This window comes from Molossus molossus, unplaced genomic scaffold (genome assembly GCF_014108415.1).
Source record: "Molossus molossus isolate mMolMol1 unplaced genomic scaffold, mMolMol1.p scaffold_m16_p_5, whole genome shotgun sequence".
Taxonomy (NCBI): Eukaryota; Metazoa; Chordata; class Mammalia; order Chiroptera; family Molossidae; genus Molossus; species Molossus molossus.
The window spans coordinates 3,885,681-4,170,352 of record NW_023425388.1 but is presented as its reverse complement, the minus strand read 5'-3'; the positions used below and the strand labels follow the sequence as shown (position 1 = coordinate 4,170,352).

Here is a 284,672-nt window from a genome sequence, read left to right as displayed (position 1 = left end):
GACGCTGCCCTGGGCATGTCTCAGCGGCGGGAGTGGCCGTGCAGACCGGGGGCGTCGCTGCCCACTGCTGTCCGCCTCGCCGACGCGGTGCACACGGCCACCCGGTTCTCCAGGCAACACGAGGAAGCGATGCCGTGAGAGACACGGAGGAGAGACGCAGGAGGCCGCGGCCAGCGTGCACGGCCACAGGGTGCGTCACGCCGCTCACGGGTGGACAGAGCACCGTCCAAAGTAACGGCTGCAAGTAGAGCAGCGGAAACGCACAGACCAGTGAGGGTCACCGTTCCCGCGACCCGTGCAAGGAGCTGTGCCTGCGGCGTGTGCCGGGCGTCCGTCCCTGTGCGGCAGGCTCGTCACACCAGCGTCACCCAGACACGGCTGTCCGGCCACGACTGCGCTGTCACCACGTGGCGGGGATACTGCAGCTCCACTGTAACCCATGGGACCACCATCACGGCTGCGGCCGTTATTGACAGAAATGCCGTGATGCCTGACCCGAGTACATTTTGTTTTATACCCGTGGGACCATAGAATGTTCTAGAACAACCGGGCCGCACTCCTGGTACGGCCACCAGCTGCTGCCCGGAGCTCCAGCTCCTTCTGGGCCTCTCAGGCGTCACCTTGTTAAGGGACCTTAAGCCGTGTCTTGACCCAAAGTTGCAAGGAGAGTTTTGAAGCCCTTGGCCAACGCACAGGTGGAAGCAGAGGCCGCTGGTCCTCGGTCCGAGTCCCTCAGTCTCGCCGGCGCTCGTAGGCCAAGGGGACGCGTTCCCGCTGGGTCAGGACATGTCGGGAGGTGAACGAGCCGCTTCTGGCCCCTGGAAGAGCCTTGATCGTCTGTCCCACGTTCCAGGCACCGACCTCTCCTGCGGGAAGTCCCGAGGGCCACCCCCCGTGTCCTGCGGGCTCCACAGGACCGTGAGGCCGGAGGGGACCCACACCAGAAGGATCTGGCTGAACGTTAGGCCAGGGTGTGAATCCCCCCACGGCCCACTCAGGTCTGGACCGGAAGTTCCATCAGCCTCTAGGAAGGAAACATACCAGAAGCCTGAGCTCGGTTGAATGACACCCCCCCGAGTAACTACCACCAGAGACAAAGCTTTCCGACGCTGTAGAATGATTCCCCGGCATCTGCAGCTGGTCAGTTGCACAGCCCTCCCAAGATTTATGCCCACGGTTTTATTGAAATCATCGTTCTCGGAGATGATCTAAGACGGTGTTGTCGCATTAACAGGCAAGCGCGATGAAAGACCGAGGCACTTAACGAGGTGCAAAATTCATCTCCCTCAGAGAAAGCCACGCTTCGCTCCCAAGGGGGCACCAGGCAGAAGATGAGGCCTTTTCAATACAGTTCCTGGTTTTGGTCTAAAATCCTGGGTGGCAGGGTGAATGTGGGTCGTGGTCCCGCGGACAAGGGGCAACGAGGCACCATGACCGGCTTCCCAGCCGAATACCCATCACTCAGGGCCGTGACTTACGAAGCTGGGACCGAAGTGGGGGACATGCGGATGTCCCAGTCCCTGGGGGGGCTGGGAGCGAGGACTCCGAGCGAGGTGCACCCGCCAGACCCGCCGCGGCTCTGTCTCCACGGTCTCTCGTCCGCCATCCGCTCTTCACCACGGAGTCACGTCTTCCCTTTTTATTGTGGTAAAACACAAAGCAGAAAGTTACCGCGCAACCCTGTGGAAGTGTGCGGGGACGTGCGTGGAGGGCGGCCGCGGGGCTCCTCCGGTGTGGTCAAGACTTAGGTCAGAATTAGGGAAGGACGTGACTGAAGAACACATGCACCCTCTGGGCGCTGCCGGGAATCTGGCCGCATCCTTGCGAGGGTCACCCAGGGGGACTTCTGATAAAATAATGGTTCTTCGTTGCCTTTGGTCACTCGGGACGTTGAGAGAAGGAGCAAAAGCAAGAGGAACCGTGTGGAGAAGCTGGGGAGCGTCCAGATGAGTGACTCTGAACAGAGAAGCTGAGGGGCACCAGGGTGGACTCAGAAGCCCTGGGGATCCCCACCTGGTCATTCGCTGGGTCCTTCCTTCTGGGAACCTAGGCTCCTGGATGACCAGCACTGAGGGGGACGGTGAGGACGGTTAAGGCGGTGGGGACGGTGGACAGCACAGAATGTGTTCAAGAAACAGTTGTTCATTTAAACTGAATTCAATCAAAACTTTGGAGGGACCGTCCCCAGGGCCGGAAAGCACTGTTCCCCGAGAGCCGGCCCCTCCCGCCGGCCACCCGCCGTCCGGGGCAATGGTGGGCGTCCACTCACACGCCTCGATGATGTGTCGCCCGCTCCGTGTACCCCCTCCTGCCTTCCCAGGGTGAGCTGAGGGTTCATCTTTCTGTCTGTGAGCTCACTGAAGGCTCGGTCCATGCTGTGTTCACGGTGTCAAAACGGGGACATAACCAGCCAACCCCTCAACTCGCGGGGCCTATGGAAACCACGTGGTGTGTTTCTTGTGATTCGTTGTCTAGACAACCAACAGCAAAGCTGGGGTGAGGAAGGGGGTCCCAAAGGCGGCTGTGAGCACAGACTGGAGGAGTGGTCCCCGATCGGGTGGTGCTGGGGAAGGTCAGCACTCGGGGCATCTCACGAGCTGCGAGTTCGAGCCGACCGGAGGGGCCTGCCGGTGCTGGGTGAAGGCTGGCGGCGGGTCACGGACACTGGAAAAGGTCACTTCTCCCGGCAGGCAGCAGTGCTCCGGAGCGATGTCTGCAGGAGGGGCCTCCCAGCCTGGGGGAGGGGCCCGAAGGAAGGGGCAGCAGGTGCACGACCGGGCCTCTGACCGTGACTGTGGAGACGTGAGCAATGGAATCGGTGGCTCCCAGCCCCCATGCACGGAGGCCGCGCGGCGTCGCGGGTCGCGGGTCGCGGGTCGCGGGTCGCGGGCGCTCCTGGAGCACCGCCATGTGAACCTCCAAGGAGAGCGGGTGGCCCTGCATGTTCCTGGTGACCGGAGGCCTGCTCCTCGCACGCTCCTCCCGAGGCCACCTCTGTGCGTCCCTCCCGGGCTCTGCCCTCGCGACAAAGCCCCGCTGTCCCTGCGTGTCGGGGTGCTGGGGGGACCTCAGCGGGAAATGAGACCTGCTCTCAAACCGCTGAACCCTGCGCCTGCGCCCTCACCCTGACTCGCTTTCTCGGTCCGCAGTCCGATCGAACCGGAGCCCGGGGTGAAGACATCACACACATCGAGTGTCCTGTGTCCGCCTGGGTCCATCACACGGGCCCCGTCCCTTTGCAAGAAGCCGACTCACAGCAGGAGAGCCTTTGGGGTGAGACCTGCGGCTGGGAGAGCAGGTTCTGACTCTGGGGTGCATTCGTTCGGCAGCGGTGAAGCGTGTGAATACCCGCGTTCATGTTTAGACCGTTTAGTAGGGGCTGTCCCTGTGCGTCGTGACCCTGGTTTGCTCACATCCGGGGTGTAGGACGTGGCCGCACTCAGGCGTCCGGGGCGCCGCGCTGTGCTGGGGTGGGGGGCTCGGCGTGGCCCTGAGCGGCACCCGGCATCCTCACACCGTGCGGACATCGCTCACCCCTCTGTCCTCCACCCCTGCTCTGGCCTGCACTTTGGGGGTTTTCAGAGACAGTGTTTCTACAGGTGACACGGAAGGCAGACTGGACGTGGGAGGTCTCCCTCCCTGTGGCTCCGTGGCAGCGTTGCCCACGCGTCCCCCCGACCACGGCCACAGCCCCAAAGCTGGGAGCGCCAAGAAAAGGGCAGCAGAGGCCAAGAACTGACCACCCCCCCCCCGTCTCTTCCCCAGGTTTAATGTAATGAGAGGCTGAATTTTGGAAGATGGAAAAGAAACGATTACGTGTTTTAAGAAGCTTAGAAAGAGTTGTCGCAGAGAGCCCTGAGCTTCACCGATAAGACTTCATTCTCATTATCTGTACAACGTAAGCGCTGTTTATTGGCTCATTGTGCAGGTGAGGGAACTGAGGCCCCGAGAGGTTAAATAGACCGCCTGCAGTCACACAGCATCCAGGGGCAGGGACGGGACGCCAGCCCGGCCGCTGGCTGGAAGTGCACGCTATTTACCCCCGCGTGGTCCCTCCCCAGGACAGCTGTGCGTGGGAGGGGCCGGGGGGAGGGGAAGCCCTGGTGTGTGCCGGGGGTGGGGGGGGGGAGGGTAGTTTTCACATGTTCCCTCTCTGGCTTCTAGGGGTCGTTGCCCCAGCCTCGCTACCCTCCCTCATCTCCCCTAACACGCCCCCATGACGCCCCCACTGCAGCAGGGCCCTGCCTGGGAGTCATCCCCCACTCCTCTCCCTCCATGGAGTTCGCTGCACCAGGGAGGAAGCTGCCCCAAGCCCAGAGTAGCGGGGTCAGCCGTAGGCTCCTGCCCATCCCTGCCCCTTCCCGCCAAGTGGACCAGGCCAGTGGCCCCCGGCGGCGCTCCTAGGCTGCTGTGCACCCCCACATCCCAGCTCTCCTCCCGCTCCGAGGTCCCCTCCCCATCTCTGCTGCTCCAGTCTACAAGGCCACACCCCCTCGTCTGTGTGTGTTTACTTCTGTGCACATCGGTGGCACTGGTTCCCGACGACTCTGCCCTGGGCTGTGGGGTGCCGTTAGCACCCCGGTCTGCACCCACCACATTCCAGTAGTGTCCGCCCTCCACTGGGACACCCCAGAATGTCCCTAGACGTTGCAAAGAAGTCTGCAGTTGAGAACCCCCGAGCTGGATTTGTTTGTCATCCCGGCAGACTGCCCCTCCTGCTGCCCTGCCTGTCTGCACCGTCCCCCACCTTGCACCCCGCTGCGCTGGAAGATGCGCCCCGTGTGATCGTAGCCTCTCACTCCAGTCCTGAGCCTCCTCTGCCCTCGGCCACCTACCTCAGACGGGAACACCGGGGTCCCCAGTTCCGGAGCTGGCCAGACGGGCCCCTTGGGCACTCGGTCTGTCCTGCGTCCTGGCCTCTCTGGAGCCTGTTCTCCAGCCAGAGGCCCTGCTCCCAGCCCCTGGGCGCAGACGACATCCCCGGTCCCAGCTAGGCCTGGAGAGCCACCACCCTTCCAAATCCAAGTCTGCAACCAGGGTAGAATCCGAATTCCCAACCAACCAACCACCAACTCTGTCCCTTGGCATTTTCCTCTTGGTGCCAGGTTGCCAGGGTGGACCGCCCAGGGGGAGCGCAGAGAAATGAGTCCATCCCGCACGGGCGGCCGATCTGATGGGGAGCAGCTCGCTGTTGTGGGCCCGCCTCCCGAAACCAGCCGTGGCAGACGGTGCGGACGCCCTTCATGGGGGTCAGGGGAGAAGCCGGACCGTACAGTTTGTAGTCTGAATACTTTTACTCTGATTCAGTCTATCCGCTCTAGACGGTTTAATTCAGAGCAAACATACACAAGCGTGTTCCAGGAGCTCAGTCAGGGTCTCCATCTTTTCGAGGTCCCTGTGGCCCCGGGCTGACCCAAGGCAGTAAGTCAGCCGTGGGTCAGCCAGACTCAGCAGGCCCGCCAGGAGCGGCGCGGCCGGGGGCCTGGGCTCCGTTCACGCCCGCCGAGACTCCTTAGTCCTGGCCGGTGCGCTGTCTCGTCTCACATGTCACCTGACCACACGGTGCTCTGGGCCTGTCCGTGGGCGAGGTCTGGGTGGTGAGCCTCTGTGTGGGGGCTGAGGAAGCAGGTTGCCCTTCCTGATCTGAGTGGCCGCCATGAGGTTGCCAGGGCAGAGTGTCTGTGGCCCCCCCACAATCTGTATGTTGAAACCCTGACCCCCAATGTGGCGATGTTAGAGGGTGGGGTCTCCGGGAGGTGATTAGGTCAAGAGAGTGAAGCCCTGAGGGGAGGGATTAGTGTCCGGACTGTGTGAGGCCACCGAGAAGGTGACAGCCTGTGAACCAGGCGGCAGGCAGGGCCTCACGGGGCAGCTGGTACCTTGTTCTCGGACTCCAGCCTCCAGAGCTGAGAAATAAACGTTCGTTGTGTGACGAAGCCGCTCGGCCCCTGGTATTCTGCTGTAGAAGCTCGAACGGATTAAGACCGTCAAATACCTGGACAGAAAGGGAGCCTGAACAAGAGGGACCTTCTCCTGCCTGACCACTGAGCGGGGTCACGCTGGCCTCCCCCGTCCTACCTGCCTTCAGATTCTAATGCGTTTCTCCTCCAGCTTTGGACGGAAACCACGCCTTCAGCTCTCCTGGTCCCGGCCTGCCAGCTGCACACGGTGGGACCTCTCAGCCTCCATGGTTGTGTGACCAAGTCCTCACCATAAAGTGGTTGCTCTGAAGAGCCCCGACCGAGGACAAGATGCTCGGACTCCGCACTGCACATAGAGTGGCTCAGAGGGGGAGCCACAGCCACCGGCCACTGCGCCTGGGCTCCCTCCAGACGTCCGGGTAGAGCGTGAGGGGTGCAGTGTCCGCGTGTCCAGGAATCTAAGATGAATGCCTTTTTTTTTTTAATCCTCACCCGAGGGTATTTTTCCATTGGTTTTCAGATAGTGGGAGGCAGGGAGGAAGGGAGAGGGAGAGAGAGAGAAACATTGATGTGAGAGGGACACATCAATTGGTTGCCTCCAGCATGACCCCGACCAGGTCCGGGACCAACTGCAACCGAGCTAGGTGTCCTTGACCGGAATCTAACCCACGACTCTGGTCCGCGGGCTGGTGCTCTAACCACTGAACACCCGGCCAGGGCTCAGACGAACACCTTTTCATTTCCTCTGAACTTGGGTTGAGGCACACTGCATCAGAGAAAGAAAGAACAAAACCTCAGGTTAAATACGAGAGTTCTGGGTGTTCCTCGCAAGTATTTGCTGCTAGATTTAATAACCAGGTAACTCAGGAGAACTGGATGGCACTCTAAGATAAAGATAATTATCTTGATACTAGTATGTTCTTCAAGTCCCATCCCCTCATCCGTGTGTGTTTACATGTGCACACCTGTGTGTGTGTGTGTGTGTGTGTGTGTGTACGGGGCCATATGACACACACTGAGTTCATAGTTTCTATCTCTGGTAGCATACGCCATGACCACCTTTGCGCATTATGACAAACAGATGCACTACACCAACTTTCACCGCAGCTGTGTGACCGTCAGTCCCGGGCCTGGGGTCCCCGGCGGTGGCTCCCAGCTGTCATGCTGTCCCCAGGACCCAGCTCCCCTCTCCTGTCCCCTGAGCTGCTGAAAACATTCTTACCCACGTGGCTCCCCACCTTCGACGGGACTGTTGCCGCAGGATAAACACCTAGAAGGAGAGTGACATGGGGGCTTTGAGACAGGCTGCCACGTGGCCCTCCGGAAGGTTCTGCCGAGCGGCCCCCCGTCCGGCCGCGTGCGTGCCTCTGTCCCCTCTGCGAGGGCAGTCAGCCTGTCCTCATGCATTCAGGGTGCCCCTGCAGCTGTGCATCTGACAGCTCGGGACCAACTCGGGGTGTTTGACTCGGATTTTTCCCGAGAGCCCTGCGCCTGCCTTCACGTCGCGGTGTTTGACGGCAGTGACCATCTTTTGCAGCCAAACTGGGCTCAAGAAGCCAGCGAGCGAGATGCGCTGCTGGGGAGCATTTCCAGCGTGTTCTCTGCACTGGGGTGGTGCCCCGGAGGGGGCCCGACTCCCCCGTGGGGGGCGGCTAGGTGAGGTCCCAGGACAGCCACCTTCGTTCCCGCCATCGCCCTGACGAAGCACGCGTTGGCTCATGAGCTCCGGGGCCCTTCCCGGCGCAGCAGGGACAGGACAGGACATGGATCTTGGAAGCAGGACACGCTGTCACGGCCCAGATCTGCCCCTCCGGCAACTGGCCAAGCCCCACGTGGGCCTGTCTGTCCTGGCCTTTCCCCTGGAGTGGACCGTGACCCTGTGACACTGGAAGACGGACTCCACCTGGCACTGGTCACGTCAGCACTCTGAGAGCACCTGACAGAAGCGTTATTCGCTGGTATTAGGTTTGAAACGACACATTTACAGAGTAGAACCACGGAATTCTGTGTCCCTTCCCGGGCCTGCTGCGGCCAGTACCCCGTCCGGTGGCCGGGTGGCCGGGTGGCCGAAACAACAGAACTTTGTCACCTCGCGGTTCTGGAGGCTGGACGACCAAGGGCAAGGGGTCGGCGGCACTGGCCCCGTTCGAGTGCTCTCTCCTTGGTGTGCAGATGCCTGTTGCTCTGAGTGAAGCTCTGTGTCCAGATTCCCCGTCTGTCGCGACCGCAGTCCTGTGGGGTCAGGACCCCCCGACGACCTCGTTTGTCATTGCCGCTGTCCGTGTCCTGTCCCCCAGTGAGGCCCGTTGAGGCCCTGAGGCCAGAACTTCACACGTGAATTGTGAGGCAGCTCAGTTCAGCCCGTAACAATATCTGTGTCACAGGTAACTTCTGTCACAACAGGCACCGGGGAGGTGGGTTCAGAGGGGGCCCCCAGAAAGCAAATCCAGGACTCACTCTTCCTAATGAGAAAACGAGGGTTACCTCAGCTCCCCAGATTTCAGCCCACTTTTATTTCCACGCCCCCCACCCCCCACGGGTGAGCGGCCCTCAGGGTCGCGAAGGGGCGTCTTGCGGCAGCTCGGCTGCGGGGAGAGGTCCGTCCGTCCGGCTCGAGTCAGAAAGCCACGGCGTCACATGGCTGAGTTTCACTCGCGTGTCTCAAAGCGTCACCTCGGAAATGAGCCCAAAGTCCACTCCAAGGTCAAGTCGGGAAGGAGGTTCGATGTCATCTACGTGCAGATGTGGTTTCCGCACAGCCTATTCCGTCCCGTGTGTGCACGTGAGCGCGTTGAACATTTTCCTTTCTTTACTGATTTCAGAGGAAGGGAGGGGGAGAGAGATAGAAACATCTATGAGAGAGAACATCGACTGGCCGCCTCCTGCACGCCCCCACTGGGGATCGGGCCCACAGCCTGGGCATGTGCCCTGACCAGGAATCGAACTGGCGACCTCTAGGTGCAGGGTCAATGCTCCACCACTGAGCCCCACCGACCGGGCTCACGTAACAGTTTGAATTCTCTTTCTCAGTGGCTCCTCCAGGGAAACCAAAGGGTCAGTCGTTTTTCCCACCCTGGGCACCAGCTGTTGGGCAACCTCATCGAATCTTCAGATCCTTGCCTCCTCATTTATCCAAAAAATGAGGAGGATCGGCTGTGTCCCCTTACTTCCCGCTCGAGGACGAGCCCGACAGTGCGTGGCCCCGGTTAGCTAGGTAACTGCTGAACGAACGTGGCAGCGGAGGGATTAGGGTTACTGCGCGCTGCTGCCAAAGGCTCGCTCCCAAGAAAAACTCTGCGGGAAGTGGAGTGTGGGTGGGAAATGTGGGGTGAGAGTCAGAAGTCAAAAAAGGTCAAGATAATAGAGATAAGCCATTTCTCAATCGCAAGAGTTACCACGTGTTGTGAATGAGCGGACTTGAGACGCGTTTCCTTGAACTCTACGCCATAGTGATGGGGGTTTGCGGATGGAATGGCTCAGGTATGAATTCACCAACCTGGACTTTCTGGACGTGGATGTGCCCGATTCCACGGGTGCAGGGTGTCCGGCCAGGTCACGGCATCAAAGGGGTGGCCTCGGCTTCCAGCGAGGTCCTGCCCACGGGAGTCCACTTCGTCCGTGACGCCACCCCAGCAACCCAGGTAGATGGAGACAGGAACTTGGGAGGGTTCAAACCCTTTGTCCAGACCCAACATCATTTCTCACACATTCCCCAGGTCTGTCCTCCAAACAAAAGCGACCTTCTCAGAAACCTCCCAGTGCCGTGGCACATGCCGGGCATTTTCCTGGAGAGTCGCTCTCCCGAGGCTCTGGTGAGGTTGGAAGCATGCTTTCCACACTGTCTGCTGAGTTGAGTGGGTGAGTGGGCACGTGGAGCTAGAACTGGGAGGGCACCACGAGGGCAGGAATCGAAACCTTCGCCGGTGCCTATGTCTCCCTGGCGCTTGGTCCTTGTCTCCTTTTTCCAATCACCCTCTGCTCACTAGTCAGTGTCACGTTCACGGAGCCTCCTGTTTCCCAGATTCTAGGTTAGATTGCTCTTTTATTTACTTTTTCTTTATTAATTTTAGAGAGAGAGGAAGGGAGAGGGAGAGAGAGATAGAAACATCAAGGAGAGAGAACATCGACGGGTCGCCTCCTGCACGCCCCCCACTGGGGATCAGCCCACAACCTGGGCATGTGCCCTGACCGGGAATCGAACCTCTTGGTACATGGGCTCAACCACTGAGCCACACTGGCTGGGCTAGATATTTTTAAATTCCAAATTAATTAGAATTTGAAATTAATCCATTTAATTTTTAACTAATGCATATTTAAATTCAATATTAATCACGATTCCCCCTCTGCCCCTGAATGAGAAAGAAACAAATCAAGTGGCTCTCGTTTCTAGCACCCTACTTCCTGTGGTGTATACTAGGGTCTCTCGCACTGGGTTTAGTTCCCCAAGGTTCTCTGCCCTATAATTCATCAGCACTACTGCTGTTGGTGTAAAGGCCAGTGTGTGTTTGGCTTTGTCCACGGGCCACCCAGTTTTCTTTGCTCACACCCCTGAGCACATCTGAGACCTCGGGTGTATCTTCTATGTTCTTTCTCTCCGAACTACATCCTTTTGACATTTTTCTTGTGAGGACCGCTCAGCGGTGAGATTCCTTACACCGCGTATGAGAACGTGTCCCCGTCATCCTGAGGATGGTTCACGAGGTGTCACTGGTTCTGGGGCCCGAGGTGTCACTGGTTCTGGGGCCACAGCCTGCGCGTTGGGCTGTGGGCCACCCCGCCCCTCCGCACACCCGCCTTCGTCCAGGGCAGTTTTCCATTGTTTTCATCAAAATCTTAGCTTTGAGATCCCTCGGCGTCCTGGATACGAATTTCCTTTCAGAAGATTCTACTTCGGATGTGCTGGGCTCTGAATCCGAGAACTCTGTCTCCCACGGTGTCTGAGATGTCGTCAGGGTCTCTAAACACCTCTCCCCCGTGGCCCTCCCTGAAATGGTTGGTCCTTGTCACCCCTGACTGCCTTTCTCTGCGTGTCACCTTGTCGCTGTGCTAGCGTCCGCACTCCTTCACCTCCGTGTGCTCAGAGCGATTCCTGCCATCAGCCCCTCCATGGAGAGAGGCCCCCGTCTTTACTCTGCGCGTCCGGCACCTGAGGGGCCCAACGGCATCTCGTGACCGAATGAGTTTGTTTCGCATTTGACAGGACAGCGAGGCTGAGCAGTGCCACAGACACGCCCAGGGGCCCGTCAAGTGCACAGGAGGGTGGGTTCAGCCCTGGCTTGTCTGCCTCCCCAGCCTGGAGTGAACACGTGAGTGGAAGTGAGACAGCTTGGAGCGTGGTTCAGAGACGGAACGAACGTCACCGCTTGTCTGTCCCTTCTCCCTATCACCAGAACAGGTTTATCTCTCTCCGTCCTCAGTATGGATAGCTCGTCTCTCAAAGGAGCTCTGTGGATGTGTCCAGGGCCTCTCCGGACACCCTGATAGATGACTCCCACACACACGGTGATCTGTGGTGGCGTCCGGTCCCTGTTCACGTCAACCTTATTTGTCCTACGACTGTGCGGGGCATGTCGGTGATCGGAGACTCTCCGATAAATGCTGACGGAGACTGTCTCCCCGGAAGGTACACACACAGCGGAGTTCTCGGTGTGGTTTAAATCGAGAACGCAATAGCCTGAAATTGGAACAGCCCACAGAATGTGTAGGTTCTCTCTGGGCCATTTGCGTATCCGTACGTTGCAGGACGTGGTGGGAAATGAAGAGTAGGAGCCGCATGTCCTCCAGCTTCTTGATCTCTCCCCGGCCGCACCCCCTCGCACCCAGTACCTCTCCGGGAGCCCCCAGGGATTCTCCAGGAGCCTGCGGGGGCGGCTGGCTCCAGGCAGTGGCTCTGGGCCCCCTGCCGTGCTGACGGCGGCTGGACACTGCTCTGGGAGCCGCCACCACTCACTGCAAGGTCAGGCATGGGAGGACCTGCTTTCCTGGCAGCTGGGGCCGGGCTAAGACGACAAACCTGTTGAAAACCCGTCGGAGGGAAGTTGTTAATGAGCAGGGCTGATGATAACAGTGCTTTTCTCGGAAGACCTCGGAGCCTCGCGCGGCTGCTCACGCTTGTTCTCGGCTGCCAAGGTCTTATCTTGGGAGCGGCACGGGCTGCCACTGTCTTCCAGCGGTTACCCCGCTGAAGGCCCCGGCGACCAGCGCGCAAGACCTCCCCTCTCCCGCAGGCGTTCTCGGCGGGACGGCGGGTGATGGAGCGGCCGTGGGGAAACAGCTCTCTGCCCCTGCCACGGTGGTGTGGACGTCGGGTTTCAGTCACATCCTAAAGAGCAGGAGATCTGAAGCTACGGAATGAGCTACTTATTATCTCTTAGCCACTGGGGTCCTGTGTAATCCGAATAGTCCCTTTTTCCACGGTCAAGATATGCACGTTTGATCAGATGGTGTCCACGGTCGGTCAGCGCCGGTGTCCGTTGGGTTGACCGTGGGGTGAGGCTGCAGGGTTGCGTCCAGCCCAGTGTGGGGCCCAGTGAAACCACAGAGCTCTGTACAAACGCACGCAGACACATACCCCCACACAGACAGACACACACTTTCAGTCTGTGCTTCCACACAGGTCCTGGGCGCACGCGCGTGCAGTACGGAAAGCCATGAAGGGAGGGAGCCTAGTGTATGGCTACGAGCTCTGATTCCGAAGAGGTGTGCGACCTTGAATGACCTTGAACTCATATGCACCCTCTGCGCCTGGGTCTCCTCGTCTGCACAAGGGGGACAGTAACAGCCTGAGCCCGGTGTCCCTGAGAGGGCAAGGGGCACTCGTCAGCAGGGGCTCGGGAGGGCAGCCGACCTCAGGGAGCCAGTGGGTGTGTATGGACAGAAGAGCCCCTCCCATCAGGACAGGGTGTCTGTGTCCAGCTAATTCAGGACTCTCGCCACCGAAGGCCAAGAGAGGGAGGATGCGTGGAGTGGCTAGTGGTCTGTGCCGTGCCTGTATCGCATGGCTCATTTTTATTGTTACTTTTGGCATGAATATTTGATTGATACTTGTATCCCTCACAAGACAGCAGTCCGGGGCCAGGCACAGTCTGAGTGTCTCACAGGTGTCTCCCCTGCAGGGGGCGTGCAGCTGGGCACATCGCACGTGCCTGGGACAGCGTCGGGTGAACGGTGACTAAGGCCACACTGACACCAGTGCGGCCTTACATCGTCGGGGCAGAACTCGGTTTTCTGTAGCAGAGACTATTACACCGAAACACCCATTCTTGGCTAGATATGGGATCTCGTGAGTTACGCCTAAAGAGTTGAAATAATAAAAATAATCATAAACCACTTTGTTCTGCAAAACTATAGAATAAACACACTTTAAGTTCAACTTCCAAAACTAAAGAGGAAAAAGAACCAAGACGCCGTTCTCCAAAAAGCGTCAAGTCCGCTCGCTACACCCTGGGAACACGTATGTGGAAAACAGAGACAGTAACACTGACCAGGCGATGCCCAGTCAGTCACAGGCGGGAACAACCGTCAGGAGGCCGACAGCGTGCGCCGGTCCGCGGAGCCCACCGGCAGACTCGAAACACAGAACGAACAGATCCGTCAACCTGCTGGCCATTACCAGGCTGAAGGAGGAGGCTCTTGATTGGCTCAGACACCAAGGCCAGGAAACGTCTTGTTCCAGAGAACCAGGTTGAACAGCTGAGCCCGTCACAGCCACGCCCACCCGCGGTGGAACGTGGGCCGCGGACGGAGCCGTGCAGGAGGGTCTGGGGGAAGATTAAAGGGAGAGGCTGAGCAGAATGTGCTGGAGACCACCCATCAGGATGGAGGGAGCGATGATGCGTTCCAGGCCCGGATCAAACGGCCGCGCAGATGCAGCAGGAGGAGCAGGGTGATGGCAGAGGGAGGGGCGGGGGGCCCTAGGGACATCTGCTGGATATTGACTTCAGCCAAAAGAGGAAGCGAGGCAGGACTGCGTCTCTGGATCTATTCTGACCCACAAGGAAGTGGCGGGGGCCCTGGAAACAAAACAGACCAGCGTACCCCAGAGGCCGTGACAGCCCGTGACGGCTTTGGCTGGATGCTGCCAGACAGGTGGCCCCCTTCTGAGAGGCAGAGTTCTGATGGCTGAGAGCAGGGACCAGTGGGACGTGAAGACTCGGGAATGAGGAATAGTGTCCTTGTTCAGAGCATCATCCCGGCCGGGCAGAAGATGGGGAAGTAACGAAAGAGGTGGCCAAACAGGAAGTTCTCTGTGAAGTCAGATGTGAAAACACTTGCGTGCGCGCACACACACACACACACACACACACACAGTGAAGGAAGATGAGTATAAACGAAAGTAAGAAGTGTTATGTTTTGAAAAATATGTTAAGGCCTTAAAGGAAAGTCAGAAAGAAAAATAAGACTGGACCTTCTAGAAGGTCACCAAATAGCAGCTGCTCTTTGATGTTGACCAGCAATGGAGAGAAGGGATAAAAGCTCACCTCAGGTCCATTGAACAGGCACTTATGGACTGTCTTCTCGTAGGGCACAGCCCTGCACCCCAGGAACTCGCCGGCCAGGCGAGGAAAGTACACAGGTGACTACGCCGGGCACCAGGATGGTAGGTTTCCGTAGCATTAGCATCCTGAGGGGAGCTTCAGTGTGGACACAGCTCAGAAGGAAAAAAGGAGGAGGCAGGATTGAAGGGGGCTGACAGAGGCCATGGATTGGGGAAAACTAATGATTTAGGGAAAGCAGAGGAGGGGGAACATATCGAGGACGGTGGAAGGGAGGGGTCAGAGAAGGAGGGCGAACCGGGAGCCAAGTACCAGAGCAGCCTGGGAGGAGAGCATGGCCGACAGGCACCTCTTTGAGGTCGGATGCATGAGACAGACAGCTGGTAGGAAGGCCCTAGGACTCAAGGATGGCTGAGGTGGTGTGGTGCGACAGGAACAAGGTCCCGGGAAGGTCTCTGAGATGAGGGACCATCATTTCCCAAAGCTCCCCTGTCCGTGACGGGGACAAAGAGAAGGTGTGCACCGCAGGGCGCTGCGAGGTTAAGGATGAATTTCGTACTTTGTGCTTCCCTGTAATTTTGTGTGTTTGTGCATGGGGCAGCATTTAGGCACAGATGCTTAGAAGAAAGAGAGAGTCGAACAAAAGTGGCTGGAAATGAAAGATAATAAGGAGGTGACTGATAAGGAGCGACCCTGGAGGAAGCAGATAGGGGACAGGAGTGAAAGCCATGTGAGGACGTGAACTGTGAGAAGGGGCGGTCAGCACTTCCACAGAAGTTTCAGGCTCTGAAAACACACGGCGTACAATTAGCGCTCGGGGCAGAAGAGGAAGGTGTTTATCTCGTGTGGTCTTTATTTCTTGGGTAATTTCCCTACGAGGGAGAAGGGAGAGAGTCCCAAGGGGCATGTGGAGACTGTGGAGAAACAAGGATTCAGGGGGATGGAAGACAGGGCCATCTGGGGCTGGTAGGAGAGTTGGGTAGCACTGAGGTCCCAGCCGAAGCTGGGGCTATGGCTGTGTAGGACGCCGATCTTCACAGCATTCAGGTCTCACCAGTCACCCGGGTGCAGAGAGAGTGGGTGGTGCCATCGTCCAGGATGGGCTTGTGGCCAGCGTGGTGGAAGAGCAAGGCCGGGGAGGGAAGATGTGGACAAGAGTTGGATACTAGCGATCGGTCCCGACAGCCAGGCCGCTGGGCGAGACAAACGAGGAATCAAGAACAGACACATCCCCCGAGAGCGAAAAGAACAAGTGTAGGTAGCCCACGGAAGGCTGAGAGCACAAATAATACAGTATCACGGGCAGCAGGAAGGAAACCTGGGTGTACGTCTTCAAAGAGCGAAGCCTGGGTTATATCAAGGTCTAGGGCCTGGGAGTGTGTGTCTGGGGTGGGTAGAAATTAATGGAGTTGGGGGTGTCAAGAAAAGAGAGTTGGATGGAAGTGTGTGTGTGTGTGTGTGTGTGTGTGTGTGTGTGAATAGCATTGCTCTTTCTGTTGCTCTTACACAGGGGAACAACTTCAGCATGCTCTATGTTAAGGGGGAAGACCCAGAGGCAGGGAGGACACAGCAGAGAGGGAGTGGGCGAGGGAACGGTTCTCGAGAACATGTGCAGGAGTGCAGAGCGGAGCACAGCCACCGAGCGGAGATTGAACAGGGGTCCGGGCGACAGGAGACCAAGGGGACCCGGTGAAACCAGCATGTCCTATAAAGCAGAGAGCCAGTCTAGAGAGGAAGAGAGGTAAAGCCAAGGTGGGTCCTGATGGTCAGAGAGAAAACAGGCGCCGAAGGCCTGGAGGGGCCGCAGGAACTGGAGAGTGGAGGAGAGAATTGGGGCAGGGGGTGGGGTAAGCTGGAGAGCTGGGCTTAGCGGAATCTGTGAGGACGGTTTGGGCGTTGGACTGAAGTGGAAGAAGAAGCATCTATGAGTCAACTCCGAGGTGCAGCGGCTGTCCTAGGAGGTGACCTCATTACACTTGAACTGAGACATCGCAAGCATCTTTCTCTTGTTTACCAAACCCTGTTCCACTTCTGAGTCTGTTCTCAGCTCCACCCAGCACCCCGAAGTCCCAGCACACTTCCTGTAAGTCACTGAGCGGGCCCCACAGGTCTGCGCTCTCGCCTCGGCCGCTCTCGCGGGACATGTGGCCTTGGGCGCACGGGGCAGCACCTCCAGGACCTCTGGTCTTTCGTTTTGAGACCTCTGGGGATTAAAGAGCCTAAATGGGCATTTCCTCAGGAGGTCCTGTAGGGGTGTACAATGTGACCCTGAAATGAAGCCACATGGACAGCCCGGACAGGGGCCATGCAGTGAGGTGTATTTGTGATGCTGGACTACTTACCTGGTGAGGACTGCAAGAGCCAGAAAGAGTGTCATGAGGACACTCTGTTACTTAGTTCAGCCCAAGTATACTGGCCACAGTTTTTCCTTTAGGTCAGATGGTTGAGTCCAGATTTTGCATTGTTGTTTGTAGGAGGGTTCATTGGCCACCAGCACAGTGTGTCATGGAGAAAACACTCCAGCGGTCACCTCATCTGTCTTCCAACCTTCGGGTATTGTAGTTCAACCTGCACCCGAGTCAGCCACGCAGACTGTCTGCGGGAGACCAGTCCAGGCACCTGGACCGCTGGGCACTGGGCCCGGCTCTAGCAAGGTGTCAGAAAGATAGGGTACATACAGCCCCCCTCCCTTCTCCTTCCATGGCCGAACGGTCACTGTGGTGCCAGCAGACACCACAGTCCCCAAAGACCAAGCGTCACCCTGAGGTTCACTCTGCCTCAGCTACAACCACTTAGGAATGAGCTCAACTGGGATGGATGACAGACAGACAGACAGACAGGCAGACAGGTAGATACATAGATGGCAAGTGGATGGATGGATGGATGGATGGATGGATGGAGGGAGAGACAATAGATAGACAGACGTATGGACAGACCAACAAACAGAGCCTAAACAATTCCCCAAGGACCCTGTCCTCACCCAAACCTCGCGGAGTCACCGAAGAACACAGTTCCCACAGTTGCCCCTCCAGGCACAACCTGCTGCCTTGCTCCCCAGCCCGCAAGCTCTCTGCGCTTGGCAGCACCCCCAGGGGCTCCGGGTTGCTGTGTGTAGAGTGGAGCCAGGTATTGCCAGGTTGGTAGGTGGCACAAGAAGAGAACATTCCAGAGCCTTGCTTTTTACCCAACTGCGATCTTCCTGCCTCCCCCACCCCCAGGACGGTGCTGCCCCGAGGGGCTGGAAGGTGGGTTCCATCCAGGCGAGGGCTAGGTTTGCGGGAGGGGCTTCTGGTCCCAGACCGGAGCCCCGCAGGAAGTCGCGTTCCAGTCTCTCCGCAGCTGGGGGATTGATTAGAAGGGGTGCGCGCGTTCTTAAATGAATGGGATGGCTGCCGACGACCCCACTTCCTGCTTCCTAAGCGCACTAACTCAGAAATACAATTCAAATAAAATTTAACCACATCTGTTTCAGGAAAAAAAAAAATTGAAAGACTCTTCTGGAAGTCTCAGTGACAGGAAGGACTCTGCTCTCCTGCTGGGTGTCCTGGGAAGCCCTTGGGAGTGTAACGCATGCACTTACTGAACTGGACAAAATAGCCCAAGAAATCACCTGCAATGTTTGTATTTTAATGTATCTAGTATATGACTGTGGATAAGATAGAAGATAGGGTTGAAAATATCAAAGGTAAAGGTTAAGGCAGGTCCGTAGACGTGTAGGTAGCATGTGAACATAATAATCTGTAAAGTCACAAACCCAATACTACAAAGACTAACACCGGGAAAAATACGTCCCTGGCCCTGTGAACTTCAATCCCTTCTTGCTTCTCTGTGGATGAAATCCTTTATCACCATGCCGCTAAACATACCGAAGGCCCACACGGTGGCCTCAATAGCCGAAATAATCCTCAAGGGCAGCAGTCAGACCGTGACAGCGATACTAATGCCGGAGTGATCTCTGCAGAGCGCCCCAGGGAGCCAGGACACGGGCTGCTCCGCTCGCCTTCCCGTTCCAGGGGACACGCGTGCAGCCGTTCAAGAGGCAGCGTGGGTTTGTGTCTGTCACAGGGACCCCGGGGAGGGGGAGCAGAGCAGCAGCCTAACCTCACCGACCTGTTAAGAACGTCAGATAGCAGGGCCCCCGGCTGTCCGCTGGCACCCCTCAGGGGTAAGAGAGATGGGACAGTTGTGGGTCTGCCTCCGTAGCCACCGCCTGGGTTTGGATCTCACTTCTTTCGAGAGCTGTGTGACCAAGGATGAGCCATTCGCCATCTCTAAACCTCAGGCTCCTCGTCAGTGAAATGGGGACAGGAACAGCGCGTGTCCCATGGGGCTGCGGGGAGGATGAACCGGGGAAACGGGCACAGGCCACCGACTGAGCCCTCTCGAAACGCGCGCGGCTGTCATAACCCTTCACAGGCACAGCAAACCCAGGCTCGCTCGCCCTGAAAATGGTCCGGGAGTTTTCCAGACCTGTTATCGAATCGGTGTGGTTTGATTCAATGGTGTTTCTGGGGTGCCAGTGCCCTGCCTGCGGGCTGCTGGGCCCAGGGATGCTCCGAGGCTGCCGGCCCGCCGAGACGCAAATGGAACTCACGAGAATGCGAGGTGACATCTGTCCCCTTCTGTCTGTCTGGATTCATGTTCAGCGTGGCGTGGAAAATGCTGTGGGGGTGCAGAGGGATGACTCAATCTGCCTGGGGCGTCACGTCAGGGGGACATTTCACAGCAAAGGTCACATTTGGTCTGAACCTTCCCCAGCGAAGGTGAACTTAAAGGATGACAGAGCACCCGGAGGGGCTTGGCCGGCGGGAGCTCCCGGTGAAACGTGGAGACCAGATGCGAGGACAGCGTGTTTTGGGGGCACGTGAGACGTCTGAGGACCATGCCGATGGCGGGGAGACCGGAAGGGCCCTGTCCGGGGCCGGGGTGCTCCCCAGCGCTGGGCTAAGGCATCGGCTCTGTCACAGGGATGTGAGCACGGGGTTAATGAGCCACACCGCCTTCTAGGGGAGATCTCAACTCTGGGTTAACACCCGATGAAATTAAATGATCACCGTGTTCCCAGGTAACGTTCATTATGACAACAAGGACCCTCAGAGGTGGCTCCCATCTGAACTAGGGGAGACCATCAGTGAGCCCAGTTAGGGTGGCCTGTTTGGGGGCTTCCTGAGAGTGGCAGCTCTCATCGTTAGACATGGCCCTTAAAGGGACCCTGGAAGCTACACCCCTGGAGTTGTTGGAAGACACGTCGGCGTGTTTCGGGGGGTGAGGCTTGGCTGCCAGGCATAGCCCACATGCCCCCAGCGTGGATCGGCCCCTGCTGTGTGGACAGACCGCTGCTGGCCGTCCTCTTGCAGGGAGGGTGCTGGACGCCGCTGGGCGGCACAGTGGCTCCTGCCCACGGCCTCGGAGGAGATGGTGCCACGTGTGTCCTGTGATAACCCACAGAAGAGCCCGGGGTGGCAGCCCAGTGGGCACAGAGACTCGGAGGAAGCAGCACAGTGCGACAGCGGGTGAAGTAAGAACCAGGCTGATAACATGGCTCAGAATTAGCTTCGTAACGATGGGGAAGGGTTTGTAGAGTCTGGAATTCCAGCTCGGCGTGCTAAGTGACTGTGTGAGCTCCGGAAAGAGGAACACCCCTCGGAATGAAACTGGAGGGTGGCGATGCCTACGTACCTGCTTAGGAAGGGGGTACGCGTGCCTGCGGGCACAGTGCACAGGCTGCGGAGCGCTGTGCATGGTCCCTGGGTCCCTCAGCAGGGAGCAGCTCCGGGCCGAGCACCTTGTTCTCACCGCGGCATCAGCGCACCAGGCTGCAGAGCACTGTGGAGGGTCCCCGGGTCCCTCAGCAGTGCCAGGTCCGGGCCGAGCACCTTGTTCTCACCGCCGCATCAGTGCACCAGGCTGCGGAGCACTGTGGAGGGTCCCCGGGTCCCTCAGCAGCGCCAGGTCCGGGCTGAGCACCTGGCTCTCACCGCGGCATCAGTGCACCAGGCTGTGGAGCACTGTGCAGGGTCCCCGGGTCCCTCAGCAGCGCCAGGTCCGGGCCGAGCACCTTGTTCTCACCGCCGCATCAGTGCACCAGGCTGCGGAGGGCTGTGCAGGGTCCCCGGGTCCCTCAGCAGGGAGCAGCTCCGGGCCGAGCACCTTGTTCTCACCGCGGCATCAGTGCACAGGCTGCAGAGCGCTGCGGAGGGTCCCCGGGTCCCTCAGCAGAGCCAGGTCCGGGCCGAGCACCTTGTTCTCACCGCGGCATCAGCGCACCAGGCTGCGGAGCACTGTGGAGGGTCCCGGGTCCCTCAGCAGCACCAGGTCCAGGCCGAGCACCTTGTTCTCACCGCGGCACCTGCCTGAGCTCATCAGGACGAAGGGGTCGGGCCCTGACGGGTCCTCTGTGCCCAGCCGCGGTCAGCGCCGCAGGTGACAAGTGTGCCGTGGGGCCCCACCCGTGGCAGCACTGACCATCCATCTCTAGAGCTCACTGCTTGCCCTGCGCTGAGTGGGTGCCGTCAGCGTGCCACCTGCGCGTGAGGCCCAGAAGGACAACCGTTAACCCTGCTCGATGGGGCTCCAGAGCTTCTCAGCGGGAAGCACCGAAGGCCGAACCGGGGGGTGAATGTTTCTAGGCAGAGAAGAGAGCAGGTGTGCGTGTGCGTGTGCGTGTGCGTGTGCGTGTGCGTGTGCGTGTGGAGGGAGCAAGAACACGCGAGCTCCTCCTGGCGTTCACGTCGCGTGAGAACTGCTGTGAGTGCTGATGCTCCACGAGACGCGTCTGCCCCGTAGGGTCCCCTGCGCTCTGATGACACCAGGACCGCCCTGCCCGGCCTCATCTGAAGTGACCTCTCCACTCGCTCGTCCCGGTCCCTGGACACGTCTTCAGTTGCCACCATTTACCATCCCCCCTGTTGGGCAGCGGCCTCTGCTATGTGGCCAGATCCCAGGCTGGGTGTGGGGCTCCCGTCTGGGGACGAGACCTCGGGGAGCACGTGGCCCCTGACCTCACGAGACCCACTCCGTCCAGAAGCAGAAAAGAAGTATGTAATCAAATAACACTTAAGGGCCCTGCCAGGGTGGCTCACTGGTTGAGCGTCGACCCTGCACCAAGAGGTCGCCGGTTCGGTTCCCGGTCAGGGCACATGCCCAGGTTGTGGGCCCAATCCCCAGTGGGGGGCGTGCAGGAGGCGGCCATTCGATGTTCTCTCTCATCGATGTTTCTATCTCTCTCTCCCTTCCTCTCTCTCTAAACTAAATAAAGAAAAAAAAAATTTTTTTTAAATAAATAAATACAAACACGAACGGGAAGTGCATTCGTGGTGAGGGAGGGAACGCCAGCTTGGCCAGCAGAGCATTCGGGGCCGTGGGAGCCCAGGAAGAATCCAGACAGTGTGGAGAGCAGCGGAGGCGCTGCCGGGGTGGGCTGGGTCACGTCTGGCAGCAGGGCTGTGCCAGCCAGGGCGCCGGGAGAACAGAGTCCACACCAGGTGGCTTCAGTCTGGGGAATCAGCGGAACGGTGTTGGAAGAGGTGACCCTCCAAGGGGATGACCTGGCTGCTCAGAGAGGCAGGGAAGCGACTCCTACCTCAAAGGCTGGAGGAAGGGGAAGCTGTGGCGGACCAGAGCCAGGCGCTGGGGCCAGTGGAGAGAGGGAGCAGCACCTGGCTTCTCCCCCACCTTGCCCTGCGTACTCCGGCCAGAACCTGCTGCTCCAGTCCGGATGTAAGACACCATGAAGAGCCCTGGCTGGTGTGGCTCAGCAGTTAGTGTCGGGCCTCCGACTGAAGGATCTCAGGTCAATTCCCGGTCAAGGGCATGTACCTGGGTTGCAGGTATGATCCCCGGCCCCAGTCAGGGTCCTGCAGAAGGTGGCCAATAGGTATTTTTCTCTCACACCAATATTTCTCTTTCTCCCTCCCTACCTTCCACTCTATCTGAAAATCAGTGGAAAAATATTCTCAGGTGAGGATTAACAACAACAAAAAAGACACCATGAGGAAAATGGTGTCTACAACAGATGGGAAGAATATATTTGCAAATTGCATATCTGATAAGAGACTTGTATCCAAGATACATAAGAAACCCATAGAACTCATAATAAAAAGACAAACAATTCAATTTTAAAATGGGCAAGGAATTTGAATAGACATTTCACCAAAGAGGGCATACAGATGGTTAACACGTACCTGAAAAGATCCTCAACATCATTAGAGGAACACAAAACCAAACTGAAATATCATGTCCCTTCCACAAGATGTTACAGTAAAAAAGACAGACAAGTATAAGTGTTGGCGAGGATGTGGGGGAAATCAACCCTCACATTTGTCGGCGGGGAAGAACAATGGCACATCCACTTTGCGAACAGCGCAGCGTTTTTTTTAAGCGGGCGAGCACCAACTTACCTTCTGACCCAGCAGGTCCACTTCTAGGTACATCTCCTCGAGAAATGAAAACATTCGTCAACACAAGGACTTGTTCATAGCAGCATTATTATTTTATTAGATTTTTTAAATGTTTTTTTTTTTTTACAGACTGTTTAGAGAGGAAGAGCTATGAACATCAATGTGGGAGAGAAACATCAGTCAGCTGCCTCCTGCACGCCCCCTACTGGGGATCGAGCCTGCAACCCAGGCATGTGCCCTGCCTGGGAGTCGAATTGGGACCTCTCAGTCCACTGAGCCACATGGGCCGGGCCATAGACGCATTATTCATCACGGCCAAGAACTGGAAGAGATGTAAATGTCCATCCACTGGCAACTGGAGAGACAACTTGTAGTCCATCATAAAATGGAATGCTACTCCACAATAAAAACAATCAGCGGCCTACCCACACCACAGCATGGATGAACCTCCTAATGAAGCACTCAGCTAGGTGAAGGAAGCTGGAATTAAAGGCACTTACTGTATTATTTTATCTCTGATGTTATGGAAGAGGCAAAACGGTGGGAACAGAGGTCAGCAGAATGGTTTCTAAGAGCATCAGGAGAAGTCTGACAGCAAAGAGCTCATGGGGGGAAGGGACAATAGAATCTGATGAGAATGTTCTAGATCTGGTTTGCGGTGGTGATTCACAGCTGTTTGTCAAACCTCTTTAAACGGTCCTTGTAAAAATGGTGACCCTTCGTGCATTTATCAATGTCCCTCAACAAACCTGACCTGAATGAATCAGGAACGTTGGACCAGTGGCGGGGGCCGGCTGGGAGGACACTGTCCAGGGCGAACAGCAGTGTAGATAGGGAAAGGTTTGACGAGGGGAAGCCTGCTTAAGAAAAGGGAACATGATAGAGACCAGCTTCCTGGAAGCCAAGGAGGAAGATGATAAATAGAGAAGGCGGAATGATTAAACGCATTGACTGCTCGTCACGATGGAACTCAAGAGTCGCTTCTTTGTAGAAGCCAACACCCGACTAAAGAGGAAGGCTCTGGTAAGTCCATCGTGAGTAAGGGAGACAGGCGTGTGCACCGTCCCTTGCCCATTTGTTTATTTGCTCCTTCGTGTGCTCATTGGCTCGTGCCTGTGCTCTGTCTTTACTGTACTGAGCGTGGAGAAGGTCAGGGCAAACGAGAAGATGGAGAGGTGAAGCCACCCTCTAGGAGCGGAGTCCCCGGGTACAAAGCCCAACTTTAGACTGGGTCTTTATGGTTCCATGTTTCTCCAATAGTAATGCCCTTCCAACTTTTCCCCCCGAAATGTTCAACAGACATGTCTTCAGCCCCAGAAATTGAGGCCCACCCTGAATTTAGGGTGAAGCCTGGTTGGCCTGCACCAGCCATGGGAATCCTAAGTCCGACACCAGTGATCAGCTAGTGTTGGGAAGGTACCTAACTCTCCACCGCGAGACATGAAGGGAAGTGTGCTGACACCTTGGCATGCTGGATCAAAGGACAGCTGGAGGAGAGGGCCTGTGTCCGTCCCCGCCTTCCTGCCCGGTAGCTCGAGTGAGCTGGTGTTGTCCGGAGCTACACCAGCTGTCTTATGACCATGAGGTGACAAGTCTGAGCACAAAAAGCCAACTGGTCAAAGATCCCAGAGAAGGAAGAATAGAAAGAGTCTGGGTCCTTGAGGACATAAGCCATCTGCTACGCCACAGGTGAAGCTGTCGACCTCCAAACATTATGGAAGATGATCAAATGACCCTATTGCTTGAGCCACCATCTGTTTATTTCTATTCCTTGGCATCATAATGGATGCAGGCAGTGTGACTCCAGCCAAGGAGGTTTCCAGATTGAGATCTCAGTAAGTCTCAGACGGAGAACGTCACAATGGCCTACGTCAGCAGCTCTCCACCTGTGGGTCGCAACCCCTTTGGGGGTCGCACGACCCTTTCACAGGGGTCGCCTTAGACATAACAGTAGCAAAATTACAGCTATGAAGTAGCAACAAAAATAATTTTATGGTTGGGGTCACCACAACATGAGGACCTGTTTTAAAGGGTCACAGCATGAGGAAGGTTGAGAACCACTGGCCTACGCGGTTGTACGAGCAGCCTCACCCCCGAAGCTCATCAAAGGGGTGGAATGATGACAGACACTTGCAGAATAAAGGTCATTCTGGTCTTTGGAGCAAATGGATGACAATGAGAACCAGACATTAGAGAGAGGAGGGACCCACTGGGTAGGGTGGGAGCGGATGGGAAGCCCCCCTGGTCAAAGTGTTTTGGCCACCCATCAAGAATGAGCTCAGAGTATCAAAAAGTTACCCAAAGGATCCCCACCAGTTCGTCTTACAGTCACCAAGGGCATGGATGCCAGGGAGTTGTGCGCACCCCCTGTCCTGTGCAAGGGGCAGGCGGGGACGGAGAGATGGGGAATTAGGAGTTCAGAGCAAGGACAGCGAGTCACGGCCCAGTGGAACAGCCACAGGGCTCAGACGGCTGCAAGGCTGAGCATCTTTGTTGGCATCCTTGGATTTCAATGCAGAGTTGAAGTTTCCTTCACATGATCCATCTCCTCCTGTCCCCAGGAAACAATAAAACTTCTCACTGCAGCTCAGTGCGTAATTTCGCAGAAAAGCGGAACTAGAGGGGAGGTAGGGAGATGTTAGAAGATTATACATTTTGGTTCGATAAAACAGAGGAACCTTTTAAGAAACAGATGTGTCATCTTGAGACAGCATTTTCAGTATCTCGCGCTACATATTTCTCATGTTCTGATTTTTAGAATCGATAAAAAACTATGGTCCAGTGACCGTCCTGTTCCTATTTTTTTGGCTTCTGGTTTGGTGATGGAAATCAGGGCCCAGGCTGTCTCTGTCCAGCTCCCCGACCATCTCAGCTCAACTTTGTCCCATTACACAACTGTCCGTTCCCGCCAGGCCTGACCTGGAGCTGGGGCTCCTGTTTTCTGAAGCCTAATCAAGGCAGAGAGGAAGAACAGACGAATTGAGTGGGAAAACACCGGCCCGATCAATGCTGCAACACTCGCATCCCAGCCCTGGGTCTGTACGTGACTAGGTGTGTGATGCTGATTGAGGGGTTCCCCTGTCCCCCTGCAGCGTTCTCATGTCTGGAAGGAAGGAGTCATTCTTTCCGATCCTACTTCACAGACTTGTTGTGGGGATGAATCAACACTGACTTGCCTCAATTTTTTTTTTTTTTTTAAATACAGAGGGTCCAGCCCTGGCCGGTTTGGCTCAGCGGTTAGAGCGTCGGCCTGCGGTACAGAGAGACCCGGGTTCGGTTTCCGCTAAGGGCGTGTGCCTCAGTTGCAGTTTGTCCCCGGCCCTGGTTGGTCGTGTGGGTGGCAGCCACTCGATGTGTCCCTTTCACGTCGATGTTTCTCTCTCTCTATCTATCTATCTCTCTCTCTATCTCTCTCCCCCTCCCACTCTATCTGAACAAAAAATGGAAAAATGTCCTTGGGTGAGGATAAAAAAAACAAAATAAACAAACAAAAACAAACAGAGGGTCCAGAGCAAAGTGAGACTCTGCTTTGAGCACTGCTCTAGAATTGCACGTTATTGTTACCGTATCACACAGTACAGAGCACTGCTCTAGAATTGCACGTTATTGTTACCGTATCACACAGTACAGAGCACTGCTCTAGAATTGCACGTTATTGTTACCGTATCACACAGTACAGAAGTACACGGCGGAAAAAAACATTTCCACACATTGATTCCATTGTTCAAATGAAAGTTTTTTTCTTTGAAGCCCCCAAACCTAGCTTTTCTAATCCTGGATTTATACCCCACCAAGAGCCAAATCCAAATAAACATGTAAAAGAATCACAAGTATTTTCTGCTTGTTTATCGAGTTGTCTCTGACACGCTGTTAGTTCCTTCACAGAGACACGAAGATGAGCGCCCAGTGCTTTTCCGCCGGCAGGAGGGCTCGGTTTTCACGCTCCGAGCCCAGCGTGGGGAGGGCCCTTCCGCGAGAGTGACCCCTCAGCCCCTGGAGCAGCCGCCCTGCAGACCGCGCAGGGTTTGCCGACAAATGTTTTCACTGCAGTCGGACACATTCAGATGCTAACTGGGAAGCGGGTGCGTTTTCACCGAATGAGCAGACCCACGTAGCCACCACGCGCGTCAGGAAGCGGGACACTGTCGGCGCCCAGAGCTCCCCTGTGGCCCTCCCTCTGCTCCGCAGGGATAAGCCCCTGACCCCTCCCGGCGAAATGTCCTTCTTTCGCTGGACGTGAGCTGCATGCCGGTGCAGGGCTGGTGCTTTTAGGGTGTCTGCGCCTCTCCTCCGGTTCGGTGTGCCAGCCTCACGTGTGTGGGGGGGGGCAGGAATCCGCGGGTTCATTTCACCGCGAGGTGGCACCGGTTGCGCGAGCGGACAGTCCTGCGTCCCACTGCCGGTGGACTCCCGAGGCTGATGGGAAGGCTTCTGCCATGGGTGTTCTCACACGTGACATTTGCCGCACTTGCCCGCCGACTGAGTCCCATTCCTAGTCAGAGGCTCCGTGTATGCTTACCTTAGTCATCCGTCTCCACCTGTCCCCAAAGTGATGGTGCTAATTTACAGTCCCACCAGCAGTGTGGGAATGCGACAGGTCCAAGGACACCTCATCCTCGGTGTCCTCGGCAGGGGCGTTCTGGTCATGTGTCTGCAGCGTCGGCCCCTCTGGGCAGTGAGGGGGTCTGCGCCCCTGGGATTCCACGTCGCACTGGCCCGACTCAGTCAGGTTACCCATTTTTGCGTATGTCTATTGGCCAACTAGAGGCTTTCTTCATTTAAGCGTTGGTTCAGATGTTTTGCCCCTTTTTTTGTGTTGGTCGTCTGCCTTCAAAAACAAGCACAGTTGACTTGTTGGAGTCTCTTGTGGACTGTATGGCTGTCTTCTCCCTCTACCCGCGCTCTGTCACCCACTTCATGGTGCCGCGTGAACCACGCAAGTTCTCGGCTGTAATGCTCCCCATTCGCCCGCTGTTTAGTCACTGGCTCGTTGTCCTCGTTAAGAAGGCTTTGCCTGAATCATGAAGGTGACAAAGGTATTGTCTTCTGTGTCCCCCAGATGCTGTCCCCCAGAAGCTCCGCCATGTAACCTTTCACACCTAGATTTGTAGTCCACCTGTGATTACACCGTGTGTACGGAACGCGGTAGGGCTTGGAATCATGTTTGCAATGTGGATATCTTGATAGATATTTAAAAGACCATCCTTTTCCCACTGAACGTGTTGGGCTTTTTTCTTTTCTTTCTTTTTTTAAGAACTCCTCACCCGAGGATATGCTATTATTGATGTGAGAGAGGGAGGGAGGGAAAGAGAGAGAAATATCTATGTGAGAGGGAAACATCAACCGGTTGCCTCCCGTATGAGCCCCAACTGGACCCTGAATCTGCAACCCAGGTACATGCCCGGCCAGGAATCGAACCCGCCACCTGTCGGTGTATGGGGCGACGCTCCCACCCACTGACCCACTGGGCCAGGGCTTTTCTCTGTTCTTGATGGTCGCCTTGGTCCATCCCAAGCTAGTCCTTCAGAGCTACAAGTTGAAGCCCTATCCTAAGTGTTGAAATACCAAACACCAAAGGACTTGTAGTCGCCTCTTCACGGAATATCCCTCGTCCCTTTTAGAACAGCCGGCAAGGGAGGGTTTCGGGGGAAAAAAGTCTTGAAAATACCCAATTTCCCAACAGGATTCCATGACACTGATGGAACACGGACATGTCAGGCGTGAAGGGTGTTGTGTTCTAAAAATTCTTCCACACATTAAACCAGGAATTCTCAAATTTCCGTAAATGTGGTAGTTATTACTGTTGGTTTCCAAATATCTGATTCTCCCCCCTTGGGGGCGTGTCCCCCTCCTGGAGGCCCGCCCGTCCTGGCTTCCCTGGCTGGGACAAGACTGGCTGGCCAGTGTGTTGTGAGTATAAGTAAAGTCTGTCCTTTTCTGGTCGGAGCATTTCCTGCCCCACTGGGACCCTCCAGAGCTCTGTTTCTTCTGCCACCGTGACCATAACTGTCCCAGATAGAGTGCACACGTTGACCATCTAGAACGGAGCCCCAAACCGAGTCTCAGCGCTGAATAACACGACCGAGAAATTACCCTTGTTTTAAACCACTGAGACTGTGGGATTGTTTGTGTCCACGACATAACGCAGCCTGTGCTGATGGATGCATCAGGGAAGGTGAGACATGTCTACAGTCCCCTTCACTCCTGCAGGTACACAACACGCACAGTCTTGCCCAGAGATCTCCTTGTGAACGTGCAGAATGTTCTGTGTATTTCTATTGGCCTTTTACCTAGGATGGTTTAACTGAATTATTTAACGCAGAAAATGTCTGAAGAATTTTTTAAATGACTGGGCGAAGGACCAGAGCAATCCCTTTGTAGGAAGTGGTGTATAGAAGACGGGGCGGCAGGGTAGTATGACCTCCTGGACTTGGAATAAGCTGAATTTGGGTTCAAGTCTTGGTTCTGTCTGTGTGCACCTGAGCAAATACCTGAATTTCTCTAAGTCTCTTCCTCCTGAACAGGAAAATGAGAAAAATAAGGCCAACCTCTCGGGGTTGTTATGACGATTAAATGGGGTGACATGTTGTTATCTCAAAAGTGGCAGCTATCACGAGTGTCTCTGAGAGATTCGTGGGGAGAGAGGAAAGTACAGCTCGCCACAGAGGAGGGCTGTGTCGGTGTTTCAGAAGCCGCTCGCCTTCTGTCCAGTTGTACATTCACGAAAAAGAAAATAAATCTGGAGAACGAAAAAAATCTAGATTCCAGAAAAATTCATCAAAAGTAAAAGGATTGAATCCATGAATTCATTTAAGAAACTCTGAAGTTAAACTCTGAGATGTTGATCTATGTATGTGCGTATTAGATACAGATGAGATGTATTTGAAACTTGAGATCTGAGATGTACGAGTAAGACCCACAGAGAGGAGGGTCCATGCCAAGACCGGCAAGGTCCTCTGGAATAGGGTCCCCTTGGTGCTGATGAGAGGGCTTCTGGGGAGGCCATGACGGCTACTTGGACATGAAGTCAATAAAAGGGGACGACCCGAGACCCGGAAAAGCGTGCATCCGTCATCCACGTCGCGGTGACATGACACTTGTAAAGATTCGTCTCGAAGACTCCATGATATGAGCAAATATTTCTGACCACCTATGTTAACAAAGTTTTTCAGAAAAGCAACTTTCTGGTTCCAAAGAAAGGGGTGGTAACGCTCACGTGGTCTTTATAGCTGAAGGGCCGAACGGGCTGGACATGCTCCGGCCAGCGCCCCGGGCTGTCCGCTGGGAGCACCGCGGGGCTGTGCGGGGTCTGCACGTGGCCTCGGCCTGGCGCTGGGTTCTGGAGGCCGAGGCAGAGGTGCCGGTGTTCTTCAGGGCTCGGTCCAGGGCTGGCATGGCAGCTCCACCAAGCTGCTCTGGTTGAGGTGGCCACAGGCCACCTCATATTCACGTGGAGAAGAGCAGACCCGCCTCTTGATGAGGGAGGTGCTGAAGAATTCATGTTGATCTGCACTTGGCCGCAGTCTGGTAGGCAAGGCGCTGTACAGATGTCTTTTTAACAAGTTATGATGAAGTAGTCGGCTGCCTTAGGCTGTTCCTGATATGCACATTTCTCGTCCTTTGCCTCTGAATGCAGGGATTTCCCTTACATCCAAAATTTTAAATTCTTCTCTCCACCCTCCTCCTTCCTATCAATTTCTCTCTAAATCATTCTCACTACATCTTCTCCCCATCACACACACACACTCATACACACAGACATGCACATACACACATGCACACACACAGACACACACACAGACACATACACAGAGACACATATACACAAACACATACACAGAGATACATACACACACAGAGACATATATACACACACACAGAGACATATACGCACATGCATGCACACATATACACAGAGAGAGAGACACACACACATACACACACATGCACTCACATGCACACAGAACCACATACACACCACACAGACACATGCATGCATGTGCGTGCACATACACAGAGACGCATACGCACATGCACACGCAGACGCACGCACACACAGGGAGACACATACATGCATGCACATGTACACACACGCACACGTCTCCCGTGATGAGAGACTACAGCAGTAATAAGAGAGAGAGGGAGGCCCCAGCCGAGCAGTTGGCCGGATGCTTCTGGAAGTCACGTGTTTGCAAGTTGGCAATGCCCCTTTGAAGCTGGGAAGAGAAAAGAAAGAAAACAGCAGACGCACATTTTTCTTCATTGTACAAATTTGTGGTTTCAAGTCTACACTTTGCAAAATATGATTTTCCTTTTTCAAATTGAAAAAAAAGACTGAAAAGCCCTTACATCACAGAGGCATCGCTGAGTAACATCTTGATGATTTAAGTGTAAATGGACAAGAAAAACATATGGATTCCATCCCCGCGAGCACACACACTGGAAATGAGTGGGGGCCGCATCTGCCGCAACGTGTTTCTGGTTTGGTGGAGGCCGCGGCTCAGGAGGGGTAGTTCAGGACGTCGGCGGCCCCGCTGCCAAGGCAGAGCCGGGGTTTCGTTCTCTTTCAAAGGCACCTCACGTAGAGGTTTTTTTCTTCACATTACAGACTTGGCAAAACGTAAAGAGTCCTTTCACTCGGGTTTGTACGGGCTGTACGTCCTGGCACGGGGAAAGTAACCTAATGCACAATGACATAGAGTTCGAGGAAACCGACAATTTGATCTCATGTTCCCTTTCGCACGGAAAGGGTGAGTAGCACTCGATCACGCTCGCTCAGTTTCCATCTTCCCAGGGCAAGGCGAGGGGCCGCTGGGCACAGCCAGCCAGGACGCCTCCGGCATCTGGGCGCGGGGTGGGGAAGGGGTCCTGCCGAGGGTGTGAGCCAGCCGCGGAGATGCAAGAACGCAGCCCTTCTGCATGGACGTCATCCTCCACCTCTCTTCCCTTGGGCGATAAGTTAATTCGCCAGGCGTTCTGTTTAATAAAAAACACTTTCCTCTGATTTAGACATCAAATGTTTGAGAAGGAAAGAGCCCCGTCTCATTCTGTCCAAAGAATTGAGGTTGGGGAGGGGAGAGGCGGGTAGCAAGACCATCGGAGATGCTCAACTACGCGTGAGGCTGTCAAACCCCATCCCCACGTGAAATAAATGTGAGCGCACATTCCTGCCCAAACCCCTCGGGCCCCACCAGCTGTCTGTCAGCGGAACTAATGCCACCTTCCTTGACTTGTACGCTCGTGGCTACTTTGTGTTCAACACCCCTGTCACTACCCTGATTCTGGCCATTCTCACATCTGATGGGGATCCTTCAAGTGTCCAGGCCTTGGCCGCCACCCACCTTCAGGTCCCCCCCACACAGGAAACAGCCAAGCTCTCCCCTCAAAGGGTAAATCTGATCACGCCCCTCCCCAGCTGAACACCCCCCAGTGGCTCCCCAGGGCTCTTAAAGTGAGGTGCGACTGCTCCAGCCTCTCAGAAGAGTCCAGGCCTCCAAGCTCACCCCTCCAGCCTCATCTCTCCATCCTCACATCCTACCTGTCAGCTAGAATGACTTCATTTCATCTTCTCAAGCCCCCTGTACCCTCAGGGGGTCCCCTCAGCTCTCTCGATACACCGCCGGGGTTCTACCGGCCACGTCGGTTCGGTCTAGATGGATGGGTCGACTGCACACTCTGTGACAGCAGAGGCTGCGCTGTCCCATCCTCTCCCCTGTCTCGACTGCATAGTGCAACGCCTGTACTTTCTAGATGCTCAGAAGTATTGGAAGAATTTCTGGTCCATGAGCTCCAGGGTGTACATGTGGTCAGTTATGTGTGTCAAGGTGGCTAAGCTATGCGCACAGTTGTCTGCTCAGACACCAGAGTAGATGTTGCTGGGAAGGTGTTTTTAACGTGTGATTAACATTTAAAATAGTAGACTCTGAGTAAAGCAGATAATCCTCCACACTGCGGGTGGGCCTCGTCCAATCAGTCGAAGGTCTTAAGAGCAAAGACTGAGTTTCCTCCAAGAGGAAGAGATTCTGAAGACTGTAGCATGAACTCCTGCCTGAATCTCCAGCCTGCTGACGTTTGCCCTCCAGATGCAGACAAGCTAGGCCCACAGTCACATGGACCAATTCCTCAAAATAAACCTTTCTTCTCTCTCCCCTTATGGTTCTGTTTCTCCGGAGAACCCTGACTAACACAGTAAGAAAAGTACGTCTTCAAATTCGGTTTTGACTTTTGATTCAGTGGGACAGAAGGCTCCTGTCCTCCAGCTCGGGGGCGTCCTCTTGGCTCAGGGCAGTGCCCTGCCAAGACCCGGGGTGGGGAAGTGGGGCCGGGACTCTGGTGATCATCTTTCTCCAGGCCTGACTCTTCTGAGGTGGCCATCACCCCACCTGGCCCTATGTCTCCTTGGTCATTCAGGTGGATTGTCACTTCAGGTATGATTTCCTTTCCCTCAACTATCTCAGTGACCCTCTGGGACCGACAGGCATCATTTTGCTGAACCTGGAACTCAGAACCCCAGAGAGGGCTTCTCTGCCTCGGTAACCCAAGCAGTTCTTTGGTCTGAGCTGTTTCTTCCTTCTCAGCACTTTACCCAGAGAAGAAGGTTCTACCCCAAGTCTCAACCAGGAGCTCTCAGCCCTTCCTCAGGAGCACCTAACCCTCAAACTTCCTTCGCAGGAAAGGGTTGAATGGTGGTCCCCCCAAATATATGTCCATGGGCTAACCCCCAGAACCTGTGATTGCGACCTTACTTAGAACAAGATTCTTTGTGGATGTAGTTAAGCTGAGGATCTCCACGTGAGACCCTCCTGTTGGCCCTAAATCGAATGACCAGTCTCCTTCTCAGAGACAGAGGAGAAGAGCATGTGACGCTAGAGGCAGAGATTGGGGTGATGCAGCCACGAGCCAAGGGGCCTGGAGTCACCAGAAGCTGAAACAGGCAGGAAGGATTCTCCCCTAGAAACTTCACAGGGGGTGTGGCTCTGCACACATGCTGACCTTGCACTCTGACCCCAGAACTACGGGGAGAATAAATATCTGTGGTGTGAAGCCACCTGGTGTACGGGAACTCCTTAGAGTGGCCCCAGGACACAAATACACCCCCAATTGCCTTTGCTTTGAGGGTTCCTTGGCAGTGGAGATGCAGCGTGGCAGCCTGTTCTTACTCATCGGGAAATTCTTCGGGTCCAGTGTGTATTCCAGGAACCATTCCCTTTGCCCTCTGGGATGAAGCTCTTGGAGCTCAGAGCATCAGTAGGAAGCTCTCGGCTGGGCCGCCGGGGGCTGAGTGCAGAGGGTAAAATACTGCACCAGGGTGATCACTTTCAAGTGATCTCTCCGGAAAACGTCAAGACCCTCATTGTGTTTTTTCCTGAAATTGTCCTGAATTCTCACTTAGAGGGTAACACTCAGACCAGCAGACACGTGGCTGAGGAATTCCTCCCGAGAGCTGCCTTCTTGGGAGGAAACCAATGTACCCCTCATTCCTGCATTTGATTTTCATAATAAGCACACATAGCTGTCTTCGCTAGATTGTCCTGATGTGTGACATCGACTCTCTGCAAGCAGAACAATTCTTATTAACCTGGAAATAATTTCTGGAGTGAGGTTTCTTTGGCCCAGAGGTTGTTCCTGATCCTCACCTACCGTCCGCATCTCCGGGCCCCTCTCTGCTTCCCGGGACCCTGCCAGCTGCCTTGTCCTGGAAGCAGAGACAGTGCCACGGCTCAGAAACCCTCAGGCTGCAGGGGACGTGCTGGTCCAAAGGCCGTTCTTCAGAGCAGATGCCGGACCACGTATCACCGCCACTGGGCACCGGCTTGAGCGTCAGCTTTGCCTGCAGGTAGACCTGGGTCCGGATTCCAACTTCGCTCTAATGCGTCTGTGACGTGGAGCCTCGGTTTCCCCATCCGTGGAGTGGAGAGAGCAGTCACCTTGTAAGGCAGGTGTGCGGAGTAACAGTATGAAACGGAATGAGCACTGATTGGGTCATCTCTTCTCTGTTCACCGTTTTTCTCTCATTCCGACTCCGTACCAGCCGTGATGGATCACTACGTACCCATTAGAAACAATTCTTCAGCCCTGGCCGGTTTGGCTCAGCAGGTCGAGACTCTGCCCTCTGTCCGAAGGGTGTCGGGTTCGATTCCCGGTCAAGGGCATGCGTCTGGGTTGCAAGTTCGATTCCTGGCCCTAGTTGGGTTATTCAGAAGGTAACCAATTGATGTGTCTCTGTCACATGGATGTTTCTCTCTCTCCCCACCTCTCCCTTCCACTCTATCTAAAAATCAATGGAAAAATATCCTCGAGTGAGGATGAACCAAAATAGTAATAACAACAATGGACAGGATGGCACGAAGTGCAGCTCAGCCCCTGCGTATGTTCGCTGTGTAACATTAGTTGTGTAACATTAGTTGTGTACCATCAGTTGTGTACGTGAGATGCACATGTGAGCGGGACGACCCGTGCAGTCAGGGCCGGCTTGGTGGGCAGGGGACCTCAATGGTCTTACAGGCACCTGTGCCCAGAAGGGGCCCACACTGAGGTTACTTTTCTGTTGTCACTATTTTGAGATTCTTAGCACATCTTGAATGAGTGACCCACCTTTTGGCTTTGCAATGGGCCTTGCCAATAACGTATCTCAGCCTGTCCGGAATGCAGGTGACCGTGGGGGTCATGATTGAAGAAGCCGGACAGTCCCCAGTACGAATGGCAGCTGCCGTGTAGGAGGAGGCAGTGAGTGCCCTCGCCGAGCCTGGAAGACGCTGCAGGCAGACACGGAGAAATCGGCGCGGCGGCTGAGGGCCTCTCTGAAACAGGCGCGTCTGCTGCAAGCAAAACAGCTCACGGATCTCCGGTCAACGGGCGTCCGCCTCTCGGTTCTCATTAAACATCTGAGAATGTGTTCACACCCCAGATACGATTCTGAAATGGAAGGAACACCTACAACAGTAGAAAATGCCTGCTCCGAAATACATCGGTTGGCCCTGTCTGTGACGGAAAAATATGAGCTAAAACGACATCAAAGTTACGCTTTCTGTAGGATCCGTTGCTGCCGCAGGAATCCTGAACATGATCTGTGTGCCCGGAGATAACGGCATCTCGGGGATTTGTGTCAGACTTGGCTGGACGCCCCTGGCTCTGCGCAGCTCCCTCCCCTGAAGGCTGAGGAAATGGACCTGGACCCCGAGGGCCGGCCATCCTGATTGGCTGTGGCCACTTCGTCGCAACCCACACGATTGGCTATTTTGAAATTGTAGTTAGCATACTGCCTCAGACCTTTGGGGTGATGTCATCCTAATTCACTGGGAGGAAGTTGGTTGGTCCCAGTTTCTGAATTAATCAGTTCCTCTTTCGGTGAAATGAGAGATTTCATACCAAGTAATGAAGAGCTCAACACTGGTCATCAGGGTCGCCACCCCAAGCATGACTCGAACCATCTCTGTTTAGGCCAGAGTGTCTCCTTTTAACATCTTCTAAGTATTACCAATATATTTTTTAACCACAGTGGTTACTTTGTGGCTGGAGAAAGGTAACACGGGGCACGGGGAAGCTTCTGCCCCTCCTGCATGTGTCTCTTCCACGCTGCCCAGCGTTGCAGAGCAACTTCCAACACCTCCACTGACGTGCTCTGCCGCGGGCCACTCACACCCCCTCATTTCACAGAAGCGGAGCACCTCCGGAGTCCACAGCCGAAGACGGGAATTGACTAAAGGAACAGGAAGGTCTAGCAGGGGTGGGGAACCTTTTTTCTGCCAAGGGCCCTTTGTATATTTATAACATCATTTGAGAGCCATACACAGTTATCAACCTAAAAATGAGGCTGCTGCCCTGGCCGGTTTGGCTCAGCGGTTAGAGCGTCGGCCTGCGGTCCAGAGAGACCCGGGTTCGGTTCCCGCGAAGGGCACATATCTCGGTTGCTGTTTGTCCCCGGCCGTGGTTGGGTTGTGTGGGTGGCAGCCACTCGGTGTGTCCCTTTCACGTCGATGTTTCTCTCTCTCTCTCCCTCCCACTCTATCTGAACAAAAAATGGAAAAATGTCCTCGGGTGAGGATAAAAAAAAAAAAACAGAGCCTGCTATGTTTGGTCAGGCTAATGGTGAGGCTGTGATGTCAGCTGGGATGGACTTTGCCGGCCTTCTATGGCCCACGGGCTGGACAGTCCCCACCCTGGGCACTGGCTAGTCAGTGGTGACCTTTGCCCTTTTTTTCCATACATAAATCGGAGAAACTTTTAACGTTATGATTGTAGTTCAGATTTCATACTCACAAATGCTTATTCCGTGCCCTGGTTCAGGGCTAAAGTAAGATCTTGCTTCCTTGTAGGGGAAGTAATCACACAATTACTCGCCCTGACGTGAAGACTTCAGAAACTGCCATGTCAGGACATTTAAGCGCCCTAACTAGGTCACTAATTTCCTATAGCTAAAGACGAGAAAAGAAACGGGGTTTTTATCTAGGACAGTGGTTTCTATCCTAAAACTACAATGATAATTTTCTTAACACTAGATAGAGGCATGTTCTGAAAGTTCACACTCCAAAGGGAAGAAGATGGCTGCGGATCGATCGGCGGTGGCGATTTCTTTCACTGCTATTTCCCTCGCTGTGTCGCCGGGTTCCATACACTCAGAGCGGCGGAATCACGCCTGTATTTTCTGGCCCGTGGCGATTTCTTTCATTGTTATTTCCCTCGCTGTGTCGCCGGGTTCCATACGCTCAGAACGGCGGAATCACGCCTGTATTTTCTGGCCCGTCTTCTGAGGCCAAGCAGTCAGACGCCCTCGCACGCGGTGCTCCTGGGGAAGACTGGAAAGTGCAAAGTGCCATTCAGCAAGTTTGCACGGATTTCTAAAAATAAGCCAGGCCGGCTCCCTGGCACAGCTCCCCGTTGTTCGTTTCCGACGGCTGCCCAAACAAACCACCCAGACGAAGCGGCTTCGGCCGACACACACGTATTCTTACACGTGCACAGGTCAGAAATGGGGCTCCGTGGGCTCCGCGCAGGTGCTGGCTGGCTGCCCTCCTCGCTGGAGCCTCAAGGGGAGAAGGAACCCACGTTGTTGTCTCTTCCACCCTCCCCCCAGGCCACCTGCACACCCCGGCATCACTCTGAACGGACCTATTGCCTCCATCTCTTTTAAGGATGCTCATGATATTTTTCTTTGGCCAACTCAGGTAATCCAGAATAATGTCCCCCTCTCGGGATCCTTAACGTGATCACATCCATGGGCCCCCTTTGCCGAGGAAGGCGACGCGTTTGCAGGTTTGGGGGCTGGAACGTGGCTGCCGTCCTCCTCTGCTCACTTTGTCCTGCTCGGCAGACAAGCTGGCACCTGACTGCTCACCTGCCCCCTCTGCGCGCACGCGGGCACTGCACGGGCGTGGGCTCCGGTGGTTCCGAGAGGGGGACTGGATTTCTCTGATCCTCTGCGGCTAAGAGCAGCGGTGGGCAACGGGCCCACTGGGGACGTGGGCATCTCCTCCTTTCGACTGAAAAAGTCTCACAGAACTGAGGGCGTCCCCCACCACAGCCCGATTTCAGACCGAGATCAGATGGGGACAGTCCCGCCCTGGGATCAGCATATACTCCCTTTGTCTTCCTTTCTTCTTTTAATTTTTTTTAATTGATTTTAGAGAGCGAGGAAGGGAAAGGGAGAGACAGAAACGTTGATGAGCGAGAACATGGATTGGCCACCTCCTGCGTGCCCCCCAACCGGGATCGGGCCCACAACCTGGGCATGTGCTCTGACCGGGAATCGAACCGGTGACCTCTTGGTGCAGGGTCGATGCTCAACCACTGAGCCACACCGGCCGGGCCCCATGTGTCTTTCTAATTCCTCCTTTACCCCAAATGGTTTCAGGAAACTTGAGAAAGTTTAGGAGGTTAACAGCCCCCACGCCACTGCACACAGCACGTTCTGGTCTAGGCCTCGTGACTCGTGTTTGGCCGCGTGGCCGCTGTGGGCACCGTGGAATTGAAGTCTTCCTCCTCCCCCAGCCTCGGAGGGGTTGACCTTAGTCTGTGCAGCTCCGAACTGGATTGTAAGGCTTCAGCTCTTGCTTCCTGGTCATTGTTTGGTAGAGCTTTGTGGATTGCGCTGACCCCTCTCTGGCCACCCGTTCAGAGAAGCCAAAGGCCTGCCATCTCTGTCACTAGCAGTGACCGGGGAGCAGTCGGGGCAGCGTCTCCTGGCCCTGCCCCACTTTCTACATGGAGCCAGGAAGCGACAGCCCTTCCATGCTGAGCCTGCTTTGAGAACGTCTTAGAACTCGGCCTGTTTTTAATAAGAAACGACGTTAAGGAATTATCTCAATATACTCTTTCAAAATGCTTGTATCTGTTCAAGAAGAGAAACGCCCCTTTCCTACTCCCGAATTCAAATGTATTCCTTGAAAGGTGATGATTAGGGATCCAGGAAATTGTTTTTCATTTCTGTCTCTTCACCCACGGAGGGCCTTACCCCGTCACGGGCCTGTCACAGGGCGGAGGCATAACCAGCACGAGCGAAGCCAACGTGCGGTCCATGCTACGGGAACTCACCGGCCAGCGGCCTCTCCCATCTCGGATGGATGTAGCACAAAGGCCGGAGTTGGGGAGCCCTCCGAGAACCTATCAAACGCAGGAAGGGGCATCTGCTTTCTGGGTTTGTCTCCCAGGAGGGCAGGTCGGCCTGTGTGTGCACAGCCGTCCGGAGCTTACGGTGGGTGCGCTGTGCTGGCGCCGTGGAAAACACCGGCCCAGACAGGACGTCGAGATCAGGACGCTGACCCGGAACCGGGCCGGGCAGACGTGCGTTTCATTCACAAAGGTTTTCGGGGACCGGCTCTCGTTCAGCCTAAACGGTCACGCACGGGCGGGCCGCACTCCCACGCTGCCTCCGGCTCGGGCGACCCTTTGAACGCTCCGCGGGGCGGCCGCCTCCGTGGACCGCAGCCACGAGCGGGACTGGGAGCAATTACCGGCCAGGACCGCGCTGCTTTGGGGGGAGCCTCCTGCCAGCTACCCGGAGAAGCCGGGGAAGCAGCCGCCTCCCACGCCTCCTCGTTCTCCCCTGCGCTGGGACCGTCTCAACTGACTTTGATTACCCTGGCGCCAAATAAATGAAAACATTTCATAGACGTATAATCATCCATCACTGTGAAGAAAGGAAGAATGTTTCATGTTCGGTGTGTTTATAAATACACTTAATGAGAAAAGGACAATGCCGTCCTTCCCTCTCCATCGCTGTTGCTAGGGATCCCCACGTCCTGCTCCAGGTCACCCCCGGGCCCCGCCCCCTCCCCTTAGACAATTCCCCGAGGAAGGACCTGGCCCTCCACGGCCACCGGAGGGACGTGCAGCCGGGCCAGGGAAGTGGCCGGTGCATCGGGAAGGCAGAAGCCGCTGCCCCTCCGTGTGCCCCGGCCGCCCCAGGGAGTGAAGTAGCACCACCTTCCAAAGAAGGAAGGTCCTGCGTGCAGAACCGCGCGGCTCGCCCGGGCCTGGTTTGAAATGAGTGGCAGGTTCAGCTTCAGGCGGCGTGTGAGTCACGTCAATGCCAGGAAGAGGGGGGGAAACCATGTCTTCGGTTTGCATGTCACGTTGGTCCACGCTGTGTGACTTCAGCCAAGGGAATTTTGGTTCAGGATGTATCTAGACACAGACACAGAGACAGACACAGACGGGGCAACAAACCTCCTAGGAATAGAACCTGAGCAGGAAATGCCCTCTAACCTCTCTCTGGCCGGGCTAGGTGCTCACAGGCCCCCAGCCGATGCCCAGGCCTCCGTGGTCAGGAGCCCTGGGCGCGTGGAAAGCAGTGTGCGCTGCCCCCTGCACACGCTGAATCAGTGTCGGGCCTCCGTTCTTCAAATGTCATTTCTCGCAATGTGTTAAATATTTGCATTCACATTTGACTCATCAGCAGGGCCAGACCACGGGGGTATGTAAGAGACTCCTCACAAGTCATTTATGCAAAACACATCTCCGCTTTAATCGCGAGGGGTGCCACAGAGGGGAGAGATCCATTTATCCCCGCACTACAAAGTATGCTGTTATCAATACCATCCGAGACCACTTCTCACTTCAGCGAGGCCCTGAAATCATCCCAGGAAGCAGCGAAGGGGGCAGGCCCCACCCGTGCCGTGCGTGACATCCCCAGGTCCACAAGAGGAGGCGTCGTAACTTCACTGATGTTGAGAACTTGTTCATCCTTCGAGCAGAAGCTGGATTTCCGCATTTGGTGCCGAGCCACCCAGAGCAGGACCAAGGCCCGCCCTCCCCGGAGAGGGCCACCGCAGGGTGTTTGAAACCCGATGCACTTTGCGCTCCGGTGACGCCTTGTGCACTAGGCAGGACCTTCTCTGACTCTCAGGACGCCTCAGACCCGGTCTTGGAGCAAAGTGAGAATTGTTAAGAGGGATTCACACACTCTGTGGGTGCTGTTCAGAATCTGCCCATCGCTGGACTCGCAGGAAGGCTTCCGAACCTCACACGCAATGCCCGCACGTGCACTGAGACTTATCATTTATAAAGCAGGTTGGCCTGTATTATCCCACTGGATCCTGGCAACAGCCTTGGGAAGCTGAGAAGCTGTGATTAAGGACAAGACATGACAGGTTTGTGATCAAGGAGCCAGGGAAAGGCTAGGGAACCCCTGAACCAGCTGCTGCAGCCTTCACCCTCTTTCTGCTCAGGAAACCACGTGTAGATCCTCCTTCTCCGTTTATTCTAGTTGTGCCAGATTGCTTTCAAGAGTGGCCCCCATTCTTCAGCCCTCCTGGAGACTCGTCCTTTATGACGTGACTTTGCAGCTCTTCCCATCGAGAGATGCGGTCCCCTTCCCCAACCCTTGAGTCAGGGCTGCCCTGTGACTTGCATTGGCCAGTAGAACACAGCAGAAATGAGAACAGGCCAAGCTTAGACCCCGAGAGACGCTGTACAGATTTCTGCTTGCTCTCGCTTGTCACTCCACATTCAGAAGAACCTGCCTGGGCTGGCCTCCTGCCGGGTGAGAGACCACAGGGAAGATCGCTGGCTGTCCCACCGAAGGCCCTCCTAGACTGGCCAACCCCAAACCTGGGAGGAGGCCAGCCAAGATCGGCAGAGCTGCCCACCCAACCGGCAGCCAACAAAGACCTGTGGAAGAGCCCAGCTAAGGAAGACTGCTCAGCTAACGGGTAGACCCAAGAACACTAATACACGTTCACTGTTAAATGCACGGATTTTTGGATGTTTTTTATGCAGCATGAGTACGGCAATGGATACGTGATATACCCGTCAAGAAGAAAGCGGTGGGCCCTGCCACTTTCTACGTTCTAAACGTGCCATCGTGGGGAGTGAGACGTGCCCTCTGCAGGGAGATGCGCCCTTTGCGGTCCAGATTCTACAGTCTGTTGGGAAGATGGGGCGCAGGCAGAGATCATGACAGTACAAGATGGCTCGCAGTGGTCATCGCACAAGGACTGGAGACGTGCCCAGGGTGTTTGGAGGAAGGACCGAGTTCACGGTCATTCCAAATCACTTCCCAGATGATCTAGTTATCTGCTAAATCATGCCTAGTTGAGTAAGATCTCCAATAACCTAAATGCATCCTATGTTTTATGAAGATATGGACAAATGCAGGCCTAGGCACGGGCAACTTATCCCGCAAAAATGCTATTTAACCCTCCACAGGGAACATAGGACCCTTTGGCAGTATAATTAAATACCTTATAAACAATGCATATTGTGGAGACAAGAAAGAGAGTAAAATTGGGGTATTCGCTCTCACGGATGCTCTGAACTTCAGCGAAAACATTTCTGTTAACCCCAGCAAGGGACCCCAGTTCTGAACGACAAAACATGTGAACTTGGAATTCCTGTGGGAACAAATCTCCTCTTTCCTGGTTTAGCTGATTCTTGGATTAAGGTAAAAACAGAGAGCACAGGTGAGACGTGGCGCATCACGGGCTCTCTGACCAGCGAGGACTTGTGCAGAATTAGGAGCCGGTCAGCCTCACTTCGAAATTTCGGCTTCTCCACTTTTCTCTCTGTGTGGCCTTGGAAATCACTTAGTCTCTTCAGACCTCAGTTTTCTAATCTGTAAAATAGGAATGAACATGGGCTTGTGAGAATTCAATATGCGGCTCTTCGTGGGGGAGGAGTCAACCAATGTCAGTTACTTTTGTGAACTTTTAATAAATCCCATTGTTGATGAAGTTAACATCAAGTGTTTTCTACCATCACTTTTTCTTTCCTTTTTTAAAAGGAAGTATTTCTATGTTATCAAGTACCATTAATTAGACAAGTAACATAAGTGGACTCGTTATTTTCCTTTCCTGTTTGTATAAAGAAACATCTCGCCAAGTTAAAATATGGTCACCAGAGGAGGATGAATGTTTTTGTTATTATTATTTTATATCTTTTGGGTTTAGCGCCTTACTTTGGTTGAGATGCAGAACTCCATGTCTACGTGACATATTGGGTTTATTTTAGAGTTTAGATCTATGACGAGATTTTAGAACTTATTAACAATAGAGCCATTTGGCAATGACGATGTGTGATGTAACCGGGGTCCTGGAAAAGTGATAATGTGCTCATGTTTAAGGACGGTTACCCCCTCGGACCCGGTGCATCCAGATCCCAGGTGCACATGGAGGCCACGGGAAGGCGCAGGAAATGGAGCCCTTGTCTGGGAGGCTCCGGCCAGACACTAATGTAAATCAGAAATATGTCTGTAGCATGTATTACCTAGATGTATTTTGAAGAAAAGAAAAAAAAGCAGGGAAAAAAACACACACACAAAGAAAAACATCTCCTTTCCAACAAAGTAATGGAATGTCCAAACTGGAGAGATTTTGGCTACTCCAGAGATCTGGCCAAAGGAGAAGAGCTATAAATAGCCAATAAGAGGTAACTAACATTATGAAGGAAATAGAGGAGACATTGGGTGAGAGGTGAATTTAATTAAATGCACATAGTTAGCCTAGAAAGCTAAGGAGTGAGGAATATAATTTCCTTTCTAACCCTTTACAGGTTACAAATTAGAGCAACCGCTAAGTCAATTTCAACTCATAAAACACTGTAACTCGAGGCCAGGCTTCACGTTGGAGTCCAGTGGTAGTGTTACCTTGTCCAGCATATAGTAAATGTCCAGAACTCTCTGTGTCTTAGGACAATTTCTCCACTCTTGATAGGCACCCCGGGGCAAGAAGGTGTCCTTTATGCCTGAAGCGCCCTCCTGCCCCCCACGGGGTACTTGGGAAGGTCTGCCAGGTGTGTGAGAGAGGAGGGAACTTGGATACATTGTAGCATGGATGCTGGAGCCGCAATAACTTAGTCAGGAAACAAGGGTTCTTTCCAATGCAACCCCTGCTTGTCAGTACACAACACATACCCTCACGCTGTAATAACCAGCTGGTGAGCAACAACAACAATCCCACAAAACAGTCGTTGATGTCGGAGAAAACACCGAGTTAGGCGGGTATTGGTCGGAGCCCATGTGTGAGTCAGGCTGGCCCCGTGGTGACCATGACCTGCCTCCATCTCGGTGGTTTACAACCAGAGCTGGACTTCATCCCCAGGCCTCCTGCGGCCGCCCTGGCGGGTCTGCTCCCGGTCCGGGAATCCACAGTCCTGGCCGCCACCCTGCGGTCTCGGGCAGGAAGGCGCGGGGCATGTGAGGGAGGCTCAGGGGAGCAGAGACCATTCTGGACCATAAGTCAGTGAGACCGCCCAATAAGATCATTCGATTTCTAATTCAATGATGGTAAAAGTGTTTTCTTTTCTTTTTTTTCCCAATCCTCACCCAGGGATGCTTTTTTTCATTTTTATCTTCAGAGTGAGAGAGAGAGAAACATCAACGTGAGAGAGAGACATCGATTGCCTCCCGCATGACCATGACCAGGGCCGGGGACCTAAACACAACTGAGGTACACGCCCTTGACTGGAATCGAACCCACAACTCTGGTCCTTGGGCCGACGCACTACCGCTGAGCCACACCGGCCAGGGCAGTAGAAGTGTTTTCTTTGCGTTTCAGTAGATGGCCCATGTCATTGATGGTGTTCCGATCATTTCTAAAGAGTTGCTTAAAAGAAGAAATGCTTTTGACACTTTGGGAGCAAACTAGAATGTGACAAATAAAACAATTCCTCCGTCGCTCACACTGTAGGAGGGAGTGTGGACATACAATCCCCAGCCTTCCCCTTCTCCCTCATGGTTGCAAAATATCTCACAAACACCACGTGAATGCGAGTGAAACAGCAACACCAGCTAAGGTGTACTCAGTACTTAGCATGTGCCCACAGTTTTTCCTAAGTGCTCCGTGGACGTCCACCAAATTCACCTGCACAACAGCCCCCTTGGGTAAGAAATGTCATTCTCGCCATTTCTCAGGAGAGCAAACCAAGGCCCGGCTAAGTCAGGTTGTTTGCCCAAGGACAGGTCATGCGTCAGGGGCTGAGCTGAGAGTCCAACCTAGGTCATGCGGCTGCAAGAGCCACATTCATAACCCCGCTTCCAGACTGCCTGGCCCCAGGACTTCCGTGGGTCAGGTGTTTTTGTCTCTTTTGCTCAACACAACGCTGCCTGGTACATAGAACGTGCTCTAAGGTATGAAATGGTGTTTTCAAATGTCTCTCTCTATCCTCACCCCTCATCCTCCACCGTTTAAGGTCCCCTTGGGATTTTCCAGCCAAAACTATATATGGGGCGAGGGTGATCGGCTCTTCCTCTTAACAATTTCACAACTAAATGCTTCTTGGATGACAAACTGCTTACATCCGCCTCTTTCCCTTTGTAAGTTTCCTGGCCCAGCGCTTGATCTGTCCCAGTTGTTGACTCGAAATAAGTCCGGAGAGAAACTTCCTAAAGGCCCGTCTTTGGGAGGACTGGAATCAGCTGCCCCAGAGCAGGCGCAGGCGAGGGGTGGATGCTCAGAGCCGGGCCTGGCGGCAGGAAGGGGCCCGGGCGCCGGGAGGAGCCCGCAGCCCGCAGAGGCCCCGTCCTGGGGGCTGGTGGTCGGAGCGCTTGCCGCCTGCCCTCGGTGGTCGGTAATTGCGGGATTCATTGTGTGCTTGTGGTCTCAGGTGTATTTCCTAAAGCAACACAGAAAGAAGAGGATAAAGGCAAGCACATGGAGGTGTTTATGTTTTCAGCTCCAGCCAATTGCTCGGGACCTAACACAAAAGTCCGTGCAGATGCAGCGGAGCGAGATGGAAACCCAAACCTCTCCTTGCAGGGCACGCCCAGCTCCAGCTGTCGTCCACGTCCACTCCGTGCGGCCGCCACCTAGCAATTAGCACGCGGGCTCTGCTTTGGAAAGGAGTGGAGAACAATACCGCAGCGGGTCCTCCTGGACAAGAGAGCAGGTGAGTCCGGCGTGCAGGGAAAATGAGGTAAACGATCCCTCTCGCCATTGTTTCCTCCTGTCGGACAAACCGCCCGCAAGGTGAGCCTGTATGAAACCCTCCTCCCGGGCCTGAAGGGGCTGCAAGAAGAAGGAACAGAAAATGCACCCCAGCTTGCAGCAGCCGAAGTCCACTGGCGTCCTCTCTTATCTTCTCCTGAGCCCTAACATGCACCCAACGCTCTCTGCCCCTGCGGTGACGTGTGTACCTAAGAGTGAAATCAGTATCCTGGCTGCCAGCCAGGACTGCCAGTTAAAATGCAGGATGCCCAGTTCCATGTGAATTTTAGTGACACAGTGAATATTTCTCTTCTATAAGTATCTCCCATGCAAGTTTTGGGTATACTAAATACGCCTCACTTTTTAAACTCTGACAAAGTGAACAGTGCACCCTTTTTCCTTTTGGTTTGCTAACTCTGGCATCCCTACCCTCACAGCATCACAGAAGCATGTCCTGGGTAGAAATAAATTTGACGTTGAGAGTACGTGATGGGCCAACAATATGTGACCCCATTCGGCGAAGGCTGGAAATACAGGGAAATTGCCAAATTATCCCGTATGTTTTCAGTCCACCCTAAAAGAGAGAATGTGCGAAAGCTCGCTTGCTCATTGGGTGAGTGGTCTAAAGAACGATGGAAATCTTGGAGTTAAAAAACAGGTGAGAGAGTCTGAACCTAAAAGAAGTCATCACCTACTTCTCATCACCTTAATAAGCAGGGTCCAGGGAGTCCAGGAGCAGCACTGTCCTGGAAACAGCATGTGACAGGGGACCCCCCTGTCAACCCAAAATCATCGCTTCATCTCTTACTTTGAATTCCCGTCGGCATGTCTGGAAACGGAGCGCTGGGAGGCAGGCCATTCCCAAAGGGGTAAAACGATGTAATCGGCATGACTTCACGGCTTTATCTGATTGGCCTGGGAGCTAGAAGCCTGGAAGGCTATTGGTGATCCAAGGGGAAGAGAGGTAGGAGTCACATGAATGGCGGTTCCGGCATCAAACAAGATAATCTCTGCATATTAAGAGGCTGCAGAGAAAGGATTAATCATCTGACTTATCATGAAATGAATGATCTTCCCTAGCCTGCCCTTTGTGTGGCCGACCAGCTTTGGAAGGCACCGTTTAGGCTGGCTCAATCTGGGTGCCAAGTCGGAGCAGAACGTAAAGTGAAACCAATATCCTGGACGTGTGCGTGTGTGTGTCTGAGTGAGTGGGCATTTATAGTCTTTGAAGTGAAATTGAATGCGAGTGAATCTTTCTGCTGGAAACAATATCCTACTAAATTTCATCTTTGTCAGCCCATGAAGATACAACTCTAGATTCTTCCTGAGCAAAAGTTATAGTCAAGAGAGGCCAGAGTCAGAAACTTCCCGAAGAATCGTTTATCTGGTCTTCGGGCTTGCGGTGACCATCAACCGACCTCAGACACCCTGGGAATGTAGCAGCTCGAGGAACACAGCGACAGACTGCTACGATTTTGTTACACAATTTCCCTCTGTCCAGTCACAGCAGAGGCTCTGTAAAGTTTTTTTTTTTTAATTGAATGGAAACAGAAAAAGCCACACAACCCACATAGATTTATTGGGACGAACATATACGTGTGATCACTAATTTTATGTTCACTTCCTCTCCGAGCGGAGGAGGGGCTGCGGGTGGCAGAGCAGCGAAATTGGCGGCCACCCTGCCGTTTTGGGCGCAGAGGCGTCATGAAGGAACAGACCCCGAGTGGCTCTTTCTTGTCAGATCCGTTGACCTTCCCTTCGTCTTTGTTTCTCGTGTCCCTTTTCAGCCTCGAACTGTTCCTCTCCGTGACGGGACGCTCCGCCCGCCCTGGGCTGCCCATGCCTGCTTTTCCTTTAGGCCCCTTCTCTCATCCCCCTGCCTCTGGCTTCTGTCTCTGCCCACGGCCCCGGTGCATCACCCATCGTCAGCTTTGTACTTTCCCTTCCTTTTGAAAAGGCACCGATTCAGCTGCATTGCCTCAGCCTGCAGCTCAGTGGGTGTTTTCCGCCTCTCTCTCTTCCCCAACAAGAACTGTTGTCAGGAGAGTGCAATGTTACAAACCACCCCGCAACTCTATGGCTTGAAGCAACCACCATCAGTCACTGCTCAGACCGCCTGGGACCTGGCAGGTCTCCTGGCCGTGGCTGGAAGCGGCTGGTCAGTTCTTCTGGGTTAGGCTGGAGATCACCTCAGTGTCCGACGGTCACCTGGCTCCTGGCTGACCTAGAACGGCCTCGGCTGGAATGACAGGCTCTTTTCCAGATGTCCCAGCTTGGGCACATTCAGATTGAACAAGCACTTTTCCAAGCCTCTGCTTCCATCAAGTTCACGACTGTCTCACTGGCCAACGCAAGCCATAGGGCTGAGCTCAGGGTCAGAGTGGGAGGGGACCAGAGTTCAAAGGAAAGAGTATGACTACAGGAGTGTGAACAACTGAGGCTGCTGATGGAGTCGACCTATCAGTGCCATTGCCCTCCATTCACTCTACCCATATCCTTAGTCAGAGTGCTTGTTACTCCACAGCCAAAGAATTTCAGCCTCTGATTCCCCAGCGGTTTAGTCTAATAAAGTATTATCTATCCATCCATCCATTCATCCACATATTCACCCATCCATGCATCCATCCATCCACCCATCCACCCACCCAGCCATCCATTCATCCATCCATCCATCTATGTATCTATCCATCCACCCACTCATCCATCCATCCATCCATCCATCCATCCATCCATCCATCCGTCCATCCACCCATCCACCCAGTTATCCATCCATCTAGTCATCCATCCATCCATCTATCCATCCACCCATCTCTGTATCCATCCATCCATCCATCCATCCATCCATCCATCCATCCATCTATCCATCCATCCACTCACCCAGCCATCCATTCATCCATCCATCCATCTATGTATCTATCCATCCACCCACTCACCCATCCATTCATCCATCCATTCATCCATCCATCCATCCATCCATCCATCCATCCATCCATCCATCCATCTGTCCATCCACCCATCCACCCAGTTATCCATCCATCTAGTCATCCATCCATCCATCTATCCATCCACCCATCTCTGTATCCATCCATCCATCCATCTATCCATCCATCCATCCATCCATCCATCCACCCACCCAGCTATCCATCCATCCACTCACCCATTCACCCACCTATTGACCCATCATCCATCTATCCATTAATCAATTCATCCATAAAATGTCTACATACTGAGCACAGTGATAGATGCTGGAGATATAATACACAAAATAGCTAAGAACCCTGTTTTCAAGAGTCCACAGATGAACAAAATAATCACAGGTATGGCTACTAGTTTTCCCAAACTCCAGTTCCCTCCCATCACATTCCTGCGCCAAAGCTTCCGATGGCTCCCCACTGTGTGCAGAACTGAAACAGACTCCTCGTCCTGGTCTTTGAGGTTCTCCTTCACTTGGCCCAAGCGTTCCCTTTCCACATGGGCTCCTCTCTCGTCCTTCATCCACGCTTCTCCCCCCGCCAGGCTGGGCTCCTCACTATCTCCCAGGCAGGCTGAGCTTTTTTCTGACCCACCTGTAGCCTCAGAGCTCTGCCCCGTCTTTACTGTGCCCCCTGATCTTTTATCTGTCGAAAAGTTTCAGTCTGATGCCAACAACACGAGATGCGCATCTGTCAGGGTCCAGCTGAGGACCCCACTGCTCCACGGCCACAGGCTTCCAGTCGCATTGTGTCCTCCTCAGACACGGCCTCTGCCCAGCCCGTGGTCTGTGTTCAGTTTTGTGAGCCATGTCCAGGGTTGGGACAGGGCGAGGCAGCTGAGGTTCCCAGGGTACCCCGTCTCAGGAAGCATGGCCCTTAGGGCCACGCGAGTTTGGGTTGGCACGAGAGTCAGTGTTTCCTGGAAGTTTGCGTCCGGGGAGCCTCGGTCATGTCTTCCCGCGTCCAGCCCCGGCCACGCCTGTGGTTGCTGTGTCTGCCGTTTGTCTTACGTGAGTGATTCAGAAGACCATGGTCCTTCTTCTGAGCAGTACTGATCGGCCCAGCCCGAGGTCAGGGAGACAGTGCTCGGGGGAGCAGCCACGGCTGCAGGGAAAGGGGGTGTTCCTGATATGTGGCAGAGCCTAGGGGGAGGTCGGAGAGATTAGGTGCAGGGATGGGGGGATTGGAGAGGGCTGCCAAGGGCGAAGACGGGTGGACCGGTGGTGGCGGCAGCGGAAGAGCGGAGGGACGCCACGCTGCCCTCACGGGGAGCACCCTCGATGGCCTGCTGCGCACCGGTGTGGGGGAGGGGAGAGAGCTCGGCCGGGCAGCGGGACAGACCCGGTGTCAGTTCACACGGTTCAGGGATGGAAAGCAGGCTCTGGACCCGCGCTTCTCAGTGAGGATGACGCTGCCCACACGCGTACGTAAATGGCCGTGACCGTGGCCAAGGTCGGCCGATGAAGAGAAGGAGCTTCACAAACCCTGGAAAGCGATATTTTATTATTATTATTTTTTTATCCTCACCCGAGGACATTTTTTCATTTTTTGTTCAGGTAGAGTGGGAGGGAGAGAGAGGAACAGAGAGAGAGAGAGAAACATCGATGTGAAAGGGACACATCGAGTGGCTGCCACCCGCACAACCGACCAGGGCCGGGGACAAACTGCAACCGAGGTACGCGCCCTTAGCGGGAACCGAACCCGGGTCTCTCTGGACCGCAGGCCGACACTCTAACCGCTGAACCACACCGGCCAGGGCGGAAAGCGATATTTTAAAAGCAAGAGGGCCCGGCCGGTGTGGCTCAGGGGTTGAGCGTTGACCCATGAACCAAGAGGTCGCCGTTTCGATTCCTAGTCAGGACACATGCCCAGGCTGTGGGCCTGATCCCCAGTGAGGGGTGTGCAGGGGGCGGCCAATCGATGTTCTCTCTCATCGCTGTTTCTCTCTCTCCCTCTCCCTTCCTCTCTCTCTCTCAAATCAATAAAGAAAAAAGTATTTTTTTAAAAAAGCATGAGAAATTAACAACAGGACAGTGATGGATTCCTAGTCAAAGACAAAGGCCTGGCAAGAAGAGGTGAAGGGTCACTCGCAACATGTGGCCAAGTGCGCGTTTCCTGCTCATCTTTCCGCTGACAGTGACGTCAGTGTGGACACAAGAAACCAGAGACTTAAGGAGCTAGAATCGTTTCTGAGGGTCCCAGGTGATGTGGGTACGGGGTCAGGCCTTTAACCTTCATTGGGTTCATTTTCTGAGCCCCCCTAACGTCTGCTGAGCAACCACTCTGAGCCTGAGCAAGGGCTCGCATCTCAGTTCACACCACGCGGTCCACGGGGACAGAAAGGATGTCCTTCCGCCTCCCTTTGCAATATAAATAGGAGAACTCCAAAGAGCGAGGGTAAAATCTGAAAAAGCCCAGGAAAGCAAACTAAGAACAATGCCTCCATAATAATCAACGACCATCAAAACTCATGTGTCCCCAAGTCAGGGTCATGTGCCTCTGGGGACAGAAACCCAGGCGAACTCTGTTTTCCCCCCAGTAATCCTTGCGCTCCCCTGAAGCTGGGCCTTTCTCCACATCCCCTTATCACGGAGGGAACAGCACCTCAGACACGAGTCCCGTGTGACAAAGGGGGTCTGCCTCCTGCTTGCCTCCCAGAAACCCAGCCACTTTTCGACAATATTAAGTGTGATGCTTTGTTTTCTTAGTAGAGTTCTTTTTTTTTTTTTTTTTTACATTTTTGAGGTTCCGAAAGAATTCGCAGCCTGCCTCAGTAGGGCTGAATGCTATTCTTCCAAAAGAACATCTAATTCAAAAATTAAGTGATGAACACTCGGGATTTCTTCGGCATCGACGGCAGAGTCTATTTGAATGCGTCCTGGCCCAGACTCCTGCTTGTGGGTCCCGACGTTGTGTGTTCATGATCCCTGGCGAGGGCGAGTATTAAAATTCTCACCGTGCGAGTTTGCCTGTTGAAACATCAGCCACCGTTCTCTTTTTGATTCCATTCAAAACCACTTTGCATAGTCCGAAAAGCACTGATCCTCTGTGGAAAGGGTGGTATTATGCTTGGGGTTATAATCAGCCACGAGGACGCTTCTGAATTTGCCTACCACCAGGAAAGCGAGCAGCAAGGACAACCAAAGTCCAAAGTCCCTGCAGCCGACTGCTTCGCTCAGACTGAGAACACTCACTACACGCTGCATTGCTGAATCTCACAATCTACCCAACACGAACCCGCTCCTCCAGCCCCGAGTCATTTCAGTCTCCTCACGTCCCCGGCGTTCCCTGCCTGGCTGTCCTGCTAAAATTAGCCTCAAGGTTGGAGGAACAGGCTGGAAAGTGCGGTACCAACTCGAAATGTTTTCCATCATCTGACCCAACCTCGAATGCTAAACATCTCTAACATTCAAAGAGAGTTTGTTTAAGCTTCTCGGTTTTGCCCTCCTGGTTTCAAATGGCACCAGCACCAGAAGAGCCAAAATTCTGTTGGAGGAGCTGTTCCAAACCAGATTCCTGGCCCAGCGCAGGCTGAAGGGATCCAGATGCCTGTGCTCGAATCAGCCAGACTCCTGGGTCCTGGGTGAACGGGGCCAGGACTCCGGAAGGCTCGGCTTTTACAAGTGTGGACAGGTAAGGCCGGGCGCCTTCTTCCCAGGCCGAGCACGGGGCACGGTGTCTGCAAGGTGGTAGCCGGAGAGGGAGGCAGGTGAGGCAGGTAACGCAGGGGCAGGACGGCCCACGGCGGGGCTGCTGGGAACACTGGTGTGCGTCTGGCAGAACTCACAGGACGATGTGTTTCCACATGCGAACTGGGTGAAAGCTGAGAATCTGATGCCCTTGCGGGAAAACGCCTTCTGTTTATATCCATGTGGCCAGCAGCTCGGTAGACGGGGCACAGCGGAGCCTCCCTCCGAGGTGTGGCAAACCTCAGACTGCACACTTGACCCAAACCCAGAGCGCGAGACGAGAGTGCTGAGTGACTGCCCGCGAAAAGCCACCTCTTGTGGGTTTCTGCCGTCTAGAAACATCCAGGGCTCACGAAATCGTGCCAAAATCCGCACTAGTGTCAACAGTGAAAATAAAGCTTCAAAAAAATCATGCTGAGGCAACAAGGTCGAAAAGCGAGGCCCTTCAGAAAGCTCTAAGTCCAAAAGCGATCTTGAGGGTGTAGGGAATTATCACCGCGTGTTGCGGCGTGTGCAAAGCTCCCTTCCCTGCAGCAATGCCTCTCCGACTGGTCAGCGTAGGAGTCACCTGGGGTCCTGATCGGGAGCTCTGGGAGAGCCCGGGATGCTGATCCCCGTGTGACCCCACCCACGCTGCGGGCCCACGGGCCACCCTTTGAGCGGCGAAGCAGTGTAAACCCTCATGTCTGAAACTGACCATCTGATAGGTTTTCATATCGTTGGACATCCTCCATTTGACAAGGTGCTTTTTTCTTTTTTTCTTGGTCCTTTCCCCCCCAGAGCAATGCATCTCTGTGTGGGGAGGTTAAGAACGACATGCTGGGTCTCTGGTCTGGCTATCACTAAATCGTTGTGGTGACTTAGACGTGACTTGTACGTCTGCCTGGAGCGCCGGACCTGCGCCGCTGTGGACGCCGCGTGAGGCTCCGGGAAGGACGCCTTCAGCAGCAGGGCCTGCAGCGCTCCTGTGTTTCAAACCAAGATCAGGTCATAGTCTTTGGGTGAAGCCCTGACATCCACGTCTCAGAGTAGGAATCCTCACTGAGGTCACTGTCGGCGTGACACAGACGTTTGTTTCCAGGTCGCGCCTCTGTGGGAATACAAAGATTTGGAAAAGAATGAAAACATGGCCCTGGCGGGTTTGGCTCAGCGGTTAGAGCGCCGGCCTGCGGTCCAGAGGGACCCCGGGTTCGGTTCCCGCTAAGGGCACGTGCCTCAGTTGCAGTTTGTCCCCGGCCTTGGTTGGGTCGTGCGGGTGGCAGCCACTCGATGTGTCCCTTCACATCGATGTTTCCCTCTCTCTCTCTCTCCCCCACTCTATCTGAACAAAAAATGAAAAAATGTCCTCAGGTAAGGATTAAAAATAAATAATAATAATAAAAACATGGGCTATGGAGAGAGAATTCAGCAGCATTGTCCTCCTGGGATTTTAGACCACGCCAGTGTTTGGGGGGAACCTCGTTGGGGTCCAGTTTCTGGCCAGATTCTCTGCAATCCACACGCTCAGAAACATGTACAAGAACCGGGGCGCAAAGATGCCCAGCAGGACCATGTTTTCATCGGGCCGCACACAGAAGTCTGCACATTAATTACAGGGTGATGCAACCGTGCGTCTTTCCACCTTTGCTGGTATTTTTATGGAGCCATTAAAAATGACACCTGAGCACCCCCCACAGTGACATGTGGAAGCTGCAGCCAATCTGAGGGAGGGTGAACACTGCCATCCAATGACTTCCCAGAGCCACAGTGCAGCTCCCGAGGCAGCGGCCGGGCTGAGCCTGGGCAGGAAGGGGGGCAGAGGGTGTGGGTCACCGCACTAGCGGGAAGAATCCCAGCCGGCCCCAGCTCCGCCAGCCCGGAGTGGTCCTCTAGGCGGCTCACTGATGACACACGGCTCCTTTCATCTTGGGCTCCTAAGGAAGTGGTGAGGCCAAGCTCACCAGCAACCGACCGGGTCTTTCTTTACTTTCTGTCATGACTGGGAGGATGCCCAGAAAGGGTTCAACTGTCGCCTCCCCAGCTGTGGAGTTCTGCTGTGCCTGCCGGGCCGATCAGCCGGAGGAAGGCAGCAGCCGCCGGCTGCCGGCCTGCACACTCCGCCCCCTGGTGCCCCGCCGAAACCCCAGCCCTGCCGGTTACAAACGACTCCAGTGTCAGGTGAGGCCTCAGCAAACCCCAGCCTTACCCCCAGTCCTCCTTAAACTTGACGGGCCCTGCGAGGGTCCCACTGGGGAAAGTGCAAACTTGGCTGCAGCTGAGCCTGCAGAGAGAAGCCGAGGATCCCGGCAGTTGGCGGACACACCCGAACCCCGCCTCGAGCATCTGGGCGCCCAGGGCCGAAAGCACCCGGGGGTTTCTAGGATGAAACATCGAAAGGCATGACCCTCTTTGCCACTTGCATTTCTCAGTCATTATTAAGTCTGAGCCGAGTCCAGAGGGGCAGCCGCTTGTCACACTGCCCAGCTCCCAGGACCCTCCCGGGAAGAATTAGAGCAGAAGGGAGGGAACACACTGCGGGGGCACCTGGACTTGGCTTTCTGGGGGAGCACAGGACCACCACAGGGGGTTAGCCCTGAGAGTGACATGAAGCACGCGTGGCGTTCGGATGTTAATAAACTTCATGAAACACACACACACACACATGCTTGTTCTTGTCAATATGAATGAGTGTCAACATTTGGCAAGTTCGCTTTGCACAAGTCTGGGGGAGAGCAGACTGGAGTTTCAATTCCTGCGTTAGTCAGAACAGGCGCGAGGAGCAGTCATGTCTGTGCCTTTGAAAACGCCTGTGCCGTTTGCCCTTGAACGAGTTGTAGCTGTGGGTGTGGGCAAAGCGGAACACAGAACCCGAGCCAGGGGAGTTCTGGCCAGCTGTCCCCGAGGGCTGGTCACCGGGGACCAGCTGGCCGGGCAGGGCTGGTTTTCTGGGACCTGCTGTCCCACAGAGTCTCTGGAGTGTGTGTGTGGCAACTTTCTGCCTCCACAGTGACTTGGGGGAGGCCAACAGAGCCTGGCGAAGCCAAGGGGTTCATTGGAAAGGGAGAGTTTTACTTGCTCTTGGAACTCAAAAAAAAAAAGCACCAATACTTTATTCGTAAGCAGGAAACAGAAAGAAATGGATGTGCCCAGAATGGCGTGCCCAGATGCAAAACTCTCCTGTTTTAGCACCTCCAGCCAGGCATGTCCTGGTCCTACGGCCGGGGACGAGCTCTAGAGCACCCCTCAGCCAGTGCCGCAGGAAGGGTTTGCCCCGGGGAGCCTCTCATGTGGTCCCCTATTGAGCATGGGCCCCCTCATGCTCTCCGCGCGTGGTGGTGGTAGCTTGGGCTGGTGCGCCGACAGGTGTGAATGCGCCTGTCGATTCATCGAACGGAGCAAGGCCACGCGGCGAACTTTCACAGGTGAAAGCAAAAACCAGATTTACAGGGCACCGCTGCTTTCGCCCCAAATGCAAAACTTCTCTTCTCTCTCTATGCCTTTGGCTTCCGTGTGTGTGTGTGTGTGTGTGTGTGTGTGTGTGTGGGGAGAGAGCTATGATTCTATCTCTTGGCTGAAAAAAAATGTCCATTTAGGAGGAATAAAACCAAATAACTTTTTTTGTATGAACATGGTGTTTTCATCACCAGTTTAAAATGCTTTCCCTCTCTTAGGCTCTAACACACCGGTGAGGAGCTAGAGCCTCGTAGGGGTCAGACTCTCAGGGAAATATTTCCTTTTATTTTCCCCCTTTTACAGTTTCACTTACGCCAACACAGCTCTGCCGAGGGCTGAGCCCTCCTGAGCTGCTGCCCAGCACCTTCCATGATGGCACCCACATCCTGTCTGAGCGGCAGCCTGCCTGATGCCCAGGCAGAATCACTATTGAATGAGCAGCAGTGAAATCGTAATCAAAATCATCAGTCCTTCCCAAACCACAAACAACAACAGGGCCCGCACGGCACCGAATCAGCAGAGACCACTGATATAATAAGAGACTGAGTCACTTTCTGCTCCCGCCACTGTCTTGCAAAGTCTACGGGGCTGCTTCCTTGCAGAGCCGGGGCGGGGGGGGGGGGGGGGGGGGGGGGGGGCAGGTGGAAGGGAGGAAGGGCATTGCTCAGAGAGTGTAAAAAAAAAAAAAAATTGACATCACTGAAGTCACATGATGGGCCAGAACCAATTAAGAGGCACTGTGGAAAGGGGAACAGTTAAATTTGTAATTTGGGTTGTGTGAAAACTTCTTTGGGCCCCATAAACAACCACAGAACCACAAGTTGGGTAGCTGGTCGTGTCAGAAGTCTGAGCCGGCACAGTGGTCAGCAGGAGGCGGATCGCACAGGCTGTAACCACAGGTTTCGCAGAGTGGTGAGCATCACCAACCCACAGCCAAGACGCCGCTTGTTTTTTTTTTTTTTTTTAATCTCTAACAATTTGAATATTTGTTTCGCAAAGGTACATTTTTCATAGGGCTCAGGGAGCCCCAGAGGTGTTGAGAGGGGGAAAAAAAAAAGAGAGAGAGAGATGTAGGGAGCCATGGCTGGGGGTGAGGTGCAAACAATGACCTTTCCTGGTTTTGCTCCTAAGGTGAGAAGAAACCATTGACTCCTCCGCCTTCAGAAGAGGGTGCACTTTCGGGAGGCGGCCATGGCTTCAGACAGCATATTCGAGTCATTCCCTTCGTACCCACAGTGCTTCATGAGAGGTGAGTACATGCTGGTCTCAGATCGACTTCTGCTCAGCTCTGCAGAGGATGTGGCACCGCGTCGCAGAGAGCTGGCCGGTTCCCCGTCTGCTCGGTGGGAGGAATTCAAACTCAGGCTTATGATTACAAGGCTATTGGATTACTTATTCATCAAATGGTGGCTCCACAGAAATGTCTGAGCAAACAGTTCAGCTGTGCAAGTGTCGCTCGGTGCCTGGGAACTTGGGCAAGTGCGAGACGTGGGGCTGCTCCTGGTTAAAGTCCTGCATGGTGTGAAGCTCGGGTGAAGCCCCCTGAGTTGTACTGTGCTGTCCCTCGCCTGGAGTGACAGCAGCCGAGGTATCCGGAACTCGGCTCGCTCTCTGGCCCGTGCTCAGCCTGGCCGGGGTTCAGGGCCGTGCGCACAGCCATCCAGGAGGCCGGGCCAGCAAGGACAGAGGGAGAGTAGGCTCCTAGATGGGCACTGGACCTGCCGGGGCTTCACAGGGGCAGAGCGGCCGCGCTGTGTGCCCAGGAGGCAGAGAGCAGAGCAGACCGATTAGTGTAGGGCGAGGGCCCGGGCTGAGGTGCTGCTGAGCTGTTGTTGCTTGCGGCCCCAGTGCCTAGGCAGCCGGTGTCTTTCAAGAGAGAGAGGAAGCGACTTGTCACGCACAGTCTCTCTCAAAAAGAGCAATAAAGAAGTTTCCTAAATCGAGTGCTGTCTCCCTGAAGCCACGGGACTGCAGGCTTCCTGGCAGGACAGCCGGTGTGGAGAGCCTGTGTGTGTCCTGGCTCTGGCCTTTTGTGTGCAGAGCAGAGGTGAGCTGGGAGTGTGCAAGTCTGTGTGTGTGGGCTCATTTGCTGTGTCTTTGCTGGGGAGAGAGGACTGTGCTCAGACCCACAGAAACCATGGCACTGTCACAGAGTCACTGCAGAGCTGGGTGCGAGCTCGGGCCAGCGCCTGCCAAGTGTGCCTGGTGGGTTGGCAGAGCCGGGTGGACGGGGATGGGTGGGGGCAATTCATTCTCTGGCAACAAGCTCTCTCGGCACCAAAGTCGTATCTGTGATTCATTACTTATTCATACAGCCAAGAGAGCCGGGGACCCCGAGGGCCGCTGGGCCCTCTGTCACAGCAAACAGGACGGTGTCTGTGTCTCTGGGTCCCTGAGATTCAAACACTCGACGACGAGGGGGGGCGTGTGCACGCGCGTGTGCATGTGTGACGGGGCTGATGTGGGGAGGATCTCCGGAGGAGGGGAAGAAAGCAAGTCATTAACTGAGTCAAAGCTTCAAATTAAAGGGTTTTCAATGCCTTTCCTGGCAGCGGAGGACATTGTAGTGAAGTTGAATCATGCGCCGTGTGAGTCACTCCGACACGGCGGCTGGTGAGAAGCTGCGAAATGCCCGCCCCCTGCTGCATGTCCTCCGCCGCCAACAAAGCCGGGGAGGCAATATCTGTAGCCTAACAGCGAGAAGGTCTCCAGCCTCTCCTGGCTTTCAGCACCCTCCCGCCAGCATCGCTTCCTCCTCTGTCCGCTCGGGAGGGCGGAGTCAGGAAACTACACATCTCCCGGGCGGCAGCTTGGGTTTCGGAGCGGGGTGCCGGCGGCCTGTGCCCCTACTGGGCCGCAGTTGTATAGATAACAAGGGGGTCAGTGACCCACACAGACACCAGGAACGAGGGGGGGCTGGCCCCTACCACAGCCCCACAGTCCTGCACCCAGGGAACGGTCACCGGCCCACCCAGGCTGGCCACTAGGGACAGTGAGCTTTCCAGGGGGCCGGGGGGAGAGCCTAGGACCCCCACCAAGATTCAGAAGGGCTCACCAGAAAAGGGGCTTCCTTCGCTCTCAGAAAAGGGACCCAGCGGTCTTTTGATCTCTCACTCAGTACTATCCCATTGAGCTTTAATTTCAGAGAACAAAAGTGCAGTCTTGGCAATTTCCCTGATAAGCTGATCAAGGTGATGCATCAACAAGATGGTTTCCCTCGTCTCGGTTAGCACCACTCGCTTGAGCTGGAGAGGTGACAAATGTCAATGCTTTTGGTACCCTTTGGCCACTGCCTTGGTGCCCGAGGCTGCAGCCCCAGGTCACAGCCCCGCCACCAGCAGTGCCCCGGTCTGTGTCCTTTCCCGCTGCCTATAATGGATGGCATGTGCTCCCTCCCAGCTGCAGCCAGGAGCCAGAGGGGAAGACACCTTGCCTTCCCCCTGGGATGGTGCTTCACCGATCCATGCAATTCTCCCCAAAGGAAACCCGTACCTCCCTTCTGGCGAGATACCCACGTGCGAACTGGGGGAAGGAGAGGCACGGGCCCAACACTGTGCCTTCTGTGACAGTGAGGGCACCTGGCGTGCAGAGTGAGTGTGGTCGACCACAGCGCACACCGCGCCAGGTCCTCTCTTCATTCGCTGAGGCCAAAGGCCAGAGGAAATCAAACTCCCTGGGATCGCCCTGCAGGCCTCACCAGGCGAGATTCTTGCAGAACCCCGACCTTGCTCCCTTGCAAGGTGCCACGCGTCGCCCCAGAGACTGCGGCGGGCGTGGGGAGGGAGACGGTGCGTCGACGCAGTTTCGCAGAATGCCTCAGGTAGCCTTGCTCTTAGAAGTGGCTTAGTGGTCTGTGGAAGCCTGAACACTAATGTGCCGCCGAGTTCCTAGAACCACACGCGACAGTCTGGCTGCGTCTGCCCCACGCCGCCCGCCCGCGGAGGGAGCGCAGGACGCCTGGGAGGCGCAGCCTGCGGTGGGCTTGCGAAGGTCCGCCTGCCTCTGCTCGCAGAGAGGCACTGACACAGGCTCGGGCTCCGCCGAAGACGCACACATCACAGGAAGGCGCAGAAGGATCCGGGGACGGTGCACCGTGGGACCCGTGTCGCTTTGCTAGGGCTTCCTTCACGGGGGACCCCAGGCCAGCGGCTGCAACGAGAGAAACGCGTCGTCTCGTGGTCCCAGAGGCCAGCTGTCCCGTTAGAGCGCGACCGGCTGCATCACGCTGCAGACTGCTGGGTGTTGAGAGGTGGCTTCTGCAAGCGCCTCTTCCCGCAGCTTGTCGTTGGCCGTCTGCTCCTCGTTCCCTCGCCTGGCCTTCCCTGTGTCTGTGTTCAGTCTCTTCTTCTTCTAAGGACCCGTCGCATTGGATCAGGGTCCCCTCTAATGGCCTCTGTAAAAACCCGGTCTCCAAACAAGGTCACACTGTGAAGTACCAGGAGCAGGCCTTTGCGTGGGAGTGTAGGGGCGGACACAGGGCGGCGGGGCAGGCCGTCTCAGCCGTGCTGATGCCCGAGGCCCACGGGCCCTTCCCCAGGCTCTGTCCTGGATGGGGGAGCAGCAGCCCCCAGCCCCCAAGTGAGATGCAGCTTTGTGTTCTGAAACTGCCCACGTATTTTGAAACTGAGAAAAAAAAAAAGGTGTTAAAAATCTATATGAACTCATAATTATACCCTTTGCCATTTAGTACCTTCACCCACGAAGAAACCTTTGAAATGTCAAAGCAGCCCTGGCCGGTTTGGCTCAGCGGTTAGAGCGTCGGCCTGCGGTCCAGAGAGACCCGGGTTCGGTTCCCACTAAGGGCGCGGACCTCTGTTGCAGTTTGTCCCCGGCCCTGGTTGGTCGTGCGGGTGGCAGCCACTCGATGTGTCCCTTTCACGTCGATGTTTCTCTCTCTCTCTCTGTTCCTCTCTCTCCCTCCCACTCTACCTGAATAAAAAATGAAAAAATGTCCTCGGGTGAGGATAAAAGAAAAAGAAAAAGAAATGTCAAAGCAATTTGGAAATGCTTAGGTCCTCAAAGCGCGAAAGGCTACCCCCAAAAGAAGCCACCACCTGGCTCTGCGTCCTCCAGCGAGACTGTCCCTCCCGAGGCGCACTCTGCCACGGGGGGGGGGGGGGGGGGGGGGGCGGCCACGGGCCCTCACCCAGGGCCGCACGGTGAGCACCAGGAGCAGAAGCCTGTCGAGGTGCAGCAGCTGGCCGGGATCCGGGGGGCCAGGAGCCCTTGAGGGGTTTAGGAAGCAAATTAGTAGCCAGAAGCCCCCTCTGTCCTCTTGAAATCGAGCTGAAACGTGTGCTCAGAAAAGTCCGCGCCAGGGCGGAGGAGAGGCCGGTCTCACGCGGCAGAGGGAGGTCCAGGGCCCCTGCCCGGGAAGAGCGGTTCATAGAGAAACCAGGGCGTGGTGAGCATCAGCCCCAGGGGAGAGGCCGGTTTGCAGAGCAGCCACCACCAGCTTAGGGCGGGTGGCGCTGCGCGGGGACAGCAGACAGCGCAGGGACAGCAGACGGCGCGGGGACAGCAGACGGCACAGGGACGCGGTCTCCTCCTCATTCCTCTGGCGGTCAGAGAGGAGGAAGCAACTTCGCGCTTGGGCCTCAGTTTCCCCGGCGACCACACCTGTCATTAAGGCAGCTGCGTGGACAAATGAACTAGCCTGGGTGTATAAAGCGTTTTGCGCAGCCGTGAAGATGGGGCAGCGGGTATTTGCTGAAGCTGCTGACGGTCCGCTAGCTGAGGATGCGCCGTCTAACTCGGGGCGCTCTAGGAGAGGCGAGGCCGCCACGCCCTGGAGGACACCGCGCAGGTCCCCAGACAAGGTGACTTGGGGATGGGAAGGGGATGAAGTGGAGGGTGGACACCAGGGGAGAGAGAACGGTGGTCGTGGGTGAGAGGACAGCTTGGGCAAGAGCTGCAGGGACCCCAGTGGGATACTGGAGGCGGTAAGTACATCCGCCCACCCGATGGCTCTTCCACCGCCCGTCACCCCTCCTGCCCTCGTCAGTGTCCATGAAGGAGACCGAGGAAGAGAGAAGGCCCTCTGTGCCCAGCCAGTTCAGCTGCTACAGGCGGAAGCTAACTGGGGCACGTGGTGACTGAAGTCGTCGCCCGTTTCTCCTGGAGAGTCACAGTGCTGCTTCATCCTCCGAAGGCCACCGCACCCCCGAGGCACGTGTAGGTCCTCCGGACGCTGAGGATGGCCGACTTCCAGGCGTCCCTGTGACATTCCGGATCGGGTCCTTTGTCAGAGCCCCGAGGTGCAGGTGGCCGGGCTGCTCGGCTGGTTGGGGGGCGGGAGCGGAGGCCCCAGGAAACTCAGGCAGATAGATAGCTCAGCATGTCAGGTAGCTTCCTGGTGACCTAGATGACTCATTCATGTCTTGGTGTCTCATGCGAGTTCTGTAAAAGGGGCTGATCATGTTCCAGTAGGGCTTGTCTCCGAGGGACAGAGTTCCTGTCCGAGGGTCGACCTCGGAGACGTGCCGTAGAGGGGGCGCCCGTTTCCTCGTCTGTGCCCCAGGGGCATGTGGGGAAATGTCCCCCATCAGCTCAAGCAACTGTTTCTCTCTGCCATCCCTCAGAGAACTCTCCAGAAGCTCTCTGGGGCCGGCACAGACGCTGAAATCTGCAAAACACTGTCCCTGCAGCTCTGGTCCCTTGATCACTCTCGTCCCATCCCCTGCGTTAGCTTTTTATGCTCAATAAAATAAGCCCCAAGTGACATGTCTTCCTTGGCCTATTCCCCTCCCCCCGTAAAGTGCTCAGAGTGGCAGGAGTGGAGTATTTTCTTTAAGCGCCTTGCAGACCCTGAACATGACCAGGAAGTGCAGAAGGAGGGCTGGGAGGTCCCTGAGCACGGAACAGTCCAGAACCTCACATGGCCCGGGCAGGCCCGCGGCTCGCTCGGACCTCCCGCTGTCGGACGGACAGGCTCTCGGACTGTTCCCCGTCGGAATCCCTCCCTTCCTCCCGCCCAGTAACCCCGCACGATGCCGGGAAAGGGAAGGAACGCGGCAGCTCAGAGGGAGAAAGCAACCGCGCGTCCGAAGCGATTGAAACGAGGCGTTGTTGACAGAGCACGATGGGTTGACGGGCGGGGATGCCGTCCCGCTGCACAGAGAGGGACATCTCACCACAGTGGCCTCCGCAGCGGGGGCCGGTCGGCCTTGGGTGGCCGGCGGTCCTGGAGCAGGCAGGCCCGGCTGGTTCGGTGGGGACAGGGGGCGCCACTGCTTGGGTTCCACCGTGTCCCGCCTGTGGCCTGCAGCTCGGATCTGTCCAGGCAGGACGGAGACGGGAGGCCGCCAGCCTGCTCCTGGCTCTGTCTTCACCCAGGACAGGAAAGCCCGTGTCTGCAGCTCCCCTGACACGTCCCCTAGGCACAGGCTGCTGGCCGGGAGGTGCCTGGGACCACGGACTTGTCACTTTCCCGCCCGAAGAGCAGAGGAAAGCAAAGGGAACAGAGGCTGGGGACGGACGTCCAGTACTCCGGGCAGCATCTGCCGTGACGGCGAAGACCGTCCCCAGGCGACGCCACATTCCCGGTGACATTTGCTCTCATTTCTTTGCTTGTCAGCAGTGCTTTGAAAATACACCCGGAGGAACTTGGAGACCGTGCTCCTTCTTGGAAGTTATGGATGGACGTTGGAGGGTGGGGAGGAGGATATTTATTCCTGATTTACTGAGAGAAAGCTGGAGGGGGGTGGGCGGGCAGGGAGCTGGTTCAAAGGGTGTCAAGGTTGCGCCTGTGTTCAGTGTCCAAGCCCAGGAGCCCATCTGACTCTCCGGTGAGAGAAAAGAAAAACAGCCTCTGCTCGGTGTTGCTTGTGTGCGGGAGGAGCCGCCACACCTGGCGTGGGCTCCGCGTGTCTGTCAGTAACTAGAAATTGTTTCTTTGTTTCTCTTCCTCCCGACACCTTCAAACGTTCTTCTAGGGAGAATTCTCTTCTACAGAACTTGAGTGAAACTCTCTTCTCAGTTGCCCTCCTGCAATGTACCTAAAAATGTTTTATCTTGGATAGAAATGTGACCATCAGATAATAACCCTGCGTCTAGGAGAGAGACCATTTATTCAGACCTTGCATTTCTGCAAGTTCCAGATTAGTTTTGCTTCGTAATTACTGGCCCTGTCCACTTCCTGAGTCTGGATGCCAAGTCAAGGCCTCATGAGAAAGAAAAAAAAAACAACTATTTTGTTTTTCCCTGAAAGAAGCAATCATGTAAAATGTTCATTTTGTTTGGCTGTGAGACCCGGTGGTTTTGTATGGCCCTGCCTCCCCATTCGCGGTCCTTACGTGTCTGTCGTCAGATGGGCTTCCTAAGCCGTGGGCTCCCGTGGACGTGTTCGGGGCCCAGTGGTCCCCAGCAGTGGGAATCGCGACGGCTAGCTGGGCTTGGTCAAGGGCTCTGCCGAGGCCAACGCTCCTCCGTGTCAACTGTGGCCTGTGCTCAGGTGACTCTCAGTCGAGGACTCCTCTTGTCAAGTCTGGAGACACGTGCGCAGGGAGAGGGTGCGCCTCTGACCCCGGCCTGGCGGCCATGCAGCGCTCCCTCCCTGTCTTCCCGACACCCTCTGTGCAGAAAAACTGTGGCTCCTAAAAAGAACTTCTGACCTCTGATGGAGAATGAATGACAAGATGTAAGCAATTGCCCTGGCCGGCGTGGCCGAGTGGTTACAGCGTCCGCCCTCATACCAGAGGGTCTCGGGTTAGATTCCCAGTCAAGGGCATGTACCTCGCTTGCAGGTTCGATCCCCGACCCCGTGCATGTGGGAGGCGACCAATCCATGTGTCTCTCTCACAAGGATGTTTCCCTCTCTCTACCCTCCTTCCCTCCTTTTCACTCTCCCTAAAATCAATGAAAATACATCCTCGAGTGAAGATTAAGAAAAAAAATATTAAAAATTTTTAAAATGTGAGCAATAAATCAAAGATAGCCTAGGAGAACCACCTCAAAGCTACACGGCTCCTGAAAATGGGTAGGTGTTCAGACTGTTTCTCGGTGATTGTCAAGAAAGGTCTAGAAAATGCGGCAGTAGTCAGCTTGCCAGACAGGCTGTGTCACTAAGACCAACAGCAGTCGGAGCAGAGGGCACAGGGCATGGGCCCCCGCAGTCCCAGGCCATGCCGGGGGCGCTGTGCAGGGCGGCTGGACATGTCCCTAGAACTGCTCTCTCATCACTGTGTGGGAGCAAGTTTCTTTCTCTAAGCAAAAAAAAAAAAAAGCTCACCACGTATAGCCTTTGATGTTTATTTTTTTTACTATAGCCACAAAAATGTTCAAAAGGCGATGTAGATGCACTAAACGACAGGGTTGAGGTGCCATTTTTCCAGTAGCAGTTTTCACGCCGACCACAGCTCGCTGCTCTTTATTACCGGCTTCTGTTTGCACTTTGAACTCCGCGCCCAGCCCCCGTCCCACACCATCTGCAGGCTGCATCCGCTCAGCTGTCGCCTCGCCAGGAGCCGCCGCTGGACTCGACATCGGCCCGCTCTGAAAGCTTATAATTCATAAAGCCTGAAAGTGCAAATACGTACAAAACCCACGCAGGGGTCTGGGGGAGCGACTAGGAAGGGAAGCCACCTCGAGATCCTTCAGGAACTTTCCGTCTCGTCTCAGCCCTCCTGAGCGCCGGCGTGTGCAGCCGGCGGGAGTGGGGGAGAGTCGGACCGGAAACGCACACGGCTGTTGTCTCATCATCGAGCCCACCGTTCATAAGGCTCGGGGTGGCTGGCACTCCCTGCGTCAGGAGAGGGACAGTTATTAAACCACCTTAAGCAAACGTTAGCACTGCGAGGGGTGTGTGGTCACAGAAAGAGGCGCAAAGGCCAACAATGGAAATTCTGTCTGCCTGCCCATCACCCGACGTCACGAACTTCATATTTTAAGAGGCAGCCGTGCCTCCCATATGCCTCCCTCTAGGTTGTGTTCAAAACAAAGAGGTAATTGTATCGGAGAGGTGGATGGGTCTGTTTAAGTAACAAATGAACTGTGAGACATTGTCCCATTCCGTGCTAAGTTATCCATGTGGGTGTGTTTTCTATATATAGTTATATAGTTTATTTGGCATTTGTGTGTGTGTGTGATTTTCTGGGGGTTTTGCCTGGAGTGATCTTAGACATCTCTTTGACTTAGGGCACCAGAGACATTTACTGGTCCAGGGTCCCACAGATGGTCAGCACTAGAATCAGAACCAGAAACTGGGTCAGCTCCACTCCCGCCCCCTTGAGTTTTGCAGACACTGGACTGAGGTGGCTGATGCCACCCCTGGGGCATCGAGGTAATTCGCAGACACCTCCCCTAACTCCCCTTCCCTTCGCACTGGTCAGACACCCACCTCAGCAGGTGAACCCCTTTCTCTGAGGGCAAACCCTCCATGGAGCAATCTGTGGGGGCCGCAGACTTGGGGTGTCCTTGGTTGGAGCCCCCACCCTGCAGCAGTTTCGGGGTTCTGTCTCACCCATAAAGCCAGCACTGCCTTAGCTGAGCACCCACCATGGGCCCGCACACCCTTAGGCAATTTGATGGTTCCCCAGGCTGGTTTTGAGGTGAACACTGGAACGACCAGACCAGCACTGTGCATGTCCACGCAGAGAGGGCAGAGACACCGCGGCCCGATGCCGCCTCCGGCTCCCAGGAGCCCGTGGGAAGTGGGATAGCACAGCCTCGTCCACGGCGGGGACCCCTCAGAGAGAGGGGTCCGCACAGCACTTCTGACCCAGGCTCGTGCACTCGGGAGTGGTCCCTGCCAGAGGAATAAAGCTCTCTTGCCCTGGCCAGTGTGGCTCAGTTGGTTGGAGTGCCGCCCCATGCACCAAAGGTCGCGGGTTCGATTCCCAAGTAGGGCGCACATGGGGACAACCAGTGTTTCCCTCTCACATCAGTGTTTCCCTCTCTGTCTAAAATCAGTAGAAGCGTGGCCCCCAGTGTGGGTTAGAAAATATCCCCCCCGTCACATGCACACAGAGACCAGCATTCAAACCTCACGTGCCGCAGGGAACCCAGGGGCACTTCTCCCCGTGACACACTGAACGTGAAAAGCTGCTTCGAGGTGGAGCAGGAACTGCCGGACGGCAGGGCAGTAATTTCCAAGCTCCTTTGATCATGTCACATGTAAGTGAAACCTATTCAGCATGCCCCAAACCTGCGCGTGTTTATTTATATATAAATTACAAGCCTGCACCTCTGTACCGATGATATAATTACAGTATGTGCACTATAAAACACATCCCAAAATAGAACCTCAGATAAAAACTAAAAATGCAACTAGTGGTGTTTTTTTTTCCCTTCCCCTCCATGAATGCCTCAGTTTGACTTAGAGGGTCCCCGGGTACCCGGGTACCAGATGTCCTGTTCACGGGGACTCAGCTTCTACCAGCGGACCTTTATTTTGTCACCTGGGGGCTTCAATCAATGCTGAAGTGTGAACTGCTCTCGGGGAGGAACCGTGGGTCCTGACCCAGGTCCTTGTCTGTGAGCTGTCTGCTGGGGAGACCAGGCGGACAGGCCTGACCAGAGCGGGCGGGAGCAGGGAGCCCGGGGCCCCATCACCTGCACTGCCACCTGGTGAACTTGAGCCGTTCACCTAACCTCGCAGAGCCCCGGCCTTCTCACTGGTAAAGTAGGCCCGACGGTCCCTACTGTGCGTGGCTGTCAGCAGGACCTGCAGTGGTGACTGTGAAGCAGGACACACAGAGGACGCCAGTCAGCAACGGGGACTCGGGGAGGTACCACCACAAGGGTACAGAACAGGGTCTGGGGCCAGAAGGGAACCTCTGCTGAGCCCGGAACGTGGCCCTGCAGCTGTGCCCAGAACCAGCAGTGATCTTTGTGCTCCTTGGCAAAGGGCTGAGCTTACTGGGACTGAAAGTGACCATAGTGACAACTAGTGTTTATTGAGTGTCCTGTCCGAGGTGCCCACCTGCCCTGTCCTGGCCCCTATCTAATCTCCACGCACAGAACTCGCAAAATGACCCAACATGCAGTCCGAGGCTTCCCACCCACATCCATCCTTCAGGACATCCCGGGGCCAGCGCTGTGCCCACCGGACCCTGGCTGGGTTCTCAGCTGCACACCCAGGAAACGCGCACATCCAGCTGTTGAGATAAAATTTGACCTGGAAGCAGGTGATTCGGCTGTGATGGCAAGAGGCGGCCTCAGTCCCACTGTCCACAGGGCCCTCCCCTGTGCCAGGGGCCAGCCGCCTGGCAGGAGACCCCTTGGTAAGCCTCTGAGACAGACAGTCCCTCCATCCTGCAGCAAGGGGCACACTTTCAAAGTCCGCGTCCCCGGCCCACCATGCGAATGCAGATCCTTTTTGCGAGTAGGTGGCTGCGAGCTCTTCTTTCTTCTCTCGTCGGCCTTGTTTGCATAAAAGGCTCTTCCCTCTGATGATCTACAAGCAGTTAGGACAGAAAGCGCCTTCCCTTCTCCGTGGGCTCTGCTGCCAGGAGCACAGGAGCTCGTCAGTTTCCTCCCAGCAGCTCAGCCAGCGAGTCCCCTCCCGAACCAGGGAGCGCACCCGCGTCTAATTGTTACTATGCAAACATCTTAATAGGAACAAATTAAAAGGCGCTCAAGCTAATTATTCTCCGCAATAAAAAACAATGGCAAACGAACGAGCTCCGCTGGAGAGGGGAGTCTGTGGGGCCGCAGAGGAGTTGCTTTCTTTCTTCGGAGTGTGCATTCCACAGGCGAGTGAAAACTCCGAGGTGTCACTGGAGGTGACATTTTGGGAGTCCCCGGGACTCCGGAAAAGCCCTTTCATGCTCTTTAGCACCGTCTGCATACACCCTGCGCCCTCCCCCTCCATCTTCCCTCGGCGGCTCTGCTTGACCTTCAGGCCTTGGTTCTCTCCCACAGTCCTGGCCCCTGGCCCAGGCTGACATGCCCATGACGGTCCCTCTCAGGCCCGCCACCTTGTGTGACGGATGTCACCTGAACATCAGTTTAGAGTTAAACCCGTCATTTCCACAGAAGCAGTTGCTCCCGCCTCGTCTCTCTACTCCGAATTTCAGTGGGGGCCACGTGGTCTGAGGAGCAGAAACTAGACAGGCCCTTGGTGTCCATCACCGCAGTGGGTCTGGGCCACCTCATCCCCTGGGCCCCCGAGGGCTACTCCGCCGAGTCAAGGTCAGATGAGAGGGGGAGGGAAGGCCCACACCGGGCCCGGCGTGGTGAGTTCTTTGCTCTGTTGTGCGGAAGGATTCTGGTTTGGTCATGAAGGTTAGGCAGTAATAAGTTACTTTGTTGCTGATAAATAATGACAAGAACAACTACCACTGACCAAGTGCTACAATGTGTCAGCACGCTTCTTCATCGTCCCTGATCATCCAAACCTTCCGAGCTGGGCACAGTTCTCAATCCCACTTGGCGAAAATGAAAAAGGAACAGGGAACAAAGATGAGTAAAGAAAGCAGCCCAGGACACACCACTCGGGGGAGGCAGGACCCAGCGGGGGTCCCAAGCCCTTCCGTGGCCTGGTGGCGGGTCTGGCAAGGATCACGCCTGAGGAGTCAGCTGCCCTTCCGCCGAGCTGCCCGGGCAGACTGGCTAACCTGTCCGCGCCCCTCCTCATCTGGGCAGGGTGCTGCTGAGGGTGTTGCCCTCGGGGACCACGCTGAGGACCAGGCACTGGGAAACCTCTCGTCAGTGTTCCGAGTGTCCCCTCTCCTCCTTTCCACCCAAGTCCCTCTTCTCGTTAGCTACTGTTCTGCTTGACTTTTCTATTTTCCTCTTACCCACGACAGCAAACCAGCTCCCAAAGGCGCACCCCCATTCTGTCATTCACAGGGCTGCCACAGGCATGTGGCCATCCTTGGGGTCACTGTGCTGGGGCAGCAGGTGGTCGGGTAGGAGGCGAGGTATGGGGTGTGCCAAGGGGACCCCAGGCTGGCTCGGGGCCTCAGTCTGTCTGTGTGCGCCCTTGCCCCGCAGTGCCTCTCCCTAGGAAGTGACAGGGCAGAGGCCGGGGTCCTTCAGCCTGACGTTCCAAGCGACAGGCATGACGCAGACTGAGCATTGCCCTCCATTGGCTCTATGCAGTGGTCTTCAGCCTTGTCACTGCTGACGCTGGACGCTGGACCGCGCCGCTGAGGGTTCTGTGCTGTGCATTGTAGGATGTGTAGCAGCATCCCTGTTCCGCACCTGCCCACCTGGCCACCTCCCCAAGACGTGACAGCCAAAATTGTCTCTAGTCATTGCCAAATGTCCCGGGAGGGACAGATCACCCCTGCGGGAAAACCACTGTTTCAGAGAGACCTTCGGAGCCGACTGACTTTGGTTCCCACTTATTTGTGGGCTGAGGAAATTAAGAGCCTGGGGTTTCGTGTTTGCTTCCTCATGTTTGCGTCTTTCTGAGCCCTGCTTTGCCCCCGGCCCTTAACACTGGTTCCAGACATCCGCAGACACTGACAGGCTGCGAGCGGGCCTTGGCATCGGGGTACCAGCCCTTAACCCCACAGTGAAGAGCGGAAAAGAAAAGGCGCCCGTGCTGCCCGCTGCTGAGGACAAACACGAAGGGACCGGGGCACTGGGGTCGCCTCCCGGATGAGGCCGGGCCTGGCGGCCTGGTCTCCAGGGGTTCCCAGGGCCGGAGAACTGGGTGCTCCTGGAACTGCGGTCCGCTCGCTTTGGTGCACGTACCCAGTTATTAAAGTTCAGAAGAAAGAAGTCGGTCTGTGGAGAATGATGAGAGAGCACTTTTGGATCGTCAGGTTTTATTGAACAAGCACCATTACGTAGCATTTACCATGGGCTGGGCCCTGTTTTAAGTGCCTTATAAATAGGAACTCCTGTCGTCATTGTCACTAAACAGGGAGGACAATTAGGCTCCTACGATTACACATGGGTGGCTGGGGCCCAAGAGACGTGTCCACGGTCACACAGCTGCCAAGTGTCGGGGCTGAATTCGACACGAGTCTGGTTCTGCATCTCGAGTGCTTAACCACAAAACGGTGCGAATTCCCAAGAGATGGTCCAGAGAGGGCGTGACCTGGGCACTCACGCGCTCTGGAATAAATTCAGGAGAAGTGTCTTAGTCTCTAATGACAGCTGTGGGAAGCAGGACCCTGATCTGATGAGGACAGAGCCCTCGACTGTGTTAGGAGAGCAGAGTGCTATTATTCGGACCCTGACGGTACCTGGCTTTGAATTGCTCCTTCCCTTTCATAAGGGATTGTGGGCGTGTCTCTGACGGGGACTTGGAATCCGGAAGAGGGGGGATCAAAGGGACCAGATACTGACAGATTCAAGGATCTGCAGAAAACTGAGGACTTAGTCCAAAATCTCAGCAATCCCAAAGCGTGTTCATTTTACTTTTCTACATGCTCTTTCGAGTGGCCTCTGGGAGCGTCCTTCTTCATGCTCTGCAAGTTCTGTCGCCCCAGAACTTCTGGTCACAGGGTCATTGCGGCCACCCAGTGGGGCTGCTGTTCGGTGGAGGGAAGTCATCGTGCAGGTTACAAGGGCTGGGACGTGTCTGCACGGGGGGCTGGGGGAACAGAGAGCAGACCTCCCCACATCCCCATCACAGACACGCGTGGACAGTGTCCACTCCCTGAAGCTGCGGGGGCCCAGGCGATGCTCTGTAGCCAAGTCTTCCAGGGTGCCCCCTGGGAGCTCATGCAAAGAGCCACGTTCTGGTTCTGACTCTTGTTTATTCAGCTCATACATCTACTTAGCACCAGCAGAATGTTATCCAAGGTCGTCTGTGTGGAAGTGTATTCCCCCAGAGGCTCTGAGTTCTTTGAGAGAGAAGTTCATGTCTCAGTGTTCTCTTTATTCACAGTACCTGGCAGGGTGTGGGCACTCAACAAAGATGGATGGATGGATGGATGGATGGATGGATGGATGATGGGTGGATGGATGGATGGGTGGATGGATGGGTGGGTGGATGGATGGATGGATGGATGATGGGTGGATGGGTGGATGGGTGGATGGGTGGATGGATGGGTGGATGGATGGATGGATGGATGGATGGATGGTGGATGGGTGGATGGGTGGATGGATGGGTGGATGGATGGATGGATGGATGGTGGATGGGTGGATGGGTGGATGGATGGGTGGATGGATGGATGGATGGATGGTGGATGGGTGGATGGATGGATGGTGGATGGGTGGATGGGTGGATGGATGGATGGATGGATGGATGGTGGATGGGTGGATGGATGGATGGATGGATGGTGGATGGGTGGATGGGTGGATGGATGGGTGGATGGATGGATGGATGGATGGTGGATGGGTGGATGGGTGGATGGATGGGTGGATGGATGGATGGATGGTGGATGGGTGGATGGGTGGATGGATGGGTGGATGGATGGATGGATGGATGGTGGATGGGTGGATGGGTGGATGGATGGATGGGTGGATGGATGGATGGATGGATGGTGGATGGGTGGATGGATAGATGGAAGGAAGGAAGGGTGGATGGACGGACGGACGGATGGACAGACGGATGGATGGATGGATGGATGGATGGATGGATGGTGGATGGGTGGGTGGGTGGGTGGGTGGGTGGATGGATGGATGGACGGACAGATGGACAGACAGGTGAATAGATGGATAGATGAAGCTCCTGCAGCCTTGTGCTGGCTGCCGAGGTGTAGAAATCCCAGCGGGAATGAGGAGAGAGCACAGCCGTCCTCCCACCCACACAACCACAGCAGGGATCACGTCACCCAGACTTGGTTCCCCCTGACCCCTGGGGTCAGCTGAGAACAGGAAGAAGTACATGGGGACACGGGAGCAAAGAGGAGCAGGAGGCTCGGGGCTGGTTCCACTTCCGCCCGAGTCCCGTGGGCGTCCCTCGTGGAAGGGGGGCAAGTGCGCAAGAAGCGTGTGAGAAACACACATAGTAAAAGGGATTCTTCCCGTGCCTGAGACGCTGGATTGCGTTTCAACGAAATAACTGCGTGGAGAAGCGAACATGCGTGACCGAGAGGGTCCGTCAGCACAGGACCGACAACGCGGTCTGGTCCACCTCAGCTGGGTCGCCTCTGAAACGTCAAAGAACAGAAAGGAGGCCCTCTATTCCTGTTTTCTGCTCAGAGACCCTTTTTTAATGGGAAAACAGAACCATTATTTTTCCCGTTCAGAGTGGGAACACAGCAGAGGTTTGGTGAATGACTTCAGTGGACTCGCCATTCGTTCTGTCTGGCCTCTCGGTCAAGTCTCCGGACGCCAAGTGGGCACACGGCCTGTCCTGCTGGGTGCCCAGACCTCGTGCCCAGTGCCCTCTCAGTTCGTGCCCAGCACTGCATAGCTCTCAATTGAGGGGACACTGGGCAGGTGATGCATACCCCCTTCCATTCTGAGACCTTCCGCATCTGCTGCAGCTGTAGGATCCTAACCCCTAATCACTCCCTCGAAAGTCCCTCGGCACCTGCGCCCCCCGGCCAGGCCCGGGCCCCAGTCGCTGAGAGCACCCACTTTTGCCCACGGTCACGGGGACTCAGGGAAGGCAGGGCCTCGAATCTCTTCCACTAAGAATGTTCCTTAGTGGATCCTCTGTCCAAACAAATGCCTTCTTATCTTTGAATTTTATACTTTTTCTTATGATCCGGTCTCCTTCCTTTGCTCTGCATCTGCTTGTCCAGTCTCCTTTTGTGTTTACTTCCGTCAGGTCTGGGGGCCCTTCTTGCCGGAGTAGACCTTTCTCGTTGCCCTTCCCATTTTCTTCTGCATCCTTATCGCCTTCAAACGGCTTAAATCAGCCACTGTTCCTGGAAGGATTGGGCGAGAGGTGAGGGGTAGTTTTGCTCACGGGACACCTTTGTGTTGACACAACTAGTGGGTGGGGGAAGGGAAAGTGTTCGGGTATCTAGTGGGTGGGGGCCAAAGATGCTATCAAGAATCCTGCAATGCACAGGACACCCCCCCCGCCAAGGAATTGCCAGGGCCAGAATGTGGACAGTGCCCAGGTTGAGAATCCAGCCACCAGGGTGTGGTTGCAGAGGCGCCTGGCCCCCTCCACCCCCTCTTGGTGCTTTGCTCTGGGAAACGCAAGCCTCTGCACCCCTGAATTGGGAAGGTACCTGCGCGTGCCTTCAGAACAGCGCCTGTCGATGGGAACCTTGAAAGACCTTGGGGATTACGCCGGCAGAGGGGCCTGGGGCTCTCCGAGGCCTCCCACAATCCGCACCTATCGCAGGCACTTCATGGTTACCAAAGAGGAGCTGATCTCTGCTCTGCGGAGGACGATGGAGTTATCGCCCGAAACAGTGGGTCTGAGGACGGCCGTAAGGACCGAGTGTGGGAGGACAAGGAAGAAGGCGGCAGAACCAGAGAACCCAGCACCACGGGTCAGGGCCAGAGAGCACACAGAGAGAGAGACACCTGCTCAAAGGGACCAGGGGAGGGACCCCCGGAGCAGTCAGGACCACCACCACGCCGGTGAGGGGGGCCACCAGACAGCCCACAGGGCTACGCCCGAAGCCCAAGAAGGCAGGTATTCCTACAGAGGCCAGAGAGTCCCCGAGACAGAAGCCGAGGACGGGGAGCAGCAGGGGAGCCAGCGGGGGTGCGGTGGCACCGCAGTGAACTGGCCGAACGAGGAATAGGCTGGAACACCGAGAAGCACTTGCCGGGGAAACACCCTGTGCCGAGCGCAGGGCCCATGCGTTGCCGGCACCTCCCGTGGGCCAGGTTCTCCCAGGCTCTCCACACGTCGCCCCACTTAGCCCCGGCCCCCAGCGCCCTAGGGGTTCATCTTGTGAAGCTGAAAGGGAAAACGGAGGCTCAGAGTTTAGATCACCAAAACAAGGAACCTGAAACTTAGAAAGGTTAAGAATGAAAACCAAGGCTGCCTGGCCAGCGATTCTAGCCGTGTCAGGATCAAAACGGAGTTATGTTTGTAGCCTTCCACTACATCATTGATCCGCCACCATTCTTTAAATCTGCCACGTAGAACACCCTAAAGCTCCCTCCGGCCTCAGCTTGGAGTAGGCGTTCGAGTTGGTCACCAATGGGCAAGGGGGGTGCTGGGGCAGGAGAGACGGTGGGGAGGGATACCCCAGACCCATCACTGGGGCCATGTTGGAGCGTGCAAACCAAGGTCCCTCCTTTGGTCCATGGGCTTGATCATCTAGATTGCAAGTAGAATGGAGCATCTATTTAACAAGAAGAAGTTTCCTCCCCAGTTCAGACAGCAGACAGGTAAGCCAGTGTCCATTCCCACTGTCCTGCTTTCTCTGCGTCTTCTAATTACATAATCAGATCCTCAACCCTCTCACCACCACGCCCATGTCCCTCCCAGCTCATACTGTCCCAGAGCCGTCGTGTGCCTGGTCACTTCCGCACGCTGTGGGACATGTTCGTGGTGGCCCAGCAGTACATGGACTGCGTGGCCGATGCGGGCACGACCCGGTGTCAGAAAGTGGCCTGGAATACGGACAGCCCTCGGGGAGCTCACCATCCCGTAAGGGAGGCAGAGCCCAGCTCCGAGGAGCATCCGTGAACGGAATGCGAATTGGAAGCACAGATACGAGAGCCATCACGGACCAGGAAAGAACACGCTGTTGCCTGAGAAGCCGTGGTCTCGGGGAGCGGAGAGGAAGGCCCCTTCCTGCCGGGCCGGGGAGGACAGGACACGCGTGAGCGAGGCACCAGGCGGGCTGGTTCGGGCGCTGCCCGTGGGCAGTGCAGAGCCCACCTCCCGCCCTAGTGAACCGCAGCACTGAGCCAGTCTGTGAATGTGCCGCAGGCCGGACTGGGTTTGCAGACCAGGGGTCCTCGCTGGCAGTCCACCAGACCCCCCGGAGTGCTTGTTAAAATACAGCCCCCACCCCCGGCCCCGCCAAAGACCTTGAGAGGCCCGAGGGCCCAAGAATCTGGACCTTGGTCGCCTTCTAGTCTTAGTCGTCCTGGGAGAAACTCTCCGCCACGGGAAGCCTGGTTTGGATGACGTCAGAGTGCAGTCTTCGTGAAATGCCGCGTTCAGCCGGTTTCGCGGGACTCACGTCTGCGTCCGACAGCTGGCGGCCCGGCGGGGCCTGCGCGCCCCGGCAACTGTCCTCCGGGCTTCGTCACCGGCCACGCGCTCCTTCGTCCGGTCTCCAGACCAGGGGCATCCTGCTGCCAGTGCAGCGGGACTCGAGAGCTCGGCGCTCACACTGACTGACTGCCACAGGGTCCTCGCGTTAGTCTGAGATCGTCGGGCCTAGAAACTGAAATACAGGCTCCAGAGTCTTTACAGCTTTGGAGTAACAGGGACACGCAGGAATTCTAACCGCGAGGAGCAAATGTTTCCGTCCGTGGGAGAGACCCTGACTGGTTGGGGCTCTCGTGGTGTGTTTTTAGGGGTCTGGCATATCCCCCTCCCCCACCATCTCTGAGCTCAGAACCTAAGCTAGATTCTTCCAAATCCCTGAGGGTGCCCCCACTTGGGATGTTAAAAACCCCTTAATTGGTTTGAACTTTCCTGCCCTCTGGAGCCTGAGGGAATTTTCTTTTCCATTAGCAAGGTGGCTGCTGTAGAACCCGAGCCGCGGGAATACATACAGCTGGGGAGATGCTGGCAGGGCTTCCGTTAGGATCCGAGGCCTGTGGGACCCCCTGCATGTCGGCGTGCGGCTTGTGGCCTATACAAACTCTCTCGACAAGAAGTTCATGGAGAATGGTCAGACAGGATGGCCCAATGCTTGGCCTTTCAAAGTGTGGTCTTCGGACCGGCAGCCAGTAGCGTGACCCTGGACCTTGGTGGGAGTGCAGAACCTCAGGCCCCAGCCCTGACCTGCACAATTTTCAAAGGGGGGGGGGGGTGCTGCAGGTCCATTCAAATTTCAGGAGCATCGTCCTCAGTCTGTACCCTGCCCCCATGAGCTGGGCCCACTGCTCAAAGGCGTGCGGAGCTGGTGCAGGGGGATCGGTTGCAGGGGTGAGGCGGGGCCCTGGTCTCACCCTCTCCTGCCTCCTCGCCCTTCTTGCCGCTTTCCCAGCAGCTGCACCTGCAGGCTTGTTGCTTCTCTGGAAAACCTCTAGAAAGGGACCCCCCCCCCCCCACCGCCTCTAGGGTGGGGCCGCACTACCTCTTTCTCTCTAAGAGCCTGGGATGCTGACAACCTCAGATGGAGGCATCCTGTTTGTCGAAAAATAAACCGGCAGTTGAAGCAGGGTTGCGAGAGCGAGAAAACCACAGGCCTGCGCGCGGCTGATAACGCGCGGGCACAGCTCTTGCAGAAGTTCCGTCTGCAGCACGGCGCCCCTGGGCCCGGCCACCGCCTCTTTTCCTGTCTCTGCAGCCTGTGCCCCGGTTCTGCCTGCTGCTCTCTGAGTCTCTCTTTCAGTTACTTCACCCACTGTTTGCTCTGAGGGATCCCCGCGCTGCTCGGCGGGGAGGGTGGACCCAGGACTCCTCCATGCGCCTGCCTCCCGGGTGTGGGGCTGAAACTCCGGAGCCGTTGTGAAATGGACACAGTTGGAGAAACAAAGTTGCTTTCTCTTCTGTAGCATGTAACGCTTGGACCTGGCTTTGAAAATAACAATGACAACAAAAAGAAAAAAGCAATGCAGATGAGACCCGTAACACCGAAACCCTGTGCAAAAGAAACCCCAAGTCCAATATCCAGATTGTTTTCTGTCTTGGAGCAGCTTGGCCTGGCCTGATTCCATGCGGTGAATAACTAATCACCAATCTTCCCCTTTTGGGGGATATTAAAAGCTCTTTCCCCATTTGCCTGTTATCAGATAAGCAAAGCAGATGAGAAGTCAGTGGGTAACCACAGGTACAACCACAGTATTAGCTAGAAACCAAACAACTTGACCCTCCAAGGAGGCAAAGGGTGCAATTGAGAGTTAACCTGAAAATAGTTTCGCACCAGCTGTCAAAGGCCATGTTCTCAAATAAGAGCAGAAAAAGAATCCTACTGAGAGAGAGAGAGAGAGAGAGAGAGAGAGAGAGAGCGCACCTCTCCAGCCACAGAAAATGGCTCCACTTGGGTGAGCACAGAGCCCACTGAAGGACCGCTGTGCCCCAAGGGTCCTGATCGCTGCTGGAGACTCTCTGGCTACCCCTCGAAGCCTCTCTTCTGGAGTTTCCGATTTGCTTCTGCTCTTCTTTGTCCAGAAACACAGGGTTCAAACAGACCATGCGCGTCCCTTAATCGTCCAGTGTTCGAAATGAATGAGTCCCCTGGGTGACCTAGAATCCACCTCATTTTTAAGGATTTCCAGGGAGCCCTGTCCTTTCCCCACCCCCCCCCCCCCATTCGCGAATGCTCCTGTCACGCAATTCCTCGGGGAACATCACTCCTCACCTTCTTAGTTGCCCACCCATCTGCCCCCTGCCGTGACCTTTCTCTTCTCGGGTCTCTGCACGCGCGGAATCGCCCTGTTCTCCTGACTGAAGCTCCTTTCCACTTGATCCAAGTAAAGAGAGTCCCATGCGTTTCGGCGAATCCATGCCATGGACTTTAATAATGAATAACTCAACTTTATAATGAAATCAAGGAGTGAAAACTCAAGTCAAAGGATGGTCCATACCTCGGGAACCAGGAGAGGGAGACCCAGGGCATCGTGAGCCAGGTGCGGTGGTCAAGCGCACAGTCTAATGAGGAGTGCCGGCTGTCTCTTACGACTGCTGTAGGGCTGGGAAGAGTTCGGAGGCACTTAAGAAGGAACTTTCTTTCCTGGGCAGTCACCCAAAGTGATGCATTATTATTTTCATTCTTTACTCTGCAGACCTCATGGAAATGTCCTTAATGGACTTCTTCCTCATTTAAACATTATCATAAACAAATGAATAGAAATATTGCAGCAAGAAAATAATAGATCTGATTTTTAACTATATACTGCGGAATCTACACATCTGTAATTGCAGTATCCTTCAAAGTAGTCCGCTGGGGAAAAGCTGCCATCGCTCCAACAGCTCCATTATTATTTTAAGCATTTTTTTGAGCTGCTCCTTTGAAATGACTCTCAGGGTCAGTTTATTGGCTAAACCAGTAAAACAGCCTCCTGGCTTTTAGGTCACACCTCATTCCTGACCATGACAAGTGTTACCAGGCTTCGTTAGTGCCTTATACATCACTGAGTCCCAGTCCTAAATGGCTTCTGGCTGTTTCTGAAATCAAATCCATTGCTGGTGGTCTGCACTGTGACTCTTCCAGAGAGCGTATACTCCATCCTTCTCTTTTGAGAAAGGAATTCCAACCAGATGCTGAGAATTTCAGCATCACTACAATATAATGCAAAGCTGCAAGGTGTCTCCACTGAATGAAGCAATGTTATCAGCCTATAACAACGTACATAGAGTTTAAAAAGCCATCTTCAACTTACAGTCACACATGGTTAAAAAGCAAGCCAACGAACAAGAAACAGCCAGCCCGAGGCACCTTTAGCTCTAAGTCATGCATTGAGTCAGGACTTAACTGGGTGATCCTCACTGTTTGAAAATGAAAAGAGTAAGATGCAGAAAGTAAATGAAAACTCTACGAAGTCTTTTAGGAAATGCTGAGATCAGCTTTGACCCTACACATACTGTAATTGTGAAGAGCAGGCAGATAAATACAATGTGCTGTATCAGGGTATTGGTTTGACTGCTCCACAGAGAGATCCCAGATCTCCGGGGCTTGAACAAGACAGAAGTGTGCTTGCCTCTCTAGAAGTCTGGGTAGGTGGGTATGGCGGCTTCAGAATCACGAGGAACAGGCCTCTTCCACCCCGATGGGCGGCCCCGCACAGTACCTGCTCTTACCTCATGGCTCCAAGGGGCTGCTCCATCCCCGACGTCCCCTCCACATTCAGCCCGCAGGAAGGAAGAATATGTAGGGGGGAGATCTACTCTTCCTTTTAAGAGCAGGCTCCAAAGTTTGCCCACAACACCCTGCTCCCAACCCACTGACCAGACCCTGAACAAACACATGGGGACACCTAGCTGTCAGAGAAGCTGGGAGATGGAGTCCTTCCTGTGCACCCCTGTGCCAAGCTAACTAGAGATATTTATTTGTTTTAATTGATTTAGATTTATGCTTAATATATTAACAGATACTCATGTTTACTATAAATATAATATAAAGTTATATATAACATGCACACTATATTATATTTTCTGTAATAACATATAATGTGTAAATATATAAAACATTTAATTTAATGTTCAATTAAATTAATATATACAATAGAATTACATTGATAGTAATATAATAGAAATTTATTAACCTATAAAATATAAATATATTAGCACATATAATTACATTATATATTTAGATCTTAAATGTATAGAGTTATACAAAATAAGTATATTTATTTTTATTCTTTTATATAAAATAAAGTGTAAGTACAAATTTATATAACTATATTTATATAGTAGATGATATGTATTATATTAACATATATTAACATATATTAATGCATTATATTACTGTGTTAATATGTTATATATTATATCTCTTATAATGTATACTGTATTAATATATGTGAATATACTATGTAGTACCATCTACCATATGAATACACAGTCAACGCATTTCTATTTTAGACTTTATATGTTATCTGTACGTATAAGAAGCAGCTGGGACATCAGGCATCTCTGGTGCCCACAGAAGCTGTCCTGGTCTCTCCCGTCCACCCCGTGGTAAGCACTCCCAGCAGACACCCGCGGACCAGGCGATGCTGAGGGGCTCCTGAGCACCCCTCTTCCCCACACTCGGCTCCAGCCCCATTCACACCAGAAGGCTTGCACAGGGCAGCCTCCGCTGGGCACAGGCAGACTCCGCTGGGCACAGGGCAGGAAGGCCCGCTCTGGCCAGGCCCCAGGCTGGCCGGAGACACCCGAGTGCCGTGGCCTGTCTGTGGGAAGGGGGCGGATCATCGAAGACCCTCTGCTTCTGCTCCAGCTGACCCCCCACCAGACTAGGAGGCAGAGAGAATTACAGAAGGGAAGGGAGCCCCACCCCCTTTCCCTCCGGCAGGGACACACAGCTTTCAAGCATTGCCTGTGTCATCTCCCAAGTCGACTGTTAATTTTCAGGAAATTCACAAGCTGGTCGTTCAACACAGCCATCATTCAGCATGCAATTATTTACACTCATAGTTAAATTAATTTACAACCCAGGTAATGAGTACTTGAAACTCATCAGGGCCTAGTTGGGTTCCTACCGTGTATAGTCATCAATGTGATTTACACCCGTGTCTCTCCACGGGGAAAACACACAGAGCTGTGGAGGGCTGCTGTAGTCAGACTGGACTGATCCCCAGCGAGGGTACAAACTGTGGATGCCGTAACGTGAGGCTTTTTCCCCAGAGAACTTAAGGCTACGAAGGAGCTGCAGGCCCTGTCCCAGTTCCTGGCCTTTGACATGGATGCAGTTCAGACCATTCTCATTCGATCCAACTAGAGAACCAGTGGGCTCCATCAAAATCAAGGAGAACCAATGGGCTCTATCAAATCAAGGAGCACCAATGGGCTCCATCAAAATCAAGGAGAACCAATGGGCTCCATCAAATCTAGGAGAACCAATGAGCTCCATCAAATCAAGGAGAACCAATGGGCTCCATCAAATCAAGGAGCACCAATGGGCTCCATCAAAATCAAGGAGCACCAATGGGATCCATCAAATCTAGGAGAACCAATGAGCTCCATCAAATCAAGGAGAACCAATGGGCTCCATCAAATCAAGGAGCACCAATGGGTTCCATCAAAATCAAGGAGCACCAATGGGCTCCATCAAATCTAAGAGAACCAATGGGCTCCATCAAATCAAGGAGCACCAATGGGCTCCATCAAATCTAAGAGAACCAATGAGCTCCATCAAATCTAGGAGCACCAATGGGCTCCATCAAAATTAAGGCCAACAAGGAACCTCCTCTCCCCCCACCCACCTCTTGCCACCCTAATACATACTTCACACAAACTCCTCAACTCTCTTTATCCTGTTCAAAGACAAGCCACCTTCCTCTCCCTAATGCTGCTAGTAAACCAGGGAGTCACAAGCAGCTCCCCGAAGGGAAGTTACTCCTGTCTGCATTTCCTCCACTGCCTGTTCACCTGTGCCCAGTCTGCAGCAGACAACGGTCCCGCCAACTGCTTGATACTTAGGTTAAGTGTCCAGATGGGAGACATGCACTGTTCTCCGATGCCTGTTCCTGGGCCTCTGGCCACCTTCTGGGAAACATTGAGATAATGGCTCTGAGCTTGCTTTGTCCTTTGTGCCCTCCTCCCTGTGGGAGGGGTCGGGAGAGGTGCTCTCGGGACCAGCCCGCCTGGAATGGCACATTTGCTTCTGCCCGTCTCCTAGGATGATGCCCCATCTCAGGACTGACGGGGGAGCCAGTGTGGGCCCTGCACTGGTGGGGCGGGTGCTGGGGCACTCTCCATGGTCCACACTCGGGAGGAGACCGGACTCTTCTGATCTCAGAACTACGCCATGTCCTTCACCCCATCTCTACAACAAACTGCTGATCCCAACAGCCCCCTCGATTCCAGGGTATACTTCTCCGTCGCGCCACAGTGGGAAGTGGGGAGGGCAGTAGGGTTGGGCTGATGCCTTTCTATCGTGTCCACACCCACAAACACGTGGAACAGCCACCGTGCCCTGTTGACGTCGCTTTGCCTAGATTTCTGTGGTTACTGCTGATGCCTCCGAGAGCAGGCAGGCATCTCCACAACAGAAGAAGAAGTAGCAGCGCCCAGAGAGTTCAGACTTCTTATTTGGCTCCTTGGCTCACGAACACTCAGTGCTCGCGACACACCAGACGCTGTTCTACGTACCTCGCCGGGAGTGACCCCCTGCCGACCCCACTCCCACTCCCGTGGGTGACGCGTACCTGTGAGTCAGAGGTGAGATGGGTCCCCTTCTGTGGCAGGAGAAGCAGAAGCGCCCTTGCTCCCCCTTCTCAAAGGCCACCAACGGGGCAGGACAAAGAATACTCTTCGAAAGTTGTCGATCAATTATATTTCTGTAAAGTGAGTCACTATTTAAGGGCATTGCGATTTAAGGGATTTGCAGGCTCAGTGAATTCAGGGACTTATCGGTTTTAGTAACTTATTCATCATGATGTCCACCAGCACCTCAGCCTAGCCGCCGGGAATCAGTCCGGGCTTAGTTCTAAACCCGAGAGGGGCCGTGGCGGGAGGAAGTCGGGGTGGTGGCGGTGATCTCTGCCGTTCCTCCTTCCCCGTCCTGGAGATGACAGCCTGGGAAAGCCACCCGGGTCAAGGGCTTGCATTTGCTCTGCTGAACGCGGAAACTGGTTTGCATGGCCAAACCCTTCGGGCCTCATCGCCTGTAACCCTCCCCTCCCCCACAAAGAGCTCCAGGCCTGGACGCTTGCTCGGGCTCTCGGTAGAGGACTCAGGAACGTCCTTCAGAAAGTAGGACCTGCTCCACTTTTCCCTGGGTACCACTTTCCAGCTGTGGGCGAACCAAACCCCAACACCAAACCACTGGGCCCGCGGCCCGGCCCCACCTCTGCCTATTGAAGGTGGCCACGTGTCCAGGCCTCTGCGGCGGGAGGAAATGATGAAACCTCTCTGCGGGGGAAGAGGCGAGCGTCTGCTATTTCTATTTTTACTCAGCTTGTAACTTGGAAGGCGGCAGAGCCCAGTTCTGCAGTTCTTTCTTCGCTGTGTGTGAAGTATCGAAACATTCGGGGGAAACATGACTCGCTCTGTTGTTTTCCATATTTGAGAAATCTGAGATTGGGGAACCTAGGCAAGCCCTGCTCCCTGAGACTGTGCAAAGGGGCCACTGTACAGTTCCCTGTTTTGTCACGAGAATGCCATGTCCCTGGTGGGCAGCCCTCTGCGAGAATATGCCAGGCTCGGGAGAACGTCGGTGCTGTCTGCGGCCAGGCAGCATGTGGACCTCCCAGTGAGCCACCCGTGCCAAGGGCAGGATGAACTGTCCCCTGTTCTGGTGCCAGTCTTGGCTTCTGCAGGGCTGGGGTCATGATGAGCCAGACCGGAGGCCGGCTGGTGGTCGTCACCCCCTGTCCGGGGAGGTTGTTGGGAGCAGATCTTACTCATCTCTCCAGGGCATGGAGGTGTGCGCGGTGAGCCCCGGGGTCTCCGAACTCCGCGGTGTTTACTGCCTGCCATTGCAGAAGGCGTTTCCCAAGGGTACCGACAATGGATATCGTTTACAAAGGACTTTTAAGGACACACGCGGGGTCCTTTCGATTGCCCGAGCACTGGCACTTTGTATCCAATGTGGCAAACCCCTCTGTGCAGGGACGAAATCGTGCGGGACCTCTCATAGACACAGAAGAAAGCTGGGTCGCTCCTCCCCTCCCCACCCTCGCCTCGCTGACTGCATCGCGGGGACAAAGGACTTAGCAGGCGGACTAGCCGGGCAGCACCGTAAACATTCTCAGGTAGAGCAGTACACGCAGGGATGTGGTCCGAGGTGACTCTGCTGGACGCAGAAACGGGGCTCCCAAGTGAGCACGCTGGCTCTCGTCCCTGGGCCTGGAGGGTGTGTGACTGCCTCACTGAGACCGCCCCGTCCCCTGGTGGAGGCACTTGCCTTTCTGCCCGTCGTGAGACACCGAGGGCGGGGTGGGGGGCCGGGGATGAACATCCAACGCCCGCGCTCAGACGTTCTAGGACACTCATCACGGCTTCAGTGGACACAGGCATCTGCCCACCAGGTGCCCCTGATCACACAGGAGGCGGCAAAGGTGCCTGTTGAGCGCCCGCTGTATCCCGGCCCCGGACTCGTTCCTCGTGCCCGATGGCGCGGCGGGTGCTGCCCCGTCTCAGAGAGGCGAGCGGGTGGCCCAAGGTCAGAGCTGTTTCCTAGCAGAGCAGAGCGCTGGGCCTCAGGTGGCCCGGCAGTGGCGACAGAGGCGGTGAGGTGCACGCTGGGTGCCCAGAGTCCGCTCCCTGTGGGGTCCCGGCTTCGGCTCTGCTCCCGTTGCCGGGTCACGGGGTCACGGCGGTGGAAAGGGAGCACGCTGGAGGCTCTGGGCGAGGTGGCTGTGGCCCCACCGGGGTCCATCCACACTGCCCAGGGCCCAGCCTCCCTGGGCTCCGCACGGGCTGGGCCGCAGGTGAAGGGGCCGGGCTGGAGGCTTCCTGGGAGCAGCGTCTCCCTGAAGGGCGCTGATGAGTCAGGTGTGTGGGGCCTGGAAAAGTCTCCATTAGAAGCAGGTTGCACGTGGGAATTGGGTTTCTGGGACCGCCCCCGTCATGGGCCAGCTGCAGAAGTCATTGAAGAGCTGGGTGCTGAGATCAAGGGCCCAACCGGGTGCCGGGAGGGAGGAGAAGAGGGAGCAGCCACGCCCCGCGTGAACGGGGCAGGTCCTGACCAGGCAGCCTGGGCTCCTCCTCCTCTTCTGTGCTTCTCCCGCTGGCTCCGCCCCACTCCCCAGGCCGACTTCCCAGGCCTCCCGCAGAAGCCACATCCCAGAATGTTCCACTGCCTTCCCCGTGCCCAGTCGAGAGATTCTGTAGCCGAAATAAAAGGGCACGTTGGGACACGCTTGTGCACACACAGGGATGTCTTCTTGCTCAGAGCGGTCCCTGTGAAAACCTGCACCTCCCTTCCAGGGACGAGCTCTTCGTGGCAATGGGGAGCACACTTCACGGTGGCTTTGCATTTAACCTTGGTTCTGCAGCCAACGAGCCGTGTGGGTCTGGTTGAGTCACTTTCCGACCAGGGCTCAGGTCTCATCTGCGGTAGGAAGGGGACTTTTCCGAAGTGACCTTCTCCAAGAGCAGTCTCTAGAACATTAGTTCTCGAGATGCTTATGTCAGATATCTTTCTGCTGCCACAAAGCTCCCTCCAGAAGAATCACAAGGCCCATTTTAGTACATTAAAGGCTCTGAGAAGATCTGCAGTAATGTTCTTGTTTAACTCTGTTCCGCAAACTACTTGAAAAACCCTCCAATTTTTTTCTGCTGCCACAAAGCTCCCTCCAGAAGAGTCACAAGGCCCATTTTAGTACATTAAAGGCTCTGAGAAGGTCTGCAGTAATGTTCTCGTTTAACTCTGTTCCGCAAACTACTTGAAAAACCCTCCAATTATTTTTTTTAGTAACACTCGCTAATACGTTCTGACACCCACATTGGGGTTTGCTGAGCACACAGCGTGTCTGGAGGTCTGTTCAGGATCTCTTTTGGAGATGAATCTCTGTTGAGCATTCTCAGAGAGGTGGGGAAGAAAACCTTCTTTCAAAAGGTGATTGACTTCTAAACGTTCTCACAACTCATTTGGTTCTGAGAATGGATAATACAAGGAATTAGACAAAAGTGAGCAAAACTGAGTAGTACCAATACTGTCGACGCCCTGCATACCACACGAGCCACCTCGGCAAGAGACCAAGGGACAAGGCTGGCCTCACTGGGGATCCTCCCACTGTGACTTCCTTCCACAGCATTTCCCCGGAGGCAAACCCTCAGCTGCCCCTGTGCCGAGCACCTGTGAGAGCCCCCCACCCCCACCTAACGGGGACAACTGGTCAGAATAAAGCAGGTGAGCCTGCATGAGGTCCCTTGGGGCCAGATGAAGCCAAGGGGAGGGTTCTGAATGAGGTCTGGTTTTGGAGGCTGATGTTCTGCCCCCACGGACGTCAGGGAGGAGACAGATGTTAGAAGACCTTGAGATATTTTTGCGTGTGTCTCCTGCTTGTTAAAACTCCGCCGAGCCGTGCAGACCCACACTTGGGAAGCTGGGCGTGTGTGTCATTGTTATCTGCCTGCTCGGGCCCATTGCCTTGTTCCCAGTGTCCCCGGATCCAGTTCTCAGTGTCCCCCACGCCTGAGTGTCCCTGTGACTCATGCAGCCACTTCCTGGAAGTCAATGTCACCCTCTAGAGACATCCAGCCCCCGGTAGCCCTTTTGATGGCTGTCCCTGCATCTGGCTCTTCCGCTCAGACCACACTGAGGGTCAGTCAGTTCTGTTCTTGCTCCTCCGCCGGCCTCCCTTCACCCTGTGGGCATCTGCACCTCAGCCAGTGGCTGATGTTGCCACCGCCTGTCACCACCCCGTGCAGAAGCTGAGAGTCACAGGATCAGGCGGTCAACAAACAAACAAACAAAAAAACACGTGTTTAGAAAATAAAGCAGAGCGGGGACCTGAGAACCCTCGGAGGCGTGGCCTCTGCACTGTGTTGAGCACCTGGTGGCTTTGGTTTCCACTCCCCTGGCCGGGAAGGCAGTGCCTGGCTGGTCCCCACCGTGGGGCCGGAGCCTGGCGAGGCCCAGCAGGGCAGCAAGACGGGCCCCCAGACCTCTCGCAGACCAGGAGCGGCACGGAGCGCCCTTGCCGGTCCCTTACACACCTGGGGTCAGAGGCGGCTCAGCCGGCCGCAGTCGGCCCCCGCCCTACCCGGTCGTGCTCTGGGGTGTCGTGCTGGGCAGGCTGTAATTACCGAGGCTGGGACTTGGCAGGAGACTGAATGCAGAAGTTCCACCTTGAGGACAGTGTGACCAAGGTTCCAAGAAGGGGTCCTGATCTCCAGTTTGCCCCATCAGAGCAAAACCCACGTCACGCAGAGTCCTGCAGGAGTCCGGCCGATCGGACCCTGTGGTTGGCTTGACGTGGCCACGAACCCTGTTTCTGCCGCACGACGCGCCGTCTCCCTGAAACCTTCACGCTCACTTCCCTGCCTAAGTAATTAGATGATACTGTTGTGGTCGGAGATGAAACACGTTTTAATTCTAGATCTTTCTTCATGTTTATGTAGGCATCATGTTTGACCTTCCCAGCCACCCTTTGAAGGTAAACCGAGCAAGGATGCTTCACCCCTTTTCCTAGGTGTGGAGACTGAGCCCCTGAGCATGGCACGTGCGCGAGGCTACAGGGCTAAGTACTGATCCCAAAGCAGAGGGAACATTGTCTGGTTTCCTGTCAAGTCCACCTGCCCTGCCTCCCCTGGGCAGTTCCTGCTGTGGTCCGGGAGCTGCCGGGGGCTGGAATGGTAGCCTATTCTGTGCGGCACCCGAGGAGAGAACATGCTCTCAGAGGCTTGATGAATCTGTCCACGTCCCTTTTAAAAATCCAGTTAATTAGCCCTGGCCAGTTTGGCTCAGCGGTTAGAGCATTGGCCCATGGACCAGAGTCACGGGTTCGATTCCAGTCAAGGGCACGTGTCTCAGTTGTGGTTTGTCCCCGGCCCTGGTCAGGGTCATGCAGGGAGGCAGCCAGTCGATGTGTCCTTCTCATGTCGATGTTTCTCTCTCTCTCTCTCTCTCTCCTTCCTACTCCATCTGAAGATAAATAGAAAAATGTCAATTAAAAAAAAATCCTGTTCATTAAAGTTCAGCTACTTTAGTTCATCAAGATACTAAAAAAGGGGGGAGGGAACATCTGTAATACTTTCAACAATAAAGATAAGAATAAAGTATTTATCTAATTTTACTAGAAAAAAATACTACTGATTTTTACATAATGTTTACTTTCTTCTTTCTCATTTCAAAAATTTAAATTTGAAAAATCGGAAAAGTAGAAATAAGAAGTTTGCATCATCCATAATTCTATCATTCTAGTCTGATGTTTACCATTTGGTGTCTTTTTTCCATACTTTTGAGATATATTTTAATGGACACCATATTTGAAGTCTTGTTTTGTAAACAACCTTTTTTTCTCTCTTAAAAAAATATCGTGAGTACTTCCGTGCCATTAAGGATCATTCTAAGGTGTCATTCTAATTGCTGCACAGATTTTCCTAGCACAGCGATTTGTTTAGCCAGTTTTAAGTCTTTGGTAATTTAGATTTTATTCCCAATGTTCCACTGTAACGATTCACACTGCAGAGAACGCATCCGAGCATCATCTCTGGGAGCCTTTCTGAGTTGTTGGGTCAGGGGCTACGAGCGTGTTTGAGTTCCGATGCTGGTGCGTTGTCCTCCGGAAAGGCTGCCCAGTTTGCACCCCAACCCGCGGGCATGCAGGTGGCTGCCTCCCCCCACCCCTAAACCATGACTGGCCCCGGACTTTACGTTTTGGATTCTTTTTTGATGATAGCCCGTCTCCAGTTTGGGGGTGAGTGCGTTTAATAAACTCGCCTCTGGTAGCCTTCGCCTCTCAGAGATGTCCTTCCCCTGGGGCCGCCGCCCCTTCCTGTCCGCGGGCTGTGAACAGGCGCGTAATGAACAGCGTGCGTGAGTCTTATCTAGACGAGACTCGGCAACACCCAAGGGCGAACACTGGAGACGTGTTGGCCCAGCCTGCAGAGCAGAGCGGAAAGCCAGCCATACCGGCAGCCCTGCAGGTCCGTTTTATTTGTTCAAGCACAGGTGGATGGGGGCCGGGCAGGGTGTTTTTGATGGACAGAGTCGGTGCAGATGCGTCTTACTGCTGGGGTGGCGTACCCGCAAACATGCTCTGCTGTGGGCGTTTGCCTTGTGCGGTCAAGGCAGGAACTATCACCTACGTCAGGGATCTGCACACCATGGCCCTTGGGTCAAAGCGGGTTCTCCACCTGATTTTGTAAATAAAGTTTTATTGAAACAAACGTACTCGCTGTCTTTGGTTGCTTTCTTGCTACAGTAGAGGCGTTGAGTCGTTTTGATAGAGACCTTACCCACGAAGCCTGAAATCTTTATTGTCTGACATTTTACCTGGTTTGTATCTGACTTTGGGATTTACAAAGGGTGTTCACTACACCTGCCGCCTTGATCCGTCCGCCCTGTGAGAGGGATCAGGCGTTATTCCTCATCTCGGCGTAGAGATGTGTAAATGAGTCTCTTCGAGGTTAAAGTAGTGTCCGAGGTCATGCTTAGCGTCTGTGAGGAGGAGGTGAAGTTTGAATTTAGGTCTTTAGATCTGAAATCGGGGGTTATAATTTCTAGATGCGAACAGCTACTATCTTCTGTCCCTTCTTTGTGGCTCACCCACCAGTGCCCGGCATTCCCTTCCCGAGTTCTCCTCGTCGCTCCTGCCCTTTGGCATGGGGGGCGAAGTGATGGTGGACGTGACCAGCCAGGTTCTGCCTGGCCTGTATCTTGTGCATGGGCATAAAACACGCGGATGAGTGATTCCTCTTAGTTTGGCACCAGGTCTGTGGAGGTTGGTGCCACTCAAAGGCGACGTCCTCTTCGTCCCTCTTCCTTCCGTGGTCTAGAAACCTGGCACCTCTGCGGAAACCCCGGAGAGGCCCCCTGTGAGAAGCCCGGCATTGGTGTGGCCCCGAGCTCCAGGTGTGGGAGCCTCTTCCGAATCCCCGCACACCTTGGAACATCCCTTAAAAATCGCTTTTCAAACAGTCCCCCACTGTGATTTTATTACTGTGCCACTCGGTGTCGGTCAGGATTGCAGAAGAGGAAACAGAAGGTGGCTGGCGGAGGCTGGGACCCTGTACGCAGGGAGGTGCAGGCAGCGTCGCCGCCGCAGCGCAGCAGGGCCGCGGTGGAGGCGGAGACCGGCGTGCGCACAATAGACGGGCACGCCAGCCACCGCTCCTAAGCCTCGCCGTTAAATCTGACCCTCGTGTGAGACACGGGGGATTAAGCTAACGATCAGATTTACTTTAGCCAACTATTAAAAAAAAAAAAATCGCAATTCAGAGTTTGTTTCTGACCAGCTCCCTCCTTGATGCCGGAGCACCTGGCAGAAGACATCCAATCGGCCCCTCCTGGGGTCGGAGACAAGCACACAAAGGAGAAAGCTTGGCTGGGGTGACTCGGGTTACGAGCAGCTGCTTCCAGAATCCGTTAAGCTTCAGGGTCCAGATCTCCTTTTGTGGCTTTTTACAGACTTTATTTGAACAGAGAAATTACAACAACTCTGCCCACATAAAAGCCGAGGAGAGAAGCGAGCTGGGGCAGAGAGTGCCCAGCACCTCCCTGTTCTCTGAACCAAAATGGTGAGGGGGTGGCGCGCTCTGCTCTTCTGTTGATGGTCGTCAGCGCTCGTCCGCTCCGTCCGCTTCGGACATGATGAAGTGTGTACGTGTTGGCTCCGCCGGACGGCCGGCTGACACTGTTCCCGGGGAAGGGACTCTCTCAGGTGTAAAACCTCACCTGGGATTTTTGGTTAATGGAGGTTGATCACCCCTCTTTCTCTGCGTCCTTTGGGGTTCTTGCTTCCCATTTCAACCTGTTGTGGGAGCCCGCTTAGCCCACTACGCGGTCGCATTCTTGGCCAGGGAGAAGCAGGGCCTCGTGCAGACACGGACGGCATCTCGGTGACGGCTCCGGAGTTGGCAGTGGCTGTCGCTGTGCCTGGGAGCTGGGAAAGACAAGGGGGTTTAGCAGGAAAGTTGCCGGGGTCAGTTGGTCACATGTGCTCTAAGGGGAAGGCCTGAGAAGGTGAAGTATTTCAACCATCCCTGAACTAGCCTGAGATTGTCTTTCATGTAGGACTCTGTGCGTGCATGCGTGCATGTGTGCGTGTGTGCGTGTGTGTGCGTGTGTGTGCGTATGTGTGCGTGTGTGTGCGTATGTGTGCGTGTGTGTGCGTGTGTGTGCGTGTGTGCGTGTACACTCTCCTCAGGATGGTGCGGCTGGCCATCTTTAACATTCCTCCGCGCACTGATAGTTTAATGCACTTCTACTGAGCATCACTCTCTCCCAGGAAGTAATTCCAGAGGCAGGGACTAGAAAGAAACCCGGGGTACAATCAGATAAAGCTGTCCTTCTGAACAAAGGCTGTGCCTCGATGGGACGTGTGTAGTTGAACGGACTCGGTAATTGAATTGTTGGTGCTCTGGGCTCTGCTTATGTAAACACTAAGATGGAAAAGATGCTGGGAAGAAGATTAATGAACCGATTAAATTTCCGCCGGTGGTTATCAGTGTCCCCGAATCTGCGCTATGGGGTATTGTTTAAAAAAATTACTTTCCTGAAGTTTATGGGCAATCATGCCTTGCTCCTGGCCTCGATGGAAGGGAAGGGAAACTTGAGACCAGAACCTGCAATGTGGTTTGCATCTGCCCGAAAGCCAGAGAAGAAACAGACTCAACTTCACGTGACCGACGGTGTCCGCGCCACCGCAGACCGAAACGCCGCCCTGAACAACCGAACGCGGGACGTCCTCCTGCGGCGTCGGTGAGACCGTGCGGACACGCAGGGGAGTCGGCACCTACAGCACGTCTGGAGGGTGTGGCCGTCCGGCCTTCCGCTGAGCTCACAGGACTTTAGGCGGGAAGAGGCATCCACCACACGCTCGGGCGTGGCGCACGGGGAAACCGACCCACGGGAATGGGAAGCTGTTTGGCCGAGATCCACGTTTAGTTAGTGTCAAAATTTTAACCAAACCTGGAAATGAGAACCTAGAAACAGTCACCTTTGAAGCATTGAACTTCCTTATTTTTGCTCAATAAGCTCCACTTCATGTAAATCAGGAGTGTCGCTGTTGCTGGCGCAGGCTGAGGCGGGGTGGGCGAGCCCAGGTCACACGGAGCCGCGGACGGCGGGCGTCCACCACTGTGCAGCTGGCCTGGCCCAGCGTAGCACGTGGACCGCCTCGGTCTCCCCGACTTTTCCATGGTGCATGTTCAGGCATCTGATATATATATGTATGTATGTATGTATGTAGATATATGTGTGTGTGTGTGTGTGTATAATTATGCCATGCCCCAGGAATAGCACAAAGTGGCATTCCTACTAAAATTGCATTGATGAGAGTATCATTTTCTTTGAAGAATCGGACCAAACTTCACAGTCTTGCACCTCAAGAATATTGCGGTGAACAACCCGTGATTGGTTTGTGCAAAAATGTCGCTTCCTGCCCTGGCCAGTTTTGCTCAGTGGTTAGAGCATCAGCCTGCGGTCCAGAGAGACCCGGGTTCAGTTCCCACTAAGGGCACGTACCTCGGTTGCAGTTTGCCCCCAGCCCTGGTTGGTCGTACGGGTGGCAGCCACTCGATGTGTCCCTTCATGTCGATGTTTCTCTCTCTCTCTCTCTCTCTCTCTCTCTCTCTCTCTCCCTCTCTCTCCCTCCCACTCTATCTGAACAAGAAATGGAAAAATGTCCTCGGGTGAGGATAAAAACAAAATGTCGCTTCCTCCCTGTGGGTGGATTGCTAGGCGGCTGGGATGACACGGGGTGGGCTGTGTTCCCGTCTTCAGATCATGCCGCTTTCACAACCCCAGGTGGGCCTTCAGCACGGGGCCTGGGAGCGGAACATATCCTCGCCTCAACTCTCCCCAACGACCGCCGGTGAGATTTCCAGAATAAAACGTGGGAATGCAGTGCGTCGTCACCCAGCGGAGCGGCTCAGGGTTAAAGACGCAGCAGGCTTTCCGGCTGGTAGATCGTGTTTCCCTTCGACACGGTGCTGGATGCTTCGGGGCCAGCGGGGAGACCACCGATAATTGCCTGTAATTCAACCCGCACACGACCAGCTCTCCTGAGCGCCTGGCATCGCTTCTCCGTTGCAGCTGGGGCCGCGGACGCTGGTGTGTGCTTTCCCTCTCTCCCCTCATGTCCCCCGCCTGGAGCGGTCGCTCCTCACGCGAGGTTCTGGTGACGTCTTCATGTCCATGTGACTTCATCTTTCTCCGGAGGCCTCCCTGGGCCGGGCCCCTGACAACCGACCCGCGCGGTGTGGTTGGGGTTGCTGTGCCCGCCTCTCGGCACCTGTCCCGTCGGCAGCGAAGGAAGAGAGGTGTCCGTGGTGGTGGAGACAGACTTGGAAGCACATCTGGGCTCTCAGCTACTGAAGTTTGGTCTTGGGGTGAAATGTTCTCGAAATGCACGCGCCGCACATAGTCTGACGTCCATAATCAGAAAGTCAGTCTAGAAAGATGGGCACAGCCTCAGTTTTCTCTTCTCTCTTCTTAAAGGCTCCCTTCAGCTGCCCCCTCTTTTCCCGGCCTCGGGGAACCCTCGCAGTGCACGGCTGAGACGAGTCTGGGCAGCGGTCCCTCCGGAAACAGGACGAGGTCACACCCGACGTTGACGCAGCTTCACCCTCGGGTGTCGAGCACCTTTCGAGGGCTCGTCGGACCCTGGGGCTGGTTGTCGTGGGAAAAGGGGGCTTTGGGTCAGAAGATGACTGAATAAGCTAGATATGAAGGAAGTCTACCCCTAGCTGGGAAGGAAATGCTCTCACGCAAGCTACTGAGACAGAACCTCCACGTGTGCATCCTGGTGCCATGAGGAGCAGGCTCCTGGGTGGGGGAGGTTCGATCGGCTGTGGCTGGAGGGGCTGGGAGAGCCTCGCAGAATGCAGATTCTGCCTGCACCCTTGGATTGCACAGAGCCCCCCGCAGACGGGCCGTGGAGCCACACTGACGGAAGGCTGGGGTGAAGGGCTGGCCATGGAACACGGCCGGGTCTAGTGCCGGAGACAGGCTAGAGGGAGGGGCAGGGAAAATGACAGGGACAGAGCTGGAGCCTCACAGGGGTTGGATTCTCAGGGGCTGCGGAAGCCGGAGCGGAGAGCTGGACGGGCAGTCGAGCGGGCACAGGAGGAGCTCGGGGTTGCAGAAGGGCCTCGCCAGCGCTGCTCGGACAGCGTTTGGAAAGTGCGGCGGAGGCCAGAGGGTGCGTTTGGAGAAGGTTGAGACAACCCGTTTAAAGACAAACGTGCCTGAACGAGGGTGACGGCCCGGGAATAACGAAGCAGTGTGACGGCAAGGTGACCCCGCAAGCTGGGCGTTGACTTACTCTCTGGAGGGAAGAAGCCGCGACCAGTGAGAGGGGCTCGAAGGGCTGGCGCCTGGCGACCCACAGAGAGTTTCCGAAGGAAGACCGGGAGAGGACCGGGTGGGATGCCGTGGGGTACATCTTGGACTTGTTGAATCCGCGTCCTTTGCAAACGTTCGCGCTGTGACGTCGTCCAGGTGCAGAGAGGGGGTGCAGCCTGGACAGGTGAACACGTGGAGGCTCTCTCAGTATCATGCGTGTGAGCATTTCCTTCCCACCGAGGGGTAGACTTCCTTCGTACTTAGCTTTTTAGTCATCTTCTGACCCAGGACTGGAGGCAGGACCAGGCGTGGGGGCCAATCAGCCAAGGCCACCCGGCTCATCCTGCGAGAGGCGTCTCCCCGCGAGGCCTGAGAGACAGGGGAGGGGCCGAGGCCGTTCTGCCCACGGGGCTCAGACTCCAGCCCTGTCCCGCCGAATGCAACACCAGCCCGCACATTACATTTTCCAGGAGCCACAATCACACTGGTAGAAAGACACATGTAGAAGTAAGTTCACTTTGCCCTGGCCGGTTTGGCTCAGCGGTTGGAGCGTCCGCCTGCGGTCTGGAGAAGTAAGTTCACTTTTATTCGTGCTTAGCCAGGGTAGCCACACACTGTCACCATGCGCCCTCCATAAAAGTGGTCAGTGTGATGACGCCCATGTCCTTCGTGTCTTGGAGAGCGGGTGTGTCTCTTACATTTATGGTCCAGCTCAATTCAGACCAATCACATTTCATGTCGCTGGCAGCTACGACAGCAGGCAGAGGTGGCTGAGGGTGACCAAGCCCTTTGTCCCCCTCCCGGGGCATGTCCGACTGTGGGAAGGTGTGTGGCCGCAGCATCAAGTGGGACCATCCCACGGAAGCAGAAGGGGGGTCTCCTACTGACGGGTCCTTCGTGAGACCTCCTTCCGCTCTCCTGTCGTTCCAGAGCCTCGGCCTGGGGGGAGACAGGCGCGGGCCCTGCCCCAGCCTTTCTGAAACCCCCCGAGCTGGACCAAGGGATTCGCAGACACCCATCCTTCTTCGTGCTCCTTATCCCCCCGAAAAGGCAGTGTTCTTAATGCCAATGTCACCAGCATGTACTGAACACATATGTGCCCGTGCTGGGCCGAGCCTGTCATGTTGACACCCACGCCGTGGGTATTACTGTTGTCCGCACTTCACCTGCGCGAAGTCACCCAGCAGAACTGGGACTCAAGTCCAGGTCTGGTGTCTCAGGTCCCAGGCTCTCCAGCTCTGACCCACTGTCTGTCCCCTGCTTGTTGGCGGGAGGGTGGGCAGAGGCTCGCGGGCACCGTGGCCTCGTTTGCTGACCCGCGGAGCCCCTCCCAGCACCCTTTCTGAGAAACACAGTCAGTTCATTTCGCCTACTGGGGCTTTCCCAGAGGTGAACATGTTCCATAAACACCCCTGAGGACATTTAATCTTGCGATCTCCAGTCCGGCGCGTGCATGTTTCCGCCTCCTCCGGCGCATCCTCCCGCTCAGCCGCGCCGGGGCTCGGGGCCGGGGAGAACTTGAGCAGCACCGTGAGGCCTCGTGTGGGCTTGTCTCGGAGGGCTGGGACCGGCTGGGCTGCCAAGGATGATGTGAGAGACGAGCACATTGTCGGGGACCCTGGGGAGACGTCCCAGCTGGGAAGATGCTGATCCAGGAAAATACAATCCCAGGCATCCCCGCGGGGGTGGGGGGTGGGGACGGCCCGCCCTCGTTCTGGCTGAACGGGGAGGGACTCTCAACATGTCGAGGCCACGTGGCAGCCCTGCTAGGGCAGCAGGAGCATCACAAAGCAGGGTCAGCACGCTCCAGGGTCTGGCCTGAAATTCAAAGGGAGCTTAAAAGGTATGAGGTGCGTAGGAGGTCCCAGCCGCAGCCAGATGCCAGGTTCTTCCTCCTGCGCAGCCTCTAATGGCAGGGGAAGGGCGCCCAGCTGGCAGGCACCAGTGGTGTCGTTAGAGTCCAACCCACTGGGATCGGACAGCGAGAAGGAAGCTAAGGGACAGCTGGAATAGTCAGTGTCCTTTACGGTGATGACAGGTGCCAGGGTGAAGCTGAGATGGGGGACAGCGTCTGGTAAGCAGTACAGTGTGTTTGGCGAGGTTCAGAGGGGTTACCTAATCTGCCCAAAGTCACCCAGCAGAACAGGGACTCAAATTCAGGTCTGGCTGTCTCCGGTTCCCAGGCTCCCAGGGTCCGAGCCCCGTGGATAATGTTGTCCCCGTGGATAATGGAGCTTCTGGTGCTCTTGTTTGCTAGAATCACCTGACATGATAAAATTCGGCCTCCCGTGGACCGCACCAGCATGGGGTGACTGGCGTGAGTCCCTGGCCTGGGTCTCTATGCGTCGTCAGTGGTGTGAGAGCCGGTGTCCACAGCCACGCCCTGGATTCCCTCGTTCTCTCTCTGTTGTCCCGTTTCCGGAAGGCCACGACCCTGGGTCTCTCCAACGTCCCTTGTCTCACCAGCAAATGTCAGGGGAAACAGTTTTCTGCTCTAGCAAAATCTTACAGGTGGGATTCATGAGTGCCTGTGGATTATTTGGAGAAAATGTTGAATAAACCGATAAGGGAGAAGTTGGAAGGACCCTGGCCGGTTTGGCTCAGCGGTTAGAGCTTCGGTCCATTAGAGTCCCGGGTTCAGTTCCCGCTAAGGGCACGTACCTCAGTTGCAGTTTGTCCCGGGGCCCTGGTTGGGGTTGTGTGGGTGGCAGCCAATCGATGTGTCTCTCTCACATCAGTGTTTCTCTTCCTCTCTTCCTATCTGAAGATAAATGCAAAAACATGTCCTCAGGTGAGGATAAAAAAAAAAAAAAGAAGTTGGGAGGTATACACCTGCACTCTATCGAACGCATGTATTTGAAAAATGATTCTAAAACACACTTATTTTCATGGGTCGGACTTGGTGCGTGTTTCAAAGACTCTGCTCTATGGACGGATGGCAGCACGTACGTCAGGCCCCCAGCCCTTGGGGTCTCCGGGCGAGAAGTGTTCAGGCAGTGGGCTCCGCGTCCTGGGGGTGGCAGCTGCCCCCCGAGGGTGGAAATGCAGGACTGGAGCCCGAGAGGGGCCATCGCGATGTCTGGCCCTCAGGATGAAGCTGTGTCTTCGTGCCGTTCCTCTGGAGGGCTCATGGATTCATGAGGTCAGCGTTGTGATGTGGTCCAGGAGCGCACTCCCAAGATCTACTTAAAATAAGATGTAGATGAGTCATCTCTGCTAACAGACAGATTCTCTCCTCTTGTTCACTCATCATCATCAAAGTGGAAATCATGAGCTAAGTAAATGGAGCTGTGAGTGGGTTTGGCGTGTGGTTGTGTCTACATGAACAGAGTGTCCCACTCGGGAGCCTCCCCTTAACCTTCACCCCTCTGCTTGCTTTCACATGGCCCCGTTATTTTCCTACCAGCTGTCTGCTTGCTCCCTTGATATCAAGATGTGCTCCTACTCAGCCAACGTCAAGTTCTTGGCAGCTGCATAGAGTCATAACTGCATCTCCACCCACCCAGGTCCTTGGCCATTGAAGATTAATATGGATTAAGATACCCTGATGACTTTTTCAGACTGGAAAGGGATTTTAAATGTATTGAGATTTAAGAAGCAGTACATTAGACAGAGAGCTGATGATTTGAAAATAACCCAAAGTGAACATGATTTTCAGGAAGGAGGAAATGTATGAACTCACCACGTCCTCGGGTGTACAATGAAGCTGGATTGTTCTTGCCCCGGCATGTGTCAGGGTGATGCTCAGCTCTATGGAGGAAAGCACGAGGTGGAAATCTTATTCGTAGTCACCTGTCGGCATTATTTTATTATAAAAACAATAGCTGTGAATGTATTTATTTTTCCTGTAGGAGGTTTTCCATGCATTCTTGCACTCAGTAAATATCTATCTTGAGTGCCTACCACATGCCTAACATGTTCTAGATGCTTCAAGTATAATGGTGAACAAACAGACCAAGACCCACGACCTCATAAAATGTATATTCAAAAGTGAGAGTCAAAAAATAAGTGTGGGGGATATGCAGTGTTGGCAGAAGACCTGAAGGGCAATGGGGAAAAACAAGGTAAATAAGAGATGATGGGAGTGAAATGGTGGGAGGAAGGATCACAGTGAAGAGATGACAGGTGGCGTGTGACGGAGATGGTGACACCCTTACCTGAAGGAAGTGGGTCAGGGAACCTGTGAAGATCTGGTACAGGAGAAATGGCAGGTGCAGAGGCCAATTAGGGCTTTAGGTGGGTTTTTCTACTTTGGTTAAAAAAAAACAAAACCTTGGGATTTTAATAGGGATTGCATTGAACCCATAGATTGCTTGGGTCAATATCAACATCTTAACAATACTGAGTCTTCTAGTCCATGAACATGGGGTGTCTTTCCATTTACCTAGGTCTCCTTCCATTGTTTTGAGTCATATTTTGTAGTTTTCGGTGAACACCTCTTGTTTCCTTGGTTGAATTTATTTCTAAGTGTTTTGTTCTTTTGGGTGCTATTGGAAATACCATTGATTTTTAATATTCATTTTGGATTGTTTGTTGCAAGTAGACAGAAATATAACTGACATTTGTGTGTCGATTTTATGTTGGCAGCTTGGCTAAATCCATTTACTAGATTTCACAGTTTTTGTGGATCTTTTAGGGTTTACTACACATAAGATTATGTCATCGATGAGTGGAGATAATTTTACATCTTTATGTCCAAAGTTAGATGCCTTTTATTTCTTTTTCTTGCTTAATTGCTCTGACTAGCACTTCCAGTACTGGGTTACATCGAGCAGCAAAATGGAGCTTCCTTATCTCGTTCCTGTTATTAGAGGCAACGTTTTCAGTTCTTGACCATTAAGTATGCTGTTGGCCGTGTGGTTTTTATAAATGGCCTTTATCACGTTGAAGAAATTTTCAGGTGTATTGAGTGTTTGTTTGGGGTGTAGAATGCATTTTGGTGATAGTGATGATGGTCGCACAACAACCATCATCCATGTGACCCATGCCACTGACTTGTATACTTAAACATGGCTGAAAAGGGAAACTTGATGTTACAAATATTTCACCACAACTCAAAAAAATTATGATTCAATATACCCTCAACATTGAATTTTACACTTTAAATAGATGAATTGAGGGGTCTGTGAATTATATCTTAATGAGCTATTAAAAAAAAAAAAAAACTTTAAAAATTCCAAACAGGAGAACATCACAGTTGGAGATGAGAAAGGAGGTGACTTGTGGGGACAGTAACGTGACTGTTAAAGGTAGAGCGAGCACTACTGGATGGCAGGTTGGATAGAGGGCGTGAGTGAACGCAGGGCAGCGTGGAAGAACCCGTGTTCTTTAGCACGAGCAGGCTGGGACCAGCGGGTGCCATGGCGTTAGGGGGGACTGTGAAAGAAATGGATTTGCAAGGAAAAGCCAAGAGTTTGCACCTAGACACGTTGGAGGCTGCCTTTTGCTTTCTGTGTCCTCAGCCTCGCCCCAGTCATCAAGGGTGACTTCGCCTCTAGCTCCTCCAGAACAGAACTCAAGCTAGGATGTCACTGCAGAAGACAAAGATATGAGAGACAGGAGAGAGGGAGCAAGCACTTCCAAATGCTGAGCATGGTTATTGCTGTCTCCACCAGCGCCAAGAGTGAGAGCCATCGCCTGGGGACAGGCATGAGCCGGCCGCCCTTGCGCCCTCCCAGAGACACGCACACGGTAGGTGTGTGGCAAGCATGTGCTGGTTGACGGCTGCACTGGTTTCCAGTGAAAACTGGGGGGTCATCTCCAGAACAGGTTTGAAAAGAGGTTTCCTTTTCCAGAACTGCTTCTGGCTCTGCCCTGAGGTGACCCTTAGGGACCCTTCAGTCTCATGTTTTGAGATGTTTCTGTGTCTTGTGTTGCTGGTTCTCACTCTGGAGATCGTTGGCTTGCGTTTGGATCACAGTTAAAGAATCGTGTGTGTAGGAGTCAAATACGACAAGTGTGGCTCCAAATCTCTGCTGAGAAACTGACCTCACTCCGCCCAGTGAAGGTGATGCTCAGCGGGGCGGAGCCACTTCGAGAACGTCACTTAGCCTTAGTCCAGCGGGACTATGCTCTCTCTGATGAATGACATCGATGGCGAGTTCTTTAGAAAGTTTAGTCTGATGAGATGGTCGCGTTTTTAAAAAGAAAAAGGACCCGGATCTGCAAGGCCTTATGCTTAACGGGGGAGAGGAGGCAGGGGAGGCGGGCCAAGCCCTCCGCGTGTTCTCATGTGCTTCCCGTGGGGCGGAGGCCTAGCCACGTGTGGTCGCGAGTCAGCGCTGACACAGCCAACCCTTTCATCTGTGTCCCCACATGCTGAACACTAGATTGTGTGTGTGTGTTTTTAATACGACTCTGTCTTCCCGGGAGTTCAGAACACACGTGTTCCTTTTAACTCCCACCAGACCCTGAGATCTGTGAGCCAGAAGGATGGCTCAGGACGCGGCGGGGCCGGGGAGGCGGCCGTGGCCTCGGGGGGACCCAGGCAGAGCAGGTCTCCCCGTCGCCCCTGCGCACTCACACTCACGTGGCCCAGCTCAGAGGCCCTGCTGTATCTGGGTTTTGGGGCCGTAAAACACAGATAGTAACACTTGCAGAGCAGACACTGCATGGAAGGCGCTTTGTGATCTTCGGGGGAAAGGCAGCCTGTTAACATGTGCTGACAGCGTGTCGTTCTGGGCCAGGCCGGAGCCACAGCCTCTCGCTGCCACCGGAGTCGTCCCGGAACCCGCGCCAAGGGCAGCCCCGGCACTGCAGGCTCCCGGCCCCATCTGCGGGGCCAGCTGGCACGAGATGAAGGGCCGCTCTGCCCAGCTGTTGGTCCCTGCTTGCCCGCAGGCCAGCAGTTCGGCCTCGGGATGGCCCTGCGTGCCGCTGGATGCCGGCCTCGGGTCAAGCCCACCGAGTCGCCCGTGGGGGCGGGCAGAGAGACCGGCCTCGTCAAAGACGGCGGGTGCTTCAGAACACAGATTTCTCAGTTGTGCGTCACGGGCGCGTATCCAGTGGGAGTAGAGGGTTTGCGGTTCGTTTTGGTCTTGAGGAAGGAGAGGTTGACACAGTGAGCCGAGGATCGGGGTCACGGGGGTCTGGCTCCTTCAGACTTGAGGTTCACGGTGCCCGAGCCAAAGATCCTTGGAGGAGGGCAGATGGCGGGGGGAGGGCGGGGGCAGATGTGGCCAGGAACTGCCTCTGTTATCTCTGAAAGTCACACAGTGGTGTCTGGACAATGTGTGGTCCTCCTGAGGAAGCCACAAGGGATGTTCTCAGGGAGCGGGGGTTGGTCTCTGTGGCCCCCACTCGGGTCCCCTTTTCCTAAGCTCCTTTCTTCTCCGCCCATGCCCTGTCCCAGCCCGCCTCGCTTCCCTAAATATTTTCTAGAGAGGAAATCAGGGCAGCAAAGATATTAATTTGAGAGGACGTAACCCTTTCTTGATGGACTCACAGTTTAGAAGAGAAACAGAAGAGAGTACAGCCCTCACCCAAGAGCATAAATCTTGAGTGGCAGACGTCAGGATACTGTCCCCGGGGCACAGCGGGTGGAGAGGGAGATAAGGGGGAGGCAGAGATGCGGGGGCAGGTGGCCGTGCCCTCCGTCCAGCATGAGGCTGGCGCTGGCCCCTCCCCCCTCCTTCCCACGTGCACCCCAAATGCACAGAGAAGACCCAAGTGAAGCCTGTGTGACAGCCTCTGGGGGGTGAGGGGGGCCGGCAAACAACGGTCTTAGATTATAAAAACCATCTTAAAAAACCCGGAGGGAACACACAGTGCCCGGCTGCTCCCCATCTGCCCTGAGCCCCAAAGCAAGAGGAAATTGATCGGAGTATCAGCATGAAGGGTTCAAGACAGACAGAGGGAAGAATCCCCACACAGAACGCCGTTCCTGCCTGCTGCGTAAACCCTTCCCTTTGAAGGTCTCGAAAGAAGTCGGGGTCTGTCACCGATCGATCCACGCAGGCCCTCGGCAAGACCCCTCCTCCAGCAGAGACTACCTCACCGTCTAATTTTAGCAATTCCTCTGGGCGAAGGGCGGGTTCCCCCCTTCCCGGGCTATCTATCGGGGGCTCCACACACCATCCCCTCGGGCTTCCTTTGATGTTGGCGGGGGGGCTCTGTGGACTCAAGGCCAGACGGGAGGCAGGAGTCCCGCTCACAGCCCTCGGGCCGTCATCCTATCTTCCTGCAGCAACAAGAGGCCGATTTTTTTTTTTTTTAATTGTGGAGATGCAGCATTTTGTTTGAAATTAAATATGGGCCGTGAGGTTCATTCCTCCTCAGAAACTGTCGTTATATCGATTGCCGTCCAACATCGTCTCTCTCTCTGCAGGGGAGGGTGTTTAAACCATGACTTAATTTTGACTAATTTAAAGATTTCATTCATATTTTTAACTCATTATAAATGAATGCAGTTTCAGTCTATCACGTAATCACAGCGAGTGGCCAAAATCCATGGGAATGTGTTTCTCATTGTGGAAACTACAAGTGAGTCATTTTCTTCTCCCGAGTACATTTCTTCAGCTCGGTGAAGGGAATTTTTTTTTTTTTTTTTTTTGAAGAAAATCATAAGTTCCAAATTACTTTTTCATCTCAGAAGTTAACCCTATGGAAAGTGTGGCAATGCTTCTGAATCTTTGCAAAATATTTTGATAGTATCTGTGTCCTGTTGCTCAAGATGTGAGACCATCTCTGGGTTGTTGTTTTACGTGTTTTGGGGCCTCACTGTGTAAAGGAAAGTGACCAGCTCGGGAGAGACGGGAGCTGCAGAAATGCCCAGTTTCTACCCAATGTGCAGCCGCACTTTCTGCCACGAGGACCTTCGTGAACCGGACTTTCTTCCCACGCAGTCTTAGTGCAGAGGGGGGGCGATGAAGCAGAGCAGAGGGGGGCAGAGGGGAAGGGGTCCAGTCCGTGTTCCTTGTCAAGCTGGCCGTTATCTGAGACCCACCAGCGTTGTTCCGGGGGCTCTGTTTTTAGGACAAGGTTTTGTCGTGGTCCTTGCAGCACCCCGAACCTCCCAGATGAGTGTCTGGGCCAGACGAACAGATGTGTCCCCCACGGGGCTCAGCAAGAGGTGCCGGGCCCAGAGGCACGCCAGGACAGGAACTGGGAAGGGGTCCCCAGCCTCTGACAGCCCCACATGATAACCCCCCACGGCTGCCTTCTCTCCGTCTCCCCTCCCACAACAGATCGCGGGCTTTCTCCATTGCCCCACCGTGGGCTCCTCCTCGCCACCCCTTCGGCAGAGTCGCCGCATCTGATCCCCAAAGTGGGAGCGGAGATACGGCCTCTGAGTCGGCCCGAGGGCTGGGGTGCTCCCAGGACGTGGGGCTGGGGAGGGAATTCCTGCCCGGTGTGGGAGCAAGTCTACGTCCGCCGCAGCACGCCCACCGAGTTCAGGGTTCCGTTATTCTGCACCCCTCGGGGCAGGCGGCCGACAGATCGGGTTCAAGGGCCACGTGTTAGAAAACAGACCAGCGCCTCCGCCGAATTCTGTGTTCAAAATTCTGGAGAGCAAGTGTACACTGAAGGCGGGGTAGAGGCTTCGGAAAGAGGAATGGGAGGAAAACCCTAGTACGCAAGACGTGTACACAAGACGTGTACACGCACAAACACGCCTCCCTGCACACGCACCCCGAGAGGCAGAGAGGAGACCGAGGAACAGAAACCAAAGTTCCTAAGTGGCCTTTGCCACCCGCCATGCCCTGTGTCGCTACAGGACGAGGAAAATCATAGCATGCACGCATTTAAATCTCAAACGATCTTCCAGAGACCTACAGCCTTTATTCCCAACAGGTCACGTCTCAGAGAACGGCAGTACTTTTTTCCAGTTAGGGGGGAAAAAATGATTTCAATGTATTACTCATGCTATCATTTTTAGTTTACCAAACCAGCAAGAAATTAGTTCCCAGGTCATTAAATTCCACCCTCTGCGGTCAGAGCCTGCAGGACTGGACAGTGTCTTCTGGGAAGGGTGGAGCGCGGCGGGGGGTCCGTGGGCCGTGCTGGCAGGGCCCTCCCTGGCCTGCCCCCCGCCTCGCCGGGGGGTGTTTCCCAGCACCACCCGCTTCCCCCGTCCCCCAGTGGCTTCGGCTGCTGGTCGAGTTTTCTGTGGGGCCCCGGTGGCCGGGTCGAGCTGCGCTGACTCAGGCCTTGCTGACGGGGTTCACCGGCGTGTCTGGAGCCACAGGAGCTCTGTTCTGGGGTGTCGCAATCCCAGTCAGGGAACCGAACCGCCCGGAGTCCGGCCAAGGCTCCGAGGGAGGACGAGGACAGTTCCCGGCCAATCCCGGCTGGAGCGAATGCTGATTTCTTTCTTTTTTGTTTCTTTCTCTGTTCTTTTCCCTGTTCCTCTGAGGAGTGGCTGACACGCAGCACCGTGTGCGCTCGAGGTCCCAGCCCTGGAACTTGTGCAATGAGCCGGTGAGCTTGGCCAGCACCATGCTCTCCTACAGGTACTGGCAAAACGCCGGGGCCAGTGTTAGACCAGCCCACGGCTCTTGCCTGATTTATCGACAAGCATGAAAGTGTCCATGCGGGTGTGCCCGAGCTTGAAATATAAAGCCCTTCATTGTGGAAAAGGCAACTGATCATCTCATTTAGATGGTTGACATCTTGGATAAATATCTTATCCTTTCTCCAAGTTTATACGTGTCGTCAAAGATTATTTTTAATTAAAAAAATTTTTTTTTCTTTATTGATTTTAGAGAGAGGAAGGGAGAGGGAGAGAGGGATAGAAACATGGATGAGAGAGAACATCGATCGGCCGCCTCCTGCACGCCCCCTGCTGGGGATCAGGCCCACACCCTGGGCATGTGTCCTGACCGGGAATCGAACTGGTGACCCCTTGGTGCAGGGTCGACGCTCAACCTCTGAGCCACACCGGCCGGGCTATTTTTTTTTTTTTTTTTAATCCTCACCCGAGGATATTTTTCCATTTTTTGTACAGATAGAATGGGAGGGAGAGAGAGGAAGGGAGAGAGAGTGAGAAACATCGACGTGAAGGGACACATCGAGTGGCTGCCACCCGCACGACCAACCAGGGCCGGGGACAAACTGCAACTGAAGTACGTGCCCTTAGCGGGAACCGAACCCGGGTCTCTCCGGACCGCAGGCCAACGCTCTAACCGCTGAGCCAAACTGGCCAGGGCCCGGCCGGGCTATTTTTGATTTTTAAAGAAAGATTTGAAAAGCAGCGGTCAAGGGAAGCTCACTCCCCGGGGGCTCTGGCGCCGTGAGCTGACCAGTGGCTCTCAGAATGGCCCGGTGGGGACGCGGTTGTGTCACAGACTCTGTCTCCTGCTCTGCTCACGCGGTGATGGTGTTTGACCCGTGAGCGCCAACCACGTGCGAAGTCACTGAGGGACGCAGGAGCCCCGGCAGCCGGGTTTGCCCTCAGAACGGCCCTTCTCTCGGAAATAGTCCCCTTTCAGCACGCCGGTCACCCCATCACCCACCCCGCCCTGGGTGGCGTACCTCGGTTGCAGTTTGTCCCCGGCCCTGGTTGGGTCGTGGGGGTGGCAGCCACTTGATGTGTCCCTTTCACGTCGATGTTTCTCTCTCTCTCCCTCCCACTCTATCTGAACAACAACAACAAAGCCACAGAAACGGGTTGTCTGGCAGTTCTAGGTGCTCAGGGTCCGAGGCAAGGTGTCCTCAGGGAGGTGCTCCCCCGGGGCTCTAGGGAGGAGCCCGTCCTTCTCTGGTGGCCCTGGCCACCCCGATAGTCTGGGGGTTGTAGTCCGCCTCTGTCTCCACGTGCCTTCTCCCTGCGACTCTGTCTCCTCTGCCTACAAGGAGAGCAGTCCTTTGATCTAAAGCCCAACCTCATCTGATATGACCTCCCTTTAACTTAAACCAGTCGGGGGCCTCATTCCAGATAGGATCACACTCTGAGTCTCCGAGTGGACGTCACCCTTTGGGGGACCCTGCGGGGACCGTGGCTCATTCGCTGTGTGCACACCTCGCCCTGGCCCATGTTGTGGAGTTAGCCAGGCCTACTCGATCTTCGATCCGCCTCTGCAGCCTGAGCTCTTGGTGCACGAGGTTGAATCTTGACCTTTCAACTTTCCCATCTGAGCAAACAAGGGGAGCCAGCCTGTGACCCGTGCCTGGGCAGGGCTTGACGGACAGGGCCTTAGTGTTCCCGGGAGGAGATGTCGGAGGCCCCCATGAGCCGCGTCCAGGGAAGCACCATCGGGCTACAGCGTCTGGTCGAAGAGCAAGCCCAGATGGACGCGTTTCTCTAACACCGCGGCTTCCACCGGTGCCGCGTCTTCGGGGAAGGAGACGTTGACGCAGCGAGATGCCTGGAATGCTATAAAACAGGGTGATAAAGTGTGACCGATGAGGGAGGGTAAACGTGGGGTCCGTCCAGGTGTGAGAAAAGATCACAGCTGTGGAATATGGAAGGAGCCCCCATCAGGTGTCCCAAGGACCCTTTGGAGTAGAGACCAGGATGGGGGTGCACCGCTGGCCTTAGAAGCTTTGACGCTCACCACAGGCCAGTGGCTATCGGAGCAGAAATGGGGTCACCTTCAAGATCCGTGTCCCAGGATGTCCCTCCATCCACGGCTCCCACTCCTTCCCGTCCCCACCCTCACTCCTACTGACTGCATGTCCACCGTCATGGTGACCCAGACGCCTGTGGTTGAGCCAGGTGGGACCTCGGTAACCGTCGTCCCCTGGGGTGGGCTTGACGCAGCCTCCGTCATTCCCTGGCATCTCACCAGCAGCCTCTGACTCCTCACTGCCGTCGACCCTACTGCCCGACATGGCGACCAGACGGGGGCGACGGAGCCTCTCGACCTCAGACTCCTCTGAAGTCCCCCAGCCTCCTGGCAGGGGTCTGAGTTCCCTGTGCGACACTTCGTCGCACAATGACTGCTGCCTCCCTTGCAGAAGCCCCGCGACTTTCTCTTCTCTCTGCGTCTTCTAAGTATTGTCAGGGTCACAAAACCACGTCGACACCACTTTCTGAATTCTGTCCCATGCACGCCGTGCTTGGTTTCTCCACGCAAACACCCCTTCAGGCCGTCGAGGGGCGGTACCGAGCCTGACCCTGGCTGGCCGCCACCACCTCCCCTCCGGGCGGCTCGCCTCGGGGAAGACGCTCCCAGCCCTGCATGCTGCAGAAAGGCAGTGTGAGCCCCTCCTTCTGTGACCGCCGGTTCCCCACAGAAGCACCGGCTCCCCTCGGGCGGTGCCTCCCTCGCCCGTCCCTGGACGCTGGGCCTCCTCTGCTCTCCTCTCTGGCTCCCTGTCCACCTGCTGGGCCTTCTCTGGTCTTCAGATGCCCCTCTGATTACTCTGCCATCCCTCAAACTGTCGCCTCGGTCCCCCGACAGGTTACAAATCGTCTGAGTGGGTCGCAGGCCACGTTTCCTGCGCGGCACAGCGGACAGCTGTGGGCTCGCCGTGGTCTCCACAGCCACACGATGCCGCCTGGGTGCTCAGTCACCCCCGCCCCACTCCTGGGGAACACATGCACAGGGACATAGCAGGAGGGAGCCACTGGTTAGCTCGTCTGCTTCTCCGGGGCCTGGGGTCTAGGCCCTCCCATCCTCTGGAAGGAATAACGGCCCCACCCCTTGCTCTGCTCCTTCCTGCTGCGGTAACTTCTTGTCTTGTTACTGCCGCTCTGTCCACAGTTCCGTCCACTCGCTCTTTCCCCTGCCCCAAGCGTGCCCCAGGCTTGGTCCTTGGCTCTGTTCTCTTTCCAGCTCCTGGGGACAGTGCTGGCCCTTGCTGCCGGCACCGCGGGCCCGGGCTGCCCCGTCGGGCCCTGCCTTGGTTTCCGCTGACTCCTGAACGCGTCGTCAGGATGTCACCCCAGGGAACCTTGAGAGAGATGAGGCCCAGATTGAATGTGTCCCCTCCCAGACTGTCCAGCTCCCTCCACCGGGCAGAAGCACCACCAGCCCCTTAGCCGCCAGGACATTGACTTGGATGCGCCCCTTCGCCCCACACCCAGCCACTCGCTCAGGTCTCCTGCCCACCCCTGGCCCTGCAGGAGCCCAGCTCGCTGTAGGCTGAGCACATGGGACATGATGTGGGTGACACCAGAGTCAGAAGATTGCCTACTGTTACCACTCAGTGTCACTAGCATTCTACACCGGAAGGCGTGCGGCGTGCTCGGGTGTGCGGGCGACTAAAGAACCCTGCGTGCTGATAGCCACGTATCACAGAGTAAAAGCCGTTAGCAGTCGTCGTCGTCAATGTACCTTAGCATTTGCTTTGATTAGCAGTCATGCGGATCGAAGTCGCTTCTGTTCTACCCCTCTCTGTCGAAGTCTGTCAAGGGTTTTAGAGAGACAGAGGCCATTGTTTCTAGAACGAATGACTCATTCAGCATTTCGGCTCCGCGCTTCCTGTGATTCACCCCCGCTAGGGCTTCTGCGGCCTCGCCTTCCTCGAAGCCCCGCTGAGGGGCAGGACGGAGGCCTGCGTGCCATCTGAGGCATCTCCTAAAGCCTCCGTCCTTCCCAAAGTTCGCTCCGTGCACTGGCTGGTGGACAACACCTACCTCTGCAGCCTGAGGGGCACCCGTGGCCAGAGAGGCCCAGGGGAGCGGAGCTGGGTGCTGGTGATGTTCCCGAAGATGCGCCCGGGACACAGCACAGTGTAGCCAACCTGCCCAACTGGCTTCAGATCTGGGTGCTGGCACCCCTGGGTTCTGAGACCTTGGGGGAGAGCTAGGCTTCTCTGAGTTCGTTTCTTATTTTTTAAATTGCACATAGCAAGATCATATTTTTTTCATGAGGCTAGATCTTTTTTTAACCATAAAGAGAAAAATGGCCCTGGCCGTTTGGCTCAGTCGTTGGAGCATTGGCCTGCGGACTAGAGAGTCCCGGGTTCGGTTCCCGCTAGGGGCACGTACCAAAAAAAAAGAAAAAAATGGACAACTAGGCTACGCGTCTAGTGAGTGGTAGCTCTCCCCGTCTCTCTCTCTCCCCGCCCCCTCTCTCTGTCCACGCATACACACACACACACACACACACACACACACACACACACACGCCCCTTCTGACTTCATAGCGGAGTTTCAGGCTGAGCCTGGGCCCCTCCTGAGAGCCACGCAGTCACCAACAGCACCCTCCCTCCTGTCACTCAGCGTCTGGTACCGACGGGCGCTCCATGAGCAGCTCCGGCTTCAGTCTGCCCCTAGGACAGTCTCCCTCCCTCGTACGTGGCGAAGGAGACTCTTCAAATCCTTGAGAGGAGAGGGGACAGCAGTGTACAGTTACGGTGATTGACGGAGAGAAGCCCTCGCGTGTGTGGTCAAGGAACGGGACCCCGAGGGATGAGGACAGAGTGACACCCTGCATGCGAGGCTGTCGTCTGTGAGGCCCACGCTCAAGCGCAGGCCCAGCTGGCCGCTGGCGCAGGACACGGCCTCGCGTTCACGGGACGTGGCCTTGCGTTCACGGGACGTGGCCTCGCTTTCACGGGGCGTGGCCTTGTGTTCACGGGACGTGGCCTTGCATTCACGCTACGCGTTGAGCAGCTGGTCTGAGGTCCGTCCTTCCAGGCCTCTGTTCCAGCATCCGCCCCACATCAAGGAAGTGGGCGGGGTAGAGACTCCCACGCACTCTGGCCTGCAGACACCAAACACACGTCTCAGATCATCATGCTGCTTAGGGAACAGTGTGAAGCCCCATCCGCACAGTGAACGGAAGTTGAAAGAAAAAAAGAGAGAGATCCTTTGGTGGTTTGGGCGACCTACATGATCAAACCAAATGAATCAAATGAGTTATCAAATAAAATCTACAGTGGAAAGTCAGTTCTTAAAATAGGGCAGGGATCATATTCTTCTGGATTCCGTGGCTTTTATGGATCTAAATATTGGTAAACTCTAGTCATTAGTAAACCCGTACGTAAATGCAATGATAGGCAGCAAATGGACGGTTGACCGTGTTGTAGACGCTTAGATAAACATTCCCGAGAAAAGTCAACCCGTTCCTGAGTGAGCTAAGATGACCGCGCGGAAGCTGATCCCTGGGGCCAGGTCCGAGGGCACCTGCTTTTATTGGTTTGTCGTGTATTGTGGAAGAGGACGTTGGCGTAGAACCAGCATGGACTTCACACCAACTTGCAGCGGGAAAGCGCAAGGGTAGTAGCATGTCTCAGTTACACTACCCAACGCGGATTTGTCGTTTCGCCACCAGAATTCAACGTGTGGCCCGGGCGTGTGTGGCAGAACAGGGACCACAAGAGGAAGCAAGTGTCTATTTTGTTTTCCACATCAGACCGCTGGAGAAGTCAAGGAGTTCAAACCTAACTCCCCAAGGAATGCTCGTCACAACCTTCTCACCCCTAGGTCCTCGGCCGCCGCTGCCTTCCAGGGCTTCCCACCAACCTCCGGCTTCCTCCCTGCGACTTCGGCCTCTTAATCACTTTAAGTCAACAACCCAGAACTGACAGTTTTGCTGATAAAGTACCTTTATAATGACAGACTTGGTGTTTAAATTTCCACCTACGTCTTCTCTAAGTCGGTGACCTAATTGTCGCCGATTCTTCCAGTAGAAATACTCCCTCGAGCTATTTCTGGGCACCCTGGCGAGAACGCAAACTGCTTTTTAAGCCCAGGATTCCAGGTTCTGTGTCTCATTTTCCATTTCTCCGTGTCCATGTTTCCATGTAGGTTTTATCTGCTTCCCATAAACCATGAAAAACAAATTATTTCGTTCAAGTCCTTGGAAAGGGCTGCTCGCTGGCGCAGAATCACATGGTCCGATGCTTTTTCTTGTTCTGAGTTTCTGGACGGGAAACCTCCTCATGAGAAGTCTCAACTTTCCATCAGTAATGGGAAAAACTGGGTCTCTGGGGAGAGTGGAGGCAGCTCTGTAAGAGAAAACTCAGCAGAAATAAAAACCCACACAACAGATTCGGGGGCCAAGTCTGTTTTTCCCCTGGTCCGTGTCCGCGCTCCGCTGGTGGGTGGGGTGGGAATGAAGAAAGGTGGACGGCAAAGAGAGCGTGGGGCCGAACAGTGCAGAGCACTTGGACACTGTCGTCTCCACGGTGGGCCGTTCCAATGCCGCCGTCCTTGCTTGAAATGATGTAGTCACCACCCGTGTCTTCGCAGGCAGAACCCCGTCCCCAGCCTCCGTGTGGCTCCGGACACGCCTGCTGTGTGGGTGCCCGCTGTGCCAATGTAGTTTGGAATGATGGATAGCACCTCCCCGTAAGCCAAAAGTGTCCTGTGTATGGGAACCCTTCCCCTCGGGGACTTCCCCTTGGTGTTTACAAGATACTTTTATTTCGAAGGAAAACAGGCTGTGGCTTCAGAGAACATAGTCTCGGACCCCAGAGGGGTTCCCGGACCTGCTGCTCCTCAGGGACAAAGCCCGATGCACAGTGATGGAGGCAGGGGGCGCTCTTCCGAGTTCTTCACCTGCAGAGACTCATGTGACCCCCCAGGACCACGGCCACCAGCCACCGGCCACCTGCCTCGGGGTGGGCGCCATTTCTTCTCCCAGGGTAGCTGCCCCAGGCCGTGCCTGCAGGGCAGCGCTGGGCCCTTTGCCAGGCGACCTGCTCCCCACTGGTGAGTGCCCATGTCACCCGCCTTGAGGAGCCAGCAGTCTGTCCCTTGGTCCTACCCTTGCTCCTCATTATGTTGCTTTCAAACCAAGTTGAAAAAAGCTTGTTCGTGAAAATGCCACCCAGCTTCTGGAAGCTGCTATTTTTCAGTCTAGGAGCGTCATCGAAGAGGTGCCAGGCGCACCTGGAAAGGGAGCAGGGCTGAGGAGCCGAGGCGACATTGACTTTCTAGACAATATGTTTTCAGGGAAGATAACCGAAAGATTGATCAACACGCATGGCAGGGAGAACACCCTTTCAGGGAGGAAGGCGGCCGGTGCCCCCCCACCCCCCCGGCCGTGGAAACATCTGCCTGGTGCCTTCTGCGGGGTTTCTGCACCAAGGCCTGTCGGAGGAAGACCCCAGCCCCTCCGGACCCCTGCGTGCCGGTGTAATCTCTCCGTCGCGCACCTGGTGAACCCTGGGGGCAGTTTCTCTTAGTAAATATTCTCTGACAGCCCTGGCCAGTTGGGCTCAGCGGTTGAGCGTCGTCGGCCTGCGGACCAGAGAGTCCTGGGTTCGGCTCCCACTAGGGGCACAAAAAAAAAAAAAAATTCTTTGACAGTGATTCTAGAGACTGCGTACATCTGAGTTGACAGCCTATGTAAAAAAATAAAAATAAATAAAAAATGCGTTGGCCATAAAGACTGTGACTTACAGGAAAAACGTAAGAGGGTTTACAGCACGTAAAGTTTGGAGCACATGCTCAAGAGCAAAGGCACACCCAGAGAGAATCTCTGCTTCCATGAGCTGTGTAGGTCACAGGTGATATCCCAGAACTCAGGCGTGGGGGGAAGTGCCGCGTCCTGGACCTTCAAGCCCCAAGCAGCCACGCGCGGCCGGAACCTTCCACGCTCAGAGCCCCTGGAAGAGTGGGCATCACCGCGCGTGCTCCTCGCTCCCACTCGGGGGAGAACGGGTGTCTGCTAACAGCCTCGAGCAGCCTCCCTTGCCCGGGATGGAGAAGGGTGTTGTTTTGTCTGAGAACTCTGCAGGGGAGACTCCACAGTCACCTAAAAACTCCTTTTGGGGTCCAGGAGGCTTCGTGAGACCTGCCTCGGTACCAGCAAAGGGAGCCTCCGGGCACACGGGGTTGAAACGCGAGAGCAGCCCCCGCCCACCAGCCGCCCTGGCAGGAACATCAGACAACCCCTTGATCACCCTCTACAGCTGTTCTCAAATACTGGCATTTCCTCGCCGATCTGGCTCGCGAAATGAGCACCAAATGTTGAACAGTTTAGTGCTTTTAACCAGGAAACACGCGGCTCCGGACTATGCGAGGCTGCGGCAGACAAGCAAAGAAAGAAAAACTTTCCAATAAAGTAATGCTCTCCCGGTGACTTCTTGTTACTGCAGTAAAAACAGAATCCTGAAGTTTGACAAGATTTCTTTTCCTCCGGGAAAGCACCGATAACATCAGAACTAGGTTGTTTTCGTCCTATCCTTGAGGGGAGTGAAAAGGGAAGACAAGGTTTTGTCTTTTCTTCTGTGTAAAACAGCCCCTCCCTTCTTTCCCCTGGGGAGGATCACCCCATTTCGAGTTCTGCAGAAAACGCACCCAGAAGCAGCGCCGGCCTGCCGTCGATGGAAAGCAAGTCAGGTATAGAACGGTGCTCGCTGGGCGTGAAGCACGCGATTCGGGGTCACGAGGGCTGTTTTCCCCACTGGCTCACAGACCCAGAGCGGACCCCAGGGAGTATGTGGGGAAGCAGTCCCATCCCTGTAGGTCATGGGAGGAGGAGGTCAGGACAAAGAGGGAGACAGCCTTCAGGATTTTCTGCACACCCCTGCCCAGGTTTGCAGCCAAGTGACCGTCCAGCGTGCCTGCAAATCCCAAACATCTTTGTAGGAGTGACTCCTAAAGTACGGGGGACATTCGACATGGTCCAGGCCAGCTCAAACCCCCAACACCCCCACTTCCGTGTGCACGCGTTGTTAGAATCAGCTACCCCGCTCTGCTGAAGCTAGGGGGCCAGCGAGGCCGGGATGGTAGCCTCACTGGGGTTTCCATGAGTAGGACGGTGTATTGGCATGACTTGACCAAAGGCAGATCTTCTACAACGATCCGACTGCTCAGTACCGTGGCTCCCCATCTCTCTGTGGGAATATGTTCTAAGAATCCCAGGAATGCCTGAAACCATGGATAGAGCTGGACCCTATTCATACTCTGGTTTCGCTCTACGTACTTACCCACGGCAGAGGGCATGCGGAGTGCAGACGCTGGGCAAAGGGATGATTCACGTCCTGGGCAGACGGAGCGGGAGAGCAGGAGATTTCATCAGACTGCTTAGAACAACCGGCAATTTAAAACGTAGGAATTGTTTATTTCTGGAATTTTCCGTTTCATATTTTTGGATCATGGTTGACCATGGGTAACTGAAACCATGAAAAGTGAAAGTTTGGATAAGGGGAAGGTACTGTACTTAAATCTACAGCCCAAGCTCAAGGAACCAACATAATCCTCCAGGGATCGTGTTTGGAAGCTTTTGAAAGAAATAAGTGTCCTCCTCTAAATGAAAGACCACTGAAAAGTAATAACGCCCTCACCCGTTATCATCATGCCGGCTCAAAATGTCCCCTCTCGGGAACGAGGAGCAGTTGATCTTTGGGAAGAGTGGATGACTCAACACCACATAGGCCCCTTTTATTTTTTCTAATTTTTCATTCTTCTTTTAAAGATGAAATGGATGATTTCAATTTTAAAAAATCATGGAGTCTTCAAACATTAGCCACATTCAGTTAAAACACAACAGAACCTCTGTGCTGAACCACTCTGGTCTTCAAGACGATCTAGGTGTGCTTTCTTATTATTTAATTGAGGTTTCCCTACGGACTGCCCAGCTCCTTGGCTCCAATGGATGTGTCCACAGCTACCATTCAAAGGAACATTCCCATATGCACAAGGCAGGTTGGAGAGGCACTGACCCCTCACCGCTTCAGAAGTACATCCCGCTGATGACCCGTCACGGTGTGCTTTGGGGACCGCCACAGAGCGGGCTGTTGACTTTTCCAATGCCATCACCCGGCAGAGTGAAGAGTGAAGAAGTAAAACTTACTTTACAGCATGAAGTACTGGTCAGAGGGAAGTATAATCAACCGACATGTGACCGCCCGTGATGCTCTCCCATGGCCGCCCTCCCCGGTAGCTCTCTGGGGTCTCTGATCTGTGCATCTCACTCTTCAGGTAGCATCTCTGTCAACTGTCCGCCTGTTGGGCTTGGAGGTTCTCTCCGTCCTTCCTTCTGTGAAGCAAACCTCTCCAGACATGAGGGCGTCCATGGTGTCCTCAAAGTCACAAGCCAGAGCGAGCTTGGGTCGCCGTCCTCTCCTCCCCGTAGGGGCAGTTATGTCCCCTAGAAGACACAGATTGGTCCCAGGGGAGGTGAACGTCTTAGCTATCACAACGGCTTGGACCCTCCAAAACTCAATCCCAACGGACAAATCCTATTCCTTAGAATTTCATTTCTCCCGTTAGGGAGAATTTAAATTTAATTTAGTTTTTCTCCTGAGTTGGGGGAGAGGCTCATAATAATAACAACAACAATTAAAAAAAGAAGATCCCAACTATGTGTAGAAATTGTTAAATGTGGGAAAGTAGGCATTTGACTGTATTCCATACAAGAAATGTGCCAATAAGGGCTAACTTCGGAAGTCAAGCAAAAGCTTGATGTTACTCTGCAATTTCAAGTATATTTTATTGTTGAGCTCAGATTGTCTAACGGTGACTAGTTTTTCTTCAGTGTTTTTTTTTTAAGGCCAATTACTATGTATTTTTTTTCTTCTTTTTTTTACATCATCTGAATGTTCAAGGAGACACAGTAACTTTCAGAGTTCAGTCCTGGGCTTCTGCCTGCATTTTGCCCTGATTTTGTCAAAAACATTCACTGCCTTCCCTCTCCAGGTGGAATACAGGTCATTGGCCATAGAACGAAGACCCTCCAAGATGTAGTGCCAACCTCTCTTTCCGAAGTTCTTTTTCCCAACCCTTTGTGTTTATAACCTGCAGCCCAGCAAAGAAACCTCTCGCTTCTGGGCTTAACCTACCCTTTTCCCCCAGACCGTCTTCTCCTTCCTTCCTACCAACTCCATGCCCAGCAGCTCTTCACAGGTCCCAGCGCCACTGTGTTCGCGAAGCTTGTGTCCCAGCTCGGTGCGGACGTAACTGGCATAGAACACGGTGTGAGTTTCAGGTGGACACCTGGAAACGATCTTTCCTCCCTCTGAACTCATCCGACTCGCCATCTGGACAGCTCTGTGGTACTCAGCACTTTGCACTGTACGGTCAGGTTTTAAGGATCTATATATAGGGTGTCCCCAAAAAAGTATGCAGGGTGTCTGTAGATTCTGTTACATTTTGGGAATGAAATGTGTTTTAATAAACACCAGCTTTAGAATGATCTAAAGTTGTGTATACATTCGTGGACACCCTATATTTGGGCTCCTTCTCCAAGTGACAAGCTCTTGAAGGGCAGAACTTTGGTCTAGAAATTTCTAGGCCCCTAGAAACTAGAATTAGAAAGCATGTTAAGTAAATCCACATGTATGTAATGTCACAGTCTGTTGCTTAAAATGTTTGCCCCCAAAATTTCAATGGCTGACCTGAAAAAAAAAAAAAAAAAAAAAAACAGATTTGTTAATGGAGCTATTAGAAAAAATCAAGAGCAAAATCGGCTTTGCTACTTTTGTATGGTGTTCATAATTCTGCCCCTTCAAAGAAAATCCCAGGGAACTCGTTAGCGTGAGAAGATCCTTTCCAGAGGGGATGTTGAAAGAAAACAGGAGCTGACAGTAACCCAGGAGAGCGGCGTGGCCCTTACAAAGCTAATGCTGTCTTCATGTACCCGATTGCCGTCCAACCTCATTCACTCATCCTGCGCCCTTCATCTGAACCCCAGATTTCAGGACCGGGAAACAGAACCAAGTGGAACATGAAACGTAAAACAAGACCCAGCCAAACACAGTGAGCTCTCTCTGGCTTCAAGTCAAAACGTGGCTGAACCACAAAGCTTCACCTGGTTTTGAGTAAAAACCACACTGAACCACCTTTTTTTTTTTTTCATGGTTTCGGTTTGAAAATGGGGTTTCATGCAAAGCTTGCCCTAGTTTCAGAAGAGCGCCTTGGCGGCACCCGGGCCCGTCTAGCTGATTGGTCGCTGCCTCGCCGGTCCCAGCCGGCCGGCGCGGAGGTGACGGCCGCCTGTGCTGCCCACAGAGGGTCCAGGTTTTGAGAAATCTTACTCATGTGCTCAGGAAGATGACTGAAAACCATCAGGCACATCACTAAGAAACACAACCTGCTGGGTCATCTCTTTCACTTAGCTTTTACAAAAACAGATGAACATTTTTGGAAAGAATGACTCCAACAGGGTGGGGTGGGCCAAAGCTCTATCTGCGTGTGAAGGCAAAGGAGACGCTGAAGCACGTCTTAGGATAATCTGGGCCAAAATTTCACCTTCGTTGGAGAAACAGAGGCAATAAAGGCAACGTGGGTCCCATGAAGACACGGAGGGAATCCACTCAATGTCTTCCTCCTTGGAAGGAGATAAAAATCCTTCTTAGAAGCTGACAGTGGTGGATGAGCCTTTAGCCCTGGGTGGTGATGGCTTTTGGAAATAGAATCTAATGTCGACATGACATCAAGGGAAGCCACCATTGTTTGGTTTTTGTAAGTTCCCTAGTACTTGGGGTTTATAAGAGGATTATAATAATAAACACATAGAAGGATGGACTGAATCTATAGTAAAACATTTATTACATCAATAAATACAAAACTCAAAAGATGAATAAGAAGAAAAAATACACGGCTTATTTAAAATAGCCTACATTTGGCCAATATTGTAAAATTAACACACAAAAATGTCCCACACGTGACCGCACTGGATTTCCAAAAAGCACCCCCTGATGTAGTCAGTGCAGGTCCCCCCAGGAGATGGCATCTCTTGTCCAATCCCAGTCTGGCAGCCAGGAAGCTACATGGATGTCACTTTCCCGCAATGTTCTCTCCACCCACAGACAAAATACACCCTCTGCGGAATCACTGTGCAGCAAGGGAGGTGATGGAGTGCACCCACCATGGCCATGTAGCGTCTCAGGAGCCGGGGCGGGAATCCCATCAAAGGAGTTCAGGGGCAGAAAGGGTCCCACCTCCACACCCCCCTTTGCACATAATAAAATGCAGGAGGAAGAGCTGAGACTGTTGCTAGGAGCTGAACCTGATGGGAAAAGCCATATAACATGGTGCCATCCAATAAGCTGGGGAACCCTTCCAAGTGATAGGCTCAGTTTGGGACATGCTGGTTTTTAGGGTCCCATGAAATATGCAAATATAACTCTCAAGGTCCTCTAGAAATGTAGGTCTGGAAGTTCAGGGGGGAAGTTCTGGGCGAGAGACATGAATCTGGGAGTCCCTGGTGTAAATATATTAAGTCAATGATATCAGCTAAGGCAAGATGTCGAGGGAGAAAAGGACCAAAGGGACCATCAGTCTTTGACCCACCGGTCCTGTACATACAACTAGATAACATGGAAACATGATAGAGAACAGACCGGGTAAGTGAGGACGGTGGGGAAGACCACACCCCGCACCTGAAAGGGGGTGCTTCTCCTTCCTACGGAAGTGAGGGATGAAAAACCCCAAAGCACGTTCCCCTTAAGTAGAAAGCCACTCCTCACGTATCCACTGTAGGACAGTTTACAGTAAATAAACCCAAGGCATAAACATTTCATTTACACAAAAGATCAATCAAATGTCCTTAGTGATGATAACATATGACTCGTTCCACCCGTCACTGAGCGAAAATGTCATTTCCCTACACTTTGGGGGAAGCACAGGTTTGTTTTGGTTGTTTTCGTGCTGTAAATGTCTCTGGGAGGGTAAGGAGCAAGTGGATACATGGGCCAGCAAATATAATCAATTTTCACTTCCAAAGGTTCTTTGGCACAATGCCTAGTAAATCTTCTATTTATTTAATTACCTTAGAATTGGAAGATGTTTTGCTATAGAATATTGATGTGGAAGCAGAGACCAAATAGATATTTCCCTAGATGAAAAGTATTAATTCCAGGCCCCATGGGTCACTGTTGGGCTCTCTAGTTCAATATTTCAAAAATCACTTGGAAGTTGGAGCAATGGGCAATGAAATTTTCAGGGTTTTTTTTTTTTAGTAAAAATGAGCTTACTCAGGTGCCATATATACAGAATGAAAAGATCTAGATAGTGGGTATAAAAATGCCACAGAAACTTCAGTGTTGGCCTGTTATTGTGCTTAGGCGGAATTCTTCTAGTTTTAGAAAGTTGTGGTCTCTAAGGGGATCAGTTACAACCCTCTGAAGGGTCATTAAAATTGTCCCAGAGAACGTCCTTCCATGGGAGACATCGGTGTGAGGGACTTCTCTGTCTAGGCAGGCCACAGAAATCCTTTGTAAAGAGTTGGTGAACCACACAATATGGTGTTAGACTTGTTCTGTGAAATATGTGGTGCTTGAGGTTTCATTGTTGCAATTCATGGGCTCATAGAAGAATCTTTTCTCCCTCTGCGCAACTGTGGGAGTTTACCTCTCTGTAGATCAGCCTTTCCCTGACCTGGCTGTCTACTACCTGCTGGTATGGTGAGATTTGTATATCTTTCTTCAACTCAGTGAAGGCAAGGTATGCACTTCCCCTTTGAAAACTACCTACTCACAGTATCACACCATACATAATAGAGGATGGATGGATGGATGGATGGATGGATGGATGGATGGACAGATGAGTGGAAGCACGGAAGCATGGACGGATGGATGGATGGACGGATGAGTGGAAGCACGGATGCATGGACGGATGGATGGATGGATGGATGGATGGATGGATGGATGGATGGACGGACGGATGGATGGACGGATGAGTGGAAGCACGGATGCATGGACGGATGGATGGATGGATGGATGGACAGATGAGTGGAAGCACGGATGCATGGACGGATGGATGGATGGACGGATGAGTGGAAGCACGGATGCATGGATGGATGGATGGATGGATGGATGGATGGATGGATGGATGGACGGATGAGTGGAAGCACGGATGCATGGACGGATGGAATGATCGACGGATGATGAAGGCAGAAGGAAGTATAACAACATTTATAAATGTGCCTGGAAAGTGACTGAAGTGATCGAGATAGCAGGTGTTTTCTTAAGTTGAGGTCAAAGAAGGATCTTTTTTTTTATTAACTGTAATGCTCACAAGGAAAGGATACAACTAACAAAGTTCCAAATGTTTGGCTTTTTCTGGATTCTCCTTGTTGACCTATTATCTGGAAATGCATTGAGAAAGGAATTTCAAGTTACGTGCCCCTCCTTTAAGGTCAGAGTCTGGGCTGGAACCTACCCCGTGTCCCGAGAAACTCTTGTTGCCAGATGCTGACACAGCCTGTACCTCTTCGGAGCTCTCGGGAGTGCAGCACGGCGCTAACCGTTTGGGCGCAACTGTGAATGCACAGCGCTGTATATATGAGCACAGGCTTTTTGACATGTTCTTCCGCCTCTCAAAGCCTCACTTTCCTCATGTGTACAGTTGGGCTAAATATATAATGTCCTCCTCACCTTATAGGATCATGAAGATCAAATGGGCCACTATATGTTAAACCAGTGGTTCTCAACCTTCCTAATGCCGCGACCCTTTAATCCAGGTGCTCCTGTTGTATGTGGGCGTGTCTGCGTGTAGGCGGGCCCGCCTGGAGACGCATTGAGGAGCGGTGTCGGTTCCTAAGCCCATGGGAAAGATGTGTGTTCCGACGGTCTTAGGCGACCCCTGTGAGAGGGTCGTTCGACCCCCAGAAGGGTTGGGGCCCACCGCTGGAGAACCGCTGTGTGAAACCCTCCGTTGCAAGCAGCTGTTAAGTGGCTGAGCCAGCACTGAAACCCAGAAATACCGAACTCCTGAGCCTGACTCTCCGCTCGGTAGTTAGAAATGACCTGGGCGCCCAGGCGAGGTGCAGGGGGACACGAAGGACTCTGTACGCTCTCCACCCAAACTGACCGTCGTGCATGAGCTCATGTTCAACCATGTGCGGGGTGCGGGGTCTGTGACTCTGTGGCATGGGCGGGATGATGCGTGCCCACCTCGGCAGGGCACTGGGGGTTAAGTCACTTCGCACATGTAGCACATAAGACACGTCAGTGAATACTCTGGCAAAGCCGTAACAGGACCCCTGACCAGCTAGAAGCCAGCCCAGGGACAAAGCAGAATGTGAGCCTTTGCACCGGGGTGGGGGGGGGGGGGCTGGAAAGGCCGGCGGAGGAGGGGACGCCGAGGTCAGCATTCAAATGCCCAGTCCCCAGGATCAGAGCTAAAGAGTGACTTCCCTGTCCCACCACCTGTGTCTCCCAGGAGAAGGGCTGAATTCAGCCTCTGTAGAGTGCTGGCTGATCGAATCTGCAGAGGTGAGCGTGGCTGTGCCCAGCGTGAGTCCACTGTCATTACTGGACTGGAGGCCATCATGGTGTTTCCAAAACTCGTTCCCATGGAGAGCAGAGCATCCTTCTGCCCCAACTCCCCTCGAACCTCTGGCCCTGGAGTGGAAGTCCCCATGTCTCCATGCTTATCACAGTTCTCAGAAGAGAGCGACCTTCACAAAGCATCTATTTCATTTACTATTATTATTATTATTTTATCCTCACCCGAGGACATTTTTGCATTTATCTTCAGATAGAGCAGGAGGGGGAAAGGGGGGGGGAAACATCGATGTGAGGGAGACACATCGACTGGCTGCCACCCACACGACCCCAACCGGGGCCGGGGACGAACTGCAACCGAGCTATGTGCCCTTAGCGGGAACCGAACCCGGGCCTCTCTGGTCCGTGGGCCGACGCTCTAACCGCTGAGCCAAACCAACCAGGGCAGCATCCCTATTTCATTTAGCTGCACACAGCCAAGGCCTTGTCCAAGGGCATGAAAACCGCTTAAATACCGTGCAAAGCCCGCAGACACCATCTCCACATCTAACGGGGCGCGTTCTTGGCGTGATCCGTCTGGGAGGCAAACCGTCCGGCTCCAGGAGAACGTCTGCCATCCAGGCCTTGGCGTTCACGGGAGCACGCCTGGCCGCCGCAGGCAGCATCAGAATCCCAGGACAGATACGATCCATACCTTGTAAAAAGCTCTGTAGCACATAAAACAACCCTGAAGACGATCGATTTTGCCAAGTACGTGTGACACAACCCTTCTGTCCTTCTTTCAATTCTCATCCCACGTTTGACTTATTTGTGGAAAGTTATAATTAGGTGGTGCTTTGCCTTTTTCTCTTTCGCTGATAAAGCGCCGTGAATCCTGGCTGCCGGCCACGGGCGCAGTCACTCATGAAGTTCGCTGTGTTTTTCACATCGCACCATATGCAGGCCTGGCTGGGAGGCATGGCGGCGTGTCCCTGGCGTGCAGGAGAGTCCCTGAGAGATATCATATGGTCTCCTGGCCGGAGAACAAAGTGCCTCTTGCTGTTTGATCTCCTGTCTTAAACTTAAATGCAAAATCTGATAATTGGGTCAGGCAGGAGAAGAAGCCGCACAGTAAAATTCTTTTCATTTCCTTTCGCTATTTCTCCACGTTTCATCTTTTCTTCCTTTTCGGCCCCCTTTTTCTCCTGGGTCCCTCTCCCGTCTCCCCGCCCCCCGCCTCCGCCCCCGAGAGAGGCAGACCTGGGAGTGGACTGGCCGGGAAGAGCAGGTGGGCGTCCGGCTGGAACCCCCGCCCGGGGGCTCGAGCCGCCTGCGTCGGCGCCTTGCGGGATGTCCGTGAGACGCCTGCCCCCGTGAGCCGCAGCCTGGACAGCCAGCTTGCACTCGGCTCGAGCCAGAGCCGGGGCTGGGCTTGCTTGTTTAGAAATATCGCCGCCTCTGCAGACTCGGATGTGCTTAATGTGAAAGGAATCCACCGCCGTCTCCCTGGTCCGGGGCGCGGAGCAGACAGGGGCTTGGACTTCAAAGAGCACATGAGATAAATGAAAACTGAGCCTCCTCCCGGGCCGAGGAGACGGCAGTCTGAACGGTCTGCCTGGGCCCGCTCTGCCCACCGGTTTCCAAACGGGGTGAGAGCCCTTCGCCGCCCCGATTTCGCCACCCCGGGGCCTGTTGCAGAGTCGCCGGGGGTTCCTGAGCCCCCGGAGCTGCCGTGCACCCCTCAGGGCTCTGTTCAGGGGTACAGTTCAGAGGTGAGAGCTCTCCCTCAGCCATTCCAGCTCACAGAGGACAGGTGCTCACCCTCAGGTGAGTCCTCGGGTGGTCCACAGGCTGGCCACCTGCTCACGGTGCTCCGTGCCACCTGTCCACCCTCTAGCAGTGTGAGGGTGTTCCAGAAACTTCCCCTCAAACACCACCTGGAGTCGGGCGGGGAGGGGGTCCACTGGAAGCAAGTCACACTGCAGCTGTCCCCGTCTGCACCCCCATATCAAGGATGTCAACTGGGCTCAGGATCAACACCACGCTAGACAGTCTTCGTACTGAATTGAAGGAAGAAGTCACGGGGCGGCCACCTGACGAGAGACTGAGGGGTTTTGCCTCTGAGAGGCTGTGCAGGTGAGTCGCCAAGGGGGAGCCACGTCCTTCCACGAGGCCTCCCCCTGGACGGCTCTGCAGTCACTGCTTGCTGGGCGTCCTGGCCAAATGCGGACTCTTGACAGGGTCGCGCCAAAGGTCCTTTTAACTCGGACGGCGATCCCTAAAGTCCCTCGGCATCCTTTGTGACTTCCCACACTTCCTGGCTGGCCCAGGGTTTCTGTGGAGACACGTGATGTGCTGGGAGAATCCCAGCCCCAGAGCCCGCAGAGAAGCTCAGAACCGACTCGCTCGTTCATTCACAGACGGACAAGCCAGGGCACTGTCCCAGATCGAATCGCCTCCGCGACCGGCCCCCTGCGGACTTTCTGGACCTCGGCAGGCTGCAGAGAGCTGGGTCCCTGGGAGGGACTTCAGATGCCTGGGAATGCTGGTCAGGATTTCCCCAGATGTCAAGGCGCTGCGGAAGCGGGTGTGGGGGCAGGGCAGGCGTACACGGACTCTCGTGTGCTCAGCCCTAGCAGCTGCGTTTAGGAGGCATCAAATGGATTCTCACTTGAGACGATGGAAGAGGCTGTTTTTCTGCAACCGGCGATGATGTAACACAGGTTGCAGCTCTGTGGGCCAGAGGCTGCCTGGGGACAACTGCCCACAGCCTAGGAGAGGGCAGTACCCTTCCGTGGGTCCTCAAACTGCAGCCCTCCAGGCCCCGCTGGGGTCTCAGAGGACCCGGGCTGGTGTCAGTTAGTCACCCTGGCTGTTATGTCAGATCACGCCTTAGCTTACCCAATGCGACCGTGTGTCACTGCTCACCACGGACGTAGCCCCAGAGTGGCTCTGCGTGCCTCGTGCACACCGGCAGCAGGCTGATCTGTGGCCGCGCTGGGCCTGGCGTCCGGGGCTGGGGGCGGGTTCAGCCTCCGGGCTGGGTGACTGACAGGCTGCCTGCTGGGGAGGGGCCGCCAGTCTCCCTGCCTTCCAGCCCGGCTCCCTGGAAAGACAAAAACACTGTTCTAACAAAACATGCTGTGCATTTGTTTTACATACACCTTGAAGATTTTTTTTTTCATTGCTGGAGAAATTAGATAATCACCTGGATAATATTTTCATGCGTCCTCACTCTCAGGCTCCCGTCGGTCACATTTTCGATGCACCCAGCACAAATGGCTCCTGGAACCACCGGAGCCACGTCAGCGGGAAAAGCAAAAGTAAATAAAAAGGCAAGTGACGTTAATCTCCGTGGGCAGCAAACCCGTGATTAGATGAATTATCTGATCCTTGGGGACCTGTGGATGTCGGTGACACTGCACATGGACCCAGGCCCGGAGGGGGCCGGGACCTCCTCAGGATGCAGAGCAGAGTCCAGAGACCGCTTCTCCGCCATCGGCACGTGGCGTGGCCAAGTCACCGGAGCCTCTGGGCCCCGGCCTCTGTGTCTGCTCACTGTGGACATACCCACCTCAGGGGCTTGTGAGGATTAAATAAGCTGATCCACTCAAAGCACTTCCAGAGGTGTTAAGGACTTGCTAAACCCTTTAGAAATGTTAACTTATTATTATCCACATTATTTCTCTCGATTATCATTTATCATCCATGGTTCAAGGGTAACAGGACTGCATTTGCCTTAGAAGATGCAAATTCAACGTTAGTCCCTCCTGCTTTCTTGCCGCATCTTCGCGAGCAAATTAACCGCTCGAGGTCTGTTTCCTTACCCGTGAAACAGGGCTCTGTGTAATTTGCATAAAAGTGTGCCAATAAAATTGAGTAAGAAATGGGGAGCACTTCGTAACTGAGGGTGAGACCGCAGGGCGTGCCTTTCTCTAGAGGACACCGGAGTGCACTGGAGGGACAGTTCCGGCAGGTGCCCTGTCCTGCGTGGGAGCTGGGCATGCTCACAGGAAACGTGGGTGTCTCCAGGTGTGCACCTGGGGCCAGGGGACAGTGCGGGGAGGAGCAATGCCCTGGCCTCGGGGAGGAGACCCAGACCCTGCCCGGTGTGCGTGTACATCTGTGACAGTTTTCACCCGAGCAGGCCTGCAACTGCTGAGCACGACCACCAGGAGCTCTGGGGCGGAAACGGGGTTCCCCAGAAAGTAAACGAGGACACGTCATTGCTCACACAGACATTCGGAAAGAGCATCCAGTCGTCCTCCCTCCCGGGCCCGTGGGCGTGGTGGGAGGGCTTCTATCCTTTTCTATCCTTTTTCTTGTTTTTTGGGTGCGTGTCCCTAACCGCTAGGGCCCAGCGGGAACTGAACCCGGGACTCACTGGTCCGCAGGCCGACGCTCCAATTGCTGAGCCAAACCGGCCAGGGTGGCGTCTATCCTTTTCTCGTCCTGCCTGTTTCCTGAGAGAGATTCCTGCGTAAGGAGCGTCTCTGGCCCTGCACCGGGGAAGTGGACTGAGGCAGAGGCAGCAGGCACCTGGGCGCACACAGTACTCCAGGTGACGTGTACTGTCGATTCCCGGCCAGCGCGTGACTGCCTTCGGAAAATCCGGTGCAGTGTGCAAGAGGTGCTCAGGTCTGTGTGCAGGTACGGCTTTGTGTGCATGTGTGAGTGCATGTGTGAGCACATGTAACGGAGCACGTGTGTGTGCATGAATATATGTGCGTTTAGTGTTGCACATGCATGGAAGTGTGTGTGTGCATATGTGTGAGGGTGTGTGTGCATGAGTACATGGACAAGCATATGGGAGTGAGTGTCTGTGTGTGTGTCTGTGTGTGTGAGTGTCTGTGTGTGTGTCTGTGTGTGTGTCCGTGTGTGTGTCCGTGTATCTGTGTGTGTGTGTCCGTGTGTCTGTGTGTGTGTCTGTGTGTGTGTCTGTGTGTGTGTCTGTCTGTGTGTGTGTCTGTGTGTGTGTCTGTGTTTGTGTGTCCGTGTGTCTGTCTGTGTGTGTCCGTGTGTCTCTGTGTGTGTCTGTGTGTGTGTGTCTGTGTGTGTGTCTGTGTGTGAGTGTCTGTGTGTGTGTGTGTCTGTATGTGTCTGTGTGTGTGTCCGTGTGTGTCTGTATGTGTGTCTGTGTGTGTCTGTGTGTGTGTCTGTGTGAGTGTCTGTGTGTGTGTCTGTGTGTGTGTCTGTGTGAGTGTCTATGTGTGAGTGTCTGTGTGTGTGTCTGTCTGTGTGTCTCTGTGTGTCTGTGTGTGTGTCTGTGTGTATGTCTATGTGAGTGTCTATGTGTGTGTGTCTGTGTGTGTCTGTGTGTGTGTGTTCTTGTATCTGTGTGTGTGTCCGTGTGTCTGTGTGTGCCTGTGTGTGTGCCTGTGTGTGTATGTGTGTGTATGTGTGTGTGTCTGTGTCTGTGTGTGTGTCTGTGTCTGTGTGTGTGTCTGTGTGTATGTCTGTGTGTGTGTGTCTGTGTGTGTGTCTGTGTGTGTGTATCTGTGTGTGAGTGTCTATGTGTGTGTGTCTGTGTGTGTGTGTCCGTTGTGTGTCGGTATGTGTATGTGTGAGTGTCTGTGTGTGTGTCTGTTTATGTCCGTGTGTGTGTCCATGTGTGAGTGTGTGTGTGTCTGTGTGTGTGTGTCTGTGTGTGTGTGGTGTGTGTGTGTGTGTGTGGTGTGTGTGTGGTGTGTGTGTGCTCAGAGCACTCCGGGGTCAGCAGTGTTCTGTTCGTCCCTGGTGCCTGCAGAGGAAGCCAGACGTGAGTTCAGACACTTGCACTCACTTCCTGGCAGGGCGAGCTGAGCCCAGAGAGGGACATAGCTCACCTGACCACCGGCCGTGCGGCCAATGCTGGGTCGGAGAGCAGAGTCTGCTCCTCTCTTCCCTCCAGCACGTGCTTTCCTTTCTCTCTGCTGACCCCTGACACTGCTCCCCGGCCCTTGCCCTGAGGGCCACGCAGTGGGTCCGGAGAGGCATCTGTAATCCTGGGTGGGTGCCCGTCACGCACTCACCTTCCCACGTGGTCTCACCTCTGGAGGAAGGCGGCCCCCAGGTGCTCATGTGGAGCCCAGGTCCCGGGCCAGCTGGGTGAGGTCACGCTCCTCCTCTGTGTGCCCCGTGGCCAGCATGGACCCCCCAGTAGGCCAGGCCCTCTCTAGTCAGCTCTGTGAGTACAGGGCGGGGCCTGGAATGAATGAATGAAGAAATGGCTGTCCCAGTCTTCCATTTATTTCTTCAAATAAAGAGGCTTATTTGTGAGGACGTGAGGAGAGCCCCTGGGTTACCCAGAGGCCGCGAGTGGCGCAGTGTGCAGGCTCCGTGCGCCTCGGGGAGGAGTCAGGCCCCGCCAGCCCCTCCAGAGCGTCCCTTCCTGAGCCTCTGTGTCCCTGTTCCACCACCGTGACAGAAACAGCTTCCAAATGACGTCCATCGACCCTCTGTCCAGGTCCACATGGCGCCGTCTCCACACCTGCTCGATACTTCCTGGGGTGGCCTGCAGCTCAGACCGCGCCCCATCACCAGGGGATCCAAAGGCCGTCCCTGGCTGTGCCCTGCCTCAGGCCTGGCCCTGTGGTTGATGGGCCGGCCTGGCATTTAGCAACTGGAATGATGTGTTTTTAACTGTGCGAAGGGCCGTAGACAGCATGTGAGTGTCTGCTCAGGTGTTTTTGGACCCCGAGGTTCCGTGAAATACTGATGCTCAGCTGTCTCTGGCTGAGCTGGGTTGGGACACCACACTCTCTTCTGGAATTTTCGTCTTCCTTCGATGCTCCCTGGGTCTTACACCAAGGCCTCCTCTCTGCTGGAGTTTAAAGGCCGCTGCTGACCTGGAGACCCGTGGGACTCTCAGAGCTGGGGTGTGGGGAAGGGGTGTCTTGCACGCAGGTGCTGGGAGAGTGTTCTGTCCTTGCCACCTGCTGGGCCAGGTGCCTGGGGTACAGGCTGTGGCCCTGCCCCCCGCGGGACCTCAGCCTCACCTGCAGGCCTCGGACGCTGTGACCGAGGCCCCCAACCTGGACTGCCCGGCAGAACCACCTTGGGAGCTTTGCAGGGAGTGAGGGCCGCGTGCTGGCGTCCACGTGACTGTTTGGTGCCCTTCCTGTGTGCTGCGGGCCCTCTTGGGACAGCGGGTCAGGTGTGCGCTTTGACTGGCAAAGTACGAGAGCCCAGATGCAAATCCTGTCGCCACAGCGAGACTCCGAGGTTGTCAGGAAAGGCACCTGTCAGGCAGGGGAGTGGAAGCGGTTGGTTTACTGGTCTGCTTCTCAGAAGACCTGCCGCGCTCACCGTGGCGTGGCTCGCCGTGGCGTGGCTCACTGTGGCGTGGCTCACCATGGCACAGGGGCCGCCGTGGGCAGGTGGGAGGCCGAGGAAGTGGGAAGCTCTGTGGCGCCCTCTGTGTGGGGGCAGGTGGTCGGAACCCTTTGGCTTCATTGTTTGCGGCGAGGAAACAAAGAGCTGAGACGCATCAGCAGTGAGACACCTCCACCGTCAGTAGTGGGGGGGGGGGGGCTGCCTGATTATCACGTTCCTTTAAGTCACTTCTCCACTGGCTGAGAGCATCCGAGGGGGGGAGTTAACAGGAGCACCAACAGCAAAGAAAGAAATTCCTTGGAGTCAAACACATTCTGTTTTGAGCCCTCGCAAGCTCCGGGTAGCAGAGGATGCCCAGCCCTTTGCCTTTGCCAAAACCCAGCCTCTTCTTTCTACATGTTTGTAAATGTTTCGTGGGAGCCAAGGGTGCAGTGAGCTTCTCACACACCAAAAACCTGCAGAGGAATAGCACACGTGGCTGGAACTTCCACGGGACTGGACGCGAACTTGACGTGCAGAGGGACGCACGTTACAGAAGGGCCGGTTCAGAACCTTAGTTACTGAGAAAAGCGCTAATCCCGCGACAGCAAACGGGCCTCCCGTCCCATTTCTCACGGAGGGTTTATGTGGGAAAACATGTCTGCACGTCACGCCCGAAACGGTTGTCACGCCGGGCACCGTAAGAGCAGGCTACGGCGTCGCTGCTTGATGGATGTCACGCATCCGTCCTGCGAGACGGCGTCAGGAGCGCGCAGGACGCGACGTTCCACGTCTGCTGTGGAAATGTCACCCGGGCTCTTCTCCACGTCGCACAATTTATCTTTCTTTCAAGTGGTGAGTCAAAACATTTAGGAAACATAGGAATGTCCTTGTTTCTTAAAATGTATCAGGCTTGGTTACAATCTTGACACTGACAGAGATTTCTTACTGTTGCCCTGGCCCTACGCCTGAGAATATTTTCCTTCACAGCCGGCTGCTGGTCTGGAAGTAAGTTAGACACGTGATCCCGAATCAGAGAGGATTTTTTCAGGACTGCTCCCCAGTATGCTCCCTCATCTTCCCGCCACCCCTCACCCGAAGACATGTATGATGCCCCTTCGTCCATACTTCTCCATTGTCTACAGTGTGTTCACAGACACATCTATCCGTCTGGTCATAGTCAACAGCACATGGGACTCTTGGGGTTAAAAATTGTACGCAGTCAGTGAAAAATAAACTCACGGAATTCAGCCGACATATAGATAATGGCCCAAAACAAACGAGTCCTCCAGTGCTTCTCAAGGCCAAGCAGATCTTCGGATGACTTTGACCTTGACCTTAGAGTAACACTATCCATGTGAGCCTCAATGTAGTGGTTCAGGTGAATGTGAAAAAGAAACTCACAAATCTAAGTTGTTTTTCATAATAAAGTCCCAAATAGGGGTTCCCGATCAGATGTGTGACCCGGGTTCCTTCCACCTTGTGGCTCTGCCGTTTTCCATAGGTGGAATATTAGCACCGACATCCTGCCCAGCACCCCTCAGATGAAGCCCCATAATCAGCAGTCTGCCCTACCCGTGCTGTTAGCCTGACAGCATCCGCCTGACACCTCCAGATGACCCAGAAAAGGCGGAGGATCTCTGAGATGAGAAAACCCAAGTCCGTAGACACAATCAAATGGGATGATGAGCCGCACCCCATTCCTGGAGCCACGTGAGAGCTCAGTAGCTATCCGAGAAGATGTGATTATGCCAAGGACCTGGTTCTCGGTCCACTGTGCCGTTACCCCCAGATAATGGAAAATGGGTGAAAAGAAAACCCAAGCCAAACGCCAAATGGGGGTTCATTCCATGGCACCTTGGGGGAGGGGGGCATGTTTCAGACACACCCAGAATCCCATGGGTGGTTAAGAAGACAGGTAGCCAAGGGAGCTTCCTGTCACCCTCCCTGCCCCCGTCATTACTACCTCAGCTCAGGAAGCCTTGACTTCCCAAGGACAGGTGACTTCCTGGCTTGCCCAGGCGAGGACACTGTGCTGAACTCTTGACATGTCAGAAGCCCCCCTGGCTCCTGGCTTCCTGTCCCAAACATTTCTGTCTCCTGCTCATTTACCCCTAATTTCCCGGGGAGCTGCACGAGGTTTCACCACTGAGCGCTGTTACGCTCGGCGCCCTGCGATGCACTCCATCTTCCAAGCGGTTGGCAAATGTTAGCAAGTACTTCTACGCCTGCACCGGCCAGGCCCGCACATGTCTTCAATGTGGCACCTGGATGCTGGGAGGTGACCTGGGCCAGAGGTCGGGGTGAGCATCATGTCCCGAAGCTGGGGTGCCGGTGGCTGGCTCCTCTGAGCTGCCACCTTTCCCTGGCGTCTCTTTAGAGAACGACAAGGACCGTATGGGTGCCGGTCCTGGTGGCACACCGTGTCCTCTGGACCTGCTGTCCCGCCACCTGGAAGGCAGGAGTCGACTTTTAAGCTTATTTCTCACAGTCAGTCTGGCGGGCACGTTCAAGGCCGAGGGTAAGGAGCACGTCTGTGTCACAGGTGGGAGCGGTTCCGTGAGCTCCGAGGGTGGAGCTGTGCAGAGAGGAAGGCACCGCGTGTCACCGCGTGGATGGGAGAGAACACAGAGCGGGCGGAGCCAGGGACCGCGCACCCAGCCCGTGACCGAGGTGGCCCCCCGACCTGGGGTGAGACTACCCGAACCCCAAGTTGTGTCTCCTGTGTGGCAAACCACACTCACTGCCGGCAATTCGGTGACGAACAGCCGAGGAAGGTGGTGTGGTGTAGACAAAGGGCCCGTCACTGTGTGTCAGCTTGGTGGCTGTTGCTAGGCAAGGGTAGACACGGAGGCGGCCTGGGAACTCCCGGGGCTGAGACGGGGTTGCGGCGCCTTCACCAGAAACCGACGCTTTTCTGTCTGCTTCCTGTGTGTTCGTGATGTCCCCTCCCTCGGCCGTCCAGGGGAGGACGCTTCCGACGTTGCATGTTCAGGGAACGCTGCCGTGGAAAGCTTCCTGACCAGACAGCGTCCCTCTCCGCGTGGGTTGCCGCGCTCCCGGCACCGAACGCCCCTCGGTTCTGGCCACGCGCGGCCGCCTCCGTGCCCCTTAGTGACCCTCGTCTCCCGCGCCGCTGTCGACCCTCCAGGAACAGGGGAAACAAAAACGCTTCTCTGCTGCATTTCGGTTCGGAAACCTGGGCTTTGGGACACGTGCACTGTTCTGGTGTGACGACTAGTTGACTTTTTAAAATACGTTCGCTTGCAATATGTATGAGGGGGAAACATGTTCTTCGAACTAAAAACAGATTGAGCCAAACTCTCCCTGACAGTTCCCCTGGTTGGACCCAGGACACTTGCGCCCGCGCTCCCTGCAGCCCCTGATGCAATTACTCCATTAGGGAGAGCATGCGTGCCCGGCCGCTACAGGGATACGCACTATAGCTGTCGATAAGTCCTCAGCAGCGCTTCAGGCACGGCGGTCACCGTCCAAGCACGCTTTTCACGCTCATCCACACATTCCCAGCGACGCCTCAGCATCCACCTTCCTGGCGCCCGGGAGCCTTGGGGGACTTGGCTGATAGGAGAGCGACCTGCTCCTGCATCTGTTCTCAGGTTGTTACTTTGTTGCTGAATGTTTGCACCACATCACAGCCACTTGCCCCGACCCTGCGTTGCAGTCCAATCCGGTAACTTCGGATGCCTGCCCTCCTCCTGGCTTCCAGGCCAGAGTGATAACCCGAAACCCAGCAAACCCTTCATGTACTCGGCCAGGCTTTCTGAGTCAATCGAGTCTCATGCCATCGTGTTCTCGAATGATTCAGATAATTGCTCCCGCCCTGGCCGGTTTGGCTCAGCAGTTAGAGCGTCAGCCTGTGGTCCGGAGAGACCCGAGTTCGGTTCCCGCTAAGGGCACGTACCTCGGTTGCAGTTTGTCCCCGGCCCTGGTTGGTCATGCGGGTGGCAGCCACTCGATGTGTCCCTTTCACATCAATGTTTCTCTCTCTCTCTCTCTCTCTCTCTCTCTTCCTTTCTCTCCTTCCCACTCTATCTGAACAAAAAATGGAAAAATGTCCTCCGGTGAGGATTAAAAAAAAAAGATAATTGCTCCTGTTTACTGAGCACTTACCATGTGCCCGATAGGATGTCGTCATCTGTTCAGATGATCTCACCTGACCCTACAGCCCCTGGGGACAGTCCTTCTCAAACTTTAGTAAGTGTAGAACCCACCTGGGGAGAGTGCTCAAAACAGGCTTGCCAGCCTCCGTTCACCCCACAAACATCTGGGTTTGGCAGGGTCTGGACGGCACTCAGGGATGCACGAGTTAGCAGCGCGGAGGGACCTGACGTGTCGGTGAGACCACAGGCTGAAAACACTCTGTAGGGGCAGATCTGGGGCTTGACGAGAGGAGGAAGTTGCCCCTGATCACCCAGGGGTCAAACCAGCCTGTGACCTTAGCACAGGAGGGGAAGGTGCGGAGACCCGGGCCCCGGAGTCCGAGGGGCCCCTCTCGCCCGCGCCACAGCGTGGCGATTACTTTCCAAGTGCGAGCAAAGGGCCTCGTTGTCCACAGAAGCTCTGCAGGGACCTCGGAGGAGAGTCCTGGGGACAGGTTTGCACACGAGCGTGCGCCTGGCCGCACACCCCTGACGCCTTCGGACAGCAGCCGGGCCGCGGGGGGCGGGGGGGGTGCAGACTTCTGTGGGGAAAACGAAGTCATTGGGTGTCATTCCGCACAGTTGATAAGTGTCCTATGAAACGTGTTCACGTGTCAAAGACATAGCTGTGGAGTCCTGTCCCACAGAGGACACCCCCCTGAACACAGAGGGGAAACGGCAAGCGCAGGCGGACACGGACTGCCTGGGAATGATGAGCCTTCCCCTTTCAGGAAAGAAGTAGATTCCAGCACGTTACTTGTATTTACGTCAATAGTGAAGTCCGAGACGCTGCAGTCGTCCCTGTGCAAGTGTGTGCACGGGTGGGCATCTTTGTGCCCAGAGCTGCCCTGTTTTGGATGGAAGGCACAGCGTAGGGAACAGAGCCACTAATTCCGTAATAACTACATGAGGGGCCAGGTGGGTTCTGGAAATGTCGGGGGACACTTTGTAAAGTCTGTGATTTTCCTGACCACCATGCGCTACACCTGAAAGTAATACAAAATAACATTGAATGTAAACTGTAATTGAAAGAATAAAATAACATTAAAAAAGCTACTCTATCTAGAAGCTCTATAAAAAGTCAACGATTCCGGCAGCACATCGGCCGATCGATTCCTGTTTCCATGGGACACGCGTGTATTATGTCAGCCCATCTGGTGACGGTTCAAAGAACCTGAAAGGTCCCCCTTCAGTGTTTATTCAACTAGCGTTTATTGAACCTGAGCCACGAGCAAAAGACTGTGTCAGGTGCCGTCATGATGAATAAAATTCTTATACTCTGTCTGGTGAGATGACACGGGACACAAGGCGTACAGGAACCAAGCAGCTGAAGCACAGATACATCATCGTGTGTGGTCAGGAGAGGGACGGAGCTGGAGTTCAAGGAGGACCATGGGGAGGTGCCTTTGCGCTGGCCTCTGGCCTGACAGGCTGGCTTGGTTGAAGGAGAGAAGTAGCTCATCAGACCACGGGACCACCGAGTGCGCGGGTGGGCGAGTGTGGAAGGGGGAGAGCAGGCCTCTTCTCTGGACCTCAGGAGGCGTGTGATGCCCACTTTGGAGTCTGGGGGTCTCGACAGTCCTTTTGTGATGAACGGGAGCATCTGGAGACAGCCCAGACCGGCCTCTGCTGGCCATTCCATGTCTGCATGTCACCAGACGACCCCGGCCAGGGTGGGTCTGTCCACACTCAGCTTCCGAGCTGGACCCTTTGATAAACAAACCTCCGCTCCCATGCTGGTCTGCTTGCCACGTGTTCCTGCAGGATGCGAGGTCCCCTACAGCCTTTCCACCTGTGGCATGTTAGTCAGGCCACGCCATGGAAAAGTGCAAAGCCTTGTACCGACTTTCAGAACATCCACAAGACGGGGCAGGCTCTGTGGGGACCGTGACCACAGACCTGGCCCGGGGGTGGAAATTGCAGAGCTGTGCAAAGAGGGCATTCCCAGCCGCCGGGAGAGCACGGGCTGGGGGCAGGGAGCCGGTGGCACATCTCTAGCTAACTGTATTCATTATTAATCTGAGACGGAAAAGGTAATTTGGAAAGAGCGTGCGCATGCAGAACACTTCATTTGCCAAGCTCCTTAGGCCCGTCTTTGATGTGGTGCCAGTCCCCAGTAAGTCAGGAGCCATCTGCTAAACACACAGTGCATTTGAGCTGAGGTGCTAACTTTGAAACAATGTATGACGTTGCTGATCTTGTTACTTATCAGCTGATTAGTGAGCATGATAGCCGGAGGAGATACTAAGTTATAGGTGTGTCCTCAAAATGCTCCCTTGGCCACACCAGGGTTGTGATGGTTAGTGTATTCTCTCGCCACGTCACACAAATACAGATCCAATGCTAACATCGCCAGGGCGCCACGTACCCCCCGATCTGAGAGGAGATGACAGCCTCGCCTCTCTCCCTGTCACTCAGCTGATTTGACCTTCAGGTTTGCCAAGAGGCGGTCACGCCAGATTAGGCCACACACCCAGAGTGACACGACATTCAGTCGCGTGTGCCGAGTGCTGGCTTGCACACCAAGTGTTAGCCAGCGCCCTGCCTGATTCGCAGGAAAACTGCTCGGAAGAGTCGTCACAGGATCCTGGTCGACCCCGTTTTACCCGATCACTGTGTAATTCGGGGGAACTCTCTGTTCGACAAGTGGAGAATCTCAGCGAAGGAGAACATTGTTGGGGATGGTATAGTAAGCGCATGAGGTCATTTCTTATATCCATTCTTTCTTCCTGCTTCATTAAAAAATAAAAACGATTTGAGGGAACAGAAGGGTACCCTATAAACGCAGGCTCCATTCAGACGGTCTTCTACAGCTTCCCCCACCGTCTCTCTCGAGTGACTTTGTGCGAAAACGTTCGACTCAGTCACAGTCTGATTCGGTGGATTTGGGAGGGTCTGAAGTCTCCTCCCCCCCGCTCCCCACCGAGTTTTCCCAGGCCCGTCAGTGTGCAGGAAGAGTGATGTGTGATTTCACCCTGGAGCCTTAGAACAAGCCCGAGCGCTGTCTCATCACCGTCTGAGCCTTGATGGGTGGGAAACCCATAAACACCGTGGAAGGTCACAGGGTCTCATGACTGAACCCACGCCGGGCCTGGTTCCCTGTTCTCTTCCCATAACCACATCGGCCTTCTAGAAAGCTCTGTCTTCTGGATGAAGTCCAGTGGAATTTGGTCGGTGTAACAACCGGACAACGGGCACTTCACGGGAAGCATTTGACCAAGATGACATCGAAGACACTTTTACACATTAAGACTATGTTTTAGGCCCTGGCCGGTTTGGCTCAGCGGTTAGAGCATCGGCCTGCGGTCCAGAGAGACCCGGGTTTGGTTCCCGCTAAGGGCACGTACCTCGGTTGCAGTTTGTCCCCGGCCCTGGTTGGTCGTGCGGGTGGCAGCCACTCGATGTGTCCCTTCACATCGATGTTTCTCTCTCTCTTCCTCTCTCTCCCTCCCGCTCTATCTGAACAAAAAATGGAAAAATGTCCTCGGGTGAGGATTAAAAAAAAGGCTATGTTTTAGCTCCTGTGTGTTGGTAGGGCCCCAGGTCCCCATCATGCTTGCTGGAGCCCCGACAGGGGCATCTGGTGAACCCAGCCAAGTGGTCGAAAGGGAACACCCTGCTCAAAACCTTCTTTCCTGGGTCTCGTCCCAGGGCAGGATGTTTGGATGTTTGTCCACAGTGTGAGAAACATGGTCAGGGAACCCAAACAGTAGAACAGTCAGGGTGAAGTTAGTGTGTTTTCACTCACACGTGTGTGGTTGTTGTCCTCAGAATCCGATGCGATGACATGTTGACTGTCCCTGAGGAGCTTTTCCGTTCACACCTCCCAGGAACCCCGACCCCTGGGACACAGCATGCCACGCAGCCACGGGGAGTGGGCCACGGGCTGAGCAGACTTACCTGGGGCTCCAGAGCCAGCTCAGGGGGAGCCGTGATAGCTGGGCAGAATGTCAGGGTTCACCCGTCTGGTCAGGGGAGGGGACAGAGACCGCCTTCCTCCGACCTGAGGCCTCCAGTCTCCTGCTGTCCAGCCATGTGCTTCAGCAGCACGGAGTGGCCCGTCGGCAGACGCAGCCCCGGGCTCCCACCCCGTGTGACTTGCGATCTGGATAAATGTGGCCGTGTGTGTGCAGAGCACACACCACGGGGGCCTCTGGTGCCGTCACCCCCGCTCACGGTCCCCCCCACTCTGCCTTAACCCTGCCCCCTCCCACGGCCTCGTATGCGCCGTGTGGCCCGTCCAGCTCCGAATGCCATGTGTGTTTGTCAGACAAATGGAAATATCCACTGAGCAGTCAGGAGGGGCTGCAGGGCAACAACCTGCGCTCGCGGGAACTGGGAGCGGAGGACACAGAGGCCACCGGCCGCCCTCGAGGCATCCAGGGTGCTCGTCGAGTGGCTCCGAAACCCGCACGGGGGCCACCACGGTGCAGACAGCTCACGAGCACGTGTGCACAGTCCTGCCAGCCAGTCATCAGTGCAAGTACACAAATGTCATTTTCACTTGAGTGCGGTGGAGCAAGTCCCGAGATGCTGGATGCTACCCCTCGGAAAACTTCCACGAGGCTAACCTGTGGCCGATCACCCACGGCCGCCCACAGGGCGGGCGCCTCCAGGGAATGCCCGCTAAACACCCACGCCCCGCACACCTCTGGGTTTTGAATCTCACTAATTCAGTCCTGGACCGGGCTGCAGGGAAAGCAGAGGCACCGGGCTCGTAAAATTCGAAGGTGCCCTTCCTCCGTGGCTTTCTGATTTTCCTGGGGAACGAGACGGTCTGTGCATGATGCGGCGTGCCCCCGAGAGAAGCCCACGGTGGAGGAGTCTGCACTGCCGATGGAGTCAGCTTGCAGGCCTTAACTCGCTGCATGTGTCTCTCGTTAAAGAACCCTCGGAACTCCAACACACACAAGTAGCAGAAAGAAACAGAAATCATCGTCTATAGCTAAACATCAAACAGCAAAACGATGATTATTCTGCCTTGCCCTTAAGAAATTAGATGCCATGCATTCATCTTTTGGCTATCTGGCTCTGGTAAGAGAACCCTCAAAGAGAATGTGGGTGACTGTATTCTGCAGAGTACACGGGCCGACGTTTAAGAGTGTTCTTTAATAAGAGTCTTAACATGAAAAGACAAGGTTCTGAAAGACCGACGGGTAGATCGCGTTACGACCCACGGAGTGAAGCCTGCCTCTTTGCACTCACGTTCGGCGAGGTCTTTAAGTCTCCGCCAGGCTGTTCTGTGTAGTTGGGTCGATGCCTTGCCTAGGACGTGCTGCCCTGGGCCCGGGTCTGGTCCGTATGGAACAGCCGCTGGCTGTCCTCAGAGACTACCTCGGAGGAGCCCCGGAGTCGCTGCAGGAACAGAGAGGCTGGAGTTCCGGAATGAAGGAGGCGGGGAGGCCCAGTCCTGGAGTCTTAGGAAACAGTCAACACCGGCAGGAAACCCCAGCTCCCTCTGCCCCCAGCCAGCTCCCTCCACAGTTGACCCCCGCTTCCCCGCACAGGCAGTGCCCCCGTGTTTGATGTGCTTATTTCTTTTTGTCCAGCACACGTGCGGGGACGAGATGATGCACTGCATAGGGCTACACTGAGAGAGGAAGGGGGGAAGCAGGTGGCCCCCGGTTCCAGTCGTGGACAGCACTGGGTAGCCTTCCCTTGAGGGATGTGGAAACTGAGTCCCCAAGAGGCAACTCCTCCACGTCTCAGTCCTAGATAGTGGCACGGCCAGAGGAGAAAGTAGGTCTAACCTCCCAACTCCATGCTCCTTCTTTCTTGTCGTATTTATATAGGCCAGTGTCTGGCGAGCTGACCTGCCTCCCCAGAGTCAGAGGAGAGCACCCTTGAGTAACTGGGTGCTCTTGCTTGGGACCCCCTGGAGGCTCAGAGGCTAAAAGGAGCCAGACTGATTCCTGGACACCAGAGTAAACAGAGAAATTGTCACGATCTGGACTGAGGCTTGTCAGAAGGATACTTTGTTTGTTCATACCTTGGTCAGACGATGAAGGCTAGAGGAAGGGACAGGAGAGCGCTCAGCCAGACCTTGAGAACCCAGGTCCGTTTCCTGCCGCCGGCACCTTGTGCGCTGTGGTCAGCACACGCCTCCTTCCGCGCCGTCGCGGGGTCAGAACTCCGCTGTGCTGTTTGAACAGCGCTGGGTCATTGCTCTCATCCAGGAGCAAACCAGGTCTGCATTTATAAGTTGAACAGGGCAAATCTATTTTGGAGGAGCCCTGGGAAACATCCAGTTTCCCAGCTCAGCAGAAGAGGTGCCTACTAATGACCACACTTTAAAGCTCCAGAAAGTTCCTACCCAGCCTTATGAAAGTTGTAGGCGAAGCCTCATCTCGTTTCATGTGAAAAGGAGAACAGTTCGAGGCTAAGTGTTTTTGACGAATGGTGAGACCCCAAGCCTCCTCCTAGAACAAAACTAAACAAGCCCAACTTCATTTCTTCCCTCCATGTGGCTTGGGACTTAGGGTCCAGTAGGACTGTCTGGGTTGGAGGGCGTGTGTACATTCTCCTGTGCTGATACTACACAGGCACATGGCCTGTCCAAGAACTGACTCTTAACATCGCGAGGATAACTGTTCATTTCATGGGCCATTTATTATTTCCTGAATGCTTAGAACTTGACTTGAGAAATTCTGGATTTTGATGACTAACACAAAACACATTTAACTGGGACACTAAAGAACCCATGAATACTTATGTCAACCAAAGGTCATTGTCACCAATTCAAAACCCACAAGAATCCCCAATTTGGGGTATGTCAAAGAAGGAAAATTTATTTAGCGCAAAACAGCTCAATTACGACACAACTCAGCTGTGAAAACAGCAGGCGGTGAGGTGGCCGCGAGGTGGCCCCGGGGCCAGGCTCCTCTCCCGTGGGACAGATCTGCCCTGCTCCTCGCCGGCCTGCTGTGGCTTGTGCGGTCCTGCTGCGCCCTGCTCCCGTGACGCAGTGTCTCTGCCCAGCCAAGGAAAGTCCCCAGTGGGGGGGAGAGTGCACCCTCAGAGCCAAAGGGAAGCTGGCTTACTAGACAGAAGTCCCCGCCCCTGGCCCCTGATTGGTCCATCCTCGTGCAAATGAGAACAAATCCGCACAGTTTGATTGTTCCAAACAGACTGTCCTGTTGCTTACAATGGAGGTGCTCTGATTGGTTGGTGAAGATGTTGATGGGGATATAGCTGTACAGCTCCAATTGGATGGGGGAAGCCTCAGTCCCATTGGTCGAAATAGGATTCCAGGAAGTCCTTTATAAGGGTGGCTCAGATGGCAAAACACAGCACAGGCAGGCAGTTCGGTGCAGGGGGGGGGGAGTTTGGTGCAGAGGGGGGTTCAGTGCAGAGGGGGGTTCAGTGCAGAGGGGGGTTGTTCGGTGCAAAGAGGGGTTCAGTGCAGAGGGGGTAGTTCGGTGCAGAGGGGGTAGTTTGGTGCAGAGAGGGGTTCAGTGCAGAGGGTGCAGTTTGGTGCAGAGAGGGGTTCAGTGCAGAGGAGGTAGTTCGGTGCAGAGAGGGGTTCAGTGCAGAAGGGGGTTCAGTGCAGAGGAGGGTAGTTCGGTGCAGAGGGGGGTTGTTCAGTGCAGAGAGGGGTTCAGTGCAGAGGGGGGTTCAGTGCAGAGGCGGGTAGTTCGGTGCAGAGGGGGTAGTTCGGTGCAGAGAGGGGTTCAGTGCAGAGGAGGGTAGTTCAGTGCAGAGGGGGCAGCTCGGTGCAGAGGGGGGTTCAGTGCAGAGGGGGGTTGTTCGGTGCAGAGGGGGGTTCAGTGTAGAGGGGGTAGTTTGGTGCAGAGGGGGGAGTTCAGTGCAGGGGGGACAGTTCCGTGCAGGGGGGGCAGTTTGGTGCAGAGGGGGTTGTTCGGTGCAGGCCTCGCCCTGAGGTGTGGTTTGTGTGAGAGGCCCCTGTGTAGAAATGGCTGCTGGGCCCTGCCTTTTAAAACTTGAGCCCAGTTAGCCACCAGGAACCCTTCTTAGCAGGTGTGTTCTTTCTTAGGGTCCACACTTATCACTCGATAGACCACATGGCATCCTTTACTTACGGCCCACGAGTTCTGGGCTGTCCTCTCGAGAAGCGGCCATGACCAGTTTGCCTCGGAAGTCCTGACTGAGTCTCCCCCCATTGGCAGCCTCCCTCCCACAGACCCCCACTTTGTGGCATCGCTGACTCATGCCATCCCTGGAGACTAAAAAGAATCCAGAAAAGTTACAAAGTGGAAACACTCCAGAAAAGTTACAAAGTTGAAACACCCCAACTCTTCCATGCAGATGAGGACATGGGCTGCAGCATCTGATTTCCCTTTTAATTAAAAACTAAAGAACGCATGAGGGGGAGACCCACGTGATTATGGATTGCACAACTGTTTGGCTAACCTGAGACGAGGGAAAAAAAGGTAGAAACAGAGCGATGTAACATCACAGTGTTCGAAATGTTCCCAGTCCTAACCCCCTGCAGAAGCTGGGTGGGGTTGGCAGCCCCCACGGACTCCCAAGCTGGCAGATATGTTTAGACCCCCCCCCAAAGAAAAAGTTTCAACAGTCTCTAGTTAACATTTTTGTGGGGGGAGGATTCTTAGTGCTCATGTTTTGTAACCTCCCTCGGGCCCAAGGGTTGATATTTGTTGAAGGTGCTCCAGCCTGAGCCTAGGGAACCCCTGTCTCCTGTCCTTTGTGACGCGGCCCGAGGGCTTTGGCTTGCCGGGGTGAATGTGCTCTGACCTGTGCTCTGCCCTGAGCGTGTACCTTGCTGTGTGCACGCGCGATCACTGTGCTGGCCTCCAGTGGGAGAACTCAGAGTCTGTGGGCAACAGACCAGGCCACTGACGGACAGGACAGGAGCAGACTGGCGCTCTTGACTATTGGTGATCCGAGGGGCACGGCTTCTGCTGTGACGTAATATTTGCTCATTTCTTGTTGTCTGCAGAAGCAGCCTTAGAGTAAGAAAGCAGATCTGATGAACCTAACAAAGTATCAAATTATGTTTCCTCAATTCTTTGTTCCCTGGGATAAATTCTTTTCATGGAAAACCCACCCTTAGACCCATGCGAAGTCTCTGGTGTAGCAAACAGCTGCTAGTTACATTCTCCCTTTACTTTTTTAAGGTATCAAATGCTAGCACACTATGCTCATTGATTAATCATCCATTTATTCATAACTTTCATCCATAAAATGTTTGTGAAAAAAAATTCTAATATGAAATTTGCCTCTATAGGAACTGAGTCTAGAAAAATAGTGGTACATCCGAGTTTTCCTTAAAAGGACTTTTGCCAATGCCTCAAGTTTCTTTGGTCCCAGATAAGGAACAAAACCAAGATCACGCTTTATCCTCACAATATTCTCAGGGGCCTACCTGACTAAAAGTTGCCATCAGAAGGCAGTTCCTTGTGCAGGCCAAGACATATGAAGGATTGTTACACACGATAAATCAAGTTCCAAAAAGTGTTGAGAAGAGAGAGAATGGCATTTGTTATAAAGATTTTAACAAAAGGCCAACTTTCTAACCTTTTAAAATTATTATTAGTTTGTAACTGCCTTTTTTAAATGAATACTTTACTGTTTTAGAATCATTTTAGGTTCACAGCAAAACTGAGAGGAAGGTGCAGAGATTTCCCACCCCCCTGCCCCCACTCACACACAGCCTCCCGGCTTTTCAACATCCCTGCCAGAGTGATACATTTGTTACTTTGTTACAGGTGATGAACCTACAGGTATAAAGTCCACAGTTTACATTATGGCTCACAGTTGGGTGGTGCACATTTTATGGGTTTGGGCAAGTGAATGATGACATGTATCCATTGTGGTATCACACAGAGTATCTTCACTGTCCTGATCATCCTCTGTGTTCTGCCCGCGACTCTGTCCTTTCTGCCCCTCCCCCTCGGCAACCACTGATCTAGTCAACGGTGTGCCTTTCCAGTAAGTCATGGGCTCTTTCACTTAATAATAACCATTTCAGTTTCCTGCTCCATGTCTTTTTGTGGCTTGATAGCTTATGTCTTTTTAGCAATGAATAATATTCCATTGTCTGGATGGACCACAGTCTATTCTTCACCTACTGAAAGACATCTTGGTTGCTTCCAAGATTTGGCAATTCTAATAAAGCTGCGATAAACATCCTGTGCAGATTTTTCTGTGAACATAAGTTTTCAACTCCTTTGGGTAAATACCAAGGAGCAAGATTGCTGGACCACATGGTTAGGGTCGTTTGTTATGTGAAAAACTGTCTTGCAAAGTGTGTGCACCATGTTGCGTTCCCACCAGCAGTGACTGAGAGTCCCTGCTGCTCCAGTCCTTGTCAGCACTTGGTGTTGTCAGTGTTCCGGATTTTGGCCATTCTAACAGGTGTGCATTGGTACCTCTTTGTTTTAATTTGCACTTCTCTGATGACATGTGACATGGAGAATTTTTTCATGTGCTTATTTGCCATCAGTATATCCTCTTTGGTGAAGTGTCTATTGAGTTCTTTGGTCCATTTTTTAATCGGGTTGTTTTTTGTTGAGCGCTTCATATACATTGGATGACAGTCCTTGATGACATGTCTTTTGCAAAGAGTTTCTCCTAATCTATGGCTGGTCTTCTCGTTCTCTTGACATTGTCTTTCTCAAAACAGAAGTTTTTAAATTTAATGAAGTCCAGCAAATCGGTTATTTTTTCATGGAATGTGCTTTGGTGTTGGTTCTGAAAAGTCACCACCGTACCCAAGGTCATCTGGTTTATTTTCTCTGTTGTCTTCTAGGAGTTCTAGCATCTTGCATTTTATATCTGTGATCCAATCTGAGTTCATTTTTATAAAGAGTGTGAGGTTCGCCAGGCAGTGCGGCTCAGTGGTTGAGCATTGAGCCATGCACCAAGAGGTCACCAGTTCAATTCCTGGTCAGGGCACATGCCCAGGTTGTGGCTCTATCCCCAGTGTGGGGCATGCAGGAGGCAGCCAATTGATGTTTCTCTCTCTCGCTGATGTTTTTATCTCTCTCTCTCTCTAAAAATCATTTAAAAAGTATATTTTAAAAAGTAAAAGAGAACTTCCCTATGAAAAAGAAAGTGTGAGGTCTGTGTCCAGAGTCACTGTTTTGCACATGTGTTGACTCCGTCCTTATTTTTAAACCATGCGTGTTCAGCATTTTGGCAGATGTGGCCACGCAGGTCAGAAAGAGCCCCACATATAAAAAGCATTGAGTTCCAAGAAAAAAAAGAAGAAGAAGATCAAATGCACAGCTGGACGAAACAGAGAGGAACTCGAAAATGAACAAAGCCAGTCTGGACTAGACCGAGTGAGCTGTCAGGCTAGGAGAACGAGCGAAACTTCAGGGAGGAGGAAATTGTCCCAACTGTTCGTTCTGATGAGAACCAGTTTAGTCCCAGATTAGAAACTGGAATTGTGTACTTAACTCTGAAGTTCGGAGAGATGATTCACTTACTTTTGTTTTTTGTAAGGGATTACTCCTCCGTGAAAGAAGGAAAATATCACAAGGTTAGTTCTCCTGGAAATGGATTTAGCATGAGACTACTTGAAAAAAAAGGAAAATCACATATACATACAAGCATTTAACACCTCAGTCTCCTCTTGGTCATGTTGGGTCTTTTCACTGTGTGTATCATTTCACTGTGGTTTATTCATTGTGCCTATTAATCATAATGTAAACCTTGGAAGCCATAAATTAGCACCCTATATTACGAAATGCAGGGTTGCCTGCGCAATAAAAGTCCTCAGAAGATTGCATAGTAAGGTTTGGCATCTTTGGGAAGAAGAATGGTGTTTAAAAAGATAGGCCCTGGCCAGTGTGGCTCAGTGAGTTGGGTGTTGTCCCAACCCACTGAAAGTGTCCGGGTTCAATCCCCGGTCAGGGCACATGACCAGGTTGTGGGCTTGATCCCCAGTAGGGGGCGTGCAGGAGGCGGCCCATCGATGTTTGGCTCTCACATCCATGTTTCTCTCTCTCTCTCCCTTCCTCTCTCTCTAAAATCCATTTTAAAATCTTTACAAACAGATAGTAAACTGAACTTCCCCTTTCTTTGGAACGTGGACGTCTTTTGCATTACTATTAAATCCGTGAATCAGAGAGAACGCAGTTTCCGAAGCAGGAACTCAGCCTCCCCTGGCTCTCTGGGGGGAACCCCTAGAGTGCGGGGCGCAGCAGGGTCCCTGACGCAGCAGCCTGCTCCCTCCTCTCCCAGGCCCGGGAGCAGCAGCTTTGTTCTTCTTTGTTTTGTGTTTCACTATGAACCCACATCACATCTTCAAATGAAGTAAGACACAAAAGATGAACCCCAAAACTTATACTAAGCCTCAAAATGTTGGGGGTTTTTGGTTTTTGGTTTTTGTTGATCCTCACCCAAGAATATTTTTCCATTGATTTATTTTTATTTTTATTTTTTGTTTTAGAGAGAGAGGAAGGGAGAGAGAAATAGAAATATCCATGTGAGAGAGAAACATCGATTGGCCACCTCCTGCACACCTCCTACTGGGGCTCAAGCCCGCAACCTGGGCAAGTGCCCTGAGCAGGAATTGAACTAGGACCTCTCGGTCCATGGGACGATGGTCAGTCCACTAAGCTACATTGGCTGGGCTCCACTGATTTTTTTTTAGAGACAGTGGAAAGGAGGGAGAGAGAGAGAGAAACATTGATGTGAAAGAGACACATTGACTGGCTGCCACCTGCACGACCCCAACCAGGCCGGGGATCAAACATACAACTCAGGTACATGCCCTGGGCTGGGATCAAACCCACGACCCTTCGGTCCAAGGGCTGATGCTCTAACAGATGAGCCAAACCAGCCAGGGCATCGAAATGTTTTCGCTTCAACTTTCTGGGGTTTAGCCAAGGGCAGAATTCCATCTGTGGGGTACTCAGAGTGACTACGAATTAAAAGGGACTGTTAGCGAGGCCATCTCACGAGGTGCTTGCGGTTATTTCATTCATTGTTAATTCATTGGATGTGTTATTCATTCATTTATAATCAACAAATCATTGCTTTTCTTTAGTAGTATCAAAGGAAATAAAACGTGGAAAGGGAGGGATGAGGGCAGACCCGGTCCATTCGGGGACAGGGATGATTTCAGAGGCTTTGTCAGAGCCGCTGAGGGTCACCCAAGGTGCTCCCGCTCGCAACAGTGTTAGCGGCGCCACCAGGTTCGTGTGTGTTTTAAAAACACGGCAGTGACGACGGCAACAACAACAACAACAACTGGAATTGTCTGAGCATTAAGAAAAGGCTTCATTCACGAGGGAAGGTTGCACTAGTCCGCCAGGCAGGATAAATGATAAGCTGGCCTTTGATTCAACGAGTCTTTATTGGGTGACAAAGATTGGACCCATCTGTGCACACTCCGTCTTGCGGGGGCTCAGCCCTCTGTCTGCGCACCCCTAGGTCAGCGGCATAATAGGGGCCTTTGTCTCTCTCGCTTCTGTGTGCAATTCTTTTAAATACTTTTCTTGCCGCCAAACAGAGAATGGTTTTCAGTTTTTAAATCAAATTAACCTCTTCTCCCACTCCACCGCCATACAGAGTCGAGAGAGGGAGAAAAAATAGTTTTTCTCTGCTCACAGGTATTGACGTAGAAATTGCAGAAGGCGGTGTACGTTCTGCTCAAACCAGGGAGTCGCGTGGAAGGGCCATGGAACAGCGGCTGCTGACCCCGGAGGGCAAGTGTCAGCCAGCCGACATGCTGGGCGGCCGCCTGCGGGCCGGGCCTCGCTGGGGATCCGTCTGCCGGTGTTTCTGGCCTCGCTGAGATGTTCCCGTCTGCTCTGGCGTCCCTGCTGTCCCATCTCCGGGCGATCGCGGAGACGCAATGGCGCATCTGGACCCGCTCGGACCTGTACGCGGTTCCCAGCTTTTTTCCACCAGGGCCGTCTGCGGGATGTCCATCCTGTTTCCACTTAAATTCGTGAACATCTGTTACGCAGGAGATGGGTTAGCTACCAAAAACTACTGTTAGATTTCTCGCCAGCAAGTCTCATTCCTTCATGTGGTTTCTGTTTTCTTCTCTAAACAGTTAACTATGTTTTATTCTTTCTTCTATAAAAGCTAAATTTAGCCAAGTTTTATACTAATTTAAAACATTTTCTGGAAATGACAGAGTGCTATTGTTAAAATTTAAAAAAAAGAAAGAAAAAGAAAACAGGGGCTGAATTCTAAACAGTTATCACAAATGAACAGAAGAGGGAAAATCTCGCAGCTGCTGTGTGTAAGTCTCGGGTTTTATGTGATGCCCGCGGACAAATAGCATTCGGGCTGTAAATCAATGCGCGGTCGGCCTCGCGCGCACATTCCAGCCCAGGAGGGGGCTTCTTCCAGGGGAGGCTCCTGGCTTCCCACCCTTCCTGCTGGTCTCGGGTGGAGTGGCCGTCAGCCCTGCGCTCTGTGGGTCCCTGGCTGCCATCAAGCAGAGCTCCGTGCTCTGTGCAGACTCCAACTAACACACGGTGGTGTATCCCCAGTGTCCGGCCACGTTGCTGGGGGGGGGGGTATCCATTATGTTTGCTTCCTAAGTTTCATTCACTGCATCCACGTGAGGAGGGAGACGATCACTGTACTGGGGTGCTGTGTTCCCCTGGTCCTCTGCTGGGAGTAACTCTGTCCAGCAGGGCACATTTGGCCATTATGGGCAGGAGAGCTGGTGGCATCTAGGAGATGGGGCTGGGGGGGCTGCTCTACACCCTACAAGACAGTGCAGGCCCCACAATGAAGGCTTGCCCAGCCAGAACGTCAGTAGTCTCGTGGTTGTGAAACCCGCTGTTCAGGGAAAGCCCCAAAGGTCTAAACTCAGACTCAGTCCCGAAGCACCCACATGTAGCCTTGTTGACCTTCATAAGAGCTTCAATTGGAGAACTACACTCAGGAGCAAATCAGCTGCTCCCAGGGCTGGCTGGTCGGGAAGAAATCCCCACCCTCCCAGGACAGGGTCTCTGTCTGACAGGGGTTAACAGTAAGAGCATGCAGGGGGTCGTCATGCAGACCACAGATGCACTTCTGAGTCAGCACAGGACATCGGCAGTTTTCCCTCTCCACAGTCACTGCCCTCCTTGCTGGGGCCCAGAGTTCATCTTGGCATGGCATTCTGGCTTTCTGGGTCGTCAGCCAAACCCGAGGCCAGAGAGGTAAGCTGCCACCGAAGCTTACGCGGACAGTCTGACAGTCCCCAAACGCCTCTGCTACCGGAGCCGGACTTCATCTCTGAGCTCGTGGCCCGCACCTGCTTCCGCCCGTTCACAAGAGTCTCGAGCTCACTCCCTGAGGGGCTAGTTCAGTTGTCATCATTCATATCTGCCTTGTTATTACTGCCAGTCCTCAAACCTCCGGGCCTGAGCGCTGCTGAGGATGCTCAAGGTCATATGTGGCCATTATTTCGTTCATCCACCCTCAGCTTGCATGGCAGGTTTGCTTGTGAAGGATGAGCTGAGTAGCGGACGAGAAACTGAGAAACTAAGAAACCGTGAGCTTAGCTGGAGGCCATGTAATGTTGGACTGCGAGTCGGGATGGAAACGGAGGGTCCGGCCCAGCCCCAGCTCGTGGGAGTGGCCAGCATGCGGCTCTGAGGGGAAACCCTGGAAGGAGAACCCAGAGCGGTGGGATCCACTCGCGGTTCTGTTTGTGTCCCTCGGGGCACCTCCTGGATCAGTGAACACGTGGGTGGCACAGTATTCCAATTACATTCTAATCAACCAGAATGTATTTCGGTTTCCTTCCTAATCCTCCATGTTAATCTCACTCTTGTAGAAAGAAGTCACTGTGCCCTGGCCGGTTTGGCTCCGCAGTTAGAGCATGGGCTCGTGGACCAAAGAGTCGCGGGTTCGATTCCAGTCAGGGGCATGTACCTCGGTTGCAGTTCGTGCCTGGCCCTGGTCAGGGTCATGCGGGAGGCGACCGGTCGATGTGTCTCTCACGTCAATGTTTCTCTCTCTCTCTCTCTCCCTCTCCCTCCCTCTCTATCTGAAGATAAATGGAAAAATATCCTCTGGTGAGGATTAAAAAAAAACAGCCATTGGTGAAACTGCACACAGTGCAAGATACAGATGATGTATCATAGACCTGTACACTTGAAACGTATATAATCTTATTAACCAATGGCACCCCAATAAACTTAATAATAAAAATAATTTAATTCATGTTTAAGAATCCATTAAGTGTGAAGAGATCATATTTTATTTTATTTTATTTTTAAATTTTTTGGTACGTGCCCCTGGTGGGAACCGAACCCGGGACTCTCTGGTCTGCAGGCGGAGAGTGAGTGAAGAATAGTCAGAGAACAGGAAAAGGGGGAAAGGAAAGCTTCAGGCGTCCACAGGTCGGGGCGCAGGGGGGCGGCTCCCTGTCAGTGAGCATCCCCCGCGGGCACTCTGCGCTGCGGGGCCAGCCGGGTGGCTTCATGACCCTGGCCACTGCCCGGGCCACCCAGGCCCAGAAGCTCGCAGCAGAGCCGGGAAGGCCCCTCCGCGGCGGGGTGGGCGGCGTACTGCGCGCCGGACACACCCGAGGCCGCGCCACCCGCAAGCTGCTCGTCGCGACAGGACGGAGGTCTCGGCAAGCAGGGTCCTGCTCTCACCTCCGTTGACATCGAACGTGGTCAGACGGTGCATTTGTTTCCCGTCCCGGTGATGAATCTTAATGGCACTGACTGGCCAAAAGTCATTTAAATAAATAAATCAGAATTCCGTGAAGGGTTGGTAACGCTCATAAAACGTCAGAGGGCGGGTTCAGATCAGAGACTTAAAATCGAGGTTTGGAGGAGCAACGTGAACAGCTCAGCGCGTCCCCGGCTGCGGCGGGTCCGACGTGGTCACGCAGGTGTCCGGGAACCCTGCCGCCCACCAAGGAGCCCCGGCCGCGCGGAGCGGCGCGCACGTCCCGGGAGCCAGGCGCCGGGCTCCGTGGGGGGCAGGGATGGGGGGGGGGGGTCCGCTCTAAACGGCTTCTCCATCAAGGTGGGACCAGGCACCAATTTTCCGAGACAAACCCGGGCGCTCTGTGCACACGCCTTCCCGGCCCCTGGTTAAGCCAGCGGCTGTGAACCAGGGCACCCCCATATCCATCTCCCAGTGTCCTGCACACGTTCTCGCAGACCACGCCCATGCGGGTGAGCATTGTTCAGGCGTGCTCAGCCACCCGAGACAGAGCAAAAGCGGGAACGTGGGAGCGGGCGCCCCGACCAGTAGGAGGGCGTGGCCAGGGCGCAGAGGTGAGGGGGCTGGGGAAGGCAGGGGTGAAGCAGGCCCAGCAGACTCTGGGGAGGGCACACCCACAGGCTGTGCTATGTTTCCCCGGTAACGAGAGGGGTGAGGTGGAGGGGAGTCGGATTTGGAGGTGGGAGACTTGGACGGGACCCCCAGCTCTGGGCTTGAGTTGTGACCAGCTGTGTAGACGTTGGCAAGTTGTTGAAACTCCGCAGCTCACGGACAGAGTGCTCTCCCCAAAACTGAGGAGTTGTGACGGTTGAATGACACACTGCATCACAAGGATCACCCTACAGGGGAGTCCCCAATAAACGGCCACTGTGTGAGAAAGTCAACACCACAGGCATGGTGTCTTCAGGCAGCATGTGGACCAGCCACAGGGACAGTGTTGTGTAGGAAGCAGTCATGGGAGGGAGCAATCTGCAACCAGTGGGGACAGTCTCTCTGCAGAGACTGACAGCCCCGGAGTCGATGGCTGGGATGAAACGTCCTCCTCCCTCAAAACCAGCTCCTCCTTCTGACTTCCTCATTCATCTATTCATTCATTCTTTATTCACCTGTAGTTTTATTAACCGCTTTTATAATATCTACAGTGTACAATGCATTCTATTTGGGAACAGATAAAAAAAATAAATAGACTCGATAAATCATGCTACGTGGGACTCTCATGGTGACCGTTGGCTCCTGAGCCAGTCTAATGTTTTACAGGTCTGTCCTGTCTTTTTCTCTTGTTTGGGCTCCTAGTTCTTTGGTTACCTTGTGTCATTTTCATGTATCAAGTCGGTTTCCTGAAAGTTCAAGTCTGGTCATACTCCTGTTGTGCTCAACACTTTTCCGTGACTCTCTGCTGCCTAAGGAGGGCAGTACGAGTTTCAACACGAACCCTACCTTCCTACACCGCCGTCCCTCCCGTCTCCTCCCGTGGTTAATTCTCTAGACCAGAGATTGGAACTGGCTGGTACGGAACCTCCACATCTTTCCCCCAGGCCGACTGCAGACATCAGTAACTGGTCACAGCGTCCTTCCCACTGTGCCCATCAGGTCTCAGGATCTCCCAGCCAAGGCCAGGCGCCCAGAGCTGACACTCTCCGTGAACCATCCCTCTCTGGTCATCTGGTCATCTGGTCATCTGGTCAGGGGAAAAGGCAGTAGAACCGAACTTGGGGTCAGACTATTTGATTGCTGCTGTGAGTTGTTTAAGAAAAAAAAAAAAAGACACGTGGATTAACCTGTTTTCAAATGTAAACAGTTCCCTAGCAAACACTCTACCTTCCAGACACTTAGAAAAATAATAATAGTATTGAAGTCATTTTAAAAGAGCGAGTCACCTCTAGACCCTGGTGTGTGAAGACACCCAGCACAAACCAGTGCAAAATTCTCTTTATACACTCGCAGGATTCTGGGCGCTAACCATCACATTTTAAAAACTCAGCGGTAGATTAGATAATTCTTATACTGGACAACAAAATCCACCTGATTCCAACCCAGACGACAAAGGGATGACAGAGATGAATGTTCTCTTACCAGCCCCACCAGCCTGGTCAATGCCACCAAAACTGCCTGGTGAGCTCACAGGATAATGAACACAAATGCCCGGCAGATGCAGCCCTGGAAGTCCCTGGGCAAAAACTGTCATCTTCTTTCTAAAACTAAAGAAAGAAATGGGTGTGGCATTAGCATTCAGTAGCTGCCTCTGACGGGAGGCATTGTGACGTGTGGTAAAAGTGGAGGGTCACTGTTCTAGAGGATTCGTTACCAGAGGTGGCTGCCGAGTCAGCCGTGTGACTACGGTGGAGTCAAGCCCTGAATTTCATCAGTGCAGTAACAGTTTGCTTGTGTCCCCATAGCAAGTTTTTTTTGTTTGTTTTTGCTTTCCAGAAAACAGGTTTCTGGTACCTACCACGTGACAGGTGCTGTGTGTAATCTATTCTAATATGCGTGTTGTTCTTGATATGCCCTTAAATATCCATGGCATGGTGACACCTCCTGCAAACTACCTCCAGTGTCACAACGTAAATGGCCGCCCTGGCTGGGTGGCTCAGTAGGTTGAGCGTCATCCCGTGCACCAAAAGGTTGAGGGTTCTATTCTCAGTCAGGGCACATACCTAGGTTTCGGGTTCAATCCTCGGTCAGGGCGTATACGGGAGGCAACCGATCGATGTTTCTCTCTCACGTAAATGTGTATCTCTGTCCCTTCCTCCCTCACTAAGAAAAATCATAGTCAGTCAATAAAAATGCAAGGCAAGAGAACCTTACTGAATTTAGAGCCCAAACATACAAACGAGTCGTCGCCAGTCACAGGAAAAGCCTCCCCACCCAAGGCACAGAAGAGAAGAGGGACCCTCTCTGGCACAGGCCCTTTGCACGTCACCTGGATCTTCTACCCCAAACCGAGCATCAGGTCTGGGAAACTAATTGCCTCACAGTTAAGAGCTACCGAATGGGAAGCCGATAAACAGAGCGGCGTCAGGTTACCCTACACTTGTGTGTCCAAAGAAACCACACGCGTGGCGTGGTGTGTGTGCGGTGTCCCATGTGTGCAGCCAGGGAGAAGCGGGGTGCCCACCCGCTGCCATTCCTCTGTCACTACCGCTTCGCAAGGCTGGGCTTGTCCTGTAGGCCCCGGCCTTGAACCGGCTCCCTTTCCCCATGAACCTGCTCCCGGCGCTGACAGTGGGAGTCGGAGCTTTGAAATGCTCAGAGTCTCCCGTTCTGTCCCCTTGGCTGAGCACGTCCTTGTGCAGGCAAGTGGCTCCTCAGGACCAAATGTTTCCTTCCGGCCTCGGGCCAGGGGCCAGCGTTTGGGGCAGAGGGACAGGCCCAGGCGCCCGGAGGAGACGCGCGAGAGGAAGGGCTCCAGAGCTGAAGCGCCCCGACAGGCAGCCCCCCATCCCTTCCTTCTCGGCCAGCTTGGGTTTTCTCCGCCCGGTGCTGTCGTCTCAGGAACGTGGCTTTCTCTGTCCGGCCAATAGTAGGAGCGAAAGGCTCCAGGCGGAGAGACAGACGCCCGCCGCCGGCTGCTTCCTGAGCTTAGGCCAGAACCCCGGTTCCCCGCCCTCCTGGGGCATCACGTGGGGTCCCGCTTGGAGCGGCGGCTTCGCCTGCCTCCACCTGGGATGTGCCCAACACCGCTGGGAAGCCTGCTGGCGGAGGAGCCCCGAGAGCTTTAGAAAAACCCGAGTCAGTGTTTGCTGTGGATCAAAGTGCTGACAGATTGTATCCATCAAGGGGAAGTATGTGCTGTCTCTCCATGTCGGGCACACACCACATCTGCCTTTTCAGAAAAACGCGTCTTGTGAGCTTAAAGACATGAGGGCGCGTTGTTCCAAAACTGGAAAATGCAGCCGAGCTAAAAAGTGATCACAGTTGCTTAGCGTGTCCCTGTCTAGAGGTGACCGCTGTTAACCACTGAGCCTGCGCTCCGCTCCTGAGTTTGTATCTATGGCCACGCAGAGGAGGGCAGAGAGGGGCCGCCGTCCGGGGCAGGGTGGGACATGAGAGCCCCCCGGCTTCGGCACATGGAGAACACAGACGAGTCCGTCCTGACCCGTGTGGACCCCCCACTCCTGGCCAGGTAGACTCCGCACCCCGTCCTGAGCTGTGCTCTGCAGGACTAAGACATCCCGCCGAGCCTCGCGCTCTGCGAAACTTTCCGTTTAGTTGGGTACGGTCATGTCCCCAGGCTTCTCACACTGTCCTACCAGCTCTGGGGCTGACACCACAGAGATGCATTGTCTACTGCTCTGGAGCCTGGAAGTCCGAGGTCAAGGTGTCCGCACGCTGTGTTCCCTGACTCCCGCAGTGGGGAGCCCTTCCCTGCCTCTTCCTGGCTTCCGATGGTGGCCCCCGGCTCAGAGACGCCCACTCCCACCTCCCCTCTGCTATCACCCAGCGTTCGCACTGTGTCTGGCTCCCCACTGTGTCTGGCTCCCCACTGTGTCTGTCTCCCCACTGTGTCTGTCTCCCCCTGTGTCTGTCTCCCCCTGTGTCTGTCTCCCCACTGTGTCTGTCTCCTCACTGTGTCTGTCTTCCCCTGTGTCTGTCTCCCCCTGTGTCTGTCTCCCCACTGTGTCTGGCTCCTCACTGTGTCTGTCTCCCACTGTGTCTGTCTCCCCCTGTGTCTGTCTCCCCACTGTGTCTGTCTCCTCACTGTGTCTGGCTCCCCACTGTGTCTGGCTCCCCAATGTGTCTGTCTCCCCCTGTGTCTGTCTCCCCACTGTGTCTGTCTCCCCACTGTGTCTGTCTCCCCACTGTGTCTATCTCCCACTGTGTCTGTCTCCCCACTGTGTCTGTCTCCCCCTGTGTCTGTCTCCCCCTGTGTCTGTCTCCCCACTGTGTCTGTCTCCCCCTGTGTCTGTCTCCCCACTGTGTCTGTCTCCCCCTGTGTCTGTCTCCCCACTGTGTCTGTCTCCCCCTGTGTCTGTCTCCCCACTGTGTCTGTCTCCCCCTGTGTCTGTCTCCCCACTGTGTCTGTCTCCCCCTGTGTCTGTCTCCCCCTGTGTCTGGCTCCCCCTGTGTCTGGCTCCCCACTGTGTCTGGCTCCCCACTCTGTCTGTGCCCCCACTCTGTCTGTGACCCCCCACGGCATGTTCCTCTCCTCGTGAGGACGCCCAGTCGTGCTGGGTCAGGGCCCACACTGATGGCCTCACCTACTTCCGTGATCATGAGCCTGTTTGCGAATAAGGTCACGTTCACAGGTACCAGGGGTGCGAACTTCAACACAGCTTTGTGGGGAGGAGGGGAGGACACGTTTCAACCTATAACATTAGGGAAGCGAGGGGAAGAACCGCACGTGAACCAGTTAGAGAACAATAAATACCGCGTGACTCGGTGCTCAGCCCTGCCCCCCAGAGGCTCGGGCCACGGAGGCCACGAACACCCCAGCAGGCTGGGCAGTCTGAGGGGAGTTGATGGGTTTCATTGCACTTGGATGGAGGTGGGGGAGGGAAGAAGGGCCCATTCCAGGAAAAAGAACCAAATTTAAACTTTTTAGCGGAATTAACAAGGTTCCTCTCCATCGGGCTCCACCCTCCTCCTGCGCCCCGGTAATGATGGACCACCCAGGAGTCCCCAGACACCTTTTTCCTTCACACCCGCCACACCTGTGCACATGTTGGTTGTTCTGGCTGGGACGCAGCCTCTTCAGTTCCCACCGCCGCCGCCACCCACCAGTTTCCTATTTGTCCTTCCACAATCCCAACTTTGACACCACAACTGGAATTCTGGACGTCCCAGGAGAATTAGTCACCCCCCACCCGGTGCCACCACAGCCCCTTATAGATATGAATGATTAGCCGGGTGTTCTTTGAGGACAAGTACTGTGTCCTGTTCCTCCTCATATTCCCTAGTAGCACAGAGCCTAGTGCAGCGAGTGGTCACCAAAGGTTCCCTGAAATGCAGTTAAGCTAAATTGTCTGTGGAAAGGGTATGAAGAGGTGAGCCTAACTGGGGCCTATCAAAGGGCCAGGATCTGCAGATGGGCAGATGACCCAGCCATTGTGAAGTGAGTCGGCACAGTGGAAGAGGCAAAGCATGACGTGGGGGGGGGGGGGGCTCCATGTGAGTGAAGACCGTGCTTGTTCAATGGCCTGAAATGCTGGAAGACACAAAACAGTCGATACAACAAGAGCACTGGATTCAGAGGAGGAAGGAGGCAGGGGAGGACCCGGGCCCCGTGAGCTGGACCTCTGGGCCGTGGGGACTGCAGGAGGATTCCAAGCAGGGAAACAGGTTCAAGTGTGAATTGGAGAGACACGGTTTGGCAGCAGATGGAAGCTGGAAGCCAGAGGCAAGTCCAGACACGGGGAGCATCCTACGTAACGTCCAGAGATGGCAGGCAAAGGACACGCAGGCAACAGGGTGGAGGTGCCGCACGTGAGCAAGATGAGGAAGCGCTTTCTGCCCCTTCGACAGGGTGGCCACGTCGGGAAAGAAGGGGCTGCGATTCCTCCCTTGAGTGGCGAGCGACGGCGAAGCGGTCCCCTGAAATGAGGGCTCCAGGAAGCCAGCAGGGGTGGGGGTCAGCCACAAGTTCAGCTTCGCACCTGAGTGCCTTGAATTCCCACGGGACTTCTAGGTTTTCTCAAGTTAACCGCTTGGTTGTGGGTTAGGGTTTGGGGGGTGTTTTTAGTAACAACTATAATTAGAATTTCGTTTAAGATCTTGTCTGGGGTTTTTATGACGTCACGACTTAAAAGTGGACCTAACTGACACCCGGGCGAGCTCATCCCACTCGGGTTCTTCCAAGCCCGACGGTGAGTGGAAACCACGGGCTGACGGACCGCGGCCGCGCACCTGGGAAACGACAGTGCGAGCAGAGCTTTTCCGCCGTGCTGGTGCCCAGGAGGAAGGAGGCGACAGCCCCTGGGAGCTGGACAGCCTTTCCTTTTCCTCTGGGCGCCCCGGCCACACAGCCAGCTGTCCCAGCAGCCGAGGGACAGCAGTCAGAGCCGGTGATGCGGCACCTCTCGGCAGCTGAAGGGAGAGCGGGCCCTTGGGGTCTGACACCTGAGCAGGACGGTGACAATGACCAGCTGCAGTTTTCGCACCTCCACGCCTGGAGCGGCACGGCACTGCCAACGCTCGTCCGCGAAGGGGCAGGGTGCCCGTGGCTCCGGCCTGGGCGGCCGCTGTGCACACCTGGAATGGCAGTGGGCGTCCGAGGTAGCGAGCCGCCGGCGTGGGCGTCACCGTATCCAGTGCACGTGCTGTTAACGTTTCCTGCGTGTTGATGCCTGACGCTTCAGAGCTGCGGGGTGTAAACTGCGGAGAAAAAGTCCCGTGGTTTCCTACTGTCCAGTAGCTCAGGACGCGCCCTGATGACACCCAACACAGAAGGACAGTGAGGGACAGATGGGGCCGCACCACAGGGTCCCATGGGCAATGGCCATGCCCCTGCTCTGAAGCCACCCAGGAGGGACATCTGGACGTTCTCCAGATTCCTCCACGCTCCCTCATCGGCCCCGGGGTCCAGTCACTGGGTCCTCGGATGCCCTCACTCCTCCACTTCGGAGCAGCGAATCCTAGAAAGTGGCTCGCTTCTGACCAGGTGTGCGGCCTGGGCAAACCCCTGGTCTCTCGGAGCCTTGACTCTTCTCTGTAACACGGGGACCGCAGAGCTCCCCTTCGCAAGACTATTGAGAGAACTGCGTGAGACAGCGCGTGCGAGTGTCCTTCGCCCAGGACGGCACACCTCGGGGCTTCTCCCTTCCGTGCATCTCATCACTGGCCAAGCCTGCCCTGGCCACTCGGGAGCGGGACACACCGCTGCGCCCCCTCCTTTCCGACCGCACACACCTGGCTTCGGGCACGCAGGGCGCCAGGCCGGAACCCTCGCCGTAGCCTGACTCCTTGGCGCTTGGTACGCAGCGGGCACGCGTCAGGTGTCCGCCGGGCAAAGGAAGGGATCTAGCGAAAGGGTGAAAGGTATTCAGGAAAAATTAATTAGGATCTTGTCCTGCCACAGATTTCCAAAGGGTTGGGTCATAGTTGGGTCGATCACATTGTTGAAAAGCTGTTTATGCCAAGAGAGTGAATAAGAACGTTTATGTGTGGACACGCGTGGTCACAACACCCTTCGTCACATTGGCCCAAAGGTGGAAGCCAGCGGGTGTCCGTGGGTGGGTGGCGGGGTACGTGAGACGGGTACACCTGTGCAATAGGACAGTGTGCAGCCTTCCAGAGAGCGACATTCTGACACGTGCCACCCGCGGTGAACCCCGAAGCCACTGTGCTAAGTGAAATGAGCTCATCACAAAAGGACGAATCGTGTGTGGTTCCGTTGGCGTGAGGTTCCCAGAGTAGTCACAGTCACGGACACAGAACTCAGGGCGGTGGCCTCTGGGCCGGAGGACGGGAGAATGAGAAGTGAGTTTAATGGAGATGGAGTTTCAGTTTGGAATGATGAGCAGTCTCTGGAGATAAATGGCAGTGATGGTTACATAATGTAAATGGACTTAAACCCATAGAAAAGCATGCTTAAAAATGGATAAAATGGTAAATTTTATTTGTGTGTACCTTATCACAGTAAAAAATAGGGGAGCCCTGGCCGGTTTGGCTCAGCGGTTGGAGCATCGGCCTGCGGTCCGGAGAGACCCGGTTCCTGCTAAGGGCACGTGCCTCGGTTGCAATTTGTCCCTGTCCCTGGCCCTGGTTGGTCGTGTGGGTGGCGGCCACTCGATGTGTCCCTTTCACATCGATGTTTCTCTCTCTCTCTGTGTTCCTCTCTCTCTCTCCCACTCTACCTGAACAAAAAATGGAAAAATGTCCTCGGGTGAGGATGATAATATATATATATAGGGGAGCCCTAGCCAGTGTAGCTCAGTTGGGGGGGCATCGTCCCATGCACTGAAAGGTCGCAGGTTTGATTCCCGGTCAGGGCACATGCCCAGGTTGCAGGCTTAAGCCCTGGAGGCAGCCAATCAATGTTTCTCTCTCTCTGCCCCTCTCTTCTTCTCTCTCTAAACATCAAAATCTGTTTTAGAAATAGGGGGAAAGAGTATTTAAGTAGCTCCATTTCTACAAAGGTTTTTTTTAACATGTAAGTGACTTGCCCGTGTGGACATGTATATGATGCTCCAGCCGCCCCGTCTCCCTCCCAGCATCGGAACCTGGGTTTTTCATTCAGTTTCAGGGGGAAACCGGAGGGTCGAGACCTTCCCCAGAGATTCAGGTGGAGAGCTGTGTGTCGGTATCCCCAGGAATGTTTGTGTATATCTTACATGACAGGGACACAGGAGGCTCTCTACTCCCATTCATCTTGTTCTGAAGTCGGTTCATTGTTTGGTGTGTTCCCAGCTGAAAGTTGTGCCCTCGTTGGTGACACCAGGAGCCTCGAGTGCCTTCATTCTTGCTTCATCTCTTTGGCCAGAAACTGGGGACGGTCACCACCCAGGATGATGTCACCTTGATGGCATTTTCAGGAGGGAAGGCTGGGGAAGGCTCTGGTTGTGGGACTAGAAAACAGTAAGAGGAACAGACACTTATGAAAGGGGCGACGGGTGAGGCCACAAAAACGTGCTAAGATGCTAAAACCCACCCTCAGAACGTAGCTGAGAATCATGAGATTTGGTAAAAATAGTGTGATGGCGAGGCCCCAGAGATGACACATGTGTTTGTCTTGGACGGTGGTCACTTTGCTTTGTTCACACGTCAGACACGGACCTTGAGTTCCGTGCCGTGTCTCCATCAACCTGGAAGCTCAGCTCCCCAAAGGAAGGAAGGGGTCCCGGCCATTTTGTTCACTGCTTTTCTCCAGTTCCTAAACCGGCGCCTGGCCAGGAGCACCCGTTTGTAACCACAGGTTGAAGGAACAAACGCTTAGATCTGTTCTGCATGTATGTTTCAGAAATAAAACTCGAATACCGAATGCACACGTTCTCTTCGCAACGTGACTCGCATCTGAAAAGTTTTATCAGAAATAGTCTTTCTGAAAGGTCTACGCAGCTTGTTTAGGGCAAAAACCCGAATCTAAAAATACTTAGTGATCAAGCATCAGTGTCTAAAATACCTGCCACTTCCTGGCTCTAATTTTGTTTGGCTTCTATAAGGAGACCACCCAATCAAAGAAGGAAGTATTTTTACCTCCATGCTAATTTGGTAAATTGTTTTTCCCCGGAAGAGTCAGGCTCTGCTGGTCACAAACCAGAGATGTGGTCAAGAATAAGCCACGAAGGAGTGAGGGCAGCCCCCAAATCACTGAAGCAAAGGACAGGCCAGTGGGGCCTGCTGAGGCCCATGTACGGGGCTTCATGCAAAACTGGCCAGATGGCACCGTGGGTCCTTAGGTCAGGAGTCAGCAAAACCGGGTAGGTCCCTTCTCTGGTCTCCAGCAAGTCAGACATGTCGAACGCATTCTTCGGTGAGTTTCGCTGTCTGCGTTCTCATTGTGACTAGGCCAGAGGCTCCTTCTCTCCAAAGTCCCTCTATCTGTGGTCCGCTTTCCAATTTGGACTTGCAAATGCATGCAAAGGATTAAGTTTTGGTGTCATGAGTGGGCATGTAGAAGATGGTTAATAGCATGTGCTCTGGAGCCAAACTGTATCGGCTCAAATCCCAAACCTACCAGCTGTGTGATATTAAGCAAGTTAATCAACAGCTCTGTGCCTCAGTTTACTCACCTATAAAACATGGATGATGATAATACCTACCCCACTGCATTGAGGTGAAGAGGTTGATACATTAACTTACAGCAAATGGATACATTGTAACAGCTCCAGGCATGTCTAAACTATGGTCCATCTCAAAATACTGTGCCTTTATGTATACAGTTCACGTATCTTATTTCATGCAATTTATTACGTTTGTGGGAGATTTACAGGACAGCCCTCATGATTATAAAGCCATCCCCATAAAGAGGAAAATCAGGACATCCATAAGCAAGCATGAGATAGAAAATAAGGACATTTTTTAAATCACCTGATGAAAATACAACGAAACAACCTGATGGACGGCGCTCCTTTCAAGGACCGCTTGCAACTGGGCGCAGGTGGGAACTGCGGGTGCTGGCGACCTTCAGCTCACAGGCCCGAGGACAGTGGGCGTCCGTCTCCACTGAGGAATCTCCCCAAGAGGTTCTCAGGGTGGCAGCTGTCGTCACCACACTGCACTCCCCATCTCATGAGCACCTCAAGGGAAAGTTCGGATTATTCACAGTGACCCTCAGGTCAACCTGACCTTCACACGGCATCATAACTTGGGTCCAAGCCAAGCACTTTGGAACCACGTCTCATCCTTGCTTCTGCGTCAGGGGTCCAGGGGAGCGTCTTCCACGTGGGTTCCGAGTTTCAGGGTGATCACTGGCTTGCCATTGTATGCACTGAGCTCCACATTCATCTCGGCACCCACGCGAGGCTGAAAACCCCGACTCTCTTGTGTTCTCGTGCATTGGCCTGCTTTCCATCTCTCCGTCTTTCTCCTTCTTTCTGGCCAGAGGAGGGAACCTCACGGGAGGCCATCGCTCCGTCCCTCTTCTGAGCCGGCAGAGGCGCCCTGATGCGATTACAGCGCTGTCCGAGGTCTTCGCTGTCCAGCGTCACACCCTCACGCATGCAGAGTGAGGGTGCAGACGGCTCACGTGGAATCAAGTTCTCTTGGTTCATCTGAAAGCACGTAGTGATTTGGAGGGTGGGTTTCCTCTGTCCCGCAGACACAGGTCTGGGCCCTCTCTCCGTGCCCGGGTGCCACTCAGTGTCCAGTGCCACAGTCTGAGTCTCCCTTCCAGCGCGTCATCTCCATCTTCTCTTTCCTGGGCTGCCCCAGCCCCTCACCAGGAGGACTGTCCTCTCTCCTCATGGTCTGTGGGCTTCCCATCCCCACCCACTCACCAAACCCCAATCTCTCCCCCAAGCACGGCTGGGCCGGGGACTGTGATGCCACTCCAATGCCCACCACCCCTGGGAAGAGGTCTCCAGCCCCTGAGGACCCTCGTGATACAGGACACATTCAGAGCAGGTGTTGGCTGTTGACAGCCCTCGTTCTGGGTCCCAGCTCTGCCACTTACTGTGTGGGTGGCCTTGGGTATCACTGACCCTGTACAAACCCGTCACCGTACTTATAAAACTGGGGCGACAGCGGCACCTTTCTCGAAGGGCCGTGGGAAGCACTGGACTGGACAGCCTGTGCACAGCCCTGGCTCGGGGGCTGGCAGTACAGCTCGGTGTACCCCTCTGTCCCACGCACGGCGTTACCTCCAACCGCCAGTGTTTGGTGGCCAATGGCCCACCTCTACTGCTCTACATCTGTTAAGGGTTGGGGGCCATGCCTCCCTCAGACCTGACTCCCCAGGAGTGTCAGGACAGTCTGCACGTGAGAAACGCCTGTACTACTTATTGGGTGTGGAACCCACGTTGTGTGCATTGTTTCAAGAACACTGTGGGATGTGCTACTCACCCGGCAGCAGACATGTCACGGTCCCCCAACCCTGCGGCACACTCCTAGCGCTGGGACACGGCTCCGCTGGAGCCGGCTGTCGTCCGACGGGCACCAGGCACCCAGGAGCTGAGCTGCCTTGGGTCGGAAGATCAACCAGCAACTTCGCAAAATCTTGAGACTCTTCTTCCATCTCTAGAGCCTCTGTAAATAATGCATGTCCCTCCCCCCACCCCCTGCAGAAAACTGTTCTATTCTTAACCTAAACGTCCCTGGGAAGACGCTGACTGAACGCCCTGGGTCTCTGTCGCCCTGGTGAACAGAGTTAGGAAGACAGCCCACCTCGGGGCAGAGCTTTCCATTCCAGAGACGAGAACGCGAAGAAGCGGCGCCACCTCAGACCCGAGGACACTTTTCTCATCTTTTTAGAGTGTGAATTTTGTTCTCCGCGTCGGCCGAACAACGCCAAAATGGAATTTGCAAGAGTTAGAAATCGAAGAGCATTGTGAAATGAGTCACCCAAACAGCATTGATCTCCGACGCTTGCTCCTCCAGTCTGACGACACCTTCCCTTTGCCAAGAAACGACAAGCGTGGTAATCGACACCGTCAAACCAGAGCCGTGGGGACATCGCTAGGAACATGCGCATCGCACAGAGGCGCCTTCGCTGGCTTCGAGGTTCCCTCCGCGCTGGCCCACCACGCGGCCCTCGGGTGCTCCGAGCAGGTGTGCCGAGGGTGGACGGAGTTCCACCCCCCTGGACTGGGCTGGGCGAGGACGACGGGGTGCCAAGGTCCGTTCTCATCAGGACGGGGCCAGTGACGAGCGCGACTTCACCTGAGAGGTGTTTCTCCGTCAGTTCCGCCTCTCGGGGCGTCCACTTCCCTCTCTCCACGCAGTCTTTTCTTCCATTAACATTTCCTCCCCGTGGGTCTCGGGCAGAACGTAAGACATTCTCAGATGAGTAAAAAGGAAATAGCACTCTCTGGAAGTGTGTTCGGGTTTTTAAATACTTGTCTATGTCTTTTTTTCTGGTACTTTGCAGTAGAAAAGACTTCAAGTCCTATTAATTGGGCAACAGATAGGCTAAGACTTGTCTCCCGGGGTACCCTGTCTGATGCGCCCAACAGAGCCGTAAAGGAGGATCACCCCCAGTCTGCAGTTCAGGAAAGAGTCGCTGGCCAGCCCAGGAGGCAGCAGCCAGGACGCCGGGCTCAGCTCTCAGTAAAGTTCGGGTGGGTTTGCTCCAGCAGCGGGTCTCCCCGCTTGACGCGCAGACCTCACTGCTGAAGGCTGGAGCGCAGCGGGTCCGTGGCAGCTTCCCGACTCCCGGTCGACGGAGCCACAGGCGAGGGCAGTGGAGCAGATCGGAGGGCAGCTTGCCCGCAGCTCAGAGCCACAGGGCACAGGGTCCGGCGGGCGGCGGCCCGGCCTTCCCAAGGCCAAACTCCACTTAGATTCTCTCGGGCACCACCAGCCCGTGCTGGCCCGCAGCACACACCACACGGCGACGCAGACAGACCGGACTGTGTGCCTCCTGCCACCCCGAGCCCCAGGAGGAGGGACCGAGGAAGGCTGTGTTCCCAGAGAGCCACTTCCTTCTCCTGGACTCAGCAACCCCCACGCCAGGGGCAGAGGGGGGCCAGGAGCCTCACCTGCCCAGGCCCCTCCACGTGGCAGGCAGCGTCAGGAGTGGGAGCAAACTGCTCCCCTGAGAGCACACTCTAAGGAGTTTTATATTGTGGGCACAGCAGGTGTTCAGACATCCATGGCGACTCCCTGGCAGGTTAACGCAGTTAATGTCACGCCATCCTTGGTGCAGAAGTTTGACCTACGAGCCCCCACAGAGGCCAAGATGTCAGGAAGTCCCTCTCGGCAGCGCTCAGGGACCCACTGTATGACCTCGGGCCAGCCACTTGACGCGTCCGTCTTAACGTCCCCACAAGGAAAGTCCGCGCTGTGGACGCTCCCCGTGGATAATTCTTCCACTGTGGGCAGCAGCGAATGATCTCGCAAACTTGGCTACAGAGACAGATCCACCCTCCCGGAAAGGACCACCGTCCAGAGCTGTCACCTCCTCCGAGAGGCCCCAGCAAACCACGCTTGACAGCCCTCCGCCCCCGCGGCCCCACGACTCCACCCCGTGCCCAGGGGCAGGAGGGGCAGGAGGCTACTTCATGCCTCTTGAATGTCGCCGACGTCTCAGCAGCGACACGCGCGCGGATCTATATTTTACCCCACTGACAGGCCCGGAAAGGACAGATGGTTTAGGTTTTTAGACAACACTCCACGTAAAAAGCCTCTCCTTTTAGACAGGCGCTATTTTTAGTCTCCGAAGCTAACCTCTGGGCTGAGTTGAATCCATATCGGCCTCCAGGCCAATCAGGAGCCTAAACACAACTCCGTGTCAGTGTGATACACTGTTAACCGATATGTCAGAAAATCAATTCATGACTTTTAAGACGCAGTTAAGAGGATCCCTACGATGCTGCCACGTGAATTATTAAAGACAACAATGTCCGGGTCCCCTCCCCCACCCCACCCCGAAGCCCTGTGTCATGGGGGCAGGAGGTGAAAATAGGCATTTGGCCCTGAATCCTCATTGCAAACGATACAAAGTTGAAGGGGCCAAAATGAAGAGAGGAAGTGACCAGGCTCAGGGCCGTGGCGCTGGCAAGCATGACTCGGCGACACTGCGCATCACGCCCGGGTTCCCAGCGCCCGCACCTGTCCCTCAGCGGAGGGCATCAGGCAGCCGCACCCACTGCCCATCTGCACTCAGCTGAGGAGGGGCAGCCCGGCCTCCAGCGCCCTACACGCTTCCTCCTCTCCCGGAGCCCTGCTCACCCCGAGAAGAGCTCGGCAGGGACCACGGCGCCCCTGCACCTGGCAGCCCCTCCTGCCTCCAGCCCGAACGAGCGGAGGTGAGGCCACCAGGGTGGCCAGCGGCCTCTCCCATGCCCCGGGTTGCTTCCACTCAGCATGTTGAGCCCAGAGCCAGCACTTCATCCGTACATGTCTACATGGCGGGGGCCAACTGTACGAGGGACCTGGAGTTTCCGACCAGGAGCCGACATGGGTTCCCCAAAGGCAGAGGGAACCTCTATTTGTCTGGACTCAGTTGTGAACTGAGGGGCAGATGCGGTGCTGGGCCTTCCCAGACGAGTATGCCCGGGTGCGTGGCTTTGATTTTGATTGGGCCAGAAATGCTCACCCCGTGAAAAAGCTGTCCGTCTGCAGAGCCCAGCGTCAGGAGCTCCGAGTCGGACGAAGAGCCCACTGCTGACAGCCTGGTTAGCGCAGTGCCCACAGCTCCGGGCAGGCTCCTGAGGGCACTGGCCTTGTCAGCTCCGGAGCCCTCCAGGCCCCCAGAGCTGAGAAACGGAGAGGGGGGGCTGCCTTCCAGGCTTTACGGGAACCCAGGGATTCAAAGAGTAAGTTGCAAACGGAGGGTTTTTTCCACTGTTCACCACCTGGAAGCAGTTAACTGCTCACTCGGAGATCTGGGCCGATTCAGGGTGCAACAGGCAGTAGGGAACGTGGCAGCTACGGTTCATCATATTCATTCATCCATTCATTTGTTGGTTCATTCGCTCACAAAACGTACTGTGAACACTCTTGTATTTCGCTCCGAGCACCTCCCTCATTGCGGGGTGCTGTCCAGCAGCGAACAGGACAGCGTGCCCCTCACTGTGCCCCTCACTTGGAGGGTGGAGGCAGACAGTAAATAAGTGGATGGAGGAACTCAGTGAGGAAGATAAATGTGTGTGTGATAGGACGCCAGTGACCGCACAGGACGGGGTCCCGCTAGCTGTGACTTTACTAGATGACCTCTGGGCAGCCAGAGAAAAAACTGGGCGGGGGGGGGGGGGGGCAGTGGTCCAGGCAGAGGGAGAGCATGTGAAAAGGTCCTGAGGCAGGAAGAGCTTGGCGCATCTGAACAACAGGGTGGAGGCAGAACACGCTGTGGGTTACAGGTGCTCCGTGTGGTCAGAGAGGTGGGCTGGGCCAGCTCACCGGGGCTGGGGTGCCCTGGAAAGCCCTCTCCGAGTCTGGGTACACTGGTCTCTGCCCTTTCTCCCCACCACAAACTCAACACTGAGCAGACTTCTGGCCATTCCTCTGTAGGAGCACAGGTTCAAGGTGACTGTCAGGTACACAATCCCCGCAGATCCCCGTCTCTCTGTGCTGCACCCATGTGACCAAGAATGAGAACCCCCACCCGGGGCTGCTGTCTGCAAGGCATCTGCTACTCAGGTTGTTGCTTCCTAGACCCTGGGGGCTGCTACTGCCTCCGTCCCCTTTATTCCCTACCTCATCCCCACAAATACGTATTTTGATGCTGCTTTTCACCACTTTGGTTCAACAAACATTTACTGAGCACCTGCTCTCTATGCCCTGGGTTCTGCACCACGGGGGGGGGGGGGGGGTGCTGTATGAGCCCAAATCAGGAAGCACCCCTCCCCCGAATCGATGGCTCCTACCACCCCCAGGAAGGCTCTCAGGCCTTGTGTTGAAGTCCATGCAATATTTACCTCAAGCGCCCATGTGAACATTGGGGTCCTGACCAGTGTGTGATTCATGAACAAACTACAGAGTACCCAGTGCTGACCAGGGTGACAACGGTGCCCACTCAGGGCAGCATCTGGCCTCCGTCCAGGGTTAGGGTGCCTCACTAGGGCCCTCAGAACAAGGGCCAGGTGCCAGCGGAAGGGGGCTCTACTCTCCCGTCCAGGGACAGGGACAGGGACAGAGAGGACAAAGGGCCAGAGAGCCTTTCGCTCTGTATTTGGTTTTGAGTGTTTAGTTCCTGACTTCAGAGAGACCGCATTGGTTCTGAGTTCCAGAAGCCAAATGAATTCCTCACTAAAAAAAAAAAAAAGTTTTGAAAGTGACCTCTGTCACTGCTGATTCCATGGAGACATTACCAAAAGGGGAAGACGGGCCTGGGAGACCTCGCAGGCCGCAGGCAGTGGGGGAGGCGGAGGCGCGCAGCCCTCTGCGCATGCGCCCGGCCGGCCACGCGGACTCGGGCCCACAGGACCGCAGGTGCGGGGCTGGGCCGTCCCGGCGCGTGGCAGGAGCGCTCAGCCGCGAGGACAGCGTGCATCGGTGCTGGTCTGTGGAAGCTGATTTCAGGGCCAGTTTATGGAAATCGTTTTGCTTTAAAACTAAACTCCCCAGCCTGTTCCGAGCGCCAAGCTGATCCGTGGGTGTATCCACGCAATGAACCCCCTACCCCCCGTGGCGCATGCTCACAACCTGGAGGGCCTTTCTTTCCAAAGGGGAGGTGCAGAAAGAGGCAGAAAATGAGAGAGACGTGATGTGAGTTCGGAAATTGGGGAGAGGACCCAGAATCCTAAAGGTCAAGTTTCAGCCTTACAGAGGGGCGTGGGTGCCCTTCCCCTTTCCCTGGGCCTGGAGTCCACCTGCGCCCCGGGGGTGCCTCCTGCCTGAGGCTGCTCAGCACCCTCCACTGCTGCAGACCTGCAGGGCCTCGCTCAGAGCGCCCCCCTTTCTCTGAAGAAGTGCAGCGAGGTCTGTGTTTGCGTGGGGGTGGCATTAAGTCACCTCTGTGCTCAGAGGGGAACCAGCTTCTTCGTCTGCCCTGTCTCCCCTCCCTTTTAGTCGGATTTTCACACTCAGAGGGCAGGGCTTGACGCGAGGCGTGCGAAACTGCAGAGGGAGGGACACATCTGAACCTATCTGATGGGATCCAAATGGGCTCCATCTGGTTTCCACATCGAGATATAAATAATCTGAGCAGGCATGAATTCCTCTCGCAAGGACTGGCGCCCTGTTCCTGAGAAGGCCATGCCTAACAGACAAAGCCAGGGTCTCGTTCCGGCCCTGCTGTCCTCTGACCGTGATCGGAGCAAGGACGAGAACGCGGTGTCCACCAGGGCTCCACACGGGGAGTCCTGTGAACAGGCCCCCGAAACGGATCTCTGGTACCATCGAAGACAGCTTAGCCGTCACCATTTTGCATAACCAGGATTCAGGTTTAATTTGTGCAAAAACAAAAGGCATAAGACAGTTGCAGAGGGTAACCCTAGAGACAGATAGCAAGATGACACCTCCCGCTCCCCAGAACACATGCAGAAGGAGCTGGACTCTCTTCCTCTTCCGTTAGAATTGTCAGATAAGCCCTCTCCATGTCCCAAAGCTTCAGTCACCTTCGATGTGTGTGACAGAGAAGTCCAAAGGCTGACTTTGACCAACGGCCTCGGGGTGATAAAACGTGTCCGATAACACACACCCTGAAGACTTTAGCAATGGAGACCTACCAATTGGGACAGCAGGCGGGGGGCACGGGCCTGAAGCTGTTATCTACAGACTCAGCAATGAAAGATAGTGGCCCCGAGCTCAGGCTTTATCTGGCCTGCCCGACAACAGAGATTGCACCTCCCCGAACCACCCCGCCAGCTAAGCCCAGGAAACACCTTGCAGAGTTGAAGCAATAGTTGCCGTCACAGCCCTCGGTGACAGTTAACACAGGGTTACAACACAACATTGAGCAACGACCTTGCTGTATCCTTCGAGTCTATATTTTACACCACTTTTGCCCCCTGGAGAGACAAATTGGACACTTGGGGTGACACTTTTTGCTTCTCCCCTTCCTGTCCATGTAGACAATTACAGAGAGGGCAGGGACGTCCGTCCTTCTTCCAGTACAACTTGAAAGTCCTTGGCTGAGGGACATTGCGGGTGGGAGATGAGTGAACTTTCCTCTTCGCATATTATTATTTATTGAGACTTTCAAAACGTCCTGAGTATCTCTTCTTGGAGATTTATTACTCAGTTCCTGAGCCTTCTTCGTGGGGGGCTGGAGTTTAATTTATGTGATTTCAATCAGGAAACCACTCTGAAGGGGAAGCGATTGATTTAGCTTTTTGTGACTTGTAAGTTTTCTGTAAACAAAATTGTACAAGACCGGCCCTTGTTGAAGCATGTCACCACGTGGCTGTTGAGGCGCGGGGGAAGGACACCCGTGAGCAGGGCAGGGGTCCCAGGCCAGCCACCGTTCCAGGACCTTGGAACAATCCCTCATTTTTCAGCCCTCTTTCCCTTTCTGTATGAGTGGGGTGGGTGGTATAACATGTTGGTAAGACTTTCCACCTCTCAGAATGACTTGCTGCTTGTCCGCAGAACGGTGGCTTTCAAAACCGTTTCCCTCTGACTTGTCTTAGAATAACCCTCTACCTTTGATCACGGCTCTCCCGGGCGCTTGGGCAGTTGTGACGGAACCTGGGGCTTCCTGGTGACCCGTTGGCAGTGACAAGGCTCTCGACCTGGCCAGTGAGGGGACTGGGACAAGGAAATGTTAGGGGACTTACAGAGAGTCACAGAGGATCACCCACCGACGCACCTTGCAAAATAAGTACTAAGAAGAAGGAAAAAATAAGGGCATTGAGGCCAGAGGTCTCCAGCTTCTCAGAACAGCAAGAAACAGTGAGAAACACAGCACACTCGTGGCTCAGGATGGATCCAGCCACAGGAAAGGGGCTTCCGGAAGCGATATTTGCTCCTTCTACCCGAGAAAGACTCCACGTCCCCAGTCTTCTCTTCATTTCCTTTCCCCCCTTTCTTCTCTGGGTGTTAGAACAGGAACTACTGGCAATATTTTTAATCTCCAACAAATGAACGGGTTACAGTCCAGGGTCTGAACGTCACCATTGCGCTCCTCACATGGCCGCGCCCTGCTGTTCTAGGCCAGAGGTGGGGAGGTGCTCTGAGCCACGGGCGAGCGCGGGCGGGCTTCTCTGTGGGTTTCTGCTCTGAAGAGCCCCCGAGTCTGGACCCCGGGGAAGCGCTGTCCTCACAGCCGACCTTCCACCGCGGGCGGCTAGTGAGCCTCCAGGCTGCAACTACACCATCAAGTCCTGATAAATAATGAATCCTAATGACAGCACCGAGACACCTATTGGCATTGTGCTCCCAAGGAAGTCGGGAGAACCGGGGCTGCTCCCTAAAAACTGCCATATGGGTCTCTAAATAAAGGCCTTTAATGCATTTTCTATTTAAACCAGAAGGCCATGGGCTCAAGCCCAAATTGAGCTCCTTAAGTACCATTCTGGAAAAGTCGCTGAAATATTTATCCGCCTCTCCGGGTTCCGTGCTTCCGAAGGAGCCACTTTCTTGTGGCACCTGCCTGGGGGGGGGGGGGGGGGGGCTGGAGCCAAGTCAGGCTGCTGCACAGTCCTGTCTGTGTCCCTGCCTAAATGAGAATGACACACCTGGGCGGGTGCTCACGTGTACTGCCCCATCTCCATGTGGCCAGGGGCAAGTGGTTTAACCTCTTTAACCCTAAGGGATGACGGTTCCAAACTCAGTAGAATTATCAAGAGGATTAAAGGAGGTGATTCGTGGCCCTGGCCGGTGTGACTCAGCTGGTTGAGGGCTGTCCCTTGCACCGAAAGGCCGATGGTTTGATTCCTGGTCAGGGCACATGCCAGCTTGCGGGCTCCCTCCAGGGTAGGGGTGTGTGCAGGAGCCAACCGAAGGATGTTTCTCTCTCTCGCTCGCTCTCCCTTTCTCTCGCTCTAGAAATCAATAAGAACATTTATTTTCCAAATGAGAGGATGCATGGAAAGCCCTGGCCACTTCCCCTGAGCCCAGAAGCAGCTCAGTAAATGTTCGAGACCATTATTATGTGTCCATTAAAATTTGCTCGGTCATCACAACCCTGTTAGCTTAACTAAGGCTTTCACTTTTGATAAATCAATTCCACAGCTTTCTCTGTTCTCGTGGATCAGGGGCCCTCGATGGCTCCCCAGAGATCAAACGTCCTAGTCTCTCTCTTCAGGTAGATGAACCCAAGACCGATACAATGTAACACAGCCCAAACCCCACGCGCTGGTGAGCTGCCGCCAGCCTCTTCAGTCTGGCCCTGACATGATCGATTATTTCCTTGACACACTAAGCAATATATAAACACTTATATATTAGTTTTCTTAAAAAAAAAAAAAAGAATAGAATCATATTTACTTTTCAAAATCCAAAACCTTGTCCCAGAGGGTTGTGAACTCTTCTCGGGATGCTGATTACGACACCCGCCAGCCCGCCCTCCCTTCTGCTCCATAAGCAGACCTCTGACAGAAAGAAGGTTCTAGGCCCACGGGCTGCTGGGAGGAGTTGTTTCAGGCATATGTACTTTGGACTTCGATATCCCAACATCTTCGAAATCAAAGAGAGGATATTTTCTCGAGGAGTGTCTGTTTCTCGGAGAAGAGCTCCGCGTGGACGCGCAGCGGCCGGGCCTTCCAGGTTCCCACGGGGCGCTCTCCCTCTGAGCGCCAGAGTCCCGGCCGTCAACACCAGGGACACCCCGTTTTGCCGTGTCTGCTCTCTGTTCCCCGGGGAGGTGACGCCCATTTCTTGCTTCAGTATCACTCGCGTGGACGAAGTTGGGTTCTGCTCCGAAGAATCCTAGAACACTTCGAAACGTCAAGACGACAGTAAGGGGAGAGTGTTCTCTTGGGAAGCTGTGCTTCGGCCGCGTTGCCTTCGGGCAGCGTCGCGTCGAGGACCATCTTTTAGGGGGGCTGTGGTGAGTGAAACCTTCTCTCCGGCGGTCAGTGTTCCACACGGGAAAAGCGACTTCCTTCTCGTGGGTGCACAAGGGGTTAACCTGAAGTCAGTACATTCCCACTCTAACTGGGAAGGGTTGGGGGAAATCATTTCAGTGCCCACAGGGAAATTGCGGCCTACAGATGCCCGAGGCAAAGAGGAAAGAAATGAGTTCTCCTGTGAGCTTGGTGCGCGAGGGGGAGGGAATCTGCACCTCACACTTCACATCACGGCGTCGTTCGATGTGCCCGTGTTCGGTCATGACCTCCAGAGCTGTGCGTCGGCGGGAGAGGGTCTGCCCAGGGGCCCCGGGCTGAGCTGCCACCAGACACCTCGGCCCTTCGCCCGCAGGTCCCGGCTGACGGCCCAGCGCGGGCCTGCAGACCACAGCGGAGCCCCCGGCGTCTGCGGCAAAGTTCCCTTCTTTCCCCCTTAGAAGGCCACTCGGGGTGTCTTGGGCAGAAGAGAGTTCCTGACTAAAGAAATAGTTCCTATTTTAAAACCTATACAATTTGGGGGTGGGGGTGAGGAAATAGATTTGATCTGGGGTCACTTTCTCTTTAAAAAAAAAAAAATGAGATGCTTCCTAAATCAAGAATTTGGCAATTACAGAACTTCTTAAAATCGAATGCTTTTTACAAACTCTTTTAAATCCACATTTATATAAATATTTACTGCATGCCCATCCTCCAAGCCGGCCGTTAAGTGCTGTGTTTCTCAGGAATGATGTTGAATGTGGCCTCACCACGCATGTCCTCGTGTGCACTTGGGTTGTCGCAGCAACCAGACAAGAGAGAGAAACGGACCTGCTCCAGCATGTCCCATCGGTCAGCGCTTCAGCCAGGGACCACCTGGCTTCACTCTGACCAAAAAGAGAAAAAAAAAAAAAAAAACAATTAAAAAACGAAAACCAGAAAAATGACCCACTCGGCACAGTTACGTGACAAAGAGCCTTTAAGTTTCGAGGTTTCGTTCCTGTGCTGACTCGTTCTCAATAACATCTGGATGATCTCTGTATGTTGCCTTCTTTGTACATGTAAGTGTACGTTGGAAATTAGCTAAAAGGTAATGTTTCTTTTCAGGTGTTTTGCTTAATTTTGTTAAGTAGTGTTTTCGGTTTTCCTGTCCACCTTTAAAGAAGAGGCGAACTCTCTAGGGTCGGCACTGGGCATGCATTCAAATCAACGTAGCAAAATGTGCCTTACGTTTTGGAAGATGGATTTATGTCACAGCATTGTTCTAAGCAAGTCCAAATCAATCATACCAAAACGTTGGGATCTGGCTTAACCATTGTTGACTGAGAAAGCAACAACGGGGTTCCAAAAGAAGTCCACAGAAATGAGTGGCTTTGCAGTCCATGGCACGTGGTCTAGAAAAACGTGGTTATTACCAGAACATCGAGTCCAGAGCGTTATTAATGTGATCTGAACATCTGTAACCGTTACAGTGTGGATCCTAGGGTTTCTATGAGTGGCTTTGCAGTCCATGGCACGTGGTCTAGAAAAACGTGGTTATTACCAGAACATCAAGTCCAGAGCGTTATTAATGTGATCTGAACATCTGTAACCGTTACAGTGTGGATCCTAGGGTTTCTATGAAACTTAGTGGAATGACCGTGTCCATTGCTGCTGCCTTTTGAGCAACCTGTCAGTTCACACTAGAACATGAACTTTGCAAGCCTTTGTGCAGAACGACAGCCCCGTGCCCTCACGAGAAAGCAGGCTGGTGACCGTCTTTGTGCATTTTTCCACAGGAAGTTCTGTTTCCCAGGTGACGGTAGCAGGGTGGACATGACGGGCTTTCTCTGATCTGAGCGCCTGTAGAAGACCAACATTGGGCAACTTTTGATTTAATTGATCAATATGGGCATGTCAGCAGTTCCTTCACAGATAACTATACATCTTGCGCTTGCTTAGGAGGTAGATTTTCCATGTCCAAGACAGACGGGTGCTTTGGCTCCCAAGATTCATCCCCAGCGTCTGCATTCCCTTTCTAAGGGGTTCTGCTATATTTGGAGATTTCTCTGCAGTCTGTATGGGATCACAGTAAAACTTTTTATTTCTGTCGGGGGGACAAGCACCAATTTGAAGTACTAACAGTTGCAATAATAATAACGAAGAGCCTGGTAGCTGCTTAGTCTAAAGATAAAGTAATTAAACTATGTACATCCATATATCTTTTAAATTATTACTTTATCATACATTACCTAGTGAAACCTCACTAATTGCGTTGACATGGAGAAACAATGAGTAAAAAGGCTGGCTATTAATACTCCTAGGTAGCTGAGGTAATAAAATGTAGGTAACATGGGTGAATCACTTTGCTTCTCTGTAATCTCGACTTCATGTAACTGATAGAACAGAACCAGCAAAGCACCTGCTCTTTGTTCTCTGCGTCGCTCTTTCTTCCGAGACCTGGGATGCTCTACGAAACTTAGACCCGAAGCTGCCTCGCTGAGTTGAAATATTACTGTATTTTAACTGGCAGATTGCTAGCAAATTGATATATTGGGTGGGCTTTTGAAAAATCTATACATTATCTTTCAAAATAAACCTATTTCTAGGAATTGCTATTTGAGAATGAGCATCATTTAACCACTTAGCAATTCTATTTTGAAGTCATTACCTATTAAAAATGAGCCTCTCAGTCTAAGCTATGTTATTGTTATGAATGTCATAGAAAACTGGCTTCGCTGGAAAAGAGAGGGATGGGAGGGGCTCGGCGACAGTCCTTCGGAGAAAGAAACCAGTGGGCTGTCGCCCAGGCTGCACCCTCGGTGGCTGGTGAACCTGAAGTGGCCACGACAGCGCACGGGGAGGACTGTGGCTCGTCCACAGCTGTGACCGGCATTGGCGGCGCGGACGGGTCAGTTGGCCTCTGCAGTTCTGTTGTTGCTGCTGGGCACGCGTGCCCTTCTGTTTCTGGGTCAGTCAGGTGATGCTGTCCCAGCTTTGCTTCAGGACAGCTCAGAGGAAGATGACCGGGAGACCCGCGTTGCTCAGCGACCGTCTCTGACAGCAGGTGGAGCACGGCCCGAGCGCTAGCGCAGCAGCAGGGAGATGCTCTTCAGGGTGAAGTGTGTCTGGGTGGTCCCTCCAGGGCTGCCCTTTTCCACACAGTGGCCACTGGCCGCAGGTGACCCCTGAGGACTTGAAATGTGGCAAACTGGAATTTCCATGTGCTGTAAGCGGGAAATACACATAGGATTTTGAGGACCTACCACATAAAAAAAGAATAGAACATATCTCAATAATCTTATATTGATTATATGCTCAAATGAAAATGTTTTGGATATACTGAGTTAAATTTGTTACAATAGATAATTAAAAGTAATTTCACTCATTTCTCTTTACTTTTTTTTTTTATCCTCACCCAAGGCCTTTTTTTTTTTTTTTTTTTTTTTGCATTTATCTTCAGATAGAGTGGGAGGGAGAGAGAGAGGAACATTGATGGGAGAGAGACACATCGAGTGGTTGCCACCCACACAACCCCAACTGGGGTCAGGGACAAACTGCAACTGAGGTATATGCCCTTAGCAGCAACCGAACCGGGGCCTCTCTGGTCTGCAGGCTGATGCTCTAACCACTGAGCAAAACTTGCCAGGGCCCTCTTTACTTTTTTAATGTGGCCACTCGAACATTCCCGATGCACATAGGTGGCGTGCATGCTATTTCCACGGGACAACGTTGCCCTGGACTAAGAAAGGGTGCCCACCTGGTTTAAAGGCAACGTGCCAAGATCTGGTGAAGAAAGGATTTGACTGATAATGGTGTGAGCATCTGCAAGGTGGTTACGACAAGGCAAACTGCTGGGGATGGGCTGGCTGATAACTGAGTCTCAGTGTCTTTATCTGTGAAGTGGACTCGTCACTGGGGGCTATCTGTGACAGATGGTTAAATGGAATGATGCATATCAAGCACTTAGTGTGAGGTCTCACAGACACACTGACAAATGGTAACTTCTGTTACCATAGCTGTCTTAGCTCAGGCTGCTATACCAAAATACCATAGTCCGGGGGGCTTCAGACACAGAACTTGATTTTCCCCCAGTTTGAAGGGCTGAGGTCAGGATGCCAGCATGGCCGGGTTCTGCTGAGACCTTCAGGAATGGCTTGCACATGGCTGCCTCCGTGCTGTGTGCTCCTGTGGCAGAGAGAGAACAAGAAAGCCATCAGATCTCTTCTTCTAGGGGCACTAATCCCATCAGGAGAACCCCACCCTCACTATCTTCTCTAACCCGAGTGTCCTCCCCAAGGTGCCACCTTCTCATACAACACATTGGGGATTCGGGCGTCGCCAACATTTAGTTCATCACCAGAGTTTACAAAGTCCCATCAGAGACAGCAGTTTTGCAGGGTTGGTTACGAAAACCTCTGGACACCACAGTCTGATGTGTGCTGTGTGCAGTTTTGCTGGAGACTGAGCACTTGCCCTTGCTCCCGCTGTGTGTGGTCCTTGGATCACCAGCAGCAGCACTGGGAACTTGCTGGACGTGCATGATCTCAGGCTCCCCCCAAACCTACTGAATCCGAATCCACACTTAACCAGACCCCAGGGCCTTCAGAAACATTCCATCCACGCAGGGCTGTCGCGGGTCCAACGGGGAGCAAGACAGCGTATGGGCAAGGTGTTCAGCTGTAGTGGTCATGTGGGGGTAAGGGTGAGCAGAAGAGAAGGCGACCCCCTTGCTCCCCAGTGATCCAGAGCCAACCGTGAGACAGACCAAGGAGTCAAGCAGACAGGGATAAAAATATCAGCTTTGTCACTGATAGGACTTTTGAAGGCCATGGCGTAGGTGTGTGGCCTCCTGACACGACCTGGGAAATAGAGAGACTAGATCATCACATGCAGGCAGCGTCTCCCCAAAATAATAGGGGATGGGGAAGGCATGCTAAGCGTACAAGTTTCCCACTGATGCCCAACTAGCAAAGTGCCACCATTTTAGCAGCTGAAACCACATCCATTGATTAGCTCACAGTTCTGTAGGGCAAAGGTCCAGCCGGGCTCCACTGGGTTCCTGCCTCCCCGACTCGGCCCAGCATCAGTGTTGGCTGCGCTCTTAGCTGGAGGCGTTGGGGGGATGCACTCCCAGGCTCCTTCAGGCTGCTGGCGGAATTGTTCCCACGAGGCTGCAGGATGGGGTTTCCTCGCTGGTTGTCAGCCAGGGGTCACCTAGGGAGGCTGCTGTCCCATCCTCGCACATGGTGCCCTCTGACTTCCAGCCAAAAGTGCCGGCCGTGGGATCTCTGAGCTCATCTCTGCCCCGGCCTGAGAGAACTCTTCACGTTGCAAAGTCTCGTGTGACCACATCGGGCTCGCTGGGATCATCTCCCCTCTGGTTGACTCAAAACCAATTGATTCGTCACCTACATTACGTCGGGAAAATCCTTTTCGCCACGTAGCATGACCAAGGGATGATCTTGCATGGTATCCACAGTCCCAGCGACTCGGACGGAAAATTTGGGGCCCGTTTCAGGATCCTGCCTGCGACGCCTGGTTTCTGTTCCCAGAGCGAGGATCCGAGCGATTCAGTCATTTACGGTCAAGGGTGAGCGAGGGTGTGGAAAGGGACCAAGAGTGTTAACTTTCAGGAATGTGGCCGCACGTCGAATCCTGGGTTGGTTTCATCACTTCATCCTGCCCCAGCCCACTCCCCGGCTCACTCCCCAGCTATCACACACAGCAGGGGGGAGGGTCACGCAGAAGGTGTGGGGCCATGACGAAGAATACAGTTGGTCCTTCGAGAAAATGCCACCCGAGGCGGAGGATCCGACCTTCTCCAAGACGGGGCCAGGGAGGGGAGCCCCAATCCTGCAGGACCGTGCAAAGACCTGGACGTGAAGTCCAGACGCGCAGGGAAACTCAGACGTGGCGGAGGCTGCCGACTGCGGGGTGGGAGAGGAGCCTGAAGGGGCCACGGGAAATCCGTGCAAATCCCTCGGCAGGAGACCTGGTGAGAAATCGTGAGAGCTGAGCCAGAATGGTGGCAGGGGGATGGAAAGGGGCGGTGAATGATAACAAAGACACCGAAACGAGGGCTTGGCAGCGACTGGATGAGGTCACCGGTGAATCCAGGGATCCCAGTCGGGACACTGGGGGAACAGTGGGGAGGGACGCTGGTGAGAGATGGGGGCTGAGTTTGATTGTCGGTGAAATGCACATGGGAAACGTTCATTTTCTCATGTGTCTTCCATCAGAAACACACACACACCTCTCAAAGGTGAGCCCCCCCCCCCCCGCCACAGCACCCCGCTCCCTCCCTCCAGCAAGCACCTCCCTCTCCTGCCCTCCATCCCATTCGCTTTGCCATCCTCGGCCCCAAGGGCTCTCCTCTGGAAAAGGTGACACGGCTCCCCTGGAGGCAAAGTGAATGCCGTCTTCTCTGTCCTCATCCTCGGAGACAGGCCTTTCCCCTCCAAACTCTCATCTTCCTGTGGTGTTTCAGACTGTTTTCTCCTCTTGCTCACCCTAACGCGGTCCCCTCAGTGTTCCCTCTTCTGACCTCCCTGAAATGTCGATCATCTGAGACTCTGGCAATGCTCTCCTGTCCACGACACATTCCCTAGAGAATCCGAGACTGTGGCCGGTACGTGAGGACCCTCAACCACCCCAGCCCTCTGCCCAGAACCCCGACTGTCCCATCTGCACTGACATCCCCGCTGAGCCCGACGTCCACCCCCACCTTCTTCCAGTCTTCACTGCATCAGGGGCACCTGGGCCACCAGTGGGCTACCCATCTCTCCCCGCCCTCTCCCCTCTCATCTGCATGTTTCCACGGTAACAGATGCTCTGTCCCTCCCATTCACCCACCACCCACCTCCGACGGCTGACCTTCCTGAGCTCCATGTGAGTTACGTTATGTCCCAGATGTGAAGCGTCTGGTGAACCCATTGCCCTCGGGCTGATGTTCCAGTTTCTTCGGGTTGTGTCCGCGCCTGTGCCCGCGCCTGCCAGCGAGTGTTATCTGTGAGCTGCCGCCCCCCAGCCCGTGCCAAACCTGTGCTCAGCCAGACCAGAACTGACACGCGGATGTTTCACGAGTTCATGGCTTCCTCACGCTGATGCTTCTTCCTGGGTCCTTCTCCTCCAGCTGCTTCCCACCTCCCTAAGCCCTTCCGTCAACCTCCCCAGCCGCCTGGCAAGCCTACCGGACCTCCAAGAGCCTGTCAGGGAACACCTCCGCCAGGAAGGACATCTCCCTGAGCCCACCTGGGGGCCCTCCCCTCTTCCTTCTGTGTCTTTCACCACCTCCCTGCACCCTGCACCTGTGTGTCCGTCAGCAGCCAGGACACGCCGTTGCTCCCATGGGTTGGGCCTTTGTTACCCACGAGCCTGGCACTCTGCCCGGTACACAGGCAGCATCCGAGGGATGCTGAAGGGAGGAAAAGCAGATACTTCATATCTGGGAATGTTCTTGAGGTGCCGTTTGGAAAGACTAGAGGCGGGAAAAGAATGGAAAGCCATTTTATATCCATTATGAATTCAAAAGCCTCTCAGCCAAACGGACCTTGACCAGCTCCTCCAGCTCTGTGGATCGCCGGAAATAACCTCAGGACACGACTCCTAAGGATCTGAGAGTCGCGTGGTGAAGAATTCCAGGGATGCTTTCCGATGCAGACCATGAGACGGGCGAATACAAGTCAAAGATGAGATCAGAGTTTAACTGTTCAGAACTCTACAAAGGTCACCCACAGAAATACATAGTTGTGATCACAAAGGAACATAGCTCATCACGCATGCAGACCCGTATGTGGACACGCGTGTGCGTGCGCGCGTAGAGAGTGAGGCGAACTCGTTTCCAAAACTCTCCAAGAATCAGGTTCCTGGTCTGCAAAATGGAGGTGGAAATGGTATTGTCGCAAGGATGAAATCAGAAATGGTATATAAAGCATTCTGGCCACTGCCTGGAATACAGTAGCATTCAAGGAGAGGGGATGTGAAAGACGGACGGAGGGACGGAGGGACGGAGGGACGGAGGGACGGAGGGACGGAGGGACGGAGGGAGGCGGGCAGCTAGCAGGACCAGCTAGCCGCGTGCTGCCCTCGCTGTCCTGAACACACAGACCTCTCCTCTTACAGCTCAGGTTCCAGCACCTTTAATAGCTCCTTGGGCAAATCACTTCTAATCTCCACAGGTGCCACTTCGCCCAGGGACACCTGTCCCTCCCCGGCCCCTCCTCCACAGCTCAAGGATGTGTGCTGTGTTTTCCAGGCTGCTGACGCAGGACAAACTAAGAAAGCTTTCAACAGACAACATGCACACCGCTCAAAACCTACTCACTTCTGCCTGGGATTTGGGGCTTAAAAGAAATCTTGGCTTCCCTCTCCGAATCACCGAATATTCGGTGCACAGAGGAAACAATTCTGTTTCACTCCGCTCCTCCTGTTTCTCACCCTTGGGCACGGAGAGGTTTCTGGGGTCTCCGTGGAACTAGGTCCGGGATGGTTGATTCTGCTGGGTGTCTTTACCAGAAATAAAGGCAGCTGCCCGGTCCGTGCGGGTGTGGATCCCTGCCCCGCGCCATGCCTATTAAAACTGGACTTGCTAACGTCAAGGTGCACTGGCTACTTGGACCTCACCCCGGTCAGTGCACAAGATTCTCTCCCTGCCCTCTTGTTTGTTTGTCATCTTTATGGAGTCATTTTAGGTACATGTAAACCACAGTCTTGGTTTTTCTAGGATGCGTCTTTGAGACTATCCATATTTAATTCCTTTAATCTTTCATCACAGGGCAGTCCTTCAGAACCCCTCATTATTTTAGTCACTTTTTTTTTTTTTGCTTTGGCAAAAATATAAGACCAAGGAGCTGCAAATCTCGTTCTCCTGCCTATTTAAACAGCGTCTGGAAATCTGAAATAATTACCTCCTTTCTTAGCTTTAAAGGTTTTTTTTTTTTTTTTTAAAGCTACATTATACTAATATTGTGGAGTGGAGTTGAAAGCTTTTGGTCTGCAGCATTTGAAATGCTCAAATTCTAGGGCTTTGAAAAGTGGTGTTTCTTCCATGTTGATGACGGCGCGCCCACCATCATCAGCGTGGGAAGCTGACAGGCATTTCCAATGCGGAACATTCTGTGTCGCTCTTCCAGGCCGGGAGCAGCCGCTTCCTACTGTCCCTCCTGATTTAGCTATAACGACACACAGCAGTGTAGCAAGTGCTTCATATTTGGAAATGATCCTGTGACAATTATCCTCAATAAGAATTGATATCATCTGTTAAGAATGAGCGGTTTCAATACGAATCCTCTGCCCTCCTAGCAAAGGGCAGGAAAGCAAGCAAGCAAGGAAGGACCGTTTCTAAAACGCCCTATCACTAGAAGTAAATGAGCATAATCGTCAGCCAGCAGTATATTTCTTCCCTAAGGTGTTTCCAAATTGTTTCTTTTCATCACTTTAAAAAATGTGCTTTTTTTTTTTTTTTTTACTTCTTGCATTTAGCCTCTGCGGTATTACAGATCGTTACATGTTTTTCTGTGATTTCACCTTGCATTCTAAGTCACTCCTGTACCCTCCTCCAAATGTGTTTGCAATGCTCATTAGATAAATCACAGGTGATTCTATGAACAATAGAGTCAGCACTAGCCAGGAGGGGAAAACATTGGTGGCAGGCACGTAAGAAACCATGTGCATCTCCAACAGTTCATTTTCCATTTGCTGACTTACTGTTTTAAGCTACTTTTGTGCCAAAGCTGGACAACAGTGCTATAACAAATCTCCAGTGCTAACAAGTGTAGGAGGCAATGAGCTAACAAAAGAATTAGAGGGGCACTTAGTTTTCATACTAGCACTTGCGGCAATTAGCATGAAATTCATCAACTATTGGTCAATTTCGCGTTTGCTGCCAGTGTAGTCACACAATTATTTTTATTTTTTCTTTCCTGTGCTTTCAGAATGTGTACAGGGAATGACTCCATCTAGAGACATTCATGGTACATTGGATTCCCAGTTATATTTTTATAAAACGTGCCTTCATATATATGCCTATGTATGATTTTTATCTAAGTACCCTATAAATAACATATGACATAAGTTAACCAAATAGTTAAGGCTTTTTTTTTTTTTTTTTTTTTGCTGATTCAAAAATACTTAAAAGCTGTTGTTCTCTGTTGTTAATGTCCAACCATATAAAACGTCCCAGTAAGACCTTAAGTGACGCCCTCAGAGCTGCACTCACCACGGGGCATTCTGCTGTCATTAAATGACTACCTGCCCGAAAACACAGCGCTTGGCTTCCAGCGGCTGTAACCCCCTTTGTCACCTCTGTGATGAAAGTGGCCATGCAAACTTTCCACGAGGGTGAAAGGTTTGCTAAGCATCCCTAACTCTGCAAGAGATTAGTCTTGAAATTTCTCAGTTTTACCCCCTTGCCCAAGCTGCACAACTGAGTCAGCAAGTTAAAGAGTCACACGTCCACCACGCTATCCCATGGGGACACTCCCAGGGAGGAAGACGTAGTGGGACAACTAGGGAATTAGATTTCAAAAGGGAAATAATCTCAAAGCCCCTCCAGAGGGAAGCCATTGTTTAATTAAATTCCAATGTTGAAAACTGGATGGTGTGTAGAGCAGGTTACTTGTATATACGTTACCAAGTTCCTCTTCCTCTGAAGGTTCCCCTTCCCTGTGACATTGGTACCAACTGCAGCAATTTGGTTCAGAACGGCTAGCAAAATACATCTTTTATTTTCATATAAATGGTACTGAAAATAGAAATCATTCTTTAAGAAATGTTAAATTTTTAGAAATGCAATTTTAGAAATATAGAGCTGGGGGAAGGGACAGTGGGGGTTTGTGTTTACGAGAATGGTTAAGATTCCAATCCCAATTTTATTTTTTATTTTTTGAAAAGGAAAAACATAAAAATATTTCAGGATTTTCTGAGACCACCTATAGTTACAAAAGTTGTGGAAGAAATACGTCCCCGTTTTCCAGGGAAAATTGTTATTTTCCTTTCAACCAACCAAATACTTTTAAAATTCACCGTGAAAACTCACATTTCATTCCAGCTATGGGCGTTTTTGAAATTTCCCCCACCGAGCAAATTGGGAAGAATCTATCACGTAGCATCCGCCCAACGAATCGCCTTGTTGTAATTTGGATTATGGCGAAAAGAAATTTCAGGGTTAGCCCAGGGGAACACTAGGAGGGTGGTGATGTTTTCCTTCCTTTATCCCTGAGAGAGGCAGAGAGGGGAAATTCTATATCGCTTCCGAAATGAGCGCTCTCGGTAGAAAGTTCTTCATTTCGTACATGATGTCACTGAATTTTATAAGCTCCGTAAAAAGCCCTTCACACGAAGGGGTCCCTGTACCCCAGAGCCGAGTCCCATGCCGCCCGCTTTCCATTCCTTTTAGTCCCTCCACAAGGAAGGCGCGGGGGTTGTTCGGTTCCTGGGTTTCAGGTGTGCGCCCTGCAGCGCAGTTGTAGCGGGCGCACGTCCCGGGGACCCCAAGTGCCCCGCCGGATTTCGAATATTTCAGAAAAGGCTTTCCATGCCCCGATGGGCGTCCGGGGCGTTCCGAACTGGGATGTACTGGTTGAGACTCCTAGGTAAGCAGCGCCCACGGTGCTGCCTTAAAAGGCTACACTTGGGAGCATCTATCCCTGAACCTCTCTTCTTACCAAGGCAGGGAACCTGCCCGCGGGGAGGCTTCGGCAGAGAGCCCGACCCGAAGCCCCGAGCCAGGAGCTCCCCTGCCCTTTCTGAGGCGCGAGTCACCCCAATCCGCTCTCCCCCTAATCGGAGCCCATTTTTGCCTCCGCTGCACTACTGGGCCGCACCCCCCCCCCGCGGGTCCCTGAGATGCACTTGATGGGGGCCCCGGGAGCTCTCGGAGTGGTCGGAGGAAAATGCATGTAAGCCTGGACAACAGGTTTTTTCACTCGCCCGGAAGTCGCTCCTGGGCGGGCAGCGCCGAACCCGGGCACCCGCGGCAGCCCGGCGGTTTGGTGACTGTGCAGCATTTGGAATTACTTGGCCCACGTAGGGTGGACGTTTGGGTGGTGTTAATACCTGAAGTGGAGGGTCTTCGAAATAGTTTTTAAAGAAAAATACAAAGAAGGTTTGTCTCTGAGACCCCAGGCCCAGCCAAACAAACCACATGCAGCTGGTGTGGCAGTTCCCCGAGCGTCCCTGGTTTTCCGGAGCAAGGGGACAGCCAGCTGGGGGGAGGCGCGGCAGGCAGGCAGGTTTCCGGGGACGCCTGGCTCACTGACGGCCTGGGGCGGGCCGACCGCGGTGTCTAGGCAAAGGGGTTTCGGGAAGAGACCGGACGCGGGTCAGTCGGGACAGCAGGGACCCCTGCCCCGGGGTTCCCGCGCCACCAGCTCCGCGGCTGGGCAGCGAGGCGGGAAGTGGCCACTCAGGTTAGCTCCTTCGGCCGTTTCCTGTCGATCCTCCCCAAACTGAACTTCTTACAAGAGCTACCCAAGGCCGCGAGGGCCGGCAGAACCGGGCGCCGTCGGGGGCGGTCCCGGGTGCACTGCGGCGGCCTGGCGGCCCGGGCGGCGAGCGAGGACGGCTGCTGCCCCCTGGCGTCCGCTCGCGGCCCGCGGCGCCGTCCTCGGACCGCTCCGCTCAGCCCGCCTGGCCTCGCTGGTCCTGGGGAAGGGGAAGCAGCCTGGGCGGCCTCCACGGCCCCTGCCTCCGTCAGGCAGACCTCAGCGGCGGACTCGAGGAGAGTGCGGGGCGGCGGCAGCCTCCCAGCGCGGGTCCGTGAGGGGCGGGAGACGGCGGGAAGGAGGGGCCCGCGGGGTGGGTGAGGGACCCCATCTCGAGGGAGCTGAAGTTGAGGGCTCCGTGGGACCGGTGGGGATGGGCTCCAAGTGAGCGCCCTGCCTGGAGGTGAGGGATACTCCCCAGAGGAGGGAGAGACCCTCCGTGCCGGGGACAATGCGCCGGGGCGGGTCCCACTAAGCTACGCGCAATGCCCGCGGCGCCGGGCACAGCGGAAAGTTCCCGCCCGCGCGCAAAGCCGGGGTGGGTTCGGCCCCGCGGCCGCGCGCGCAAAGGCGGGCAGAGTAGCCGGGCCATTTCCGGGGAGCCGGAGGTGGGTGCGGGGCTCCGGCGATCCCGGCCCAGCAAAAGGCTTTCGCGCCGCCCATGGGGGAGCCGCGCTCCGAGGACCACAGCGAGTCCAGCGGATGCTTTCAACTTTCTTTCCAGTAGCAAGTTCTTTGGGGTCTGACTGGGAAACCCCTTTGCTCGCTGCTAAGCGCACTCAGCCCGAGCGAGGCGCGCTGCGCATTTAAGCCGCAGCCCAGACGCGGCGAAAACACCAATTAAAAGAAAAGAAGCCAAGAGAGAAAACTAAAAACAAAAACCATGTTGTGGAGACCGAGAACCGTCTGGCCTCATTAAATGAATCAGCGCCACTCATTTGCCGCTGCCAACAGAGCCTTGCGGCCGCGCAGAGCCGCTCTGCGCCCAGGCCCCCGGCCCTCCGGTCCCCTCGTGATCGAGTCGCACCCACGCCGGGGAAGCGGAGGCTCGGCAGTGGGCACCCGCGTAGGAGCTGGGGTCGCCCGAGAACTCCGGTCCCGGGAGCCTCGCGCGGGCCGCTGTATGTCCAGGGTGCGCAGGGCGTTTCCCTCTCGCTGGTCTCCTGGCTGGGCCGCTCCGGGGGCAGCTCGCGGCCCGAGTTCTCCCTGCCTGCCGGCCTCCTCTTCCATCCACCTCCTTGGTCCCCGGACCGCGGCCGCCAGTGACGCCACTGCGCTCCGCAACCCCATGGCCCACGGCCGCGCAACAGTGCGTTTGTGCAAAGCCGCAGGGCCGCGGTCTGCAGCGGGGCGGGGCCTCGGGGAGCGTGTGAGCCTGTGCGTGTGTGTGCGTGGATGCGGGTGCGCGGGGAGCGCGGGGAGCGCCGGATGGCCGCGGCGGCTGCTGACTCTCCACCCCGGCTGCGTACAGTAGCGCGCAGCGGCGGCGGCGGGGGCGCGCGGGCCAATTCCAGGAGCCCGCGGCGGCGAGCCGCGCCCTGGTTGATACCGGAAAGGCCTGTGATTGGCCCGCCGCCGCCCCTATGCAAACGAGCTGAGGGAATGGAATTCCTCGGGCCGGGCTTACAGTAAAAGCACGTTCATTTCCAGGCACTCTCATTCATAGAGCCAGCGGGCGCAGGCGGGACGGGCGCCCTGCGGCCGGACCCAGCCAGGGCACCACGCTGCCCGGCCCTACGCCGGCAGGCACCTCTTCCCGGGGCTCCTGGGGACGCTGGAAGAAAGTCAACCTTTGCTGCTGCTCCTTGACCTGCGTTGGAGCTTCGATTTTTTTTTTCCCTTTCTTTCTTACATTTGAATGAACTGGTTTCTTGGCTGGATGGTTCAACTTCTTTCCTGGCTGTGAACTTTTCCCGGTTGTTTCCTTTGACAACTGCAGGAGAAAGTGCGCTGTGTTTCGAGGCGAGCCTTGACGTTGCCTGTGCGTGGCAGTGTGCGTGGGAGTGTGTGCTTGGGTAATTCGAGCGGCCCCGACTGTTTCGTTCTGCGCTGCGGTGCCTCCTCGGAAGGCCCGCTCCACCTGCTGCGGTTACAAGGTGATCGTGGGTATTGCGCGTCCCGGCAGTTAACCGACTGGCGCTGGGGCGACGTTAGAGGAAGATCGGCTCGCTACTGCCCAAGTCTGGGGCTGACTCACCGAGTCCATGTAGACAGTGGCTGGCTTCGGAAGAGTGCGTGTCAGCGTGCGTGTGACTCCGCTGCAGTTCAACTTCTACCAAACCACAGGATCAGCCACAAACGTAACCAACATCCCCAAGCCCGAGTTCTCAGATGTGGAGAGCTGTACCCTGAGTATCTTCAACTTGGACTTTTTTTTTTTAAGATTAGCTTTTCATTGAAAAGCTGAATTTCCTGAACTGAGCATTTTGCCAGAATTTATTGAGAGACCATGACAAGTATTTCTAGCCCAGCCCTTCTCCAACTACTGAAGCTGATTTTCAAGGCTACTTAAAATATATATATATATATACACGTATATATATCTGCAGCGAACATTAATGGATTTCTGTTGTGTTTAAATTCTCTACAGATTGTATTGTAAATATTTTATGAAGTAGAGCATATGTATATATATTTATATGTGTATATATATGCACATACATTACCGGCACGACCTTTGGAAGTCGCAGTTCTTGCTTTGGAGGACTGAAGCCAGTTTTGCATGATAGAAGTGGCGATGTTTATGGAAGACAACCCTGTATTTTCTGTTGTGTTGGGACTTTAGACAAAACTCACCTGGAAAAGCTGACAGGCGATTAACTACTGGAACTTCCAAATTATGTGTTTGCTGGTCCTTTTTCTCTCCGCATAAATATTTTAGGAAGTGTATGGGAATTTTGCCTCCCGGAACTTTTGTCACAGCCAAAGACTCAGCTTAAACTCTCAAAGCACGACTCGGAAGAAGATAGTCTCTTTTGGCATTTGGCTCTGGATTCTGCTAGCCCCCCTTTTAAAGCACTAAGTGGTCGGATGCTGGGAGCCCTGCCCGGGTCTGGGCTCCCGTCGGCAGCGTAACTAGAACTTTCCCCCTCCAGGACTGTTAGTAACTTAAGTCAGCCCCCTCCCCCAACCCCCCGCAGCAATAAAGGCCCCTGGACTTGTATGTTGGTCTCCCGGGAGCTGCTTGCTGAAGATCCGCGCCCCTGTCGCCCTCTGGTAGGAGCTGTTTGCAGGGTCCTCACTCAATAGGCTTGTTGTGATGCGTATCCCCGTAGATGCCAGCACGAGCCGCCGCTTCACGCCGCCTTCCACCGCGCTGAGCCCGGGCAAGATGAGCGAGGCGCTGCCGCTGGGCGCTCCGGACGCCGGCGCCGCCCTGGCCGGCAAGCTGAGGAGCGGCGACCGCAGCATGGTGGAGGTGCTGGCCGACCACCCGGGCGAGCTGGTGCGCACCGACAGCCCCAACTTCCTCTGCTCCGTGCTGCCCACGCACTGGCGCTGCAACAAGACCCTGCCCATCGCTTTCAAGGTACTCGGCCCGGAGAGGGTGGCGGGAGGACGGGCGGGCGGGAGCCTTCCGAGGCCCGGGCGACCCGGGAGGCCCGCGGCCAGGCGGGCGGGTCCGGCCCCTAGTCCATCCCCCCGCGCTGGAGACGGGGGATGCTGCGTTGCCGTGGCGACCCTCCAAGGGACCCGCCTCCGCCCACCAGGGCTACCTCTTGGGAAGACTGCAAAAATCAGGATGCCCCCAAAGACGCCCACGGAGGGCGCGTCGGGACCTCCCTAGCGGGGGTCTTTAGCTTTGATACAAAGTAGGAAAAGTTATAACCCGGCCGGGAACCAGGCAACTGTTCCCAGGCTGTTCTCCCCACCACTGGCTTAACACCCAAACCATTCTGCCTCCTTTTGAGGGAGCATGGGGGATTAAAATAGAGATACTTTCATACCTGCAGGTCCGTGAAAATACTCTGATAAGGAGGACCGTCAGGGCTCCCCACCCCATCCCGCCTTTAACACCCCTGTAGGAATTAACATGTCCAAAGTCCACTGCGGGCATAGTTAAGTTTGCAAAAGTTTTTGAAGTTTTTCCAAGTCTCTAGCCTGCTTCTGCCAAAAGTAGTGAATCCAGTTTCTTTTCCTGGAACCCTTCTGAACGTTATCGCTGGCTCACCTAGATTAAGCCCAGCCCGGGGCAGCGAAAGGTGGCCAGGCTCTGTTTGGGAATCCGGGGTATAATCCGCCCACGTTTGTGTTTGAGGACCGGGCGGCATTGACCAGGCAACTTCAGCTGAGCAGCTCAAACCCCTGATTTGCCCTTGCTTTGAGCTGCTTTTAAAAACCTTGGCCTTCAACGGGGATATATAAACAACCCTGGCAGTTTTTAAACAACCACTCCACCACTCTGGCAGCGAACGGCAGGAATTTAATTTCGGCCACGGGGATTCTGTTCGTCTGCCTTGGGTGGGTCTGACAAGGGTTAGCTTTTTAATACAATCAGCGCACCCACTTCCTGATCATTTTAAGGGCTTAGGCAGGCAGGTGAAAAAAAGCTGTAAAGATTGGCTACTCTTTTTTTTTTTTTTTTTAATCTGGTTAAATAATTGTCCCCCTTTAAGAGGAGATCGATTTAATATAAGCTTGTTATGGTTCCAGGCCTTGGTGGGATCCTGGTCTAGTTACCAGGAATAATGTTCACGCTTTTTAAAAGTGCTGTGGGAGTTAATTTTAAGCTTCATACACCTTCCAAACTTCGATTATGATTTCTAAAACAAGACAAAATGTCCTGTTGGCTCTGCCTCTAGAATTGCCTCCTGTTCCTCTCTGTTTTCTGAAAGCCAGAGTTTTTGAGGGGCGTGGAAATGAGGATAAGGTGGACCAGCCCCTTCCCTTCCTCCATTTATGTAGATTTGTTTTGGAGCTCATTTCCATTTTAAATGATTTTAATCGCTTTACTTAAGGAGGCTCTGCTTGAAGAGAATACGGAGTCCCCTTGTGAGAGGGGACATGACATCTTTGGGCCCCCCGGGGTCAATCTCAGATAAGAGCAGATGAAAACACACAGGCCGATAATCAGCCTAAGGGCCATTTAAACTCAGGTGCCCCCAGTACTCTAAGAGATCTGTGGCTTCACTTGGGGTAAACCAGGTTCGCTTCTGAAGCTGCCCTCTGCCAGGAGCCCCACACCCAGACCCCAAGTGATGAATAGAGAATCTTCAGGACTGGAAGCCATGTCGATCCTTAAGCCGCCACCTCCTTCTGAACAAAAATGAAAAAAAAAATTATATCAGTTGCTTTTAGGAGCCATCAGGGAGGTTTTTAAAAGCAGAAATCTTAATAACCATCGAGGTTTCCTTTTAAAAATGGCTTTTGACTGTTTGCTCCTCTTTTAAAAATCTAATTTGTTTCACTGAGTGATGGTTTGTGGGCTCCTAAAAGATCAAGGTATAGAGCTCTTGACAAAAGTTCGGGTGGGTCTGGAGAGCGTTTGGGGAGAGGAGAGGACAGCGGAGAGCCTGACCGCTCGATGAACATCTGTCACCGCCTCAGTCCACAGAGAGGCCTCTTCCTGGGACCGCCTCGCGTAACTGAGAGAGCAGACGAAAATTTCAGGAGGGGATGCACGCAGAGGGGCGATAAAAGCAGACTCGACTTCAAACGTGGGTGCGACGCGTTGATTCACTCCCCTGGCTCGCTCTGCACCGCCCACCCACCTCCCAAGCAGTTTCCACAGAAATTGCTACTTTAAAATTGGGTTTTCAATACGCCTCAAACAATCTCTTTAAGGAGTTGATCGGTGAAGACTTATTATGTTCCCTGTAATAAGGAGGAAGCATGTGAAACAATGATAAAGTCTGATGATATTGATAAAAAGAGCATTTCAGTCATTCTTCAGCAGTGTTGGGAAATTATGTGTCAGTCCTCTGCTTTAACCTCTGGAACGAAAGGGAGATTAAAATTACGGATTTCCCTTAAAATAGATGACAATCATCCTAATTTCTTACTCTGGACCCCAATATGTGCCCCCCCTTCTCCCATGAAACACTCTTTTTTTGTTGTTGTTAGGGTAGGAGAGAGAGATGTATATTTGACCGTTGAGAAAATCTTAAATTTGCTACATTACCCATTATTTTCAGAAGCAGCCTAAAAAGTTGTTTGGATGGCCCACGATATGTTTTGTCATATGGTAACACTGCAGTTTGTGTAGGCCCTGGTACGCCAGAATCCACAGGCACGGAATGAACATGCCTTCCGCAGGTTCAGAGGCCTTGGATGCTGATAGCAATATTCCTTTCATAAGAAAGAAAGAAGTCATGCTTCTGTCTGAGATCGCAGTCCTGAGCTTTGCGTTAAACGTTATCGCGGTTGAAGGCTCAGTTCCACTTCATAGCTTTCTTTGAAACACTGGAAAATTAAGGGATTTGAAATAAATGAATTGTAACTGTAATTTCAGCCTAATTAGAGTTGGTTTCCATGCCAGTTTGAACTGTGAACAGGCTAGCCAAGAGCAGTGTGGGTAGGTCTCTGTATAGGAGAGTTGATATTTTGCCCAACTTCCTGATACTTTAAAAACAGAGAAGTAAAACAAAATAGGAGATGCCCTTTGGCCGACAAGTCCCTTCTTGCCTGTTTGGTCTATGCTACAATGAAAATGTTTGTGTTTCTTCACCTACTGTTTATAGCTTTTCATTCCAGTTGCTTTGTTTTTCTGCTTGAAGTTAGATTTTTTTAAAATTCTCTTATATGGTTTATAACATCTTTCAAATTAGCAGACACGTTAGTTTTAAATTAAAAATTTTTTTTTACCTAGTTAAGTGTGCTTGTGAATCATTAGATGATACTCATTATCTAAATTAATGTAATTTTTCTGGATTTAATATTCTCCCCCTTCCCTACGTGAAAAGAAAAAAACAAAAACAAACAAAAATCCCTCCAAGATCCATAAAAGGCCCAGTAAATGATCTTTGAGCACCCAAATATCTTTGATTCCTGCTGCATTTTTTTTTTTTTTTAAACCAAGGGGTAGGAGTTAAACTCTTCATTTTTTTCTTTTTGTCTCAAATCCCAACCTCAACAATGTTTTGTTGCTTAGCCGCCATGATCACTCTGCTGTCCGCTTGTTTCTCCTTGGTGAAGGTGTCGTGGGCTGTCTCAGTTAACTGGGAGGGTGGTGTGGACAGGTGGGCAAGGCGCAGGCAGGGAGCACTGTCCAAGGAGCCAGTAGGAGGACGGTGGTTTGGGATAACCTCCCGGTAGTTGTAAAACAGGAGGCGTTTATTTTAACCTGTTCCCAGAGTCTGTCCCAGCCAAGCATGGCTCAGTCTGAAAACCATGTCCTTGCCCCTGCCCCTTCGTGCTTACTGAACGTTGAATTAAAATTGAGAAGCGGGGTCACCACAGGGAGACGGGGATGAGGAAGTAGAAATATGTGTTCAAGGGGGACATTTCAACACTGAGCTAATTTCACAGAGGGAACTGAAATAGTGGGGGGGAGTGGAAAATTTTTAAGAGACTGAATTTGTTCAGAAAAGAAGAAAGCACATTTTGTGGGAACAGAAGAAAATGGCTACTCGAACTAAATGACTGATCGGGGAGATTTATTTCAGTGATGTTTTTGAAACAAAAGGGAATTGTCATATTATTGCTCTTAATTAAACAGCAACAAACATACTTCTAATGGGAACTAAATACCTAATTAGAGGGTGCTTGGGGAATAAATAGCTGTGTTTTTAAATCTCCTTTATAGAAAACATGTCCAACAATTGGATGGAAAGGATTAGAAGGAGAGATAAAAGGCCCGACCTTATTGGTCGGTGCAAGTGGGGTAAACAGGGAGCACGGTGCCCGCTTATTGCGTGAGAGCCGAGGCTCCTGGTATCTGTCTGCCCCTCGGAGCAGTTGGATCTTTTCCGTTATGCTCCTTGGAACCCGAGAGCTGAAGCATCACGACAGATGAAAACAAGAGCTGGTCATCCAGAGCACAGGGGCAGGGGTGGTGACTAAGCGGGCCACGAACGTGGACTTTGGGGAATTTTGAGAACCGTGGCTTTGCTGTCATCCCGATGAACCTTGTTTTCAGACAGAAAAGGGGGACTGAAAATACAGGTGTTGGTCAAAAAATTAGGCAGCAATTATTAGGTAAAAATAAATGGGGAACAGGAGAAGAGGTCATCACTATAGTATGCTTTAATATCATGATTCAAAAAACAAAACAAAACTATGTATACATAATTGGGAGGAGTAACACAGATTTCACGACTGTGGAGGAAGGACCATAAAGAAATACCAGCAATGGCAAGAACAAGTCAAACTTGGGGCATTTTGATTTGAAATTCTGTCATCACTTGAAAAAAAACGAAACAGTGGGAATGTAGCTAATGATAAGTCTTTAGACCATGAAAATTGTTTCTAGGAGGGTCAAATGAGGACCAAGAGATAGATAGGACTCCACAGAGCACCTTCGTGCCATCTCCTTCGGGGCATTTTACTTGGAGATAACTGCTTTATTATTGCTTGAGTATCAAAAATATGTATCCAGCAGTTTTCTTCGGCAGCTCTGAGAGGAAATCCATTTCTGTTCAATTACATGAAAGAAATTCCTCAAGTTCAGCTGGTGGGAGGAAGACTCAGTCATCTGTGAGGACGTCCATTGTTGACACACCTCTGGGACTCACAGATACAACCGTATGACATGGTGCCCTCCTGAAGTCACAGGAGACAGAAGAGGGGGGCCCCCCTCTTCCTCAGGGGTCTGTGGATTTTGTGATTAGTAAGAAGCAAAGAGCACCTTTCTGTTTTTTGCCTTGCATGCCAGAATTGACTGCTCGTGGCCAGCAAGATAGTAGACACGAGCAGCGGTTTCAGGGACGAACTGCAAAGGGGGCAGTTCAGTTATAACGATCACATTTAATTTCAGCGGAAATAAGTTTAAACGCCGAAAGTACAGTGGGCCCTTTCCGGCCTGTCAGTGGAGGTCTGGACAAGCGGAGGAAGATGGGTTAGGTGGTAAACTTCCAGAAACGAGACATTGTTTTTCCAACTTGAAGAATTGAGCGTGGATGAGAAAACCTAGCTTTTCCAGGCCCTTGCTTAGTCCGTCCTGCCCCCGCTGAGCCGTGTGACCTCGCGTGGCTGTCTCAGGTGGATGTTTTAGGATTTGAAAATGTATATTTAGCTGTGCATAATGGAATTAAAAGTAAATCTCCCCAAGAATAACTTTCCCGTTGTTTGGCTTGACGTAGGATTGCTATTCCCTTGCAGACTCGCAAGGGTCCCGTCACGCACTTTTAAGTTTAGAACAGTTGTTCCGTAGAGAACATCAAAGTTTCTGACCTCCTGATGTCTGCGTCTCTCCCTTGTAGGTGGTGGCGCTGGGGGACGTTCCAGACGGTACTCTGGTCACCGTGATGGCCGGCAATGATGAGAACTATTCAGCGGAACTGAGAAACGCTACCGCGGCCATGAAGAACCAAGTCGCGAGATTCAACGACCTCAGGTTTGTGGGTCGGAGTGGAAGAGGTATGTAGCTGTCAAAACTGAACTTGACACACACAGTCTTTACACAGCAACTGGTCCAGATTTAAAAACCTCTGGAAGTGTCCATGACGGGATTCCTAAAAACACGGTCTTTCTGGCTCCATCAAGCTTTTGAAAAAAGACTTATTTAAAATTTAACATCGTTAACAGAATCTAGCTTTGCACTATTGCTTTCCGATTCGCAACATGTAAAACACGAATTGTGGATTTCAAGGAAACCCCTGAGCGCTTGACTAAAGTGTAAAAATATAAAACTTGGCATCCTGGAAATCAGGATTATGCAACTGGGGTTCTCTGATAATTATCAGAAATCTGTGTCATGGAGTCATTTACCTTAGGGTCCGAGGGTTTGTTCCCCATGGCCAAGGACAGAGCCTCAGATGGCCACTGCCAATCATTTTAAGGGATAGCTGGTGTATGATTCTTGAGATTCAGTTTCAAGTGAGCTTACTTTTTTATGAGAAAATAGGAAGAAATGGTGGTGGGTAAACTCAACAGCAATATGACAGTCCTGTTATATGGAATTCAGATGCCTTATTGCTATTTGTGGGGAGGGGTTGGGCCCGGCTGACATTTCCGGTACTCACAATAGTAGAGACTGGATGTTCCAGAGGGACTGGTGCATTAGGGCAACTCTGTGTGTCGTGTTCTTATTTTTTGCCCATTATCAGAGAATTAGAGCAGAAAGAGGACCGAGTCTCGGCGTGTCGTAATCTCCTCTGGTGCAGTTATTTTCAAATACTGTGTTTTCTCTGTATTATAAGAGTCTGTGTCGTACTTTATAAATACCAATCAGTACTTGAAGATTCATTGAAAGAGGTAGGATAGTTTTATTTAAAAATCCCATTTTTGCCCTGGCCGGTTTGGCTTGGCAGTTAGAGCGTTGGCCCGCGGTCCAGAGAGTCCCAGGTTCGGTTCCCACTAAGGGGGCACGTACCTCGGTTGCAGTTTGTCCCCGGCCCTGGTTGGGGTCTGCGGGTGGCAGCCACTCGATGTGTCTCTCTCACGTTGATGTTTCTCTCTTTCCCTCCCTCCTCCCTCCTGCTCTATCTGAAGATAAATGCAAGAATGTCCTTGGGTGAGGATTAAAAATAAATTTTTTAAAAATCCCATTTTTATTGACAGAAAAAATGGAAATAAAAGTTATTTTGAGTCTAGCAAAAAAGACATGGTAAATACCCAAATACCGGTAGATGACTCTTATATCGAAAAAAGTGAAAGTACAACCAATGGACATTCAAACAAGAGAGGCACTGTTCTTTATAAAGGCATTCAACACCAAGAAAATCCGGGTTATTAGGGAATTTGATTAGTGGAAGAGGAAAGGCATGTTGGTTTTCTTGGCTATTGTTATTGCTGTTCTAGCTGTCTGGAGCGTTTTCAAAATAGAATCATAGTGGGGGAATTTCAACAACATGACATGATTGGAAATACATGTTCATAGCAGGAACTATGTTAATAATAGGGTGATGCAGAGAAGATGATACCCACTTATTGGAAGCATGAGGGATGCTTGGGGTATAAAAGCGTAAGTCATTAAGCGGGTTCGCTTGTTATATGAAAAGTCCCCGCCTTTCAGTAAATGGAATTCACATTATGATTCGGAGATGTGTGTTTAGAAAACATCTCGACGCCTTGGGATGAGTAGCTGGCAGACTGGGTGAGAAGCCAAAACAACAAAACGAAACAAAACATAAACAAGGCCGCTTCCTTCTGGTCCGTGCCTACCAGCCTGGCTGACCGTCTTAATCCGATTCTTGTGTATTTTCACGCCGAGGAATGAGGGCCGAGTATCGTTTGGCTGCCTTTCCAGAGAAGGCGGTATTCGCATGGGATGCCTCTGGGGGGGTCTGTATGTCAGGTTTTGGTGATCAGTGTCTTGGAAACGACGTGGCTGTTTTTGCACAGGAAGCTCAGCGGGGCTGGCTGGCCGAGCAGCTAAGCCAGCGCTACTGAAGAATGAGCTTTGGAAGGCGCTGTGCTTCCTTTTCTGGCGTTGGGGGCTGGTCTCTCGTCTCGTTGGCCATTTCTGTTTTGAGTGGGTGACTAATAGGTGCTTGTGTTTACTTGGGTAACAGTGAACTGTTTCCCCAAGGTGTGGATTATTTGCACTTGGCTGCCTGGTTCGTGCCAGTATGCCCTTGAGTTTGCATAAAACCCAAAGAGTGAAACAGCAATGACCAAGGCGGGCTGTCTTCTGATAACCTGGAGGGAGAACATTAATTGAAAAAAGTGGACAGTATCTGTGTCGGAGTGGTGTCTGCTTCCCACAAGCCCAGACCACCGGGACCCTCCTTGAACGTCTGACCCAGTTAGGGTTAACGTGTGTATTGTTGGTCTCGCGTGATTTTTTGTTTGTCTTTGGTCAGTACCGCCCTACAAAACTGAGCTGTCAAGGGGCCCTGTTTGCCTCATAATTTCTCTCCACAGTCGTAAAAGACAGCTTCACTTCGCTCCTTCCAGTGTGTCGACATCGAAGCCTGCCGGCTTTGTGTGTGTGTGTAATTTGCTTCCATTATGCAGAGAGCAGATGACTCGCGCTAATTTTGACAATTAGTCTCACTCTTCCACACTGAATCCTGTCCTTTAAAAGTTCCATTAAGTTTTTGTCCTAAGTGATGGGGAGATGGTTTTCTGTTTCATGTTCTGACTTTGAAAGGTACCTGTGAGCATGCCGTTGGCATCACCTCTGCGGTGGCCCAGGAGGCCGGCCGGGGGCTCGTCCACGCATCTCTGTGCAGATTCACACTCAGCCACCCCGTGCTGGCCTCCGAGGGGCCGAGGGGCCCGGAGCTCAGTCCCCACCGAAGGGGGAGAAAAAGAAACTCCCTTTTCTTTTCACCAGCTGCCAGTCCGTGGGGATTTTCAAGCCTCGGAGAAACTGCCAGAGGTTGAACATGGAGGATTTTTTCTGTTCTGCAAAACTGATCTGTCTGGGTGCTGGCTGCCGTCCAGGATCACAGCGCTAACCTCAAGTTCAGCCTCCAACTGGGAAAACCTGCCCAGCCGGCTTCTGGGGCCTGGCTGACAACACTGTCCTCTGAGACACATTGGTGAAGGCCCCGGCGCCCTTAACCTTCCTCCTTCCCTTCCCTTCCCTCCTCCAGTCCTTGTCCGTTTTAAACCGCGTTAGGGTGCATCTGACCACTGGCATTTTCTTACTTTGGTGTGGAGTCTCCTCCCAGAGAAGGGACAGTGACTTTGCAAAGGAAGAAGAGATGGCAGCTCCCCGGAGAGGGGAGGTTGTGCTGAGCACACAGGCTGTTGCTCAGAACCACTCGCACTTAACCACAGGCTCCGGACGCTCCCTGTCTCCAGAAAATGGAAGTTCGGCATCAAAAGGAAGTCTCTCGGGCCACGTTAATGAGCAGCTTCCATCAGCAGTGAAGGCAGGTGCTGCGGAGATTTTTTCCCTTATAAGAAAGGATCATGACTGCACCTGAGAGACAGTGAAGACGTTTCAGCTGTGAAATCCGTGGACGCTTCGCCCGGTCCGCGTCCTTAATCATCGGAAAGGAGCCGACCAATGGGGAGCACGGCTGTAGTTCATTCATTTCGGAACCGGAGAGGAAATCGACCAGACCGTGTCGTCAACCACACCGGAAACGTGGGAAGAGGGCCACTACAGATCCTGCTCACTTGTCTACGGATATGACTTTTGATCTTTTGGGAACATCACAGAGCATTTTGAAATCTCTTTGGAAGCCTTCTCCCAAGGGGGGAAAATGCCCAGGTGCCCTTACATGTCCTGTAGGATTGCAGTTTCCGGGGCTGAAGCTTGCTGATGGACCGTCGGGGATCCGTGGAACCTCCCCACCCCAAGCCAAGAATCAGAATTGGGAACTTCGCCTTGACCGTGGAGGGCCAGGCTCGCTCTGTGTGGCACACTGTAGCTAACTGGGAAATGCATGAGTCAACGAACCAGCGGAGAGAGACATTCTCATATCCTGGCTGTCTCCTTACACGCGCATTGATGACGGCCAGGCCCTGGTTTGTGTCTTTAGGAGAGTAGATCCCATTCAGGCTGATGGTCCAGGCCTCCGAAAGGCTGCCAGGTGTGCATGTGTGTGTCCCTCGCAAAGGAAACGGGCCCATCTTGTCCCCGGGAGGCACCTCTTCCCTGGTGACCTCCGGGGCCCCTGGTGTGAGCCACGCGCTCTCTGGTCTGCGGGACGGGGCTGCTTTCTCGGTGGATCTGTGTGAATGTTGACCTCCCCGGCGACTTGAATCTTGCCCACTTTCAAAATAGTGCCCTCTCCCAACGCTTTTATAAAACGAAATCCCTCCGTTATGTTCTTGCGGTGAGTGTGCCCCCAGATGTAAGTCACCCGTCACAATCTGGGTCACGGCATGTTTGTGCCATGTTTCTTACTCAAGGCATTTTCACGCTTAACTTATTGCACATATTGGGGGGAACGGAGTGGGGCCACTGCCTTTCAGACGAGGGAGAGAGCGTGGCAGGGATGGAGAGGCACCTTGAGAGAAGGTGCTCCAGCAGAACGGAGCCGTGTCTTGGAGTGGTTCTTGCTCAGCAGTGGCCGGAAGGACGCACGGTGAGCGCCCGCCTCGGGCACACCTCGGCGAACCGAAGAGGCACAGCAGTTGGTTCCTTTAGACGGTGGGTCGGAAGCTGGTGCCCATGATCTGACGTGGAATTCACCTCTGGAGACGGGGGTTCTCCCTCTGTCTTAGGGTTCCCTGTAAAAGACTAAGAACACTTTCTTTTTTTTATTTTTATTATCCTCACCCGAGGACATTTTTCCATTTTTTGTTCAGGTAGAGTAGGAGGGGGAGAGAGGAACAGAGAGAGAGAGAGAAACATCGATGTGAAAGGGACACATCGAGTGGCTGCCACCCGCACAACCGACCAGGGCCGGGGACAAACTGCGAGGTATGTGCCCTTAGCGGGAACCGAACCCGGGTCTCTCAGGACCGCAGGCCAACGCTCTAACCGCTGAGCCAAACCGGCCAGGGCTAAGAACACTTTCTTTTTTTTTTTTTTTTAAACTGTAGCTACTGTTTATTTATTTATTTTTTTTCCATTTTTTGTACAGACAGAGTGGGAGGGAGAGAGAGAGAGGGAAACATCGATTTGAAAGGGACACATCGAGTGGCTGCCACCCGCACGACCTACCAGGGCCGGGGACAAACTGCAATCGAGGTACGTGCCCTTAGCGGGAACCGAACCCGGGTCTCTCTGTACCGCAGGCCGACGCTCTAACCGCTGAGCCAAACCGGCCAGGGCTAAGAACACTTTCTTAAAGCGGTTGCTCCCCACCCCCAGCCACACACCGGGAGCCGCCCCTGTCCCTTTAATGCCCCGGCGGGGGCACCAAGGAGCAAAGTGTACTTGAAACCTTCTGGTGCCTGGAACTCGGTTTCACACTTGACCCCTTGGTGGTTCCCTTGCTGATTTTATGAAGTGTCAGGCATCCCCGAGGATGTCAGGTGGCTTTTTAAAATCTGTGTGAACAATGTTTCAGAGCAGAGGGGCAGAAGCTAGACCTCTCCCCACCCACCTGCCACCCGTCCTCGCCAGCCGCTGGCGCTCGCTGGGGACAGAGACGATCGGACAGTGCCCGCGAGAGAAATAATGGCTGAGTGACTTCAGAGCTTCCCGGCTCAGCGGCCAGCATCGCAGACGTAAACAGGGGCCCGGCCAGCGGCCACAGGGCTGCTCTGGTTCTAATAAATCAGTGTGGTGTTTTCTTTCTGTGCCGCCTGGCGAGGGGCAGGGGAGGGTGGAGGACACTGCTCATGGAAGAACGTCGTCTGTTTCCTCTTTTATATTTTTAAAGAAAAAGTACTTGTTGAAAGGAGAGATGGTGTCCTGTCTGCCGGCTGTTTTCCTTCTGGTGATGGTTACGAAACAAGCTCAGAGCGGTGGGGGCGCCGCGAGGAGCCGTGTGCGGGGAGGTGGTGCGTTTAAAGGAGCCGCTGGACGTTTAGCCGGCGGGTGCGCGGGTGCAGGCCCACTGAGGTGACTTCTTGGAGCGGATTGTCTTTGAGGACCAGATCCGTGCCCGTGACATCTTCTCCGAAGCCCAGATAAAGCAGTGCGCAGAAATGCGTATGTGAGCAGCGTGCATTTAGGGCGCCGGGTTCCTCGGCTCGCTCAGGGGCGCGGGGAGCCAGTTGCTGCTCAAGGCCCTTGTGTTGCTCAGTCTGCACAGATGGACTTGGGGCAGTGCCCGCCTGCCCATCGTGGGTTCAGAGCAGAGCCCCGCTCAGCAGAGATGTATGTTGGGCTCCTGCAGCCCCGGGGTGGGGTCCCAGCCCGTGACCCAGTCTCTGTGAGCCCCTGTCAGGCGCGCAGGCACCCCACTGAGGAATTCTGTGTCATGTCACGGAACTTTCTCAATGAGGGCTTCGGTGCTTGAGGACCCATAAATCATAAAGTGAGCCCCGCAACCTCCCCCGGGAGGCTCCGCGGCCTCGGCTGCTGGCGTCAAAGGCGCGCTCTCCGCTTTCTCCCGCGGAAGCCTTCGTGGAGGAGCCACTTAAGCTGCTTTTTTTTTTTTCTCAAAGAAGATGTTGGTAAATTTCCTGTTTATTTTGCAACTGAGATTGATTCCTGCTTTTACCCTGAGATTTAAGAGGGTCATTAGGAATGTGTGGGAGCACACACTGAGGAACCCCATTACCTGCCCACCACTGCCTGGGCCCAGGAAACTCCAGGGCCTGGTGAATGGGAGGCGGCCTGCACCCTCCTGGCTGGGGGGCCTCCCCGAGTCTCTTATGCAAACAAAGGAGCCTTCCCTCCTGCACACAAAGCAAAGCACAGGAATGGGCTGGGTCTGTGTGCTTATCAGATCCAAGACGGGGCGAGGGGAGGGGCCTGTGTGGCCGAGTAGAGCTCCAGTCTGTTCAGGGCATCGGTTTAGGGGTTTTTATAGATGTTTCTTCCTCATTCTATTTGAAACCACTGCATGGAGCACAGTGTCTGTGTCTGTCTGTCTGTCTGTCTATCTATGATAATTAACGAGGAATGGGGTAAACGCGGAGGTCAGCCTGCCTCTTTGAATAGAGTGTCTCTGATCCTGACAACACCAGGTCTTCCAGGTGTTGCTCCTTCATCGTCCTACTTGACACCTCGGGGCAGGTGCAGTCGGCAGTCAGTCTTCTGTCGGTGTCAGGCGTGTGGTGCACTGCCCGTCCGTTCTCAGGGGGTCTCCCTCAGTGGTGGCCCCAGTGGACCTTGGGCAGTGCCTGCAGACGGTTTCGGCTGGCCCAGCGGGGGTGTGGGTGGGTGCTACTGGCATCTAGTGGGTGGAAGCCAAGGGTGCCGCTCAACCCCCCACAATGCCCAGGGCAGCCCCACCACCAGCACCCCCGGAGCCCAAATGCCAGCTGTGCCGAGGTGGAGAACCCTGCTGCAGCTCCACCATCAGCAGACTAGCTGGGGAAATGCCCCCTCACCTCGCCTCTCTGATACTTCCCGCCTCTCCGCAAAATGCATGAAAATCTAACCTTACGAAGTTCACACCGTGAGAAACAAAGGTGGCGCTCATCCCTGAATATGAGAGTCCTTTTAAAAATAGGAAACACACCTGGGCTGTGTGCTCCCAGTTGCACATCTTCCCACGTCCTGGTGGCGGGTGTGGGGGTGCGGGTGGGTGGCCCTGCCGCAGGGGAGCCTTCCCTCAGGACTGTCCCACAGGCGTAGGGCCACAGGGACCCTCAGAGGCAATAAAAGTGCTCACACCCAAAGCTTCAGTGGAAGGCCACGGATCCACGGATCCAGGAATATGAATTACTGTGTCGCCTTGAACTCAGAAGTACTTAAAACAAGGTCCTGGTCTGCGTCGTTGACAGACACCTTGCAGGCACCGGAGAGGGCTTGCGAGTGGGGGAAACGCATGGCGGGAGGGGACAGGGACCGAGGCCCCACCGGCTGGCCACCTGGGAGACAGCCCTGGGACCGCAGGTGGCACGGGGACGGCGCTGGCTCCCTCTGGAGCTTTCTCCCCCTGCCCCACCATGTTCGTTCTGCCATCACCTGTTTCGCATACGGAGATTCCGGGAAGGATGGCTTGGAAGGACATCTGAAAACAGACGCCCTGGCCCTCCTCGCCGCCCCAGGGTGGTGCCGCCCCAGGGCGCATTCCTGGACTAAGGTTAGCTTGCTCTGCTTCTCCTCTGCCTGGAGACCCTCACCCCTGACGTTCTGGCTTCCTGGAGCCCCCACAGTGAGGCACCCAGCTCCCAGGTCTGGCGTGTGTCAGATCACTGGACTCCAGTGAGAGCTAACTGGGCAAACGGAGCCCAGGCCCACACAGGACAGTTTATCCCGGTCCAGAGCAAAGAGCTGGACAGCAGCTGTGTTGTGCGCGGGACACGGCGGCGAGAACTGAGCCCCAAGCACCTCTGCAAAGACATGACGGTGAGCCCGGAAGCCCCTAAGAGGTGGACTCCCAAGAATTTTCAAGACACAGCAGATCCAGCTCTTAACTTGAAAACTCCCACTAGGTATCGTCAGTAACGAGATCAGTGCCCGGTACAGAGTGGGGACTCATTACATCCCTTCAAATGACGACCACCCCAGGACTCTTTCTACCCGGGGCAGTAGAGCCTGGTGGTCAGTCCCTGGCCTTTATTGGATTCTCCCAAGAGGAAGGTGCCCCACTATCCACATTCAGGGCTGACCATTCCTTTGTGGTTACTGAGGGGCCATCCCACGTAGTTTCGGATGTTTAAAAGCATCCTTGGGCTCTGCCCAACAGCCGCTAGCACCCCCTCCCAGGCGGAACAACCAGAAATGTCCCTAGACATTGCTAAACGTCCCCTGGGGAGTGGGGAGGGTTACCCCTGGTTGAGAGCACTGGCTCAGAGCTGTGTGTCCCTGGGCAAGTTACTTGACCTGTCTGAGCTCGATTCTGCCTCTGTCCGTGGGGCTGGGCCGGTGGTGCAGTGCGGCCGGCCGGAGATAAGACGTCCTTCAGGCGCTGTGACCTGCTAAGATCTGTTGCTGTGGCTCTGACTCTGCAGAGTTAAGGATGGAAACCCCGGGAGCCCATAACAAACAGCAGCAACCCTTACCCTGTTCCTCAGCCCCCAGAGCCCTCGGGTTGCGAAAGGGTTATGCGCAGCGGGCGGGCCCCGAGATTTCAGATTAGCGATGGAAGAGTCGAAATTAAATATGCGCTGTAATTCGAAGCTCGGCTGGCTGTTCATGGGAAAAGAAGTTCTCCCAACTTCGCCCTTCCAACTCTTTTGTCCAGACGTTAAGGGCATGCAAATATTTGTGATTCATGCATGCCCCCCTAATTCCCGCTCGTATTTGAACAATAAACACTGCGTGTTCACAATGAGGCCGAGTAATCCCCCGGTCCTGTCCCCGGGTCCACAGGCTGGCACCCAGCAGCATGGCATTCTTCCTGCGGGTGTTGCAGGCTCCACCCAAGTTGAGGGCAGTTTATAGTGGTGCCAAGGCAGCTGGCCTGGGTCCGCACGTCAGGACATCTCGGCCGCTCCCGCGAGGCCACGTGAAGGTGGTCTCTCAGCATTTGCAGAAACTGCCCATGGACATCCGTGCACGTTTTTGTTTATTTGGCCAGCTAAACAGAGCATGGGTTAACCTGGCTGTCGCTTGAAGAGAGGTATCTGGCTACACTGTTCATCTTGCGTTCTGTCTGAGTCCATGGGCCCAGTGACAGTAACGCCATTGTGTCCCAGTTGATGTTCCCGATTTATAATAACGAAAAAGACACACGCATCTCTGTGTGACGAACCTGCGGGCCTTTGGAAGGGGAAGTGGGCGTGCTTCGAGATTCACGAAATGTGCAGGCCTCAGTCTGCCCATCTGTGCAATGGGTATGGCAGTGCTGTTCATATACGCCTCGAAAGATCACCCGGATGCGTACCACGGGATGGAGGGTTTGTCCAGGCTCGGGAGGAGCTCCCGCTGCCCGTGGTGTCGCTCTTCCTCCTGCAGGGAGAGCGGGCGAGGAAGGAGAGAAACGCAGGAGTTAGCGCGTCTCGCTGATTCCGACAGTCGGGAGCTTCGCATTTTCCGTTGCTGCCCCTCGGCGGCCAGGAGCCTGTGCCCCGTTACCCTGCCAGGAACCGTGTACCAGGAGAGAGCCCGAGACGCAGCAGGAACCTCGTCCGTCGTTGTACACAAACACGGGAACGGTCATTCCAGACTGGCCGGGCAGTGGTCCTGCAGCGGCCCGACCGCGTGTCCCCCATGCTGGGGCTGAGTCCCCCGCAGGCTTTGGCCTCTCTCCGATCAGGAAGCTGTGTCCATGGCTGTCTGATGACCATGGCCACCTCTCCCCAGAGGGCGTTTAGTGAAGGTGTTTCGTTCATTCGCCCTCAGATACGCACTGTGCACATACTGTGTGTCAGGTCCGGGGCTGACGCCGGGGGTCCAAAGCCCAGCCAAAGAGAAGCTACAGCCTCGAGGGCCGGAGAGGGGCCGACAGCAAGGCGGTCAGCACCATGGCGAGGGGACGGGCAAGACCGGGCCAATCAGTGGCAGGGTGTGCCTCACAGAGATCGGGGGTCTTCCTGGACAAAGCGTCATCTCAGCTGAGACATTTAGGTGACGAGGAGGCTGTCATCCAGACGAGGTCCAAGCAGAGAAGATGGAGTGGAGAGAGGGCCGCTGAGGGCCTGGACGCCCACCTTAGGGATCTGCTCTAGCCCCGGCGAAACGGAGAACCGCCGGCAGGTTTGAAGCAGGGGACTGGCCAGATGAAAAAGATACCAGGATTGCAGATTGGAGAATTGGGGGTGCTTGGGGGCTCAGAGACACTGAGAACCCCCATTGCTACTGTTGGAAAGCCTCAGACCGGGGCAGCCCCAGCTTGCACCCCCCATTTGGCGACTGTCCCTGTCCCTAGAAGGTGTCCCCCCACGCCCTACCGACCACCCCAGCCTTGCCCTGAGCAGCCTCTGGTTCCCACTCAGCCCCACACCCACCTGCCCCCCGGCTTCCTGCAGCAGCCAACCAGGTGTCAGAGCGGGTGGGTGGGGCTGCGGACCCAGACTGCCCCCCTTCACAGTGTCCGTCCTCAGGCCTCCCTCCACAGGCCGCCTGGTGCTGGGCTGTGGACAGGAGCAGACTCGGGCGAGGCCGCGGCCAGCCCTGGGAGGTGCCTGGGGCCACCTGTCTGGCGTGGTCCTAGCCCGTAGGTGGAGACGGCAGTTTGGGTTTGCTGACCAGGAAGCACAGAGCAGCAGGCCGGCCTGCCTCCGGAGGGCAGTGAATTCGGGCTCTTGGGAGTGTTTGCCCCTAAAGGGTCACAACGTGGTTCCCCAGCCAAGGTCCTCAGACCTGTGACAGCAGAGGAAGCAGGAAGGCCTGAAGGGAACCGTGGATCGAGGTGGGAATCGCGGATCGATCGTGGATCTCAGGCGGCACTGCAGTTCCTCGGACACTCGGGAAATATCCCGCGTGCGAAGAGAGGCCTGCCCGTCCGTCCCTCTGTGAGGCTCGGCTCATACCGGAACCCGAGAAGGGAGAGCCGCGCTTGGGGGTGAAGTCAGACGTCGTAAAGAACCAGCCCCCCAGCTGCAAGTGCACGGAATGGCTCAGGGGTCCCATTACCGTTTCTGTTTTTATTGCCCCGGATCGGAAGACGCGAAGGGCAGTAAAAGCCGTCCCTGTCCTCAGACAGCTCCATTTTATGGGCCATCTCCAGAGAAAATGCTGTGCGCGTTTTCCGGTTTTCTCAGAGGAGAACAGCTCTTTCGCAACCATCATTCTGAGCACATGCTGTTTTTTATGGAAAACAGGGTTCTGCATTTTAAGCACCTGACGTTCAGTCGACTTCTGGGGGTTGTCCTTGGGCCCGTAGCTTGGGCCCGTCGTCTGCATTCTGCCCGTGTGGTTGCAGAGGGACAGACATCTGCACACATGAGCACTGTGCACACGCGGGGGTTAACTCAGTGTACAGACATCAGGAAACTCCGTGCAGCCTGGAGGATGTGGGCCCTATTAAGCCCCAGATAAATAATTACACTGCGGCACCACCAGAAGCAGTGGTAAGTGTGTGAGTCAGGAAATAGACGAGGAGCACAAGCGTGAGTTTTGGCGGTTAGGTTGTTCCAGAGGAAAAGGGGGGACTGTGAATTAAAATAATTTGTGAAAAATACCTGAAATTCGGATTTCTCCTGGAATCTGGGGGTGCATTAATTTTACTACGTAGTTAACGGTGATCAAAATTACACCCAGCACCACCTCCATGGGAGGAGGAGAAATCTCCCCGCGACATTTCAGACTCTTGCGGGATTTCCGGAATTCTCACAGAGCGACCCTTGAGCCTTCCCTGGCTTCCTTCCTTTTGAAAAGCTGCACTTCTTTCTTCTTTGACTTTTCCTTCCTCGCCGTCCTGGGTGTTTCCACTGTGAGCACTAGTGTTTCCTTGCAGACGCATGAGCACGCGCAGATGTTGAGACGGAGTCTCCTGAGCTGGGTGACCCCCGGACGTCGATCCCCGTGAGCCCAGCCTTCCCTTGCGTGACTGAGGGCAAGTTTCACATCCCACAGACACTGCCCCACAAAGAAGAAGGTGGCTCAGGAGCCAAAGCCACACCGAGGAGAGGGACAGAAACAGAGCCTCGCGGCTCTGGGGCCAACGCAGGAGGATTGGCTCGCCGGGAGCCACACCTGGGGAGGGACAGTCGCAAGAGGACAGGAATGAGACACACCCGCAAGGAGGACACTGCCCGCTGGGCACAGACCTCCAACCGGGCCATCCCCTCCCGGGCAGGGGGGGTCGCGTTTCCCTGACACCTGCTGTTCCTCTCGCCTGCCACACGCAGCCCTTTGGGGACAGGATGCACACTTGCCACAGTCCTGAGGTTTAGCCACTTCCCTGATAGGACACAGAAGTGGCATGTGTGCCGGGCCGTGGCTTTAAGAGGCCACAGTGGCCCCAAGTGGCCCCGAGGCCTGTCAACGAGAGACTAGCGAAGCCCAGACCTTGGCCTCCTGGCTTCCTGGCCTGGGAGGGCCTCGTCAGCCGTGTGCTGGAAGGTTCGCTGGGGCCTTCTCCCCGGCTGCGCAAAGCCCTCGGCAGCCAGCCCTGGCGTCTGCACGCGCAGACGGACGCTGAGGGGTGGCACATGTTCCGGCGGAGCGTTCGGCCCGGCCGGTTCCAAAGGCCCGTCACTGGTCGCAGCTGTGCCTCACGGGGGTGGCCAGCGGGCAGGACAGGGACAGGAGTGGACTTGAACTTCAAACTCAGTGGAAGGCAGTTTTCCTGATCGCTCTTTAGGCCCCGTTCCATGACCCCGCGGACCGCTAGCACCCCCACACCGGCCCCTCCTCCCAGGGCCCCCGGCAGCTCTGGGGGAATCGTGTTCATTCGTCTTTGATGACAGTGAAATGATATTTGCCGGTTCGTGGTTCCAGTTAACGTGCATAGCCCTGAGACAGGATGGCCCGACCCTGCCTCACAGGGGACAGAGCTGAGGCCCTGGAGACATGAGGTAGCTTGTCCGAGGCCACACCACCCGCCGGGGGCAGGGGTCCACGCTGCCCCTCGGCGCCCTAGGCAGTCCACTTCCACGTGGTCATAGAAGCAGCGCCTCGTCTCTCGCTGCTTCGGTCGTGTCATGACACGTCCTCTCCCCTGGTCGTTTCTCCCCGTGTGGGAGTCAGGCCTAGTGTTTGTGCTTCTACGTCGTATTCCTCCCAGCCACCGACCAGGACCGAAGGTGAGAAGGAAGGTCTCGGTGGCCCTTCCCTTAGCTCCTCGTCTGTGGATCCCGTGCAGGCACCTGTGACCCTGCGGCGTGGCCCCGCGAGGAGCTGTCAGCGCCATGGTCGGGCCAGCTGTGCCCCGGCCCAGGCCTCTGCTTGTCTCCTGGGGCCCACGTCAGGGCTGCAGGACCGGCGCCCCTCCCGGCACGGATCCGCTGCGGACCCCAGGGTGGCCGTCGGGTATTTCTCTCTCCGGCATCCGATCTCGCACCCCCGCCCGTGGTCCTGCAGAGCCGACGGGGGATCGCTATGTCACGGGTCCGATCTCCTGGCCCTTCCCCTGGCTTCTTCCTAGTCTGGCTGCAGCCTCCTGAGAAAAACACTTGAGAGCTGTTCACACTGCACACCCACGCACTTCAAATACCAGGCCCATAGGTCACTGGAACGAGAGTTTGGCGATGGCGTGTGCTCCGGGGCTCAGCCGGGTCTGCAGGTGCCGGCGGGGAGGGCTGCACTCGGCCCGGGGATGGCGGCGCGGGGCGGACATCGAGCGGTCCGGGTCCTGCCGCGTCCGCGCGTCCCCGCTGCCGCCGCCGGCCCCCAGGGAAGAGGAAGGCAGAGCTTTCCCGCAGCGGAACGTGTCCCCACACCTGTGATGCACATGTCATCACTCAGCACCTCGGCCCGTGAGGCAATAGGCAGACGTCCTGGTGCAAGCTGTAAACAAGCGCCCATTGTGAGGGACGCTTCAGTGTACCCCGCCTTCGGGGAGACACCGGGGCCAAACGCCCCACCCAGGAGCTCCTGCCAGACGCACTGCTTGTGACGACACGTAAAGTGATGGACGCAAACAGCAGCATTTTAACCACGAGCAGTGACTTCACAGATGCTCACTGCAGTTGCCCCTCAGGCCTGATGAAGCAGGCCAGTCTCTAGGTGACCGGAGGGGTCACGGCTCAACGCCCAGGACCCCAACTTCGGCTCCGTAAGAAACTGCTTGAGAACTAGGACCCAGGCTTGCAGGGAGCAGTCCGCGTGCGTCGGGGTGGCGGGGGCTGTTTTCACTTCGGGGCAGGGGCGGGGTGTGGGCAAAGTACCTCCAGTCCAGGTCCCTGGCCAGGCCTCTGCATTTGCAGGTAGAAGTTTAGGGCCTTGTGACAATACCGTGAAGAACGGGGGCATCCGGCTGGGAGAAGGAGGTTGGCGGTGTACACCAGCTGTGTGACTTGGGGCAAATGACTTGACCTCTCTGTGCCTTTGGCTTTGCGACCTATTAATCGAGGACAGTAAAATCTTTCCTGTTCATTTCTTGAGAGTGTAGTGAGGACCAAATGAAACCGGATATGGGAACGTGTTTGAAAAGTAAGTTCTACCCTGACCCCAACATGCCAATATTTTGAAGACAGTGATTTGACTGTCGCTAAGGAAATTGAGAGCAGGTGGGTGGTGGGAGTGGGGCCGTTTCGGGGGGGTGTGCACAGGGGTGCGGAGTGGCTGTCACTTCTCGTGCCGAGGCCGGAGCACCTACGACCTCTGGTGCGTGCACTGGGCTAACGAGCGTTCCCTGAAAATTCACGTCCCCCGGTTACTTCAGAGGGTGACCTTGCTTAGACTCAAGGCCTTTGCAGGTGTCATCACGGTAAGGGGAGGTCCTACTTGTTTAGGGTGGGTCTTAAATCTGGGGACTGTGTCCTAAGAAGAGGGAGGTTCGGAGACGGAGACACACACAGCGGGAGAGGGCCACAGGGTGATGGAGCAGAGACTGGACGGACGCTCTGGAAACAAGGAATGCCGGGGACTGCCAGCGACCGCTAGGAGGTGGAGCAAGGCAAGGAGGGAAGGAGTCTCCCCAAGAGGCTCCCGAGGACGCGCAGCCCTGCCAGCACCCCGATTTTGGGCGTCTGGTCTCTGGTGCTGCGACGTGTTTCAGTTGCCTGAGCCGCCCCGTCGGTGGTAGTTTGCTGCAGCAGCTCACAAAGCTCAGAACACTTTCATGGTTTGGGGGAGCTGATGTGGCCGCGGCTGAGGACACGCGCATGCCCGTGCCTGGAGACGGCGCGGCCGGCCGCCCTCCAAACATAAAAGCAGAGTTGAAGTGACATTGTGTGTGTCCCAGGAATCCCTCATCTTGCAGACCAGGAAACGGAGATCTGGGATCATCTATACAGGAGCTCAGGTCTGCTACCTGCCTCACAGAACGTGCGCCCCGCTCCTGCCCCGCCCCCCACATGCACACACCTGCTCAGTAACCCCGGCAGTGTCCTTGCTCATTGCTTGTGTCTCCAAGGTCCGCTTCCTCATTTCACACACACGCACACGCACACGCACACGCACACACACGCACCCCTCCGAAAGCCATGCACCTGGTACAACTTGGATGGTTTTACTCTATTAACTCATTTAACGTCCCCCCCAAATCCTGCCCTTCTACCCTGAAGCCCTTCCCACTGTCCCCGTCTCACCTTCCCGTGAGGGGACATGGTGGGTCTAGAACATGACCCCCACTCTCGGGCCTTGACAGCCACAAACCCCATTCGTCCAGCACCCTGAAGATCAAAGTGAGGGACCTTCACAGCTACGAAGCGGACTCTTGCCATCAAGGGAGCCGACCCGGGACATGAGTGGGTGACGGGCGCCCCACTCAGACACCAGGAAGACGGAGGCCCGGGCTGCAGCCAGGAGGCCGGAGCAGGGAAGACCCCAGAGCAGTCGTCCCTGGCTTCAGAGGGGGCTCTGGCTGGGGAGGCGCGGCGTCTCGGTGGGAGCAGACGTGAAAGACAGGCTGTGGGGTTCAGTCTTGATGCCAGAGGGAGTGACCCCTCTGGCAGGTGGTTGATGGAGAAGGGACAGACTGGCCGTGGTGCTCAGAGCAGCAGGTGGACAGGGCTGCGCCCAGGGCTGCAGCTGCCTTTGCTCCCCGGACCAGTTCTTCGAAAGCCGCCTGCCGCCCAGCGAGATGGGCAGGCGCCCTGGCGCTGGCCTCCGCGGGCGGCTCCTCCTCGCCGGGCCAGCCTGCGGCCTCCCTGCCCTTCTCTGTCGGCTAGTGCCCGGCTACAGAACAGTCTGGGCCGTCGCCCGGTGACATTTGGAGGATGTCCTGAAGACAGGAAGTCCCTAAAGCCCGAAGGACCCTTCCTGGGTCCCAGGAGAGAAGGCCTGCTGAGGTGAACATGGGCTTAGGTGGAGGGCCCCCCGGTTGCTCTGGGGCTGTGGCCCGTGGAGCAGCCCTCGCCCGCCTATCAGACAGGTCAGCCGTGACCGTGGTTATCATCCGCTTCACGTAGACGGAACGCGAACCGTGAGGACTGTATGGTGGGCTGTCCGTGGCCGGGAGGCGCTGGCCTGCTGCGGCCAGAGGTATTGTCACTGAGTGTTTCTGTGGGGCCTCCTCTTGTACCACCTGTGCACGCAGTTGGAAGTAGCCTGCTCCTTCTGACGTGGGCAAGAAAGACAGTTTGGCTTTTGAACTGGTTTAGGGAGCAGATAGCGGAATAGGGGGGCATGGTGTGTTTTCCCTGCATCTCTCTTTGGTTGCATTTCGTGCTAGGTGATTAAGGAGAAACTCTGTTAACTGGGGCGCTGTTCTGTTGCTGTGGGGGGTCTGAGCATCTTGCCTGGTCTGACTGTATGACCCTGTTATGGGAAACAGGAAAAGAAATAATAAAAGTGAGCACAACACACACACACACACCCTTGAAAACTGTGCCTGGGATCCAGTTTGACCGGTTTTCCTCACAGTAACTCATTTAACCCCCCCCCCCCCCCCCCCCCCCCGTGTACCCATCTCCCAGGGGAGGGCGCTGAGTCCTGAGGCCGAGCGTAAGTGCAGCACCCGGGTGGGAATTCACGCCCGTGTGTGTTCTGACCCCGAGGGGTCTCAGTCTGTCAGCGGCGTGTCCTTAAGCCCAGGCAGTGACTGTACATTTTGTTTGGCCAGTTCTAGGAGTGCCGCTAACACCATCTAACATGTTCAAATAATATTGAAATTCAACCAGCATTTAGTATTTTTGAAATACAGACTTATTTTAATTTAGCCCATCTTCAAACTTAGGAATTCTGTCTTCCCTGTCCTCAGAGGTGCAGACAGCCCTGGAAGGGATGGTGGACCTGGGGTCCTTCCCCCCTTTTAGCCCCGAGTTTATTCAAAGGGGGGGCCCGGGGTGGGGAAGGAGTCGTTAGCTGCCAATCCGATCCCGTGTCCCCTGGGGTCTTGACTTGAAAGAAAACAAATCCGAATCTCTGGGGCCTGTGTTTATGGTGGTTCAAAGGAAGCCCCGTGGCTGCGTGGAGTATCAGACCCAGCCAGACCCCGTGGGTGTGCGTCTCTGAATTTCAGCAAAGCCCAACTCGAGGGCGGGTTGGAGAAACCAGTAGCTTGTGCTGAGCTGTGGCCACCGTCCAGGCTCAGGATGGGAATGAGCGCGTGGTGGGCCACCTGCAGGCTTCCTCATCCTCTGTGTTCTTCGTGTTCCAACAGGGAAGAGCTTCACTCTGACCATCACTGTCTTCACAAACCCACCGCAAGTTGCCACTTACCACAGAGCCATCAAAATCACAGTGGATGGACCCCGAGAACCTCGAAGTAAGTGGGCCCCCTCGGGGCTGGCACACCCTCGGGGCTGGCACACTCAGGCACAGGGGCCGTGGCCTGGAGTCCTTGGGTTGGATTCGCATTGCTCAGGTGTGGCTCAAACCTCTGCCAGAGGGGATGTCAGGCCGCTGCGGGGGGAGGACGTGTACAGCGGACACTCTCGCTCCCAGAGGCTGTCCCTGAGCACTGAGCTGGCTGACCCTCTCAGAGAGCAGCGGGAAAGGCTGCCTCGCGCAGTAGAACCGTCTCGGGCTGTGTGGGACGGAGCACGGGTCCCCCGGATACACGGCGAAGTCGGGCAGGGTCAGCAACCGACGGGGAAGGGGAGACCGGCGAGGCACGGGGGTGGCCGAAACACGCCTGAGGGTCCAAGGGGACCACAAGGCCTGATCACCAGCCGTGCTGGCGTTTCATTCATTTGTTAAGACTGGAGATGGAAACTATGAAAATGACCATTTTCTTTTGGTGGCACAGATCAAAATCTCATTAAAGGTTGTTTAAAATAGAGACGGGGAGGGTAGCTGAGTGCCTGCAGGGGGAGGGGGTAAATATAGAAAGATGGTACCAACAGAAAATAGCTCTGATGAGGAAAGCTTTTAAAAAAGGAGTGGGGTTGTTTAGTCTGCAGAGAGATGTCTTCATGGTGACTTAATGACTATCTTTGAGTAAACATAAGAGTAACACTGTTTTTCAAACCACACCCTTCCCCGGATGGAGGCCGGGTTCCAGGTCCAGATCTGTGGAGCTGACTAGAGCCCCCGCCCGGTGTCTGTGCGCCTCCAAACGTGTCAGGGTCCCCAGTGGAACACGAATACTCTCTTCTCGGGGGAGAGAAATGAAAACACAGGGCTTCCTGCTCTTCCCGGAGGCTGAGATGCAGGAAGGCCGGTGGTAACAGGAAGTGATGAAGAATCTGGACTCGGGGGGCAAACAGGCAGAGTTCTCGTTCAGGTACCTCAGGCCTTCCATGTGTCACAGAGCCCCTCTGACCCTCGGTCTCCTCATCTACAGAATGGGGTGATGCCGAGAGCTTCTGTGTAAGACTGAGCGGAACAGCCCCGAGTTCGTGCCTGGCCCAGAGAATGAACTCCGATGTCTGGGAGCCCAGGGGAGCCTCCCTGCTCGTGTCTCCTTGGCCTTGCTCTGGGGCCAGACGTTGGGAGGACGTTCTCCTTGTCGGCCTCTAAGGCCACCCCTGGGGCCTGGCTGTCTGCATGGCGTCCTGTGATCAGAGCATCTGTGGCAGTCTGTCCCGCCATCCTGGCTACAGCCTCATGGCTGGTGATCACCTGCTTCAACCATCCAGAGGCTGCATCAGGTTCCCAGTGCCCCAGAGCGGGAAGAGCCCTGCAGAAAATGTCCCCCCAACCAGGACAGCCCCCAGGCCGAGGTGTTCCCTCCACGGCCCCCTTAGTTCCGTTTGCCACACTCCATGACTCCCTCTCCATCTGACCTTCTTGTCCCCATCCGCTTTTCCTGGCTCCGCCCGGACTCAGGGCGCCCCGGGACTCGGTGACATCCCGATTAATGTGTATGTGAAGAGCAGGCCCCGCGCAGAGGACCCCAGTTACAACCCAGCCGGGAACGGCTGTGAGCACTGTACGTTGCCAGAGCAGGCGAGCTAAGGACGAGCAGTGACCCTGTTGTAACCCTAACAGACGCCTCGGGCTCTCCACGAGGACCAGAGAGGACGCAGGCCTGGATTATAGCAAGGCCGGGGCGGGGCAGTTGTGAGTGGACGGAAGCTGACTTGGAGGGTCTTTAAACGGGCGGAAGGGCCCACTCGGGGCCGTAGAATCTCCGTCTTGACAAGCAGAAGCCACGGCCTCTCGGGCAGTTCACATGCGGACCTGCCTGGAGGAACAAGCTTAAACCACGTGGCCCCCTGACATACCCCGGCTTCCACCGTCCCCCGCATCCGAAAGGGCAGGTTTGGCCCCTTGCTAGCATTTTCTGTAACAGTCAAAGAACCTAAGAGGGGGTTGAGCTTCAGAAATCAAACAGGCACTTTGACTCGGGAGAACTGGCCGTCGGAGGGGAAGGCCTGGCTTCGGAGCGGCCGGCCTGTAGCCGCCGTCGGCTCTGCTCCCCGCTGCTCTGTAGCCTAAGAAAACGGTCAGCACCAAGGAGGACGCTCCCAGCAGACCGAGGGATTTGCCCCAAAGAGGTACCCATTTCTATGGAGTCTCTCCTGCCAAATGGAAGAGTTGGGGTCAGGGAAAATGAAATGAAATTAATAAGTACATGTGGGGTATAAAGAGGTGTAGAAGGCCCAGGTAAACAGTCTCACATTTCACAAGTAACTTCTAGAAAAAAGTCCAGAGCACACAGAGTCCGGGGTGACCCGGTGACGCCTGCGTTTCCACTCGGGCCACGGAGCAGGCAGGGCGCTGCTGATTTATTTCAGGGTGGGGTTCATGGTTGGATCCAAGGTGAGCAACCCTTCTTTTGGGGGAAGCTCTGCTCACTGCTACTTCTTTTAAAAGAGAAAGTGAACGGTTTTCTCCCAGCTTCGTTGAGATGTAACTGACATAACATGTCATTTTAAGGTTTACAACGTGATGATTTGATTATACGTATATATTGCGAAATGATTATCCCCGTAAGGTTGGTTAACACACCCATGACCTCACACAGTTACAGTTGTGTGTGTGTGTGTGTGTGTGTGTGTGTGGTGAGAACTTATAAGAGTTACTCTGCTAGCAGCTGTCTGATAGACACACGGTCCTGTTAGTCACCAGGCTGTACCTTAGATCCCCAGGGCTCACTCCTCATATAGCTAGAAGTTTGTACCCTTCGACCAGTGCCTCTCCTTCCGCCCACCCCACCCTGGCAGCCCGCGGTCTCCCCTCTGGGTCTGTGAGTTCCGGTTTTGGACTCCACACCTAAGCGAGATCACACAGTAGTTGTCTTTCTGTCTGACTCACCTCTCTTAGCTTCATGCCCTCAAGGTCCATCCATGTTGTGGCGAATAGGGTTCCTTTCTTTTCTGTGGCTGAATAATATTCCATTGTGTGAGATACACTCACTCACTGTATTTTCTTAATCCATTCGTCCATCGATAGACGCTTCGGTTGCCTCTGTGTCTGGGCCGTTGTGACTAATTCTCAGTCACTTCTGATGTCATGTTAAGAGAGGTCACTGCATGTAAATCATGGTGCCCAGAGAAGTCAAATCTCTGGACGAATAAGACCCCCCATGTCCCTTCATCATTATGGTGCTATGAATTCTGGGTAATTCTTGCAAAATGGCCTTGGCATTACCAAGTCCAACCGTTTTAAAAAGTTCTCGTTTCATGACATCGAAGACTGTGAGCTAGAAGGAACCCAAGGGCCTTCAGGCCTAACTGCGCCCCAGAAGGAGGAAAGCAGCCCCAGAGAAATGAAATGATTTGCCCAAATTAAAAGGAAGTGGTTGGTGACGAAGCCAGAAATAGAATGAGGAGCTGCTGATACCTGCTCCTCTCCTCTTACCCACCCATCGTCTGTCTTTCCATCCAGTCCCCTCTCCGTCCATCCCTTGGCATTTGTACATGGTCTACACTAACCTCTGACCTTGCCTTGGTCACCTGGTGTGTGGAATAAGGTCTTGGCTCAGTTGACTTCTCGCAGTCACCCGGCTGTAAGATTGTCCAAAAGGGGCGATGACATGTGTCAGCAGGCGTGGAGCCTTCGACTTGAAGCGTGTGTGTAAAAAACAAACAGACAAACAGACAGACAAACAAACAAACAGGAGAGCTTATCTTATTGCACCCACCACTCGGGTAATTGACCAAAGGACTCAGAATTCAGGAACATGCCACAGCCGTCTGGCGAGGCCGAAGGAAATAGAGGTTTCAGACCGATCGGGAAATCATTCATTGCTGACAGCTCCATTCATTATGGAGAGAGAGCCCATCCGAAGGTGTTCTCCGCTGGGCCCGTTCTCACCGGCATCTGTTTGCAGTTTGGACGTAGGACACTCCGTGGCCACCTTGAAAGATCCTCTTCTCTTTAAGCCTGAAAAACAGAGCGAAAGGATTTTTTTTTTTTTTTTAAGAAAAAGGATATTTGAGTCGTTTTTATGTATCTTTTAATGTTTGGAGGCCCTCAGGACAAACTCTGGCTCAGCCCACGTGTGTGTAACTTAGTCCGGGTGTCTGTGATATGCTGATGTTGCTATACCTCTGCAGATGCTCTGGAATAATGGGAATGTGCGAGTTAGCTCAGCGCCGTGCAGAGGGTGAGGAGAGCGAACAGCCGGGCCCCTACCTGACCCAGCAGCAGTGGGGGCGGGGGGCGGGGGGCCGGGCTGTGGGTTTGGACAGTCATTCTGATGTCATGAACCGTCACCTGTCTAGCCAGGACTCTGTTACATCTGAAACACTGAGTAACCCAATTAAAAGCTGAAAAGGTTAATAAAACAAATATCGGCCGTTCCTCGGGTGACGTCTGCCCTCGGGTTAAAGGAGCCAGCTGCAGTGACTGTGCCGGGCTCCAGCTCATGCGAGTCGGAAGGACCGAGAACCAAGCGCGGCTGAGAACCCTGGCAGTGGGCCACCCTCTGCAGCACTGGTCGTTGTGCCAACTAACCTTTCTTAAAAACAGGGAGTGATAGGTAAAGGAGGTCTGGGAAGGGCCAGTTGCTTTGTTACGGACTGGGCTGAGATTCCGTCCACAGCAAAGATCATGTTCTGCTATGACTTTGACTGTAAGTAGCAAACCTACAACATACACAGCGAGAAGAAACAGGACCCTCGTATAATAAATGGCAAGTGTGTTTCAAGTGAAAAGAGGGCTGGGGGAAGGGTCCCTGGGAACTTACGATGATCATGGGCCTGAAAGAACTTGCAATCAAGTTTATCCAGAAAAGTGCGGGGTGAGACTTAGTTATAGATTGTTCCTGGGGTGGACTAGTATACAGTTGCCTTTTAACATGTTATTTTTTTTCTCTGAATCAAAAAAGCACCTAGCCCTGGCCAGTTTGGCTCAGCGGTTAGAGCGTCGGCCTGCGGTCTGGAGAGACCCGGGTTCGGTTCCCACTAAGGGCACGTACCTCGGTTGCAGTTTGTCCCCGGCCCTGGTTGGTCGTGCGGGTGGCAGCCACTCGATGTGTCCCTTTCACGTCGATGTTTCTCTCTCTCTCTCTGTTCCTCTCTCTCCCTCCCACTCTACCTGAACAAAAAATGGAAAAATATCCTCGGGTGAGGATAAAATTTTTAAAAAAAGCACCTAATGGTAATAGTAATAGCTCACAGTGCTAATTGCTTGCCCACCACGGGTCCAAGTGCCGGGTGTGTGAGCTGACAGTCTTCGGGAGAACAGGTGGGCGACGTGGACGCAAGGAGACAGCAAGTCCCTCGCCGAGGTCGTGCGGTCAGGAAGCAGAACGGAAACAAAGCGGCCCAGACGCGGGAGCCCGCGGGCGCCAATGTGTCATTTTAGGAACCGCACTGAATTCTTCCTTGAGCTTCGCCGTAGCGCAGTTTGTTTCGGGGAGTTTCGTCAGCGTCTGTCAGCACCGTCCTGGTGAGGACCGTTGTCTTGGGGAAAGCGGAGGCTCGCGGCCTTGGCAGCGGTCACTTCTGTACTGACGGGAAGGGGTCGCGTGCTCCCCGGGCAGGAGGCAGCCACACCGCATGCGTACGATGCTGGTTCGTGTCTGTCGCCAGATCGGCTCTGGGGCCTGGCATCGGTGGGGACCTGAGGCGGATGGTGCGTGACGCACAGCCCTCCCCCCATGCTGGTGTGCAGGAGTAATGTGAGGATGACCCCCAGGTGAGCAGTCCGAGGCAGGCCCCCTTTGGCGAACTTCCCCAGGCAGTGCGCGCACCGTGCCGCCCTCTGGAGGAGGGGCATCTGTCGTGGTCCTGAGTGAGCAGAGGGGTGCCTGGCAGTTTTCTAGGTCTATGATCCCAGATTATAGGACAAGTCAGAGTCACTTTGTCACTTTGCTTGACGCAGATCTTCAGGGTCAGGAGCGGTGCTCTCTGCCTAGGGCCGCCTCTTCTTCAAATACCAGATCTGGACTTGAGTGCTTTCTAGACAAAATCCTGGCACACCAAGGAAAAAGGGCATGGATCTTCCCTCCCGTAGAACTCTGAAGTAGGAGACAGATGGGATCGACGAGGGGAAACCGCCCCGACTTCTAGTCCCAACCCACCTTCTGGGGCGACTCCCACTGGCACTGTGACACCCTCTGTGCTGAGCCCCCCAACGGCCTTAGGACTTGGCAGAGCCGTTCTTTTTTTTTTTTTAATCCTCATCCGAGGACATTTTTTGCATTTATCTTCAGATAGAGCGGGAGGGAGAGAGGAGGGGGGAGAGAGAGAGAGAGAGAGAGAGAGAGAAACATCAATGTGAGAGAGACACATCGCGTGGTTACCACCCACACAACCCCAACTGGGGCCGGGGACAAACTGCAACTGAGGTACGTGCCCTTGGCGGGAACCGAACCTGGAACTCTCTGGTCTGCGGGCTGACGCTCCAACCGCTGAGCCTCACTGGCCAGGGCGGCAGAGCCGTTCTGAAAGCATTAGTGACAATCCTGCCTGAATGGTTCCAGTGAACTTGAGAATCTTTCTGTTTATTCTTTTCGGTAGTATCAAGATAGACCGATACTTCTGTGCACATAAAGATTTTCTGTGCTCGAGTGTGGTGGATGTAATGCTGAGGTCAGAGAGGGTCCCTGGGGCCAGTGAGGATGCAAGACGACCCTGGAGGGGGCAGGCTTCTGCCCAGAAGCAGCGACGACCCTGCATCGGCTCGCTGAGACCTGGGTAGGCCTGTGACCTCTTGGTAACTAGCCCTGTCTTATGCAGAAGTCACTCAGAATTCGACATGGCATTTGTATTACTGCAGAAAGGAAGACAAAAGTTCCTTCCAGGCACCTGTGGGACCCCCAAGAAGTGACGGGTGCTTTCTCAGTAGGGGCGGGGGGAGAGCAGGGACAGAATGAAACTTAAGTTGTTACCTTGAATTTCTCTTTCTACAGGGGCCATTGCAAACCTGTATTACTCCATCAAGTGCCACACCACTAGGTGCCATCCCACTGAGGGCCACTAGGTGCCATCCCACTGAGGGCCACTAGGTGCCATCCCACTGAGGGCCACACCGCTAGGTGCCATCCCACTGAGGGCCACACCGCTAGGTGCCATCCCACTGAGGGCCACTAGGTGCCATCCCACTGAGGGCCACGCCACTAGGTGCCACACCGCTAGGTGCCACACCGCTAGGTGCCATCCCACTGAGTGCCACGCCGCTAGGTGCCATCCCACTGAGGGCCACACCGCTATAGTCAAGATCTAAGTTAATATACCACAGTCCTTGCTAGAATTTATTATATAAAGTGTGAAAAGGAAAAAAATTCTGCCTGCATTTAGGCTTCAGTTCTTAACCTTAAAGCCTGCGAACAGGTCTCTGGGCCTGAACGGGGGAGCTGGTTTTCACTCTGTCCCTCCAGGCCAGCGGGTATGAACCCCGACTTTCATCCTCTTTCCTGTTCAGTCAGACTAGGCGGCGGGACGAGGTCCTCTCTCAGCGAGTCCCCTCCGAAGGGGGAACCAGAAGACGCTGTCAGAGAATCCGCAGGCCCCCCGAGCAGGGCTGTGGAGAGGGGCCCCGCCCTGCTCACAGTGGACACATCCACTCGCTCCCAGGCCCTACCGCTGAGGCATCATTTTCTCTGCTGTAAATTTTTGAAAGGGTTTTTATCATGTTTTTTAAATTTCCTGGCTATGAATAACTCATTTAACTTCCCAAGACCGTTTTTGAGGCTATGAACTTGTAATTACAGTCAGGGGTGGGATACCCATTGGGCACTTGCTAACAGTGTGGGTGACCCGACCTAGGGGTGGCGGCCCTGGCGGAGCCTCCACAAACGGGGACAGTGCTGTTCCCACGAGGCTGGAAGGCCTCCGTGGACGCTTGGGACGCACGGCTGGGGCCCAGGGAGCGCGGGGGAGATGGGGCAGAGGCTTGAAATCCTTTAAGGAAACTATAAGAAAACTCAAAACAAAAAAGATTTGTGAATCTTAAGTTTAAAAATTCACAAAGTGGCATGACGTCCCATCTTTTTAGACATTTGTTTAAACATTTATACATTTTGACTTTTTTCCCCAGTTCTCCCTGTGTACTTATACCCAGTGCAGTTAACTTGCTGACATGTCTGGGCACCCCTGGCACACTCTGGGCACTGCTCCGAAGCCCCTGGGGGTAAAGGGCCTCGCTTCCAGATGGCGAATTTGCTGAGACCTCGGAGGTCATCCTGTCCGAGTTACATTGAAAGTTGGGGCTTGATATCCACCAAGTAGGTCCTTTCCAAAATATGCAAGATTGGGCTGTAGAAGAGGCTCTTCTAGAAAACGGACGCTCAATGTGGCAGTTTCTTGGGGTCCGGATGAATGCAGCTCACCCCCAGGAGGTGCCTGGACCCGCCAGCCACCCCCAAGCCTTGCAGCGTAGAAAACGCGCGCTCAGCTTCCCTCTGAATTTCTGAAACCAACGTGCCTTTCTGCACTTGTGGGTGGTTTTGGTTGTTGATTTTAGTTTTGTTGCATTTGTGGGTGTCGTATCTGTTTGGTAGGCTCTTCTCCCCTCTCCGCCTCAAAGTCATTCAGTGGCACTTCCCAGAGCGCCATGATCACCCCACAGCGTTGGAGGTCCATCTGCACAGGCGCTGCCCCGCCAGGCTCTGCTGTCCCGTTGCCTTGTGGCCCGATGGCGCAGCCCTCTCTGGGTGGTTGGGGAGCGGCGGAGGTTCTTGCGTGCCATTTGTTGCTTTTGGGGGAGCACTCAAGGCAGGGCGTTGGGGTCCTGGCGGCTGCAGGAGCCGGTGGTCCGGTTCCATGTGCGCATCTGCAGGGCGGGTGGTGGCCCCACAGCTGGTGGGTGGACCGCGGACAGCGCGTGGGCCTCCGCGCTTTGGGCGGGCTCAGACGTTTCTCCAGACGTGAGCCAGTTTACATTTTTCACTTTGAGAAAAGAAAGAACTTTCCTTGAATGTTACCAAAGGCTTGGGCTTTTTCCTGGAAAGGTGTGTAGCTGAGAAAGCCATCAGTGAGGGTCGGATCTAGTGAACCTCTTGCACTGCAGGGACCTCCGCACACAGCACTTGCGCCTCCGGAAGGTGGGTTTCGATGAGCCAGGTGAGGGCTCCCGGGGCAGGACCCAGGTCTGGGCTCATTTGTGCCAACTCGCCAGGGTGTGTCCCCCTGTCCTTTCCACGTCCTTTTCCTTCGCAAACCATTCGTTGTAAAGGGTTGCTTTCTTGCTACGAAAAGTTGGCAGTCGAGAAGGGATGAATTAGGCATCATCTATTACTGGGCTCCATTACCACAGTCCTCACAAGACACTGGCATCGGCTCGGACGTGGAATGACGTTTTCTAAGTGGGACTTACGCGTGGTGTATTTATATCACGTTCCGTGTACAACTAAGCCGTGCGGTGTTCCTAGGAAAGTTCACTCCAGCCCGTAGCTAAACATTCTGGAGACACGTTTATAGATGAAAGGCATGGTAGAAAAAAAAGAAGAAGAAGAAGAAGAAAGAATGAAATTTAAGTCCTCAAAGCAAAGTTCTTTCCTAGTTGCCTTTTTTTTTTTTTAAAGGGACACAGTCAGGTTAACCGGCCAGCGCCCTAGGCCCTGTGCAGTAAGTGGACGGCAGTCCATGAGATTGGTCCTCCTGTGACTCACACACCTCGGGTTCCGTGAAAGGAAGTATTGACCAGAACTGAGACTGCCGTCAAAGTCTTTCCATGTGCCTTCCTGTACCCAGTGTGCAGCATTTGAGATCGTGTTTGTTTGGTTTGGATTCGGGGTTTTGTCCGCCATGGCTTAGAGGTGTTCGGTCTTCGGGTCATTTGAGATCAAAAGTAAATATCTGAAATAAGTAAGTTCTTCAGTACTGGATACCTTGCTGGCCCTTTTTGGACTGGCTCCCAATGTCACCTTATTTTTACTTAACTTGACCATGGTTCCGTGACCTTTCTAATCCGCCCATTCCGAAGAGCTGGGGAGAAGGGCTCAGGGCGACCTCCACGCCGACATTTCTGATGCGGCCAACAGGGCAGAGTTCCGGAAACGAGGCACCGAGCCCTGGGCCTGAGGGGCAGACAGGAGTTCGGAGCTGGGCCACCGTGACCCCAGCCCGATCCCTGCCTCTTCCTGTCTGCGCCTCAGTTTCCCTGTCTGCAGGATGGGCTCGGACACGTCCCTTTCCGGGGGTGTGAGGATTAACCGAGGTGGCCTGAGAGGCAGACGGGGGAGTCGTTGGCCACCCCCGATAGAGAGCTGGCTGCCTCCTCTCTGCTCAGATTGGCCTCCCCAAGCTCAGCGACCTCAGGTGCAGGCCAGGAAGATGGCATCCTTGTCCTGGGAGCACCTTGTGTGGACTGGAGTCAGGGGCTCAGGTGATAGTAGCAGGGTGCCTGGCACAGAGGTGCTCCTTACACATTAGCTGTCATTGACCCGCGTGCCCTGGGCACAGGTGGCCCCTTTCCCTCACGCCTCAGCCCTTCCCAGGACAACTCCTGGAATTCTACCCAGCTGGGGGCCAGATATTTTCCATTGCCAACTTACTTTTCTTTCCTAAAATCCTGGCAGGTTGGGCCCTCAGAATACAATACAATAAGGGTCTCTCTCTCTCTCTCTCTCTCTTTCCTTCTACCTATTATTAACCCCAAATATGGAGTCACTGAACTGACTTCAGCTTGTTTCTCACTGGAGCACAAGCCTACTGCCTTGCTTCCTTACAGAAAGGTTGTCTTTTCTCCAACAAAGATTTTATCAAAATGTAGTTGTTTCTTAACTGAATGTTAACTCTCTTGCCGCTGTGAGACCTGGCAAGACTCTTAGCATCTAGAAGCCTCCACCGATTGGGTCATCTGTAAGGTGGGGGTAGTAATAGGAGCTGTGTTTGTGCAGAGGGTTGTTCCGGATGATACGCAGGGTGGGAAAAAGAAGGTTTCCATTTGGAACACAAACAGTGCAACAATGGCTAAGTAAATAACAACAGAAAAATAACCTTCTCTGTACTCACAGCTGTAAACCTCCTTTCGCCCACCCCGTATGTCAAGGTGCTTTGTCAACAGTCTATCAGTTACGTAATAGCTATGTGATCAGATAGTAGAAAAATAACAACAGAAGCATTTATTGTGTGTGTGTTATATAAAAATCTGAGGGATCTTAAAATATTAATTGGTTTCTTAAAGGTACATTTTATCTCCTTATGGCTTTTGGGATTTATGAGAAGGAAATTGTCGGGGGGTGGGGGAGGGACAGTCAGCCCCCACCATAAACCCATACTTGTAGGAGTTTTACCCTCTGCCATTAAAACATCTTAATATTTCCTTCCCTACTGCTGTACACCCTTTCAGAAAGATGGAGACCGAAAGCGGCAGCCCCGGCTGTTAAGACAGCTGAGTCTCCTTCACGTGTGTTTCTTTTCCAAAACCAACCACTGTTTGTTCTGCACAGCAGCTTCCATTTTCTTTCAAGGAACGGTTCGCACAGCCCGTGAGATCTTCGCGCCTCTCGCTTAGTCCTTATTCCCTTTGATTTTCGCCCGTGGCTTTTTATACACGCTGCTTGCCTGGGGTTTCTGGGTTGGGCTTCAGGGGGTGAAGTGGGCACCCCGAGCTTGGCGCCGGCTGCCCAGGGCCGGTCGATGCCGCGGCCCCAGACGCAGTGCTGCAGGGCCCCCGAGGCAGCTCGCGGACCGGCAGGTCGGGGGAAGCTCGTTCCATTTCTCGGGTGATTCAGCCAGTCTGAAAATAAACAGCTGAGGGCAGGGAAGGAGAACTGGAAAAGGCTGAAATTTGAGTCTCAGAGGCCGGGCTCTTCTCAGGGACTGCTCTATTGAACTGGAAAGAATCCTAAGCCCCGGGCTAGGGCGTGGCCGCCGCGCGGAGGGCCGCTGGCCTGGGAGCCTGGGTTCCGGCCCAGGCAGGCTCTGTGAGGCTCAGCAGCCCGCGGCCCTTCTCGGTTTCCCCATCTGCAGAATGGGGGGGCAGGGGGGTGATGATTTCAAGATTCTCACCAGCCCCTAAAAGTTGGATTTGATATCTGTAGGAGTGATTGCATTATTTTCTCACCTGGAAAAGGAGGGGAGCCTGGGGCCCTAAGCCACTGCCAACCTGGGGAGACAGAAATCCAGGCCTGGGGAGAGGGGAGAGCACCAGGTGGAGGAAGAGGTAGGCAGGGAGGTGCGTCGGCTTGCTCCCCAAGCTGGCGAGAGGAAGACAGAAAGGCCCACTCCAGAGTGTATGCCATACGTGGGGGAAATCACCCTAACTAGATTTCCCATGGCTTTGGCATCATTTAAACACACACACACACACACACACACACACCCTTAGATCCACAGAGTGCTCAGTTGTGCAAGCCACCGGGGCCCCGCGTGGCCAGCCTCCTGGCGCTGGCTGGTCAGAGAGCCCAGTGTCACTTCCCCGGCCGACCGAGAAAAGGGGGCGCGAGTCCCGCCGGTGCAGCCGGTGGCTGTGCCTGAGCGAGGTGCCCCTCCTGCGCCTCCTCACAGTATTATGGGCTGTTCTTCACTACCTGCCCTACCTATCTTCACAATCTAGCCGCAAACAGCTTTGGTTGACCACACCACTTCCCTATTGAAAGTTAATACTGTTTGACTCATTCTGTGTTACTAACCCGACGCCAAGGAAAACACGCCGGAGAATAACCGGCTTGTATGGAGCTGGAGAGCCCTCGGAGGCCCCGCTTCGAACCTATACAGTAGCGTTACTATGTCTCGCTGCGGCGGCGGCAGAGACGGTGAAGGAAGCAGAAGTGGTTTAAATAGAAAGGCTGGGGGTGGGGCAGAGGCAGGCCAGGGAGCGGGGTGGGGGCCCCCCCGGGCTGGGACGACGGCGGGGCTTTCTCACGGAGCTGCGATGCGACCTCTGCGCACCAGCCTGTTCACACAGCGGCGGGGCTGTGCACAGAGTTAAAAGGCGAGTTCAGAACAGTCTGCAAAGGTGGTGTTGCTGCTGCTTTGCTGGCCAGAGGAGCTGGGACCTGTCCCCCAGGCCAGCTTCCCAACGCAGTGTCCCTGGGCAGACGGGGACAGGGGAAGGTCTGTTCCCCTCCGATGGACAGGCTTGGACAGCACAGTGCCGGTTGGCGAGGGACGTATGGACAGCCCCCGTCCTTCGTGCTGTGACTGGCTCAGATGGGCTCACCAGGGTGAACAGGGGCCCTTGTGTCTTGAACTAAATAGAACGTTCCCCGCTAACGTCACCTGGCAGGCAGTGGACCCGTGTTTTCATCACCGTGCGGTGGCCCTTTGGGAGTCCCAGGCTTCTTGCCAAGTGCAGGTACCAGGCAGAAGGGGCCCCCTCCCCTCAGATGCTGCTTTTCAGGTGGGCGTTGACCACAGTGGATAAGGTTAGCCTGAGTGACGAGGCCGAAAGCGTGTTCTGTGGACAGTGTGAGGAAGGGCTGAGGGCCTGTTAGAAACAGCTGCTGGTTACTGCGGGCGTTCTGACGGGTCGGTGTCGGGAGCTGAGGGCTCAGGGCGCCACGGACCTGCTCAGCAACCTCGGCCAGGACCTTGGCTGGCCCCTGGGTCTCCGGCGTATGTGAGGCCAGCCCGGAATTCAGGGGGCACCTGTGACACCAGAGAGGTGTGGGAATCAAACACGCCAGCCCTGCTGCTGGGAGCGGCCCAGGGTCGGTGGGCAGGGCTCTGAGTAACAGGAGGGACTTTTCGGACCTCTGCCAGACTCCCAGGGAGTGGAGGTCACCCTAGCTCCTCCTAGACTCCGCTGGGTGCACATCCCAGGGAAGGGGCGCTTATTCATTTCTTCATTCACGCACTCATTTGCCCGGTTTTACCGGGGCCACCACCCAGCCTCGAAAGGATTCTCAGTTTACCCCTGTCCTGTCTCAACACGCTCAGCGCCCGTGCCAGGAATGCGTGGTATGTGCCTCGCGCGGTGCGGGCGGCCGCGGACTGCAGGGAGGTCAGGGCCTGTGCGGACAGCGGGCGTGCCCGGCGGTGGACCGCATGCAGTAGGTGGGGCCTGGGCGTCTGGGACCCTTTCTCCTCTTCCTCGGAACCACCCTGGGACAGCTCTGCTGGAGACCTGCACGGAAAGCCAGTTCAGGGGCTCTAGGAGCACCTCCGGCCCCTCTCAGCACTCCACCCAAACCTACCCCTCCGGGTCACCTTCCACTCACAGCCCTCCGTCCGTCCGTCTGTCTGTCCGTGGGGACAGGACCTAGCGCTTAGATGAATCCACAGCACCAGCAGCCACCACTCGGGTTACTTTTTAATTCCTCTCCAGCAGGGCATTTTCTCTAGACTGTCCCTTCACCGAGGAGAGGCGATGGTAGTTGGAACTACAGGCTGGTGAGGAGAGAGATTCCTGGACTGCGAGCTGTCTGCACGCTTCTGGGGAGGCTGCCTCAGCCCCAGCAGGGTCGCACCCTAAGCTGCAGTGACCTCCTGAGTCACCACAGAAACAGGGGGTGACCAGTGGCCATGGAGCTCCCCCCTCGGCATCAGGGAGGCTTGGGTCTCAGAAAGCTCACCCGAGGGAGCCCAGGCTCCACTGTCTGTCACTGTGAGTCTCGAACTGCAGGAGCTCAGTGTTGAGTCTGTGTTTGTCCCAAGACCATGGGGACACGGCTTGAGGAGGGTGTGGCCTCTGCCTGCAGTCCGAGCCCATGTGGGGCTGCGGTGGCCCCGGCTGGCCTTCCTCTCGGCGCTGTTGTGGCTTCTACGCCTGCATGTGGCCAGCCTGCGTGTGGCCAGCCGTTGTCTTAGCCCGTGTCTAAGGGACCGAGGGTCGCTGCCTGTGTGTTTTGCAGACTTCAGACAGTTCTCCATGAGACGCCGTATGTTCAGCTGTGATATTTTTTCCTCAATAACTAGTTTTTCTGAGCCTTCTACAGTCTCATTTTAGCTGAAACCTTTATTTATTTTAAATATTTTTTTTTCTTTATTGGTTTTAGAGAGAGAGGAAGGGAGAAGGAGAGAGAAATAGAAACATGGATGAGAGAGAACATCGATGGGCCGCCTCCTGTACGCCCCCTCCCCCCCCCGGGGACTTGGCCCACAACCTGGGCCTGCGTCCTATCCAGGAATCGAACAGGTGACCTCTTGGGTCGGCGCTCAACCACTGAGCCACACCGGCCGGGATTAGCTGCAACCTTTCATCTGAACTTCCTTTGTCCAGAAAGGATTCTCCTTTCCCACAGGGGCATGAAGAGCAGTTGGATGGTACGAGCCAGGAAGGGCCTGAGTGTTCATTCAGTCCGTCCTGGTCATTCCATCAACACTGAGTGGGCCTACTGCGTGCCAGGTGCTCTTCCGGGTGCTCGGGACATCGCCATGAAAAAAGAGACAAAACCCCACCCCCATGGAGCTTCCGGTCCGTTGGGCACAGGCAGACCGGAAGTAACAGTAATCAGTGCGATGCAGAACACCAAGCTAAAGGCATTGGCCAGGTAGGGGACAGTTTGCAACTTGAGGTGGGAAATCCTCGGGGGCAGACGAAACGTAAGCAAAGGCCGAAGGGCAGGAGGGGCCCAGTCCGCAGGTGTCTGGGGAAAGACTGTCTGGACAGAGAAGCAGCAAGTGCACAGGCTCTGAGGCCCGTAGCAGCAGCGGCCCGGCAGCCGGCGTGGCTGGAGCAGAGGGGAATCCAGGCGGTCTGCCTCCCGGTTGCGGTGGGACTCGCCTTAGCAAACAGGCCCAGCAAAACGCCGGCCTAACCTCTGAAACGGGCGCTCGATGCCACATGAGGGCCACTGCTGGGCCGCGGTTTGGGACGACCCGGAATAGGGAAGCCCCGTGTACAGGCGGACTCGGTGGTCACTCGGTCACCTGTCACCACCTGCAAGAGAACCAAAGCTCTTCCTGACCCTCTTGGTGTCCTCTGATCCGCCGGGGGCACAGCACCGTGTCTCTAGGATCCCCAATAGGAACATGTTGCCGAGAAGGACAGCATCCAGGTGGGCTTGCCCCACTGGCCCACCGTGATTTAGCTGCCGGTAGGCGGTGGTAGGGGCAGGAGCGAGGGGACAGCAGCCCTGCACAGGGGGGCGGGGGGAACATCACACAGGCAGGGTGATGAGCACCAACCTCGTGCTGCCCGCCGATAGGAGGGGGTCCAGGGACCAGAAATAGCATTATTTTCTACCAGTAAGAGGAGCAGGGACGTGGACCCTGGGTGAGGTCTGGCAGGGTGCTTCCCGGCAGGTGGAAGCTGAGTGGCCCACTGGCTGTGGGTGCAGCCTGCGGGAGCAATGGGGAAGGGCTGTCCCCGTTGGCCGAGTCGCAGGAAAGTCGCAGTGCAGGCTTGAGGGGAGAGAGGAGAGGGTCCATGGAAGCTGATGGCCAAGGGCGTGAGCGATGTCTGAAGGCCACGGAGGAAACCGCGGGAGCGGAGGAGAGGGGGCTCTTGGGTGTGCTGTCGGAGGTCCAGGGCTGGCAGGAGGAACCCAGAGCTGAAGGCCTGGCAGGCTCAGGCTGACTGGGCTGAGGACTGGCTGCCAAAGGCCAGGTAGCTACCTGGGGGGAGGGGGGTACCAGAAAGAAAGAAAACCCGGGGTGTCCTAGTGTCCTAATGTCCTGCGGCGCTGCCCGAGAAGGCCTGCGCGTCAGTTGTCCGACAGGAGCAAGCTGACCAGCTCCTCGCTGCTGATGGAGTTGCCGGGGGTGCTTTTGGAGCCCCCCGAGTAACCGTCTTCGTCCTTTCGCTTCAGGCTTCCAGATGAGGGGCTGGAGGTGAGGGGACTTGTCTCGGGCACAGGAGCAGAGAAGCAGCAAGTGCAAAGGCTCTGAGGCCCGTAGATTTAGGTGGATTTCTCTGGGTGGAGAAGCAGATTTAGAATGGAGGGTTCTTAACATCCAGGCGGGCATACCCTCCCCCTGTGCTGTGCGGTTCGCCGGGGGAGGGGTCATGGCATCTGCATTGACACCCCATCCTGGTGCGGACGCGGAGGCCCTGACCTCTGCCCTTCCTGCCGTACCCCAAAGGCCTTCCTTCTGGCAGGGCGGGGGTTACCTCCGCGTGAGAATCTGGGTTCGCCTTGCAGGTTGGCTTGATTATCGTGACGGTGACTCCTGGTTCATCCCAGTGGTGGTGGGAGAGCCCATCACCGCCCGCCGATGGGCAGGGCCCACTCTTGCATTCTCAGTGGCTCTGCACACATTAGAAAATTAGGAAAGTAAGAAAAGACCAATAGTTATCACCAAACGCAGTCACCACTCAGAGCCCGTGGATGGTTGGTCCAAACACGGTTCTGACATTTTTGTTTTAATTTCTGTCCCAGGGCAAATTAGAAGCCCGTTGAAGGCACACACACCACAGGGAGAGGGGCTCCCTCGCTCATGCCCCCAGGACCAGTGTCACCTGGACCCGAGCAGAAATCTCAGTTCGTGGCCCCTGCCCCACCTGCCCCCCGGGAGCTGAGACACAGCTCTGCGCCCCCGTCCCTGGGCTCGGGCTCTTCTCCCCTACGCGCGATGGAACAGAGTGGACGGCCGGGGCAGAGCGTGCCGGGGTCCCCAAGCCCACCAGGCCACCGCGTGCCTCCCCTCTGTTCGCCTGGGGTTCCGAGAACGTGGTGCTTCTAGGTGCGTTGGCATGAGGTGGGGAGAGGTGGAGGGAGGGCTGCCCTCCTCACTGGCCGAGTGTTGATGAGTTGATGACGTCACTTCTCCCGACTCTGCTTCCCACTCATCCGTTAAAGCAGCAGGCGGATTTCCCCAGCCCTCCTCCAGTCCCGAAGCACCCCAACCTTGTGCTGTGCCCTCAGTTTAATGATAGGGAAGATATTCAGGCTGGGGGGTTAAGCTACTTTTGTTCCTATAACATCAGATGCTATGTAAACGTGCATTCTGGTATGTGATGCATTAACATACTATATGTTTTGTATTACATTGTATACATTGTATGTGTAACATATTCACAGTACATAACGTGGGCAGTAGCGCCCCACATTAAGTTAGCTGGCAGGTGGTCACGTCTGCACTCGGAAAGGTTCATTTCACCACCAGCAAGGTGCTTCCAAGAGGGGTCACATTCAGTACCGTCGCCTTGAGGTCCTAATGGCTTTCATGACCCCGGAACGTGGAGAAGACACTGTTCTACAGGGAATATCAGCTGTCCCCTGCACACTAAGGTTCTTGCCCACAGTCATGAAGCAGTAGCAAGCTAAGGAAAGGGAAATCCCAGGTTTTATGTTTGATCTGTGCCATTGGTATCAGATTGATTAGTAGACATCTTTTGCAAAACATATATCCTTTTGAAGCATGGGATAGATAGGTGGATGAATGGATAGACAGATGTAGATGTATATACACACAAACACACAAATATAGATAGGTATGTGTTTGGTATTGTTTTGCATGGTTTTTCTCCATTTCTCATCATGACAGTACTTTGTGTGTCCACCTTCCTAGTTTTTCTGCTGAGACTCTACCAAGAAAGCCAGTAAACGCACATCAGAAACATGGCCAACATGCTGACCACTGGCCACAGTCACTCTCACTAGCCACATTTTCCAAGAAAAGGTGACCCTTTAGCCTTATCTGCTTTCTTCGGTAGAAGGTCACGTGCCTCATTTCGGAGGTGGACAGTGGTCTGTGGGCAGAACCGGCTTGGGGTTCAGTGAGCTCCGCTCGCCTGCGCGGCCCACATCCGCAGCCAGAAACCGAAAGTGGGCTCGTGCGTCACGAGTGTCACAGCACTGAAGGTGCGGGGGGACAGCCAACCCCAAAACCACAGGGCACATGCCTTTGGAATGAAAAAGGGACATTTAGTGGGTGGGATGACTTTATTTCTTTTCTGTTTGTCTTTCAGGACAGCATATGTAATAAAATTCTAATCAAGTACTTTTTCAAAAATCTGAAAATGGTAATAACATCTGAAAAGAAACATAATTGAGTGTCCTTTTGAACTTGGCCTCAGATTTCACTGAGATTCAGGATGAAATCCGGAGGCAGCCACTATTTTTTTGTTTTATTTTTAAATCCTCACCCGAAGATATTTTTTCATTTATCTTCAGATACAGTGGGGTGGGGGGGGCGGAGGGGGAGAGAGAGAAACATCCATGTGAGAGAGACACATTGACTGGTTGTCTCCCGCACGACCCCGACCAGGGCCGGGGATGAACCACAACCAAGGTACGTGCCCTTGACCGGAATCGAACCCGCAATTCACTGGTCCTCGGGCCAGTGCTCCAACTGCTGAGCCAAACCCGCCAGGGCGGCAGCCACTATTTTAAGGACTGCCATGTAAACATTCACAAGTGACATCCAGCGGGCTCAGAAAGCCAGACTGCCCGCCCACCCGCCCGCGTGCTCAGGTTTGGGGCTGCGTGGTAATTCCACCAGATGTTTGCTCCGGGCCTGGGTTTCCTAGTGCCTCTGGAGCCCCATACTCCGTGAGAAAGAAAAAAAAAATTAATTTGATAGTGGACGTTTTTCATTCTCCTGTATTGAAAATTTAAGGGGCGAACTGACAGGTGAATTGCACCCCGATCGAGAGCATCCGTTCCGCCCGGCTTACAAGTTTACAGGGTCGCTTCTGCCTCCCACACGGCACGGGATCTGACGGCTGGACCGGGCGCTCCTTCAGCCTCGCTCGCGAATAACCGCGCTGCGCTGTGCTGACGCTCTGTATTTCCCAGCCGTGGCTTACAGCTGCGCCCGGGCTCCGACTCCCGGGTCACGCGTGGGCAGCTGCAGAAGGACCTGGCCCCACTGCTCCGATGTTGGCGTCCGCCCGTGGTCCCAGCCTGGGAAAGAGCTGTGAGCACGGGGTGTTTTCTCTGAGAGCCGGCCCAGACGTCCCTGCTGAGGCACCGTCGTCACTTAATCCCTGTAAATGATTGTGACGTGGGCAGGTGTCAGCTGGTAGAGACATGGCTCACGTGTTAAAACTTTTTTTTCAGTCTAGGGCTGTGAGAGGGTACTGCTGAAGAAATCACCCCACATTGTGCCTGGCCACAGGGGTGACTTACCTGAAATGGCAGATGTGTTTGGTTTCTTGGTGGCGCGTGGGCCTCGAGCTTGGTGGCTGAGGCAGACGCGGGTGACGGCCCTTCCTCGGAAGGCCGCACGCCGTGTGTGCAGAACAGTCTCCCGCACATTCCGCGGGGCCACCTGCGGACCTGGGCACGTGTTCTTCGAGGACGCCACTGGGTGCCCAAGGAATGTGAGGTTTTGCATTGGGCACACACTGCTTCGCCAGCCGGCATCCCTGCCAAGGCAAGATTCTCCAGAATTCTTTTATTAGCTGCCTCCTTCTCTCCTTGACTCCTGACACCAGGCAGTAGGTCCTGGTAGCCATTTAAAAGGGCTCGATTAGCCCTGGCTGGTGTGGCTCAGCGGTGAGAGCGCCGGCCCGCAGACCAAAGAGTCGCAGGTTCGATTCTGGTCAAGGGCACGTACCTCGGTTGCGGTTCGGCCCCGGGCCCAGTCGGGTCATGCGAGAGGCAGCCAATCAACGTGTGTCTCTCACATCGCTGTCTCTCTCTCCCCTCTCCCCTTCTCCCCCCACCCCCCCACTGTATCTGAAGATAAATGGAAAAATATCCTCAGGTGAGGATTTAAAATAAAACCAAAGGGCTAGGTTACTATGCTGAGTGGCTTTTGAGTGGGGATTGCGGGGTTTTCTGCAAGAAAACTTCAGATTTCCTTAGTCTGAGCAGCAGGAAGCCAAGGAGGTGTTATGCAGATAAGAGGAGGGAGAAGTCAGGGAGAGCTCCTTCCAGAGACGCTGAATGACTCCATAATGGACTGAAATAGAATGTTCTAGAAAAAGACATTTTTGTACTTCTGAGGGAGAAGTGACAGGGGTTGTTCCGGGACCTGGCCCCATGGCCTCTCGCCATGAGGCTGGTGCTCAAAATACTCAGCTGGTCACTGGCGCTCACATGTGTGCCGGGTTGCGTGACTCAGGCTGTGTGTGTCCAGGTCGGGCGTTGGGCTGCGGGCCTGAATCACAGTCCAGATTTGCCTTGGTGACACATGAAAAGAGGGAGCATTACATTCGAGCTGCACAAATATTATGCTTAAGTACTTTTCCTTCTTCCCGAGCCAACCGAGTCTTGCTCATGATAAAGTCACTGCACTAATAGTGGGTCCTTTCTCTGCCCTGGAATTTGAGACGCTGTTCGCTGTGCCAAGGGGCCTGGCAGCGGGAGGGGCGGCAGGCCTCGGACGTTCGGAACCATCACACAAGCTGCAAAATTGAATTCTGTGATTGTAGCCGTGGGGAGCCGGGTAGAATGCCCTCCCACTGCCTCTCTCGGCCCAGGCGGCGGGTGTGGGGTCAGGGACCCTCGTTTGACTGAGGATCGGGCGTGTGGCCCCAAGCAAGCTGCTGCTTCCGTCTTCTTTCGAGGCCACGTGACAGCGAGGGGGGGACATCGGGCAGTGACTGGATCAGAACCCCAGGGGTGAAGGCCCCCCCAAAGGGCACCCGGGCTGTACCGGTACATGGAGCATCAGGTCTGCTTGGCAGCCTGAGCCTCCACTTTGTGTCTATTCTGATGGGGGACGTAGGGAGGGGACGGGAGGTCCACCCTCCTGGCCCGGCCGTGTCAGTGGCTCTGCCCCCTATGTCCCGGTGCCGGTGCTCTTGACCAGGAGTCTGTACAGACCCTGAGGGGCCCCTGCCCACGCTGGATTCCTGAGCCCACTGGGGACGCTCACCCCATCTGCGGGCAGCATCCTCGGCGCTCGGTGGGGCCGGCCTGCTGGGAGCGCCGGCCTGGCCGCGGCCCAGGGTGCACCTCCTGCCAGCTCCCTCCGGGGAGCCGCACCTGGCTGGTGGGCTCAGGGCAGGAAGAATTCTCAGGAAGCGCTTGCGAGGAGCGGGGGAGCCGGTGGGGCGAGGGGCCGTGAGGCTGTGCATTTAACTGGAAGCCTGGCCCCCCGGGGTCTGTGGGTTTGCAGCCACACCCCATTTCCTGTGGAAGGGGCGTGGCCGCTGAGCTCCAGGGCCCCGCTGCCTGGGGAGCCTGCGGTGGTTGGTGTGCAGTGAGGAGCTGCTGATCTCGTGCCGTGGGGGGGCACCTCTCGTGGCCACCACAGCTTAGCCCACAGCGCGGGGCCGAGAGCCCGCAGCGAGGCCTGTTCTCCCTCCTGCCGCCGCCTCCACCACCAGGCCCGAACGCCCTTCCTTCTGCCCTGTGGGCGTGGGTGCAGAGGGTTGGGGTGGGCATGGAGCCCAGGCTGGGGGAGCACCCGCGGCCCATGTGACAGAAGGGCCCCAGTCCACAGTGGGGACAGCGTCCCTGAATCCCCACCGGGGGAATCCCCCTGGGAGCCAGCCCAACCGCAGATCCCACTGTGACTCCACGCCGGGGGTGAGGGGAGAGGGAGGGCAGGACAACAAAACCCCAGGTTCTAGAAAATCCACAATACATGTTCTGATCTCTTCCCTCCTCCTTCCCTGCCTCCCTCCCCTCCCCTCCCCACCCCTCCCCACAATAGGACATCGTCAGAAACTAGACGATCAGACCAAGCCTGGGAGCTTGTCCTTTTCCGAGCGGCTCAGTGAGCTGGAGCAGCTGCGGCGGACAGCCATGAGGGTCAGCCCACACCACCCAGCCCCCACACCCAACCCTCGGGCCTCCTTGAACCACTCCACTGCCTTTAACCCTCAGCCTCAGAGTCAGATGCAGGGTAAGTACCTGGATGAGCCCACTGCCCACCTCGCCCTCGGGCTGAACCCACCCCTCCAGTCCTGGCTTCTCCTCTGCGCTCAGAGGGTGGTCCGCGTGCCGGCGGCCTGGGAACTGGCTAGACGCAGTCTCGGGTTGCCCAGGCCTGCCGGGCTCGATCTGCATTCTAACAAGACCCCCAGAGTGGGAGGGACTGCCACATAGACCGGACCAGCTCGAATAGCTATGCTATTTTCTTAGGTACTCGTAGGCTGGAAGACAAACCACACACACACACATACACACAGCCAGGTGTAGGTCAGAATGTTCCAAGTTCTTATTGTCTTCAGCCTGTTTGGGGGTTTGTATCTAACACCCATTCTTTGGAAAATATAAAGAAATAGGAGGACTGTTTGGACGCCACCCCCCGCAGAGGTGTTCCTTGCAATAAATAAGCTTGCAATCAATAAAGAATGCAGGCTACCTGCCCCCCACGCGGTTGGCCGGCAATGGCAAAACACTGTCAAATACAATGATTGCGTAAAAGCCACCGCACCAAATTAGGTAGCACACAGGGCCCCTGACACACTAGAGCCACTGTCAAACAGTGTCCACTCTGTGACACCCGAGTGCATTTCTGCGAGGCAGCGGCTTCTCCGTGCCGTGCGGGCCCCAGCAAGGGCCCTTCCTCACGGAGCAGGCTGGTCCACTCAGGAAGAGAGAAGCAATGCGAGTGGGGGAGAGGCCGGCGGCCAGCGAGGGGCAGGCAGCTTGTCCCCTGGGGACAGCAGAGTTGGCTTCCCGGCGTTCCCTGACCAGCTGTACTGCGGACTGCGTGAGGGTGCCGAGTTCTGGACGGTTCTGGGTGAGCCTGGAGGCCGTGCCGTTAGCTCTCACACTGTTTCCGGGGAAGGGTCTTTCCTCTGGGGGTAAAATTCCCAGAGAAATTTCCCGGAAGACCTACGCTGCGGCTGCTACGTGGCCAGTCTGTCGCGCAGCCCTTTTGTGTACAAGCAGAAGCTCGGCTCGGCGAAGCTGCCTCGTGGCGACAGTCTCAGGTGTGCTTAGGAAGAGGTCCCCTGAAACCTTGGGCTTCCTGGTGCTTGATCACCGTGACAGCTGATTCGGTTTGTTTAAGTGACAAAATGCAAGCGTGTGTGGTGAATCGGGTCCCGTGGCACAGTAAGCGTGCGAGATGGGCTCGTGCGAAGTGGTACTTGTCTTCTACGTGGAATGGAATTCCCCAGGAGGTCCCTCGGCCTTGCGTTTCGGGCCATCTGAAGTAGCCCATGTCACCTTCAGGGCGCCGAGTGTAGCGTGTTTTCTTGCTCCCGTGGTGTAACTGACCGTTGCCACCTCTGGCTGATGAACCGTTTGTCTTCTCTGCTGATACCGCAACCAAAGACATGACACGTTTTTAAACGCAGTGGACAAGTCAGCGCGTGGGGGCAAGTGACAGTCGTCACCATGAAGTCAGCTCTGTCTCCCACAGCGTGGGTGCGGCGGGGGTCAGATCTGACTCCCTTGTCATCAGATGCGCTCTTTTGCCCAGAGAGGAAGGGGCAGGGGTGAGGCGGGGGAGGCCGTCCTGGGCGGGGGCCCTGCCGGATGGCAGCCTGGCTCTTCGCAGTGCTGTGCTCGGCAGAGGATCGGATCGAACATGGAGCCTCCCCTTCCGTTCCCGGTAAGAACGTCCCACTTCCGCCCGTCTCGGCGGCAATACCCGCGGGGAGCGGCCGGGCTGCGCTGCTCCCCAGGACGGGGCGGCTCTGCTGCTGAGGCCTCGTGTCTCCCCGGTGCGTGTGCTGGCCAGAGCTCCGCTTGTGACATCGGAAGAACAACGTCCGAAAACTAGGCAGCCGAGCTATTCACAGGGAGCTCCTTTCCCTTTCTCTTTCCGTTTTTGTGTTTTCCTATCAGAAAAGGCTTTTTTTAACTTTTTTTTTACTCTAGACATGTTTCGCGTGGGCCTTTGGGAATTCCCCCCTATTAGGAATTAACAGATAACAGAAGCTCTTGGCCAGAGCCTCCGTCTCCTTCTCGACAGGTAGCAAAGGGGTCTTTGCCCGGCTGAGCTCCTGAGCCTCTGTAGTGAGTTTAAGAAGATGACGTAACCTCGGCAGGTGCTTGTGGGTCTCCTGAGTCCCATCGGGGACTCTGCAGGTGGCAGGGACGGGGATCGAGAGGTCATGGGCTGGCAGAGAGGCTGGGGACCCTGTGCTGGGGCTTCACCGGGAGGTGTGCGCTAGAACCCTGGACTCCGCCAGCAGGACCCCCGGGATTCAGGACACCTGGATTTCTCTGGAGTCAGAGGTGCCGAGAATCACTGCGTAGACGCCTCAGGCGAGCTGAAGCCGGGTACGGAGGACGGGGCGCAGCTGGCCGTGCCTCCCCACCACTGTGCGTGTGTGGAGGCTGGGACCGCGAGAGGGCTGAGGTTCCTCCGCCGCCTGTTTCGTCAGGTCTCGGAGTGGAACAGAAAGCCTTGTTGTCATAGCCACGCGCTCCGCCGGCCACAGCATCGTCAGGAATGTCCGTGGCTGAGTGTTCGTTCTTGTGCAGTGGTGGGAAGGAAAAGGGACATGAGTCCTTTCAAAGGATGAAACGGGGCAGATCCTAGAAAAGATACGGCACTGATGACAGTCCAGCGACCCTCTTGCCCTCAGAGATGGCTTCAGGCCGCCCGAGCGAGTCACCGAGAACTCGACTCCTGATTCACTGGTCACGATGACCGCCTTTGGGCTATGTAACCCCCTTTCTGGGGTGCGGGGGTGGAGACAGACCTTCAGGGGCAGAACCCTGTCAAAACCAGACCAACCAAGAGGCCAGTTTTGTGGTTCTTGTGTGTGTGGCCCTAACCGTCAGAGCATGAGGTTTCACTCTTTAGTTTGACCCGCTGTGATATGTTTCAGCACTGGTCCCACTTTTCTGTCCATTACTCCGTCCTCTGTCTGTGGTGGTGGACAGACAGAATCTGAACCCGGGATTAACCCTTGCCCGAGGTCTCCAGGATCAGAAGCGACAGACAGACTGACACCCAGACCTTTCTGGCCACAACCCGGTCCAGCCTGGCTGGCAGGTCCCCAGGCTCACGCACGGGCCCTGGGTCGGTGAGGCTCCGGGTTGGCCCGTGTCGAGGGGCATGCTGGTGGCCAGCAGGCCACAGGGGAGGCGCTGGGCTGCTCACTCATTCGCAGCCCAGCATCGAACGTGTGTCATCATTAGGTGTCCGTGATAATAGCACTAACGTTAGGGCCAGACTGTGCACATTTGTTTTCAAAGATGGGAGAGAAGAAAACGTAACTTGGAGCTGGAGCGAGCAGAAGGTGAGCGGGAAGGGAGAGGCCCGGACACTCTGTTCACTGTCCGGCCACAGCCGGGCCTCCCCACGGGGGAGCCTCTCTGGCGGGGCCCCCCGGGACCAGAGCCGTGCTCACGTCCAGCCCAGGCAGACGCTTCGAGGGTTCCGTGTGGCCGGGGCACCCCCACCTTTCCGTCATTTCCTGGTCCTGAGTATTCCAAGTGATTGTTGTTTTTGAGTGACTTTCCCCAAAAGTTAAAGTTCTATCAGCTGGACTGACGAAGGGAGGTCACGCGTCACACCTTCTGCGGGAGGAGGTGACCCTGTCCAGGCGTGGCAGTGAAGACGCAAACTGCACGGCAGGCCCCCTCGTCCCTCTTCTCGTCTCAGTGAGTTTTATCGATTTGCAGAGCGAGGAGGGGGAGGAAGACATGGAGACATCATTTAGCTGCCTCCTGCTCACCCCCTACTGGGGATTGAATTCGAAACCCAAGCATGTGCCCTGACCGGGAATCGAACCGGTGAGCCCTTGGTGCACGGGACAAGGCTCAGCCACTGAGCCACACCGGCCCGGCTTCTTGTACTTATTCTTTCTCTGTCTGCCGGTCTGTCTCCCTCTTCTGTCAATTCTAAAAGTTCGAAAGCACAGCGTGTGTGGGGGCCGCATGGTTCCCCTGGAAGCAGAGGCTGTAACCAAACACCAGGATGTCTTATATATAAGATATAGATGGTCGTTCGATGGTTACACGGCGCGAAATCTTCAGGTGCGACAACTGGACTCATGAGACAGGCTGTGCACAGGAAAGGGGACATTTAGGACATCACTCTTACCCGGTGGGGCCGAGCCCGCTCCTACCTGGTGGGGCAGAGCTCACACGCGTCTCCAGTGGCCACCAGAACGTACACTGAAGACGACCCTGAGCAGGTGTGTTCCCACGGATAAGTGAGGTGCAGGCCCGCCGATGGTGCTGCATCTGGCCCTGTCCCCCACCCCGCAGGCAGGGGCAGTGCCGCTGAGGGAACTGAAGCTCTCGGGGCAGGAACTGAGAACTGCATTCTGTGTTCTGGCTCGTGTCACGTAAACGGGGCGTTTAGGGAGCACTTGGAAAGCTCACGTTAAGGAACTGCGTCGTAGACACCCCGCAAGGGGGAGGAGGACGGCGGGGAGAAAGCTGGTCTCTGTTCCTCCTTTGCAGAAGGCCCACGGTCTCTGCTTCCCGTCCGCCCAGGGCCTCTGCTGCCTGACTTGCAGGAGGCCGCACCCTCTGGCCCCGTAGTTTCCACTCAGGCCCGGGCTCAGGGTGGCGGCAGCGCCCACAGTCAGGTCTGTGCTCTGCTCGCTTGGGGACGGGGTCCTTCCTGCTCGGACGCACCTCCCAGCTCAGCCCTCCAGAAACAGCCCTGGGGGAGCCGCCACCGCGCCAGCTCCCCGCGCGCCAGGGGTCACGGAGCAGGCTTCGGGGGGCTGCACGTTCTGGTGCTGTTCAAGGGGTTGGGGGGCTGCCTTTCCTGTTCAGGGTGTTGGGGGGCTGCCTTTCCTGCTGTTCAAGGTGTTTGGGGGCTGCCTTTCCTGTTCAGGGTGTTGGGGGGCTGCCTTTCCTAATGTTCAGGGTGTTGGAGGGCTGCCTTTCCTGATGTTCAGGGTGTTGGGGGGCTGCCTTTCCTGCTGTTCAAAGTGTTGGGGGGCTGCCTTTTCTGATGTTCAGGGTATTGGGGGGCTGCCTTTCCTGCTGTTCAAGGTGTTGGGGGGGCTGCCTTTCCTGCTGCTCAGGGTGTTGGGGGGCTGCCTTTCCTGCTGTTCAGGGTGTTGGGGGGCTGCCTTTCCTGCTGTTCAAGGTGTTGGGGGGCTGCCTTTCCTTGTTCAAGGTGTTGGGGGGCTACTTTTCCTGATATTCGAGGTGACGTTTTCCAGGGCGCTTTGTGATGCCCCGTGGACGTCTTATCTCATTGAAAGGGGAAGGATTCATTCCGGGGCGTGGTCTTCATGATACAATATTACTTCTGTGGATCTGATACCTTCTGAACCTCTCCCTTTTCTTGTCCTCGGTAGGCCAGGGCCGTACAGACACACGCACACGCACACGCACACACGCAAGCAAGCGCGTAGTTGGTTCAGATGGAGACGTTTTCACCGGCTGTCGTTGGAGCACTTGTTTGATGTTGATGGCTGCACCCCAGCCTGAGAGCCCGACAGCCCAGACAGAGAGCAGAGAGGCTGAGCAGGGGCTCAGTCAGACCGCCTCGGTCAGAGCTGGCCTCTGCCACATACGGATTTCAGCAAGTGACTTCACCTCTTAAAGCCTCCATGTTCGTGTCTGGAAAAGGGGGGACCTGTGTTTGGGGATCCTAGGACTACGGAGAATCACGAAGCATCGGGCATACAGCCAGCCCCTGATGGGTTTAAAAAAGAAACAGAAATGGATTCTCTCACAGTCCCAGACACGAGAAGTCCAAAATCAAGGTCGTGCCCCCCGAAGGCCCTGGGGAAGCAGCCTTCCTGCCTCCTCCCACCTTTGGTGGCTCCAGGCGTCCTGGGCTCTGACCGCATCACTCCAATCTCTGTCCTCATCTTCACATGGCCTTCTCCTCTGTGTCATCTCCTCTTTTCCTCTGACCAGGACACTTGTCACTGAATGTCGGCCCCGCCCAGAGAACCCCACACGATCTCATCACATCCTTTCCTTCCTTACATCTGAAAAGACTCTTTTTTCCAAATAAGGCCACAGTCGCAGTTCCGTTAGCATAACAGAAAGAGGTCTTTGGGGGCCACCTTTTACCCATCTACCAAAGCAGACAAGCTAGGGGACCCCCAGTGAGTCTGTCCCCGGAACAGTGTCGAGGGGAAGTAGGTGTGCAGACCGCGTCTCTGCCCGAGACCTGCGCTGTCTGTGGCTCCCGGCCCGCCAGCCCGTCGCTGGCTGGAGTTCAGCATCAGGGCCCTTCCATTTCACATCCGGGAGGGCCCATGATTGCTTTTTCCTTGATGAGATCCAGTATTTCTTAATTCTTTCTTAGTGTTTTCTGGAGCACCCGTGCAGAGAAAGGCGATGTTATAGGAACAAAGAGGGTCACGAGACGGGAGGCCTGGGTGCTGCCTGTCCTGGCCCCCAAAACCTCATGCCACTGTGGGTGGTGGTAAGCACAGGGACAGAACAGGGCACAAGGACCACAGCCAGTTGGAGGGACTCAAGAATCTGACCTCCCAGCCCAGTCAGAGTGGCTCAGTGGTTAAGCGTCGACCCTGCACCAAGAGGTCGCAGGTTCGATTCCCAGTCAGGGCACATGCCCAGGTTTGGGGCCAAATCCCCAGAGGAGGAGGTGGCCGATCCATGTTCTCTCTCATCGATATTTCTCTCTCTCCCTCTCCCTTCCTCTTTCTCTAAAAACAATGAAAAAAAAAAATTAAAAAACAAACAGACTCTGACCTCCCGGAACGGAGCAGAGCCCGGCTGTTCTGAACAGGAGCCTTTCCACTGTACTCTTCAGTGGCTTTAAGGCCTCGTAGACCAGACGCCCATTTCGAAAGGCTGGTGGTTCTGTGCGCATCTCCCGATCCCGAATTTACAGACCACTCCCAGCCCGCCCTCCAAACGTGGGTGTTAACACAAGCGGAGGCTGCGGGCCTGCAGTGGAGGCCAGGTCCCCGGAGTCTGAGCCAGCAGAGGGACAGGACCTGAGGGGCGCCTAGGGCTCCGGCCAGGAAGCCGCTGTGTTTTCCGGAGGGCTTGTTCTCCAGCCCGAGCTGGGGTCCCTCACTTGTGCCCCGTCTCCCGGCACCGGGACAGAAGCGCAGGCAGGCTGTGATTCGGCCGTTTGGGGGCGCGCCCCGAGTCCGGGTGCACGACTTCGGCCGAGGAGCCGCGCCCGCTCCTGCCTCGCTCTCTGGCCCTCAGGGCCCGCAGCCGACTGCGGGGACGTGTCGGGCCCCGGCTTCTCCAGCCCTCGCTGTCGGCCACCTCGGTGTCGTGTGTGTCTTATATTGTCACATTTCAGCTTCAGAGCCGCACAGGGGTTGTCTTATGACTGAACCCTCGCCTTCAAAGTGGTAGAACCACCCAGTTGTTACGGGGATTAAAGATACAGATTGCAAAACGCCGGTAAATAACATCTTCCCGGCGAACCGGGTTTCTTTCCGTACACTTTTCTTCCATAATCTCTTTCTGGCAGAACATTGCATGTTCTGATACCAGAGAGATCCAGTTCCCAACCACAGCAAATAAAACAAAATACTATACATGAAAAAGAAGTATCGGACTCGCCCCAAAGGCAAACAGGGGCCGACCCCGTGTGGCCGGCGTTTCTCGGTGCTTCTCAGTTCCGAGGACGGGGCAGGGGAGGGTGGCGGTCCTCACCCCGCTCGGTCCTGACGTCGAAGCTCTGGAAGGTGTTCAGATGGAGTCGACCCGTCCAGGGCCTCCTCCATGACAGGGAACGCGGCATTTATGTTTGAAAGAAATGAGCATGTTCAAGGGAAAACAGAACCATGGCCCCAAGTCCCGGAATGGGCCAAACGCAGGAGAAGCTGGGCAGCAGGGACAGTCATTCCCTCCAGACACAGGCTGGGGTGCCACCTGGGCTCATGTTTAGGGGTTTCAATATTAACCCCAAATAACAGTTCCAATATTTTGAAAAACATCTCCAGTTGTAATTAGTAGCAAGAGTTAACTACCCCTTTGGGAATGGTGATTCTTCTTAAGAGGGAACCCCCTGTTTTTCTGTCTGGTGGAAGTGTGGGCGAGGGGGAGTGTGGGGGACTCTGACCCGTCATCTCCTGTCACCTCCCAGCTGGTGGGAGCCATGAGTGGGAACAGTGCTTGTTCCGCACACCGTCTTGGTCCTTCTCCCAGTGTCGCCAAACTGAGCCTCCCTGGGTCAATCACCAGTTCTGACCACCAGTGAGCAGGATTTGGGCACAGTCCTTCCGGAAGTGCAAAGAGGGTGCCCTGCGATCCGGGGTCTGGGGTGACGCCGTTGGTGCCGGAGCAGCAGAGCATCCCCAGGGCAGGCCTGTGGGTCCGGGTGAGTCAGCGCCGTCCTGGGCGGTGGCAGCTCACCCATCAGGTCTCCCAGACCCGTCCCTTCTGTCCTCTCCGCGGAAGAAGCCCACTTTCCCGACAGCTGTGTGTCCGACCTGAGCCATCCAAGGCCACCTCCGAGAGCCCGAGGACCCTGCGTGGCCAGTCCTCCTCCTGTCTGTGGGAGCGCCACCTACATACACTTCCCTGGGGGGTTTGAAAGAACATCTCCTCTCGAGGTAAAACAGGGAGGGAGAAATAATCTGACCTATGATTCCCTCTTCGTGAAGGTCATGCAAGGGAAGCGAAGGTGGTGTTTATAAGTCTCACGGGGTCACTGCACTGTGTGGCCACTCACACCCCATTAGTGCATCTGGGCACTGTCAGCTGTACACGCACACGCCAGTTACTCAGATATCTGCAGAGGCCAGCGCAAGCTCAGGGGCCCGGCTTGGCTGGCTGGCTCGCTCCTTCGCAGACCGGTTCCCCTCCCTGTGCGTCTTCCTGTCGCCGCCATGTGGACGGGTAGTGGCCTGAGTTTAGGCCAGGCTTCTGTGGGTCGTCCAGGAGGGTTGGGATCTTAAGATTGAACCCAGAAGTTTTAGAAATGTGCAGTTCCTCCCCCCCCCGCCCCGGTTTTGAAACCGAGGCATATGTTTGGATGGTGTCGCTACCTGGGTGGTTTGGGGAGCAGTTCTGCCGTGAGGTTATGACAAGGACATTGCCTGGCTTGCACGGTTACCAAAGCCAATGACAAGACAAAGACGTCTCAGCAGGATGGAACCCTGCTGTGGGTCCGTTTAATCCCCACCACCAGCCACCCATAAGGTACATGACGTGGTCCTGAGTGTCCCCCTGCCGTCTGGCAAGGCACCGGGCAGCCATGTGACTTGGCATGGTCTTATTTTTTTAACACCAAGCCCAGGCCCCTCACCTGTCACAGGAGTAAGCAGGCAGCTCCCAAACTCTGTAGCTCTGGATAGCGCGTTGCAGTTCCCGGGGTGAGCGACCCCGGCTAGCGCTCTCTGGGGACCGGGAGGGTCGGCCCAGAGCCCATCCCTCTGCTGCCCCGATTAAAAGGGTCTCCTTTTGGTAACATTTTGCCACATGATTGGCTTTTCCAAGCCACCCTATGTTGGTAAATGAGAGAAGCCGTTGCCCAGACGTGGATCTGTTTAATTTAATATAATTTTCCACAAATTACAAAGCATGACTTTAAAAATTGAATCTGTGCAAAATTCCAGATGGCCGATTCAGGTGGAAGGAAGAGGGAATCTTGTCACTCTGGCTGCAGGGCCGCTTCCCGGTTTCCTCGCGCCTCGGGAGCGGCGGGGGAGGCCTGGGCGGGTCCGTAAGAAACGCCTCTTCCTTTTCAAGCTTCCTCCTGGTCATCCCTGTCTCCCCCAGAGGGAGACACGGGGCCTGGAGGTGTCAAGGCAGAGCCAGGTCCTCTGTCCACCCATCCAGCCGTCAGGGGAGAGCTGTCCCCCCCAAGGAGCTTGAGGAGGGCTCAGAAAAACCATGGCGGCCCCCAGAACCGTTTGTCTGGACCCACAGATTAGTGCTGACATCAACACGGGGATGTGGAGATGGACTGGAATTCAGCCCCAGCTGACCGCTCCTTGCTCACGTGACCGTGTGGGATGCCCGATGTTCTCTGGGTGTGAGGATCATAGCAACTAGCTCAGCTCGCTGGAGAGGTGTGAGGATTGAACGAGTTAATAGGCATAGAGCCCTGGGTGCCTGGCACAGGGTACGCAGTGAATGTATTACTCTTATTACCTCGTGGATTCTTATCACCGTGAACTTGCCAGGGTAGAGATGCATTTCTGTCAACTGTTTAGCATCGTGCGTGATACACTTGACGTACTCAGTAAATGGCCAGTATTCCTTTTAGTGTGATTGCGATTATTGTGCTCTTTGCTGGTAGCATTGGTCTCTTACCAGGGTGTTGCACATCCATCCTGTTTCATGAGCACAGCCGCTCTGAGATCATTACCTTCAGTGCCTCCGTGTCCCCAGGAGAGATGCTGGTGCTGGGCTGGGTCAGGGGACTGGGAGGGTCTTGGCTCACGTTTCGTGTCCGTGGGCCAGCTCACCAGGAGCAGCCGTGGCCACCGCTGCAGAAGATCACATGGGACAGAGCACGGGTGAACTCGAAAGGGACCTTCCATTTTCTTGCTCAAAGCCCTTCAAATTATTCATGAGACACCGGACACCCAGTTGGAGACAGACCTGAACGCCAAGCCTTAGGACTCCCGGTCCAGTGCTGGTCCCCTTGGCCTGGCCTGCCTCTGCCTGGGAGGTGGCCCAGGCACGCGTCTCTGCCGTCACAATGGAACCCTCATTCGGACCTGACAGCAAGCACTCTGCCGTTTTCTGGTAGTTTGCTGCCTTTTCGATGACATGATAGTGGTTGGCCTCTCTGGTCTCCATTTTCAAGAGGTTCGGTTCCATACCTAAGGAGCAGGGATTTTCAAGAGGGCAAGGCTAGAACACCCACCCCGAGGGCGCCGTGTCCTCAGCCCCTCCGAGCGCCCCGGCCCTGCTCCTCGGCGGCAGCAGACAGCTGGGGGAGGCCGGTGGGACACTCCAGCCTTGGGCCCATGTGAGCAGCAGCTGGGAATGAACCCGGACCTGGCCCTGACCCTCGTGAATCGAATGCATTCAGGGCATGTGAATGGTCAGCCTCTCGCCCTTTTAAAGAACCATCTACAAGAGGATTGCTTTGACCCCAGTTCCACCTCCCTTGGGATTTGAGCACATGCCTCCCCGGGCCGATTCCACCCACAGCCAGCCGGGGCCTGGAAGCCCTCTGCGCGGGGCTGGCAGGCCAGCGTCCGGCAAACAGGTGTGCCACTGTGACAGGCAGGAGGGCTGGGGCGGGGGCTGGGGCTGTGACAGGCGCCTCATTCCAGTTCAGAAGGCTGCTGCCAACGTCACCCATTTGCTCCCTGAAGTGTGTGACCTTGAGAGCCAGGGCACTAGGGCCAGAGACAGGCGTCTCTGTGATGGCCACGCCCTTGTCCACGAATGTAGGGTCAGGGTCAGGAATGGCGGGGCCAAAGCTACCCAGTACTGTCACAGGAGTCCCATGGACAGAGCGCAGAGGCCCTTCTCACCGAGGCACTGTGACCCACGGCCTCCTCTCCCAAAGGGAACTCAGGGCAGAGGTCATCAGGAGAAACGAGGACTGGCTAGCACGTGGACCTGTCTTCCCCTTCTTCGCCCTGTCACACGTGGCTCCTGACACGTCCCGACCACGTTTCCAGCTCTGGCCTCCGCGGTCTGAGAACCACGCGTTCTGAACAGATAGGAGGAGGCCGGTGAGGAGGACGCTGTGAAGTGACCTTTTCTTCTCCAAGAACCGGATCCACTCAGAGCCCAGAACTGAGTGGTGTTGCAAGTTCTCTCCCCAGGGTGATGAATTCCCGCTGCAGGCCTTGAACTGCTGAGCCCTGGAGATGAATACAGGGAGCTAGACCAGATCGGGGTGGCCAGCCCCCTCATTTGTCAGACAAGGAACTGGAAGCCCAGAGGGGCAGAGCGACTTGCCAAAGGTCACGCCGCCAGCGCGCCCGGCTTCCCGCCGCCCGCGCTCCTGGCTGGACCGCGCCTGTCTCTGGACCGACGTGGCAGCGAACCTTCCTGAGCAGCCCCTCCGACAGCACACGGGGCAGGGGGGCCGCTGGAACAAGACGGGGCAGACACGTCCGTGTGCCTCTGCGCCTGCTCCACCCAGTTTCTCATCTTTTTATTACAAAAAAAAAAAAAAGTCTCGAATAACCCAAACAGGCAGAGTCTGGTGTGCAGACAGTCTGCAGGCATCCGCCCAAGAAGCTGCCGGTCGGCTGGTCCATCCTCCTCTGATTTATGTTGTGTGTGTTAAGCCTTAAATTGTTGAGACTCTGGCTGGCTGCAGAGGTAGTACTGGAGGGTTGGAGCATGTTTTCGGCTCCCAGAGTTGGCTCCGGTGCCGGAGATGCTGGCCCCGACCCAAGTCCAATCTCACACCTGTCTGAGACAATGAGGGCCTTGTTAGACATCTCCCGTCCAGCGCTCTGGCGGCTGCGTTTTCACGTCCAGGCCGGGGAGGGGGCGGGGGCCGGGCGGAGCCGCAGGGAGGCTGGGAAACAGGGACATGCTGGGTCGGGGTCGCTGCTCCCGTGCCCTTTCTCTCTCCTCCCTGCCCCCCTCCCATCTTGTAAACTTTTCCTTATTTTTGGAAATCAAAAAACAAACAAACAATGCCAACAGTAGGTCTCTTATGAAGGAGAATTTCCTACTGCAAAACAAGAGCGCGAGGCCTGTTGAATAAACCCACAGTCGTGCTGGGGTTTGGAGGGGTTGCGTGGGTAGGGGTGCCCCCCCAGTGCTGAAACCGGAGCTCTGCACACTGCCAGGTCTGTTGGCGACTGGAGCAGGAAGCAGAGGACACCACCCCCACTGAGAACAGGACTGTCCCTCGGCGTCCGCAGAGGACGGGGCTGGCCCTGCTGGGTGCTCGGAGCCTCGGCAGCTCCAGTGCTCCGAGGACCGCGACCTGAGCAGCCCCTGCGGGTCCAGACTGGCACCCTCACGGCGGTGGCGCTGGAGGCTCAGTGTTCAGTCAGAGGCACCCTGGAATGACTTTTCCTAGGACCGCACAACTGGAGGATCAGAGTCGAGAAATGTGTTTCCCAGAGTTACAAAAGCCGCTTTTCTCCGTACGACCCCGCAGGAGGGGCCCGGTCACACCGTGTGGGGCACCGGGCTGTCGTCTTTGGGGCCTGGGTAACAACCAGCCTCCCAGGCTCTCACCCGAGCCGGGATGTCGGGGTGCCAGGGTCGCTCCATTCCGCTGGACCTCCATCCTTCTCCCGTACAAACAGCACTGACCCCCCCTGCGACCCAGAACTCCGGCCCGGAGACACCATGGGGAGTCCTTCCTGTTGATTCCACGGGACACCTAGGACCTTTGGGACGACACGGCCTGTCCGTTTCCTTCGTGTCAGCCACTGGTAACCCAGCCGCCTGGCTCCCCTGTGTACCTGCAGCAGCACCCCCAGAGGACAAAGGACAGCTTTCCGGAGGCAGCCGCACAGGGCGTGGCACAGGGCGTGGCACAGGGCGTGAGCAATGGAAGACCTGGGCACTTCCGGCCCCCACTCCCCCTGGGCTGAATGCCTCCTGTGTGGCCTTGAGTGACAGTGCCTGTGACGACCCTGCGCAGTGGGAGGCGGCATCACCTCTGAGACCTTGGCCTTGAGGGGGGCCAGGGACATGTGGGCGCCTGGGTGACCCGCCACCCGTGGAGGACCGTGGCTGAGGGAGCAGACGTTGCCGTTGCAAAGCGCCCGGCGGCCGAGGAGGCCTGAACAGCAGAGGCCCAGCCTGCTGAGCTCCCGCCCCGACTGCCCGGCGCCTTCTCCGGCCGAGCCCACACCTTTCTGGGGCCGTCGCTGCTCCCACACGACCAGAAGTCAAGCTGAGCAGCCGGGGGGAGGCCGGGCACAGACTGTGAGCTGCTGTCTTCTCCCTGAACCCCCTCTCCCCCAATCCCGCCATTTTTCACGGCGCCTCACCTGTCCCGTCTCCTCCCGGGACATCTTCCCACCGAGGACCGAACGGATTTCCCTCCTCTACTCCTCACAGCTGCGTCCCCAGTGGTCCTGGGCTCCTGGGGTGTGAGAATCGGGGCTTTCCCTCTGTGCTGCGCCATCAGCCAGGCCTCAGGGCTCCCCGATGGGATGCCTTCCCGGCACCCTCGGACCCCAGCCCTGCTGCCTCCTCCCCTCTCCAGAGAAGGACAAGTTCCCCTGGAGGTTCCAGGAGGCAAGGTCTCCCTCCCACGTCCCCAGACGCCCCAACCAGGCCTCAGGTCGGGGTCAGGAGGCGTCGAGGGAGCATCGGCCCTGCTCTCGGTCAGAACCGTTTCCTCACGGGTCTGGTCCCGGGTGCAGATGTCCTGCCCGGCCTGGTCCTGGCCGCCCGGAGCACCGCCTCCAGACGAGGCTCTCGGCTCCTGCTTCAGCAGCGACTTGCCCAGCCTCCCAGAGCCCAGCGGCAGTGGGGGGCCCAGGCGGTGGCCCCAGGCGGTGCCCCCCAGGCGACAGCATACCCACCCCTCCCTGGGCGCCCCTCCGCTGTTGTGACTGAGGAAAATGGGAAATCCTATGCTTCCTGACCTCATGACCCCACTGCCCATGTTAACTGAAGCCAGTGAGCCTCCCTTTCCTCTGGCTGCCCCCCAAAACCAGGCCACTCTCTAGTCACCTCTTCCTGGCCAGCTGTGTTCCAAACTCCTGGACTGGTTTTCCCATTTATTTAGAGATTTGGACCCCAAAGTACAAATTGGCTGTATAACACCCTTGTCTCACACACACACACACACACACACACACACACACACAACACCTCACTGCTGTCCCGGGCACCAGCGCCTCGTCCCCTCCCGCCATGTTCAGGTGGGTCCCCGTGTCGCCTCGTCTGTGAATGTTGTCTGGATTCTCGGTCCAGCACTTGGCAGACCCTCCAAGTGCACTCTTTAGCGTGCTGGCCAGCCCTCCTACCTCCCCACCCCTAACGACCCCTGGACCGGCCTCGGCCCAGCACTGAAGCAGTTCATGGCCACCACCTCGGTGGCTCCACCCTGTGCCTCACTCAGGCGAGGAACCCAGGTCCCCCTCCCTCGCTGTGCCACAGGACACTGGTCCGCTGGCGGCCGCAGGCCCGTTCCCGCCCGTCTGTGCTGGGCCTCTGGTCTGGGTCTGGAAACAGCACCGAGGTGGCCGGAGAAGGAAGGCCATTCGTCACCTTGTCCGCCTGCCCTCTCGCTTCATCTCCTCCTGGGTCCCTTAGAAGCCTCTTTTGTTCTGCTCAAGGGGAAAGTCCTTCAGACGTGTTGTTGAGACTGGTCTGCTGGGGTATTTTGAAGAAAGGAAGGACAGGAAGTTCCTGTTTACTGGGAAGGTGATGCGTTCCCAAAGACGTTCCAAAGCCCGGCAGCTACGCGGGATGGTTTCTCGCTGCCTTTTTCGGGGAGTACACAAAGCAAAAATGAGAAAACTGAGCCGGAGAGAGTCAGGAGCACAAAGGGGGATGTTATAATAGGCTTTTGTTGGTACTTGCATGTTCTTGTTGGAAAACAGAGCAAAGACCCTGCGGTGCTGCGGACGGGAGCCTGATGTTATCGGCCCAGAACCCCGCCTGGAGTCCAGTGGCAGGCAGGACCCAGACCGGGGAGACAGGGACCGGGCCTGCTCAGCACAAACGGCGCTTTGAGTCTTTCGTAAACAGCCTGTGCCCCAGGGCGCGAATCCTTCCAGGTTTGCCTGGGTAATTGCGCTTCGCTGCTGGCTGGCGTGCGCGCCTGGGCCTGGTCTGGAGGCTCAGACAGCCGGCTGGGCCACGGGACAGGGGAGCGAGCCGGGACGTAGTGCCGTGGACGGGGCCTGATGGAGGGCGGCCGCTGCCCCTCTAAGTGACGCGAGCAGAAGGGGGGCCGCACTTCCCATGAGCTGGTTTACAGTGGGTACCTGGCAGTTTAGGGCCATTAGCAGAGAAGGTGGAGCCAGGGTGACGGTCAGCCTGCCTCCTCCCCGGGACCACCCCGAAACAGAGTGGGGAGATGGCCACCTCCCTTCCTCCCTGACTGTAACCTAGGTCAGGAATTCACAGCACAGACACCAACTTCTGTTGGAGGTTTGGGGCTGTCTGGGCTCCGTTTCCGGGCGGACCAAGGACTTCCCAGGGAGCCCCACTGGGGATCCCAGACCCGCCGTGGGAAGAGGTGCCCGTCCCCAGCGCCCATCGGGCTGTGCTTGGTGCTGTTTTTTCTTTTGAGGTTTATATCTGTCTTTTCATTTTGTCAGTTTGAGGCAACTAGTTTCAGGGGGAGACGGTTTATCATCCCGCAGTAAAAACTGTGTCTCAGAGAACCAGGTCAGCCGCTGCCATCACTACCCTGCCTGGGGGACGGGGGCGACCCTTCACTCCCACCCCTGGTTTGCCGGGACGGCTGGCACGGAGGCTCGGAGGGGCTTTCTGTCCGTTCCATGAGGCGGCCTGAACCCCAGACCTGTTGACAGTGCGTCCTTCTCTAGTTACATGTGACTCATGCCCGGGAAGCTCGGGGAGGCAAGCACCAGCCTGCCCTTCCCAGGTGGCAGAGCCAACGGTCAGCTCAGGAGGGCTCTCGGGGTTTGCACCTGCGGCTCACCCCGGGCCCGCGTGCCAGCTCTGGGTCTGGGTGCCAGCCCGGAGACTGTGAGAAAGCTGGCGTCACAGACCCTGGCATGGGCATGGAGCGCTCCCGGGCACGTCGTGAGTGCACCGCCACCCCGGCTCCTGCGTGATCCCCGCCACCCCGATTCCCACGGGGGCTCCCACCGCACCCCTTATCCGTTTCTCATCTGTTTTCTGCCCAGGCCACGGTGCCGCTTTAAGTGTCTCTGAGTCTGGGGGCACCTCTGAAAGCCACGTCTGCTGGCCTGTCACCATCGTTTGACGTGGTGACTGAACCCATGGCGGGCCTGCCCAGCCTGGGTGGGTTCCCGGAGGCACCAGGCCATTCTCTGCTGTGGACGCAGTGCTGTGCACCATGGGACCCCTGGCTTCCACCCACCAGATGCCAGCAGCACCCCCAACCCCAAATGTGATGACCAAAAATGTCTCCAGACAGCACCGGGGTCGCCTGGAGGAGCAGTCGCCCGTTTGGACCAGTCTGGGATTTAGTCCACACAGGACCTCAGCGCCCACCACAGAGGGGCGTCACCGGGTGGCTCTCTGGGCAGTGACTCACTCTGACCCTTAGCTCCTTTAGGTCCCTCGGGTCTTCGTTCTCCATCCATCATCCCTTCGGTTGAGCAAGAGTTTCGAGTTATCTACCATCTCATCCTCTCCTCAATTTGTTTTGTTTTTAAGCTTCCATTTTAGCCCAGGTTGCCGGAAGCCTACTGCTTTTCTGAGAAAGCCCCTTGACCTTGTGACCGCGTTCTCCAGAGGGGCTCCCACCGCGGGGCTCGCGTCCCTCCTCGGGGACCTCGGCTAGTCAAGTGCGAAGGCTGTATTTGAAATGCCGTTCCTTTCCCCATGTCCGCCACGGGGCTGTGGCCGTTACGCCGTCGGCCGCCTGCTCCTTACCGAGTGCGCGTGTGTGGTTCTCAAGCCGAGGTCTGTGCTGGGAAGACTGGCAGATGTCCACCTGCCTTTCCGGGTCAGAGCCCGGGGTGATGTTCCCCTGCAAGTGGAGGGCGCCCCGAGATGAATGTGACTTTGTTAGTTGGGGTCCTTTGTTCAGAGCCAGGGGTGAGCTTACAGAAGCAGGCGTGGCTGTGGCCGCAGAGGCCACGTGTGGTTCTCAGCCACGTGCGGTTCCCCGGCTGCGAGCCCAGCTGGTTCCCACCGAGGTCAGTGCTTCCGGGTGTGCGATGCTGCAGACCCAGGGGAACGAATTCTCCTGCGTAGGTCTCATGTCCAGGTGGGGAGCAGTCCAGAGGAACGAGACAGAGAGGGGCCATCTGATGACACACTGATGAAACTGATAGAGCTCGCACACCACAGACATCCAGTTATTCTAAAGAGCCCAGAACTAGCCCAGGGACCTGCCATCGAAGGAGGAGCCGCTCTGGCCTCTTCTTCCTCACTCTGTTGCTCCAGTGGAAAATCCAAGTAATTTAGCAGTTTTCAAAAAAACAAACAGAATTTGAAGGAGCCCTTTCCTTGTGGGCTTTTTATGAAGGGAGAAACTGGAGGTGAAGTATGATAGACATGACTCCTCCAAGAATCTGTCTACGAAGAAGCAGCCAGAGCTGGTGGCCTGTGGGGTGCAGAGCATCCGGACAGAAGGACGACGCTGAGCTCAAGGCGACCTGTCCTGTTTCCCCGAGGCCACCGACAGGAGGTAGCAGATCTGTGAACCGCATGGCTTCTGTCTCCTGTGGGGGTGAGGCCCCCCACGTGAAGAACATAGGTTCCTGGACCCGTCACTATTTCTGGTGCGGCCGAGTGGGAGGAACGAAGGGCGCAAGGCCTTCGGGAATGTCAGTGCTTTAAGAGGGACAAATCCGCCGTGTGAGTCATGGAAGTTCAGGTGTTGGAGGTGAGGGACAGCTGGATGGTTTTCCAAACCTGTTAGGGCTCAGGCCTCCTGGCTCCTGCTGCTGGGGACCCCAGGAGCCCGGGCCTGTGCATGGCGAGGAAGACAGGAGGGTGCAGGTGGGGGAGGAAGAGTGTGACAGGACAGCGTGGACGGGGCGACGCCTGGGGAAGTCTGGGGCTGCTGACACAAACGCCACTCTAGCGAGCGAGCAGGTGAGGAGGGGCTGGGCCCCTCGTGGGGACTGCCTTCTCGACCCTCATTGGTGTCCTCCTCCGTGTCGGGAGCGTGGAATGGATACTCCTCCATGTGGGTTCCCCTGCACAAGGTAAGAGCGATGCCCCTTGATGGGCAAGACTCAGCTTTCGGGTGTCCGTGCCTTGACCCCTCTGAGGCCCGGCCACATGACCCATATAGCTGCCTTGTGCTGAGTGGCCCAGTGGCCCTGTCCATCCTCCAGACCAGCGGGCGGAGGGGCTCAGGTTTTGTGTTAGCAGTCCCGTACAGCCTGCTGGGAGGCCGCACGTGTGGATTGTGAAACCCCATTTTCCCCCGTGGGGCTTGGGGACACTGCAGCCTGGATCTCTGGCTGGCTAAGGAGGGCCCCCCTCACACGGAGCTGTCCAATGTGGGGAGAAATCTCTGCTGGGCAGCACAGCAGAGCCCTGGGGATGTGTGTCCTTTCCTGAGGGGTCATGGAGAGAAGCCTGGCCCACAACCGGCAGGTACTACATTAACAGTGAGGGAGCTCAGGACCAGTTTATCCTCCCAGAGACCCCTCTTCACAGGTGGGGAAACTGAGTCTCAGAGGTGTCATCGCTGCCTTAGCACCCAGTGCGTGGGGGGAGGGGGAGCTCAGTCCTAATCTCAGATTCCCACTCCTGCCCTTGCTCAGGCCCCCTGGCTCCCTGAAAGACAGCTCTGGGCAGGGTTCCCAAGTCCTGGACGGTATGGGGCCCACACTAACTGCAGTAGAGCGAAGCGTCTCCCACGCGCTCCTGCACGGTCTGGATCCTGGGAGACGCTGGCCTTGAGGGGACAGGCGTGCAGAGCATGAGGGGGCAGACCTTTACGAGAGACAGGTCTGCCATGGGTGTTTGTTTTGCAATGTGCAGGAACATCCTTTGGCTGCAGGGGACTGAGCAGAGACGAGAAGGTCCCCTCACCCCGCGTGCAGGCTTGGGGATGCAGTGCCAGCAGAGAACACAGGTGTCATCCAGACCCCATCTCCTCGGGAAGCCAGTGACTTCTCCCCGGCCCTCTGCTCAGAGCCGCTGTGCTCGAGCCCAGAGCCTGTTTGCAGCCGGGCGGGCGCAGCCGGCCTGGCGGAGGGGAGAGGCCGGGGGTGGGGCGCGCGGTTCCCCTGGGAACTGTCTGGCACGTCTAATGAGCAATGGCGCTCTGCGTTTATGGAGCGCCTTTCATCTGGGGCTCTCAGAGCGGCTCCGCAAACATCAATTAACTCTCACACCTGTGAGGCAGGTGAGTCTGGGTGCCTCCATCTGTGGAGAGGAGGAAAGGGGCTGGGGAGGAAGAGGACTGTGGCAGCCACCAGGGTGGGGGCAGCCCTGCTGTTAGGGACCGGCGTGCCTGACCGCAAAGCCAGGGAGCCTCCCAGGCCCACGCAGAATTTGGGTCCCAGAGGCACAGTTCCTCCCCACCCCCTGTGGCAAGCAGCTGTGAGGACAGGGCCTGCAAACCCTAAAGGCCTTTCAAATGAAGGCGCCCCGGGCAGGTCTGTGCCCGGCTCGGTGCCGGACGCGCCCTGCAGAGTAATTGCCGGAACCAGGGAGGCAGCTCCTCGTCCATGACTAACCGAGATGTCTGCAGCGGCTGGCGAATACCGGAGCTCTTTCACAACGCTCTTCCAGGGCTCCGAGCTGGTGGGAACTGACTCACATTGTCGTGGGATGTCACTGATAGCAGCGATCTGCTAGCCCATGTCTGCTACCTGGGCACACCCCCAGGTGACTGCCGCCCCCACTTTGTGCTGTGTTGCACTTTTATTGCTGAGGCCAGAGGGGAAGCAGCTTTGGAAAAACAGTGGGGCTTTCAGGGACCGGCTCTCGTAGCAAAGAAGGACCCGACGCCCGCCGGGAAAGCAGATCTCATGCAGCTCTGGAGGGGGCAGCGAGGCACTGGGCACCCCCGTGTTGGCAGGGAGCCCGGCTTGTTCCTCCCAGGGGTCCCAGACAGGAGATGCCGGCCACCACTGGGGCTCGCCCTGACACATCACCCCGGAGACTGACTCACATCCCTGAGTCCTGAGTCACATCCTGTTGTGTGTTCCGAGGCATCCAAGAGGGCATTACAGCAGCTCCCATGACTGAGGTGAACTTGGAGGACCCCTGGGAACGGCCCTGCCCACTTCCAAGCTGAGAGAGTGGGGGGAAATCCTGCAGGGAAAAAACCAGGGCAGCCCTGATGGTTTGTATGTTCACCGGCCACGTTTGGCTCTTTTAAAAATAGATGCTAGCGCCCTGTAGCATACATAACCGTCTAGTCTTTGCTTTTTAATGGCTCTGGAAGGCTTTTTAAAGATACACACTGAAGGGCCAAAGAAAAGGCCTGCTCACAACCACCACCCAGCCTGAGCCCGGAGCCCCAGACCGCCAGACTGCCATCAACCTCCCCCTAGGCGGGGCTGAGAGCACATGTCCCAGCTCAGGTGGTGCTGTTGGGGACCCAGGCTTTGAGGATGGGGGATGACACGTCAATAGAGGTAGGTGTCAGAGTAGAACCAGGTGTCTCTGGCCATCCTCTCCTGTGTCCTGACAGAAGCTGGAGGACAAAGTCGGACATTTTGAGCTTCTCAGACAACAGCTTTTGGTTTCATTGGTTTTGTCACTTTCTTGTGTTCAATTTCAGTAATGTCTGCTCTAGTGCTTATTATTTCCTTTATCCTGCTTGCTGTAGGTTTATTTTGCTCTTTTCCCCTCCAGTTTCCAAAGGTGGAAGCTTAGATTATTGACTCTGGATCATTCTTCTTTTCTAATACATGCATTCGATGCTATAAATTTCCCTCTGAGCGCTGCTTTCACTGCACCCTGCAAATTTTGATGAGTTGGATTTTCATTTAGTTCAAAAAATATTTTAATTTCCCTTTAGGCTTCTTACTTGACTCATAGGTTATTTAGAAGTGTGTTGAAGCATGAACTATTTCCCTATTTTCTAGCTATGTTTCTATTATCGATTTTTTAGTTTCAATCCATGTGGCCAGAGAATATACTTTGTACAATTTCCATTCATTTAAATTTGTTAAGGTGTGATTTACGGCCCAGGATTTGATCTATCTTGGTGAGTGTTCCCTCTGAGCTTGAGAAGAATGTATACTCTGCTGTTGTTGGATGGAATGTTCTATAAATGTTAGATCAAGTTGGTTGGTAGGACTGTTTGGGTCAACTCTACCCAAATTTTCTGCCTGCTTGAAGTGTCAGTGACAGAAAGGGGTGTTGAAGTCTTCATCTATAATAATGTATGTGTTTTTCTATTTTTCCTTGTAGTTCTAAAAGTTTTTGCCTTGTGTTTTTTGACACTGTTGTTAGGTGCATACATTTTAAAGATTGTTATGTCTTAAAGAATTGACTGTTATCATCACATATTACCATTCTCAATCCCTGACATTGTCCCTTCTTCTGAAGTCAGTTTTATATAAAATTAACATAGCTACATGGGCTTTCTTTTGGTTAGTGTCAGCGCTGTCTGTCTTTCCCCACTCCTTTCCTCTTGGCCCAAATCTTTATATTTAAATTGTGTTCCTTGTAGACAACACATAGTTGTCTTGCTTTTAATTCACTCTGACAGTCTCTGTCTTTTACTTGGTGCATTTAGACCATTCATATTTAAAGTGATTGCTTATATAGTTGTATTAATATTTCTTACACTGGGGTTTTTTTACACTCTCTTTTTCTGCATTCTCTGGTTTTAACAGCATTTTATGTGATGCCACTTTATCTCCCCTCTTAGCATGTCAATTATACTTTTAAATGTTTTTAGTGGTTGCCCTGGAGTTGCAAAACACATGTATAACAACTCATAAGTCACCATCGAGTAACACTACACCAGTTCTTCCTTCCCATTTCAGTCATTACTGTCATTCATTTCACTTATCCATTCTGTAATTACCCAGCACATTACTGCTATTATCATGTTCAACAGAGATTGTCTTTTGGATCAATTAAGAATAGGAAAAATAAGACTTTATTTTACCTTCATTTATTCTTTCTCTGATGCTCTTTCTTTCTTTATGTAGATCTGAGTTTCTGATCCATATTATCTTTCTTTCCCTGAAAAACTTCTTTTAACATGTCTTGCAGGGTATGTCTGCTGGATAAATAATCTTAGTTATTGTTTGTCAGAGAATGTCTTTATTTCTCCTGTACATTCATTTTGCTGAATGGTGGCTTAGGTCAGTGCTTTTTCTTGCAACACTATTTACCACACTGTCTTTTTGCTTGCATGGTTTCCAAAGAGAAGTCCACAGTAATTCTCATCTCTTTACTCTCTATATAATGTGTCCCTTTCCCACTCACTTCTGGCTTCTTTCAAGCTTTTCTCTTTGTCTTTGAGTTTTCTGCAGTTTCAATATGATAGGCCTAAATGTAGATTATTTGGTATTTAGCCTGCTTGATATTCTATGAGCTTTTTGGATCTGTGGTTTGGTGTCTATCATTACCTCTGTAAACTTCTTAGTCAATAATACTTTAAATATTTCTTCCATTCTGTTTTCTTCTCCGTTTCCTTCTGGTACTTCCACTATGCATGTGTTATACCTTTTGAAATTATCTGAAAGTCTGTAGATCTTTTATTTCCCCTTTTCTCTCTTTACCTTTTTGTTGGTACGTTTCTCTTGACATATTTTCAAGCTCGTTGATTTTTCCTCATCATGTCCCATCTACTGGTGATCCCACTAAAGGCATTTGTCACTTCTATTACAGTTTTTCGTTTCTAGAATTTCCTTTTCAGTCCTAGAGTTTCCATCTCTCTATCTCCACTATTCATATTTTTTGGGTGCTGTCATCTTTTTCCATATTTTTTTTTGCATGCTGTCATCTTTTTGCCAAAAGACCAGAAGAAAACAGTATGAAGGGACAAAACAAGCAACAGAACCAGGTTCAGATATGATACAAATTTTTAGAATGACCAAACAGGGAATTTAACTATGATTAATATGTTAAGGGAAAAGATGACAGCTCTGGAGACTTTGTGATACTGTTGCATCAGAAGCTAAAGCATCCTATCTTCTTCTTGAGTGATGTATGCCATGGATACCTCTGAGCTCAGCACTAGCCTCAACCCCACCTTACCTCTTATCCCCTCCCCCACCCTGTTGACCTCATGTCAAATGGAAGGGAGTGGAGCTCACGATGTGGAGAGGGGCCTCTGTTTTATCATTTATTTGATCATCAAAACGCTGAAAATAACCCATCACAAAATGGCCTCAGTGAGGTGGATGCATCAAACTTTATATGCCCTAGAAAGCATGCAGGAAGGCTCAAATTTAATTTTCTAATGCACTAGTTTTTTTCATGGAATCGTGGACTGGTTGACATTGAATCCCTGGCTTCTCCATCCTCACCCCAAATCTCCAGTTTTCTTGGCTCTTCACCTTTTGATCTCCTGAGCCTTTATCGGGGAGCAGTCAGTGCTACCTGTGCCTCATCCTGGAGCAGGGGTGTGTGGTCTTACCAGTAAATATCAGTTCAGTCCCTTGGCGTGGATTTCTTTTCCTTTTCAGTAATATAATCAGGAACATTAGACTTGCTGTGCATTTAATATGGCCCCAAACTATGATATTTGCTTTATGTATCTTATCTCACTTATTCTATTACCCTTTGAAGTAGGAAAACTATGTATCAGAGAAAAAAGTGACTCTCCCAAGGTCATATAACTAGTTTATGGGGAAGTCAGGGTTCAAACTGAAATCCTTCTATGACTTACATTAGGTGCTTTCCCTAATTTGCTCTTCTCAGAGGCAGAACATGTAATAAATACCAGTAGGGCTCTAATCTCTAACATGGAAACAGCTGTTTGCAAGTCCAGATTAAGCAGATAATCCAGCAGTTCTCCTGGATACAGCCCGCAGGTCCCCCACTAGCTACTACTCCTGAGTGCAAGGACTATAATCCATTCACTGCTGAGTCCCCAAATAAGTAGCCCTAGTAAAGCAAAGTGTTTGTTGGCAATGTGAATGAATGAGGTAATAAATAACTTCATGACCGAATGAATGAATGAGGCAAGCAACTCTCAGCATGATGGATTGATGCAATAGGAAGAAGCCTTTCCAAGCATCATCCAGTTCTGGTATTGTCAATATCAGACTGTAAGCTCCAATGGGACAAGGACCATACAGGTCTTATTCACAGGCTGTTACCAGCTAAATTAGTACATGCCCAGCACACAGTAAGTTTCAGTAAACTTTCATTCTTTTTGATGGATGGTCTTACAAGTAGGCCTGCTTTCTGGAGAATGACTGACGGTGACCACTCCCTTAGCATGTGGCTTCTTTTCTGGATAACCCTCATCGTATCCCTGGCCTCCTTCCTCTTCTCAGAATACAGTTATCACAATGCCATTCCTCACCCTCCACCTCCACTTCTTCCCCAGCTCTGTAACATGCAAGGCCAGCCGAGAAATGTTGCATAGGACCTGTGTAATCAGAATCCTTCTCTAGCATCATTGGCAGGTGCTCAGAGACCATCACCCTTGACAGGTGAGAATGACAGAGTGTAAGCAGTGATCCAGAGCCACCCCACAGACACTTCTCCCCTCTCTCAGCTCAGTGTTACCAGAAGGGTAATGGAGTTATACACTCAGCATACACCGTATTACTAGCCCATAGTTTTTGTTTTAATTTTGGGTTTTGTTTTTTATTAACAATACACGTAGAAGAAGAAAACACCCACAAACATGACCTGAGAAGCTAGCCATCATCACCTTCTGGCCCACCCCTGGCAGTGAACCCAACTCTGGTCACATGAATGAAAACTGATCACCGAGGTGGTGATAGTGGGGGTGTCCTTTGGGTGTTTAGTGCTATCTCCCCTCTAACACTGGAAAACTAAGTTGTGGTGTGAAGTGAGAAGATGTTAAATCTAAAACCCCGTGTTAAAAAAAAATCATAGAACTTAGACTTTAATCATGAAGATCATTTTACCAAAGCATATTTTTAAAAGGCTGTGAAACATTGTGCAACGTTTGCATGGCTTAATTATGAGTTTAGAAAAGCCTAGCACAACTTTTTCACTCCAGTAAAACATGACAGAACATGAAGCATGGTATAATACTTATGCTTACTGTGGCTTTAGACACGGGGTTAGGGTGCTGGGTTGTCTACACAAGGCAGGAGTTACCATACCGCAATTCACAGCCCGGGGAACTTTATGACAATTATAAAACTTCTTTTGTTTGCTTTTTAAATGATTAAAATATCTGAGTACTGTGGATTCACTTAGCAGATGTGCGTGGCTAGGACATATGCACGTCTTACAGAAAATATCTGAGTGGTTTTTTTTCACTTGGAGCAAAATCCTTGTGGTGCTGTGGGAATCTTGAACACGTTGATATGAACTATGTGCTTTCCGTAACTAGAAGCACTGTTAGCTGTCAGATTATGCAGCATCTCTGACTATGGCTGAACGTGTATCTCCCACTGAGTTTGGGATGGACTAGCTCTTTTATTCCTTGCCGGCTCCTCAAATTCTCTATAATTAGGACTCGAATGAAACCTTAAACATAGATTTCAAAGATTCTAAGTTAAAATATCTGTCCAGGTTTTTCCAATGTAATAGTTCAGTTATTCTAAAGAAGTTGATTGGTGAGAGGGGAAGGGTGAGGGCACCGTCAGGAGGAGGAGGACGTGGGTCTCCTGGTGCCTGGTTCCGTGACCCACCAGGACCGCTGCGAGGAAATGAGCAGAGGGACACACTTCTTTTGGAAATGGCAAGCCCCTGGTGGAGCAGATCGGAATATTTTGTCACCAGTATGAAGAGCTCGTTTTTGTGTCGTGGCAAATACAGAACTTACACCTGCTATTTTCCTAAGCAACTTTGTTCTTTCTAGATTGACTCCCAGCATCAGGAAGCCCGGCTGGGAGGACCCTGGGGGGTTGGCATGGTTTGCTGTCTCCTTTGTCCACACAGAAGGTGGGACACAAAGAGAAAATTAGTGTTTAACCCCAAAGAAATGTAAAGCTTTCTTGTGGTGGGACAGTGTTCCATCTAAATTTTCCTACGTACTTTGCCTGAAAGTAAAGGGATTTCCCCCTCCTTCTTTTCACCCACAAACAGCATGATGGTTTTGAAAACAGACGCCTGTGAAAGCTGGAGTCAAATGTACAAAATCCCTTTTACCTAAATCTTCTGAAGTCCAACTTTTGTCTCTCCATCTTGGGCCTCTTTTAATGGCAATCTATAAAACACTTGCTCAGCATCTGTCCTTGAAGAGATGCAGGGCCTCAGTGTGTCTGGGGGATGGAGCCAGCGCTCTGTTGCTGGGTTTGTGAACCAGTCATCGGGCTGCGTGGCCAGCTTCCCAGCCAGGCCTTCCTTCCTATCGTCCTTGGCAGAGAAGTCACCTACACAGAAAATATTTAAAACGCTGTGGAATACTTCTGCCAAAGGTATAAAAAACTAAACAAAACTTTGCGTTCTTTCTTGCTTTCTGAGTACAGATAGACAGGTGATCATCTGGGTTTATGACATGTTTCTGATGGTGATAACTGTAATTAAGTGGTAAAGCTGAAGTTAGGCAGCCAATACATGCTGTGGTCCAACAGTCTGAACATTAACACTTGCACCTGGAAAGCATGCTCAACTCCGCATCATTATGCACATGATTAAGTAAAACCTTTGGAAGAAACAGTTACCAGAGGAAAATCTTCAAGAATCAGACATAAACTATATTTCAGTATCTTTTGGGGGAGAAATCATCAAACAAAAGCAAATACTTGGACATAAGTAAGCTCATTAGACACTGGTAAACAGGCCACTCACACGTGTGACATACTGAAACAAAGGTGACTGGCTTCTTATTAAAAGACATTTTTTAAAAATCTCTTCCCACTGTACATATAACTGAGCTGCCTGGTTCTCTGCAGATACAAGGCAGATCCAGCCTTCCCCACCGTGGTCCTACGATCAGTCCTACCAGTATCTGGGACCAATCGCCTCTCCTTCCGTACACCCAGCAACACCCATCTCGCCTGGACGGGCCAGCGGCATGACAACCCTCTCTGCAGAGATTTCCAGTCGACTCTCAAGTAAGCTGCTTGGAAACACACTATGGCCTTGGCCAGTTTGGCTTAGCAGTTAGAGCATCGGCCGGGAGACCGAGAGTCGAGGGTTTGATTCCTGATCAAGCGCACGTACCTGGGTTGCAGGTTTGACCCCTGGTCCAGGTTGTTCGGGAGGCAACCAATTGCTGTGTCTTTCACATTGATGTTTCTCTCTCTCGCCCCGCCCCCTCCCTTCCACTCCATCTAAGCAATTAATGGAAAAATACCCTCAGGTGAGGAGTAACAAAAAGAGAAAGAGAGAGAGAGAGAGAGAGTCACACTCTGAAACTGCTGGAGTAGGTCTGAGAGACTAGAGGAGATGCATGAAGGGGTTGGCAGGCATTTTAATGGGATCCAATGTAGTTTAAAGACAAGGTTGTCCAGCTGTAAGTCCCACAGCCATGCACTGATTTTCCGCGACACCCAGAGAGAGACCATGGGTCCAGAGACGGAGTGGCTTGGAGAAGTGCACTCCCTAGGCACTTGGGAGTTGCTCACATTCCGCAAGCAAAGGTGGCGGCTGAAAGATTGGCGATGCTATAGAAGGCCAAAGAAGTCAGCCTCTAGGGTACAGGGCCATCTGGAGTGGGCATGCTTTCACAGGTCATGTGACTAGTACCCTGGGGTACCTGTGGCATGGAAAGCAAATACACCCCAAGTGAGACATTTCCAACTAAGAGCTGCACATACAAGGTAGAGGAACAGAGTGGAAAGCTCAGGTGCCGTGGTTAGCATAACTGCTGTTAATACGAGCTCATTAACTATTAGTCATTTAACCTCTGAGACCTCTGGGCTTGGCACTCACCTTTGCTCATGGGCAGGGAAACCAGAGCAACCGAGAAAAATCCCTTTGTTGAAAGCAAAAGAAGAAACTCCCCATTTGGGGCTTTGACACTGGAGCTGAACTGGACTGTGGAAACAGCTCCGAGCACTTCAGTGTTGGAAAGCCTGCAGACACACTTCACGTGTGTGGGGAGAGGGTGCCAGTTTGGCTTTTCTAGCCTCAGGATCAGATTATAGCAGATTAGGGGGCAGGCAAAGGGGCAAAGGCATCCTGTCCGGCATTTTAAATGTTGTATTATGTTATGTTGTCCAGACAATCATGATTCCATGAGATTTCACCAAATGATTTAGCATCTTCTTTATCTGGCTCCCAATGTCAGTGGTGCTACTGTTGAGAAGTTCACTTTGTTGTGGGGGCTGTCCTGTGCAATGTCAGATATTTAGCAGCATCTCTGGCCTCCAGATTCCAGTAGCACCCTGCCTTTCCATCGTGACAACTAAACAATGTCTCCAGACGTTGCCGACTGTCCCAGGGGCCAAAGCTGGCCCAGTCGAGAACCACCGCCTTCACCTAGTCTTGGGCTCTGCAGTGAAATAGGAAAGCCAGCTTAGTTGCCCAGTTTTCACATTATTTTTGGCCATGAATTCCAACATTTTCATGGCACATGAACCAGGACGTCTGTCCAGCTTGTTGTTTTAGAAGTTCTGTTCCCTTAGCACCAGTGTGATTCCAAAGGCTCTTGTCAACTCTTATTGATTGTTCCCAGTGGCACTGCTCTGCCCACTGGCTGGCCGGGGTACATCTGAAACAATGACTGCTTTCCTTGGAAATGTCCCTGGTGTGGGTCTGCCCCCTGGAATTTATGACATGAGTCTTTGACTTGGTCAGCACCCAAGATCAGCCCTTACAGTCCAAGAACCCTAGGGGCCAACTGTTCCAACTGACCACTGTTGAAATGTAAGGATGACTTAAAAAAAAACAAAAAAAAACCGAGTACCATAAGCACTCCCAGATACCACATCACAGGTATACCTCTAAATAACCTGACGTTGGTTATCCAAGGAGTAAGGAAGGACTTTCTATTAGGGTATGAAGTAGGTACACACTAGGTCCCATTTCAGCACCCCAGAATGGTCCTTTGCTGCCTTGGAGGGAAGACCAGAGAGAACAGCAGAGAACAGCATGGGAGATGCTCTTCAACTTAGATCTCCCTCTGAGAAACCGAGCCTGGAGCACAGGCCTGAAGAGTGTGGTCATATGCTGTGGGCAGGAGGGGGTTGGAATGCATAAATGTGGCTGCCTGGCCCCAGCTTTGAGGACCCAGCACTGCTCTGGGCCTGCTTTTCCCTTTAACCCGCCCCCAGCTCTGTGTTCTGCCTGTCTTCCAGGCCCCAGCAAGGGGGGCTTCCTTCTGCAAGGGGGGCTTCCCTCGGCAAGGGGGGCTTCCTTCTGCAAGGGGGGCTTCCTTCTGCAAGGGGGACTTGCACTCTCTCTCTTTTCTTTGCAGACAGACTCCACACCTTGTCTGAAAAGAGTTGTCATCTGGAGGTTTTCTTTGCTTTTTTTTTTCTTCTCTTTTTTTTAAAGAAATTAATGTTCAGCTGCCAACCTGTGCGAAAGACAGCATGCATTATTCTGAGTAGTGCAAAAGCTTCTTTAAGGCAGCCATTATCTGCTCAGGCTGTTTAATCCTTTGAGGGCAGTAGGAGGGGCCAGGAGGGGGGCTGCTTTCATCGGTGTCAAACTGCAGAATGAAGACTTGAGCTGTCATTGCAAATATTTAGCCCCATCAGTGGGAAAACATTTCCAAGTAAAATACCTGAACCTCCTAATCCCCAGATTTCCTACTCTCTAAAAGCTCCCTGTGCATATCAGGGGTCTATCCCCTATCCCCCGCCCACACTGGTATTGAATAAGGGGCACCAGGCCAGCCAGTAGGACAAATGAGCTGCCCCCAGGTATGTAACTGGTGAGGCTTGGTAGGAGGGTTTCAGACTGGACATAAAAATTAAAACAAATATGTGAATAGATCATTTGAATCTGAGCACATCTAAAGGGCCAAAGTTGTTTTATTATCCAAATGTTATAAAGTCCTGGCCGGTGTGGCTCAGCGGATGGAGTCTTGGCCTGAGCACCAGGGATGTGTCGGGTTTAATTCCTGGTCAGGGGCACGTGCCTGGGATGTGGGTTTGATCTCTGGTTGGGGCGAGTGCAGGAGGCAACCAATCAATATGTCTCTCTCACCTCAATGTTTCTCCCTCCCTTCCACTCTCTCTTAAAAAAATCAATGGAAAAAACATCCTCCGGTGAGGATTATCAACAACAAAATATTGTAAAAAGGATAATTTGACCAAATAAATTATTTTTTGTAATATGACATTGTTATGTAGACAGGAGAATCATGGGCGGTATTTAAGGTCTTTTAGATATTCTGCCCACAAGTGAAACAACTATTTTCCCCTGACAGCTGAGACCACAGCATCATTCCATAGCTATGTCCATGACAAACCACAGACTCACTCAGGATTCCAGTAACTTGGTACCATCACCAGGTTACCATGCAGCAGTTGGAACAGACTGACAGAGCATGTCCAGACTGCTGTGAAAACAGGGTGACCTTTCATTCATTTTCCAGTGGATTCACCTTTTTGTCTCAGGGCAAATGAAGCAAGAGGAGTAATGGGCGGAGTCACTTATTTATGCCTGGAGGATTGCCTCAGATGAAAACAAATTGATTGTATTTGCCTAATGCTTCTCCTACCAGGGCTTCTCCCCAGACTATATAAATCTTACTGGAAAAATGGGGTAAAGCTTCCTGTTAACTCTCAAACATGTCACAGCTCCATGTGAGCAAAAACAAGTGACACACAGCTTGCTCACAGATGGCCCCAGCGAGCAGGAGGACAAACCCTGAGGAATGAGGTGCGGCCTGGCTTCAGGACAAACTAGAGTGGCCGTGGAAGGGCAGCCCTAGGAGCTCTGTGAGTTTACAGCTCTCTCCTGCCCACATGTCTGACTCGCTTAGAAAAGATTAACAGGAGTGTTTGTTTGAAAGTCAGACTCCTGGTTTCCTCATTAGTGCAGAGATTCGCTGCAGACTTTGGTTATTTCTATAAACTTTAATTACCTCTCTGATGAGGAGTATATCCCCTCATCACATTCACCCCAAATTTACAGAGGAGGTCATTTTTAAAAAATGTGTTAGAGCAATAAAAAGCACTAGAGGGTGGGAGGAGGGAGTGGGGAGAGGGGAGGGAGAGAGAGAGGAGAGAGAGGCACTAGCTCTCCCTGCTGGAATAATAGGCTTGAAATATGAGGAAGTTGATCTGGGGCCTATGCCTTCCAAATGCAGATTAACCCACCCTGGTGCTTTCTTTTCAGAGCAGGCTTTTGGCTCCTTCAAGTTTCTCTGTCAGCCTGAACACAAGAGGTCAGGCCACATGCCATCCTGAGCTTTGAGCTATTTTGTAGGTTGATTTGAGAACTTACAAATTTTAAAACATTTAATTCTTGCCTCTGCTGTTTTATTGCTGTCTTTTGGGTTTGCTAATGTAGACTCTAGTCCTGGCCTGGTCAATTCATGACTAATTCTGAGAAAGAGAAACTACCCCAAGACACCATCCTGAATCTACAGTGTTGGTTCTCAAGAGAGGGATGGGGGGCTGCCCCTGCCCCCCTCACCCCTACTCCCAGGACATCTGGCAGAGCTTGGAGACTTTGTTGGCTATTGATTGTCACGGTTCTGGGAGTGGGTACACTACTGCATCTGGTGGGCAAAGGCCAAGGATGCTGCCAAACATCCTACCATGCACAGGACAGCCCTCCACATTCCAACAAATCTGGCCCAAGAGTGGTCAATGGTGCCACTTCTGAGAAACTCTGATCTGACATAGGGAACCCTTTCCGGCACCCAGACCTCCAGTAGTTCCCAAGGGCAGCCTGAGGTTCAGAAAAAAGCAGAGGAATGCCAAGAAAGCTAGTCAAAGCCAGCGGGTGAAACTGTAAATGCATAATTCTAACAAGATGAGTTTCATAGACAAAGCTTTGCCATTCCTGGTAAACTTCCAACATGTGCAAAAATGGGAGTAGATAAATCAAGGTCCTGCAGCCACGCATGTTAACAAGCCAGTGAAGCACTTAATAGTGAATACCAGGTGAAATCAAGGCGGATTCTTTCTAAAAAAGTGGAACTAGTCTAATGTGGGGAGAAACAGTGGTATTGGTATTCACTCGGTCACCACTCTGGTATGCATAGGTTGACTCATAGGTTGAAATTGCCAATTTCAAACTGTTTGAGGCCTGACAAAATGGCAGTTTTCTGTGATTCAACCTAAATATTATGTATGTTATTATATATTAGTATTGTTATGACACAATATATTATGCATGATATATTCTATTAATATGATTTATTAATGCACCCATTACATTTCTAATTATAGTGTTATACTACATTACCAATTTTAATTATAATTATATTAAGGTCAGACTAAATTTATATTAATATTGGTGCATTAATATATTGATTATCTAGAGAGTTGGCCACCTTTTTTCTCTTAAGAATCAGAAACTGAGTATTTTAGTATTTCGGGGCCCTGTGGCCTGTGTCACGACCACTCACCTATGCAAAGGTAGCCCAAGCAGCCAGAGACAGTACATGAAAGGAGTGAGGCTGATGCTAATAAAACTTTACATATGAACCCTGAAATTCAAATCTCATAATTTTCATGTCAGGAAATACTTTGACATTTTTTCCCCAACCATTTAAAAAAAGTAATACTCATTCTTAGCTTGTGGGTCTCAAGACTTGGCACCACTGGATTTAACCCAGGGGCTCTATAGTTTGCCAACCCCAGGATTATATCAATATTACATCTGTGTTACACACATTCTATATTATGTCTATATTCTACGTATTACACCTATGTTATGTCTAGATAATGACTGTTATTTTACTATATTATATACCGTATTATATTCATAGCATATATTACCTTCTATTACTACATATTATCACACTATCTCCCTAGGCAGCAACACTCTAATTTTCCACTTCCCTGAGCAGTAGCATCCTGGGTAGTCCCCTATCCCCCTGAGCAGCAGCATCCTGGGTAGTCCCCTATCCCCCTGAGCAGCAGCATTCTGGGAAGTCCTCAACTCCCTGGCCAATAGTATGCTGCCTAGTGCCCCACCTGCCCCAGCAGCAGCAGCATTCTGGGTAGTCTTTCAAATTTCCTGGGCAGTAGCATTCTGGGTTGTCCTCCTTCTTGGGAGGTAGTCTTCTGGGTAAGCCTCCCGTGGGCAGCAGCACTCTGGGTAATCGGCCTGGGGGCGGTGGCATTGTGGGTGGTCGCTGGGGCCGGTGGCATTGTGGGTGGTCGCTGGGGCCGGTGGCATTGTGGGTAGTCGCTGGGGGCGGCGGCACTCTGGGTAACCGGCCGGGGGGCGGCGGCATTGTGGGTAATCGGCCGGGGGGGCGGCGGCATTGTGGGTGGTCGCTGGGGCCGGTGGCATTGTGGGTAGTCGCTGGGGGGCGGCGGCATTGTGGGTAGTCGCTGGGGGGCGGCGGCATTGTGGGTGGTCGCTGGGGCCGGTGGCATTGTGGGTGGTCGCTGGGGGCGGCGGCATTGTGGGTAGTCGCTGGGGGGCGGTGGCATTGTGGGTAGTCGCTGGGGGGCGGTGGCATTGTGGGTGGTCGCTGGGGCCGGTGGCATTGTGGGTGGTCCCTGGGGCCGGTGGCATTGTGGGTGGTCGCTGGGGGCGGCGGCATTGCCTGGGGCAGCGGCGTCGCGGGGCGTGGGTAGTCGCCCGCCGAGCAGGGCCCGAGGCCGCCTGCCCTCCCATCTCACGCTGTCTTCCCGCCCGCAGCGGCCCCGGACCTGACGGCCTTCGGCGACCCGCGCCAGTTCCCGGCGCTGCCCTCCATCTCAGACCCGCGCATGCACTACCCCGGCGCCTTCACCTACTCCCCGACGCCCGTCACCTCGGGCATCGGCATCGGCATGTCGGCCATGAGCTCGGCCACGCGCTACCACACGTACCTGCCGCCGCCCTACCCCGGCTCGTCGCAGGCGCAGGGCGGCCCGTTCCAGGCCAGCTCGCCGTCCTACCACCTGTACTACGGCGCGTCGGCCGGCTCCTACCAGTTCTCCATGGTGGGCGGCGAGCGCTCGCCGCCGCGCATCCTGCCGCCCTGCACCAACGCGTCCACCGGCTCGGCGCTGCTCAACCCCAGCCTCCCGAACCAGAGCGACGCCGTGGAGGCCGAGGGCAGCCACAGCAACTCGCCCACCAACATGGCGCCCGCCGCGCGCCTGGAGGAGGCCGTGTGGCGGCCCTACTGAGCGCCGGCACTGCGCCTGCGCCGCCACTGCGCCTGCGCCCGCCGCCCGCCGCCCCGCCCCGCCCCGGGCCGCCCGCCACGTGGACGCGCTGGGAGGCACACAGGAAGATTCCAGAGGGAAACTGTGAATGCTTCTGATTTAGCAATGCTGTGAATAAAGGAAAGATTTTATACCCTGACTTCACTTTTTAACCAAGTTGTCTATTCCAAAGAGTGTGGAATTTGGGTTCAGGGTTGGGGTGGGGGATGCAACTCATCCTGTTTGGCATCAAATTCATATTTTTAATGTTCTTTTCCAGCACCTTATAAATTGCAAAATGCGTATTTGCATTTGGGGTGGTGTGTGTGTGTGTATATATATATATGTGTGTGTATGTATATACATATATGTATATATATATATAAATAAATTTGAGCTTGCTTTTTTCTTGCTATGATAATTGAAAGAAATATGATTCCTTTTCCTGTAAATTTTATTTAACTTTTCTTTTGGACTTTTGTGTAGTTGTTTTTTTGTTTGTTTTTGTTTTTAAGAAACAGCTACAGCTTTGGGTCATTTTCAACTACTGTATTCCCACAAGGAATCCCTAGATATTTATGTATCATGATGTTTAGACAGTTATGTGTTGATACTTTTTTTTATTATTTAAATGTACTTATATTAAGAAGAAAAATATCAAGTACTACATTTTTTGTCTTTGATAGTAGCCAAAGTTAAATGTATCACATTGAAGAAGGCTGGGAAAAAAAGGATGGGTAATGTGATCACTTGGTTATCTAATATTGTTTACATTAAACTTCCTTTAATGTTAATCAAACGAGTTGGTAGCTAATGCAGCAATGTTTTTAATAGCCTTTTTAGATACTGAAGGTCAGTCTAAAGATCTGAAGTATGCGTTTTCTGCCAAGCTCAACAAAGGGTCTCATCTGACTCCCTCCCTTCAAACAGAGGTCAAATGTGGTCCCAGAGGGTCCAGTAGATGCCCCTGGTCGCACCTCTGGAGAGGGCTTTCCTTTCTGCCTAGGGATTTACTTCATGGCCTCTTGATAATTTCAGACATATAAATCCAAAGTCAGCTGTGTGGAGGAGCAGCATCCACATTTGAACCAAATGAATGAATTTAGAGGTTCCTTAAATGCTGGGTTCTAGGGTAGGAAGGAGGTTATCTGAATCCAGAGTTCGGTTTTTTAGCTTTAAGAAAATACTCCTCCTTGATACAGTACCTGTTCATTTACACAGAACGAAACGTGTGGCTGTTCCCCAAGGCTGGGGGTGGAAGGGACTAGACTGGGTGCCTTTGACAGCTGAAGGTCTCCCACTGAATTCTCAGAGCATGGGCCCAGCAGTAGGCTGAGCAAGCCAGTGTCCCCGCTGTGTCCAGTCACATGGGACAGCATCAGTACCCACTATGCTGGACCCCATCCCATGCTGCTCATTAACAACCCATCTTCGTGTTGCTGTCACCAGGCTGAGACCCTACCCTGTGGGGGGTGTGCACTTTGACCTGCACACCAGCATGACAGGAAAGATGCGTGTCCACTGCTGCCCATTGCTACAATGCAATATCCAATGTCACTGTAAATGTATGGCACTATTTTTATTGGAGGATTCAGTCAGAGTGCAGTTGTACGACTCATAAATACTAACTGCTGATTTGACATATGTATGCTCAAAACAATCTGGTTGTTATTTAATATCTCTCTTCAGTCAGTTGAAACAATTTCAGGTCAACTCTGAAGAGCATTTGAAAGCAGGACTTTAGAACAGTGTTTGCCTTTTATTTTAGAAATTTAAAGATTCAAATTAGATCTTTGGCTGCAGGCAGCAAAACAGCTGAACTAATTTAAAACAAGTTTGTTTTTTTTTTTAGATTTCTTATATATCCAAGGGTGGGAAAAGTAGATTTACAGTTGAGTACACGAAACACAGAGTATATTCTTGTATTATTATTTATTAATTATTGTATTATTTGCCATACGAGCAGCTGTAACCCTCCTTTTCCCCGCCCCTGTATATATGACCTGTTTTACACAGATGCAGTAGCACTTTGGTAAGAGCTAAAGGGTAAAGCAGTTTCATCGTCAGGTCAATATCATCTAGAAAAGCAGATCTTGTAGAAACTCAGAATATATCCATTTTCACTGGAGACTTCATTCTCCCTCCACAATTCAGTTTTATATTTTATTCTATATTCCCTTTTTTTTTGGCAGCAAAATTATGTCAATAAATTTAAAACTTTAATTTCTGAAAAGAACCCTTAGCCCATTTACCCCAAATTTAATTTAAAGGTTCTTTTCAGCACATGATGCCACCTCTGACCTGACACAATGTTGGGGGAAAAATTTTAATTTTTTAGTTCAATTCTGGTACCTGAAGATATTCCAAGTCCAAATCAGCCTAATGCCCTACAAGGGAATCAGATCACCTTTCCCATGAATCTCTGCTCTCAGCCATTATGAGGAGGGCTTGTCACGTCATAGACCCACTAGTTTGGCCATTGACCCTTCCCAGCTTATACAGTATTGTTGCAGGAAAAAATAAATTAGAGTTTAGTTGTTTTGGAGCTAGGTCTCACAATGCATTTTTCCCCTGGGAAATTGCATTCATTGCCTTCAGGTAAATTAAGGTGACCCCTTTATCAGGGAGACCCTTAAGCCAATAATGTAAAAACTGGATGTATCTGGGAGCATTGATCCAGGAGAAGAAAAATGAAATAAGCCATCTCTACTGCTTATTCATGCCCTTATTTATAATTAAAACATAGACACATATTTCATTTCAGTTTTTTCTTTTTCTTGCTGTCTAATAATACTTCCATTTCTCTCCCTCTCTGCCCCGTTAACATCTCCCTGTTTCTCTGCTCCCCTGCCTCCTCCCATTGTGTAAGGAGATAGCACACACCCCACCTACACCAAATGTCCGGAACAGGAGGAGCTGCCCTCCTCCCATTCCATGAAGGAACTCGGTGAGTCAGCTTTTTCCTGCTCACGGCTTCTCTCAGCAGAGCAGGATGCCAACCATGTGGGTCTGCTCGCCAACCATGTGGGTCTGCTCGCGGTCCAAGTGCAGCAACAGAAGCCTTCCTGGGCGAGTTACCATCAGCGTTCATAGCCTTTCTGCTGCCCAGGGTTTCGGTGCAGATAAACAGAAATGCTCTGATGAGAATGGAAGTGAATGGTTTTGCTCAGTGTCCTGCAACTTCTATTGCAGATTTCTGTCCTGAAATATCTGTTTCCTGAGGACATTCTGTCCTGGTGATTTTCAGTTGGGGTGGTTTTTACGTTCAGGGGGAAGGACATGTTTGGGGTCTTTTATACATCAGAAGTCAGTTTAACAATAATCTCAGAAAATATTTCTTTGCATCTGAACAAAAAGCCTTTTTGTTTACCTACAGTATAGAACTGTTTGGGGTTTCTGTTTGTTTGTGTGGAGGTGTTCCCTCTCCTTTAGCCAGATCAGTATCACAGAAGCTGATCACTTGGCATTATTTTTTCCTTCTGGAAGAGTTTCATCAACAACGTTAAATTGTATTTATGTATGTAAATAGATTTTAAGCGTCATTATAAAATATTGTTAATACCTGTAATAACTTTTTTCAATTTTTTGTGTGTTTCTAAGGACTTTTTCTTGTTTGCTAAATACTGTAGACAAAAAATGCTTCTTTCTACTTTGTTTATTTTAGACTTTAAAACGAGCTACTTTTTATTCACTTTTGTAAAGAGCTAATAGCATGGTTTCATTTTTTTTTTTTTTTAAGTTCACTTTTTGTTCTAGGGAAAATGAATGTGCAAAAAAAAAACTGTTGGTTATTTGTGCTATTCTGGATGTATAAAAATCAATGGAAAAAATAAACCTTCACATTGAAATGACAGTAGAACATCTGTTGGAAAAGCAACCACGGCAGGTGCGGTCCTGCTTGGCTGGGCCCTGGTGTCCCCTCAGTGACTGGCCCTGCACAAGGCTCCTGGGAAGGTGTGTGCTTTCTGCCTGTGCTCACATGCTGAACCCTTCCCGGAAGGGACTGGCAGTCTCGAGTTTGCAACCAGAGGTGAGGTGCACCCAGAAGCCCCTCTCCTAGCGTTTCTGTGGCACGAGAGCGCAGGTACTTGGGCTCACATGGTCCACGCATGGTCGGAGCAGGCCTAGTCCCTGTGCCCAGCCTGTGCAGGGTGCCCGGACTGCCACTGCCCACGTACCATCGGACCCTTACTTTCATTGTACCACAGTATCTTCTGTAAATCCGATATTATACCTAGTGAATGGCAAATAAACAGTTTGGCAAGTACCTACACTATATCCCATTGGTTTCTTCTTTCTCTGACGTGGAGGGCTGGGGAGCCAGGGCAGCCCATGCCACGCACGAGACACCGCCTCCAGCCATCAGCGCCTCTAGCGGCCACCCTGGACTGAGGGCAGATGGCCAAGCTGAGGCCCAGGCTCCCGGTGTGGCACCCTTGGGTGCTAAGGAGCACTGACATATACTTTCATGCTCGTCTTTAAAAAAGAAAAGACAAAGAGGAGAATTACATGGGCTTTGCAGACGGAGTGGGAAGGGCGTAGGCGTAGCCTGAGGCCAGACACCCTCACGGCCTCCCTGCAGGTGACGGCAGGCAGCCTGGAAGAGTGCTGGGGGCTCTTTCCTCCCCACCCCCCCACCCCCCCATGCAAATTATTATTCGTATTTCAGTCCCACGACTGTGCGACCCACGTTGCCTGCCAGTCGAGAACCACAGTCCGGCACCCCTTCCCAGTCCTTATCATCGCCACCTCACGGTGTTAACCGGTCTGCACGGCAGCCACAGAATGTCAGGAACCGAAGCAAGTGGGAGCAAAGAAATCGCTGGCACCGGAAGAGACGGCTGAGGAGCACAGGCGGGAAGTGGGTGGAAGGATCAGGTCATGAGTGTCCAGAAAGGAAACCGAGGGGAGCAGCCAAAGTGTGTCCCCAGAAGTCAGACTGCCTGGGGTGAGTCCCACCTCTGCTCACACCAGGGACAGTGGCGTGGAGACAGCGCTTCCAGCTGTGGAACCAAAGTTCATGCACGTCAAACATTGTATCAAGAGCTTGGCCCATAGCACGTGCTCAGTACCTGCTACACGCGTGAAGTGGTGAGACCCCTTACTGAAAACGGAAACAGCACCGGAGGACCTCACTTACGTGTGGCATCTAATGAGCAGAATAATGTAACAGGCTGACAGCTGTCAGAGTGAGAGAGGACTGGGTGGGAAAAGGTGAAGGAATTACACGTACATATATGTAGGACACACAGACAGTGTGCAGTGTGGCGACAGCCAGAGGGGGAAGTGGGTGGGGGCAGGTGGAAGTGGCCAAAGTGGGGATCCATGGGGATGGATAGGGACTGCGTTGGGCCAGGGGCCCATGACATGGTGTGCAGACGATGTGTTGTTGATTTGTGCACTTGAAACCTGGATGGTTTTATGAATCAATGTCACCCCAGTAAATTCAATAATATAAAAATATAAACAACACCAAATAAAACCTTGAAACATCTCCCACATCTCCCAACCCATGCCTTGCTGTGGTTGTCGACTGCCCTGTGCCTGCCCTTCCAGGCATTTCCGTGCCCGCGGCACACAACATGTACTCTACATCCGAGCCACAGGCCTGTGCTCCCACACCAGCGCACTGAGCCTCAGCCCGTGCCAGCCCATCGTCCCCCGCCGCTTCCCGACGACAGCACACCCGTCCCGGCGTGAGTCCTCTGCACACCGGATGCCCTTGTGCTAGAATTTTTGTACATTTCAAAGGAACTGCTGTTTCGAAAAGGTTTGGTGTTTTGACAGACTGCTCTTTCTTTTTCCTTTTTTTTTTTCTTCATTGACTTTAGAGAGGGAGAGAGAGAAACATCGATGAGAGAGAACATCGATGGGCCGCCTCCTGCACACCCCCCACTGGGAATCAGGCCCACAACCTGGGCATGTGCCCTGACTGGGAATCAAACGGGCGACCTCTTGGTGCAGGGTCCATGCTCAACTACTGAGCCACACTGGCCAGGCGACAGACAGCTCTTTCGAAAGGTTTTATTGAATTCGATTTCTAGGGTCAGGACCGTGTGTTGGGAGAAGGAAGCTTGCCACGTGGGTGCTGGGCCATCCCTGTCTTGAGCAGGTTTTTCAACCGGGCCTCAGGTCAGAGAGATCTCAGAACCTGCTGGTGCTCCGAGAACTCGGGGGGGGGAGGCCGTGGCCAGAAGGAAATGAACAGCAAGCATGTGGGGTGAGCCGGGCTCTGGCTTTGGCGCTTCAGGTCCACTGGCCGACTGGCTTCTCGCGACAGCCTGAGCGAGGTGAGGACACAGGCACAGAGGGGTGCGGGGCAGGGTGGGGCTCAGGGCGCCTGCTTTCACCTACCTGCTGTCCGCATGCTCAGAGCACCCACAGACACTCACTGATGACAAAAGAGTTGTCTAAACCTTCAGTGGTGGCCTGTCTTCACACAATACCTCTTTCATGGAGCGCTAACGGGTACAGGTCCCTCCTGCACGTCTGAGGGCGTCAGGCCCCGTGGTGGGCGAGTGGGGCCTCCTGGGAGCCCTCCACACCTCCACGGGGCTCTTCCTTTCTCTGTTTATTTCTACGTCTTAAACTTTATTTTTTAGGAACGTTTTAGACTTGACAGGGAAATTGAGAAGACGTTCTGCGGTCCCCACCTCCCGGCCTTCACACGGGCCCCAGCCCCCACCATCCCTGTCACGGACGTTTTAAACATTAGTCCGGTGCCTTTGCAACCATGTGTAACCAGTGTCGATGCCTCATTGCTCAGCGAGTCCGTGGTTTACTCCGCTGTCCTCGGGTGTCACCCGGTGTTCTCGTTCTGCCAGGACCCACACACCAGGTGGCTGCCGTGTCCCTGCGCTCCTCGCGGTCGAGAGGTTGTCAGCCTTCCTGGTGCACGAGGCTCCTGATGCCTGAAGAGCGGGGTCCGGCGTGTCGTGGGGCGCCCCCCTGTCGGGATGTGGTGTTTTCTTCTCAGGACCAGGCCGGGTTAGGGTGAGGAGGACCACAGAGGTGAATGACACGGAACGCCCTTTGTGTCACGTCAAGGGGCTAGCCCCTCCACGTGATTTACGTGGATGCCGACCTGGAGCCCCTGGTGGACATGAGGTTCGTCAGGTTCCCCCCGGGGGTTCCCCTTCCGTCGGCCCCCGTCCTGACTGCCCTCCTCGGAAGGCAGGTGCTACGCCCAGGCCACAGTGCAGAGCTGGGCGCTCCGCTCTCCCTCAGGGGCAGGCGTCCTGGGCCGGGGGCTGGCACGGGCGGCAGCAGGCGCATGCCCGGGCTGCAGAGCCCGGCGGCCCTGGTGGGAAGTGCTGTCTCCACTCCAGCCCTCGGGCAGCGCCTGCCCCTGCTAAGTGCGTGAGCCTCGGGTCTCCTTCCCTCCATCCCAGAAAAGCCAAAGGCTCTGGGTTCTAGAAGCAGCTCCATGGCGCCTAGTCACTTTGTTTTGTTTTGTTTTTTATCCTCACCCAAGGACATTTTTTTTTGATATTTTGTTCAGATAGAGTGGGAGGGAGAGAGAGAGAGAGAGAGAGAAACATCGATGTGAAAGGGACACATCGAGTGGTTGCCACCCACACAACCCAACCAGGGCCGGGGACAAACTGCAACCGAGATACATGCCCTTAGTGGGAACCGAACCCGGGTCTCTCGGGACCGCAGGCTGATGCTCCAACCGCTGAGCCAAACCGGCCAGGGTGCGCCCAGTCACTTTGGACCCTCGGCCCGCGTGTGCCACCCTGAGCTTTCCCTTGTCCGGGAGGAGGCCGACCAAGTCCTCACGCAGCGTGCAGGTGTGGCTCGGGTACCCAGAGGACACCCCCTCCCGCTGAGGTTTGGGATCGCTGGCTGAGAGGACAGAAAGCCCCATACGTCTGTTCCAGACCAGCCCTGCCGGCGTCATGGTGCCCTGAGCTGGGGGCTTAGAGGCCTCGGTCCCAGGACCAGGGTGCCGGAGGGTTCGATCCCTCAGCCAGCCGCGGGGTTGCTCAGGGATGGCTTCGCCTCCTTCCCCACCCATGATGAACAGGTTCTCGTGCCCGTTTCTAAAGAGATGGCAGGGAATGTGTTCACTGCCCCGTGGGAGGAGGCCGCGTTGGATGCCAAATCTAAACATTGGTAATTAATCGGTGCGTGCCTCCGGCTGCCTCCAGCTTGCACTCCACGGAGGCCGCGGTGAGCAGGAATTCGCGTGCTGACCGCGCTCTGAAGGCGGGAGGTGTCGCACACATGCGAAGCGAGATTATTTGTTACCAGAAACAGTTGTCTGTGGCCACACAGGTCCCTAACCTCAGTGATAACGCGAAGCTTCTGCAGGTGATGAAAAGCTGGGGTGCCTCTCCAGGCGCCTTTCACCCGAAACGTATTCAAAGGCGGGGAGCAAGGCGGGTCCCCAGCCTCCTGCTGGAGGAGGCCGACCCGAAACAGATGAACAAGCGACATAGTGTGTGTCAGATGGCACGTTACTTTCCTAGGGCCGCTGTAACAAGGGACCACACACTGGTGGCTTAAAAAACAGAAATTGGGCCCTGGTCGATTTGGCTCAGCAGTTAGAGCGTCGGCCTGCGGTCCGGAGAGACCCGGGTTCGGTTCCCGCTAAGGGCATGTACCTCGGTTGCACTTTGTCCCCGGCCCTGATTGGTCGTGCGGGTGGCAGCCACTCGATGTGTCCCTTCACATTGATGTTTCCCTCTCTCTCTGTTCCTCTCTCTCCCTCCCACTCTGTCTGTACAAAAAAATGGAAAAATGTCCTCGGATGAGGATTAAAAAACAAAACAAAACAGAAATTGGTTGTCTCACAGCTCTGGGGGCCAGAGTTCAAGTTCAAGGTGTTGGCAAGGTTGGTTCCACCTGCAGGCCCTGGGCGGCTCTGACCAGGCCTCTTCCTTCTCTGCTTCTGGGGTTCGCCCCAGGCCTCGGGGTTCCTTGTCTTATAGACACATCCCTCCAACCTCCACCTCCACCGGGCATCTGTCCTGTGTGTCTCTCTGCCCCAAAGCCCTGTCCTGTAAGGAGGTCAGGCAGTGAGCCAGGGCCCAGCCTCATTCAGCAGGACTTCATCTTAATTGGATCGTATCTACAAAGATGCTGTTTCCAAATAAGATCACACTCACAGGTACTCGGATTGGAACTTGAACATATCTTTTGAGGAAAACAATTCAACCCACCACAGCTGGGGTAGGGTAAAAAGACGGGGTGCACTGGAGATGGGGTACCAGGACGTCAGGAAGCAGCTCCCCGGAAGAGACTTGAGGTGGGGGGGGTGAGCCATCTCAGGCAACGTGAACAGGAAGTGCAGAGCCCAAGGCAGGGCCTCGTGGGGCGCAGCTGAGTTGGATCCCGAAGCCCCAAGCGGCTGAAGACAAAGGAGGTGACATCCCACAGGTAGCAGGGCCAGGTCACCCGGCACCGCGCCGTGGCATCTGGGTTTTCCTTCTGAGTGAGAGGGTTTTGAGCAGAGTGGCGTGAACTCGCCCGCTAGGGCATCGTGGTGCTCTTCGGAAAGGGCATCTTTTGGGTGCATCCGTGGAGCGAGCCACAGCTCAGGCGGTGGAGTGGGGCTGGATTTCAGCCCCTCTGTACCTGTTCAGCGGGGTGGGTGCTCCAGGTAGCAGGAGGTCAGAAGTGGTTGGATTTCAAGTCTATTTGCCCAGTAGAGCCAACAGGATACGCTGATGGGTTGGATAAGGTGTATGAGGAAGGAAGGAGTCCAGGAACCTTCAAGGTTTGTGTCCTGAGAAACTGGAATGAAATGGCCATTCCTTGAGAAGGAAATCTGGGGAGGATCGAGGTCATCTCGGGACCCCAGACTGGAGTTCATACGCTCCTCACGGTGTCTTCCGTCAGCGGAGAAGTCGTCCAGCCGCAAACAGAAGCTGGGAGAGCTGAAGAAGTTCGGGCCACCTGCTCGTGAGGGATGCTGCTGGAGGGCCACACACCTAGGTCCATGGGACAGCAGGGTTCCGTTTCCTGACAAGTCCTGCATGACCTGGATCTGGCTGCAAACCCGGGGGAACCCTTGATATGTAAGAAATTTCCTCTTCCTTTGGCCTCATGCTCACGGCAATAGCCTAAGTGTTGGCTTCACTTCTTCCTGGACTAACCAGCTGGTAGCCAGGGATGGAGGGAGGATTTCACTAAGTCTGCGTGTGCCTTGAATTTGATTGTCTAACAGAACAGCCTGTGAAAAACTCTGCGAAAACAATAGGGTTCCTATAAGCTAAAATACCCGCACCTTCCTTTCACTGATGGGGTTTACAAAGCGAAAATCTACTGTTACCGACACTAACGTCTGTTTTCCTTAGCAACAGATTCCGTTGGGCACACAACTGCCTGGAAGAAAGACCACACCTCCCCGCCTCCCTTGCAGCTTGATTTCCCATGTGACACATTTCTAGCCAGTGTTATCTTGTTTATATTTTTATTTACTTATTTTTAATTGACTTTAGGGAGAGAGAGACAGAAAGATAGATAACAGAGAAATAGCAACATGTACCAGCTGCCTCCTGTACGCCCCCTGCTGGGGACTGAGTCCGCAACCTGGGCATGTGCCCTGACCGGGAATTGAATGGGTGACTTCTTGGTGCATGGGTCGACGCTCAACCACTGAGCCACACCGGCCGGGCTGACCAGTGTTACCTAATGGAAGTGCTATATGGCAGCTCCTGGGAAGCCTCCTTCAAGGAGAGTTGGTGTGCATACTGTGCCCCTTCTCCGTCTTCCCCAGCACCTACCTAGGTGAGGGGGTGACTGGAGGGAGAGGGCCACATCCCACAGAGGGTGGATGCGTGAGAAGGAGCCGGGCCCGATATCTTCACGGAGCCCCCACCCCAGCCCTGGACTCCCTGCAGCTGGACTCATGGAAGAGAACTACTCACACGGGTTTCTGTTATTTGCAGAAAAACCAAATTCCATTGGGCACACACACGGTTTCTGTGGAAGCCACTCTGACAAAAGCACTTCTTGTGGGAACAAGTATTTTCTCTTTTCCCAAACTCGGATCCTTCCGGTTTAGTATGGGCCTTTTAGAGTGTTCAGGGGCCGCAGGCCACAGGTCACGAGGCAGTGAGAGGGGTGGTGGGCAGCTCCAGGACCCACCAGGGTGGACAGCTGGCTCCGGCAGCCGGCTCCGCCCTAACTCCGCCCTGCGGTCTGGGACCACCTGGAAATGCCTGCTCACTGTGTCCAAGGCGCCTTGCCTGTGGTCCCTGTGCCTGAAGGTCAGGTCGCCTTAAAATTTAATCCAGCTCCAAAGGCATCTGCATTTTACCCCCACATCCCATCCTTTTTTGTCTCCTTGTATTTTTAACTGTTAAATATTTCTAAGGGCAGTTCTGACTTTCTAAAAATTTTAATATAATTTAATTTTTTGTTACTCCTTACCCAAGGATTCTTTTTTCATTGATTTCCAGAGAGAGTGGAAGGGAGGGAGGGAGGGGGGAGAGAGACACACACACACATACCGATTGGTTGCCTTCCACACGTGCTCTGACCAGGGCTAGGGATTGAGCCACAACCCAGGTGCGCACCCTTGACGGGAATCAAACCCGAGACCCTTCCGTGCACACCCATCACCCATGCTCCAACCACTGAACCACATCAGCCAGGGCATCTTTTTTTTTTGTCTTTGCTAATCAGTCATCGAATTTGCAGTGTTCTGTTGATAATGGCGTTTTGTTTTGTTTTTAAAAAGAACATCTGTGTATTCTTTTTTCCCTTGTGAGTAAATAAAGGACCTTTCAGGCCATTTTTCTAAATATCTTTTTCTCAAATTTTAACCAATATTGGGGTTTTAAATTTGATTTATTGAGTTACGTTGCTCTCTATTTAGTTCTACATTGACAGCTCCCAAACGGATGCAAGACTTTGGGAAAGATGACTTTGAGGAGAACCGGCCACGCGGCGACTGATCGTTAAGCGGGTTTTTCTGTGACTTGGTTTCGGGTGATATGATCTCCTCGCTTCACGAAACACAGGATCTGCGCTCCTCACACCTACAGAGGGACCTGACATCACCGCGCCTTGGTTTCCGCACCTGGGAGGGAAAGACACAAACGTCCTTTTCACTTAACTCTCGTGAGTAATACACGCGTTTGGCGGAACAGTGCAAAGGAAGACAACAGACAGTGCTGGAGAGGAGGCGGGCAACCAGAATGTGCATGTCCGCTGGGAGCAGGAGTTAGGAAGCCACCGGGGAAACAGGCACCGCTCTCAGAACACCGCGCAGCCCCAAGTCCCAGCCCCAAGTCCCGGCCCATCCCCGACTGGAAGACCCCCCATGAACCGCTTCCTGTGCACCAGGAGCCGTGTGCAGACGCTCCCAGCAGCACGGACTGTGACAGCAAACTGCAAGCGGCTGTGCACCGCAGAAGAAGGGAGAGGTAAGTTGCACACGAGAGTGAGTGGACTACCATGGCATGTGGCAAGATACATGGTCGGGGGCAATCAGAACAATATACAGAGTATAATTCTATCCATATAAAACTTAAAAGCAAAACTAAGTAATTATTTTTCTTTTCTTTATTGATTTGAGAGAGAGGGAGGAGAGAGAGATAGAAACATCGATGAGAGAGAATATCGATTGGCTGCCTCTTGCACGCCCCCCACTGGGGATCCGGCCCACAACCTGGGCCTGTGCCCTGACTGGGAATTGAACCGGTGACCTCTTGGTGCATGGGTCAATGCTTAAACACTGAGCCACACCGGCCGGGTCTAAATAATTACTTTTTAGATATGTGTACATAGGTGTTATTTAAAAAAAATTTAGGAGAGCCCTGGCTACTTTGATTCAGCAGTTAGAGCATCAACCTGTGGACAGAAGAGTTTCGGGTTTGATTCCCAGTTAAGGGCATATGCCTGAGTTGCAGGTTTGATCCCTGGCCTTGGTTGGGGTCATGTGGGAGGCAACTCATCAATGTGTCTCTCTTACATCGATGCTTCTCTCTCTCTCCTCCCCACCCTCCCTTCCACTCTGTCTAAAAAATCAATGGAAGAATATCCTCAGGTGAGGATTTTTTTTTAAATGAGGGAAAGATGAGCACAAAGTTCAGAAGACTCGATTACATCTGTGAGCACAGAATGGACACAGTGAACTGCTACCTGAATCAAAACTCACGTTTGGATCAATACAGTTTGCTCTGGTCCAAGGTCCCCTTGGATTCTGTGAACAGATCTGTCATGAGACAAATGACACCTGTGGCCACCATGGAAAGCAGGTAAGAAGAGTCGATGGCTGCTGTTGGAACCACAGCTCAGACCCCACATCCCAGCACCTGTGGGTCCCATATGCAAGGTGAAGTCCGTTTCCTCTCAAGAACTGGATTGTTAGGGTAAGAGAGGAAGGACAAACACCCGTTGGGACGGGCAGAATCCATAGGTGTACATAAGTCTCATAGTCATTCGACTTCCTGTGAACATCTCTTTGTTTTTTATCCTCACCCGAAGATATTTTTGCATTTATCTTCAGACAGAGCAGGAGGGAGAAAGGGTGGAAGAGAGAGAGAGAGAAACATCGACCTGAGAGAGACACATCGACTGGTTGCCACCCACCCACACGACCCCAACCGAGATACGTGCCCTTAGCGGGAACCAAACCCGGGCCTCTCTGGTCCACGGGCTGATGCTCTAACTGCTGAGCCAAACTGGCCAGGGCTGAACGTCTCTTAACCGCCACCCTCAAAGCCCTGCCAGTGTCCCCGCACTTTAGGTGAGCCTCCCTACTGCGCCCTGAGGCAGAGCAAATACGCAGTGTCCGAGATGAAAGCCCACGTGCCTGTGGGTGTCACGGAGGCGCAGGAGACAGTTGGACCCCCTTCATCGAAGTAAAATAAGGTGGCAACAATCACAAATGTAACTCAGAAACAAAGCAGTCTTTGGGTTTCAGCCGTCTCTTTCTTCACATCTGTGCAATGCCTGGTGCAAGTCCCACTGAAAAAGCACGTGTGTAGCTGGTTCCAGTTCACTGGCTGACGGGGGAGGAGAAAGCCTGCCTCGTGGGGGAGAGTCTGAGGCCCCCCTCTGCCCGCCTCGCTCTGTCTCCGAGGCAACCCCGCAGCCTGAGGCTCGGCTCCGCTGGGTTTGCTCCCCAGACCTGGCGACGTAAATGCAGGTCTGCGAGTGTGCTGCCCTGCCCTGTTTGTGGCTTTTTAAAGATCAAAGAGTCATTTTCAGCTCTTGGGATGGTCATTTTAAGACATACTGTACTTTACCACTTATTTCTTTTTTAATTTTTTATTGAATTTATTGGAGTGACATTGGTTAATAAAATTATATAGGTTCCAGGTGTACAACTCTCTAATACATCATCTGTATATTGTTTTGTGTGTTCACCACCCCAAGTCAAGTCTCCTTCCATCACCATGTACCCCCTTTACCCTCTTCTACCTGCCCCGCCCCCTTCCCTCTGGTCGTCACCGTGCTGTGGTCTGTGTCTGAGTTGTTTTTGTTTTGCTTTTTAGCTTTTGCTTAATCCCTTCACCTTTTCACCAGCCTCCAACCCCCTCCCCTCTGACAGCTGTCAGTCTGTTCTCTGTCTCTATGAGTCTGTTTCTATTTTGTTTGTACGTTTATTTTGTTCGTTAGATTCCACAGATAAGTGAAATCATGTAGTACTTGTCTTTATCTGGCTGGCTTATTTCACTTAGCATAATGCTCTCTAGATCCATCCATGCTGTTGCAAAAGGTAAGATTTCCTTCTTTTTTATGGCTGAGTAGTATTCCACTGTGTAAATGTATCACAGCTTTTTTATCCACTCATCTACTGATGGGCACTTGGGCTGCTTCCAAATGCTGGCTGTTGTGAACAATGCTATAATGGACATAGGGGTGATTATATTCTTTCAAATTAGTGTTTTGCATTTCCTTGGACATATTCCCAGAAGTGGAATCACTGGGCCATAGGCAGTTCAATTTTTAATGTTTTGAGTTAACTCCATACTGCTTTCCACAGTGGCTGCACCAGTCTGCATTCCCACCAGCAGTGCATGAGGGCTCCCTTTTCTCCACATCCTCGCCAGCACTTGTTTATTTACTGATGGCAGCCATTCCAACAGGTGTGAGATATATCAGTGTGGTTTTAATTTGCATCCCTCCGATGATTAGTGACACTGAGCATCTTGTCATATGTCTGTTGGCCATTTGTATGTCCTTTCTGGAGAAGTGTCCTTTGCCTGTTTTTAATTGGGTTATTTGTTTTT

The 284,672-nt window shown here is 54.1% G+C and overlaps 1 protein-coding gene across 2 annotated transcripts; it reads left to right on the top strand.

Annotated features, from left to right (window-relative positions):
- The first annotated feature begins 57,048 nt into the window (after positions 1 to 57,048).
- Positions 57,049 to 269,535, top strand: RUNX1 (RUNX family transcription factor 1). 2 transcript variants are annotated; one of them, XM_036242344.1, is made up of 9 exons: positions 57,049 to 57,264; positions 57,397 to 57,514; positions 181,722 to 181,760; positions 187,547 to 187,800; positions 193,631 to 193,787; positions 211,937 to 212,041; positions 234,495 to 234,686; positions 262,156 to 262,317; positions 268,985 to 269,535. In XM_036242344.1, exons 2-9 carry the CDS (start codon positions 57,457 to 57,459, stop codon positions 269,458 to 269,460), a joined length of 1,443 nt encoding a protein of 480 aa, XP_036098237.1. In that variant the 5' UTR covers positions 57,049 to 57,264; positions 57,397 to 57,456; the 3' UTR covers positions 269,461 to 269,535. The 2 variants fall into 2 exon arrangements, with proteins under 2 accessions (XP_036098237.1, XP_036098238.1); XM_036242345.1 differs by lacking the exon at positions 181,722 to 181,760 and having other exon boundaries at positions 57,049 to 57,177; positions 268,985 to 269,460.
- Positions 269,536 to 284,672: the final 15,137 nt, after the last annotated feature.

What these genes read in the sequence shown, in the direction of transcription:
- RUNX1 (XM_036242344.1), top strand. Translation starts at nt 57,457, where the DNA reads ATGGCTTCAGACAGCATATTCGAGTCATTCCCTTCGTACCCACAGTGC. An exon ending in TCCATCTAGAGACATTCATG is followed by an intron (nt 181,761 to 187,546) that starts GTACATTGGATT and finishes GTATCCCCGTAG; the next exon opens with ATGCCAGCACGAGCCGCCGC. An exon ending in GCCTCAGAGTCAGATGCAGG is followed by an intron (nt 234,687 to 262,155) that starts GTAAGTACCTGG and finishes GGTTCTCTGCAG; the next exon opens with ATACAAGGCAGATCCAGCCT.